We start from the raw sequence: 245,915 nt of genomic DNA on the forward strand, positions 1-245,915 counted from the left end.
GACTTTAAAAAGTCATAATTATGACTTTAAAAGTCAAAAGTCATAATTATGAGATTAAAAGTCATAATTTTGACTTTTTAAAGTCATAATTATGAGATTAAAAGTCATAATTTCGACTTTTTAAAGTCATAATTATGAGATTAAAAGTAATAATTTTCGACTTTTAAAAGTCATAATTCACCGGAATTTTTTTTTTTGGTGGCCCTACTGCTCTTCCATACTGTTGCCCCCAACTGGCAGCCTGATTTTTTTTACTTGATTTTTTTATGAACAGGCTGCTCTAAAAACTCCAGTTAGGAACACAATAACTTTAAATGGTTCTGTTATTAATTTGCAATCCTTGTTTTATTTAAATGTGTGTTTGAAAAGCAATCCTGCACACAGCTGATAAAAGGCTCTCTGATAAAAGTAATGCAGACATTGTAGCCAGTTGAAAAATAGGATTTAAACAGTGATTAGGCCTCAATTTGTGTTAATTACCCATTAGACTGTTCATTTAGCCTTACACTATTAACACACATTAAAAACGTACACATGCATTGGTTATTTTTATATACATTTTTGCCCAGATTTTCTTGAGAATGCCACCATGGGGGAGCGCAGGAAGAGCCCTTAAAATATTATGTACCTAGGCAAAAAATAAAAATGCAACCATCAATTTAAATACTTATTTTGCTTAGTTTCATGCATGACAATGCATATTTTTGCTTTAATTAAACTGTTTGCTACAGGTGAGTTTATGCCAGATAAAGTTCATCCCTTGCTTGCTTTTGTTGGTTCTGTGGCTCTTAACTCTAAACAGCTGTGCTATCTCCTATGAAAGGACTTTCCAAAAGTCATTTTAAGCTCCCCATGACCCTGGGCACACTGGGAATTTGGTTTACTCTCACTATATCACTATAAGGTAAGCTGTCTAATCTAGCATAGCCACATATGCTATACACTCAAAAAGCTTGAGGCTGTTCAAGCAGGGATATGCGAAAGTTTTGCCAAAGAAAATAACAAAACTCACTTGGATGGAGGCTACTGTTTTGCGTTCTTTAACATGATGCCCTACTGAATGAATTGTTCACTATATATAGTAGTCTTAGCAACATCTGAGGGTAAATATCTGAAATAATGCACTGTCCCGAATTTTATATACAATGCCTTATATTATATAGCCTGGAAGAGGCTAAGGTAAAGGAGTTTTTTAATTCATATGGGGAAGGGGTATGACATATATTGTTTTGTATAAAATGTGCTGGGTTCTCTGTTAAAAATGTATTTATATAATGCATATACCGTATGTACTCGAGTATAAGATGATCCGAATATAAGCCGAGGTACCTAATTTTAAGATGAAAATGAGAAAAACTTATTGACTCAAGTATAAGCCTAGGGTGGGAAATGCAGCAGCTACTGCTAAGTTTCAATAAGCAAAATAAATACCAATAAAATGTCATTAATTGAGGCTTCAGTGGAGTACCATTATTAAATATTTATTTCAAAGAAAAACAATTAATTTCAAATTAAAGAATAAAAGCAGTTGCTTTAATTAATGTGGAATGTAGTGAAAATTATTTATTTTGTCCCCAGAGCTCAGTAAATGTTACTATAACTTTAATTATAATTATAACTTTAGTAATAATAATTCAGCTAAATCTAATTGTATTTTCCCAGTACCTTGAAACTGCAGGGGCACACTTCCGCCAAGGGGCGCAAAAGACACTATTAGTGGGGCTGCTGGCACTGGTGGGGCTACTGATGCTGGCGGGAATGGGAAGCACTGGCAGGGGGGTCCCAGGAGAAAAGCATGTATAAAGGGGGGGCACGTGACGTCACTTCCGCCCAGACTCGCAAAAAAGCGCACTCTTAGGTAGCCTGGCGAGGCTGGTGGGAGTGGGATTGTTAATAGCAATTGCTGGCAGAGGCTTTTACAGGTGAGATCTTTCTGAAAACCTGCTTGATTTCACCCGACTCGAGTATAAGCCAAGGGTGAATTTTTCAGCACATTTTTGGTGCTGAAAAACTCGGCTTATACTCGAGCGTATACGGTAATACATATTAAGTATTAACATAACCATGAAATATGCAGTAAAATACATGTGTATTCAATTTTACATTTATATATGCAATACATGTGTGTACATTATACATATGCATATACATTATACATATGCTATACACTCAAATTTTACATTTATATATGCTATGCATGTGTGTACATTATACACATACATATACATTTATATATGCTATACATGTGTGTACATTATACATATAAATTTTACATTTACATTTATATGCAAATAAAGTTTAGAAATTGCAATTGATTTTGACAGTGAAAAAATTGTTATACATGACATATGCAGTAGTCAAATGAGCAGCAAGATGGTACAATCTTTGGATGGTAAAGTATTAGAAGAACATCAGCAGAAGTTTTGGCCAGTGCCAGGATTAAGGGTAAGCAGAAAAGGCATGTGCCTAGGGTGTAATGGTGGGGGAGTGCCGGACATGTACCTCTTTTCACTGCTCTTCCCTAGTTTAGGCGATCTCAAAATCAGGTTTCACACCTACATCGGGAGAACTGTGTGTGCATGTGTACTGGGGGTGTGCAGGCTGAGGAGTCAATAGAAGCACTTGCCTTTGGCACTGGTTTTGGCAAAGTTGGCAGAGTTGGCACCTTATCAGGCAGTGGATGAGAAACTCAAACAAGCCTAACCCGATCAATATTTGGTCACAAATCGGACAGATGTCAATCAGACAGGTTTAAAACTCCCATCTGGATGAGGAGTGCATTGGCACATTGATGCAGCCCTCATCCAGACTGCCTTTATCCCATCAATGTGATCTGATCATTTTGCAAGAAGGCTTACTGATCGGATCAATCCCATATTGCCTACCTCAAAACAGAAGGGAAGATCTTAATAATTAAAACAAAACAAAGATTAACCCCTTTTGGTCTAAATGACATTATATAATATGTCCCCTTCTTGAAAGAGTAATCCTTATTCTATTACATTAAGTATAAAGGAGAAATAAAGCTTAACTAAAGAAAGAAGGCTAGAAATGTTGTACATTATGTTTTAGGGTTCTGTACCAGCCCAAGGTGACTACAACCATTTTGAAGTGAAGATCTGTACCTCCAACGATGCCCCCAGTAGCCCCCCATGTCCTTTTCTGCTGATTAACTGTACATGCTTGTAAAAACATTGGGGGTGCAACACTTCCTTAAAGGGACAGTGCCTACTTACCTTTAATCGATAGGCCAACTTTAGTTAGGAAGGAAACAGCCAGACTTGTCCTCATGCAAAACAACTTTTATTACAGCCAATGGTCACCATTACCATCACGCAGGCAGGCACTGGAGCATTTCAAAATGATACATACAATTCTTCTCTGTTACACATTTTCAGCACATTCACTTTTCCCATTCCAGTATCATGGACCTAGTCCCACCTATCCGCCTAGTGGTCTGGTATCCACTATAGTACCCCTCCACTCCCTTTCCAGTCCAGTACTCTGCAGTGATACCACTCCACTCTTCCAGGATAGGCTTTTTCCCTTTGGATTCTGGCCATAAACCTTCTGCACTGTTTCTAGCTGTTTCTATACTGGCACTGGATTCCCTGACTAACGGGGTACCCATTGGAACCTGGTTCCTCTCTTTCCTGGTTGGGGCGGAGACTGCCTGTTCTATCTACCCTGACTGCCTCGATTACACCGATCTACCTTCTGCTAACTATTCCTCTCCACTGCCCAGGTCCTGACTCACCTCCTGTCGATGGATGTTGATTCGACCCCGCCCATCTGTCAAAGACCGTCGACCTGGGTGTGTCTGCTCCGTTTATATCCTCCTGTAACAACGCTTTACCCCATTTCCACATACATATAAACACACATTTTTTTACCTTCTTACATGCTCTGTGCTGCTGTCACTTACCTGAGCTTAGGGACTGATGCACAATATACTGTATATATAGAATATCAATGTCACAATATAAGGCTGATTGTTATTCATTTATTTTTATATTTATTACATGTCAGCACTGAAACCAGTGCAATAACCATCAGATTTTAAAAATCAGCCTGTAGCATCAGCTTATATGACAGGCCAGCCTCATTTTCTACTTGATAATTTGCCCCCTAAGCTCAGCTTCTCAACAGCTGCTTAGAGTGCACTGAGCATGTGAGTGTTACTGACACTTCTAACAGAATCCAAGGTGGTGACCCCCTGTGAAAACTGCAGACCTGGATCATTACTACTATAGAGGTTGAACCTTTAGGCCGGTGCAATAAATTCAGTATATACAATATGGCATTTCTAGTCATTTTCATTTTTAGAGTTTATTTTTCCTTTAAGTGTATTTGTTTTCTGTTCTGACCATATATCTTAAGAATATAAGGAAAAATACTTTTGTCTATATGAATTTCTCATATGGTTGTTAATTTATACACATATGGATGTTGTCTAGTGATGGGTCAAATAATGCACCAGGCATGGATTCACGGCGCAACAAAAAAATGTAAAAAAATATTGCCGCTCATCACTAATGTTGTCTTTAATTAAATGACTTCCCACTAAGCAGGCATCAAATAAAAAGTAAGAAGCTCCCTTAAAAACACAGGGCAACTTTGCCATTTAGAGGAATTTTTGCCGTTTTTTCAAAGATTTGCTAATTTTTCAGCAAAGTGAAACAGGGCAGATTCTCTCATCACTAATGTTGCCTGCTTAGTGGGAAGTCATTTCACTTCTTAAAGACATCAAAATAAAAAATAAGATCCCTTAAAAAATGAGGTTAAGTAGCATTTGCTATACTATATCCAGTAGTTATACAAATTCACTATAATTGTGAGTTTTTGATGGCAAGTGGAAACTTACAGTAGCTTACAGCAAGGCATGCAGAAGTGTAGTGGCAGTGTTTGGATTATGAGTGGTGGCTGCAGGCAGAAAGGGGAGTTTAGCTACAGCACAGGAAAACTTATGCAGCAGAGTGAGTGTAAAAGGTGCGCGTAATTCATTACTTAGCAGGTATTGTGACTCCTATTGGGCAGTGGCAATCAAAGGGAGATTCTTCATTTACACTATGAGCATCTCAAAAAGCAGAGCAAGTTTTATAATAGAACTCAACATCCTATAGTTAAGTTTCTTATATCCCTAGCAGTATGGAAGAACATTTATTGTTATACATTGTAGCTAATGTAGGTATCATGTAACTAAAAACACTAGGGGGGGAAATTCACAAAAGTGGGTGATATTGAGACAAAATAAAAGTGGAGATAGATTTGTTGGAGTTTCCACCTAATTCACAAACCTCTATCTCCACAAATTTGTCTAAACAGACAGTTTTCAGATTTGGTCATTTTCCCAACATTGTTTTAATGAATTTGCCTTTAGTTCTTAGTAAATCTGTCGGTGCCATCAAACCCAGTCCCACAGCTACAGGAGCCTCTGGGGAAGGAATTTACCTGCAGGATTTTGCATTTCATATGCCATTTGTCTTTTCACTTTGGGGCATTTCCTGAGGGGTAATTTTAGTTTGCCCTATATATCATTTTTTTCAGGACAAGCTGGGCTTTCTAATGTTTTCTATATTTCTGTGTAATTCCCCTTCTGTAACAAGATTTAAGGGTCTAAATACCTTCTTCTCTAGCCCCTACTCATTACTGGTCAGCAGCAATCCGGCCCCCACACCAACATGCCCGGTGAATAGAGGTCCAACAGGACTAGGGCCCACCGTGTTTTTATCCAGTGCCCTGTTGGGCCAGTCCAACCCTGTACCCCAATATCCCAGTGTGGGTGCCAGTGTGTGTATGCTTTTTGCTGATCACCAAGATGGCGGCTGGGAACAGCTGGGGGGCAATGCTGTCGGGCAGCTCTGTAGTTCTGAACATGCTATGGGGGCACAGATAAGTTTGGGCTAATGTCAGTGAAGTGATTAAAGAGGGGGTACTGCTGCTTAAACTAAAAATTTTCCTGGAAGGCTTTACTTTTCCTTTCAATAAAAATGTTTACAATATATTCACACAAAATGTTATTATTGCCTCATTGATTAAGCTAAAACTAGCATAATCATGCAAATGTGAGGTAAAAATTTTTTAAATATAAGATATAAATTAAACTTTTTTTTAATCAGTGTTTTACTTGTTTATAATGTTAATGAGGCTTATGCACCTATTGTTCTAGGGTTAGACAGAAACTTGTCCCCTAACAATAGGCTGCTAATCCCCATTAATATGTTAATGATCCCCCAATGGGGCCCATACCTTAGGTGTGAATTGGAGACTGGGTGAAACCAAACAAAACAGAAGAGCTTAGAATTGGTCTGACAGAGTTACACTGAGCTTTACTCCATTTTGAAAATATCAGCGGAAAATGTGGGGAAAAAATATTGTTAAAACGTCGTATAAATGTTGTTTAAACAACAAATTCACAAAAGTGTCTGTAAACTGTCTTTCTTTCAGCAAAAACGGAAAAGTGGCGGTTGAGTCGGAATTTAGGCGGATTTCTGTTTGTGAATCTGGAGAAAGTGTTTTCCACCACTTTTACTCCAAAAAAGGGCTACCTCCACTTTTGTAAATTCCCCCCAAGGAGATCGAAATCCCAATCTTAAAAAAATTAAACAAATCTCAAAATGATGCGTGGCCCAGTGCCAATGCCATAAACACCAATGGGGTGAAGTCAGGTTGACAATAAAAGGAGTTTTAGTAATTAGAAATGCATTGTAATGCTGTATGTATATCACTGGTTTAAATAGAAATATGTATTATTTAGAAATATGTATATCGGATTATAAATATTCATATTCTATATACACAGCATTTTTAAGTTTCTTTTTATAAAACTCTTTTACATCACTGAAAAGCAATACATTTAAAAAGCAAAAAATGAATCTCAGACACAATAAATTATTTTACATTCATTCAGAATTATTTCATCTTTTGTAAACTTGCACGCTCCTTTATATATATTCAAAAAGAATTTTCTGTTAAAAAAAAAAAGCAACACACAGAATATGTATTCAGCATATTACTCCTATAATTGATATTCACTTTGCAAATTACATATTTAAATCTGAATTCATTTTATTCTATTTGTATGCTCAGTGGTGCACCTCATGATTTCCCCCATGCATTTATAATACTGCTGATATAATGCGTATGATTGTGCTATGCCTTAAAAACAGGTTATGTTCTCAATTCTTGGACTAACCTGAATATATATTGGAAAAGATGAGAAGCAAATTGCTTGCTTCTCCATGCCATTAATTTAAAACTAGAACTTACGTTTCTGCCCAGATATTTGGTGTGGCATTATGTATTCGGTAAAAATATATGTATTAAAATGGCATTTGGAGGCTAATGCATGTTTTACAAATGTTGATTCTAGACCCTTATATTTAATCCTAACTGATTAAGTGTGAGTTGTATTTTGCCTAATAATCACATTTAACATTAATGAATATATTAACAATGATTTAAAATGACATATAATCTATCTTATGCTATTCAGACTGGTTCATACTGAATTCATTAATGATATTATTGCATACAGATTTCAGTTAGTAAAATGCATTAGTGCATCAGCTTTTCAGTAAACGTTATCATGAAGATTAATATTCTTTAGTATATTTTACACAGAAGGAACATTTTTTCCAGTCTCAAGTGAAAATAAATCTGGGAATAAATACAGTTTCTTAAAGGAATACTGTCATAGGAAACCGTTTTTTATTAAAAACATACAAACCCCACAAGATGCAGCCTCTGATAAACTTCAGTCACACTTTACTGCTGAGCTGCAAGTTGGAGTGATACCACCACCCCCACAGCAGCCAATCAGCAGAACAATGGGTAGGGAGCAAGATAGCAGCCCAATATTTTAAATATACACAAATTCTTAACAAATGCTCTTATGATATTATGACTTTGACAATTGAGTTTATTAGAAAGGAATTGGATTTGGTTAAATCTGAGCTAGAGAAAGTGGAGAGCCAATTATCCACAAGTTTTTCTGTACAGGAGCTTGCTGAACTTAAACTTGATATGCAAGGGAAATAAGAAAAGTACAGATTGGAAAATGAGAAACAAAGACAGAAATTTGATCGGGATACTGTTGATTATGAAAAGGGGCGTGTTTATCAATGGAACTGCTCCAGTGGCAATTATAAATTGAATGTACGTTCCACTAGTAGATCCCGTAGTATGGAACAAAAGGATGATGCACATCAATCACCTGTGCAGGGACAGGGAATGGCTGGCACTTTTTTAGAACACGCACAAGACGCAGAGGGGGCAGGAAACACAAAGGGGGCAGAGAAACGTACCTTACCTCAGAGGAACAAGTAGTGTTTAATATTTCTTCTGTTCAATTAACTGATGCACAAATGACACTTTTGGAGAAAGGACTTAATTTTTGTTTAACTGCACCCGAGGATCCGTTTTATATGGATGTGGACATGTATAAGTTTTTTCGCACTTTATGTTTGAAAGTTCATTTTTCACAGATGGCGAGCACTGACAAGGATATTCAGAGTACCCAAATGATGACTCCTCAGATGTTTGGTCTACGCAGCAAGAGTAGGTTTGTGCCACCTACAACCTACCCAGCTGTGGAGACATATATCAAATACATACAACGGGATATTGCTGAATTGGATCAGCGGGACCCAGATGGTCCACGTGTTATGCCAAATGTGAGTAAAAATGAAAGAGTTGCTTTACAACAGCTGGCGGATGACTCCAGAATCACAATCAAACCCTCAGACAAGGGTGGTGCGATTGTGGTTATGGATACCTCATATTATGTGCAAGAACTGATGATACAACTATCAGATGGGGAGATATACCAGGTTCTTGATAGAGACCCATTGCCCATGATACAACAAAGAATAGGTGAAATATTGGTACAGATGGTTGAAAATTAATATATTTCTCCTTAATTGAAATCTTTTTTGACAGTTCCTTTTCCACGTACCCCTACTATATACACGCTGCCAAAAATCCATAAGGACCCTGTCCATCCACCTGGTCACCCTATTGTGTCGGGCATTGACTCAGTCTTCTGCCCACTGGTGACCATGTTGGACAGGGCCCTTGGACCGTTGGTTAAGGAGATTCCCTCTTATGTAAGGGACAGTGGTTACTATTTGGAAAGGCTGGATGGCCTTATGGTAACAGAGGAGGAGGAGTTCCTCCTAGCCACATTTGATGTATCAAGTTTATATACTTCGATATCACATGATGATGGCATCAAAGCCTGTGAGTGGATGCTGCGGAATACTGGACTGTATAGTGAGATTCAAATTTGTTTTTTTCTGGAATTGCTTGGCATCATCCTGAGGATGAATTACTTTATATTTCAGGATGTCTTTTATCTGCAATTGCGTGGAACCGCGATGGGATCAAATGTCGCGCCGTCATATGCAAATATTTTCATGGCATGGTTTGAACATCACCATGTATATCGCGATGACCTCTACCGGGCCCACTGTGGGGCCTGGTGGAGGTATATCGATGATATCTTTGTATTATGGCGGGGTGACCTTGATTCCCTATCTCGGTTCCACGCCCAGCTAAATAATTTTCATCCTGCTATTAAATTTTCTTGTGTGAAGGATTATAACAATATACACTTTTTAGATATGGAGGTTTACAGACAGGGGAGATTGCAAACTAAATTGTACTCTAAACCTACTGACCGAAACCAGATTTTACACTTTTCTAGTTATCATCCAATCCATACAAGGGATTCTATACCAATCAGTCAGCTAAAGAGGGTACAGAGATTAGTAAGTGATCCAAAAGTCAGGAAAGCACAGACTGAACAGATGAAACATAAATTTGTCAAAAGAGGATATCCAGCTAGAGTTCTTGAGAGAGCTGAGACTTGTATTTCTCAACCACGGGGGGCAAGGGATAGATCCCCCAGGGTAACCTTTGTGACCCAGTACGGTGCCCATAGTAAACAGATAGCAATGAGTCTGCGTAAACATTTGCATATCCTACGAGGTGCCTATCCACAAATAGGAGAGTTTAGGTTACCCCCTCTTGTTTCTTATAGAAAGGGTAGGACTATTGGTTCTAAATTGGTTACCTCCTCTGTTACTAGGGGAGGCTGCATGGAAACCAAGGGAGTATTTGGATACTCCCGGAGTGGAATGTACCCTTGTCTAGATTGTAAACAATGAAAATATGTGATGCGGGGGAGGGTATTTCAACATCCCACGACAGGTGAAAAATTTGCATTGAGGGGACACTTTACATGTCTATCACAATATGTGGTTTATGCCATTATCTGTCCATGTAAAAAGATATGTGGGAGAAACAGTTCAAAAGGTGAAGTCTCGGATTTCACAACACAAATCCACAATTAATGTAGGGAACAATATTTTACCACTTTCAAAACATTTTAAAGAACATGGCCATACCCCCAAACAGTTGAGGTATACCGTTTTGGAGGGAGTTCCCCCACAGAAGAAGGGGGGAGACTGGGAATTGAGACTTAAACAGAGGGAGGTATGGTGGATTAAGAGATTAAATTCCCTGCATCCAAATGGATTGAATAAGGACTATAATCTGTATTTGTTTGTTTAACTTTAAGGATTTGTTATAATTCAGATCGCATAGTGCTGCTGTATAATATAATGAGATGCTATAACTTTGCTAATGAGTTATGTATGCGAACAGGGATGAAACTCTGTACTCTGTATATTTCATAAATGGTGTTATCACTAAAATGGGAATGGAACCCTGTACTATGTTTGTATAATATGTTATGTGGTCATTTCCTCTCTGTAGACTATAAGTAGCTTCCTTTGGGAATCTGTATATGCAATTACTGCCCACATGCCTTGAGGAAAAGCCCGGCCGGGCTCGAAACGTCACATTTTGTGTACAGTATGAATTTGATCTTTTAATATACCTTTTGCACTTTAAAGTGTGTGCTGTCCATTCTTGAACTTATTGTATATATATATATATATATATATATATACAACAAGAACAAACAGAGCACACCCTATTGAAATTCAAATGCCCAGGGTGCTAGCAAAAAAATATAAAGCAAGAGAATGAGCTGCACACACCAGGACTTGGCAAAAATATAATAAGTTTATTTAAGAAAAGAGATCCAACGTTTCGAGCACTAACTGTGCTCTTCCTCAGGGAAAAAAAAAAAAAAAATATATATATATATATATATATATATATATATATATATATACACAACATAAACGGCACTCACGACATAAAGTCCATAGAAATATGCTTTATTGAAGTTCCAGATCTACGTGTTTCAATCCACAGGGGATCGTCGTCAGGATAATGACAGGAAGTGAGGTGTAATCTTAAATACCCATATTACCCAATCAAAATTCAGGTATGTACCATGTATACAATAATACCCACACATCACAGTATAAAAATATTAAATATATAAAAAATATCAAGCAAATAAAGTATATGAAAGTACAAAGATAGGGAATCCCCATTAATCCCACCACTGTGAACAAAAAGATAGAAGGAACCATCTCTGTTCCCAAAATATCATTGCCCAAAAGTAGAATCTATGTCCCTAAATAACCCCACAGAGGCATGAGCATAATAAGCCACCAATAGTGAAGGGATATACTGTATATGTAATTTTATTGGTATTTATTTTGATTATTAAAACTTAGCAGTAGCTGCTGCATTTCCCACCCTAGGCTTATACTCGAGTCAATACGTTTTTAAAGTTTTCTTAGGTAAAATTAGGTACCTCGGCTTATATTCGGATCGGCTTATACTCGAGTATATACGGTACATAAGATCCCGTATCCCAGTATAAAAATGTTCTATATCATTAGATATGTGCCAATCATTAAAAGTGATAAGTTAAAATCATACAAATACATCTTAAAAACAATATCAAAACGAGGTATCGCACAAGAGTGTCAGTTCATTAGAGCTAATCGAAGGCGAATCACAGATAACCATCAAATCAAAGCTCCGCATAATCACTTAGATCGCAACCATAGTTTGTATTCAATATGCTCATAAAAAGGTTTCACTTCACCACCAGGTAATTTAAATCAATCCGCATGATGTCTCCATGTATATTCACAAAAAACATGATAGTGAAAACATTTAATTAAGACCCCGTGGGGCTATCATATCAAGTCTCCCTCTGGAGGAGCACCTTAGATCGATCACCCCCTCTCAGTAGTGGAGGAATGTGATTAATCAAAGTAGCTCTCATCGTCAGTAAGGGCTCTGGCACACGGGGGAGATTAGTCGCCCGCGATTAACTCCCTGTTCGCGGGCGACTAATCTCCCCGAGTTGCCTACCCCTGCCATCCCACTGGTGAACATGTAAGTCGCCGGCGGGATGGCAGACGCGGCGGGGCGATTTCCGGAAATCGCCGAAAAAGACTCGCGAGTCTTTTTCGGCGATTTGCGCGAAATCGCGCCGCCGTGTCTGCCATCCCGCCGGCGACTTACATGTTCGCCAGTGGGATGGCAGGGGTAGGCAACTCGGGGAGATTAGTCGCCCGCGAACAAGGAGATTTATCGCGGGCGACTAATCTCCCCCGTGTGCCAGAGCCCTAAAGAGCCCTATGTTTGCCAAAATGTCTCGCCAGTGGAACATCAGACTTCCCAGTGGCCAGTGCAGTGCGTATCACCGATCTGTGGTTATTCATGCAAGTACGAAAAGTTGTAATGCATTTTCCAATATAATACAGCCCACAAGGGCACTTAATGCAGCAGATCACAAAATCAGACGTGCATGATAACCTATGTCTTATCTGGAACTTTTTCCCAGTATGTGGGTGAGCAAAAGAATGAGACACCCACATGTTTTGCAGCTACCGCATTTAAAGCATCCAGGTTTACTTCTGTTCAGCCATGTACCCGGATTCACATATTTCAAATCAGTCACCATCAGTATGTCCCTCAATGAACGTCCGCCCCTATAAGCGCATCTAGGAGGTAACATATGTGAAAAAGGCAATCCAGAGTCCACTGTGTGATCGGCCAGTGTTTTTTAATTACTCTATTGACAGTCTGACTCACCGGTGTGTAATCCATAGTCAATGTCATCTGTTCAGGTTGAGTCTGTCTGTCTGTGTGCCATTTACTGTAGCTGATTGTAAGTTATACTGTATATACACTCACCAAAAGGATTATTAGGAACACCATACTAATACGGTGTTTGACCCCCTTTCGCCTTCAGAACTGCCTTAATTCTACGTGGCATTGATTCAACAAGGTGCTGAAAGCATTCTTTAGAAATGTTGGCCCATATTGATAGGATAGCATCTTGCAGTTGATGGAGATTTGTGGGATGCACATCCACGGCACGAAGCTCCCGTTCCACCACATCCCAAAGATGCTCCATTGGGTTGAGATCTGGTGACTGTGGGGGCCATTTTAGTACAGTGAACTCATTGTCATGTTCAAGAAACCAATTTGAAATGATTCAAGCTTTGTGACATGGTGCATTATCCTGCTGGAAGTAGCCATCAGCGGATGGGTACATGGTGGTCATAAAGGGATGGACATGGTCAGAAACAATGCTCAGGTAGGCCGTGGCATTTAAACGATGCCCAATTGGCACTAAGGGGCCTAAAGTGTGCCAAGAAAACATTCCCCACACCATTACACCACCACCACCACCAGCCTGCACAGTGGTAACAAGGCATGATGGATCCATGTTCTCATTCTGTTTACGCCAAATTCTGACTCTACCATTTGAATGTCTTAACAGAAATCAAGACTCATCAGACCAGGCAACATTGGTCCAATTAGAAAATGTTCCATTTACCACCACTCTTTGTAATCTATGCCAATGCCTTTATGACTATATCACGATGTGGACTTCACTGAACACTGTTTGGCTTGGTGGAGATAAATCGATGTCTTTGTACTATGGTGGGGTGACATTGACTCCCTGAAGTAGTTCCACAGTAGACTGAATGGTATACATCCTTCTATTACTTTGTCGCTTACTCATGATCTCCAACAAATTCACTTTTTAGATGTACAGATTTATAGAAATGTTGAAGGTCATTTTGTACTTCTTTATTCACTACACCAATGGATCGAAATCAAATCCTACATTTTAAAAGCCAACATCCACCACATACAAAAAATTCAATCCCTGTTAGTCAACTTTCTAGGGTCAACATGTTGGTAAGTGAAACACAGCAGAGAGAGATACAGGAAGATACGATGTGTCAAAAATTTCGAGAAGGTGATCAGTAAAGCACAGTTTAGAGTACATCATTCGTCTAGGAGGAGGAGACAGGGAGGTGGGCGGATACCTTTTGTTACACAATATTCTGATCATAGTGAATCCATAGCCCAAATATTATGTAAACACTGGTACATCCTTAAAAGGGCGTATCCATCGGTACAAGAATTTGGGGCACCAATTTCATATTGGAGGGGTAGAGAACTATTGGCACTTTTTTTCCTCTACTGTCCTCAAAACTAAAAATAAATAAGGTCATACATTTTTAGGTGTTAAGACTAAGGGTATGTATTGATGTTTGAATTGCACACAATGCCCATATGTTTTAAAAGGTATTGATTTTACACATCCACATACAGGACAGAAGGTGCAATTGCGGGGACATTATACTTGTGTAATGAAATATGTGGTTTATGTGTTGACCTATCTATGTAGGTGAGACCACACAGATGGTGAAATCACGTATCTCACAACATCGGTCAGCAATTAATTTAGGCAATACTAGGGCCACACATCCAAGCAGCTTAGGTTCATGGTGTTGGAGTCCATACCCACTTTAAAAAGGGTGGTGACAGAGAGCTTAGGTTGAAGCAAAAGGGAAGTGTGGTGGATTAACAAACTCAAATCACTTGCCGCCTAGGGTTAAATAGGGATTATGACCTGTTTCTCGTTTTGTAATTTGTATATATTGTGCTGCTATATTTTGACAATCCCTTATACCAATAATGTATAATTCATGATATAAGGATGGTTTCTATGGTAATGTCTCATGAATGATGTCACTTCATGTGTATCTCTTTAAATACGATTCACTAAAGGGCATGTGCTTTGCCCGAAACGTTGCATATGTGATTCTATTTTTTTAATATACACTTTTTGCAAATAACCCGTGTGCCGCATCTTTTTCAAATATTATACAGGTATAGGACCCATTATCCAGAATGCTCGGGACCAAGGGTATTCCGGATAAGGGGTCTTTCCGTAATTTGGATCTCAACCCCTTAAGTCTACTAAAAAATCAATAAAACATTAATTAAACCCAATAGGATTGTTTTGCATCCAATAAGGATTATTTATATCTTAGTTGGGATCAATTCCAAGGTACCGTTTTTTTCTACATAGAAAAAGGAAATCAGTTTTACAATTCTGAATTATTTGATTATAATGGAGTCTATGGGAGACGGGCTTTCCGTAATTTGGAGCTTTCTGGATAACGGGTTTCCGGATAAGGGGTCCGATACCTGTGTATATATATATATATATATATAAAATAAAACACAGCCAGCACCAAGGGTCTTATAGTTCAAAACAATCTCAAGTGTATTGCATGTATAACCGATGTTTCTGTCCCTTCTGGGATCTTTTTCAAGGTACAAATACATACAACAGTTCAGTTTAAATAGCTTCCTCCCATGAACCCAGGGAGTATCAGTGACATCATATGGAAATTAGAGATTATGTCAAAACAATTTTTGGAGAGGGGGTATCCCAGAAAAGACATTATGGAGGTCAGAACCAAATTATTACAAAATGAACAGGGAAACATGGATAAGAAGGATAAGAAGCTGTTTTACACTAGCACGTATGATCCCTGTAGTGCCTTGACAAAAAAATCTCTTACAGTACTGGCCGCTCATACATACTGATAATAAATTGCCCAAACTGATTAACAAGAAACTACATTTTGGATTCCACTGGAGTGGAAAGTTTTTTTTAACATAGTTGCACTTTAAATGTTGCACTTTATATTGTATGGGTAAATTAAATGAATGTACTGCTTTTAAGAGCAGGGAGAATAATTGATGCATTTATATATCAGTGTGATATTTGATTTTTTTAACTGGTCACCATAGGCGGAGGGTGACTTTTTTGTTTGGGGAGGCTAAATATGGGCCGTACACAGTCTGACCTATAGCTAATGTGAGACTTAGTGGATTCGCTGCTGGTGCAAAAAATTAACCTCCCAACTACCTCTTGCCGTTCCCACTGACTCCCAGGGATACTGCGCAAAAGTGCGGGTGGGGGTGCTTTTAACCCTAAAATGCTTGGGATATAAAAGTATTCATATGTGCTCTTCTGTTGGGGGTTCTCTATACATTTGTGTTTGTGATCAGTTAGCTTCAAAGGGTAGTTCACCTTTAAATTAACTTTAACATGATCTTGGCATTGATATTCTGAGACAATTTGCAATTGGTCATCTTTTATTTTTAATAGTTTTTTGGTTATTTAGCTTATTGTTCAGTAGCTCTCCATTTGGTATTTCAGCAGCTATCTGGTTGCTAGGGTCTTATTTATCAGGTAGTGGTTTAAACAAGAGATGGGAATATGAATAGTTAAGGGGCCTGCATGGAAAAATAAAACTGTAGCTTCACAGAGCAATACTTTTTGGTCAATGACCTTCATTTGAAAGCTGGAAAGAGGCAGAAGCGAAAGGCAAATTATTCAAAACTATAAAAAATTAACTAGGAAGACCAATTGCAAAGTTGCTAGGAATAGGCCATTCTATAACATACTACAAATTAACTTAAAAGTGAACCTCCCCTTTAGATGTGTTTAAGTTAGCTTTATAGAGAGAGAGGCAGCAGGTACTGACATCCCAGACACGTTATATACAGTGAGACGCAGTCTATATATACAAAACCAGCACATTATATGCAGTGAGACGCAGTCTGTATATACAACACCAGCACATTATATGCCATGAGGAGCAGTGGGTACAGATGGCAGATATTCAGGCCCTGGCACTATAACACTGGCACAGATACACAGCATTGGCCCCACTGTAACTAACTAGGAATGAAAAAAACAATGACAAAAGTAAAAGAAAAATAGAAAGTGCAAAAAACCATAACAAATATATAAAAGAGCACAATGAGCTTTGTAAGGGGGGAAAGTTAACTTACCCTCCATCTGTTAGGGTAGGGGATAGGGATATTATAGATGTCAGGTGACAAAAAACAATTTAATTTCAGCTAGTGGGTCAGTCTTTAGAACATATACAGTATAGTTACTTGTGTATAGTACCTGTGGGATGAAAACTGCAGCAAAAGTTCAAAGTTGTGCACTGGCTCCAGTTTGCAAAATCTCCCGATCCCTGTCTGCATCTGCGGCTTGATTGGTCAATTTTACTGCCTGTCAAGAAAGCTGTGCTCTGATTGGATCTTTCTTCTTGTGGATTCTCTAATCAGAGCACCGCTTTCTTGACAGGCAGTAAAATTGACCAATCAAGGCGCAGGTGCACAGCTGATTTCTGCAGAACCCCGAGAAGATTTGCAGGGCAGTGCAGAAACGGAGCCAGGTTTTAAGGTGCCAAATCAGGTTTGGGGAGGCTTAGCCTCCCCAAGCCTTATTGAAAATCCGCCTATGCTGGTCACTGTCGGGGGGTTGTTGGTCACAGGGGGTTAATTTCCATATGCTGTCACTGATACTCCCTGGGTTCATGGCAGGAAGCTATTTAAACTGAACTGTTGTATGTATTTATACCTTGAAAAAGGTCCCAAAAGGGACAAACATCGGTTATACATGCAATACACTTGAGATTGTTTTGAACTATAAGACCCTTGGTGCTGGCTGTGTATTTTGTATTCCGTGCACATGGGCGGCTATTTATTAGCATTTTGGAGTGAGGTGCTGTTGTGAGAACTTTTTTTGTGTATATATATATATATATATATATATATATATATATAGCTCAACAATGTATTTGGATAAACTGACTTTAAGGTAAGCCCTTAAAGATTCTAGGTGGATGCAAACTGGTGGCATTTAATAAATTATTTATATCCGTAGGTTTATTATAGATAAAAGTAGTGAACCCAGACTCAGGGGCAGATTCATCAAAGTACTAGTTTGAATCCCGAAATGGGTAAAATTCAGATTTGATACGATAATTTCTGGTGATCGGAAATGTCATGAAAATGCTTACAATTCACTTATGAATGCTTAATAGTCACGATAATATCGTAATGGCGTTCCGAAAGTCACAAAATTTTCTTCTGTATCCGAGTGATCGTAATCGGTGGGAAAACCTTTCTGCCTTTGAACCTTCTGTGCGTGTTTTTAAAAAGCCTCCCATAGGACTCAATGGCACTCTGCAGCTCCAACCTGGCCAAAGGCAAGTCATGATAAGGAAGCTTTAATGAATCCGAAACTTTCATACTCGTTGCGACAAATAAGATTTTGTCGCACAAATTGTCATGCAATTAGTCACAAAGTACGAAAAAGTTGCACAAATTAACGAAAAAGTCGCAAAAAATACGCACAGTATGAAAACTTTGAATTTTTTGTATTTGGAAACACTTGTACATTGATAAATGTGCCCCTCAGTGTAGGTGATATTAATATCCAAAAAATGTAGGAAAGTATTATATGCTTTCACTGTAAATTTAATTGTGAAATGTACATCATTAAGTTAATGAATCCACTATGTGACAATCAATTGATTGATCCTAGCCTTCCTTCTGTATAGGAGGGAGTCGGGCTAGGACGAGATGTCAATCATCGCATAGTGGATTCTGCATCTTCTGGATAACCATATTTGAAATGACCGGATGCAACGTTTTTACAAGGTATTTTCCAATAATGCATTTAAAATAATAAACACTGGGAAAGATAAGACAATTATTGGAGCAGGATAGAATATATTTTTTACTTAAATTTTAGTGTTACTTTTCCTTTAATAATTCTAGTGGACCCAAGAACCCTGCACGTTTCATTGTAGAACTTTCTAAGCTGTTGCAATCTATCAAATAAGAAGTCTGTAAGATCTGGAGGGTATTTAGAAATCAGCAACTTGGTGAATGTTTCAAGCTCTTCATCTGTTATCTTCCTTAACTTCAGTATTGTGGCAAATAAAAGACATACTTCCTCCATTGATTAAACCACTGATCTAGGTCAGAAATGATTGTATCCAGTGTCACATGAAAAACACTGACTTTGAAAACATTTCAAAGTGTTCGTTAGCTCTGCTGGAACCTCCATGCCATCAGCAACCAATTTAGCCTCTGAGAGTAGAGTAGGTCACTTTTCTCAAAGAAATTTCATTTCTTCTGTCAACGCTCTAATATTTGCAGCTCCAATTTCCATGGAAACGGACCATAACTGCAGATTTTTGTTCCTCTCATCAAAACACTTTAGAACTTTAAGCCAAAATGCTGCCCGTAGAATTGCACGGAAAGATGAAAAGTAGTTATACAGTCCCACAGCCTCTGAATGTTCATAATTTGTAAATCTTTTAGAGGAAATTATCTTTTCAAGTGCTTGGAGAATGCTTGGAAGTAGCAACAAGACGAACTGCTTCAGTACTTGAACTCCACCTAGTGTCATGCAGTGAACCTGCAATTCCCTCAGTTAGGGTATGCCATCTCTCCACACTTTCAAAAAAAAGTCTTCACTTCTGGACAACTGGATGCTGCATGTACAGGTGTACAGGTGAGTGTGCAGCACAGGGGCAAAACACAGCCTCTGGATACTCTTGGGTTCTGGATTTTGCTTCTTTAATTTTTCCAGACATGTTGGCACCATTACCATACCCTTGTCCTCTGCAGTCTTTGAGGTCAATCTTGTGCTAATACATTCTTGATGCAATAATTTCTGCAATCTAATCACCAGTCTTCTGAAAAAAAATTAAAAAATTCAATAAAACTTTCTTGAATGCACCAAGAAAGATTTTTAAGCAGATACTTAAATAAGAAAAAAATGCAAAATGAACTTAAAAAAACAATAAGGCTAATGCCACATGCAGTGTTTTTTAGGCAAGCCGAAAACTACTTGCCAAGAATATGCTGCATACGCTATAAAATACTCCTACCTGTGTCTGCACCCAAATGCATTGAATATGCTTGGGTGCAGGCATATGTAGCCAATATCTGCCAAAAACGCAAGGTCTCTCATTATTTGGTGGATATCGGCTACATGCGCCTGCATCCAAGTGTATTCAGTGTTACACAGGTAAGATGATTTTCAAGCGTAGGCGCGTATTCTTGGCAAACGTTTTTCAGCTTGCCGAGAATAAACTCAGTGTGGCATTAGCCTTACAAGTGCAATAAATGAAAAACAACTTACCTGCTGTTGTGTTCACTTGTCTTTCACAGCGGGCTTCCAGGCTGAGAAATGCATGTAATTAAGACAGCTGAGCCACTCCCACTGTGTACTCACTTTGCATAGTGTCTGTTCTTTAGCTCTTTTAAAAGAAAAAATGTACATTTCTTATCAGTTTCACTTAAAATCAAGAGCACTCACAGACATGCAAAACAATAGGTGGCCAGGAGATCTCTAAGGCTCTGACACACGGGGAGATTAGTCGCCCGCGACAAAACTCCCTGTTCGCGGGTGACTAATCTCCCCGAGTTGCCTTCCCCTGCCATCCCACCGGCAGAAAAGTTGTTGAGGATTTTAAGTATACTTCTAAAGGTAATATAGTAGATTCTCTTACCAAGCAAGTCATTTAAACAATATTTTTAATAAGAACTAAGAACAGAGGTTCTAGACATAACAAGTGACATCGTATTCAAAATTCAGACCACTGGGTTGTCTTGTTTGAAGATAAAAAATCCATTTAGTCTCTTTTCTGGTCAAAGATTGAGTAATGTCACCTCCATGAATATTTGGAGTGATTTTGTCTATGCCTATAACCGATAAAAAAAGATAATGATCTATTGTTACAATCTGAAAAATGCTTTGCTACAGAAGTTCTGCAGTTCTCATTCGTCAAGACATACCCACTAATACCTGGTTATCCACCAAAGGTATGTTTAAATGACAATGCATTACCTGTAATTGTGTCAAAAACTCAGTCCTTCACTTCTTCGGTCACAACAAAAACCTATAGTATCAATCATTACATCAATTGCAATACGAAAAACGTAATCTATTTACTCACCTGTAAGAAATGTAATAAACAATACATTGGGCAAACTAGCAGAAAGCTAAAAAAGACAGAATACGTGAGCATATACTAAACATTACGAATGAGAACTGCAGAACTTCTGTAGCAAAGCATTTTTCAGATTGTAACAATAGATCATTATCTTTTTTATCGGTTATAGGCATAGACAAAATCACTCCAAATATTCGTGGAGGTGACATTACTCAATCTTTGACCAGAAAAGAGACTAAATGGATTTTTTATCTTCAAACAAGACAACCCAGTGGTCTGAATTTTGAATACGATGTCACTTGTTATGTCTAGAACCTCTGTTCTTAGTTCTTATTAAACATATTGTTTAAATGACTTGCTTGGTAAGAGGATCTACTATATTACCTTTAGAAGTATACTTAAAATCCTCAACAACTTTTCTTTTCTACACAATAGATTGTTTAAAGTAAAAAAAAAAGAATTCAAAGTATCTAGTCCTTTTTCTCTCTACTAAGGTGATTGGCTACTTTGTGACTCTTTACAATTGGTTATGCAAATGTAATGAAATGTAATATGTGATTGGCCTATCCTCTTTTGGGATCTCCTGATTGGCCACCAGGACTTTAAATAGTGTTTGTCTTTGTGATGAAAAAGCAGCCTATGACTAAGTACCCTCTAGGTACGAAACACGTAAGGCTATTGCTGTTGTTGTTCTATATGGATTGAAATAAAAACATAAACTTTTATTAAGACTACAAGCTGCTGCTTTAGACTTTATTCACATTTTTTGGATACCAGATGTGCCTGCCTGCTGTTTTTGTTCCTGTATGTTCCCACATGGCTCCCTAAGCTGAAGGTCTGGGGCATGAGCACCTGGACCTATTACCATCAGGGGTAAGATTTTACATAACCACAATCAAGCTATTGTCCTGTGAAGAACCTATGTATTTTCTCAATTGTTACTCAGCACAACTGTGCTGGAAATACTAATGTGTCTTGATGGTTATCATAGTAATGGCACGCTTTTTTTATAGCAAGCCTCGCTTGGTTTGTCTCACCCACATTCCCACATCACTAGTCTGGAGGACCTCTCCACAACTGAGCACCTTAGCAATTTCTGTCCACAGTTCTCAATAAGTTGTGTCCTCTTACCAGGGATCTAACTTGTTTGATTATGATTTACATATAATTAATAGTATACAAGCCTAACTTTGTACTCCAGCTTGATACATAGTTTAGTCTTACTTTCACAGCACACTGAATATTAGTATATTATGAGTGGGAGATATCATGCTCAATAAGGCAAGGATGACACACACTTTTTTGCTTGCAATCATTAGCCTCTAGCATCTTCTGTAACATTCATTTACATATGGGTGTTTACTATAGTTGCTATAGCAACTAATACACACTTTTTGGTGCCTTTTTAGGTGGGGGGGTTTATTTAAGTCTGCTCTTTGTATAGTACTGTAACCTTGATATGGTCTCCGTTGTGCAAAACATAAATTCAATACATTTATTTTTTGCCTTTCACTAAAGACCTGCGTGCGATGTTACATGTTGTTCCATATAAAAAATATAGTCTACACATATATTCCTATACATATATATATATATATAACTATACCTCATGAGTAAGATCAGACATATAGACAGTTCTTTTGCATGAATAAAGTCAGTTTTTTACATTAGTAAAAACAGTATTAGACTCTGTTGTCAGACAGGAGCATAAACAGAGTCACTATACCTTCAGAGTCCTTTTTGTTTGTGGAAAAACCAGCAGCACTTCAAGCTGTTCCACACAGACCCTCCCTCTTGGGTTTCAGTTCTCAGTCAGTCTGGGCCCTTCACTCTCCCTGGCTGCTAGCAGATCTAGAGATGAACCTAGGGGAAATATATCTCCCTTCAAACTCATTTCCCTTTACCAGTTCACAATCTGAATATCTATACCTAGACATACCTGTACTTATATATACCTGTACATACCTGTACACATATAAAGTACCAGGGTGCCTACTGTGACATGCTGACTGCCTGTACACGTAATTTTGGGGGAATTAGCAATGGTAGGCAGGCATGCAGAGGATCTGGAGCATAGAGACAGGGACACCACATCTTCAGGCAAAACTCAGGTTTATTTAGGGCCAAATCTTCCCAACAGAAACACAAGACATAAGTTTATAAACAGTTCAGGGTTGTGATATGTCCCTCCTTCAGGGCTCTCACCTTCCAGGGTTACTTCCACACTCTGGAACACTCAGGCTTCACCTTAAGCCTTGCTGACTCATCTGTCTGGTCACGACTCCCTCTGCTTCTTACAGTGGCAGGTGGCAACCCCAGCTCCTCTGGGAGTTCCTGATACAGGCAGCCCTCCTGCCCTGTGTCAGCTCTGAGAGTGACCTTCACTCAGTCAAGGTCACAATTTCAACTCTCTCTCTCTGTGTAATCACACAGCCTGCTCACCTGCAGCCCAATCAGGCAGCTCCCTACAGCTGGCCAAATCAAAACCTTAAAGGGAGTTTAGAATGGAGGACCTAACCAATTAACCCTCCATTTACTCCAGGGTCATATTCATTTGGCTTTTCTAAGCCAGTAACACAAAACACAGCCTACCTGCTGCAAAACCAGGCATTTTACCTGGTGCCATTTGTATCCCACCTTAAACACTGGTGGAAATACAGCAAATAATGACCCTTTTCATTGCATCTCTCACACTACATTTAATCCAAATAAAAACAGGATGGATCAGCACTCTTTTTGATGAAGAAAAGCATTTTCTTTATTTTACGTAGTGAAACAGCACCAATTCCAACATTTCAGCCCTACCTGTGGATCTTTTTCAAGGATAGTGCATATTATTAGTGTTACAACTTAAATACCCACCCCCTTTAGTGAATTTCAGTGCCAAGTCACATCAAAGGTTTCTGGATAAAGCTTATCATTGTCCATCCTTATTTTCCCACCTACGTCTTGTGTTACCTGACAATCACCACTAGGTGTCACCCATGTGAAACTTTAGTACAGTGGTTTTCAACCTTTCTAATGCTGCAACCCTTTAATACTTTCTCATGTTGTGGTGACCCACAACCATGAAATTATTCTTAAGACCATCGGAAATATTTGTTTTCCAATGGTCTTAGGCGACCCCCGTGAAAGGGTTGTTCAACCCCCAAAGGGGTCCCGACCCGCTGCTTTAGTATGTAGACTCAAAAAAAGTGATGCTTTACTTATAACTAAAAGTTCACAATATCACTTTTACTCACAGCAAGATCACGGTAATCCTAGGACTACAACTATATTAGCAGTAATACTTATCTTATGGCAATGCATGAGTGTACCTATTTCTCTTTTCCTTTATGTTTAAAAAAAAAAAGTTCACGATTTGTTACTGAAAGCCGTTTCTGACTAATACTGAACAATGGGCCCTGCAAGGTGAAAGAATATTTATATCAACAATGTATCCTGGGCTAACCAGCTTATCTTATATGAGTCTGATTGCAGGAACTTCCTATAGACAGTAGATATGAAGATGCTAGACTACATATTTCTTAAACCAAAAACAACTTAATTACCCATTAAGCCCTTTAAGCCATTTGGGTGCAACACAATCTAATTCATGTATCCAGAAGGCTTCACATTTAAGTAGAAACTTTTCCAGGTAACCTCCACTATATCTTTTAGGGAGGTGATCAAAGGTTATACATTTAAATGTGGTAGGATTATGCCATAACTCTTGCTTTTCATTAAACACATGTGAGTGCGATGTTACATGAAGTTACATGTTGTTCCAGCGCTTAGCTACCGATTGTTGTGCTATGTCTTGTTTATCAGGGCCCACTTTTCTATTTGTATCAGGTACAGCCCTGATATTGGCCCTGTGCATCGCTATCCTTTCTTTTGGCTAACACACAGTTTTTCCCACAATAAATGAAGCCACATAGGCATTTGTTTGGATATGTTTGGCATACGTTGAAATGTATCCTGTTCTAATATATCAAATTTTTCTTTAATCAGGTCCCAGGTAGCTAATTTACATAGTAACATAGTAAGTTGGGTTGAAAAAAGACATACGTCCATCACGTTCAACCATAATGCCTATATATAACCTGCCTAACTTCTAGTTGATCCAGAGGAAGGCAAAAAACCCCATCTGAAGCCTCTCTAATTTGCCGCAGAGGGGAAAAAATTCCTTCCTGACTCCAAGATGGCAATCGGACCAGTCCCTGGATAAACTTGTACTAAGAGCTATCTCCCATAACCCTGTATTCCCTCACTTGCTAAGAATCCATCCAGCCCCTTCTTAAAGTTATATAATGTATCAGCCAGCACAACTGATTCGGGGTGGGAATTCCACAACTTCACAGCTCTCACAGTAAAAAGGCCTTTCCGAATATTTAAACGGAACCTCCCTTTTTCTAAACGGAGTGGGTGCCCTCGTGTCCGTTGGAAGGACCTACTGGTAAATAAAACATTAAACAGGTTATTATATGATCCCTTTATATATTTATACATAGTTATCATGTCACCTCTTAAGCGCCTCTTCTCCAGTGTAAACAGACTCAACTTGGCCAGTCTTTACCCTTTACCAACTTAGTTGCCCTTCTCTGGACCTTCTCTAACTCAATAATGTCCCGTTTGAGCACTGGAGACCAGAACTGAACAGCATATTCTAGATGGGGCCTTACCAGCGCTCTGTGAAGGGGAAGAATAACCCCCTCCTCCCATGAATCTATACCCCTTTTAATAGGGCTCAAAACCTTGTTTGCCCTTGCAGCTGCTGCCTGGCATTGCTTTCTACAGCCAAGTTTATTATCTACAAGGACTCCAAGGTCCTTCTCCATTATGGATTTGCCTAGTGTAGTTCCATTAAGGGTATAAGTGGCTTGCATATTTTTACATCCCAGGTGCATGACCTTACATTTGTCCACATTAAATCTCATCTGCCACTTAGCCAGCCAGATTGCCAGTTGGTCAAGATCCTGCTGCATGGATGTCACATCCTGGATAGAATTGACTGGTTTGCAGAGTTTTGTGTCATCTGCAAACACTGATACATTACTTATAATACCCTCCCCTAAGTCATTTATGAACAAGTTAAACAAAAGTGGACCCAGTACAGAACCCAGAGGAACCCCACTGAGAACCGTATTCCAAGTAGAGAATGTACCATTAACAACCACCCTCTGTACCCGATCATGTAGCCAGTTTTCTATCCATGTGCAAACGACTTCACTAAGACCAATAGACCTTAGTTTAGAAAGCAGTCGTTTGTGGGGAACGGTATCAAATGCTTTGGCAAAATCCAAATAGATTATATCTACTGCATCCCATCTGTCCAGCTTCTTACTTACCTCATCATAAAAAGGAAATAAATTGGTCTGACATGACCTGTCCTTCATAAAGCCATGCTGATTACTACTCATAATGGCATTCTCCAGTACATAATTTTGTATGTGATCCCTTAACAAGCCTTCAAATAACTTGCCCACCACGGATGTCAAACTTACAGGCCTATAATTGCCAGGCTGAGATCTTACTCCCTTTTTAAATATAGGAATGACATTCACCTTCTTCCAATCCCTAGGTACCATAGGTCTGTGTTTTTTATGTAGCCATTGGAGGTTACTTCTATGGGTTGAGTTAAGGTAGTTTTAATGTCCACCTATCTATGTGTCATTTCCTTTGCATTCCATTGCAGCACTTGTGCCAATCTGGCTGCTAGGTAGTAGCTATTGATAATGGGTAGGCCCAGTCCTCTTCTGAGTTTAGATCTTGTAAGTATATTCCTTGAAATTCTGGGTCTTTTGTTTTGCCTTATGAAGGAGGTGATTTGGGCTTTTCAGGGTCCTGAATTGGAAGAGTTCTGAATAAATATAGTATCTTTGGATTACCATTTTCACTGCATTAATCCTACCTAGCTAATATACCATACCATACGATACCATAAAAAAAGAGGATGGCTTGTGTTACAACTATGGTGGTATATATCTAGTATAAATAAATTGTCACGCACGGTATCCCAAACCCAGAACAAAAGCCAAGAGCTCACTCTTCTGCCTATAACAGCGACCTTTCACTTCAGGAAAAGCCCTCTGCTACTCAGGTGCCACCAGGACTTATTGTGAGAGGACCAGGGCAAATGTTCTGGGCAGGTTAGGGAACCTAGCGTTAATGCAAAGTTAGGGAGATGAGACAATGTGGAACAGGCTGAGGTCAAAACCATGCAGGCAGCGAGGTACAGAGTCAAAATCCAGAAAGCGTAGTCAGTAAACAGGCAAAGGGTCAGTACAGGCAGCAAAACAGCAAAGTCAAGGTCAGGCAAGGGTCAAACACAAATCAGCAATCAAACTAAGAAAAACAGGAACCAGGAAGCGAAAAACCGAACTTGGGCGATGAAATTATGAACAGACGCCTTTAAATATTTGAGGGGCACTGGACCCCTAGGTTTTTCAGGAAACCTAGCATAAAATTGTCTGATAAGGCGGTCAGCCTTGACATCAGCAGCAGAAACCCAATATCTGTCTTCAGGGCCATATCCTCTCCAGTGTACAAGATACTGTAACCCTCTCCTAGAAATACGTGAATCAACAATTCTTTGTATCTCATACTCAGGTTGACCATCTACCACAACTGGAGGAGGAGGAGGAGAACACTGGCAAACCACCCTGGCAGGCTTTAAAAGAGAGACATGAAAAGTATTTAAAATTTTGAGTTCAGGTGGAAGCTTTAAATGGACCGAGGAAGGGTTAATAATCTCCGAAATTACAAAAGGACCAATAAATTTGGGACCCAATTTAGGGAAAGGGAACCTTAAGCGAAATATTTTTAGAAGATAACCACACCCTATCACCAGCCCGATATTCTGGTGACTCCTTCCGATGTCTATCGGCAGCTCTCTTTTGTGTACTCACGGCTAAAGCACCTGTGTATAGCACCTGCAAGAGTGGGATGATACAGTATAGTACCTGTGTATAATACCCATGTATAGTACCTGTGTATAGTACCTGTGTACAGTACCTGGGTATAGTACCTGGGTATAGTACCTGGGTATAGTACCTGGGTGAGTGGGATAAAATCTGCAGCAAAAGTTGAGAGTTGGTTCTCAGGTAAAGTTACAGTCTGCAGATTCTTCTTTTCAGTCTTTATTTCTGCACTGCCTTCAGTTTGTAATATCTCCCGATCCCTGTGCGCATCTGTGCTTGGATTGGTCAATTTTACTGTCTGTCAAGAAAGCTGTGCTCTGATTGGAGAATCCACAAGAAGAAAGATCCAGTCAGAGCAAAGCATAATCGGCTTGCAGGTACAGAAGGTTTCCAGGGCAGTGCAGAAACGGAGTGAGGCTTTTTTTAGGTGCCAAGCAGGTTTGGGGAGGCTTAGCCTCCCTTAGCCTTATTGCAAATCCGCCTATGCCGCTCCAGCTCCCACCTCAGAAGCATCAACTTCGACAAGGAACGGTAAGGTAGAATCTGGGTGACGCAGAACTGGAGCAGAAATAAAAGCTTCTTTGAGGAGCTGAAAAGCTTTTATCGCTTCCTTGGACCAAATACTAGGATCAACCCCTTTTTCGTAAGGGCCATGATTGGGGCCACCAGGGAAGAAAACCCCTTAAATGATGTACCCCAGAAAATGAACAGAAGGAACCTCAAAAATACATTTTTCAAGCTTAGCATATAATTGATGCTGTTAGTCTAAGTCTAAGTCTAAGACCACCATCCTTCTTGCTTACAAAGAAGAAACCTGCCCCTGCGTGGAAGAAGGATGGTCTAATGAATCCCCTTCCCAAATTTTGCTTTTCCTTCCTCTTCCATTGCTTGAGTTTCAGGAAGAGAAAGTGCATAGGTTCTACCTTTAGGAGGAAGAGCCCCAGGAGCTAATTCAATTGCCCAATCATAGGGTCTATGTGCAGGTAGCAACACAAATTAGCAATCAAACTAAGCAAAAACAGGAACCAGGAAGCGTAGCCGAAATTATGCGCAGGCACCTTTAAATATTTGAAGTTCGCGCCTTGCACAATGATGTCGCGCACTGGTTTAAAAGGATGTGCGCACACTTCCACGTGCCAGAAGAGCAGGACGTGCGCATCGGCACAAAGAGGCGGGCGCCCCCGCCTAGACAGCGGCGGCCGTCCTCGCCACCACGCTAGACCACCAGGTACCCTTACATAAATCTAAAAGCAACTGGACTTGTTAAGTAATCATTGAAGACGTTTCACTACTCATCCGAGCAGCTTCTTCAGTTCAACTGACTGGTATGGGAAGTCCTCAGCATATGTACTAATCCATGTACATATCCACTAATCCAATCACAATGGCACTTTGTAACTCTTCAGAAAGGTGACATCTGAAACTCACAAAGGTGTGAATGCTGTGGAGTTACTTTGAAAGGATTACCAAAGTATCATGCAACTCATCGAAACAGGTGTTACTTGTTAGAGTTGCATGAATGGATGTGTGAAGAGTTCTGAAACTGCCAGGGTACAGATGTTAGAACAGCATTGTATGTAGCAGACAGATGGTGTTGAAAGCCCCCGCCTCTGTTTAGGGATGGTTTCTCCACATGAATAGCCTCTTTTACACCTCTTTCAAAGCAGCAGTCTTCTTTGTCCAAAATCTGGACGTTGCTATTGACCTGTAGAGTTCGCCCTCCTAAGTTGAGCCATTCGCTTGTAGAGCAGTTGCTTTGTCTCCTCAACGTAAAGGTCTGTGCGCTCCTTGCTACACTGGACTGCGTATACAACATTGCTTTATTTTTCCTTTGGTGTTGGATCCTTTGGGTGTACAAGTTTTTGTCTCAGTGTGCTGCTAGGTTTGAAAAACACAGGGATGTGGTGTTTGCTGAAAATTTTCCTGAGTTTTTCTGACACTCCTGCTACATATGGGATGACTATATTGTGCCTACTCTGTGTCTAAGGACGGTTATTCCTTTTGGTGTTCCTGTTGGGCTTAGTTGCTGTTGTTTTGACAAAGGCCCAGTCTGGTTAGCCACAAGCTTTCAGTGCTCCTCTGAGATGTTTGTGCTCCTTGTCCTTGGACTCTGTATCGGTTGTCACACTTTCCACCCTGTGGTGTAGAGTTCTAATAACACCCAGTTTGTGTTTCAGATAACAGATATTGATCCATATGAGTGGGTTTCCTGTATACTTCTGTTATCAAGTTACCCCCCTCTTTGATGGATATCAAACAGGCCAAAAAAGCAAGTTTGTTCTTATGGACATCTTCCCTTGTGAACTTGATGTTATTGTCCACTGAGTTAATGTGTTCTGAAAAGGCCGCCACTTCATTGGATCTGATTTTAACCCATGTGTTAGCTACATACCTGAACCAGTGACATGGTATAGTTCCATTGAATGTAAGTAGGGCCTTCCTTTCCACTTCCTCCATATACAAGTTTGATACAATGGGAGAAACTGGTGAACCCATTGCACAGCCATGTTTTTGCCTGTAAAATTAGTCCTTGTATTTGTTAAGGCACAAATTTAGCAATAAACATACTTGGATAAGACTGAGCTTTGTTCTGCTGCTGAGGGTGTTATCTTGCTGCAGTCAATTTCTTACAGTCTCAATAGCCTCTGTGGTACGTATACATGTAAACAGTGAAGTGACATCATATGATACCACAGTTTCTTCTGCCTCTAGTTTAACTCCTTGAATCTTGGTGACAAACTCTTTGGCATTTTGGATATGATGCACTGTTTTACCTACCAATGGGGCTAAGATGTTGGCCAAGTATTTTGCAATGCTGTAAGTCACTAAATTGATGCTGCTGACAATAGGCCTGAGCTCTCCTCTTTTGTGTAGTAAGGTTAGAGGGGGGTGTTCTGGCACTTGACAAGGCAGCTGACACTTTTAATCTGAGTGCTTCCTCCACCTATATATTGTTGTTATTGATGGCTGATTCTGTGGCTGTGATGAGCTCAACCACTGGGATGTGCTGTGCCCCTTGGCTAGCATATCCTTTTCCAGATGAGTAAGTACCCTGTCTGATAGGTTCTTAACCCATGTATTCTTGGTGTTCTTGGATGTCTCATCTTTCTGCCTCCAGGTTAGTTCTTCTGTCCCCCGAAGGTGGGTTAGTTCTTCTGTCCCCGAAGGCAGGGGCCTTCAACACCATCTGCCTGCTACATACAATGCTGTTCTAACATCTGTACCCCGGCAGTTTCATAACGCTTCACATATCCATTCATGAAACTCTAACAAGTAACACCTGTTTCAATGAGTTGCATGATACTTTGGTAATCCTTTCAAAGTAACTCCACAGCATTCACACCTCTGTGAATTTCAGATGTCACCTTTCTGAAGAGTTACAAAGTGCCATTGGATTAGTGGAAGAGTATATATGCTGAGGACTTCCCATACCAATCAGTTGAACTGAAGAAGCTACTCGGATGAGTAGTGAAACGTCTTATTAACCAGTTGCTTTAGATTTATTTATACTAGATATACCATGACCTGGATGAATTAAAATCTTCATAGTCATATGGTGGTATATAGCATCAAATGTTCATGTGGGTTGATATATTGTGGCAAAACAGTAAGGCAGCTCAAGGAACACATCGGTATGCATAGGTCTACCATCAGGGCAGCACTAGGCCCTGAAAGGTAAGAAAGAAATAAAGAAGAGAAAAAGAAGAAGGACATAGCCCAACAACTAGTAGCCAAACACTGGTTAGAAGCTAAGCACAGTCTGGCTGCCTTCAGATGCATGCCAAGTGAGCATGTCCCTATAAGAGCCAGGGGTGGAGACTCTGACAAAGTCTTGCTTCAAACATAAGCATTTTGGATCTACAGTATAAACTTGACTCTCTAGAGGGTTAAATGGCCAGTTGGTCTTAATTTGCTTTTTAACTTAAAGTAGTTCTTACTTAAGATCTTCTAGATGAGACAGAAAGGCTAATGAATACAATTGTATTGGTTTAAAAAGTCTGTATTGTTACAATTTTTTATTGGCATAAGTGTTGCATAATTTTCAATATTTGTAATGTATATATTGATCTACATTGTGCATGTGTCATTCCTAGACTGCACTGATGTGTATATACAAGTGTGCAGTTCATAGTTAAACTCTTTTCAGTACAAGTCAATACGAAAGATAAAGTAACCTGTAGTTTGTTAAATAATCTCATATTATCTCATTTCAGTATACCTAAAATAAATTTAAGGATGATAACCAATAAAATTACTTTTAGGAAACAGCTCAATACTATATATATATTATATATAGTGACATGCTGACTGCCTGTACATGTAATTTTGGGGGAATTAGCAATGGTAGGCAGGCAGGCATGCAGAGGATCTGGAGCATAGAGACAGGGACACCACTTCTTCAGACAAAACAGGTTTATTTAGGTCCAATTCTTCCCAACAGAAACATAAGGCAGTTCATAAACAGTTCAGGGTTGTGATTTGTCCCTTTTTCAGGGTTCTCACTTTCCAGGGTTAGTTCCACACTCTGGAACACTCAGGCTTCACATTAAGCCTTGCTGACTCCTCTCAGCACTCATCCGTCTGGTCATAACTCCCTCTGCTCCCTGCAGTGGCAGGAGGCACCCCCAGCTCCTCTGGGAGTTCCTGACACAGGCAGCCCTTCTGCCCTGTGCCCTGCTCTGAGAGTGACCTTTTGAGTCAAGAATCAACCTCCAACTCTCACAACTCTGTGTAAATCACACAGCCCTTTTATTGGCTGCTCACCTGCAGCCTAATCAGGCTGCTCCCTACAGCTGGCCAAATCAAAATACCAAGTGGAGTATGGAATGGAGGACCTACCCAATTAACCCTCCATTTACTCCAGGGACCTATTTATTTGGATTTTCCTAAGCCAGTAACATAAAACACAACCTTACCTGCTGTAAAACCAGACCTTTTTTCCTGGTGCTACTTGTATCCCACCTTTAACACTGGTGGAAAACACACCAAACAATGATCTTTTCCATTGCATCTCTCACAATATATATTGTGAACCGGTAACAGGTAAACAGGTGGAAGGGAGATATATTTCCCCTAGGTTCATCTCCTACTCCCTCATGTATAGCGGTGCTGAGTGGGTTAATTCCCCAAGGGAGTCACACCTGGGGAATAATTAGCAGGCTAGATATGCCTGCAGTCAGAGAGAGTAAGGGTCTGGAGCTGAGACTGTGAACTGAACTTGCTGTGTGAGGGTCTGTGCCTGCCTGAAGCAGCTTGGAGCATTGTCTCCCAAAGAGAAGGACTATCAAAAGGTACTGTAACTCTGGGGAGTTGTGTTTTGTTTTAGCCGGCAATCCCAGTAGGGGACCGGTAATAGAGAGGGAAGCACCCTGTGTATTAGTTAGAGCCCAAGTGGGGCAAGGGTTTTGTTTACTTTTGTTTTGCTTATGTTCCTGCTGGATACCAGAGTCAGTCACTGTACATAATAAAATGGACTGTATTCACCTAAAGGACTGTCTGTATGTCTGATCTCGCTTACATATGGTGGAGGATGCGGGCAAAGACTATTTTCTCTTGGAAATAGTGAAGACAAAAATTTAAAGAGACAGACACTCTTAAAGGTGAAGTTTTTTTTTCCCTCTCCAAAACTAAAATGGAGGAAGTATTAAAGGTGATGCTGCAAACCCAGCAGCAGAACAATGCTAATCAGCAGCAAGCTAATACAAATCACCAGGAAGCGTTAAGGGTCCAGCAGCAGAGTAATGCTACTCAGCAACAAACTAATCAGTTGTTGGTTGCACAAATAAATGCACGAGCAGAAGCCAGTAAAGTTACTTTAGAACAACAGCAGCAAGTGAACTTGCATTTACAGCAGTGCATCCAAGCACTGGCGGAGAGGTTACAGGGTAGTACCGCCCTGGTGCAAGCACCAATAAATATCCGCAAAGCTGTGCAAAGGTCTCTGCAAAAGATGACGCCAGCGGATGATGTGGAGGCCTACCTGGCTGTGTTTGAGAGAGTTGCAGCACGGGAAAAGTTACCGCCAGAGGAATGGGCAGAGGTGGTAGCCCCTTACTTGACAGGCGAACCCCAAAAGGTGTACTATGACCTGAAGGAACAGGACTCGCATAACTATAATAAGTTGAAAGAGGAAATCCTGGTCCACCTTGGAGTCACTTTGGCTGTTCATGCCAAATGGTTCAATGACTGGGTTTACACCAGAGGCAAGTCTGCACAGGCGCAAATGCATGACCTGTTGTATCTCACAAGAAAATGGCTGCAGCCTGACCTCAACACGGCCGATCAATTAGTGGAGAGGATCGTCGTAGAGCGGTACCGGAAAGCTCTACCCCGGGATCTCCAGCGGTGGGTTGGCCAGGCAGACCCCCAAGATATGACCCAGATGGTGGAGCTCGTGGAGCGGTTTGTGGCTACGGAGGGTTACCTCGGAGAAGGAGTTTCCCCACAGCGCCCTGGCAAGGCTCAGAGACTGCAGGAGAATCCTGGTAAGACTGTTCCATTTCTTAAAGGGGTGGTTTCCCAAAGTAACAAGGACAGAAACTCTGGTATGGCCACTGGACTTAATTCAGGTGCCAAGCCTAGAGTGGTGCCCAGACAGCGGCAAGAGGCCTCTGATAGAGAGAGAACGGGGGTACAATGCTTCCGATGTTGGGAGTTTGGTCATTTTGCAGCTAATTGCCCCCTAACAACAGAGCCTATGGATTGTAGCTGGGGAAGACGGAAGTCCCTGTATGCACACCCTGCATGCCTTGCTTCCCAACAGGAAGAGACTGGTAAACAATTTTGCCTGGTAGGCATAAAAGGACAGCAGGTATCGGCTCTACTGGACTCGGGGAGTTTGGTAACCTTAGTTCGTGCCAGTTTGTTGGACATAACTGACTATCTGAACTCTCGAGTTGGGGTTATGTGCATACATGGGGATACAAAGGAATACCCAACTGCTGTGGTTATGATTGAAACCCAAAGTGGAAATGTTAAGTATCAAGTTGGGGTGGTTAAAAACCTAATGCATGCTGTGATACTGGGAAGAGATTTTCCATTGTTTTGGCAGCTGTGGGGTAGAGGGAGTAACACTGAAAAAGGGTCCCCAAGGGAGGCTGACTTGTCCCCAGAACCCTTTACATCCGGTGATAGTGCTGGAGAGGTTGGGGTAACCCCTGATATTTCCTCACCCCTAGAAGTGTTTGCTGGCCTGGAAGATGAAGTACAGGAGAGTGACATGGTACCTGACTTAGAGGTGTCCCGAGACAATTTTGGTACTGCCCAAATGAGGGACCCAACTCTGTGCAAAGCCCGAGAGGGGGTAAAAGAAATAAATGGGGAACCCCAGTTTCCTGGGGCAGAAACAGTGTTCCCACGCATGGTCCTGAACCAGGATCTGTTATATCAAGTGAGCAAGATAAGGGGTGTAAGTATAGAGCAACTGGTGGTGCCTCAGCAATATAGGAGGGTGGTGTTAGATATGGCACACCGACATGTGCTTGGGGGACACCTGGGAGTTGATAAAACTGCAGACAGAGTCCTCCAGAGGTTCTTTTGGCCTGGAGTAGCGGGGGATGTTAAGCGATACTGTAACTCCTGCCCGGACTGTCAGATAAATGCACCCAAGCCTCATTACAGAGGTCCGTTGGTTCCCCTTCCCATCATTGAGGTTCCCTTTGAGAGGGTTGCCATGGATTTGGTAGGGCCCCTGCCAAAATCCGCTAGAGGGCACCAACACATACTGGTTATTCTGGATTACGCCACCCGATATCCTGAAGCAGTCCCCCTAAGAAATACTTAGTCAAAATGTATTGCCAAGGAGTTGGTACATTTGTTTTCCCGGGTGGGGATACCGAAAGAGATCCTGACAGATCAGGGTACCCCATTTATGTCCAAGGTAACCAAAGAGTTGTGTCGCCTCTTAGGTATTAAACATTTACGCATGTCAGTTTACCACCCTCAAACTGATGGGCTGGTTGAACGGTTTAATAAAACTCTAAAGGCCATGCTGAAAAAGGCTGTAGACAAAGATGGTAAAAACTGGGACTGTCTGTTACCATTTCTGTTGTTCTCCATCAGGGAGGTACCTCAAGCCTCAACGGGGTTCTCGCCATTTGAGCTACTATATGGTAGACACCCAAGGGGGCTGTTAGATATAGCCAAGGAAACTTGGGAACAGGAGGCTACCCCCTATAAGACTGTGGTAGAACACATTGCTCAAATGCAGGAGCGTATTGCAGCTGTGTTACCCATAGTAAGGGAACACATGGCACAGGCACAGGAGGCCCAAAGCAGGGTTTACAATAGGTCTGCAACCATAAGGAACTTTATTCCTGGGGACAGAGTGTTGGTACTTGTTCCCACAGTTGAGAGTAAGTTCCTGGCCAAATGGCAGGGGCCATATGAAATAGTCGAAAAGGTGGGTGAGGTGAACTATAAAGTAACCTGATAAGAGGAAACAAATTCAACTTTATCACGTGAATTTGTTAAAGCCATGGAGGCAGCAAGAGGTCCTTGCATCAGAGCCAGTACCTTTGCCTCATGGAGATAATCTGGTTCCTGAAGTAAAAATCGCAGAAACCCTGTCGGTTTCACAAAAACAGGAAGTAAAAGAGTTTTTGATGAGAAACAGGGATGTCTTTTCTGACCTTCCTGGGTGAACCAATCTCATTAAACATGATGTTGTTACTGAACCCCAGGTAAAGGTAAACGTGAAGCCCTACCGAATCCCTGAGGCATGGAGACAGGCAGTCTCCGAAGAGGTGAGGAAAATGTTAGAACTGGGGGTAATTGAGGAGTCCCACAGTGATTGGTCTAGCCCCATTGTTTTGATTCCCAAGCCTGATGGAAGTCTACGGTTCTGCAACGACTTCCGTAAATTGAATGAGGTCTCAAAGTTTGATGCCTACCCCATGCCCAGGGTAGATGAACTTATAGAGAGGCTGGGCCCTGCTAGGTACCTCACCACTTTAGATCTCACTAAAGGTTATTGGCAGGTACCTTTAACTAAACAGGCTAAGGAAAAGACAGCCTTCTCTACCCCAGAGGGTCTTTTTCAGTATAATGTGTTACCCTTTGGTTTACATGGGGCCCCTGCAACGTTCCAAAGGTTAATGGATCGGGTCCTTAAGCCACATAGACCCTACACCTCAGCCTATTTAGATGATGTAGTCATCTTCAGCACAGATTGGGAGTCTCACTTAGCAAAAGTGCAGGAGGTGCTAGACTCAATACGAGAAGCTGGACTTACTGCCAACCCTAAAAAGTGTGCAATAGGGATGGAAGAGGCCAAGTACCTAGGCTATGTGATTGGAAGAGGGGTAGTACAGCCTCAAATAAATAAAGTAGAGGCAATACAAAAGTGGCCCCAACCAGTGACAAAGAAGCAAGTTCGTGCCTTCCTGGGGATAGTGGGCTACTATCGCAGATTTGTGCCTAACTTTGCTTCCATTGCAGCTCCTCTAACAGACCTTACAAAAGGGAACAACTCAGTGATGATCAAGTGGTCTGCAGAGGCGGAGAAAGCTTTTATAGAGCTTAAAAATTCCCTGTGTAGACAGCCGGTACTGATAACGCCCGATTTCAAGAAAGAATTTGTGGTACAGACAGACGCCTCAGATGTAGGACTGGGAGCTGTCCTCTCCCAAGTGGTAAATGGTGAGGAACACCCAGTAGTCTATTTAAGCAGAAAGCTTACACCGGCTGAGAGGAGGTACTCCATTGTAGAAAGGGAATGCCTGGCCATTAAGTGGGCATTGGAGGCCCTGAAGTACTATTTACTGGGTCGTAAGTTTAGGTTGATCACTGACCATGCTCCCCTTAGATGGATGTCAGAGAATAAGGAAAGGAATGCTCGAGTCACCAGATGGTTTCTGGCTCTACAGAACTTTAAGTTTACAGTGGAGCATAGGTCTGGGGCATTGCAAGGGAATGCAGATGTCCTCTCAAGAGTTCATTGTCAGGTGGCTCATTGTGCTCAGCCCTACGGGCTGAAGCAGAGGGGGGGGATATGTGAACCAGTAACAGGTAAACAGGTGGAAGGGAGATATATTTCCCCTAGGTTCATCTATTACTCCCTCATGTATAGCGGTGCTGAGTGGGTTAATTCCCCAAGGGAGTCACACCTGGGGAATAATTAGCAGGCTAGATATGCCTGCAGTCAGAGAGAGTGAGGGGCTGGAGCTGAGACTGTGAACTGAACTTGCTGTGTGAGGGTCTGTGCCTGCCTGAAACAGCTTGGAGCATTGTCTCCCAAAGAGAAGGACTATCAAAAGGTACTGTAACTCTGGGGAGTTGTGTTTTGTTTTAGCCGGCAATCCCAGTAGGGGACCGGTAATAGAGAGGGAAACACCCTGTGTATTAGTTAGAGCCCAAGTGGGGCAAGGGTTTTGTTTACTTTTGTTTTGCTTATGTTCCTGCTGGATACCAGAGTCAGTCACTGTACATAATAAAATGGACTGTATTCACCTAAAGGACTGTCTGTATGTCTGATCTCGCTTACAATATATATATATATATATATATATATATATATATATATATACACCTAAACACACCCACACATACATATTTATATAAATATATCCATGCACAATATTAGCACACTTATACATGCTATATATGCACCTAAAAATATATGAACCTATACATATAAATGCATCCATATTTGTATACACCTATACATATTCAAATACATGCACCCATACATATATACTGTATATATACAGATATGCACCTGTATATACACACACACAAACATATATAGTGTGTGTGTGTATATGTATGATAAATTCAGATTGGATACAAAAATTTCTGAAGATCGCAAATATCACGAAAATGGTTACGAAAAAATCATATTAGTCACGATAATATCTTATTGGCGATCCAAAGTCATGAAATTTTCGTACCAAATGATTGTAAGCAGCGGGAAAACCTTTCCAATTTTTTTGCGCAAACGTAAAAAAAAGTTGCACAAGTGTACGAAAAAGTTACGCGGGCGTTAAAAAAGACACACAAGCGACGAAAAATTCAGCAAAAATACGTTCGAATGAACGCTCTGAGCGTTCGTGTCTTAGTAAATCTGCCCCTTGGTGTATATATAAATGTAAATATAAATATACAAAGTGTTACAGGTGCTTACTGAATATGGAGACTGGTTTCCATATTCAATGTATAAGACCTGTGAGTGCATACCTGTTCTTCTTGGTATATATATATGTATATATATATATGGAGTTTCAATAAAGGTTTCATGGATGGACCTTATGCCATGAGTGCCGTTTATAAATGTGTATAGATATATATATACATATACGTGAAATGGCGAAAAATTTGTGAAACAGTGAAAATGTTGCACGTGCATGAAAAAAACGGCACTTTTTTTTATGTGCAATGTTTTTTTTGCTGCGGGCGACAATTTTGTCACCGTTTCACTTTAAAATCCGCCAATGGCGAATCGCAGAAATTCGCTGCGAATCCATGCCTGCCAAATTATTTCGTCCTATTATTCACTATTTATCAAGGATATATACTGTATATATACAAACATATACACCTATACATGTAAACACTTATATATATACGTACCTATACATATAGGGACAGATTTACTAAGACACGAACGCTCCGAGTGTATTTTCACCTAATTTTCAATTTACAATTGTTCGGTACGAAAATTTTGTGACTTTTGGATCGCCAATAAGATATTTTCGTGACTAATATGATTTTTCTCGTAAGCATTTTCATGATATTTGCGATCTTCAGAAATTTTTGTATCCAATCCGAATTTATCCCATTCGGGATTCGAACTCGTGATTTCAGGAATTTGCTCCATACTGTATGCACCTATACTTAGACAAGCTGCAATACATATTGTGACAGATCTGTCAAAAACAAAATTGATCTGATTTCTTTCTAAAACCTTAGTTCAAAGGAGCAAGGATATTTTCAAGTTGTGTCTGTACAGACAATAGAAATGAGATTAAGTACTAATATTCCCAGAGGAATACATATCTGAACTCCTTTAACAGTGTAGCAAAACAGGACAGATTCGCTCATCACTATTTACTGTTTCTTTGACACTGTGTTGTCAGGCACCCCTCATTTTCTAAACGCTACTCCTCCTACAGTTTTAGGGATACAACACCCAATATCTCCACACTTCCTCGCCCTATAGCGGAAAAGGTTGCTTGTGCTTTTCTAAGTGATCCCGCCCCCCGTCTTTTTGTGGTGCCGCTCTGAACACCCCAAATTTCCCATTGACTTTAACAGAGTAGATTTTCAAACTGCTGCCACACTTACAGCTTTGAAGCTACACCCCCCAAACTTTAATAACATAATCATGGCATCACCCTGAATGAAACAGCTACATTTGTTGGATGACCCAAAGTGGGAGGGGCCAACAACAGCCAATCAAATTTCACCCATCAACTTTAATGTGGAAAATGAAACTCCTGCCAGCTTTGAGGCTCCAATCCCCAAACTTGAATCACATAGTCATGGGGTCAGCCTGAATGAAAATATGATGATTGTTGGATGCCCAAAAGTGGGCGGAGCTGTGAGCAGCCAATCAGATTTTACCTATTAACATGGCGGAAATTCAACCTGCTGCCATTCTCACAGTATACTTTTCACAGTTGGTCACTAGGGGACTGCAGTTTTAGTGCTTGACACGTGTGCAGAGCCACCAACAGCCAATCAGATTTCATCTATTGAATTTTATTGGTTTGATGCCAGGGTTCTCAAACTTTGCACAGTCAGTCACTGGGTGACTACATACGCAAGGTTAGAAAAAGTGGGTGGGGCCCCCCAAAGCCAATCACATTTCTTACATTGTTTTCAGTGGGGAAATTTTAACTGCTGCCATTCTCACATGTTTAATGTCAGGGTCCCCAAACTTTGCACAGTTTGTCTGGGTGACTACATTCCAAGTTTAGATAAGTGAGCGGGGCCAACAAGAGCCAATCATTTCACCTATAGACTTCATACCTTTAAATTTAAACTGTTGCTTTGCTGTGGTCCAAGGTCCAAAGAAAAAGTTGGCCAAGCTAACAACAGATCAGATTTCATTCAGTGACTTTCAGTTGTTCTCAAACTTCCTTTTCTAGTTTTTCTCTATTGTTTTTATTGTATTTCTTATTCTCCTGCATTGTTTTTTTCACCGCTGGCAATAGTTTTAAATAATATATCCCATTTGTGCTCTCTAGAACATAAACTGATTTACACAACTTTTTAATGCACTATTTATCCATTTTCTAGTTCCTTTAATTAATCATTTTTACCTTGAAGTTCTTTGGCTTGTTTGAGACATGATGCTTCCCGGCATGTACCTGCTGCAATAAACACATACTATGTAATATTAGTAACCAGCATCAGTGACATTTGAATATTCTATTACTTGACTGCCAGTGAATGATGAAGTGAGTTTCCAACTAAGCTTGTGCTTTACAAAATAATTAGTACCCTGTAGCAGCTGCCCGAGAAACAGAAGAAAAAATTTTTTTATTCCCCTGTGTCTGACAAATACTATTAAAAATATAAATACCCTAGTGTAAAAAAGGCATGCATTATTCAAGAGGGTGTAGACTGGAGTATGCTCCTTAAAAAAGACGCAGAATGGTCAAAATTTTACAAAAAAAATTAAAAAAAATTTTCCCTGTAAGTATGTAAACCAGATTCACTCCAGCTCTGAAATGTTAATATCTAATAGGCCTAGCTATTTTGTACAGCACAAAATCATGGCACTGTCAAAAGAATTAAGTTACATTACAAAATAGTGGTATTTTTTCAAATATTAATCTGGCAATATAATTAATTGTGCTAGATGACATTTGAGTCCAGAATCCATGTGCTTTGAAAAAGCCTCACCCACTAATCCTTTTGAGGGATCCTTACCTCATTTTACACACAAGGGCTTATTCACTAAAGTGCAGTATGCAAGTCTCAAATAAAGTTCCTTATTTTCCCATAATGCAGCATTATTATTTTCCGAAATTCAGGCATAACGTCATATGCCTGCAAAATAGTCTGTTCTGAAACTTGTGTTGGCATCTTGCTGTAATCAGTGGGAGCGTGAGCTTGAGTCTTTGAGGGCAAAGACATTGTTAGGGTGTGATTACACCGGCAATACAGTTGTGTGTATAGGAAAATACCTGCTGTTGTCTGTGTAGTTTTGACATTTGGATAATACTGTGTACAGCAAACCGGTACTTACCCTTTCCCGTGCCTGTACTTCACATACATCCTGCAATACCAAATGCAAGAAGACCAGCCTAAAGAATTACTCTAACCATACACTTTAAAACTCAAACCTCTGACTAATATGAAGAAATAATAGCTCTAGTAACCTGCTCGTTAAACTGTGCTTTTGTAGAACATTTGTTTTGGCGAAACAAAGCCAAGACTATCAGAGGATGCTGGAAGTTTTAAATGAACAACAAAAAGGGTACTGTGAATTTACTGGGTGCTTATTATGAAGTGATATTATGCTGCCCTTTGAACACTGAAACTTGGATTCAAATATACTGTAACTAGGGCAATGTGTGTTTATTTACTCCAGTTTAGATTTATCAAAGGTAGGGATGCCGAACCCCCAAATCCATCCCAAGGGATTCGCCCGAATACCAAACCAAATCCTAATTAGCATATGCTAATATCTGTAAGGGTCACTTCCGTGTTCATGTGGACATTTAGCCCTTCCAAATTCGGATTCAGTTTGAATCCAAACCCTGCTGAAAAAGGCAGAATTCAGGCCGAATACCAAACCGAATCCTGGATTAGGTGCATCCCTAATTAAAGGACAACACATCCAAAATTTGCATGGGTGAAATGTTAGGCACCTCTCAGTGACTCTCCTCTCTACAAAAAAAATGCACCAAGGTACTGTTAGAGTGCCACACAACCATCTTACATTAATGCATATGTCCAAGCAGGACTTTACTAATATGTGAGCTACACAAATCGGTCCTATTGGTCTCAATAGCTCTTAATCTATCGGTCATCTATAATACATATATAGAACATTAGGCTGTGTAAAGCATCAAACAAGAACTGGACTGTAAATAGCATTATTTTTTAGATCAGTTGTTGCCTGGCAACAGTGATTCTTGCATATCCTTAAGTATTGAAATGAATAATAAGCAGAAACTCAGTGCTAGTATCATGTCACTAGGCACCACATTTTAGGCCCAAAGCCAATGGAAAATACAAACTATGCTTTCCACCCTGTAAAAAAATCCCACAAGGAGCCTAAAGGTCCTTTTATAGGAACAGCAAGCAGCTCCAATGAAAGGGGAAAGGCTAGTGTGGGGACATATCCATGATAAACACAATTCAAATGAATAGAAGTCAAACGTTCTTCATTTTGGCAAACACCAGTATAGACCCATCTATTCCCATGTATCAGCCATCTGTAAAAAGCCCATTAGAGGAAGGTCCATCCACTTGATCTTACATGCCTAAAGGGATACATTAATGGCAGACTTGATCATATTTCTAATATAGGAAAGATCCAAATTTGTTCCCAGGGTAGGGTTCCAAGGGTATAGGCTATGCAAGAGATAAATCCCTGGACTATTTCATTAGGAAATTTAACACCATGCTGCCTCCTCAGCCTCTCTATGCCTGCACTGGTAACTAAGGAACAGTCTGTTTCATAACCAGGGAACTGGTGTTTCCTGGCCACTGTTCCTCATAGTTGCACCACAGGAGGCATTGTGAGCTTTGTCTTATATATTGTGATATTGTATTGCTCCCCCGTTTGCATGCTCTCAGCTACAGATGAATAAGTTGCAGCTGCAGGAAATTGGCCAATTTAGGGGCTATTTAATTCTGCCTCTCCCTCTACCCAGTCCAATTAAATCTTAGTAAGAAAAAGATAATGTATATTGCTGTTTTTTCAATATTAAATCTTGCTTTAAACAACACTATAATCACTAACAGGTTCTCATTTACTTGTGACTTGTGCTCTGATAATCTTTAGTCACACTTTACTGCTGCATTGCAAGTTTGATTGATATCATCCCCCTCTCTTTCCACCAACAGCCGATCAGGGGGAAGGTAGCAAGATAATACCACTCTGAGAGCTGCATTGCTAAAATTGCTTCCTTTGAGAATAACACTCATAGTAAACATCCAAGTCTTATGGAATATTGCTGGGGGCCTGACACCAGAGCTTTGGGAGGAAATTGTCCAAAAGGCCAACACACTGTATAAACTGACATACATGAGAAGGGACTGTCCACAAAAATTTTATAAGATCTGGGGCTCATAGTTGGACATTGAAGCAACAGACCTCCCCGAATCAGGCTAAGACATTTCCATTCCCTTCCGTCAACAGTGATATATACTGTATATACTGTACTTCCCTGTATTCCCCACTTCATTCCCTTAGGGCTCTGGCACACGGGGAGATTAGTCGACTAGGGTGACTAATCTCCCCGTGTGCCAGAGCCCTTAACCCTTTTACTGCCAGCCGTTTTGGTCAAAGCGGAACTTGTATTGCCAGACAGTTTTTGAACATTTTGCACTGTATTACTTAAGGGGCCTTTCCTCGGGGGGACTTTTAGTTTACTCAGGAAAACAATATATTGTTTTTTTCAGAACAACCTAAGCTTTCAAAATATGGTTTTTATGAATTTTTGTGTAATTCCAATTCTGTAACAAGATATAGGCTCCTAATGTCTAAAAATGCAAAAAAAATCAAATTTTCCATAATATAAACACACATACTAGAAACAAAAATTATTTTATGCACGAATATAAAACTGATTTGGAAAGTCCCATGTCTCTTGAACGTGCCAATACCAAATATATATAGTTTTATGGAGATTTCTCACTTGTATAGGTCAAAAACTCCCAGCAGTACACTACCAAATTTCCAAAGCACTGCTCCAGAAAGCTGCATACTTTAGATTTCAAGGACAAAAATTCCACTAACAGAAGGTTTATCCCAGAAAATTGTACATTTTTGGAAAGAACAGATTCTGGGGAATACAGAATAGGCACAACTGTCTGTCTACTCCAAACTATCAAGTCGCAATGCTTTCCTAAAGTTATTGGTTTTTATCAAAATTTGTGATTTTTTTTAAAAATCACTTCAAAGCTTCCAGTCTATAGTATCTTATCTCCTACAGGTCATAAAGTAACCAAATAAAACACCCTAAATATGAACGCCAGGAGTCCACTGAATAGTTTGATGCCCAATATGTATAGGTTTACTTAAGTATGTGGCATGTAGGGGCCCCAATGGGAACATACCCCCATATGTACTGTCATTTCTGTCATTTCAGCTCCTGCAAAATCAACACATTTACATCATTATATGTGGGATAAAGCTAGTAAAAAGTACGCTCACCCCAGAAAGTCATATATTTTTGGAAAGTACACATTCCCCCCCTAATCTAAAATGGGTACCCATGTCTTTCTACTCCAAAGTACCAAGCCACACAGCTTTTCTAAAGTTAGCAATTTTGATGACATTTCCAAAAATCCCCTCAAAGCTTCTAGTTTGCAGTATCTTATCTCCCACATAGTGTTAGGTACCAAGATAAAACACCCTAAATTTGAATGCCAGGGGCCCACTGAACAGTTTGATGCGCAATATGTATAGGTTTACCTAAGTATGTGGCATGTAGGGGCCCCAATGGGAATATACCCCCATATGATCTATCATTTCAGCTTCTGCGAAATCAACACATTTACATCCTTTATGTGGGATAATGCTACAAAAAAAGTACACTCACCCAGAAAGCCATATATTTTTGGAAAGTACACTTCCCCCCGAATCTATAATGGGTAAACATTTCTTTTTGCTCCAAAGTACCAAGGTGTAAAGCTTTCCTAAGTTTGCAGATTTATATGACATTTAGAAAATCGCATAAAAATGTTGCAATTTGCCGCATTCATCTCTCACAATTTCTTGATAAAGATCAGATAAAGGCAAAGCACCCCAAATAGGAACACCTAAGGTCTACTGAACAGTTTGATGCCCAATATGCATAGATATACCCAAGTCTGCGGTATGTACTGAACCCAAAATGAAAATAGCGCATATGGATTTCTCACCTGCCAGCTCCGCTTTTGCACACAGAGCCCCCTGTCAGTGTATTATGTGCCGAAACTTCCCCTAACTATATAGAGACCCCCACAAAACCACATATTTTTGGAAAGTACACATTCTGACAAATCCAACAAGGGTAAAGAGTCCTTTCTACACCAAAGTACCAATCTGCAGAGCTTTCCTAAAGTTATTGGTTTTTATGACATTTCAGAAAATCGCCTAAAAATGTTGCAATTTGCCGCATTTATCTAACACAATTTCTTGCATACAAAGGCAAGTCACCCCAAATAGGAACACCTAAGGTCTACTGAACAGTTTGATGCCCAATATGCATAGATATACCAAAGTCTGCGGTAAGTACTGACCCCAAAATGAAAACGGCGCATATGGATTTCTCGCCTGCCAACTCAGCTTTTGCATACAGAGAACCCTGACAGCGTATTATGCGCAGTACACCCCCCTAACTATACAGAGACCCCCAGAAAACCATATATTTTTGGAAAGTACACATTCTGATGAATTCAAAATAGGCAAAGTTATCTTTGTACACCAAAGTTACACCTGGAAAAGCTACACTAAAAACAGATTAGGAACACTTATACAGGGATAAAATGCGATAAAACCACAAAAATTGTGCAAATCAGTGAAACAACAAAATGTCACATGACAGTGTAATTAGTGGTCAGAATATCTGATCCAATAGTCACACTGTCACAATAAACAGTTTTTAGGTAAAAGAAACTAAAAACAAAGTGGTAAAATGAAAAAACAAAACAAAAAAAAAGTGTTTGTGTATACATGTGTGTACATGTGTAAAAGTTGTGTGATAGTGTGTAAGTGTGTATATGAGTGTAAATAAGTGTATAAAAGTGTGAAAAATTTAAAAAAAAACTGCTAAATTGTGTGCTGTAAGTGTGTGTAAATGTATGCAAGTGTGTATAAATGTATGTAAGTGTGTGTGTAAGTGTGTAAATGCAAAAAAAAAAAAAAAACCTTACCTGTCCTGAAAACCCGATCCTCCATGCTGCAGTGGGCCGGCGCTGGGGGAGAGAGAGGAAGCAGCAGACGCGATGCGATCGCCTCTGCTGCTTCCAGGAGGGTCCTGCGCCGATCGAGTCGCAGGACCCTCATGGCAGCCCCCCTGGCTCGTTGCCTAGGGGGGCTGTCATCGATAGAAACTCTCTGCAGCGGCGGCACATGCCGCCGCTGCAGAGAGCAGCCTTTAAATGCCAACGACGTATGGGACACGTCATTGGCATTTAAGCCGTTTTAATGCCACGACGTATCCCATGCGTCGTTTGCAGTGAAAGAGTTAAAGAGTGCAAAGCATAGTGCCCTTGGCAATATACTCCTTATATAAAGACACAGCAACTTAGGACTCATGTTGTTTTATTTATATGCTTGTTTACTTATTTTACAATTTTGTAGAAAAGATATACAAACTTGATGTTTACATGTACTGAAATGCCAAGGTTAATGAAAGAAATGTTGAAAAAAAATCCAAGTCTGGCTCATGACGCCTTTAGTTACATTGAGTAGGAAAAACAACAGGTTATCTGATGGGTGCTTAAACTGGGTTTACTTGGATGGGTTGAACTTGATGGACTCTGGTCTTTTTTCAACCCTTTGTAACTATGTAACTATGACAGTTATATTGTGTAGTGTTGGTTCCTTCTGAAAGCTCAGAATCAGACACAACACACTTAGATGGCTGCCTACACACCAAAATTACAGCTAAAAAATACATTTTTTTAGTTCAAGAATACATTTTTAAATGTTAGAATCAATTACTTGCAATGTGAACAGTGTAATGCAGACCATAAAAATAATGACAGAATGACCGTAATACTGACGCTCAAAAACTATTCTTCAAAATATTAATGTATGTTAAAAGTTACCTATAGGTCATGTTGCAAGACAGAAGGAGCTCCATGTTGATTGTTTTTCCCTGCTTCTGTAAGTAACTGTTACTTGAAGTTCCTAAACCTGTCTGTTTTACTACCTCATTTGTAATCATATGGCCTATGATTATCTGATTAAAACACTGCATTGATATTTCTGATGAGCATGTTTATTATGTTGAAATTTGTAAGTACAATATATTACTTTTAAATAAATTGTTTTAAACTTCATTACACCAGAAACTGCACCCTTTCCTCTGCTTTCTCTATAGATTGGAATGTGTTTGACTCACTTTTGAAGTGACAGCGCCTATGGTTTATAACATCATGTGGGACTTACTTTGCAGGAAGAGTTCTATTGCAAACCTTTGGTACTTTTAAACCTGTAGGATTGATACTATGCATTCTGTCTAAATACCTGACCTTTAGAGAATGTTTATTACTCTAGAGCACCCCCATTCACTTTCAAAAGTTTTCACATGGTGGTTAGAAACCAATCATTTTTAACAGGATTACTCAAAAGTAACAACTAAAATCAATAACTAATGTAACCCCTATTTGGCTGTGAAACAGGCAATACCAGCTAAATAGGCTTTCGAGCATGGGGTACATTGAACTCTGCCTGTACCTGACTACACATTGAACTGCCCCAAACCTCTTGCCTGCCTAAGGACTTGCTTCAGTTTGCCTATGTGCTTGCATTGGTTATTACTTTGTTGACAACTTATTCATCTAATTTTATTCATCTTATCTTATTCATCTAAAATGCATTATTTTTTCATTAAATTACTGTGCTTACTTCACATGGCTTCTGCTATTGATCCATTCTGCACTGTGCCTAATCTGGGTTACTCGGATCACAAGCTCCCTTCTGACCTCACACCTGAGGTAGTTCCTGACACACTTTCTCTGGTGTGCTCTTGTGTCTATGTTGATGCTACTTGTATTTATGCACTTGTGTTGGTCGTTTTACAAAGATCACCAGCAAATCCCTACCTCCTGTAAGATTGCCTGGATGCTTGGTATGGACGGTCAGTATTCAATGCAGAAAGATTACAGAGCTAGTGCATGTGGGAAGTCATCCAGCCCCTTCTTAAAGCTATATAATGTATCAGCCAGTACGACTGTTTCGGGGAGGGAATTCCACAACTTCACAGCTCTCACAGTAAAAAATCCTTTCCGACTATTTAAATGGAACTTCCCTTCTTTTAAACGGAGTGGGTGCCCTTGTGTCCGTTGGGAGGACCTACTGGTAAATAAAGCATTAGAGAGGTTATTATATGATCCCCTTATATATTTATACATAGTTATCATGTCACCTCTTAAGCGCCTCTTCTCCAGTGTAAACAGACCCAACTTGGCCAGTCTTTCTTCATAACTGAGACTTTCCATACCTTTTACCAGCTTAGTTGCCCTTCTCTGGACCCTCTCTAATTCAGTAATGTCCCGTTTGAGCACTGGAGACCAGAACTGAACAGCATATTCTAGATGGCGCCTTACCAGCGCTCTGTAAAGGGGAAGAATAACCCCCTCCTCCCGTGAATCTATACCCCTTTTAATACAGCTCAAAACCTTGTTTGCCCTTGCAGATGCTGCCTGGCATTGCTTGCTACAGCCAAGTTTATTATCTACAAGGACTTCAAGGTCCTTCTTCATTACGGATTTGCCTAGTGCAGTCACATTAAGGATATTTTTACATCCCAGGTGCATGACCTTACATTTATCCACATTAAATCTCATCTGCCACTTAGCCGCCCAGATTGCCAGTTGCTCAAGATCCTGCTGCAATGATGCCTCATCCTGGATAGAATTGACTGGTCTGCAGAGTTTTGTGTCATCTGCAAACACTGATACATTGCCGAATCACCAGCCTATTTTAGGACTCTGACCACTTTGCTCTATTCCTGTTTATTTTGGTTTGTTAGCCTTGTTAGCATTCTGTTGCCTCTGACCAAAGCCAGTTTGACTCTGATTCAGCTTTATTCTTGGATACCACACCCCTAAGGACCTTGTTGTAAAAGGGGCTTGTAGGTTTCTCACTATGCTGGATCCTTTCAGCAAGCCTTATACTACCCATCATTTCTCTGGTGTTTTTGTTTAGAAACTTATCATCAAGGTGCTGATAAAAGGGATGGGGGCATCTATTAAAGCTTTGGGAGGGTCTTTCTGAAGACAACATGGAATGTGACTGTAGTTAGTGTTTACTGTACAGACTGTACTGCATATGTATGGATAGGCACTGGAGAAGGGGGACTGAGGTCCAGGGTCCAGGGAAGCACCAGACCTAAAGGAGAGAGATATAATTTGTTGCTTGGGCAGCTTATGGTCATAGTGAGAAAACAGAGGATTCTTAAAGAGGATGTAAACACCAAACATTAGTTTAACATATTCATAGTGTTTCTCTGAGCCCTTTTGAAATTTACATTAATTTTCTATTTTAATCAGTTTCTGAGATATCTGTTGTTTAGACTATTAATGGACTGCTGGAACATAGGGTAGGGCAAAACATTGGGAGGAGTACCTCTTCTGCCTGTCTTCTCTAGCTTTGGCCCGTCTCCTGGTCATGGTGTGCATTGGCCGTGGGAGAACATGTTGGGAGAGCATGCCTTGGGTGCCTTTTACCAATAGACCAGCACAAAATTCCAAGCTTTTGACTCACCTGAGAATAAGCAATCTTAGGGTTAACTGAAATCCAGAAAGTGTATAGAAAATGCATAGACAGTATGTGTTCCTGACACTCTTGGTTTCAAAGAGAGCTGTTGAGCTGAAGCCTGCCTAGCAGTATAAAACTGGGCATAAGGTGGGGGATGGAGGGTTAGTGTTTGATCCATACTGCTTATCTGCAGTTTTCCACAGCATTTCTGATCTGACTGGCTTGTGTTCAAAGTGCAAACTTTTGATTTCATCTCCAGCAACAAGAGTGGTTAACCCCTTCCATTTAGCCAGCCCTTTAAGCAATGATCACCACACAGTATATACCAGGATATTATTTAAGGTATAATTTAGAGGTTGTTTTTTTTTTTTTTTGGATAATCAGACATGCAGCTTTTTGCATCCATCATTCTAGCTACCGTGTGTGTATATATACAACGGGATGTGGCCTTGTGCCTCGCCCATGCAGTTACACATACTGCAGAATGATGCAGAGGAGGCTGGGAGATCACTCTGCTAAAACAATCTGGGAACAGCTGCCAGGACATGACCTTATAGACAAACTAGCAATCTTACAGTAAGGAGACGGGTGGAAGGAGCTGCCCTTGGTGCTGATCCCTGTTTTAATATTTAACCCTTACACTGCCTAAACTTGCATACTATGATTTTGCAGGTAAGTTTTTGACTATATATATATATATATATATATATATATATATATATATATATATATATATATATATTGTAGTGTACCTTCTTTATCTGATGCACATTGTATTGCGTAGTAATGCAATTTAGCTCTGTTAACCAGCAAAGTAACTTTAATATTTTATTTTGTTGCAGTAAAATACAGAAGATTGGGACAAGTGTGCTGAAGATCCTTTTCTAGGGTAGTCTGAAATGCAAGTATTTCCTTTGTTATATATAGAGAGATATTTGATAAAGGGTAATTTAGTTCAGTGCAAGATCGCATTTCTGCAGAGCCACAGAACAATTAATACTGATTTCAGTGGAATTGTTCAGAAGCATTAAAGGAGATCTAAATCCTAACAAGGAAGTAAGCTAGAAATGTAAAACATATTTTGAGCTTCTTCACAAGTCAGTCTGCCTCTGAGATACCCCAAGTAGATTCCATCTTCTTCTGCAATATTTTTTTCTTTCTTATCTCTGAGCTGCTGTTTGTGTGTGTGTTTGTATAATATGTATAATATTATACAAACACATAATATATGTATAAGTCATGATACAAGGTAATACACGTAATTCAGATTCATCTTACATGACAGCTCAAAAACCAGTGCATTCTTTATCAGAACTGAATAATCCGACCTGTACCATCTATAACAGGCAAACCTCATTTTCTGCTTTATGATTTTTACCAACCCCTAAGATTAGTTTCTCAAGAGCTGCCTACACTGTTACTGAAAAGATGACCTAAATAAGATCCAAGGGGTGAGTGGCTGTAGACAACAATGAAGGCCTGCATCATTACTGTTTTAAGGGCTGACTCTTTCTACTAGTACAGTAAGATCAATATAAAAATATAGTATAGTATACAGTATTTCTTGGTTCTCCTTAAAAATCATTCTCGTTTCTTATCATAAATTATAATTCATTTTTAAAACTAGAAAGGGAAGTTTGAGAACAAACTTCATGTTGGGTTGAAAAATGTGAAGTCACTGAATGAAATCTGTTGTTGGCTCCGCCCACTTTTTCTAATTTTTGGACCACAGTTATATAGTAAAAACCACTGTGCAAAGTTTGTGGACCCTGGTTTTAATAGTGTCTGAATGGCAGCAATTTAAATATCCCCACTGAAAGTCAATGAAAGTGACTTTGATTGGCGGTTGGTGGCTCTGGTCCCTTTTTCTAACCTGGAACTGCAGTTACCCAGTGACTAACTCTGCAAAGTTCAGGGACCCTAGGATTAATAGTTAAAGAATGGCAACAGTTTAAATTTAAACCAATAAAAGTCAATAGGTAAATTGTGAATAGTGGAAATGGATTGGCTGTTGTTGGCTCCACCCACTTGTTCTAACTCTGAATATGTAGTCAGCCAGCAAAGTTTGGGAACCCTGACATAAATAGTGTGAGAAAGGCAGCATTTTAAATTGAAACCAAAAAAATTCAATAGGTGAAGTCTGATTGGCTGTTGTTGGCTCCACCCACTTTTTAAAACATAAAAATGCAGTCCCCTAGTGACCCTGGTGTTAATACTGTGAGAATGGCAGCAGGTTGAATTGTTCTAACTCTGAATATGTAGTCAGCCAGCAAAGTTTGGGAACCCTGACATAAATAGTGTGAGAAAGGCAGCATTTTAAATTGAAACCAAAAAAATTCAATAGGTGAAGTCTGATTGGCTGTTGTTGGCTCCATAAGGATGTACATCCTTATACAGGCCAAATAATACAGTTACGGGGACACTTCACTTGTGTAACCAAATATGCTGTTTATGTATTGATCTGCCCATGTGGTCTCATCTATTTCACGCAGTGAAATCCCGTATATCACAGCATCGATCAACTATTAATTTGGGAAACACTACACTACCGGTATCTAAACATTTTTGTGAAAAGGGCCACACCTCAGAACAGCTTTTCCTACTGGATTGAACAGGGATTATGATTTGTTTCTTTTTTTGTAATCTTTTTGTGATTTTTCTGGTAATGTTTGTAAATATTGGCCTGCAATTGCTATACTTTCTATATACACATGTTTTTGCTAAATTGAGGGAAATATCATGTGCATGTGAAGCATGACTTGTGACTTTAAACTGATTACTAAGGTAACGCTTTTTCTATGATGTCATTTCCTCTGTATCCCTTTAAATGTGATTCACTGAGGGGATCACATTATTACAGGCTTGATAAAGGGCATGTACTGTGTCCGAAACGTTGGATATGTGATGTGATTGTTTTTAATACACTTTTTTTGCAAATAACCTGTGTGCTGCATCTTTTTCGAATTTTCGGTGACAGTTTTCGGTGACAGTTCTGTTTAAGGTATATATATATATAGTGGATGTGTAGAAAGCACTCACAGCATATAAAAGTAAAACAAAAGTTTGTTTGTTTATTAGCTCATCGCATCAACGCGTTGATGCGATGAGCTAATAAACAAACAAACTTGTTTTACTTTTATATGCTGTGAGTGCTTTCTACACATCCACTGTTTACTTTTTTGGTTAGCACCCGGCGAGTGCTCGTGAAACGGTGAGTGCCGATTTTTCTTTGATTATATATATATATATTCAGAAAAGCGATCCGCACTCACGATTACTGTAGAATAGTGCCCGGGTGCCGCTTGGGAAATATCAAATATACTTAACTGCTAATGAGCGCACTCCAGGGTCTTTAGCTTAAAAAATTCAATCTTTATTTCAAAGTTGCCATCATATCATATTGATATGATGGCAACTTTGAAATAAAGATCGAATTTTTTAAGCTTAAGACCCTGGAGTGCGCTCCTTAGCAGTTAAGTATATATATATATATGCAAATGAATCAACCTGTTCCCTAATGTGTTAAGGGATTCTTTGCCTCAGTCACTGAAGTAGATCATCTGTTTTTCAGCAAAAGGTGCTGCATTATTTGATTGATGTGCAGGCAGCAGCACAGAGAAACAGACAATTTATCTAAACTACATGCTGCGGCTCAGGCCAGTTAATTTGCCTATAATAGACTCACATACAGTGTATTTTTTTTTAAAAATAAAAGGGCAAAGTGCAGCTCTTTTTAGATGAGTAGCACGAAGCTTCAATCAATGAAGGAGTGCAAAATGTTAGGCACCCCCCAGTGAATGTAATAACTTACCTAATACCCAGGTCGGTGCTCCTGTAAGCAAAAAACTGCACCAGTCTAGGGTACTTTAGCGCGAGCAATCCTCTTCTTGCTTCTTCACATGCGCAGTAGAGTGAAAAGCTGAATTTTAACAAATAAGCCAGCTTTTTGTTAGCAGCTTATGTGTTGGGGCCCAGGATTTTGTAGAAAGTGGAAGATTGCTCTGTAGTGCTCATGCAGAAGTACCCTGAGCTGGTACAGTTTTCTACTAGAAGCACCCACCCATGATATCAGGTAAGCGATTAGAGCAAGGGTACACGTGGCGAATTGTCAGCTTGTGGATAAGTGCAGACTGACAATACCTCGGTAAGCATCAATCTGCTTGTTGTGTCTGACCTGAAAGCACTGAATCCTCTTCGGTGCAGGCACATACAGCTGATATTGATACCAGCATATTGTCAGCCTGCACTTATCCACATACTCCACTTTTGAAAAAAGGAATACAACTTAGAAATGCAGTATGTAATACATCTGAAGTTGAGACTGCATATCAGCTTACACCATGAAAAATAAAATAGAAATGGTGTTTGTCGCAAAATAATCTAACATGTTTCTGCTGCAAAACTAAATTCTATATCTGATTATGTTTGTTTATTATGTGCTCCAGTGGCATTCTACTCTTTAGGGCTCTGGTACACGGGGAGATTAGTCGCCCGCGGCAAAACTCCCTGCTCGCGGGTGACTAATCTCCCCGAGTTGCCTTCCCTCTGCCATCCCACCGGCGAACATGTAAGTCGCCGGCGGGATGGCAGACGCGGCGGCGCGATTTCGCGCAAATCGCCGAAAAAGACTCGCGAGGCTTTTTCGGCGATTTCCCGAAATCGCCTCGCCGCGTCTGCCATCCCGCCGGCGACTTACATGTTCGCCGGTGGGATGGCAGAGGGAAGGCAACTCGGGGAGATTAGTCGCCCGCGAGCAGGGAGTTTTGCCGCGGGCGACTAATCTCCCCGTGTACCAGAGCCCTTACTCTCTGTGTCTCACCAGCTGAAATCTGCATGCCCCTCCATCATCTGATACCATTTTAGGTTAGACTCCAATCTGTCCCATCTTCCAGATTTTTCACTAAAGCTTTATTTTAAATCAACCTATTGCTGGTTTGTGAGACCATGGTAAGAAAATTACATGATAATCTTCTCCAACATGGTACTATATAAATAAACTATAATAAACAACAAACTTGTTAATTGGAAATATTATGTAAAATCTACTACATTAGAAGGATGCCTGTTTTATATAATGTGTAGTTAACACATTGTACCTTTTTTACTGTTTTATAACATATATTCAGTTCAATGGAGAACTTCCCAGATGACATTCTGATCCGTATACTTTCTGAAATACCTGCCGAAGAGTTGGTCCTGGTGTGTCGTTTGGTGTGTAGTCAATGGAAGAACATAATTGATGGACTAGATTTCTGGCAAACAAAATGTATGCAAGATTGTTTTATGGAAACAGAACTAGAAAAAGAACCAATAAACTGGAAGACTGTATACTTTCTCAATAAAAGAAAAAGAAATTTGCTCAAAAATAACAGCGGAGAAGGTAAAAAATCATTTGCAATATCATTATTAGGTAAATGATTCAAACTACTTCATTTGCAGAACAAGGGAAAGTGAGTACTTTAGTAATTAATGTCAGTTAAAAACATGCCTATAATTTCCTATCAACCGTTTACCATTAAAACCTGTATAAAGTTAGTTATGGGTGCAGCCCATTCTTTCCTATATTAATATTAAAAAAAGCATATATTAGCCAACTTCACCAGGTACCTTATTCCCTTATAGTGAAATTATCAGTTTATGGCTCTTCATCTTGCATAGACCTTTATGTGAGAAAGGGTAAGATAGCTAAACATACTGCACTCAGTATCAGGTGTTGGCATCAAAATAAAAGTATTTTTATTGTAAATCCAACATTTCAGTTGCATAAAGTGATCCTCCTTGTCCTCCTTGTCTCTTGTTAAGAAGACAGTAAATTGTTTTACTAAAAAAACATTGTTTTAAATTTGAATTGGCTTTAATTACTAGAAGGCGCTCTTCCTTTTGCTTTCAATATTTTTTTTTAAATGCAGAAACAGAAATATCAGTTTATAAGGGGTTATTTATTTTACTTTTGATTAAATTTAATTTGCACTTATTTAAAGTGTCATTAAATATACTGGGTGATAATTGGCAAGGTTTTCTGGATTTCTGATTAGAAGTAGGTCTATTCTATGGCCCAGTGGTGATTGGAAACCCGTGGAATACAGTGAATACCAGATTTCATAAACAAAACTTCTGCTGGTTGTACAGCAAAGGGATTGCCAGCAGGGGCTGGCAACTCAGCACTGGCAGGATACAGGGTTGCAGTAGGGGCTACTGCCACCTGAGGCAGCAGCCAGATGCTACCCCCATTCTTACCTTTTTTGTGTTAGAGAGAGTCAAGGAGAACACATTGCAATTGTGCTGTCCACACAAGAAAAGCCAAATGTCTATTTAAAATAAACATAAATTTGGCTCATAAACCACTGGAAAGCAAGCATGTTGTGTTCCAGAAAACAGACCCAAGTTGGACTCATACCATACATGTTTTTCTATATTTTTATTGCCTCACCCACCAGAAAGCTTATTGTAATAAAGACTTACATTTTTAGCCTACAATAACAGATGAGGTCAATCAAGTTTTTATTAAACTATAATACTATTGGATTCTCAATGTTACATGTTTTCTAGAGGAATTCGATTACTGGGAAGATTTGAATTATGGAGGAGATGGTTGGAAAATAGAGGACCTTCCAGGAGATAATGGAAATGATTTTCCATTTGAAGGAATAAAGAAATATTTTGCAACATCATTTGAGTAAGTTTAACCCTTTAAGTGCCAGCCGAATTCGTCATTTCGGTTCCCCCCAGTGCCAGACGTTTTTTAAGCATTTTGTACTCATTCACTTTAACAATGTTTTTTGGTAGGAAAACCTCCATGAAACTAGGGAAATTATATATCGTTTTTTTCGTCACTAATTGGGCTTCGACATACATACCAAATTTTATAACTTTTCTGGAGATATGATGTGTATTTTGGGTGAAATATGTAAAAAAAAAAAAAATTATGAAAAATTTCTGTATATTTTAAGGTTTTTTTCCATAGAAAAGTTAATTTTACTCACTTTTTTTATTGTTTGTAAAAGCCCTGATACTCCCAATTCCAACGATACCAAATATGTGGTGGTACCCCACAGTTCCTGTCCAGAAGTAACCCCCAAACTAAAGCAATACTTAGTACAATATCACACCAGAACAAAGCAGAAAAGCGCTTGTAACAGTTGATGCAGCATAACTTATATGTAAATCTAAAATTTCCCCTCATGTTTGGTATCTTTAGAAACTACAGACCTTCAGGTTTCTAGGTGCAATGTAGTTTTCACTCAAAAGCCAAATACCTTTTGTCAGTGCATTGTGAAATTTGGAACTTTTTATGACATTTTTTTTTTTTCTAAAACGTAAACTTGGACGCATGATCAAATGTGGATTTGACAAAAAAAAATCTCATAAAAATTTTCTAACAAAGGCATATTTGAAAGACAAACTTCTCCTGAATAAAATGATGCCCCATGTATGGGTGCACATAAAGACGTGGGCACCAAACACTCCAAAGCAGGGGCAATGCACAAGGGCAATTACAGCTAAAAATGTGGGGGCTGCGCTCTATGTGCACTTCCTGCAGTTTTTCAGTGTTAACCCCCCTACCTGTGAAATAACCCCCACAAACTATATATTTCTGAAAAGTGCACACCTTCAGCTATTCAGAGACACCACTCTTCTCTTTCTACATGGAAAATTGTGGCCGCAGTCCCTTGCAGAAGTAAGCGCTTTGGTCAGAAATCAAGGAAAAACCAGATAAAAAACCTAGATTTCTCCCCAAAATCTCCATGGCAACTACCAAAAACTTACTAAACATCAATCTGCAAGTTCCCTTGAATAAAACGATACCCCATATGTATGGGTGCACATAAAGACGTGGCCACCAAATGCCCCAAAACAGGGGCAATGCATAAGGGCAATTTCAGTTGAAATTTTGGGGGCTGCGCTCTATGTGCACTACCTGCAGTTTTTCAGTGTTAACCCCCCCTAATTGTGAAATAACCCTCACAAACTATATATTTCTGAAAAGTGCACACCATTAGCTATTCAGAGACGCCACTCTCCTCTTTCTACATGGAAAATTGTGGCCGTAGTTCCTTGCAGAAGTCAGCGCTTTGGTCAGAAATCAAGGAAAAAACAGATACAAACCTAGATTTCTCCCCAAAATCTCTATGGCAACTACCAAAAACTTACTAAACATCAATCTGCAAGTTCCCCTGAATAAAACGATACCCCCTATGTATGGGTGCACATAAAGACGTGGCCACCAAATGCCCCAAAACAGGGGCAATGCAAAAGGGCAATTTCAGTTGAAATCTTGGGGGCTGCGCTCTATGTGCACTTCCTGCAGTTTTTCAGTGTTAACCCCCCATACCTGTAAAAAAACCCCCACAAACTATATATTTCTGAAAAGTGCACACCATTAGCTATTCAGAGACGCCACTCTCCTCTTTCTACATGGAAAATTGCGGCCGCAGTCCCTTGCAGAAGTCAGCGCTTTGGTCAGAAATCAAGGAAAAAACAGATACAAACCTAGATTTCTCCCCAAAATCTCTATGGCAACTACCAAAAACTTACTAAACATCAATCTGCAAGTTCCCCTGAATAAAACGATACCCCCTATGTATGGGTGCACATAAAGACGTGGCCACCAAATGCCCCAAAACAGGGGCAATGCAAAAGGGCAATTTCAGTTGAAATTTTGGGGGCGGTGCTCTATGTGCACTTCCTGCAGTTTTTCAGTGTTAACCCCCCATACCTGTAAAAAAAACACCCACAAACTATATATTTCTGAAAAGTGCACACCATTAGCTATTCAGAGACGCCACTCTCCTCTTTCTACATGGAAAATTGCGGCCGCAGTCCCTTGCAGAAGTCAGCGCTTTGGTCAGAAATCAAGGAAAAAACAGATACAAACCTAGATTTCTCCCCAAAATCTGTATGGCAACTACCAAAAACTTACTAAACATCAATCTGCAAGTTCCCCTGAATAAAACGATACCCCATATGTATGGGTGCACATAAAGACGTGGCCACCAAATGCCCCAAAACAGGGGCAATGCAAAAGGGCAATTTCACTGAGCTCTATGTGCACTTCCTGCAGTTTTTCAGTGTTAACCCCCCATACCTGTAAAATAACCCCCACAAACTATATATTTCTGAAAAGTGCACACCATCAGCTATTCAGAGACGCCACTCTCCTCTTTCTACATGGAAAATTGCGGCCGCAGTCCCTTGCAGAAGTCGGTGCTTTGGTCAGAAATCAAGGAAAAAACAGATACAAACCTAGATTTCTCCCCAAAATCTCTATGGCAACTACCAAAAACTTACTAAACATCAATCTGCAAGTTCCCCTGAATAAAACGATACCCCATATGTATGGGTGCACATAAAGACGTGGCCACCAAATGCCCCAAAACAGGGGCAATGCATAATAATGGGGCTGCAATTTATGTGCACATCTCAAAGTTTTTCAGACAAAATTGCCCCTTAACTGTAAAAAAACCCATATAAACTATACATTGATTAAAAATAGACAACTTCAGCTATTTAGAGACACCGTTCTTGGTCTGAAAAAAAATATAAAGTTAGATTTCTCCCCAAAATCTCAACGGCAACTATCAAAAAACTTGCTCAGTATCAATTAGCAAGTTACCCTGAATAAAATTACACCCCATATGTCTGGTTGCACATAAGTACATGGCCGCCAAACCTGAAAATGCACTCTATGCACCCCTTGCAGTTTTTTACTTTACCCCCCCCCAAATAAACCCCTAAATTGTACTTTACTCACCTATTTCTGTTTTGTGGAGCATCTTTGATTTGAGTTCCATCTTTCCTGTGGTGTTATGATACCAGTTTTTTGCTTCTTCCTACACTACTTTAGAAATGACAAAATCTGCACCACATTTAGAAGGATATTTGCCAAAAAATCCATAGTAATTTGGCCCATAAATGATGCAAATGTCCTTAGAAGTTGCACTAAAGGTTAGGAATTTAGGTGCCAACAATAAAGCTTGGGGCATTAGCATCAGAGATAAAATTATGTGCACCATTACGTGCCGTGCAGCAGTCACCAGTGGCACACCAGTATTACGCAAAGTTTTTATATTTAGAGAGCCACTGCAACTTGTGTAACCTAACCAGAACATACAGTAGATATTCAATTTGTACTACAAGCACAAAAAACCATAATGTATCTGTCATCCTGTGCTCAAGAACCTTTGCAAAAAACTCAAGGCCTACACTTACAGTAGTTAAATGCTGCCCAGAAATACAAAGTAATATACAAAACTATGCACAGATAACTGCGCTGACAGGCAAGCTTTTGAGGTGCCAGTAAAAGGACTTGTGGCATCAGCTTTAGAGATAAAAACATCTCATTGATTCATCACACACCACAAGTTTTATCATGCGCCCTGTCAGTCACCCAGCACCTCAGTTCGCTATACCAACAGCACAATATAAGTCCTACCCCATAACCAAAGAAACACTGCAACTAGCCTGAATAACCATAGCTCAAACACAAAAATCTGAATGCCCAAGAACAAGTCTAAACAACCACAAGCTACAAGCACACTTTGTTTTTCTGACAACCTGTGCAAAAAACAAAATCACACACCATAAATCCCTACTTTACTAAAAAAAAGAAAACACTTTTGCCAATATGACACACCTTACCAAACTTTTCATCACATATATCTATAACCTAGTTATAAGTAAAGTACGGACCTGCCAGAATAGATAAACTCAATAAATAAAAAACAGCGTCACTTTGCCAGCACAGCTAAGTTTGGAGTCCTGAAACCTTGTGCATAAAAACCTAGAACATGCCAAGTTCACTATTCTGATATGCTAAATCCTTATTCCACCAACAAACACAGAGAACCATAACCTACCTATAAAAACACAAAATTCAAGTCCTCTCATAGTGTACCACAGTATGGTACACTTCAAAACATGGGTGGAAACACAAAGCAGGCTTGCTAGGACACTTGGGACAATAATACCGGACATCTCGCCTAACACCCTTGGAACGGCAAACCTTACATTTTCTCTGGGCATATGTTTTTTTAGGTGTTGGTGGAATTTGTGCTATAAAATGCTTACCCACCATTCGGGCAACATTGTCGTTACCTGGCATGTCAGGAACCTCCTCTACATCACCAAACAACAAGGCAGGGAGCAACTGCAGCAAATAATTGTAATAAGACAATCTGGGGCCTGGTACTGCCGCCTTGTAAACGACATAAGAATTATAAAGGGCCATTTGGATCATATAAATTGCTGCTTTTTTGTACCAGGCCCTGGTTTTTCGGGTGGCATTATAATAATGTTGTATTTGGTCGGATTTATCAACACCACCCATATGCTTACTATATTCTTTACTACACAGTGGCTTTGTTTTTGAGGGCCTACCGCCACTTCTGTGTTGGACAATCATGGTCTCATCGTGGATAGTAGTAAGCATAAAAACAACTTTGGTGTCTGAATATTTTATGGCCAAGAGCTCATTGCTTCTTAGAGCATGTACTTCTCCACGCTTCAGTTTCTTATCCAGCAATTCCCTGGGCAGTCCTTTGCGGTTACGGTTGACTGTGCCGCAGGCTGGGGTGTCCAAAGAATTTAGGGCTCTAAATAAAGGGATGCTTGTGTAAAAGTTATCCACGTATAAGTGGTAACCTCGGCCCAGCAGTGGAGTTATGAGCTCCCAAACAATTTTACCACTGGTAGTCAAGTCAGTGGGACAACCGGGGGGGTCCAAATTAGTGTCCTTTCCCTCATACAGCATGAAATAACTAGTGTAGCCCGTGCTGCTTTCACAGAGTTTGTAAAATTTCATCCCATAGCGAGAACGCTTACTTGGGATATATTGACGAAATTTTAGGCGCCCTTTGAAGAGCAAAGGGGACTCATCAACACAGACATTTTGGGAGGGGGTGTAAACCTCTGCGAAGCGCTGAGACAGGCTATCTATAAGGGGCCTCAATTTATAAAGCCTGTCATAACCGGGCTCATTAGGGGCAACAGCCGTTGTGTTGTCGTTAAAGTGAAGAAACCGCAATAAAATTTGATAACGGTTTCTTGGCATAACGGCTGAAAAAAGAGGGATGGAAAGGACTGTATTGGTATCCCAGTAGGAAGCTAAAGAATTACGTTCTACGAGTCCCATTGCCAATGTAAGAGCCAGGAATCTTTTTATTTCGTTTATATTTGTGGGATACCATGCCTGGGCTCTTGAAAAACCCGGTAAAGGGTTGCTGGCAAGATACTGCTCAGCATACAAATTTGTGTAACGGACCATGTCCTGTAGGATGGCCTCTGTAATATAGAGATTAAAAAAATCTATAATTTCAAAATTAGTGGTGTCCACACTGATGCCAGGGACTGCAGTGAAAGGGGGAATTTCAGGGACATAATTACAGGGAGGCCCCCACGCAGGCTCTCCAACTGCTGCATCAGTGCTACCCTCACCCTCTTCTACTTCCATGGGTACATCTTGGGCACTACCACCAGCCTCTGCCTCTTCAGCAGTAAGCGTGCCACCACTACTATCCTCTGCGCTAACCGTGTCACTATCGTCTATCTCTGATTCCTCAGTAGAGTGGTCAGATGGCACATACTCAGACCCAGAATCGCTAAATTCTTCTGAGCTGGAGTCCATGCAATACCTAGCAGCCTCCTCGGTGCTGTAAAACCGTTTGGCCATTGTGCCAGAAATATACCAACAACTGCAAATCTAGCAATCAGCAGGCAAAGTGAAAACAAGCAAGCAAAAAAAAAAAAAAAAAAAAGCAGCAAGCAAGACAACACTTGTAATAGGAGAAGCTAGAAAAAAAAAACCTCACTGTAACCTTTTGATAAACTCAAGCCAGCAAGGGATGACCAGGAGTTAACCTTTGGCAATAGAGACTACTAGAACAATCTGAACTTAGCACCTCTGGATCTTTCTAGAACAACTGAAACCAAATGGAATAAAACCACTAAAAGCAATCAAAGAACAATAATTACAATGAAATCGGTGGTCAGAGCCCTGGATCCACCAATGTCACTGCAAAAGCAACCTTTTAGGGGCACTAAATACACAATAAAGAACAATGCAAAGATAAAACACCATAAAATCAGTAAATTCCAATAAAACCACCCAAACCAACAAAAGAACAATAATTGCAATGAAATCGGTGGTCAGAGCCCTGGATCCACCAATGTCACTGCAAAAGCAACCTTTTAGGGGCACTAAATACACAATAAAGAACAATGCAAAGATAAAACACCATAAAATCAGTAAATTCAAATAAAACCACCCAAACCTACAAAAGAACAATAATTGCAATGAAATCGGTGGTCAGAGCCCTGGATCCACCAATGTCACTACAAAAGCAACCTTTTAGGGGCACTAAATACACAATAAAGAACAATGCAAAGATAAAACACCATAAAATCAGTAAATTCCAATAAAACCACCCAAACCTACAAAAGAACAATAATTGCAATGAAATCGGTGGTCAGAGCCCTGGATCCACCAATGTCACTGCAAAAGCAACCTTTTAGGGGCACTAAATACACAATAAAGAACAATGCAAAGATAAAACACCATAAAATCAGTAAATTCAAATAAAACCACTCAAACCAACAGAAGAACAATTATTGCAATGAAATCAGTGGCCAGAGCCCTGGATCCACAAACGTCACTGCAAATTCAGCACCCAATAGCAATAAAAAAGTTACAGTGCAATAGAATAATTCAAAAACAGAAATCAATTATGAAAATGCAAAAAAAACACTAAAATGCAACCAAATAAATCAGATAATTATAGAGCAAGATCAGAAATAAAGTTTTAGTAAAAAAAAAAGACTGCCAAAGAAAGCAAAGAAAGAAAGAAAAGAAAAGAAAGAAAGATTTTTTTTTTTTTTTCTAAGTGTGTGTGTGTAAGTGTCTGTGTGTGCTTGGGAAAGTTGTAAATAAGTGTGTATGTGTGTAAAAGTGTAATAATGACAAATATAGAAGAAGAAATGGGAAAAAAAAAAAAATTTTTTAGACAGTTGAGATAGAAATAAGCAAAATAAACAGTGGTTAGAGAGTTGTAGTTCAGCTCACACAATGCAGGCAGGCAATCAGGGCGACCAATCCAGCAGGAAGGCAGCAGGAAGGCAGCAGGGGGGCTCCAGCAGTCACATGTGCGCAGCAGGAGTGAAGAGGCGACGCGGGGGCGGCGATATTTAAAGGGACAGCAGTGGACACGTCATCAATGCGTGTCCACTGCTGTCATTGGCTGAGGGACCGGATCGGTGCGGCTGGGCGACCGGATCGGTGAGTATGTCTTCATTCGCTCGTTGCCTAGGGGGTTGTGAAGGCTTTACAAGCGCTGCGCTGCTTTAAAAGCGAGCGCAGCGCTTGTAAACCCGACAGTGCCATTGGACGTAGATTCTACGTCCCATGGCACTTTGGTCCCTTAGTGCCTTGGACGTAGAATCTACGTCCCATGGCACTTAAAGGGTTAAGACATGTGTATTGCAGCAGGAATCTAGTTACATGGATTTAAATGTAAAATGAATGCTTTAAATGTAAAACAAAACAAAAAATGCCGGACTTTGTTTGATTTGACCAACTTTTGAAGTGGCACAGCCTCTGGTTTACAGCAGCTGGGATTGTGACTGGGAAAATTATATTCCATTTGATATTGACTGATGGAACTTAAACTTTGACATTTGATCAATAAGTATTGTGCTATTACACATTTACTTACTTCCTGCTTACTAACTACCTGGAAGTGCCCCCATTTGTATTGGTATAAAAATGCAGGTTGTTCTAATACTAAATGTGTATTTATTACCCCCTTATAATTTTTTCCTATTGTAGATGGTGCAGTAAGTCACAGCTTATAGATCTTCTTAGTGAAGGATACTGGGAGGATCTGCTCGACACAGATCAACCGAATATACTTATTGAAGACTGGTAAGGAATCATCGTCTCCAGTATGATACGTTAGAGCAGAATCAGAAACAGAATTAGGTAGAAAATGCAATGCAGACATGTTGGGTTGGGCATAATGTAGGAAAGGTGCAATTTAGAAAAAAAACAAAAATCCTTAGAATGTACTTCCCCTAATGGATGCTCAGCTTAAACCAATACTAGTTATGCACCATGTTCATTTAAGTGAACGGACCAGTGGGGTGGGAGTTTAAAAGTTAGAAGCTCATCCCTTTCTTTTCCTAAAGAGGGGTCAGTGTGGGGACAACCTGAAGAAAAGAAAAAGGGGCAGACAGATAGATTAATTAAAAGAAAGTTAAAGGAGATGTCAACCTTAATTTTAATTTCACTTCTAATGGATATGGTGCCTTACCCCCACTTAAACCGCATAAGTGCCGCTCCCTCAATCTCCTCCTACAGCCTGCACCACAGCATTCTTTTCTGCTCTGTTTTGCGTGTCACCCAGTGGCCATTTTGCCGGGTGATGTCATCAAGAGCGTGCACCTGACCTCTTCAACAACAATAAAATTAAACAGGAATGAAGTGTACATTGCTTAAATATTTCAGCAAACACTGTTTAAGCTTGCAAGACTCACTTAAATGCCTGCAGATCAGATTCAGCAGTGAAAAGGTTAAACTTTCCTGCCTGCAGTCAGAAGAAAGAAAGGGAGCAGAGAGCTCTCGTTTACAAAGGCAGAGTTAGTATAGCAACTGCCTATGCGATCGGCTCATTGGAGCATTGACTGTGGGCGTGGTTAAAGAGTTCAATCGTCTGCTGTGTAGAGAAGAGATTCATCTCAAGTGAGCATGCTCATTAAAATGGCATGAAACTGGGCATGTGCACCACGCCAGGAAGACAAGGAGATCCTGAAGGGAGGGGGGAGAGGGAGTTATCCAGCTCTGCAGTGAGAGAAACTCCAAGGCTTTTCTCTGCTAAAATTTTTGGTTGGGGGGTTGACATGTCCTTTAAAAGGGGTAGAGTGTGAGACATGGGGAGAGGGGTTAAAGGTGGAATGGTGGCAGGGAAGGAGGGAAAATGGCCAGACATGGAAAGGAGTAAAATGCAGACAGACTGAAACAGAGGGTAACCAGCGAGATGGATAAAAAGAGAGAATGAAGGGTCCATGGGAATAGGATTAAAGAGAGTAATAATGGCATATGTTGACAGGGTGCAGTGACTTGGGAAAAGTACGTAAACAAAAGAGTATAAAAAGGAAAAGGTGTAAAAAAGAAACTGGTTAGGAAGGTAATATGGCACAAGGATGTATTTTGGAAGAGTAAGACATGGGGAGAGAACTAAAGAAAGAGTGACAGGTATAGGGTGTGTGAGTAAAACAGCACATGGGCTGATTATTTAATGGTGAATAGAAAAGTAGGTAGAATAAAAGATTAAAGGGGGAGACTGGCATCAGGGGAGATGGGTAAAAGAATGGCTCCCAGAAAGAGAGGAAGAAGACAATGACACATAAAGAGGGGGAAGGGGGGTATGAGGAGAAATTCAAGATGTGGATTAAAAGAGTAACTGTCTCCGAGGTCCGTAACTGTCTCCGAGGTCTCCCACATTCTTTTGTCTGTTCCCCTCACCACTTGCTCTCTTGACCCTATGCCTTCCTCTCTGCTCAAACACTGCATTCCTGAACTTACTCCGGCTCTTACTCACATCTTTAACTCTTCTCTGACCTCTGGAAGCTTCCCCTCTTCCTTCAAACAGGCCTGTGTCAAGCCCATCCTAAAAAAGGCCACGCTGGACCAGTCCTGTCTCTCTAACTACCGCCCTGTCTCGCTTCTACCGCTTGCCTCCAAAATCTTAGAGCGTATTGTCTTCTCCCGTATTACTAACTTTCTCAATGACCATAATTTATTAGACCCCCTGCAATCTGGTTTTCGGCCTGCACACTCTACTGAGACAGCGTTGTGCAGAGTTACAAACAATCTTCAGGTTGCCAAAGCCAAAGGTCACTTTTCCATACTAATCCTCCTAGATCTATCGGCTGCGTTTGATACGGTTGACCACTCCCTCCTGATGCAAATTCTGCATTCGATTGGTCTCCGCAGTCAGGCTGCATCCTGGATCTCTTCTTATCTCTCTAACCGTTCATTCACTGCCTCCTATGCTAATAAAACCTCATCTCCAGTTCCTCTTAATGTGGGGGTACCTCAAGGCTCTGTACTTGGGCCGTTGTTGTTCTCCCTCTACACGCTGTCTTTGGGAGATCTTATCCGTTCATTTGGCTTCAAATACCATCTGTATGCTGATGATATCCAAATTTATCTGTCGACCCCTTCATTAACAGCTGAAACTGAGACTCAAATCTCTAACTGCCTCCTGGCCATCTCTAACTGCCTCCTGGCCATCTCTAACTGGATGAACCAACGCCACCTCAAACTCAACCTAACAAAAACTGAACTAATGATCTTTCCGCCTAAGCCTGGTCCTACCCCCCCCTTTTCTATCTCTATTGATGGCACCCTCATCAACCCCGTCGATTCGGCGCGTTGTTTGGGGGTGATCTTTGACTCCAGTCTCTCCTTTTCTAACCGCATTAACACCACTGTCAAAACCTGTCACTTTTTCTTATGCAATATTGCCAAAATTCGTCCCTTTCTTTCTACTGCAACAGCTAAGCTGCTCGTGCATGCTCTCATCCTGTCACGACTGGACTACTGCAACCTGCTATTAACCGGCCTCCCTAACTCCCATCTTTCCCCCCTACAGTCTATATTAAACACTGCTGCCAGAATTCTCCTCCTCTCATCCAGGAGAGTTCAGGCCCTTCCCCTGCTAAAGGCCTTATCGTGGCTTCCTATCAAACAAAGAATATCCTACAAACTTCTTCTCCTAACCTTCAAGGCCCTCCATTCCTCTGCTCCTCACTACATCTCGTCCCTTGTGTCTCCGTATGTTCCCGGCCGACTCCTTCGTTCCTCGTAGAGCAATCGTTTGGTTGCGCCCCCCACTACTGCGGTTTCCCACCTTAAACCTTTCTGCCTGGCTGCCCCCTACATTTGGAATGCCCTCCCTGATTTCCTCCGGAGAGAATCCTCCCCCAGTCTTTTTAAAACTAAGGTTAAAGACTACCTTTTGGAGCACTCGCCCATCACCTGATCTGGGAACTGGTACTTATATTGTAATGTCACCCACTGTGACCTACAGCACTTATATTTGCCTATTTGTGTCTGTTAGTTACCCCTCCCATATAGATTGTAAGCTCTACGGGGCAGGGACCTCCTTCCTCTTGTGTCCTCGACTCTTAACTTATTGCTGCTGTATTTATCTGTATTTATTATTATTATACTTTGTACTTATCTATTATCTTATTAACACCCTGTTTGTATTAATGTATTCTACTGTACAGCGCTGTGCACATAAGTAGCGCTTTATAAATAAAGATATACATACAAAAGAATAGTGAAAGAGAAAAAATAAATCAAAAGCAATATGAAATTTAAATTATGGATAGACTAGGAACCAAAATGTAATATAATTCCCTTATAAATGAAAGGCATAATTGTTGTTTATGTATTCCTTCTCTCATCACTGAGGGGAACAGTACATATAAAGATTGCCTGGAGTGACAGAACTACTAAGTGCTGACAAAGCCTAAAGATTTTAAAATTCTACAGTAGTAACTTTTAAAATTTTCTACAGCAGTATTTTTTTTATCCCTCCAACGGTGTGTGGATTGCTCAAACAATAAGGTATTTGTTTTCACAAGGATGATCCACCACAAGTCCATGAAGGAGAAAGCGTAAAATGTCAAAAAAAGACAGCACAGTTTTTTGGCTTGTAGGAAACGGCTTTATCCCTCTTTTTATCTTGTTTTAGTAGTATATATATTAGGGCCCCTTCATTAAAGCTCCAAACATAAGTGCTAAATTGTGCTCCTTGTGCTCAGTGACACAGCACTTGCACCAGCCATTTCTAACTTGTGTCTGAATTATGAGCAAGTTAGGGGGGCAGAATAGGGGATATCAATGCCCGCCCCCCCAAAACAAAATAGCACTGCCAAACATAAGCAGAGTTGTATTCACAGGAAAAGAGCAGGTCTTTGCTTTCCATTCTAGCAGTTTGCCGTACAATCTTTTTTAGGTAGGCACCATGATGTTAACTGGTTGACTATACCACTGTGTTATACATTAAAAAAAAAACAAAATATTCTAAAAATATTATTATCCATAACTCCACAACCTTACATTTTCAAGAAATATGAAATACTTTAATAATATTTTTACTACATTACATGTAGTACTATACAAGAAATAAGAAATACTTTAATAATATTTTTACTACATTACATGTAGTACTATAGCAAGAAGACCATAAGCCAGGTGCAGAATTTGTACCCATGCCCAAAGGATCTGTCTATATGTTACTGAATACAAAAAAATAGGATCACACAAAGTATAAACTTAACAGAACTCAAGATATCTGCACCATTCCCACAAACATCAAATAGGTGGATAAATACCAGGATATGGTTAAAATGTAACTTTTATTAATAAAATTACAATTGCCATGTTGAATTCAATTTAAAAGGGTAAAGACTATTGATCCATTAAGGGAACTTGAAAGAGGTCAAAAAGTGAGAAAATAATTGTATCCCTGCCTGTCCTGCACCCAATGTGCTACTTATACCCTTGAGCAAAAAGAGGAAGGCACAGAAGCCAGAAACAATTGAGGAAAGAGAGAACAGGTGCAACAATATATCATGATTTTGCCACCCTTATAAGACACTCATCCTCACATTTTCTCCTATCCCACTGGCAACAATTGTAACCGTACAGGAGCAAAACGCTCGTCAGGCACCTGTGAGGGGGGAGGTTATTGAAGGGTGTTGAAGGGGTTTTAATAGTGTGGGTAAACAAATCGCTCAGTGGTTATGGGGGTTTCCTGGTGATTAGGCCACAAGTTGGAATGACAGCGTGGGGAGAATGTTCTGTGATTTGGTCAGCGCCGGGCCAAGACAGACGGGTGCCCTAGGCAACCCGTCTGGATTGGCCTGCCCCCATCCTTTGTGGACAGGCACTTATGAACGCACATAGGGTTACTGGATCACTGGAGGGGGGTGATGCGGTGGGGGGGAAGGGCGCAGAACTAGGGGTAAGTGAAAGGAGTGGCATCTGCCTGGTGCCCCCGTCCGTTGCGCCCTAGGCAGATGCCTTTTCTGCCTACCCCTAGTTCTGGCCCTGGATTTGGTTGTATAAGCAGCGGGATATAGATATCTGCTACTCAATTTGATGTGGACCAAGGTAAGACCAAAGTAAGGTGACCTATCTATATGACTACAATTGTTTTGGGTGGATGATAACACTTACAATTTGAAAAACACTGGTTTGGTGATAGTCGATATAATTGTTGCCAGTGGGATAGGAGAAAATGTGAGGATAAGTGTCTTATAAGGGTGGCGAGATAGCGATACATTGTTGCACCTGTTCTCTCTCCTCAATCGTTTCTGGCTTCTCTGCCTTCCTCCTTTTGCTATTTTCTCACTTTTTGACCTCTTTTGAGTTCCCTTAATGGATCAAAAGTCTTTACCCTATGCAAGTTTTAAATTGAATTCAAAATCATATTGTCAGGATCAGCGGGATTCGAACACCACTTGGGGTGTTCCTGGCGGCATGCATTTGCCTCCGTAGCCACTGGAGGCATTTCGGTCTGTCTGTTTCTTCTCTTGTCTCCTACTTTCTGTCTGCTCCCTTTCCTCCGCCCACCTCATTAACCTCATGTGTTTCCCATCTTCTAATCTTCTCCCTTTATACGCTTTTCCCTGACCATTGCCCCTTGCTTGGTCATTAATTGTCTTTCGTGACCCTGCCTTGGTTATACTCCGGGTTACTCAGTCTTCAGGCTCCCACCTTCCTGGTACTCCACAGCGTCTCCACAGGGAGATCGTGACAGAATGACCAAGCCATACAAAATGGAGCCTGTCGGTAACTCCTCCATGTCCTGTGATGTTGAACTACAACTCTCTACTGCTCCTTGGCTCTCTACCCTCAAGAAATACAAAGGTGAGGAAGATTCTTTTTCTGCCTTTCTGCTTTCATGTAAAGCCTTAAGTTCTGCTCCATTTTTTGTACAAGCCACTAATCCTTTAAGGAGTAGACTTATAGCTCGTTATCTCCTAGAGGGAGATGCTCGTGTATGGGCGGAATGGTGCATTGCTGAAAAGGCCAGGAGGATCCCTGTGCTTTTTTGTCCTATCTGAAAGCTACTTTTACTGGGGATTTATTCCCAGTTACCTCTGACTCATTCTCTTCAAGTGCCACTGGGACTGCCGGTTCTGTAAAACCTTTCCCGTTTACCCCTTCAGTCCCAAGATATTCACAGCTTGTTGATTTAAATATATTGAATATCCACCAGCCTACTGTTCCTTCCTATTATGATTTTTATGATGAGGAACCAGACTGTGAAGATGACTATACTGATTTTTCTGATTATGAAGATTGGGAAGATGTGGATTCTGATGAGGATGAGATTCAAACTGCCATTAAACCCATGTCTGTTCATTTACCTTCTGTTCAGTCTGTAACTGCTCCCCTGTCAGCTTTGGCTGTTCCGCAGTCTGACATCAAACCTGTGACCATTTTCAAGTCTCTCAGACCTGAACCCCAGTTCGTGAGTCTGTCTATTAAAAACCAGTCTCTTGCTCAAGTTCCTGCAGCCAAGCTTCCAGTGTCTGCTCCGGTGCCAGCTATCTCCCTGTCTGCTCCGGTGCCAGCTATCTCCCTGTCTGTTCCGGTGCCGGCTATCTCCCTGCCTGCTCCAGTGCCAGCTATCCCCCTGTCTGCTCCGGTGCTGGCTGCCCAGCTTCCAGTGTCTGCTCCAATGCTGGCTGCTCCAGGACCGGCTGCCCAGCCTTCAGCACCTGCGTATTTGTCTATTTTTCTGGTACCTGCTCTCAGGCGGCTTGGTCCCTTGCCAGCTTTCCCACAGATTGGGCCTCTACCATCCCTCTGGCGGTCCAGCTCTAAACTTTACTCCGCTGCCGTGCCAGACTCCACTGCTGTGCCAGTCTCCACTCCTGTGCCGGCTCCCCGAAAGCTGTCTGCTTCTGTGCCGGCTCCCAGAAAGCTGACTGCTCCAGTGCCAGCTGACTCCCTGCCCGCTGTCTGCTTCTGTGCCGGCTCCCCGAAAGCTGTCTGCTCCTGTGCCGGCTCCCCGAAAGCTGCTGCTGTCTGCTCTAGCACCTGCTGTTAACCTGCCGCTTCCTGCACCCGCAGTCCAGTCTCCGGTTCCTGCACCCGCAGTTCAGTCTCCGGTTCCTGCCATCCAGCCAGTGCCTGCTCCGGTGTCTTCCATCCAGCCAGTGCCTGCTCCGGTGTCTGCTACTCAGCCTGTGCCTGCACCCTGACGGCTGCCTGCTCCTGTGCCAGCAGTAAGGTCTGTACCAGCTCCTTCCCTTGTGTCAGTTCTCCAGCCATCAGCTCCAGCCTCCGTGCCGGTTCTCCAGCCATCAGTTCCAGCTCCTGTGCCAGTGGTCCTGCCTGTGACAGCTCCTGTGCCAGTGGTCCTGCCAGCTCCCATGCCAGCAGTTGTGGCTGCTCCAGCCTCTGTGCCAGCGGTCGTGCCTGTTCTCGCTTCAGTGCCGATGCTTCTGCCAGCAGCCTCTGAGGACAAAATTGCTTCCGGGCCTACCTTCCCTGCTACTAGATCTGGTGATTCTGTTGTCACAGACACTGCCAGTTCCGTTGCAGTGAGTGGTGGTCTTGTTGCTTCCCTGGGCATCTCTCTTCCACCTGTAGTGGGTGTGTATGATGGTGCTTCACCTGTAATGGGTGTCTATGATGGTCCTCCACCTGTAATGGGTGTGTTTGATGGTGCTTCACCTGTAATGGGTGTTTTGTGTGGCGTCTCATCCGCTGTGGCTCCTGACCCTGGCGTCTCATCCGCTGTGGTTCCTGACCCTGGCGTCTCATCCGCTGTGGCTCCTGACCCTGGCGTCTCATCCGCTGTGGCTCCTGACCCTGGCGTCTCATCCGCTGTGGCTCCTGACCCTGGCGTCTCATCCGCTGTGGCTCTCGATTCTGGCAACTTCTCTGTTCTAAATCCTGACCTTGGTGGCCTACCTTTTGTTGACGACCCTTTGGCTTCGGCTTCTGTTCCTGGCGACCCTTTGGCTTCGGCTTCTGTTCCTGGCGACCCTTTGGCTTCGGCTTCTGATGACCCTCTGATTCCGGCTTCTGTTCCTGACGACCTTCTGGCTTCGACTTCTGTTCCTGACGACCCCCTGGCTTTGGCTTCTGTTCCTGACGACCCTCTGGCTTCGGCTTCTGTTCCTGGCGACCCTCTGGCTTCGGCTTCTGTTCCTGACGACCCTCTGGCTTTGGCTTCTGATCCTGGTTGAAACTTTTGGACATTTTTTGGACTGCAAGCCTTAAGGACATTTTTGGTAGGAAAATGTTTAAAATATGTCCACCCGATCCTGGGATCGCCCAGTGGTCGATCCTCAAGGGGGGGGTAATGTCAGGATCAGCGGGTTTCGAACACCACTTGGGGTGTTCCTGGCGGCATGCATTTGCCTCTGTAGCCACTGGAGTCATTTCGGTCTGTCTGTTTCTTCTCTTGTCTCCTACTTTCTGTCTGCTCCCTTTCCTCCGCCCACCTCATTAACCTCATGTGTTTCCCATCTTCTAATCTTCTCCCTTTATAAGCTTTTCCCTGACCATTGCCCCTTGCTTGGTCATTAATTGTCTCTCGTGACCCTGCCTTCGTGTTCCCTGTTCCTGTGTCTGTTCTTGTTCCCGCTGGTTCCAAGCTCCAGTTCCGTGTCCTGATCCTGCCTTCTGCCTTGTTCCTGAGTCCTTTCTAGTCCTGCCTTGATTTCCCGGTTTTGACCTTGGCCTGTCCTTGACTTTGCTTGACTGCCGCTTGCCCTGACCTTTTGCCTGTTTTTTGGATTCTGCCTCTGCCTGCCGTTCTACATTCAGTTTGTATATTCGTTGTGTGTTCGGTTACATCACCAAGTTTATTAAAGTTCTTCACTTTCAACATGGCCTCCGACACCAGTTTTGTGACTTATGGTTACACTCCGGGTTACCCAGTCTTCAGGCTCCCACCTTCCTGGTACTCCACAGCGTCTCCTCAGGGAGATCGTGACACATATCCTGGTTTTTATCCACCTGTTTGATGTTTATGGGAATAGTGCAGATATCTGGAGTTCTGTTAACATCATACTTTGTGTGATCTTATTTTTTTGTATATACAGTATGTGTTTAATACTCCATGTGCACATTACCCATCTGTCCTCATTGGATCTAACACTTTTGTGTGGGAGGTGCAACCATTTTCTTATTTAATTTTCTTTATGTAATAAATATATGTTACTTAATGAATGCACTTTTTAAACTTTTTTTTTACTTATCTGGGTAAGGACTGATTATTTTGTGTTTATTTTTGGCCTTGTGACTAAAGTTTGTGTTTGCTCTTAGGTATGCAGCTAGGTCTGATTCAGGATGTTTGTATGAACTCTGTGTGCAGCTTCTATCTGACAACAAAGATATAATCACTGAATATAAGAGCGAGATAATAACAATTCCACAGTTTAGTGATGCCAGCTGGAACCAGGTAAATCCCAAATACATCTATATATGTCATCCAATAAGTATGTTTTGTAAACTAGTGGGATCCATGACAGACACTTTCTTGACTTTAAGGCAGTTTATTTACACAGGGGTGCCCATTTCAACATACAAAACAAATCATAAAAGTAAATCCTCCCCTCTGGGCGCTACCATCACACATTAGATTAGTTCCCTCACTAACCTGGGCCCTTGTGGACTACCAGTGAGAAAACACAAATGTTGGGGTCACCCCTGTACAACACTTCTGGGGAATTAGCTTACCCTCCTGGCTTTCCTTTCAGCTCCTTAGATCCTCAGTCTCTTGGTAGCTTTCTCAAGTCTGGGCTCCCTCTGCTCTGTGCAGCGGCAGGAAGCACCCCCAGCCCCTCTGGGAGTCCTAAATCAGAGAGGTATCCTTCCTGCTCTGTGCCCTGCTCTGAGACTGTCTCACACATTTCCATACAATTAAATACTTTTCCACAGGACAGCCTTCCTGTGGAAAGTAAGCCCCAATAGGTGAGCTGGACTACTAGAATGGATCGCCTGATCCGCTTGTTCTATCCAGAATCCTATAGCTTCCAGGGTCAGACAGCAAAACCATTTAAACAGAGAACCCATTCTCTGTTTAATAAACCTCTCCTCTAAAGGTTATATCTCCCACTATGGAGAACTTGAAGGGAAAACTCACCTTTTCTCTCATTTGTTGGGCCATTCTACCACAGTTTATAGACATATGTGATTGTTACCAAAATTATAGCTAACTTTGTAAGTCTGAGAATCAAAAAACTGATGCTGTCAAATCACTCTCCCCATCCACAGCTGATCATTTCTGGAACATAGAAATACAGTTTTTATAGTATATAACCAACTATGTGATTTTCTTTGCATGATTTACATATTCAGGCAAGGCCATAAATTGCAAAACAATAAAGATATTCTTTGTATGAAGATCTGTGATAGAAACAATGCTAAGATTATGGTTTACAGGATGGCATCAGTAGTGTAAAATATGTCATCAGCAAATTTTGATCTGACATGATGCCTTTTCCATATCTGACTGGGGTAAGAACTACTACTTTATTTCATCAGTATTGTATTGTCTGACTCCATGAGTTTATGGAGATCAGACCCAGTGGAGATGTATTTATAAAACAGATCATGGGGTTTATACAACAATTGTACAGGCATAAAGAGTTGGAACCCTAAGACCTGTACAGGGAGCATATCATTAACAGGTTTGACACACAGATACTAAGGAGACCGACCAACATTGCGCTACAACTGCCTTAGACAGCTGCAGCCCCTGGAGCAACCCTTCATTGTCATGAGGGAGCTAAGGAGTAACATTCGATATTTTAAAATCTACTGTGCTGAAAATTCTCAGACAGAAAGGACAGATTTATAAAAGTATATGCAGAGAACAATTAATATGTGTAAAAAGTGTACATCTGAAATAGATAAGGAGCTGGGCAACAAGTACACAATACTTTTCTCCTACCAGAGACCTTCAAAAACAGGTTTGCTAATGTAAAGGTCATAGTGTTACAGGCCCATGTTGCGGCAGTAGCAACAGTCATTCTGTTAAAGGACATGTCAACCCCAAAAATAATTTTTTGCCTAATTAAAAAAAACATTAATCTAAGCAACTTTGCAATATACATTCATTACAAATTTGTAAAGTTTTTTTTAATTATTTGTATATATAACTGCTATTAAAAGTAGTGTTTGTCTGTCCTTTTCTATTCTCTGCCCTGGTGGCTCTGGCACTTGAAATAATGTAACCAAGCCAATAGATTGACAGACCTGACTTGCTGAAGGAGTCTGGCTTTTGCAACATTGTTTAAAAAGAAACAACCAGGAGTTCAGCAAATGCTGCTTTTAATAGCAATTACATTTACAAATAACTTTAAAGCACTTATCATTTTTAATAAATTCATATTGAAAAGTTGCTTATAATTATGTTTTCTTTTATTAGGCAAGAAATTATTTTTTCAAGAAAATGAATTGAAACACAGCTAAAGTCAGGGGTGTAACTATAGAGGAAGCGGGGTTAACTGTAGTTAATTGACATACAACATACTGTTTGTTCAGTTATTTTAATTGTGCCTAAATTCTCCCATTACTTTACATTCAGGGCAAATATATGACACATGACAGTCTCACACCTTCACAGTGGTACAGTATTTAGACACATGTATGTATGTATATCTTTATCTATAAAGCGCTACTTGTGTACGCAGCGCTGTACAGTAGAATACATTAATACAAACAGGGGGTTATTAAGATAATAATAGATAAATACAAAGTATAACAATAAATACATATAAATACACAGGCCCGGATTTGTGGAGAGGCCACAAAGGCCCAGGCCTAGGGCGGCACAAGTTTAGGGGCGGCATGCCGCCCCGCCGCAAGAAAATTTTTAAATTTGGCTCCCATACGGAGCAGTCGGGACCTCTCCCCACTGCTCCATATGGGAGTTTAAAGTAGCGCATGCGCACTCGCGGGGGGTTATCCCGCGTTTGCGCATGTGCACTGGGGGGCACGTTTGTGCATGCGCACGGGTGGAGGGGGGGCAACGTACAGGGGCGGCCTCGGGGCGCCCAGAACAGAAATCCGGCCCTGTAAATACAAGATACAGTTGCAATAAGTTAAGAGTCAAAGACAAGAGGATGGAGGTCCCTGCCCCGTAGAGCTTACAATCTATATGGGAGGGTAACTTACAGACATGAATAGGCAAATATAAGTGCTGTAGGTCACAGTGGGTGACACTAAAATATGAGTGCTAGTTCACAGATCAGGTGCTGGGCGAGTGCTCCAAAAGGTAGTTTTTAAGTTTAGTTTTAGTTTTTAAGTTTAGTTTTAAAAAGACTTAGGGAGGATTCTCTCTGGAGGAAATCAGGGAGGGCATTCCAAATGTAAAGGGCAGCACTGCAGAAAGGTTTAAGGCAGGAAACAGCAGTAGTAGTGGGGGGAGCGCAACCAAGCGGTTGCTCTGCGATGAACGAAAGAGTTAGCCAGGAACGTATGGAGACACAAGAGTAGAGATGTAGTGAGGAACAGAGGAATGGAGGGCTTTGAAGGTTAAAGGAGAAAGAAAGGCAAAAACTAAGTAAGTTTTATTAGAAATGTCTATGTAAATACAGCCATAAGCACTCACAGAAACATTGCACTGAGTTCTGTGTCAAAAGATTTGTTGTTCTGTAATTCCTGTGCCAGAGACACGCAGCTCTCTCCTCTCCTGCTCCCCCCTCCCTCAAGAATGCTAAGAACTCACTCCCTCCCCCTTAGGAATGTGGATCTGAGCCAATCAGCAGGAGGCTGACTCATAGTCTTACTAACTGAGCATGTACACTTGGTCTGGGTCTCGGTGCAGGAGCGTGGCATTATGGGAACTTTCTTTACACAGCTCAGCGTTTTTTCTTCCTGTTTGGCTTCTGATCATCTGAACAGGTGAAATATGAGGAGATTTAAGGGCACTATTGAGAGGACTGAAGGTATGCCTGCAGCTTGAGATTAACTCTTTATTAGCCTTTCCTTCTCCTTTAAGAGAAGGAGTTTGTAAGATATTCTTTGTTTAATAGGAAGCCACAATAAGGACTTTAGCATGGGAAGGGCATGAGCTCTCCTGGATGAGAGGAGGAGAATTCTGGCAGCAGTATTTAATATAGACTGTAGGGGGGAAAGATGGGAGTTAGGGAGGCCGGTTAGTAGCAGGATACAGTAGTCAAGTCAGGATAGGATGAGAGCATGCATGAGCAGCCTAGCTGTTGTAGTAGAAAGAAAGGGACAGATTTTGGCAATAAGAAAAAGTGACAGGTTTTGACAGTGGTGTTAATATGGTCAGAGAAGGAGAGACAGGAATCAAAGATCACCCCAAACAATGCGCCGAATCAACAGGGTTGATGAGGGTGCCATCAATAGTGATAGTAAAGGGGGGTAGAACCAGGCTTAGGTGGAAAGATCATTAGTTCTGTTTTTGTTAGGTTCGGTTTGAGGTGGCATGGTTCATCCAATTGCAAATAGCTATAAGGCAGTTAGAGATTTGAGTCTCAGTTTCAACTGTTAATGAAGGGGGTGAAAAATAAATTTGGATATTATCAGCATACAGAGGATATTTAAAGCTGAATGAGATCTCCCAAAGCCAGTGTGTAGAGGGAGAACAACAACATACAGAGCCTTGGGGTACCGCTACATTAAGAGGAACTGGAGATGAGGTTTTGTTAGCATAGCAGACAGTGAATGAACAGTTAGAGAGGTAAGAGGAAATCCAGGATGCAGCCTGACTACGGATATCAATCGAATGCAAAGTTTGCATCAGGAGGGAGTGGTCGACCGTATCAAATGCAGCCGATAGATCGAGGAGGATTAGTATAGAAAAGTGACCTTTGGCTTTGGAAACCTGAAGATCATTTGTAACTCTGCACAACGCCGTCTCAGCAGAGTGCGTAAGCCGAAAACCAGATCGCAGTGGGTCCAATAAATTATGGGCGTTAAGAAAGTAAGTAATACAGGCAAAGACAATACACTTTTTTTGAAGGCACATGAAGAACGGAGACAGGTCGGTAGTTAGAGAGACTGGACGGGTCCAGCGTGGCCATTTCAAGGACAGGCTTGACACAAGTCGAAGAGGGGAAACTTTAATAAGTCAGAGAAGAGTTGAAAATGTGAGTAAGAACTAGAGTAAGTTCAGCAGCACAGTGTTTAAGCAGAGAAGAAGGCATAGGGTCAAGAGAGCAAGTGGTGAGCGGAGCAGTCACAGGACCAAAAGAGCTAAGACATGCAGAAGGGGGCTGAGGAAGGAGGAGCTGGTTTGTATTAGTAGAGGAGGGAATCTGATTGTGGATGGACTCCACTTTGTTCATGAAGAAATCCGTAAAGTCCTTGGGGAGAGTGCATAAAGTTAGGTAATGGAGTCTGTGAGGGAAGCAGAAGGGTATTGAATATAGAAAACAGGCGTCACGGGTTGGATTTATTATTGTTTATTATTGTAATATTCCTTCATCTAGGCAGAGTTGAAGCAGGCCAATAGGAATTTATAATGGATAAAGTCCGATTGCCTACGGGATTTCCTCCACATACGTGGATACATAAGTGTATTTCACTCAAAGTAATGTAATTATAATAATTAAAAATATTTACATGCTAATAGGAGTAATACCATAAATTCAAAATAGACTATAGGATATCTATTAATATCTAACTGATTCACAAAATAGTTTGCAGCAGTAGACCAGCTGTATATATAACCTTCTACAGAGTCAAAATAAAACTGGTAGGCAGGCTGACAAAATGGCTCCAGCATGCCAGCCTATTTAACTAGTAACACTCTAACAGTTTACAAAATAACAGAAACTATGTTTTGTTTCACACAAATCCCAAATCTGAGAATACACATAAGCATGTATACACCTAAACCACTGTGAAAAATTTAGCATGAGCCATTTTGTCATTTTTCCTAGTTACTATGTTAAGATAATATATAAGAACATTTCAATACACTAACTGCCTTAATCAATGAATCTTTTCTTTAGATAAGAATATTGTACCAACATATTATGGGGCTAAACAGGTTGTAAACTACATACCTTTTAAAGAAAATGAATTGAGACACAAAGCCAGAGTTACTGGTTGGATGCTTCTTGAAAGAAATGCCGCTCTCTGTGTCTAAACTATATCCTGGTATGGGTTTATGAGCAACCTCTACTGGTGGGGTGGAAATAGATATACAGAAATGACCTATGGTCTAATGCACATTAAACTAAATATACTGTATATACACATGTATATTTATTTATGTAAATAAGACCTTATATTTACTGGGGTCGCAAACAATTTTTAGTGTCATATCAAATGAGTTAACAGTTGTCATTGTGATATATAATCTAATTCTCTTTACCATGATAGATAAACCACACATTTTCAGGATATGGACCTGGTGTAAGATTTATAAGATTCCAGCATGGTGGTCAGGACTCGGTTTTCTGGAAAGGATGGTATGGTGTACGTGTTACCAACAGCAGTGTTACAATACAACCTTAAGACATCTGGAATGAAGACACTCTATCTACTTAGCATGTTCTTCTTTATGTTCTTCTGATGCTGCATATAATATTGATAAAGAAGAAATAATCCTGCTGAAGAAGAGAAGATTCTATCACAATCCTTATCTTATAATTTTTAGCTTGATTGACCTAGTTTAAGTTTATATTTATTTTAATATGGTCTTTAAAGCTCACTGTAATATTTTAGAGATTGCTGAAACTATTTTTGCTGTCAAATTAAAATACATTAAAGAAGAAGGAAAGGTAAATAAGTAAACTTTATCAGAAAGGTCTATGTAAATACAGCCATAAGCACTTACAGAAAGAGAGTTCTCTTTCAAAAACTACAGGATTTCTTATCTGTTTGTTTTCCTCTGCCAGAGACATGCAACTCTCTCCTGCTCCCCCCTCCCTCAAGAATGCTAAGCTCCCCCCCCCCTTAGGAATGTTTGATATGAGCCAATCAGCAGGAGGCTTCCTCATAGTCTTACAAACTGAGCATGTACACCGGTCTTGGTCTTGATGCAGAAGCGAGGCATTATGGGAACTTTCTTTACAGAGCTCAGTGTTTTTTTTTTCCTGTGAGGCTTCTGATCATCTGAACAGGAGAAATATGGGAAGACTTAATAGCACTATTGAGAGAACTGCCTGCAGCTTGAGATTAACTCTTTATTAGCCTTTCTTTCTCATTTAACTGCACATTAGCAAATATATTGCCACAATGCCACTTTGCCAAAGTAAAATGAGATTAAATTTAAAAAATCCAGTGAAACAGTGCCTCAGTAATTGCCAAAAAGATAAAATGTTTGTTTAGTGTAACCAAATATTAATAAATTAATTAATAAAGCATCTCTTTTCTTCTACTTCCCCCCCAAAAAGCCACAATATATATTGCTTTGAATGGTCAGTAGGTTTCCATCACTAAAATATAATTGTGTTGGGTTGAAAACCCCAACAGACTGTTCTTAGACTTTAGTTTATTCTTCCGCTTTTTTTTCTTCTTCTTCTTAGCGCCCCCCATTTTCTAAACGCTACTCCTCCTACAGTTTTAGGGGTACAACACCCAAACTTTCCACACTTCTTTGCCCTATAGCGGAGCAGGTTGCTTGTGCTTTTCTAAGTGATCCCACCCCCTGTCTTTTTGTGGCGCCGCTCTGAACACCCCAATTTTCCCATTGACTTTGGCAGTGAAGATTTTCAAACTGCTGCCACTCTTACAGCTTTGAAGGTACACCCCCCAAACTTGAATAACATAATAATGGAGTCACCCCAAATGACATTTGTTGGATGGCCCCAAAGTAGGAGGGGCCAAAAACAGCCAATCAAATTTCATCCAATGACTTTAATGGGGAAATTGAAACTGCTGCCAATCTTACAGCTTTGAGGCTCCACTCCCCAAACTTGAATCACATAGTCATGGGGTCAGCCTGAATTGGATGCCCAAAAGTAGGCGGAGCTGTGAACAGCCAATCAGATTTTACCTATTGACTTGGTCGAAATCCAACCTGCTGTCATTCTCACAGTAATAATGCAGGGATCCCCAAACTTTGCAGGGTTAGGCACCAGGTAACTGCAGTTCAAGGTAAGAAAAAGTAGGCGGAGCAACCAACAGCCAATCAGATTTTACCTATTGACTTTTAATGGGGAAATTCGACCTGCTGCCATTCTTACAGTAGTAACACCAGGGTCCCCAAGCTTTTCACAGTTGGTCACTAGGGGACTGCAGTTTTAGTTTTGAAAAGTGGGTGGAGCCACCAGCAGCCAATCGAATTTAACCTATTGATTTTTATTGGTTTGATGCCAGAGTTCCCAGTCATTCACTGGGTGATTACGTACTCAAGGTTAGAAAAAGTGGGTGGGGCCGCCAAAAGCCAATCATATTTCTTTCATTGTTTTCAGTGGGGAAATTTTAACTGCTGCCATTCTCACATGTTTAATGTCGGGGTCCCCAAACTTTGCACAGTTTGTCACTGGGTGACTATGTTTCAAGTTTAGAAAAGTGGGCAGGGCCAACAACAGCCAATCAGATTTCACCTATAGACTTCATATGTTTAAATTTAAACGGCTGTCATTCTTTTAATATTAATACTAAGGTCCCCAAACTTCAGACTAGTCACTAGGTAACTGGTTCAGCGGTAGAAAAAGTGGGTGGTAATGGTTTAAATTTAAAATGCTGCAGTTCTCTAACTATTAATCCTAGCGTCCCTAAACTTTGCAGAGTTAGTCACTGGGTAACTGCAGTTCCAGGTTAGAAAAAGTGGGCGGAGCCACCGACCACCAATCAGATGTCACTCATTGACTTTCAGTGGGGAAATTTAAATTCCTGCTATTCAGACACTATTAAAACCAGGGTTCCCAAACTTTGCACAGTGGTTTTTTACTATATAACTGTGATCAAAGGTTAGAAAAAGTGGGTGGAGCCAACAACAGATCAGATTTCCCATTTTTCAACCCAACATGAAGTTTGTTCTCAAACTTCCCTTTCTAGTTTGAAGATATTAGCAATGAAAAGGCCAGCCAAAGTTTTGGCAGAGGGGAGGGAGGGAAGGGGAATGAATTGACACATCTTATTAAAGCGATCTACTACCACCCAAATAACAGTATTACCATTAGAGGAAGGCAGATCAACAATAAAGTCCATGGAAAAAAAAATTTGGTAAAGACCAAAATGGTTTGGAGTGTTGGCAAACTGCACAAGAATTAATATAGTTGCCAACATCTAGTTGCATAGTAGGCCACCAAAAGGAACTAGATAACAAGTCTTGCTTAGGCCAGGATGCCCTGCTACCCTAGAATCATGAGTTTCAGATAAAACAGCCTCATGTAAATTTTCTGGAACAAAAAGCCTCCCAGATGGTATGTTACCAGGCAAGTTAATTTGAGCCTCAGAGAGAGAGACCAAAAGTCAGGACTCAGGGCAGCCACAACCTCAAAAATACATTTTTCAAGCTTAGCATATAATTGATGCTGTCTCAGTCTCTGTAGTACTTCCTGAACGTGACAACGATGATTCTCTAGATTAGAGGAATAGATCAGAATATCATCTAGGTATACTACCACATCCTAGAAGGTCATGGAAAATATCACTTACAAATTCTTGGAAGACAGCAGGAGTGTTACATAACCCAAAGGCATTACCAAATACTCATAATGCCCATCACGAGTATTAAAGGCTGTTTTCCACTCATCCCCCTCCTTAATCCAGATTAAGTTGTATGCACCCCTCAGATCAAGTTTAGTGAAAATCGAAGCACCCTTAACCCTGTCAAAGAGCTCTGAGATCAAAGGAAGGGGGTAGCGGTTTTTAACAGTTATCTTGTTCAGACCTCTATAATCAATACAGGGCCTAAGACCACCATCCTTCTTGCTTACAAAGAAGAAATCTGCCCCTGCGGGGGAAGAGGATGGTCTAATGAACCCCCTTTTCAAATTTTCCTTAATGTACTCTTCCATTGCTTAAGTTTCAGGAAGAGAAAGTGGATAGGCTCTACCTTTAGGAGGAACAGCCCCAGGAGCTAATTCAATTGCACAATCATAGGGTCTATGTGCAGGTAGCGACTCAGCTGCCCTTTTAGAGAAGACGTCAGCGAAGGTTGAATATTGGGGAGGAAGACCCTTCAGAGAGGTTGTAGCAATAAAAACAGACCTTTTAGAACATGACAATTCACAGTTTTCTCCCCAACTACATATCCTACTGGAGACCCAGTCAATATGTGTGTTATGTTTTTGTAACCATGGGAGACCTAGGATCACAGGGGTATCAGGACAATTGATTAAATAGAAAAATAGCTGTTCCCTATGAGAACCCTCAATGGACATTACTAGATCCTGAGATCTGGAAGACACAAACCCACACCCTAGCGGACTCCCATCAACCTGACTGGAGGTACACGGAATACCCAGCTTACAAAATTAACATCCAAAAAGTTGCCAGCCATTCCAGAATCCAAAAAGGCCTGAATCTTAACATTACCGCATCCCCAATCGAGGAGCATGGGAATGAAAACTTTAGAGGAGACAAATTGAGGAGTAGAAACTGCATTACCCAAGACTCCCCCGACATGTTTAGGCTTTGCAGTTTCCTGGTGTTTTTGGACAATCTTTGTGGAAATGACCACCCTCACCACAATACATGCATAACCCATTAGTGCGTCTACGGAGTCTTTCATCCAAAGACAAACGAGTAGAACCCAATTGCATAGGCTCCTCCACAGGCATAGGAGTAGCAATGTTTTGTATGGGCTCAGGCACCAGAGAAAGAGAGTGGGTTATAGAGGAGGCAGTTCTCTCCTGGCGCCTCTCCCTATGTCTCCTATCTATTTGAATAGAGAGGGACATTAACGCATCAAGGGATGAGGGAGCAGGGTAATTAACGAGACTGTCTTTAATAGCATCAGACAGACCAACTCTGAACTGACTACGAAGGGCTGAATCATTCCAACCTGTCTCTACCGCCCAGCGGCGAAACTCAGTACAATTCTCCTCAACAAGCCTCCTGCCTTGTTTGAGGGTTTGGATGGCCGAGTCAGCAGAGGCAGCCCGATCAGATCATCATAGATAATAGCCATGGCTTTAAAAAAGGCCTCAAGAGAATGCCGAGCTGGGTCAGAAGAGACTAGAGTGAATGCCCAAGCCTGAGGATCACCTTACAGTAAAGTAATCACAAAATTTACTTTCGCCTCTTCAGTGGGAAAAGAGCAAGGCAAAAAACTAAGCTAAAGCTTGCATGCCTCCTTGAAAGCAAAAAATTTACTCCGATCCCCGGAGAACTTTTTGGGGAAAGGTATCTTAGGCTCTACAAGGAGAACACCCATAGGAATTGACAACGGGTTACCCAAAGAGAGCAGAGCAGGAGCTGGTCAGCGGCAGCAGGTTGCTGTTGAAGAGCATCCAATCTAGCAGCCAACCCCTGGAGACATTGGAAAATTTGATCTTGTTTAGTCTCTTGTTCCCTGAGACGCTGGAGGAGGTTCTTAAGCATAACTTCAGAGAAGCGGATGAAGTAGAGGCCCCTTCCATCCATTTTTCCTTCCATCCATTTTCTTTCTTGGCCTAACTTACTGTGACGCACGGTATCCCAAACCCAGAACAAAAGCCAAGATTCCGGTCAGAGCTTACTCTTCTGCCTATAATAGCCACCTTTCACTTCGGGAGGAGCCCTCCACTACTCAGGTGCCGCCAGGACTTATTGTGAGAGAAGCAGAGCAAATGTTCTGGGCAGACTAGGGAACCTAGCGTTTAACGCAAAGTTAGGGAGAGGAGACAATGTGGAACAGGCTGAGGTCAAAACTGTGCAGGCAGCGAGGTACAGAGTCGAAATCCAAAAGTGTAGTCAGTAAACAGGCAAAGGGTCAGTACAGGCAGCAAACAGTGAAGCAATCAGCAATCAAAACGAACAAGAACAGGAACCAGGAAGCGAAACCGAAGTTGGGCAACAAAATTATGCGCAGACGCCTTTAAACATTTGAAATTAGCACCTTGTGCGATGACGTCATACGTCGCGCTGGTTTAAAAGGATGCGCGTGCACAACGAGGTGGGCGTCCCAGTCTAGAGAGCAGCGGGATCCCCACCACTTGTTTATTAATGACCTGGAGGTGGCCATAGAAAGTTTCTATTTTTGCTGACGATACTAAACTGTGCAAAATATAAGTTCAATGCAGGATGCTGCCATTTAGCAGAGCGATGTGATAAAATTGGAAAACTGGGCAGCAAAATGGAAAATGAGGTTCAATGTTGACAAGTGCAAAGTTATGCACTTTGGTAGAAATAATATAAACGCAAGTTACACACTAAATGGTAGTGTGTTGGAGGGTATCTTTACTCGAAAAGGAGTAGAAAACAAGCTGTCTAATTCCAGGCAATGTCATTTTCTGGCAAATAGCAAATAAAGTGATGTCTTTAAGAAAAGACATGTGATGTATAAAAAAGGGCATTGACTCAAGGGATGAAAACATAATTTTACCTCTTCATAGGTCTCTGGTAAGGCCTCACCTTATGCGGTGCAGTTTTGGGCTCCAGTCCTTAAGAAAGATATTACTGAGCTGGAGAGAGTGCAGAGATGTGCAACTAAACTGGTAAAGGGGATGGAAGATTTAAACTATGAGGTTAGACTGTCAAGGTTGGGGTTGTTTTCTCTGGAAAATAGGTGGTTGTGAGGGTATTATAAACAGATAGGGGATGTTCTTCTTTCCCATAAAAACGATCAGTGCACCAGAGGCCACCCTTTTAGATTAGAGGAACGGAACTTTCATTTGAAGCAGCGTAGGTGCTTTTTTTTACGGTGAGTGCAGTGAGGTTGTGGAATGCCCTTTGGACTGATGTTGTGATGGCAGATTCTGTTAATGCCTTTAAGAGGGGATTGAATGAGTTCTTGAACAAACATAATGTCCAAGGCTATTGGGATACCAATATTTACAGTTAGTATTGATGTTGGTATATGGTTTATGTATGTGAGTGTATAAATAGGTCAGTATAGGTTTGTGTGTGCTGGGTTTACTTGGAAGGGTTGAATTTGATGGACTCCTATGTAACTATATGTATTTAACATAGCCTTTTAGAGCTAAAAAAAAATATAATTGACAAAATTGCAGCACACCCTTTAAAAAGGAAACTTAAACCAATTACTTTTTATTGCCTCTATGAATGAGCTTCATTCATCTCTATCATCAGTTGACAGTTTGCAAATTGCTGCAACTGAAGTTTTCAGTTTTCTTCACAGGTGTTTTAAAGACTGCTATATTGGCTTTAGCCATTTCTGGGTGCCATTTCTGGACACTGGGTTCTACACTGAGTTTCAAAATGTCTTGGCAATCTGATTTTGTAATGCACAGACTGAAGGAACCTAGTCTGAGGGGTATCACAGCAACCTCAAAAACTGTAGCCACTGTTTCTGTAAACACTTCAGAAAAGTAAACACAAGGAAAGCTCCTGGACCAGATAACATCCCAGGTCGTATTTTCAAAGCATGCGCCCACAAGCTTCAGACATTTTTAACCTTTCCCTGCTTCAGTCTGCTGTCCCAACATGTTTTAAGAGGACCACCATCATCCCTGTCCCTAAGAAAATGAATGTGAGCTGCCTAAATGACTATCGCCCAGTAGCACTCACCTCCATTGCCATGAAGTGCTTTGAGCGTATAGTCAAGGCTCACATCACATCTTTACTCCCTGCTTTACTTGATCCACTCCAGTTTGCCTACAGGTCAAATAGATCTACAGACGATGCAATAGCAATTGCACTTCACACTGCCCTCTCCCACCTGGACCAGAGAAACACATAGGTGCGGGTGCTGTTCATTGACTACAGCTCCGCTTTCAACACCATCGTACCATCCAGACTTGTCATGAAACTCCGTGACCTGAACATCAGTTCCTCCCTGTGCAGCTGGATCCTGGACTTCCTGACAAACAGACCTCAGGTGGTTTGGATCGGCAACATCACCTCATCCACACTGACACTTAGCACCGGTGCCCCCCAGGGATGTGTGCTCAGCCCCCTGCTGTACACCCACGACTGTACAGCAACACACAGCTCCAATACTATCATCAAATTTGCAGACGACACCACCATCATCGGCTGCATTTCTAATGGAGATGAGTCGGCATACAGGGCAGATGTAAGAGCCCTGACATCATGGTGCAATGACAACAACCTGCTGCTCAACGTCAGCAAAACTAAGGAGACTGCAGGGAGGAGGCCATACCCCCATTCACATTGAGGGAGCAGAGGTGGAGAGAGTCAGCTGCTTAAGATTCCTGGGCATCAATATCAGTGAGGATCTGAGTTGGTCTCACCACGTTGGTGTGATCACAAAAGCTGCAAGACAGCGGCTATTATTTCTGCGGCACCTGAGGAGGTTTGGCATGGACTCCAGAATACTCACAAACTTCTATTGATGCACCATTGAGAGTATTCTGTCCGGCTGTATCACCACCTAGTATGACAGCTGTAATGCTTTGGACACAAAGCTCTGCAGAGGGTGATGAGATCAGCACAGCGCATCACCAGGACTGAACTGCCAGCCATGCAGGACCTGTACAGACAGCGCTGTAGGAGGAAGATGCAGCGGATCCTCTGTGACCCCAGCCACAGTCTTTTCACGCTCCTACCATCAGGCAGGCTGTACAGGAGCATCCAGTCCCGCACCAGCAGACACAGCGACAGTTTCTACCCACAAGCCATCAGCAAGCAAATTTTTGGGGGATGTGAGCATTATTTTAAAAAACAAATTTGGCGATTTACTTTGGGCAAGGAAGCTCTACAATATATTAAGGGCTACAGTAGTAGCCTTTCCTTGCTCTTTAAATCCTCACTGCACAATTCCAAATATTCCATTGCATTTTTTTTTATTGTAAATACTTTATTGCACACTTTTATTATATTTAATATTTGTATTTTTTTTTTTTTGTCTATGTAAAGTTGGGAGCAACATGGGTCAAAAAAATTTCATTACGGTAATGATGCTTCATTGTTATTTGTATATGACAATAAAACTTGAAACTTGATTTGTTTCCATGTAAACAAAAAATGTTTCTCTGCTCAGCAATGGTGTCTGTCCATTTCCTACTATACAGCCCCCTTTCATTGAGTTGCAATAGATATGGGTCATTTATAAAATTGAAAAATTTGTACCTGGGTAGTAACCCTTGGCAACCAGGATTTGCACAATGTTTATAAATGAGCCCCACTGTGGCTTAAAACAGTTGCACTTTGTTTCTGAAAGTCAGCTTGACACTGTCTCGCAGTTGATATAGGTCACAACAATTTGACAATCCTTCTCCCCAATCTTTGATCAATTTTTCACTTGAGTGGACTTGGAGCCTTACTTTTTTACAACTTTGTCTCACTTCTTCAGACAGTTCTCCATTTTTCTTTCTTTAGTCCATATTCAGTGTGATTTACATAGGCAATACACATTGGCCTATGTATTCTTCTTACATTGACACCTGCAGTGTGTGATATTTATAGCATGCGTTAAAAATATTATCACTTCTTATATTATGAGAATTAATGATCGATTCACTAAAAGGACACTTGTATTAAGAAGTGATTTTATTTATCTGGCGATGACAGATTTTTTAAGCGATATTTGAAAGCATGCAATATATTTATGCGTTATTTCGTAGTACACGATATTATGAATTCCGCCATTTTGCCCATTTCCGCTGTGAGTCGCAAGATGGAGGATGCGGAAATTGCAGCTACGCAAGCACCACCTGGTGCTAGCAAGGCAAACACTGGAGAGGAGGGGTATTTCACACAGTAGTGGTGGTAATAAACAACTGAATAAAATGAAGGAGGCATGAGTGCCAAAAAAGAAAAGAACAGTACAAAACACCAGCAGAGGCCACAATCAACAAAATTCACAATTGAAAACAGAAAGGAACAAAGCAACTTCTATATCAGAGATTTAGCCCAAACCACCAAACATGATGTTCAGATGTTAGTAAATATGACAGAACACAAACTCAATGCAAAAAAAAAAACATGTGCAAACAGTCAAACTTGTGCAACTTCACTTTTGTCCAACAGTGACAATGAGGAAGAGAGGCCTGGCTATATTAGCAGCCCAGATTTGTCTCAACTTGAACTTACACAGATTATTGTCCTCAGGAAGCAAGTGTGCTACTTACGTACCCAAGGCTGTTGAGTACAACAACAAATTTATACAGTAAATAGGGGGGTCATAACCATAATATTCCCAAAAATTGTTAATACAGAATATAAGGGAGAGGGATGGGAGTTAGTGAGGCCAGTTAGTAGCAAGTTGCAGTAGTTTAGCAGGGTTAGTGTCAGAGCATGTCTTAGTATTCTACTGCCTACACTGGAAAGGGATTCATTTGGTCAACAATGAGTAGCAAAAAGTGACTACGTTGTCATGGAATTGCTTATTGTAGCCAACACAATAAAAGCATTCATATATTTTGTTTAGGTCTGGAACTGGAGGTGGTGCTTCCAAAAATGTTTTCTTCAGATGAACTGTGTAATGTCCAAAAATAACAGAATTACATTATTCTCCATTAAGTTGTATGTTTCATGTCATGATGAACATCATTGAGAAGATTGAAAAAAATATATCCTTTTTTTAGATCAACGTCCAAGAGGTTAGTGGGTTGCAACAGGTCAGCAAGACAGCTCTGCAGAGTACCACAACAATCTCCTGAAATGGAAAAAAAGATTTATTGTTTATGATAATGCAAGACCGATGCATACCTATGTGATTCTAGTGCTATGTAATTAAACATTCTCTTTTTACTATTTGTTGTGGGGGGGGGGGGGGGGGGGGAATCACCCGCTCCAAGGGACATGATCCTTAAGTGCTTAATGCACTGTGAATGCAGAAATGTTGCATATTGCCCCTCACTACTGCTCAGCTCAATAAAATAAATGAGCATTTTTTTAAAAGTGTGCAACTATTTTCACTGTAAATAAAAAGAGTATTGTTTAAGATGTTGTTTTGTGGTTCTTTTTTATTCTAGCAAAGATTGTAGGTACTTACATGCAAAGTCATTGTTTACGATTTCTCCCTGTTCTCGATTACCTCTGTCATCTGCACTTATATGGGATTAATTAGGTCATCTAGGTCATCAGCCACAATAGGCAATATTGTGCAGTACAGCGCAGGCTACTACAATTTGTGCCACTTTACTGGGGTGTACATCAGGCTTCCTCCCAACTTGTCCAGGCATCTGAAGCGGTTTTTCACAACCCCAGCACAGAAGTTTGACAGTGCCAGGAACAGCATGGCTTCTGCATGTTAGTGGCTGCAGATTAGGCTCCAGTACCTCATACAGACCATAGATTGCTGCTCTATTTAACCTATAGCACCTCACTATTTCCTCCTCTGATAATTCCTCTAGAGTTGATCTTTCCCTGAAAACTGTAGGATGCATCACTCTAGGACGATCACATACTTGATCCTCTTCTTCACAAGCCAACAAAAATCCGACTGCAAACTCCATCTTGACAAACCGCAATGTTTTTTGAGTACCGCCTACTCCAAGTAGGTGTTAATATTAGCACAGATTATCGCAATATTTCACGCATTTAACACTTCATATATGTTAGTGAATTATGTGTTGGTATTATTTCTATTAGATAATTACCGCAATGCGATGGAAATAATGCTTTACGATAATTGGAAGTAGTATGAGTAGTAAAGCATGCGAAATTACTTTGATGAATCAGTACTTAATTTTTTAATGCATAAAACTATGCGTTAAGCGTTCTGTCTCATCTAACATTCAATATACTTTAGTTGATGGCACTATATTGTGCACTGAAGATTTTCCAGAACAAATAGCTTTCTCTCCCTGTCAGGATTTGGTCAGACAATGTGCTATCAGATACATCAGGAGACAAGGGGGGGCAAGGAGTCGTGCTATGATTGAGGAGCTGATTCCTATTATAATTGCACAGGCCCATCTTATGGATATTACAGCCCTTCATTCCCAGGTCTTCAACTGGGTCACTACCAAGGTGGGCCACCCAAAGACAGATCTTATGGCAACAATACAGAATCGGAAGGTGTAGATGTTCTTCTCCAGGTTTCCCTGTCCCCAGGCAGTGGCTACAGATGCCTTAGTCCAGAACTGGACCGGCTTGTGGGCGTATGTGTTTCCCCCCTTCCTGATGATCTTCAGAGTGTTGCAGAAGATCTTTTACACTGAGATGGAGGCTTTGCCGGCCATGGTATCCTCTGTTGAGGAGGATGGTCCAGGGCGAGCCAATTCCCCTGCCGATCAGGGAGAATTTGTTGTCCCAAGGGAGTCTGCATCCGAGTCTGAGTCAGAATCCGAGTAAGAGTCTGATGGCTTGGAAGCTGAAAGGAGAAGGTTAGCACCACAGGGATGTTCTCAGGTCATTAAAACCTAGAAAACCAAATATATCTCAAAGCAATTATGCAACATGGGATGTGTTTCAAGACTGGGCAACTAAAGAGGGAATAGACCCCTGGAATCCAAAAACTCCAGAGATTCTTGAATTCCTAAAACATGGCCTGGACAGGGGTCTTAGCCTGAGCACTGTGAGAGTACAACATTGTCTGTTATTCTGGAGAAAAGACTTATTAAAGAACCTTCGATTTCTAGATTTTTTAAAGCAGCAGTGAGGATTGTGCCACCTGTTAGATCTGTATCTCCTCTATGGGACTTACCATTAGTCCTGAACGCTCTCATTGGGAAATTATTCGAGCTGTTGGACCAGGCTTCACTGTGGGATGTGACACTCAAGACCGTCCTTTTAGTGGCCTTAACATCAGCTAGTAGAGCATGTGAGTTGCAGACATTACCTGCAAGTGCTCCATATACAGTCTTTAAAGGGGGCTCAGTGGACCAATATTGTCCAGTAGTTTCCTTGTTACATATCAATGAGCCAATTATTCTGCCAGCCTTTGTCCTGGATATTAATGCCCAGGAAGGGGCAGCATGGAAGTCATTATTGTTTACAGATATATCTACAGAAGACTGAGAATGTAAGGAAGACGGATAGGTTATTCGTGATTCCAGCGGTAGCAACAAAGGGACAACCAGCAAAAACAGCGACTTTGAGAAGATGGATTATCATGGCAATTCAAAAAGCTTACAAAGGAGCAGGAGGAGCCAGTGCCTCAGGGAATAAGAGGCCATTCGACGAGGGGTATTGCATTATCTTGGGCAGCAGAAGTGGGAGCTCTACCTGAAGCAATCTGCAAGGCAGCTACTTGGGCAACCTCTAATAACTTTATTCGACATTATCAACATTATGAGTTAGACATTAGGGGGCAGATTTACTAAGACACGAACGCTTGGAGCGTTCATTCGAATGCTCCGAGCGTATTTTCGCCGAATTCTTCGTTGCTTGCATGACTTTTATGACGCCCACACAACTTTTTTGTATGCTTGCGTGACTTTTTCGTACGCTTGTGTGAAAAAATTGGAAAGGTTTTCCCACTGTTTACAATCATTCGGTACGAAAATTTTACTTTTGGATCGCCAATACGATATTATAGTGACTAATACGATTTTTTCATAAGCATTTCCGTGATATTTGCGATCTTAAGAAATTATCGGATCCAATCCGAATTTATCCAATTCCGGATTTGAACTAGCGTTTTCATGAATCTGCCCCTAGGTCTATTACTTCGTCACAGTTTGGGCGTTCAGTTCTCCAGGCAGTGGCTGGAGTATGCTGTTATCAGCATAATATTGTCTTTATTCCTGCCCAAATGTTAGGCTGCCAGGGGATGGCCAGGAGAGAGAAAAGTAATTCATACTTACTTAGATTTTCTTTTCCTGGCCATCCTCCCTGGCAGCATGCCCACCCTTTTGTTGTCTGTCCAAAACATCAGGCAAAGACAGGACAGGAAGGGGTGGGTATTTAATGCATTGCTTTAATAAACCTTCTGTGTCCTGACAGTATGGAAGAGAATAAACCCAAATGTTATGCTGCCAGGGCGGACGGCCAGGAAAAGAAAATCTTGGTAAGTATGAATAAATTTTCTCTTTTCCTGCAACCAATGGCCTCAGATCATTATTGTAAAGTGTATGGCCACCTTAAAGTTTTTTGGCACCAAAACAAACCTGGTAAATTCTCCCCCATTGCAAAGAGAAAGACTTAATAACAAATAACTTTCCACATATTAGGGAATTATTTTACGTTTTTGCTTTTCAAGCCCTAGTTCTTCCATACTCTCTCAAATCTCCTTTTCATCTTGGATTCTTTAGTGTCTTGTCCTTTTCTTGAATCTTTTTTTTTTTCCTTTACCATACCTCTTTTTACCTTCACCTATGCCATTCCCTCCCATATGCTATTGTTTCTCTATTTTTCCCTGTGTTCCACTTTCTCTCTTTTAATCTAGTGCCATTTGCACATCTCCCAATTATACAGTAAGTCTCCCCTATTAGCCCTTTGCAATTCTTTCCACTATTAAACCATATTTACTATGGTTTAAGTGTGAATTTAAGTGTAAATGTTCTTCTCATCTAACTGTTCTCCAGTGGTCAGGGTATTTTTACAACAAATCTAACATTTACTTAAATATTTAGGTACACTGTTAGGGTAGTGCCAGTCATGGCTGTTTTCCGCTCCGTAAGCTGCACACAGACCAACAAAGTGCCTTTCTGTAAAGCAATGATTCCCAACCAGTGGTTCACGAGCAACATGTTGCTCACCATCCCCTTTGATGTTGCTCCCAGCGGCCTCAAAGTAGGTTCCAATTTATTAATTTCTGGCTTGGATGAAAGTTTTGAAAGCACAGAGACCAAGTTTTACTCCACAAGAAACCTCCTGCAGGGCAGCAGTCTACATAGGGATACCCAATAGCCAATCACTTCCCTTATTTGGAATCCCCAAAGATTTTTTTCATGCTTGTTTGGCATACTAACACTTTTTACATCTGGGTGTGACTCACAAGTGAAAAAGATTGGGAATCTGTGCTGTAGAGCTACATGAAGCTACGGATGAGAGTGGGTCTGCTTTTCTCAGCCTGTATAGGAAATGCCCTTTTGCTACAACTGATCTGGCTTGTTTAAAATTGCTTTAGGAAATAATGAAGTGAGTTAACAAACCATATTTTAAGACTTTTTAACCTGAAGGTGCTTTTTTATGCTATATACTCTGTTGCAAAACTGTACAGGTGCTTTCATAGAACTGGTGCTTATTCTGAGGGTGTGCCCCCCACCCCACACAACAAAAGAACACATGGTACTGACTAAACAGCTGCCATTTTAGAGTGTAGCATTGCCTACTGAGGGTGTGTGGCACTGGTTGTTTTAATCTTGGGAGCAACGTGCGATTTGCGTAATGAGAGAAAATTCACTTGAACATTTACCTTAATGGGACTCCGCTGGGCCACTAGACTAGCCACTAACATCAACTTTTCAAGAGTAATTACCTGCCATCTCTGTGTTTTGCGTTTAACTTCAAAGCTGCAGTACTTCCTGACTTTATATATAGGAGACGCCTCAGTAGATATGTGCTTACGTCCCACCAATATCCGCAGATCATGTGACAGTGACAGCCCTCATTTTGCTGCAGAGCTTGGCACAGACATTCCACTGCTCTGATTTCCCTGGGAACAAGTTAAAAAACTGGTGAGTACCATATAGTGCTGTTTACAGTTAAAGTTATGATACATGTTCAGAGTATTATAACATATCCTTTGCTGCGCAATAAAATTACTTTCAGTATTGATACTGTAATTGCTAAAATGACAAGGATAACAGAAGGCGTGTAAATAGTTTTTATATGATGGGTTAGCATGGATAATAAATCCCAGCGTTTTTAAACCCAGTCCAATCAGCGAGAGATCGTGTTAACTTTCCATTTTATAACTGGATGTTGGTTTTGTGGTGCAGCTGATTTCCAAGAAAAGATGAATCTGCTTCTAAACGCACTAACATGATTTATTGCTATCTTTTATTTACATAAACATCTCATAAACTCAGTACTTTTAAAGTAATTTTGAGTAGTAGGGCATTGTTTAAATTTGATTATTGCACTAAACAAGAAAACATAACTACAAAATGTAGCACTTCCTGTTTATGAACAGTTTCTGTTTGCAGAGTAAAGCAAAATAACCAGTTCACAAGTAATTCCACAATGAAAGTTGCTACTTATCACAAAGTCTCAATTCAATGGCCCTCCAGACACAATTTTCATTTGTGTTCATTCAAGCCTCAAGGGGGTGCGGGCACAGGTGCAATCGCCCTGGTAGATCCTCAACTGTTTGGGCAGACTCTTAAAAACAGTGCATATAAAGGATGGGTCAGAATAAGTACAAAATGTGTTTTTTACAAATAATTTTTGTGTGTAGGTCTCAAAATTTGTGTGCGCAGTAATGGCTTAGAGGCAACATTGCTGCCACTCTTTCTCTTTGAAAGAGCTGCCCATGCATATCCCTGATTTATTAGATGGAACTTTGCATATAGCAGGCAAGAGCAGTAAGCAAAAGAACCTATGAAAGTTCCTGACATTAGACTGAGCAGCAGGCATGGCTTCTAGGGCAGTGCACTGGATAACTGGCAAAGTCACTACCATGGGTGCCAGCAAAATACCTTTGCTATTGTGTCACTAACATGCCAAACTAATATATGGGGGGGAGGGGGGATTTCCTGGAAGATTCAGACATAAGCTCATCATAGTGCATCAGTGGATGATGACCTGAACAAAGCACAGATGTGTTAAAGGTGTAGTTTACCATCCCAAAATTTATTTAAAATACTACACCATAATAATTTACACCTTTTTCCACTGATTTAATAAACATTTAAAAATCAATTAGTTGGGTCTCGTCCCCCTCCCCTTGCTTCGTAATAGCACTGCTGACCACTAACTCTAAACTGTAAATATTTAGCTTCATACACTACTGGGCATGCTTCCAGAGCTTTATTAAGGTATGCCATGGATCACTGTACAATTTTTTATATTATTTGGTGGCATTTCTCTGATGCTGCTGATCCCTTATGTGGCCATTGCACAAATTTTGTGGTTCATGTTGTATGAGCACACCCAATCTGGATATATCAAAATTTGAAATCTTCCACAAATTGTTTGGCCAAACGGCAGTGTTTATGTTTTCTGCATGACTATGCAAGCAGCATCCCACAGATCCGACATAGTATGCTGTGTTTACAAATGACAGCACATATTAATTTTCCTTAAAATACTTCCCTAAGGTTTAGGAGGCATGGAGGAGATGGATTGTACATGATTGTGGAGGTACAGATCTTGTGTGCTTCACTGATACTGCACGAAAGTGCCACTCAGCCCTTCCTGCCTTCCATTCCAAGGGGGTCAAATGTATACTAAGTTTTACGATTTGGTTAAGTTGTTAGTATTAATGTATTGTTGATGTCATATTAAAACCGTGTGCCTAGTTCAGAATACATACAAAATGTTGTGTTTTCACACCAAACTCTTTGAGCGAACCACAATTTTTAATGGATGCAAAACTTGTGTGTGCAAATACAAGCGCACATTTAAGAGGAAATATTGTGCGTATCACAGATGCCCCCAACTTTGTTGAATAAATTATGCTCTAGTTTGTTCTGTAATAGGACTAAAGGTAAATCAAATAAAAAACAGTGGTTCTGTTTGTGATCAGATTTATTTGTTGACAAATATTTATTTTTTCCCAGAATTTTTAGATACAAAATGCTGAAGATCAATCAACTTCCAGAAGATGCTTTACTGCATATTCTGGTCTTAGTCCCTGCCACTGATTTAATCCGATACAGACGTGTATGCACAATGTGGAGGAACTTAATTGACTCCCCAACCCTTTGGAAAACAAAATGTATGCGTATGGGATACATCTCAAAAGACTGCAAAAAGTCTCCTCAGGACTGGAAAATATTTTATCATATCTCGAGTTTAAAAAGAAACTTATTGCAAAACCCACAAGCTGAAGGTAGACATTTTAATTAACTTCTTGCTTTTGTATGAAAATACCTCATTGTCATAGGTCTGTCAGTGCCTCTTTAATCTAACTTGTGCTTTTGCCACAGAGAAAAGGCCAGTCTGCTTCTGACCATTCTATCTTGCTCATGCACTGACTGGCACAGGATCTCCCTGTCAGTCTGGACACAGGGCAGATTTTTTTTTATAAAATGCATACTTTTTCCCTGTGTATGCTGACAGGCTGTTCACATGTTTGTCAGTGCATGCATACAATGAGCAATGAGCAATGAGTAGAAAGCCAGTGGAGAAAACACTAAAGGGGTCATTTACAACCCTGGGGAGAGTGGGGGGGGGGGGGTGTACAAGAGTTCTAAGGGTTACCCATTAGTCCTCATTTAACAGCACTTGTGCCCCAAGGGTTACTGTTCTCTGCATGGAGCACCTGGATGAAATTGACGTGCAAGTTAGTGGTGGAAGGAAGGACACCTACGTTCCTCCCCCTGCCTGCCCCTTTAGAATCGATTTACACATTACTATTAATCAGAAACAAAGCAGGAGATGATTTTATAAAAATAAACTCATTCTTTAGTAAATGATGCAAATATTTCTCCTGTTTAACCTACAGTTCTACCCAAAGAACTTACTTATGTAAACTATACTATATTTATATTACGCTTCACTGTTTTCGAGCTTGTGGTGGTGTATTTTCTACAATTTTCATGACAGGTGACTGTTTCTACATGCAGTACCAGATAAGGAGTTTTCTGTAATTTGGATCTTCATACCTAACTAAGGGTCTGTTAGTTGCAATCTTCATAATAGATAATATATGCCATATTTGTATACATATTTATTTACCACATGAACTGCTTAATTTTACTTTGTATCTTCTAAAGATTCTTTCAAGTCATGGAAAATTGAACAGAATGGTGGAGATCGGTGGAATATTGAGGATCTGCCTGGAGACTGCGGCCAACCATTTCCTGATGAACACATTAAAAAATACTTTGTTACTTCTTACACGTAAGTACTACCATGGCACAAGAAAGCAAGGTAGAATGTCCCTCCATAAATAGCTTGCAGTCTGTTGGTTTTTCTTAAAGGACATGTACACCCTCCACAAAAAATGTAATCAGCGAACAGCCTCTTTGATATATTTAAATAGCCACTCTGGGCGTTAAAAGGTTAATTGTAAGACTGCAGCATCCCCTTAAAGTGATACTGACAACAAAAAATTTCTTATAAAAATATGAACCAACTTCCAAACCTACCTCATGTCATGTTGACTGTTTTTTTAATAAAAGTCCTGTTTCTCTACATAAATCCTACTGAAGATCCTGAACCCAACTGTCTGGCAACCCAACTGTAGCTTCTCAATCTGTCAAAAGGACTACGTCATAAACTGGGAGGATTCAGCTTGCCATTTGCTTCAAGGAGCTCCCCCTCCCTCTCTCTCTCTAGAGATAGATAGCAGGCGGGCTTGATCTTTCCATTGCCTGCCTACTTCAATGGGCGGTGCCCCCTCTCTGCTCTTCCCATGAAGAATTAAATAGCAGGCCAGCTTAAGCTTTCTCGTGCCTGCCTGCTTCTAAGGCCTCTCCCCTCCCCATTACACATAGACAATGGAGCTGAGCTTATGTCACACACCAGCTGAAAGCAGAAGGGGCATTGCAGGTTTGTGATTAGGCATATTTATTCACTTGGGGCATTAAAATTAAAACCCAGAAGAGGGGAACAAACATGGCTGCTCCGTGGGTCTATAATTCGTGCTACCATAATTATGAAGTGAAAAAAACTTTGCTGATTTACTTTATAAGGAATTTAAAGCTGATACAAATTAAAACACAACAGCAGGTGTAAAAAAAAAAATTAAGTGGCTGTCAGTATCACTTTAATCACTTAGGATTCCTTCTCCTTCTCTAACCGCCTTTCCTCCATAGGAATCTACTTGCCTACTGCTTAGTATATCTCATCTCAGGTTACTACACACACCCTTCAGTCTAGCAGCCAATGAAGAGATGGCATAGCTTGTTTTTCATAGAAACTCTGGTTTAGCTGTGCACTCTGCTGAAGAAACTTGGCTGCCAGGTGATACCTGCTATTTGTTTTAAAAAAATGTGATTAGTGAACAGTGTTGATAAATGCAGTTAACATGATGCAGGTTGGGTGGGGAAGATGTGCCCAACCTTTATACATGGTAGGAAGATGTAGGGTTTACATGTCCTTTAAGATGTAATGAAGGCAAACACTAAACCAAGTTTTATAACTAACTGGTCCATATGTACTGCCCACTTTATTTACAGTATATAAAGCTGAAAAGTTATGCAGCTCAGTATGCACCACCCAGGCCTTCTTCTGTTTCCTGCTTTAATCTTTCCTCTTTCATGCTGCTCCTTTTATTTGGAAGAGAATATGTTTCTTTAAAAATAAACTTAAAGACTACCGCTTGGAGCATAACATCTCAGTAGGGCTTTGAAAGGGAACCCTAGGAAATAATTCCAAACCTTTTTCTATGATATTAGCAAAATAAACTTTACTTATACAATATAAATTATTTACATATTGTTTTGTTCAGTCTTAGAATTCACAATTGCAGCAAGCAGTCTGGTGCAATTTTGTGGACACTGTTATTAGAGGAACAGTAACACCAAAAAAAAGTGTTTTAAAGTAAACAGCTTATTTATATAAACTACAGTAGTGTCAATCAATACCAAACACCCTGGAAAACTGGTCTAAATACAAAATATCAGATAGGCGAATACATGCCATTAGAATGACTCTGCTCCCTAAAATCCTATTTTATTTCAGTACGCTACCAGTCTCTATAGTACCAAGAATGGACCTTAACTATTTACAACTCTAAGGGGCACATTTACTAACCCACGAACGGGCCGAATGCGTCCGATTGCGTTTTTTTCGTAATGATCGGTAATTTTGCGATTTTTTTCGTATTTTTGCGATTTTTTCGGCGTCTTTACGTTTTTTGCGAAAAAACGCGAGTTTTTCGTAGCCATTACGAAAGTTGCGCAAAGTCGCGATTTTTTCGTAGCGTTAAAACTTGCGCGAAACGTCGCGCCTTTTAAGTTTTAACGCTACGAAAAAGGCGCGACTTTGCGCGCAAGTGTTAACGCTACGAAAAAATCGCGACTTTGCGCAACTTTCGTAATGGCTACGAAAAACTCGCGTTTTTTTGCAAAAATCGCAAAAAGTACGAAAAAGTCGCAAAATGTTCGTTTCCAATCGGAATTTTTCCAATTCGGATTCGAAATCGTGTCTTAGTAAATCAGCCCCTAAGTCTTAAATTTTATCTGGCACTCCAAACCACCAAGAGAGTCTAAACTAACTTTGACTACGTCAAAATCAAAAGGTGGACTGGGTGTTCCAGACTTTTTTATTTTTTTTTATTAAATATTATCAAGCCACACAATTAGCAGCAATTCCCCTATTACATACCTCTTTACCACCGAAATGGGTTGGCATGGAAGTAGATTTAACCCATCCAATTGTACTTAATGCTATGCCCTGGGTACCCTATGTTTTTAAGCCTGACATCCTAACCCTGATGTTGGTAAATATTCAAACTTGGGATAAGATAAAATACCACAACCCGGATTTTCCCCAGGAGAGCATTTTAATGGTGGGAGTTAAAGGGCCTTAAAATTCCAATGCATATATTTTGATGCTCTGGCCCTCTCAAATGGAAAAGATTCCAACAAACCTACTTGGCTCACCCCCGGGAACAGTATAGATTTATTTAGGTCTCTGATTTTCTTTAATCAAAGAACAAGAAAAAAAAGAACAAGACACTACTCTGCCTTCCTACTAAGAATTTGTATGACCCCAGGAATCTGTTAGAAAGCTCATCTACTTCAACCCTCTTATATAAGCAGGCATGGAAAAAAGATTTAGGATACTCACTGGATGAGCAAAAATGGCAAAAAATCTTGGATTCAGTAGCTCATTTCTCCACCAACATTTCTACAAGTCCCTACTTATATGGTGTTTATTCCCATCCAGAAAACATAAGACTAACAGGGCATTATGCATTAGGGGATTTGGAGAGGAGGGTACAGCATACCATACATGGTGACAATGTCCTAGGGTTAGAAGATTTGAACCAGAGTCTATGAGATTATATATCCAGTCACTGGCGTTAACATCCACAAGTTGCCGTAACATGCATTAATAGGACTTCCCGTCTCAAACATAAACAAATCTACCAGGGTTCTAATTACTCAGATACTCTTTGCTGCCAAATTCACTATTGTGAAATCTTGAATCTTATCAATACCACAGCTTTAAAACAAAATAAACTGGATCTTGGTAAATGAAAACTCACAGGCATACTTAACAATAGACAAAAGAAATTTCAGAAAATATGGACCCCCTGGGTTCAATATGCCACCCCATCTGGGGAGTGCCAACCCCCCCCCCCCCCAGTTTAAATATCAGAGGGCTGGAAACAAAACAGAATTAAGAGAATACAAAATTGTTAAACCACTTGCAGACAAACAAATAGTTACCAGGGATATCCACTATGGAACTGGTAACAATTACAACCGCCCTACACCCAGACTGATAGACATTCACTTTATAAGGTATATACGGGCCTGCAAAGGATGCACCATAAGTTAAGAATAGTCTTTTTTTTCTCTTTCTCTTTTCATTCTGTTTTATACTTCATTGTTTATTCTTTATTACTTTTTGTATTAAAGCAAGCATACTTTAATACACATGTAAATAATAAATCAAATCCACAGCGCTTATTTTCCATATTTAACTCACTATTTCATCTTTTACCTAATTAATCAATTGTATCTGAACATACCTCTCAGGACTTTGCTGATTTCTTTAAATCAAAGTCGATTCTATACGCAAACAATTTTCCCAACCTTCAGATACCAGTAATCTCAACCTTTTTAAATCTCCTGAAGTTTCTCAGCTTCTCCATTCCTCTCCGCCTACTACCTGCTCACTGGATCCTATGCCCTCATCACTACTGAAACAGTGTGCCCCTGCCCTAATTCCAGCTCTTACTCACATATTCAATTCCTCTCTGGCTTCTGGTACTTTCCCCTCTCTATTCAATCAAGCCTGTGTCAAAACCATTCTTAAAAAAAATCTAAATATCGTCTGGTCTCTCTCATACCCCTAGCCTGGAACGTCTTGTCTTTTCCCGTGTCACTAACTTCCTCTGCACCCATAATCTGCTGGACCCCATGCAGTTTGGTTTTCGGCCTGCGCACACTACTGACACAGCCTTTTGTAGGGTGGCAAACAATCTCCAGACTGCCAAGGCCAAAGGACACTACTCAGTTCTCATTCTCCTGGACCTTTCCTCTGCTTTTTATACTGTTGACTATTCTGTCCTTATGCAAATTCTCTGGGATCAAACTGCATCCTGGTTCTTTTTCTTACTGCTCCTTCTCTGTTGCTTTTTCTAACAAATCCTCTATCCCAGTTCATCTTAGTGTGGGGGTGCCTCAAGGTTCTGTACTGGGCTTTTTTGCTGTACTCCCTGTACAATTTCTCTTTAGGAGACCCTATTTCTTCTTTTGGTCTTAAATATCACTTATATGCAGATGACATCCAGATATATTTAGACACCCCTTCACTAACCACTGATGTTCAAACCCAGATTGGTAACTGCCTCCAGGCTATCACCTCATGGATAACCCATCGCCTCCTCAAACTTAACCTTGGTAAAACAGAGCTCATGGTCTTACCGCCCAAACCTAGCCTTTTTCCTCTGCAATATTGCCAAGATACGCCCCTTTCTTTCACAAGTTACTGATAAAACACTAATTTATGGCCTTATCCTTTCCTGCTTAGATTACTGCAATCTGCTACTAACCGGCCTCCCAGACTCCCACCTCTCTCCCCTGCAATCCATTTTAAACTCTGCTGCCAGGATCCTCCTGTTCTCACCTAAGAGGGAATCTGTTCAGCCTCACTTAATCTGTACAGCATGGCTGCCTGTTAAGCAAAGGATAGCATACAAAATCCTTCTGCTAACATTCAAAGACCTTCACTCTTCTGCTCCTCACTACATTTCTTCACTGGTCCCCCTGCATATCCTGGTCATCTCCTCCGCTCCTCTTAGAGCCTCCGCCTTTTTACACCATCCACACCCCTTGCGCTCTCTCGTCTTAAACCTTTCTATCTTGCTGCTCCTTACCTCTGGAACTCTATCCCTGAATTCCTCCATAGGGAACACTCATTCACTCAGATGCTACCTTCTGGAGCACTAAAACATTATTTTGTCTAGTCCTGCACTAAAGGGTAAATGCCCATACCTTGTGCACTCTTACCTTCCAATTTGTGCCTATATGTTACCCATTCACTTAGATTGTAAGATCTACCGGTCAGGGACTTCCTTCCTACTGTCTCATACCACATGGCACTTAATCTCTCTGTATTTATACTTATTTATTGTATTTATTTTGACACTTGTCCTCCCTATGTGTAACAATTACAACCGCCCTACACCCAGACTGATAGACATTCACTTTATAAGGTATATACGGGCCTGCAAAGGATGCACCATAAGTTAAGAATAGTCTTTTTTTTCTCTTTCTCTTTTCATTCTGTTTTATACTTCATTGTTTATTCTTTATTACTTTTTGTATTAAAGCAAGCATACTTTAATACACATGTAAATAATAAATCAAATCCACAGTGCTTATTTTCCATATTTAACTCACTATTTCATCTTTTACCTAATTAATCAATTGTATCTGAACATACCTCTCAGGACTTTGCTGATTTCTTTAAATCAAAGTCGATTCTATACGCAAACAATTTTCCCAACCTTCAGATACCATGGCACTTAATCTCTCTGTATTTATACTTATTTATTGTATTTATTTTGACACTTGTCCTCCCTATGTGTAACAATTACAACCGCCCTACACCCAGACTGATAGACATTCACTTTATAAGGTATATACGGGCCTGCAAAGGATGCACCATAAGTTAAGAATAGTCTTTTTTTTCTCTTTCTCTTTTCATTCTGTTTTATACTTCATTGTTTATTCTTTATTACTTTTTGTATTAAAGCAAGCATACTTTAATACACATGTAAATAATAAATCAAATCCACAGCGCTTATTTTCCATATTTAACTCACTATTTCAATTGTGTATATTGTGTATATTGTAAGATTGTACAGTGCTTTGTGTCCATGTAGTGCTTTATAAATAAAGTTATACATACATACAAGTAAATAAAGGCATACTTTCTAAAATTAGAATCTAGAATATAACCAGTAGAGGCCTGGGAACATAAACAAATCTGAAATATGATCCTTTACTGTGTTAGTATTGCTTTGTATACTTTTGAATATAGAACATTTTCAATAAATAAAAAACTATAGTAGTGATTCTGAATGTCATTATATTTTAATTACTTTGATACACTTACATTTTTGGTGTTACTGTTCCTTAGAGGCAAGTTCTATACCACCCTAAATCTTGTGTATGTGCCAGAATGGGGGACCTAATGTCCATGCCCATGCACAGGATACACAGTTTTAGACTGTGAGGAGTGCAGTGACATCTAGGAAGTGCTAATGGAAAGTAAAGGTGTAGAATTCATTATCCAGAAATGATTCTAATTTTTCAAAGTGATTTCCTTTTTTCCTTTTTCTTCTGTTAAAATAAAACAGTACCTGCTAACTAGTTCCAAACTAAACTGCATGAATTCATATCGGTGGAAAAAACCCTAATGGGTTTATTTAAAGGTGAAGGAAAGGTAAAAATCACTGTGGGGTGCCAAATGTTAGGCACCCCCCCCCAGTGTTTGTAATTGCTTACCTTTTACCCCGGGCTGTTGCTCTTGTTAGGAGAAAACTGCACCAGCCAGGCTACGGGAGAGCGACCCTCTCCTGTCTGTCTTCATTCTTCCAAATCCCAGGGCTGGCACATGCGCAGTAGGATAAAAATGACTTTCTTGAAGTTCAGCTTTTTACTCTATTGTGCATGCAAAAGCAGTGCAAAGACAGGAAAAGTAAGAGGATCGCTCCCTTGCAGCTACCCCGGGTGGGTTCAGATTTCTCCTAACGGGAGCACCATCCCGGGTAAAAGGTAAGCAATTACAATCACTGGGAGGGGCCTAACATTTGGCACCCCCCGGTGATTTTTACCTTTCCTTCTCCTTTAAAGGGGATATATACCATACATTTTTACAATGCACTAAACCATGTAAAATAATGCAAAATAGAAGTAAGTGCTTTTATTTTAATACCTTTGGGTTCAAATATATTGACTGCTTGAAAACTGTGCTCTACCCATACCCTTTGCCAGCTTCCGGTTTAGACTCTTCAGTATGTGGCTCAGGGATGCAGGCCCCAGCCTGATAGACTTTAGCAGAGCTTAAAGTGCAGTGAATATGCATAGGGTGGGCAGGGCTTAGCGATGTCACAGGCAGTCCTCTCCTGGCAGCAGCACAAGCAGAGAGACACAGGAGGAGGAAACTGGGAGGGGATTTCCCAGCTGCTGCTGCTGAGTAAAGCCTGTCAGTCCCACCACTTCCTGTGGAAGACTGAAGCCACACTCCCATGTTTCATTTTGCTCTGGCTTCTGATTAGAGAGGTTGTGTATGCAGCTCTCATATAATGACAGTTTTAGGAGGTAAAATGCTTTCAAAACATCTTTCTTTCTGCATCGATACATTTTGAGGGAGGATAAATATTATAACTGAATATGAACTTTTTATAAAATGTCTCCTTTAATGTTTAAACAATATTTTTAGCAAATTTTAAGTATGGAGATCCAAATTATAAAGGATCTCTTACCTGGAAAACCCCAGATCCCGAGCATTCTGGATAATAGATCCTATACCTGTATCAGTAATTGCCTGCCTTAGCTCAATGCAACACAAATTACATGTCTAATTTGCAAATGACTTTCATTATACACCCTGTCTGGGTGACAAGTCGCCTTTTTTAACAAAAAATTATAGTTTATCAAAGTAAAAAAAATGTAATGTACTGTTGCCCTGAACTGGTAAAAGTTGTGTATTTGCTTAAGAACAAATGCAACATAGTAACATACAGTAGAAAGTTAGGTTGAAAAAAGACATACGTCCATCACGTTCAACCATAATGCATATATATAACCTGCCTAACTGCTAGTTGATCCAGAAGAAAGCAAAAAAACCCCCATCTAAAGCCTCTCTAATTTGCTACAGAGGGGAAAAAAATCCTTAGTATGAGCCAGGGAGGGAATTCTACAACTTCACAGCTCTCACAGTAAAAAATCCTTTCCTAATATTTAAACAGAACCTTTCTTCTTCTAACGGAGTGGGTGCCATGTCAGTTGGAAGGACCTACTGGTAAATAAAGCATTAGAGAGGTTATTATATGATCCTCTTATATATTTATACATAGTTATCATCTTCTCCAGTGTAAACAGACCCAACTTGGCTAGTCTTTCTTCATAACTGAGACTTTCCATTCCCTTTACCAGCCCTGCTCTGGACCCTCTCTAATTCAATAATGTCCCGTTTGAGCACTGGAGACAGCAGTTAATATAAATAAGCTTCTGTGTAGCCATGGAGGCTCATAAGCTCTGTAGAATAAAATAGAGTTTTACAGAGCGTATCTGCTATGCCATTTAGCCCTGTGGTAATTTGAATAGTTATCCCCCCCATGACTACTCAGCAGCTTTGTTCATATAAACTATAATAGTGTTTTTAAACCAAACACACAGCTTTTACCAGTGCAGGACAACAATACATTATATTTTAATTAATTTGATACACTTTCATTTTTTGGTGTTATTAAGAGCCAGTGACAACCACTATAAACTGCAGCTCTGCAGTTATTTAAAAAAAGACTATTGTTTCCCATATCTGGAGTGCGGGCTCTATTAGCCTACACCTCTGGTGGATGAAACAATATAGGGGTGATAGATGCCCTTTATTAATCAATTCTTTTGGTTTTCAGTACCACCTCTATGCTAATGATGCATATTTCCAAAATACAATCATTTATCACCCAAGATGCTGCCAAAATTCTTATTCACTCTCTTATAATATCTTGCCTGGACTACTGTAACTCCCTATTAATTGGCCTTCCCCTCGAAAGACTGTCCCCTCTCCAGTCCATAATGAATACTGCTGCCAGGCTCATACACCTCTCCAACCGCTCCTCCTCTGCCATGCCACTCTGCCAATCCCTGCACTGGCTTTCCCTACCATCCAGGATGAAATTCAAACTTCTGACTCTCACATTCAAAGCAGTTCATAACTGCCCCACCCTACATCTCTGAACTTATCTCTAGGTACCATCCAACCCGCTTGTTACGCTCCTCTACTGACCTGCTCCTCACCTCCGCTCTCATTCCCTCCTCACACGCTCGCATTCAAGACTTTGCAAGGGCTGCCCCGCTTCTCTGGAATTCGCTCCCACAATCTGTCAGACTTTCTCCCAATCTCTCTGCCTTCAAGAGATCTCTAAAAACTCATTTATTTAGAGAAGCTTACCATAATCTAGTTTAACATAACCTCAGTGTGCTGCTAAAAGCAATACCCTGTGCCACACTAAAGCAAGGGATTGATACCTTATTTGAATAGTGAAAAGTAATAAAGTAGGCCTCCAAGATATGCCCGCATACAACCCATATACAATATATATCCAGATCGTGTTTCTGAGCTTTCCCCATGTACCTTAGCCCTTAAACGAGAAGGAAAGGTTAATAAAGAGTTATTTTCAAGCTGCAGGCATACCTTCAGTTGTTTCAATATTGCCCTTAAGTCTCCCCATATTTCTCCCGTTCAGATGATCAGAAGCCAAACAGGAAGAAAAAACGCTAAGCTGTGTAAAGAAAGTTCTCATAATACCTCACTCCTGCACAGACACCCAGACCAAGTGAACATGCTCAGCTAGTAAGACTAGAGGGCCGATTCATTAAAACACGAGTTCGAATCCCGATTTGGAAAAATTCGGATTGTATACGATAATTTCTGAAGATCGCAAATATCACGAAAATGCTTACAAAAAAATTGTATGTCACGATAATATCGTATTGGCGATCCAAAAGTCACAAAATTTTCATACCAAATGATTGTAAAGAGCAGCAGAACCTTCCAGAATTTTTTGCGCAAGCTTCCTGCTGATTGGCTCAGATCCACATTCCTTAGGGGGGGGAGTGAGTTCTTCGCATTCTTGAGGGAGGGGGCAGCAGGAGAGAGCAGAAAGCAAAGAGCTGGGTGTCTCTGGCACAGGAAAACAGACACAACTAATCTTTTGACAGTGCAGTGTTTCTGTGAGTGCTTATGGCTGTATTTACATAGACCTTTCTGATAAACCTTACTTAGTTTTTACCTTTTCTTCTCCTTTAAATAATATAAATGTAAATATATTTATATTTTATATTATATTATATAAATGTATAAATATCTAGATAAAATTACATTTTAGTGTAATTCACATGCAAAATAAAATATTACCATGAACACATATTTATAGACACAGTACCATCTACTAAACAAGTATGGTAAATACACCAAGTTACTCACACAAGGACAAAAAGAAAGGTGTTTGAATACAGTACTGCATTTACTTAGCACTTTCTTTTTCAGTATTTTATTGGGTAAAATATTTTTCATGCATTTATAAATATGGCCCAGTTTTCTTAAAGAGGACCGGTCACCCTAAAAAATAATACCAAATACTTTTGTCATATTAGTTGAGCAAAATAAACTTTACTTGCACTATATAAACTCTTTATTTTTTTTTCCATTTAAGTCCTGGAATTTACTGTCACAGCCAGCAGGCAGGTGCCATTTTGTGGGCACTGTTATTAAGGCAAGCTTTGTATCTACCCAAAATCTTATGCATTTGCCATCTAGGTGATATCTAGGAAGTGCTAAATAAAAAGTTAAAGCAATTAATAATTAAACATCTGGGCTGACAGTCAAATGATTATATATGATTGACAGCTCAGATTTTTAAATCAATTTAAGTAAAGGTAAAAACTAAGTAAGCTTTATCAGAAAGGTCTATGTAAATACAGCCATAAGCACTCACAGAAACGCTGCATTGAGTTCTCTGTCAAAAGAAAGGATTTTGTTGTCTTTGTTTTGCTGTGCCAGAGACACGCAGCACTCTCCTCTCTACCCTCTCCTGCTCCCTCCTCCCATAAGAATTCCATCCCCCCCTTAGGAATGTGGAGCTGAGCCAATCATCAGGAAGCTTCCTCATAGTCTTACTAACTGCATGTACACCGGTCTTGGTGCAGGAGCGAGGCGTTATGGGAATTTTTCTTCTACAGAGATCAGCGGGGTTTTTTTTTCTATGAGGCTTCTGATCATATGAATAGGAGAAATATAGGGAGACTTAAGGGCACTATTGAGAGAACTGAAGGTATGCCTGCAGCTTGAGGGAGACAGGTCCCCTTTAAAAGGATTCTGTCATAATTGTTATGGTGTACTTTTTATTTCTAAACACTGTGCACATTGCAAATAATTCACTCTACCATATAAAATATTTTTCCTGAACTAACAAATGTGTTTTTTTAGCTGTAATATATTTGTGGTCCTAATGTACTTGATTGTAGATTGCTTCATTGCTATCATGCTGCTTTCACCCAGGTTTCCCCTGTCCCTAATAAAGCTGGGTGCATGTGCAATAAAGTAATCAGATCAGATGGGCTGTACTGTTCATGTGCCTACCAAAGGTGCAGGAGATACTTGAAAGAGAGCAGTAAGATGGTGTCCTCTATGCTAAGGTACCCAGGGATGGTGAGTTTTATAAAGAAAAGGAGCTCTGGCTTGGGGCAGAAGGTTAGCCATTAGAGTCACTGATAGGTCTTAACAAATTGGCACCTGCATATATTTCTAATAATAACACGACCAGACCCATATAGCCACACGTGCATGTTATTGAAGCTAAATGTCTAACTAAATCTATACTATATACTAAAACTATAAATAAAGTTCAATCTTAAAATCCATAAACAGGCAGGGCTTTTAGGACATTAAGTGTGACCCACTGGTAGATCTTGAGTATTGTATTTGTGAATCACTGTCCAGGTTGTTTGATATTTATTTTTTTATATTGCCAACAAATTGGTAAGCATGCCAGTAGAATAAGCCAAATAGTTGGTTGATCTTTTATTGATGCATTCCATAATTATAATTTCACAAGAATGTCATATCCATGCACAGGTAATTATTGTTTCGTCTATAATTGTATATTTACTGTATATTTGTACAGGGAGTGTAAGAAATCGCAGCTAATCCAACTCAAGAAAATGGGATACCAAGATAAGCTGATGGATACTGTACAGCCAGATATTGTAATTGAGGACTGGTAAGTAATTGATAATACTGCTGGAATGGTAAAGCATTTGGCAATTAAAATATTCCCCTTGTAGTATTTGTTTACTAGAAAGATTAACAAATCAATATATAATTATTTCACTCTTTCTGTACTCTCTGTAGTTTCAGTCATGGTAAAAAGATGCCAGTGTTGTCTGACTTACGGCAACAACTTTCCATATGAATAACCTTTCAAGTCAGTGGAGGTATGGCATAGATATCAGGAGGCATAACCTAAATTTTCTGGGACTATGGCTAGCTGAAAACATTCATTAATGGACACATAAAACATAGCTTATAGCCTGCAAAGAAGCAGCCACAATAGTTTACACTCTTCGATGGGGTTCTAGCTACCATTTTAGGAGGAGTTTGGATGTTCTTCCCATGTGCAGTATTAATGTCTTACTATATCTTGTCATTCCTTTAGGTATGCTCGAAGATGGGATTGTGGCTCAACATACGAAATAGTGGTTCAGCTGCTTTCAAAACATAAAAAGGTTTTAAAAGAATTTCGTCCAAACTTAGTTAGGATGGAAAGTCACAGTGAAACCTACTGGCAGCAGGTATTCATTCTTGATAAAAGAATTATATGAATCATAAACAGTGGATCCCTAACTCCTTAAATGCTTAAAAAAGGAGGACAGAAAGCAAAACCTATGTTTCTGTAATAAAACTTCAACTTTTGGTTTCCCGTCCTACATGCCATGCAAGCAGGGCAGAAAGAAATATCAAAAAATATCAGAAATATGTGAAATATCAAAAACTCATATCACATACAAATCTTTTTAGTATTCAAAGTGCACTAGTGCCTCATACGGTGCTCAATGAGCAATTACAAATTTCACAACTGTATTTCTGCACATGTAATTTGACACATTCCTCTTCATATATTGTATAACCCCTATTATACTATACATTACTAAAAATTGATCATCCTAAACATTGGTGAGGGAGCTGTGTATGTAGGGGATATGGATAAAAGAGTTTAGAAACATTCAGCAAAGCCCCAGCATGAGCGAAATAATTTTTATGCCGCTGACAATGAATTCCAAACTCCAATACACAAACCTCCAATATGCAAGCTTTCATAGATTGTACTCTTTAGCGTACTATTAGCATTATAAATTACAAATTATGCAGATATACCTTATTGTTTGTTATGTCCTCTTACCTTATGTTTTTGCAGTAGACTGTTATACTAGTTGTAGTTGTAGTAGTTGTAGTTGTACCTCTTGTACTACTTCTACTTGTATAAGAAAATCATATTATCCAAAGTGGAGTTCTTGAGCAATGTGAGGGCCATTAAAGTCTAAAGCCCACATTCAGCCCTGCAGCCCTAACGTATACATTCTCCAGAATGTGTACTGAGATAGAGTTGACATTTAGTGTTTGACAGAACATGTAACTTAACAGTCTACATATATTTTGCTTCTAACCTCCTTTCCTGGCTATTCAGAACACTGCCATTAGTGATGTATCTTATAGTCTTTGATAATGCTATGTAGCAAATTTACGCTAGATAAAAGTGGTGTTTCAAGAAATATCAGCACTAATTATTAAAAGGTCCTAACATGGAGTAGCTTGAATTTCCCTGTGTGCCCTGTTAAAGAAGAAGGAAAGGTAAAAACTAAGTAAGCTTTATCAGAAAGGTCTATGTAAATACAGCCATAAGCACTCACAGAAAAGGAGTCCTCTATTAAAAGAAACACAGAATCTCTTGTCTCCTTTTTTGTAAACTTGTTCAGTTGTCTGACTTCCTCTCTTTTAGAAAAATCCTTAATTCCCTGGGCCAGAGTCTGCACAGTTTTCTCCCCTCTCCTGCTCCCCCTCCCACAAGAATGCTAAGAACTCCCTCCCCCCCTCCATTAGGAATATGTGATCTGAGCTATAAGGCTAGAGCTGCAGCAGGAAGCTACTTAAATGGCAGCTGTTGTCTTAGGCAAACCGAGAAAGCTTCTAGGCTGTTTACTCAGGTATGGGAATGCTTTCTGCTCAAGCACTAATGTGGTGAATCTATTGGCAGTAAAAAAAAATTACTTTCCTTCTTTAAGCTCAAAAAAAACAAAAACCATAGATTATTTTGTGATTAAATCAACTGGCAAAACATATGTTCAGAACAAGCCCTCTTCACTGAGCTCATGCTGAACAAGTGTGTACACAAAAAATATATATGCAATGTAGAATATATGTGAAATATCAAAAACTCATATCACATACAAATCTTTTTAGTATTCAAAGTGCACTAGTGCCTCATACAGTGCTCAATGACAAATTTCACAACAACTGTATTTCTGCACATGTAATTTGACACATTCTATTTGAACAAGGATTATGGGATATAATTCTTCCTCTTCATATATTACATAACCCCTGTTATACTATACATTACTTTGCTCTAACTAATTATCTAACTTGGATTCTAGCGTTAAGCGCTCCCGTGTATTATTTGTATTCTAATCACTAAAAGTGCATTTAAAGGTGAACAACTCCTTTAGAATAACAGGATTGTTCAGCCACCATTATGGGTTTGTGCAGCCTAGTTAGGATCAAACAAGGTACTGTTTTATTATTACAGAGAAAATTAAAACTTTTTTAAAATTTAAATTATTTATAAGGGAGTCTATGGGAGATGGACTTCCCATAATTTGGAACTTTCTGGATAACGGGTTACCAGATAAGCCATCCCAAACTTGTTCTACATTGTGCCATCTAGGCACAGTGTTCACTTTTAGCAGTATAGACTGATGTAAAAAACATGACTTTATTACGGCGACTCTGTTTTTTCCTTAGATGAAACACATATTTTACAATTATGGACCAGGTATACGCTACATATATTTCCAACACGGTGGACAAGACACAAAGTACTGGGGTGGTTGGTATGGAGTCAGAGTAACAAACAGCAGTGTCACTATAGAACCTGGGAATCTGGACTAAGAAAGATGAGCTATTACCACAGACTGGTGGTTTTGATTCATTAGCCTTCCTGAACAATATCATGTTAACTCAGTACATGAGTCGCTAGGTTTCCCTCTGAAGATTGGTTACTGAGTTGTCAAGTGAAATCTGTCCAGGTACTGTGCATAAAGCACCAGGATCTTGTTTCAATTTTATATCTTTCTTATTTCCAAGTGAGAGCTCGCCTGAATGCAGTCCATGCTTGTATACAATCGAACCCTGCAAAAACCCGCTGTGACGGATTTATGATAAACAATGGCGGAATTGATTTCATTTCTCTCTTATGAGATTAGGGACTGATACCCAAAGGCTCCAACACGTCTGCCCCAGCCTGATTGGAAACAATAGGCAGATAATCCAGTTATCTTGGCACAAAGGATTCCTGCACTTCGGATCAACCGCTTCAGTTACTCTTCGGCCATTATTTTTCTTCAGACTGTGCATATACTTCTGTGGGACTTTTTGTGCCTTTTTACTATTTTACTTCCTTAGAAGAATTTGTTGCTGTGTGATGTCATTGGACTTAACAAAAATAAAGTGCTAGAATGCTACAAGGTTTCTCTACAGTGTTTGAGCATACGGTTGTTAGGTCATTTTCATGACACCCATGCTTACCATGCACCCATGCTTACTCCAGCCTTTATCAAAGTGCTAGTGTGCAATAAGCTGATCCTTTAAATGCAGTCTAATTAGCAAGTGAGTGACATTAGCAGAGGGAGAAACCCACCACAACACATGCAGGTGTGACACGGTGAGACATCCATTATAAATTAAAAACGATAGCTTTAGAGTGCACAATAAAACTATGCAGTTACACCTAATTTGGATTCATAAGTTCTGTGAGTATTTATGCATTGCTTTAATGCATCAGATGCGGCTGTCACATTTGCACCTTGAAGTGTGACTGCAATCACACTGGTATAATGGGAGGAAAATCCTGCATTATGGGTAAACAAAAAGTATAATGGACAATTTACCAGCATACCCTAGCCTCTGGTACTTCTGGTGCACATTCTTTGTTTTTGCTACTATAAGCAGAAAACTGCACTGGTAATTTTCATCCAAACACCAAGAAGTAATCTTCTGCCTGCTTTTTTCTTCTTTGGGCTGGGTGTGCATGTGCAGTAGAGTAAAAAGCCAAACTTTAGGCAAATAGCAGGCATTTTCACTCTACTGAAAGACATTATATATATGAATCTTAAACAGGTGGAAGTTATTCGTGTATCTAGAAAGGCTTTCATTCTAGGTAGCATATTGTCACCAAGTGCATGTGGTATGGTTTGAAGATGCAACAAGAGTAAAAATAAAGGGAATACATGGTTGTCAATTACTGGCACAAACCTTGTAAATGTTTCCTGGTCATAGTTTTTTTACAGAATTTGTCTGTTATTAGTACAGGGTAAAATTTAAGGCTTTGGGTAATTTCACCTTTTATACCAAATATATGTTGCATTTATTGGAGTTTAACCAATGCCACATACAGTATGTGGGAAACACTTTGTCCCAACATTAATGGCCGCAAAAGTCAGTTCTAATAAGCATACCCCTGCAGGAAAGCATTTTACAGATGTGATTTATTGGGTTGAAGAGTTTTTTTAAGAAGGCTATACCTGCAGAATCAATACTTAACAGATAGTTTAAATAATTTTAAGTGGAATATTCAATAATCTTACCAAAATTGATAAATATAATTATGTAATATATAAATATTGTCCTTTTACATCTTTTTCTTAGAGCCACCAATTTGTGGTAGGCTGTGTGCTCCCTCAGATATAACCTGACCATAAATAATGCAACTCTTGACTGTACCAGAAAGAGGTTTTGGAGCTAAAGATAGAACTTTGTCCATTTATTGGCTGATGTGACCATCAGTGGTTCGTTTGTGTGCACAGTAAATTGTATGATCCCAGGGGGCAGCGCTTAGTTCTTAGAATGTCAATTTTAGATTAAGGAATACCCAGTGGCACATAATACTTAAAATGTTTTTATGAAAATGGTTTATTTTAGATGAAGCAGGGTTTTACATATGAGCTGTTTTAAGCAGTATATTTTATAAAGATCTACATTGTTTGGGGGTATAGTTTTCCTTTAATGTAAATTCATAAGGGGATCTTCTAGCCATTTTAGATTGCAGTGAGGTGGATCTTTAGAAACCCCGCAAGGTTTTAACAAGAGAATGTCCCTTGCTTTCTAGATGCACCTTCTTTTCTCTTTGTCACTGACCAATGTTGCTGTTATTATTTATCTAAGTGATAGTTAAGGTGGCCATACACGAGGCGATTTCGCTCGTTGTGCGATGAACGATTATATCGACAAACGATCGTATGGCGATCGAGTTCCCATACGATATGCCATCCACGAGCAACGATAATTCGGGAAAGATTTCGTCGCATCATTATCGTAAAATATGTACGATCGTACATCTACGTACGATCGAATGTCGTGGTCGTGACGGAAGCGGTATTTACAGGAAACAGGAAGTGACGTGACATTCTTCGTCGCTGGGCATTTGTTTCCGAAAGTTTGTTCGTGTGAGATGAACAACAAACGATGTGTGCAATGGCTTCGTTTATGGATCACAAGCAGAGAGCTGCGCTAGCAATCATCTTATTAAACGCAGCAGCAGAAAAGAAAAAAAAGAAGCGATCATTGTGGAGTAAACGGTGGCTTTTAAACCGTGAGAAGCTTTCCCACATGGGTCTTTTGAAAGAGCTGCGAGAAAGAAACCCTGATGATTTCCACAATTACCTATGGATGTCAGAGAGCAGTTTTACGTCTCTATTACAAGCAGTGGCACCAATGATTTCCAAACAAGACACATGTATGAGGCAATCAATACCTGCAGAGCAGAGACTAATTGCAACACTTCGATATCTAGCAACAGGGAGGTCATTTGAAGATTTAAAGTTCACAACAGGAATTTCTGCACAGGCTTTGGGGCGCATAATTCCAGAAACGTGTCATGCCATCATTGAATCACTGAAAGCGGAATATTTAAAGGTAAATGTTTTTTTTTTCATTAACAATAATATTACCATACCATTGAATGAGTGAGTAGTAAAAAAACATTTATTGGGAATTCAAAAACAACTATAACGCAACAGTTTTACAATATAAGAGCTATTATACGAAAAAACCAAAATGAGAAAGTGCACAAAGCCCAGGTCCACAATAATAAGTCCAGGTCCACAATAGCTGGTTCACAGATGTGAATAATGCAAATGTTGCTTCTCCGTCTCGCAGCTAGACATGTTGTTGTGTCCATTGTTTGGGGGTATAGGTGACAGCATGGATGTCCATGTAGTTTGCTGCTCGTATGGAGAAGCGGAAGGCGGTGTACATATCTGGTGCATGTTTGCATTTGGGGGATACTGTTGTAATGGTGCTTGCGGAAAACTGTTGTAATTCCTGTAATCAGTAGTGGTGTAGTCTGTGAGTCTTGTGCTTTCACAAAGTGTTTTCCTAAACCCTCTATGCAGCGCTTCATTAATGATATATTCGGCAAATTGCCGCTGCTCTTCGTCCATCCTCCTGAGTTTGGACGCAACTGTAAAACCAATGGCGTCAAACTCATCAGACTTTGTGTTCAGTAAGGTTTCTGCATCGTGTAACAGCTGTTGTGTGGAGGGATTGTTTTTTCTTTTTCTGTTTCTACCCTGTGAACCCTTTGCACCTGCCATTTCATGTTGACTACCTTCTTCTATCAAAGTACTGCTCTGTGGAATCTGTAAAACAAGGAAAACATAAATTACTGTTACTTACAATGGTTCTCATATTTTCTTTCTTTTATTGCAGTTCCCCTCAACTGAAGTGGAGTGGAAATCTGTAGCGAAACAGTTTGAAGATTACTGGAATTTCCCAAACTGTCTTGGAGCAATCGATGGAAAGCATGTGAGGATACAGCCACCCACACGTTCCGGTTCCTATTATTTTAACTACAAGGGCTATTTCAGCATTGTGCTTTTGGCAATAGTTAATGCCAAATATGAATTTTTGATGGTAGATGTGGGGAAAAATGGAAGAGTATCGGATGGTGGAGCCATGGAACAAACTTTTTTTTACCAGCAGCTACAAAATGACCAGTTACACGTACCTTCAAATTCTGACTCAAGGGAAGGATTGAATTACGCTTTTGTGGCAGATGAAGCATTTGCATTACATAAACATATTTTAAAACCCTTCCCACAAAAACATCTGACAATGGAAAGAAGGATTTTCAATTATAGACTCTCCCGTGCTAGAAGGGTTGTAGAAAACGCCTTCGGCATACTCGCTAACCGATTTAGGATTTTCCATACTGCCATACAATTATCACCAAATAAAATCGATTGTGTTGTTTTGGCCTGCTGTGTGCTACATAACTTTTTACGCCGCACAAGCAGTGCTTCTTATATGCCAGTTAATATGGTGGATAGAGAGGACATTGAACAACACACTATGGTCACAGCTGAGTGGCGAGGTGAGCCAACTGCACTGCTGGGACTGCAAGGTGCTGTATCACGCAACGCTACTGCAGAGGCCAAGGTCAACAGAGATAATTATGTAGCGTACTTCAATGGCTCTGGTGCAGTAGACTGGCAATCAGCCATGGTGTAAAACATGTAGTAATGTATGGCCTGTCAATGCTTTCGCAGTCAATGTGCAACTGATTGTATGAGCATTTTAAAATAAAAATAAATAAACGGTTTGAACTTTTAATATGTATTCAGTGTGTATTTTATGGTTGCTTACCTGGGCCAGATGTTCTGTTTGGTCCTCAACTTCTATATCTGCAGCTCTGCTACTCTGTGCTGTCACATCTGTCACATCCTCTGCTGGGCTAGCCTCAGTCGATTGTTGTTTTTCAAGGCCCTGATTTGAAAAGTTGGACCTGGAGTCCCTTGCCACCTCTTGATCCACTGTGAACACTAGCAGATCATAGTACCACAATCTTGGCACATAGATGTCATCCGCAGAGGCACCTGATTTTTTTGAGGCCTGTACTTTGTTCATTTCTTTTTTAAAAACAGTCCTTAAATTTGCTATCTTCGTCTTTACATATTGAAGATCGGCCGACGAGCAAACAGATTTGCAGAGGCTTATCAATTCTGCATATGCCTTGTCACGTTTGATCCTGTTCAAAAAACAAATAAGCAATAAATACCAACATAAATATTGCATTTGGTTGTAGTAAAGTAGTACTGCTTACCAAGTGATGAGTACTTTGTGGCCGAAAAATCGTGATGAAACGAATAGATTCTTCCAGGTTTCCACGACTGTTACCCGTCCGTTCGTTGCTAGGGAACACTGGAACGAACGGTCGTATTTATCGTAGTTTTTTCTAACAGGCTCCGCCTACTTCCGTTTGCGACGTCAGACAGACGGGCGCAGTATTGTGGAGACATGAAGGTGCGAGGTGAGAAAAGCAAGTCAACAGCTAAGAGAATGCAAAATACTGATGAAAGGAGAGATGCAGGTGTGAAAGATGGGGGGGACAGAAGGCCTACTGCTGAGGATGACGGTGGCAGGAGAAAGGCTACAGCTATGTCCAAACAGGAGATGGTGCACATGGTATCCATTATGGAAAAAAAAGATTACGATTGTAAAAGTGGAGAGTATTCCAGGCCCAATACAAGGAAAAATCATATCCTGGATATAGTAATCCACGGGCTTGAGAGGAAGTTTGGCGTTAGCAGATCGAAAGATCAGCTCCGCAAAAGGTGGTCAGATTTAAAACTGAGAGAAAGAGACCAACTGGAAACCATTAGGCGGATCATTAAAAAAAGTGAGTAATACATTAGTATTATACATTATTATTTTCTCTGCAACATGTACCACAACAGTATGTTGAATTATGGTGATGTTCAAATCAATTTGTTTTTGCAGAAGACAAGCGTAAAAAATTGCTGCAAACCCATCGCAATCATAGACGGTGTGCCTCTTCTTCTGCATCTTCTTCTATGCGGAAGCCTGAGATTCCGGTGCCTGGTGCCAGTGAGAAGGATGATGATGTAGAGACGGACCATAATGAGTCTGATGAGCATGGTCATAAGAGCCAGGAAATAGAAAGCACGGGAATAGAAAGGCAGGAAATAGAAAGCAATGAGCCAGATATCGAGCCACAATCCAGCGATACCTCAGACGTTAAAGAAATCCATGAGGAAACATTCTGTGACACTGCACCTAGCAGCCCGTGCATCCTAGTTAGCAGTACAGGTAGGTTGACCATACTTTGCATTTGATTACTACCAAGCAGGCTAGCCAAAAATAACCAATACTATTTTTCACATTATAATACTATTTGTCACATTATTTCACAGAAGAAAGTATGGCAGCGCAAAATGTGTTGTACCTTTGTATTGCGGAACAGCCAGACCTTGAGACTCCAAAGGAGATTTCCAATACAGAAATCAACCAAGGGCCAGATCCGAACAATCCCAATGTTGTGGAAGATATACAAAAATGCAAAATACTGTTGGCAACCATAAAACAATCTGTCAAAGTAATAGAAACAACACTTGAAAGCATATGCCAAAAGGTTTGCAATACTGGTGAATAGTATTGTTCTTCTTGTGCCTCTTCTTCAAAGACAAGCGTTGCTAGTATTTTCAGATGTTTTCCAATTTTAAATGTTTTTCTTAAATACAACACTCAAATTGCAGTTACTATCTGATAGATATGCCAACAGGTTTGCAATACTGGTGAATAGTATTGTTCTTCTTATGCCTCTTCCTTAAAGACAAGCGTTGCTAGTATTTTCAGATGTTTTCCAATTTTAAATGTTTTTCTTAAATACAACACTCAAATTGCAGTTACTATCTGATAGATATGCCAATAGGTTTGCAATACTGGTGAATAGTATTGTTCTTCTTGTGCCTCTTCTTCAAAGACAAGCGTTGCTAGTATTTTCAGATGTTTTCCAATTTTAAATGTTTTTCTTAAATACAACACTCAAATTGCAGTTACTATCTGATAGATATGCCAATAGGTTTGCAATACTGGTGAATAGTATTGTTCTTCTTGTGCCTCTTCTTCAAAGACAAGTGTTGCTAGTATTTTCAGATGTTTTCAAAACGCGATTGCGTTCTATTCCAATTTTATGTTTTTCTTAAATACAATACTATCTCAAATAAATATTTGAAATATATATATTTCAAAACAAATTGGTCTTCTTGTCATTTATTTTCATTTCTAATCACCACATAATAACATCATGAACATATGTCTACATGTCTACACTGCTCCACAACTGGCGGCCCTCACAGGTGTTTTACCCCTCACCTGTATTGTCTATACAGCCTGTCTACTTTAATTACCATATTACAAATACCATCAGTAAAGTATTGTAGTAAAGAGATTATAAGTGTTTCATATTCACTATTATATTCAGTTTCAGTGAAGAGATTATGAGATTAATGGTGCCTGTATTGTCCACACAACAGGTTTTGGCTGGAGCCCCTGCAATATTCACACCTAAAGTCCCTGTGATCCCCCTACATTGCAGCATCCACATAAAGCAGCCTGTAGCCACACCATTGTCTGCTGTAGGCTCTATCTGTGTCACACCATACTCTACCAGTGTTGGCAGCATGTTTTGGAATACAATGCTGTTTTATTTTTATTTATGTTTTATTTCAATATAAAAAAAAAATCATAAAGTTTTCGTATACGAGCGATTAGGTTCTGCAAAGAACGAACGTTCTTGGACGTTCGTGTTGTGACGTTTATCTTCGTTTCGTTGACTTCCGCTGCTGGCAATCGTGACATGCGCAGAGAACAATCGTTGAAAGACAAATGTCTGACACTCACACCAACTGGCAGATTTTATCGTTAAACGACCAAAATTTTTAAACCTGGCCGATCGATTTTGGGGACGATAATGTCGGCTCGTTTAGTGGGACGACGATCGTTCGTACACCACCAACTATACGATAACTTAACGATAGCATCGGATCGTTCGGGAATCGGTCGTTTGTAAGTAAAAAATCGGTCCGTGTATGGCCACCTTTACACCTTTAGCTTTGTAAACCCACTAGCCCACCAAGTTAGTAAAATATATTCCTGTAAAAAAACACTCCAATTCCTTTTATGGAGGAAGATACTACTGTAGGGGGCAAGTACGACTGTTTTATTCTTGCTGACAATTTTCAAGCCCCCTCCTTACTAAGGCGCTAAAGGTCGATAACGTTAATTGCATGCTTTTTTGCATTAAAAAGCATGCAATAAATAAGTACCGATTCGTCAATGTTATTTCGCATCCGTTCACACTCATCGCATGCGCTAAAAAGCGAATTACTGCAATGTGTTATCTTTTACGTATTGCGGTAATTTTCGAATGGAAAGAATACTAACGCATGACTCACACAAGCATATGAAGTGTTAAACGCGCTAAATATCGCGATAATCTGTGCAAATATTAACACCTAATTGGGAGAGGCGGTACTTAAAGCACATTGCAATTTTTGAGTGTTTGTGAAGACAAAATGGAGTTTGCACTGGGATTTTTGATGGATTTGGAAGAGGATCAGCAAGTATGTGAACATCCTAGAGTGATGCGTCCTAGAGTTTTCAGGGAAAGGTCCACTCTAGAGGGCTTAACAGAGGAGGAAATAGTGAGGCGCTACAGGTTAAATAGAGCAGCAATATAAAGCCTGTATGAGGTACTGAAGCCTTACCTGCAGCCACTAATATACAGAAGCCATGCTGTTCCTGGCATGGTCAAACTTCTGTGCTCCCTTCATTTTTAGGCCACAGGAAGTTCTCAGAAGGTTGGAGGGGTCTACGGGGAGTGTCACAGCCCACTTTCTCACAGTGCCTTGGCCAGGTCCTGGATGTTATACACTTGGGGGCTGATTTACTAACCCACGAATCCGACCCGAATTGGAAAAGTTCCGACTTGAAAACGAACATTTTGCGACTTTTTCGTATGTTTTGCGATTTTTTCGGATTCTGTACGAATTTTTCGTTACCAATACGATTTTTGCGTAAAAACGCGAGTTTTTCGTATCCATTACGAAAGTTGCGTAAAAAGTTGCGCATTTTTCGTAGCGTTAAAACACCCTTGGTGTCTGCCAATTACATTTCATTTCCCACCAATAGAAATGCGTGGAACAACATCAAAAGGCAGTTCTATGGTGTGCGTGGCATCCCCAATGTGTTAGGTGCCATAGATTGCACCCATGTGGCTTTAAATCCCCCCCAAGACAGGGAGCCTGAATTCAGGAACAGGGAAAGTTATCATTCCCTGAATATACAAGTGGTGTGTGACGCGAACATAAACCTCAGGAGCATCGTGTCCGGCTTCCCAGGCTCCTCACACGATGCTTACCTCCTAAGGCCCGGCTTTATAATGTTTTTCAATCCGGACAAATGCCTCACGGGTGGCTTTTAGGTAAGTATTTGTGTCATGTACAGTATAGCACAACTTGCCCACATTTGCTTTCTGTCTCTAACTGTCAAACCAGGGCCTGCCTGCCATAAGCATGGTTTGCAATTGCAAAAGGGCCCTCTTTTGACAGTGGGAGAGTCAAAGCAGCTACTTGTAGTGTCAGCTATCAGTCTCACACTGTCACATCTGTTGCAAAAGGGCCCTCTTTTGACAGAGGGAGACTGGAAGCAGCTTATTTGTTTTGCTCTAGGTGGCTGATCACCCCCAGTCACAGGCCACGTACATGGGCTGAATGTGCTTTTAAAGCCGCTTCCGCTGCCTGGACTAGTCGGGAGGCAGCCTCATATACAGTCCCACTAAAGTTGCACAGATAATTGTAGTGTGCGCTGTACTGCACAATCTGACTAACCAGCATGGCTTACCTGTCTTTGTGGCTGAGGACCTGGATGATCCAATTCATCCCATAGATCCTGTCCAAGCTGTGGGCAGAAATCGTTAACAATTACTTTTTCTGTAAGTACCTACAATCTTTAATCCCATAAAAAAAGAAACACAAAACAACTTCTCAAAAAAAAATGATTTTATTTACAGTGAAAATAGTTGCACACATACAAAAGAAATGCTCCTTTCTTTTATTTCTCACAGCAGTAGTGAGTGGCAACTAAGGCTCATGTCGCTTTGAGCAGGTGATTCACCCCCCCCCCCCCGCCCAACACAAATAGCAAAAAGAGAAATGTTTATTTACAAAGCACTATAAGCACATAGGACTAATGTGTATTAATATTCTTGCTTAATACCAAATTTGTCCCATAAAATTCCAAAACTCAAAGATTACTTACAAATTGTAAAATAACATTTTGCTTTCGAAAACAGGCATGCTTTTATTGTGTTGCCTACAATAAGCAATCCCATAACAACGCAGTCACTTTTTGTTACTCATTGTTGCCCTACTCAATCCACTTTCTTTCAAGTGTAACAATACTAAGCCATGCTCTGACACAAACCCTAATAAAATGTTGCACGTTGCTACTAAGTGGCCTCGCTAACTCCCACGGCTCTCCCTTATATTGTGGATTAAACAATGCTTCCACAATAATCCTCCTTCATAAAGGAGAGGACAGGACATTAAATATTATTTTAATTACTCCCCTATTTACTGTCTTAATTTTTGTTGTACTCCACAGCTTTTAGTACATAAGTAGGGCACATAATGATAGGCGTACGTACGTATGTACATACATACATACATACATACATTACATACAAGTAAAGAAAGCAGGAAAGAAGCCAAAAAAAGGAAGGAAAGACAGTAAACCAAAAGGAAAAGCAGATTGAGGAGAAAAGCAGATGAGCAAGTGTTAAATAGAAATATGAATGTAAGATATTTACCTATATCCGGAGTCTTCTGCAAGTTCTTTCTTCAGGACCCTTTTGATATCATGATATCTTTTTTTACAGTGTTGGACACTCCTCAGACAGACCCCGACACTGTTCGCATGGTCAGCTATGTCGTTCCATGCTCTGTTTTTAACAGCTGTAGCTGTTTTGGATGCATATTTGCCGATCATTCGGTCAAACACAGACACAAGCTTCTCAATTAGTGTAGAGCCTCATTCTCAAATTCAGAAAATTTAAGATTTCTAAGCCTGCTCTCCTGCTTTTTTCATGTTTGGTTTGGGTGGGGGGGGGGAAGTTCATTACTTTCCACTTCACTGGCTTCCTCTGGCTGATAATCCTTATCTGTGCCCTCAATATCAGACAAATATGGGCTGCTGATGTAGCCAGGCCTCTCTTTCCCACTGTCACTGCTGGATAAATTTGCTGGGACAGAAGTAGGAATACTTGCAGGTGTTGGTTTTGTAACTGTCCCTTCCTGATCTCTCATGTAGAACCTGCTTGGTTCATGTAGGCTTTCAATTTTCCTTTTTGGCCTCTCGCTGTTTTTCGCTGCCACTGCTTGTTTCAACACCGCTATCCATCGATTGGCTCGCCTTGCCTTGCTTTGCCGATTGCGCACCTGCACCTTTCACGCTCTCCATCTCCACACTCACAGCGCAACTGCACAAAATGGCCTTAGTCATGTGGTACACGATGCGTAGCGCTTACATGCAGAATATCGCACATTAATTTCACTTGGGTAATATACCGCACGAAAACGCTCAGAGCAAGTTACATAACACAAAGAACAGTGCTTCTTAATTATGACACATGTTACCTTTAGTGAAGTCGCAAAAAATAAGAAGTGATAACATTTTTAATGCATGCTATAAATAGCGCTTGTTTTATCGACCTTTAGTGAATCAGCCCCTAAATTACTTATGCATGTCCCTTGCCACAACAGGACTGCAGGAGAGAGGTTATGTAGTGTGGTGGAGGATCGTTATTGCATAGTCATACCTGAACACAAAAGAAAGCAGCATCACTGTGATAAGCAAGCTATAAATTCTGACCCTGATTGGTCATCTGATATAAGCATGACAACAACACTGCCAGATTCTTCTTGTCAGTCTTCTACCTTGCAAGCTCTGATTGACAGGCCCCAAGGGACTATAAGAGCATGTCAAAATCCAGCACACTCTTAAAGTAGAAGCAACTTTGGTCCAAATTAAATAGAAAGAGGTCAAATTGAAGAAAATGGCATTTAGGCATATTTTGATGAAGAATACAATTCTGACTCTTTAAAGGAGAAGGAAAGGCATAATTACTGGTCCAGTATCCTCTGCATATATTCACTTGGTCTGGGGCCCTGAGAGAATCCAAAATCAGAATGAGATTGCTAGTTCTCCTACAGTTGTACCCTGGGCAGGTACAGTTTTCAGCAAACAGGAGTACTGCACAGGAAAGTGATTATGACTGTGATTGTAAAAATGGCATTTTGACTACTGCTGATGTCAAAGTTACTGTTCTTCGACTTCAGCTTGTTCTTCCGATTCTTCTTTTTCTTATTCTTAGCGCCCCCCATTTTCTAAGCACTACTCCTCCTACAGTTTTAGGGGTTCAAGCTTTCAAGGTTAGAAAAGTGGGCAGAGCCACTAACAGCCAGATTTTACCGTTTAACTTTCATTGGGGAAATTCAACCTGCTGCCATTCTCACAGTATTAACAGCAGGGTCTTCAAACTCACAGTTGGTCACTAGGGGACTGCAGTTCTAGATTTGAAAAAGTGGGCAGGGCCACCAACAGCCAATCAGATTTCACGTATTGAATTAAATGCCAGGGTTCTCAAACTTTGCACAGTTTGTCACTGGGTGACTACGTTCCAAGTTTAGAAAAGTGGGCAGAGCCAACAACAGATTTTACCTATAGACTTTCACTGGTTTAAATTTAAATTACTGCCAATCTTTAAATATTAATACTAAGGTCCCCAAACTTTGCAGAGATAGTCACCAGGTAACTGTGGTTCAAGGTTAGAAAAGTGGGTGGAGCCACCAACACCCAATCAGATTTTACCTGTTGACTTTCAGTGGGGAAATTCAACCTGCTGCCATTCTCACAGTATTAACATCAGGGTCCCCAAACCCAAATCAGTTGGTCACTAGGGGACTGCATTTTTAGGTTTGAAAAACTGGGTGGAGCCACAAACAGCCAATCAGATATCATCTTGAATTTTTTTTATTTAAATGGGTCAGAGAGTTAGAAAAAGTGGGCAACCACCAACAGCCAATCACATTTCACCTATTTCCTGTCAATGGTGAAATGTAAAATGCTGTCAGTGCCACAATTTTTACGCCCAAGTCCCCAAAGCTTTACAGAGTTGGTCACTGGGGGACTGCAGTTCAGAAATAGAAAAAGTGAGTTGGGCCACTAACAGCCAATCAGATTTCATCCATTGAATTTAATTGGTTTAAATTTAAAATATTGTCATTCTCACATTATTTATGCCAGGATGCCCACTGTTTGTCAGTGGGTGTCACTGGGTTAGAAAGAGTGTGCACACCCACCAACCAGCAATTGACTTTTATTGGTTTAAATTTAAACTGCTGCCATTCTTTAACTATTAATCCTAGGGTCCCTTAACTTTGCAGAGTTAGTTACTGGGTAACTGCAGTCCCAGATAAGAAAAAGTAGGCAAAGCCACCAACCGCCAGTCCTATGTCACTCATTGACTTTTAGGGGAAATTGAATTGAATATTAAATTGTTTCCAGACACTATTAAAACCAGGGACCCCAAACTTTGCACAGTGATTTTTACTATTTAACTGTGGTCCAAGGTTAGAAAAACTGGGTGGAGCCAACAACAGCTAATCATATTTCATTTGGTGACTTCACATTTTTCAAATCAACATGAAGTTTGTTCTCAAACTTCCCTTTCTAGTTTGTAAATGTAATTCCCTCCTCTGATTTCCTTGGCTAGTTGGTAGTCAGCCATCCTCCAACCAAAACACAAATTCCCACAATGCCTTGCATGTTCTAAACAGACCTGAGAAGAATAAGAACTGAAACTGGAGAAGAATCAATTTATTTTACATTGTAATAAAGGGAATAGAAAAGGATAGGCAGAAACTGCTTTCAGTTGCAATTTCATATACAGATAACTTTAAGATTATTGAAAATCTAATAGTATATTGGAAAGTTGCTTGATTTTATGTTTTTAATAATTCTTAGAATGAACATAAAATGTTACATTTGCAATATGCCTTAGAGGGTGAGGTAAATGCTAACTAATGCACAAAAAGCCCTAGCAATTTTGATCCTGACATGATATCACATGCACGCATCTGGCTGCTGATCAAGACAAGGCAAGCAGGAAACTGAAGCATCCAAAGATGGCAGCTGCCAACAGCACTCTTAGCTCTGAATTTCTGGCCACTATACAGGGGAACAATAATCATCCTAAATGTAAGTTCTAAGATGAATTTCCCATTTAAATAATAGTATAGACTGATTTAAAATTACTTATGTGAAAGACTAAAGTGATATCAAAGACATTAAGGGTTATTAATAAACGTGTAGTAAAGTAAAATTGGAAAAAGAAAAAGTAAACTCCATTTTGCTTGCATAAAATAAAAATAGGATTATAGTTTAGATTATATAGATTATAGTTAAATAATCAAAAATAATTCAGGCTAATACCATATCTGTGAATCCCCCACTAATATGAGCCACAGTAGAGTGCCTGACCACAGAACTTAGGAATTATGGTTTTGCAATGTTTGACATTGCTAGAGTGCAGTCCTGGGGTCCTTATGGTTCCAGTAAGGCTACTTTATGCAACAAATTTATGTAGGTTTCCTCCAGATACACGTTTTTTCTCCTACACTCCAAAAACATACAGGCAGGTTAACAGAGCAGGGACTGAAGCCCTGCAGAATATGTTAGTGCTATATGTAATGATCTAAATGAATGAGGATCAATTTATCAAGTATACACTTTTTTCAGTGAAGGAATATTTTATTAAAGGTTTATTAAAAAAATATTATATGTGTATTAAATAACAAGTAACATGTTTTTTAAATATTTAAAAGTCAACTTTACACTCTCAGTCTTCTATGCTGTTAGGTCTATGCCATCTTTTTAGGTGAAGCATAGTAAAGGATTACTGTGATCTCTGTAATTTAAAAATCGATGTTCAAATTTGATATGGCACAGAAGCTTTCATTAGCTTGGGACTGCATATGTTACACAGCTATGCCCACTCAGACACCTTTGCACATAGGCTTCTATATAACTAAATTGCCTTGTGTGCCTTGGCTTGAGCCAGCCCCATATGCTACACAGCCAGTGAATAGTAGTGCAGATAGCCAATGAAAGCTGCACTTTCACAAATCATTCTGTTCCCCGATTCTTCTACTGCAGCTTCCACTTGAAATGTGTATAGCAGAAGTTTGGGGAACCCAACTCTTAGCGCTTCAAAATCACTCTAAAGAAGAGCAGTTTATTTTTGTGTATGCATGACAATGCTTTTATTACTATCTTCATGTTGAACGGTATAGGAATTGATGTCTGGATCAAAAACATGCTGCAAAAAAATGGAAATTTAGGAAAATTGGTTGTTTTTAAATTGTGTTAAGGCAGTCCCATGCCTGAAAGATTGTTTACTATTGTCTAGATCCTTTGCCTTTGGGTTTTGCTTATGCACACTTATTTGGGGCCACCACACATACCCTGACTCTCAATCAAGACAGATGTTATCTACTCACAAGGTGAGGTATATGCCATATGCATCAGTGGAGACACATCATTTTACCCTGAAGGTTTGTGGAGAAATCCCTTTTACCACTAAATCACTTTTTAATGTAGTAATATACACTTCTAATGTAGAAGATGTCCTAGCCTTATTAATTTGTTCCACAGAGATTTCAACAGACATACATTGTATCTAGTGTCTTTTGCAATATCACAGACATAGGACTGTGCTTTAATAAATATTAAGCACAGTGGTACATCATTTAGGCCAGTACATCAGAGGTAAAACTGTGCCTTTAACGTAATTGTCTGTCACCATGAAAAACTAAGGCAAAAGTCAGTGCCCTAGGAAGGATCTCCTTAAAATGTACATAAAATATTATTCACTGTAGCACTTACACACAACAGACAAGCAGCATAGTATTTAAACAAAATACTTATTAACAAGATCTAGCCTCATCTCCTGCCATTCTGAAAAAATACACGGCCCTGAACCATTCTGTAAATATATTCACAGTTTGGTCTAATGGCTTGATGAGTGTTGTTGATGATAAACTTCGGCACTGGTTGACTGCAGTAGCATGAATATCAATAAAGATGTTGACATCAGGTACTCTTCTGGGCTCTCTCTTCTACATAAAGCTGCATCTGCAATGCCAAAGGAGAAAACTTACAAAGCAGAACAATATTTTAAGGTATATATAAGAATTAAAAGTTTAGTACCCTTTGTTTATAACCAGGTCACTTTTCTAAAAGTATATGAAATGAAGCACTCTAACATACGTGAACTTCAGGCTGCCCTACTTTTCTGCACTAAGCCCACCCCAACAGTTTGGAACCACAGCTCTTTGACCATAGGTCAAATTTTACTAATCCTTTTCTCTGCAGAAAGCTGTTCACCTTTAATATATCAGAGGTCATTGTCTTCAGTGGTATAAGTCGAGGTTCCTGCATGTGTACATCTTGTTCATCTGCCAGAATCCATGGGAAGTCCTAAGAGAACAGATTAAACTCAATGAACATCAGCAATAAAATTTTTAAGAGATAGAAGATTGCATATACATACCTTTATAACTTGAATTTTCTCCATATTCCGTGTAGCAGCTTCTCTAGTGTGAACAAGTAAAGTAAATGTACAGCCTACAAACAAAACATATATATATATATATTTTTGCATCACATTTTAGAGGTTATGGAACGAAGTGTATTTTTTATTGATGTAACATAATAAGATGGGACAAAATCAAATATAAATAGGTTAAAATTAGCTGAAAGTCTTAGGAGCATATACGGGTATGGGACCTGTTATCCAGAATGCTCGGGGGTTTTCCAGATAAGGGGTCTTTTCGTAATTCAGATCTCCTACCTTAAGTTTATCAAATGTGAAACTCGAGCCACAATCCACCAAGTGAAATTCCTCTACTTTTAACTTATTTCTATGGTATTTGTAGATGTGTATGGTAAATCGTTACTTCTACTCACTGATAAGCCTCTAAAAATAATTAAAAAAAAAAAGGTGCATGGTGGTGAAATCTTACTCTTGAAAAACTGTGGCTAGCTCTAATTTCCTTCACACTTTGATGAATATACCCTATAATGTTAGTGCAAATGAATGGAAGCACTTATATAGGGAATAGCGATTTTGCACACTGCAGGGATTCAATAAGAATTCTATAAATTCTAAACTACCAAAATGCAATGTATTTACAAAAAAATGTGTGCATTCTTGGTTTACAGGCAGACTCAATACAAATATTTTTTTTTATCCAGTACGAGGTGTTTTATAATTAAATAGGTTTTGTCTTCACTAATTTAGCTATATGACTATATAATAGTCATATACTATGGGTAATTCATGTGTTATTCACAATATAAATTTAAAACAAATAAAAATTTCCATTGTAAATTAATATACATACATATTGCTTATAAAAAATAAGAGCTTTACACTACAATACTGCCAGGCCTATGGCACACAGACATTTTCTATACCAGCGTTAGGTTGATCCATCCTGCATCCATCCTGCATGCAAGATTACAAGTATAAATGGGATCCACTTCTCACTGCATAAAAAAAGGTGGATTTTGGCCAGAAAATGCAAATGCAATAGCTTTCTTCAGATCTCATTCATGCCTGTCATTTTCATATGTTATGGGTGCAGGATGGATCATCCGAAGATTGATTGGACAAAAGATTCTACCTGGGGGATTGTTGTCTAAGACAGCATCACAGACACTAATCTTCAGGATAAAGGCACGAAGTAACTGCTCAACGTGAGACAACAGAGAGTCAGAACTGTAAATGGAAGAAAGAGAACAATAACTTTGTGACTTTAAAGCTACTCTTTCACATGGTAATGTATAAAAATAAACTCAGTCAGGTATCAACTAAAGATTTCTGTTTACTTTAAAAAAGATAAAACATGCTTAGGTGCATGGCCCAGGAAATGTTATTGCCTTGAGAGGAAACTTCTGCGATTTCGCTGAAATCGCGGCGGTGGGATGGCAATTCGGGCAGATTAGTTGCTCGCGAAAAGGGAGATTTGTCGCGGGCGACTAATCTCCCCGTGTGCCAGAGCCCTAAGCAAGACCCAGTTATCACCTGTGCATTATCAACTTTAATTTCTCATGCAAAATCCACTTCACCTTTTTAAAGTCTACTTAAAGACTTAAAGGAGAAGGAAAGGCTAAGTCACTTGGGGGTGCCAAAATGTTAGGCACCCCCAAGTGACTTAGATCGCTTACCTTGTACCCTGGGCTGGTGCCCCTGTTAGGAGAAAAAAGCACCAGCCCAGGGTACCTGTAGGAAGCCCTTCCTCCTTCCTTTTTCTTTTGCCGGCGAAATCTGTGGGCCAGCGCATGCGAATAGGAAGTAGGAAGCGCTTGCTGCTACCCCGGGCTGGTGCTGTTCTCTCCGTACAGGGGCACCAGCCCGGGGTAAAAGGTAAGCGATCTAAGTCACTTGGGGGTGCCTAAGATTTTGGCACCCCCAAGTGACTTAGCCTTTCCTTCTCCTTTAAAGTTATTACTTTTATCCCTTTTACCAAATGTGTATGCATTTACTATTGCATGTGAACAATGTACATTTGTAAATATTTATGCTGTACAAGGTCAGGCACTGGGAAAACAGCACACTCATTTTATATGCACCTATTTGTTACAAAACTTGAACACACATTAAAATGGCACCTGTGCAGGACCCAAGCTGTACTCACGGGGGTACTTTTATTACAGTGTGAGCTGCCACCACCACTGGTGATGTTGCCCATAGCAACCAATCAGCAATTAGAATTTAACGGTCACCTACAAGGTAGAAAACAAAAGCAAATATCTGATTGGCTGCTATGGGCAATATGTTGGCTTACACACCATAATAAATATGCCCTTTAGTATGTCAGTACACCCGCGCAGTTATTTAATATCAACCTTTAAAACAGTACTCAATCTTAATGTAACAGACAAACATTACCTGATAGAAAGCAAGGGTGGTTGTGCAATTTCAAAGACAAATCGCTCCACAGGATGGTGTTCCTTATCTAGAATAACTACCACCACTTTCTCCACATCATTCTGCAATTTAGCAGAAAAAAACCCCAGATTAGATCATTTACTGTAATAAAACCACACTGAAGATCTAATTAACAGGTGGGTACTTAGTATAAAAGAAGCAGACAGAAAAAGACTGATGACAGCAGAGGGGGCAGATAATGCACTGCTCATTTAAAAAGCACTTGCATTTAGGGTATGCTTGTGCTTTGCACCTAGAACCTGACTGGAAATCTAGCACTAAGTGCTTTAAGTATTTTAAGCAATATTACAAACAAGTACATTTGATAAATCGAGAGCAAAGTGGAACTGCTTCTAAATTTAAGCTATGATATCCGAGATATAACTTTGGATTTAATTTAACTGTCTTTCATCATTGAAAAATTAGGCAAAAATTAATGCCCTATGTAGTATCTCCTTAAACTGTACATAAAATATTATACAATGTAGCACTTACACACAAGAAGGCAAGCAGCATGGACTAGACATCAAGCACTAGGTGTATAGAGCAGCTCTGTCATGCAGTAAGTACATTCCAATAACCAGACTGTAACTTAAAGTAAGGTAAGTTCCCTACTGCTGGGCCATTTAAATGTAAAAAGTGGTAGTGATACATTGCACCAGAATATACCTACTGCTTACAGAGCAAGGAAAGGCATCTACCAAAGCCCTTAATATATTGTAGAGCCCCCTTGCCTGTAGCAGATCGGCAATTTTTTTTTTTTTTTTTTAAATAACAATTCCTTGTCCCAAAATGTGCCTTCAAACTTTCCTCCCTTTTCACCCAGCATCGTCCCTGCACAACCAAAATACACCCCGCTCGCACACCCCCTCCCGCGACCGAGCACCCCCAGCGACACACTCTCAAACCCCCCCGCTCCCCACAGCGCTCGCCTGCTCGCCTGTTCTTCGCTCTGATCACTCCTCATTCTGTGTAGGGGAGGGGGGAGCGCACCTGCTTGTAAAACTGAAAACTGCAAAGCGCATGCGCCGCCTACAGTGTCCCGGTCCTACAGTCAAGGGAGGAGTGATGCATTATGGGAATCCTCTTTACACAGCTCAGCGTTTTTTCTCAGTGTTTGGCTTCAGATCTTCTGAACGGGTGAAATATGGGGAGACTTAAGGGCACTATTGAGACAACTGAAGGTATGCCTGCAGCTTGAGATTAACTCTTTACTAGCCTCTCCTTCTCCTTTAAGTAAAAGGGTCATTTTTAATAGTTTTAATCCAATCCTGGAGGTAGGTGCTCTACATTTGTATGTTCCTTGTTCTCGTCTATCATGGCAGTAAAAACATATAAAAAGCATAACCTCTGGAAAAGGCAATTCATGTTTTATCGTTGGCAAATCACACTAATACCAATGCGAAGGTATTTACTTAGAAGGGTTGTCTTTCAAAACCTTGACACACAAATTTAAAAAATAATGCAAAAATTGTAAAATTAAACCATATTAGAACTATTATTATAACAATTATTGCTGAAAAAAACACCTAGCACAGTGCTGTCCAACAGGCAGCCTGAGCTATTGTGATAAAATGGGTGTGGTTTGAAGTGAGGGCGCTTTAAGAAAAAAAATGGGAGTGGTCAAAACTGGCTTTCATTATCGGTCCTCCACCATGTAGGCCAGAAAAATACCAGCCCTCGGTACCACTGAAGTTGGACAGCACTGATCTAACAAATACATCACAACCTTAACACACATATATATATATATATATATATATATATAATAAATATTAATAAAATATATATATTCAGGTCTCACCTTTTCAATGAGTGGTTTAACACAGTGAAGAGTGTCCTGAATGTAACGATTCAATTCAGGATGACATGACATCTAAATAATATAAAACAAAGGAGGCAACACACACAAAATTTTAAACAGTTGAATTGATCAGAGAATTAATAATGCAAAAAATATTTAAAACCCAGTGTCTAATCCATGGTTTGTCAACTCACAGCAAATGGAAATGTTGATAATAGTGTTATAATAGTAACACGGGAACAGCTGAATAACAAAAATTGCTATAAGCTACTTGGGATATTTTTACTGGTAAAAGGCCGTGGCAGCCTTGGCCTGGTGCAGAAGCCAAATATATATGTTGTAACATTCCTAGCCTAATTCTTTATTGAGCTTTAGTTCTCCTTTAATCAAAATCTGTACTCATTCTGACATCTATTCTTTAAGCTTATGCAAAATCTGAGAATTCTTATTACTACTGCGCTCCTTTAGAGCTTTTCAGAAAGTCTTGAAAATCTTACACTGGGTTTTGCATTTTTTTCCTTTTCAGACATTTCAATAAACGTTCTGTGCATGCATAGCTGCATTCCATGCTGGATCCTTTGCAAATCAGGTAAAAAAAACAAAACAAACAAAACAGGTAAAATAAAATCCTCAAACTTGAATACTTACACATGGACCTAAATTCCACATTAACTTTAAATTTTGAGCACTGTTGCTTTACCATCCCATAAAAGAAAGCTTTAATATCTACAATCTACCATGTAAGTCATTACAATCACTGGGGGTTGCCTAACATTTTGGCACCCCCCAGTGATTATACCTTTCCTTCACTTTTAAACTTGTTTTGTTATTGGAAAAGTGGTTTGATTTTACCTTTCTCTCATAAGGGTCAATCAGTAGTCTGATACAGAACTTTTTAACTTTGCATGCAAATACTGTTCTGCCTCATATCAATGCTGGTTTAATGTGCCATTCCTCAGATGGTGTTATCACTACCAGGTCTAGCTATGGAAAAGATTTCTCAAATGTGCAGTTATGGAAAATGTTATGCAAAAAAGCTTGTGATCTGGGATTTCTGTTTTTTGTGTAACACGGTACACCATATTTTGAATGTTTTGATAACACTTAAAAGATAAGTAGGTTTTTAAAATTAGTTTTTAAAAGGCCAACACAATTCACAGTTTACTAGGAGCACAAACACAAAAAAAGTTACAATTTGAATTTTTACAAATGGTAATGGAAAATAAAAATTTGTATTTCTTTTAAATAAATGATAAAATAAGTAATTTGTTAGCATTGGACTTTTGGAGCCTACTAAAACACCTGGAGAGACAAGACTGGATTGTTGATCTTTTCCTGCATAGTACTATATTACTAATGGTACAAATAAATTACTTGATGATTTTTGAAAATGCAAGGTCAGGTGATACCTTTTATTGGCTAACTGAGTAAGTAAAAGTTGAAAGCTTTTCAGATGACAGTATTACATCTCTTCTTCAGGATTAAAGGTCTTACATCTTTAAAGGAAAACTATACTCCCCAAACAATGTAGGTCTTTATAAAAATATATTGCATAAACAACTTTATATATATATATATATATATATATATATATATATATATATATATATATATAAAACCCTACTTCATCTAAATAAATAATTTTCATAAAAAAAATACTGTTTTACTGTGCTATTGGGTACTCCTAAATAGAAAATTTCCATTTTAAGAAATAATATGGAATGCAAGGGGAGAATTTCCGCTTTCTGGGATGATAGGATTCACAGTGCACACAAAAAACCCAAGGCACACATACATGCTAGGCCACACCAGCCAATTAATTAAAAGATGTAATTTAACCCTGAATAAGAGATGTAATACTATCATATTGAGAGCTTGCAACTTTTCCTTACTCAGACAATAAAAGGTATCACCTTACATATTCTGCAATTTTTCAAAGGCTAACACAGTACAACACCTTACTATCATGGAAAGAATTGATGATTTCTGTAGATTACATAATACACAGAACCACAAAAGCTATTTGACATTTACCTGTACTGGCACATTATATTTCTTTCTCTTTTGGAAGATTCCAATAGGATAAACCTCTCGGACATAAAGAATTAGATGAACAGCCACCTCCAGAAATTCACATAATATATCTGCAACAACTAAGGGAAGAAAAGTAACAATTTCTAACAAAGTCAAAATAAGTTAAGTTGTGAAGTCAACCTTAGCATGAAATAGAATTATACAATATACAAAACCAGGAGCAAGCTGTCTAACACATTCCTATATGATCAAAGATCCAACAGATGATGTTTGTTTAAAGAAGAAGGAAAGGTAAAAACTAAGTAAGCTTTATCAGAAAGGTCTATGTAAATAGAGCCACAAGCACTTACAGAAACGGTTAAAGAAACAGGATGTCTTGTCTCTTTGATTCCTGTGCCAGAACCATGCAGCTCTCTCCTCTCCTGCTCCCCCCTCCCTCAAGAATGCTAAGAACTCACTCCCACTCCTTAGGAATGGGTTATCTGAGCCAATCAGCAGGAAACGTCCTTAGTCTTACAAAGCATGTACACCGGTCTTGGTCTTGGTGCAGGAAGCAAGGCATTATGGAAAATTTCTTTAAAGAGCTCAGTGTTTTTTTTTCCTGTGAGGCTTCTGATCATCTGAACAGGAGAAATATGGGGAGATTTAAGGGCACTAGAACTAAAGGTATGCCTGCAGCTTGAGCCTTTCCTTCTCCTTTATGAGCTATGTAAAAATACTATAGCCAAGGCAAGAAATATGACAACTCTAATTCACAGGTATGAAAGCTAAATTGGAGAAAACAAACATTTAATAAAGAATATGCCAAGTAACATGCAATAATATATTAACTGTAATAGATTAATTGTAACCATTAATATTAAAAGAGTCTTAACTACAGCTGTGCAAAATCCCATCTGTTTACACTTAAAAACTTGCAACTCTGTACCCCACCAGTGTCAACTACCTCGACTAGTGCTATGTTTGGCAACTTTGACCAATACTTTGGATACCAAGAAAAAAGAAAGAGACCTTGACAACATTAGTGAATTGTATAGAATTAAGAATAGTATATATTTTGCTGATGTTTTACAAGAAACATATCATGCAATAAACTGCAATATCCCACACTCTGTATAAAGAAAATGTAAAAAAATGCTTTATTTACCCTGTCCAAAGTTCAGATCTTGACGTGTCAGAGTGGTCATCTTTCCATCTGAAAAATAATTTAAGAAATTATTGTCCATGGGACCATAAAGAGTGAGATCATCGGCTAATTTGACCCAATGTGAATAACAATATGCACACACACTAAGGGGCACATTTACTAATCCAGGAATCCGAATGGGAAAAAATTGGATTGGAAACGAACATTCTGCGACTTTTTCGTATTTTTTGTGATTTTTTTGTTGCCGTCGTGACTTTTCCGCGAATTGTCACGACTTTTTTGTCGCCGTTACGACTTTTTCGTGAATTGGCGCGATTTTTTCGTATTGAGCGCTCGTAAACGGCGGGCAAACCTTTGCGACTTTTGGAAGCCTCCCATAGGACTCAATGGCACTCTGCAGCTCCAACCTGGCCCAAGAAAAGTCACAATACTGATGCTTGAATGAATCCGAAACTTTTATACTCGGCGCGACAGTACGATTATTTCGTGACGGCGCCGAAAGTTGCGAAAAAATCGCAAAAAAACGAATACAGACGCTGTTCGGACGTTTGTGGATTAGTAAATGTGCCCCTAAGTATTTTTTTCAAACACATGTATCAAGTATTCGTATGCTTAGAAAGAAAATGATTCTCACCAAAGCAAATTTGCCACAGATATTACATATATATTATATGTGTGTTTGTGTGTTGGATAATACATAAAGATTTTACAGACCCCCCCCCCCCACTTAACAGCAGCACCAAGGCCCGATATGTTTGACTATATTCTCACCCTCCTTGCCTAATAACAGAAGTACTGTGAACATGTCTAGTGGCCCTTTTCTGTGGCATGCATTATAATTTACATGTGCAGTATACCACATTGTTTAGCATCAGTTATATTAATAAAGCTTCTGCTGAACATAGATTGTTAAGTATGTTCAGCCCAAGCCATATTCACTGAACCCCACCGTTAATGTAGGCCATGAAACACCAATATTAATGATAACTTACAAGGCTTGTTTAATTTGTCTCTATGCAGTAACATAAAGAAACCATCTAAATGGTTACTACCCTGGGTAAAGTTGCCCACGTTTTGTAAATAAGCCCCACTGATAACTTTGAATTCACTCTGCCAGTGGGAGAGTGCATTCATCTCTTATAAAAATTCAGCAGAGATTGCCAATTTTTATTACCTGATCTGAGTCTTACTTGGATTTCTTCTTCTCATTTACTGCTCATAGGCTAGCGACAAATCACCTATATCGGAAAGAGAATTATAGTCTAAAACATTATTTTAATAAATCTAATAATTTGGGAAAGATTAGATAAGAACCTGCATTCCCCTATACTATTTTATACTGCACTCTCGACTCATGCAGTAGGGGCTAGCTGCTAACTGCAACAACAACAATACTGCTGCACTGGAGTGCAGGGCTTCAGTCACAAACACGACTCACCCATTACACATTTAGACTTTCTCGGTTACTAATTAAAAAAAAATCGATCCTCCCGCTAGATCTATACGGTCCGCATTCTTATTCTCTCCCCATATTTACCTGCTAAAGCCTGCCTTCACCACAGCAGCGTCTACTTCCTCTTACCAAACTGTCCAATGTAATCGCTAACGTCACGTGATCAGAAAGGGAAGTGCTGCGAACATATGCAGGAAGTGAAAGCGCTGAAGGAACTAATCAGAAAGGGCAATGGCATACGGGGAGGTGGAAAGACGGCACAAAGCTATTTATGTTTCTTGTGGCATTAAGCCAGAATCCAGAGTAACAGCACGCTAGTAAAAGCTGGTCCAATTTACGATAATGGGATTACATATTAATATGGGGATTACATATTAATAGGGGCTGTGATATAATGGAAGCAAGTACAGGGGTTTGCGGTACAGGGGCCAGGCGCTCAACAAGGTTCAGTGGTCCAATAGAATAGCGCCATAGGGGCTGTGATATAATGGAAGCGAGGTCAATTAAATATGAGAAACTTTGGGGCTCTGTGCTGCGCAAGTTATGTCTATGCCCCTAACCCCTATAAACACAAGCATGCAGTACCAAAAGTTGACCATTGCAATATAAGCAGCTGATGTTGCTCTTGTATAAAGAGGTCTGTTGATTAAAGGAACAGTAATTCCAAAAAATGAAAGAGCTTTAAAGTAATAAAAATATAATGCACTGTTGCCCTGCACTGGTAAAACCTGTGTGTTTGCTACAGTAACACTACTATAATTTATATAATAAGCTGCTGTGTAGCCACAGGGGCAGCCATTCAAGCTGGAAAAAAGAAGAAAAGGCACAGGTTACATAGCTGATAACAGATAAGTTCTGTAGAATACAATAGTGTTTTATTTGTTAACTGCTATGTGCCTGTGCCTTTTCTCCTTTGAATGGCTGCCTCCATGGCTACATAGAAGCTTATTTAAATAAATGATAGTAGACTTTCTGAAGTAAACACAACTTTTACCAGTGCAGGGCAGCAGAACATTACATTTTAGTTACTTTTATACACTTTCATTTTTTGATGTTACTGTTCCTTTAATGTGCTAGTAAGTCATTCAGTTTCGATTTCTCACCTACCTGCCCCAGCTCTGGTGTATCATTGCTTAATATGGAAGTTACATAAGATTTTTTGCATAGACTACATAAGAGATGGGCCCAATGATATTGCTGTGGGTCCAATAACTATTCAGTAGTAGTTCTCAAAAATAATTGTTAGAATAATTAATGTGCTAATAAGTCAGTATATTAATTCGGGGGCCAGTGGAGTTAAGTAATTACCTTTAAAATGATTTAAGTGTTTCTTTTGCCTTTTGCTTGATATGCAAGTTACTTCTAGGCAAGTCACGTAGTTTTCATAATTGCATTTTACATAACTTTATATGTAACTTAAGCAATTTGCGTAACTTTCATATCGTGACCACACCCCCTTTATGGAAGAAGATTTTAAAGGGCCAGCACAACTGTACACCTTCTGCTCCCTGATGGCTGCCCTGAAACTGAACCTTGTTGACACATAAAACTCAGGGTGGAGACCTAGGGATACACTGTAGGGAGCTGCTCCAACGTAGAATATTATAGGGCAACTTTCAAAGCAAGTGCATCTTCCTAAAAGCAGTTGGGGAACTAGTCAGGCTTAGGGGTTGTGGGATTCTCTAGGGTCCAGTGGAAAGGGAAAGTTAATTTCCATTGTAGATTACGATGGAAAAACCAATCTAGTTTAGGGTAGAACAGTATTTAGCTGTTCAAAGTATAATGTACTGGTGTTAGGATGTAAGATTACTTTAGTGGTTTATCTAATGGAATACATAATGGGGCAACTAAGTCAAAGTGGGTGCTTTAATGGTGGGGAATCTGATGAAATCCGATAACCGGGATGAAAGCTTTAATTAAGGGAAACAATGGGAAAGCTGTTTAAGAACTTCGGCTTCCGAACCAAAATTTCTTAGAGCCACACACAACACAGAAACTCCTATTATACCTTTCACTGTAATCTGTTCCTTCAAAAAGTATGAAGAAATACCATTTTTATTTGCTGAAATCCAGCTACAGAAATGTTCTTCTCTTTCAACATCATTTGAAATCCTGACAGGGGTGGAGGGACTAAAACAAATTGTACCGACAACTCCACAGATTACATACAGCATGCAGGAACTACTTAGCACAAAATGATTGCACTGTGTTGTTCCTTTTCTTATTGGCATTATGTGTGCAGGCTAAGGACAGCTAACTACTTATACTATTTTTGAGCCTCAAAGTAGTCAGCCAGATCAGCACGAGAACAGGGGCTAGGCTTAGGTAACTGTTCCAAACCACAGAGCTTTCAAGGACAAGGAAAGTTACTTGTTGAATAACGATATTAATACAACTATAATTCTGTCTTTCAGTTTCACCCTTTTATGACTTCACACTTTTTCATTTCTCTTTGTGCTTGTATCAAAGGCCAGTCTTTGCACATGCTCCATTTGTACTGAGCTTCAGCATAGGTGCACAGCTGTCAAGTGAGATGGAGTCATGAACAATATGCTAAAAACTTCAAAAAAGGAATTAAATGGAGAAACAATACTCGAAAAAATATCAACAATGTTGATGTGGCATATAGAGAATGCCCTCTAGTGATCACTGAGGGATATAGTTACTGAACAATATGTTGTCAAGATAAAAAAAATCCTAGTAAATCCTTTTGGCATCTCTGAAGACTGGGGGGTGTGATCCTATATCTTTATGAGTTTCCATGTATGAACTACATTTTATTTCATTAGGTAAACATTTATTTTGCAATAATAAAACTCTTACTTCTTGAATTATGGGGAGCCATTAAATGGGCTGAGGGTGTATGTTGTGGCTGAAGAGAATCCATCAGTAAGGTGGATGAGTGGCAATAGTGATTATTGTCTCTAGTAGAGTGGTACTTTTAGATAATAATCAACCCCCCCCCCCCATGGTATATGGAAGTAGCACATGGGTGGGATGTGACAATCTTCTGCTGCACATCATTAAGAACTGTTCCAAGGCATTGGGCTTGGGAACTAATTTAGTGCAAGGGTGCAGCCTGGAAATGTAAATCAGTGTATGGGGCAAAAGTTGTGTGAGCTGAGCCATTTTACAGAGGAAAACGTAAAATTACTCTTTTGATTTATGTAGTATTTACAACATATTCCATGGTATGTTCCAGAGGATGCTAGGCTATTTACATAGGTCCTTGCCTGGATGAATAGTATCAGTCATACATATGCTAGAATCACAAGGGACAGTCTAAATGCCACTGTGCTTTTGGTGAGAAAACAAGAGACCATAGAACATACAATTTCCATTTAAGATGCCATGGTTGAAATCCAAAACAGTTATTATCAGCTATAGATACACAGAAGGAAAGCTGATGGGCACACTTGTATTTTTCAAAAAGGTTACGTTGACAGAAGTGTGCTGTTAGTGTGTGTAGCTCTCCCTACTTAAGGCTGATGCCACACCAGGCGTAGGGCTGATTTTTTCGGCAAGCGGAAAAACGCTTGCCGAAAAATCAGCCCTACGCCTGCTACTTGTGCCTGCACCCGAATGAATGGGATACGCTCGGGTGCAGGCACATGTAGCCGATATACGCATGAAAACGCGAGAGAATGCAAAGTCTCACGTTTTAATGCGTATATTGGCTACATGTGCCTGCACCCGAGCGTATCCCATTCATTCGGGTGCAGGCACAAGTAGCAGGCGTAGGGCTGATTTTTCGGCAAGCGTTTTTCCGCTTGCCGAAAAAATCAGCCCTACGCCTGGTGTGGCATCAGCCTAAGTCTACTTTTCAACCACTGTTATGTTTATACTAGTTTCATTATGTATGCCAGGGGTCCCCAAACTTTCTTACCCACATGCAACATTTAAATGTAAAAAGTGTTATGAAGCAGCACAATTCTAAAAAATATATATATTTATAAATATTAGCTATGGGTAATGCTGATTGTTTTTTTGATAATATATCTGCTTTTGTAAGTAATTGCTACATGACTTTCATACACCTGACTGTTTTGTCCACATGACTTCTCAGCCTAGTTAAGAGTTAAGATTTCTAACACTAAAAGACTACTGTAGCACAAATATGATGGGCCTATATACTTGTAGATCAATATGGGGGGTTGGAGAGATAATGTAAAAGGGATCGGAAAAATACTTCTACAGCAAAATCATAAAGCACATGCAACTACAATGTTATGATAGTTATTTTAAAAAAGACATTTCTGGTTTCAGTGTCCCTATGTCTGCATAATTGGACCCACTGTGACAGAATTGAATTTTACTTCCTGATCTCTTCGAGCGCAACAAATCAGCAGTCCACTAAGAAGCCTTCTGTATAAACTCCTCCCCTTTTCCCAGCTGCAGCCTGTTAGGCTTTCAGATAAAGAGCAGCTCAGTATACAGAGGATTCTCAGTGGACAGTCAATTTATTATTATTGTGCTTATAGGTATCAGAAAGTAAAATGTGACTTTAGTTGCTTTCAAATTAAAATCAGGCAATAATGTGGAAACATGGCATTCTGTCCCTTTAATTGTCTAAGCAACAAAATACCCCAAATTGTGTACCATTGTTTCTAGCATTAAAGGAACAGTTACACCAAAAAATGTATATATTTAAAAGAAATTAAACTATAATGTACTGCTGCCCTGCACTGGTAAAAGGTTTGTGTTTGCTTCAGAAACATTACTAGAGTTTATATAAACCCTGGCGTGTAGCCATGGGGGCAGCCATTCAAAAGAAGAAAAGGCACAGGTTATATAGCAGCTAACAGATAAACCCTGTAGAATACAATGGTGTCTTATCTGTTATCTGCTATGTAACCTGTGCCTTTTTTCCAGCTGGAATAGCTGCCCCCATGGCTATACAGAAGCTTATTTATATAAACTATAGTAGTATTCCTGAAGCAAATAGCCCAGTTTTACCAGTGCAGGGCCACTGTACATTATATTTCAATTACTTTAAAACACTTTCATTTTTTGGTGTTACTGTTCCTTTAAAAGCATTACAGTATGTGATTGCTTTAAAAAAAAAAAAGCAGGGCAGGCCTTTCATGTAATATCTCCCTGTGTGATACAGAGCAGTGGGGGGAGGGCAAAACAATTGGAATAGCAGTTACATTTTAACTAAACTTCCTTTATCTACTGTATGCTTTAATCACAACAAATAGCTGGTTACACTATCTACATTTTTGGTTCATACTTAGAGCCTAATATAAAAAACTATACATTTTACTGTAGTTTGTGATTGTAGAGTAATATTGCCAGTCTTACACATTCCTTCCGAATGGAAGGGGCAGGCCCTGGAAAACAATTATTGCTTAAGATTCTTTAAACCTCCATAAGAATTAAGAAAAACTGATTTATATCGCTTTTAAAAAAACAAAAAAGACGATCTATTTACTATTTATAAAATGAAAGAGTCCCCTTAGTTGGGTATTTTTACTAAAATTTCTGTTTTCTAAATCACACTCCAAAATAAACTAACCATTAGCAGCATAAGACATGCGTTCAGAATGCTTAGACAGTGTTTTCAATATATTTGCTGTATCACAGTGCTGCATGAAGAGGACATTTCTAAATAAATGACAAATGTGGACCCTTGGCAGTTATTTTCTTATCTTACCATTGTGTGGCTAACTTAAAGGGGTTAATTAGAAGTGCCCTGTGCCTGAGGCTACCAAACCTTTGTGTATTGAAGATTGCTTATCTTTGCAGAAACAAACCAGGGGCTCAGAGCCCAGATGTCCTATGGCCTGCAAGCTTGTAAGTATATGCAAGACTGGATCCAGAAGTCAGTTCTATGCTAGGCATGTATGATGATACTGGGGTACAAGTTAAAAAAGGAGAAAACAATACAGTCAGTTAGGCTTTCTCTTATTCACTTAACCTACGTGTAGTCTATTGCATATTCACAAGTCCTTTTCGTTTTATTACATCTCTTCTCTTTGTGTCTAGATCCTTATTCTCTCTTGTCACCATGGAACACAAACAGGAGGGTGCAGGAGCTGGGGGCACGCTTTGTTAGTGACAGTTTTCTCATTGTTTTGGTTTTGTAAAGATTTGTTAAACCTAGACAATATCTGATTTCCACACCTTAATCCTGTAAGCACAATCACATCCAAGTCGGTTTTCCTGCTTGAAGTGATCTACTAAGACAAAGATATAGATACACACATACAATAGATACACAAAACCATTAGTATTATGTTCTTTAGATTGCATATATAAATATCATATTCAGCAATCACTAATCTATTAATAGCACCACAAATTAAAACACTCTGTATGCTTTCTCTTGCCTGGTCCCCTCACCATTCTGCTTAGTGTACCTGCACAGATTTTGGTCTCTGTGGCTTCTCCCCCACCCTTCCTCTTTAACACCCCCTGCTACCCCTCCCCTCCTTCTGTACTTCCACTCCAGCCTGTCTGCTGCTACACAAGCAGATTTCAGCAAGCAGCCTCTGAAACAGGTAGAGGACCAGATTGTTCTCAGCAGCCTATGCTCCCATCTAACCTCTAGGAGGGGTGAGTAACAAGACCATATTATAACCACCAGAGGGTTTTCACTTATGACATTATATCTTATCAGATTAATATGCCATTTGTTTAAACCTTTATTTTTGTCTTTTGTTTTTAGTTATTTAATTTGGTTACTATTTGGATCATTTTAGTGGTTTTGTGAGTGCAAATTGGTTTTCTTTTTGTTTCTTTCAAATATCTCACTTTGGTTCATACCCTGTTTGCCTGCATTCTTTTTCTTTAACAGTTATTCAATATGCATCTCATTCTAAGAATGTTATTACCTATTGGATAAGCTTTCACTTACTTAGTGAGTAGCAAGATACAGCGTGCCTTCTTTCTCTGCCTCTCTGCTGTATCCCATTCTTTTCTTCTCTTGTATTGATGGGGGTGGGGGTTGCATCCAGAAATCATATTCCTGCATGTTGTTGTTGAAGGTGGTGCGTGCACAATTTTGTCCATGGTGCACATTTGAATAATGGTTCCAGATTAATCACTGTGTTCCCCTAGTTGTGTCTTTTTCATCTCCAAGCTACCTCCTTTATAATGACCCTAAGCTTCCCTTCTTTATCTTGTTAAATCTTTCTTTGATTCTTTAGGGTTAAATAAAACACAAGTACAACCTCTAGGTGAGCTTTAATTAATTTAAATTTCTAGTGCCTGACTGCCTATAAGGACACTATGTAACTTACTTTAAATCATAACATAAAATCATAAATTAGAAACAATGCTGATGGGTTTTCATACATTTTATATTTGGCATTCATCTCTCATTCTTTGCCTTAAGTAGCAAAACATCTCATAATGTATGTTTTTATTTCAGTCACTTTTATCATAGAAATGTAAAAAAATAAACCAAACTACCATGCTTTATTTCCATATTCATTAGCCTGTATATTGATGTATTTATGTATGTATACATATTAATGAGTTTCATATCCTCCAGATACCACGTTCTTCATTTTACACCATACCCAACATCCTTTGGAGAAATCACAATTTGCTTAGTTCAGCTTGTGCTGCTGACCTTGTACCCTCTAGAACTGCTTGCAAGCCATACTAAAATAATTAACTGATATAGTCCGCACTTTCCTATTCTTGCTTTCACACTGGAATCCTTTTTAATGTCACATATGGGTCACCTAAATTATTTTTTTTGTTTCATTCAAGTGAGCACGTGTGCATGTTATTACTTGCTGAATAATTACAGCTCATTTTTTTTTTTGCTTTTTTCACCCTGCTCTTCCTACTGATTGATCCCATTAACTAATTGATCATTGCAGCTGGCCTCTTTGACCTGTAAAGTATTAACATACATTGTATATATTAGTCACACACAAAAGATGTCTGAAAGCTTCAAATCTGGTACTGGAAACCTTAAATATGCATTTTTTTTTTAAAAAGGACATTTATATATATATATATATATATATATAAAACTTATACACATATATGGGAATCTAAATCCTTGAAAATTACGTGCCGATAAATTTAAAGTTCAAGTTAAAGATGGCGGCCCCATGTCCACAACGTCATCACACTTGGTGCAAACATTTTAAATAAATATGTGCAAGAGACCTGGGATCAATGCCCGAGTATATGACTTTCTTAGTAAGCTCCTGGGTGCGCTGTTGATTGTTTCTTCTGATTCATCTACCGGTATTTGTTTGTTTCTAACCATCCTGTTTGCTGCCTGAACTGACCTGTGCGTGGAATACCCTTTTGGTACTGTGTTTCTGGACTGTTGTGCTTCCTATATTCTAGCTTCCTCATTGGTCCTGACTCCAAACCAATTAAGAGCCAAGCAGGACCTTACAGATAAGTCACGAAAGTTTTTAACTGCACTGGTGCACACAATTCTCTTTTTTCCTCCTATAGCCTAATTTGGTTTAGTATTCAGTTGAATCTTTAACAAACGATTCGGGGTTCGGCCGAATCCCAAAATAGTGGATTTGGTGCACCCTAATTTAAACACATATTAGCCATATCAGCAGGACACAGTTAAGCAGTATGCTGAATGTTCTATTGGAAAAAAGTGATTTAAAACGTGGCGCAGCTCAACACCAATTTTGACACCATTTTTTTCAAGCTAAATCCTCTTTTTACACAACATGAATCCTAATCATTTTATGTGGCATAACAGCTGTAAACTGGTTATATTTGCTATATTTCAATTACATTTTTTACACAGATGTTTATATCATACAATATAGAGACAAGTATACTAGCCCCTAAACTGTGCCAGCACAGTTATCTCTATAATATGTATGATTTTATTTTCTATGTTTCAGTATAGTGATCAAAACTGGTAGCAACTGCTGTGGTATCTGCACTAGTAAAATTAAGTTAGTTAATGGTCCACTGTAGTCTTTCACATTGTATCTATAACAGGTTTCTAGCTGTGCTATGTACCATGTGCCAGACTGAAAATCTGGAGCAAGGTTAGGAGCACAACTACTACGTACATAAACAGGAAACTCTTTGCAATTTTGAATTTAAAAAAGGGAAAGATAAATCACAGTGTCAACCTTCGACTTCAACATGATGATGCCTCATTTAGCAATTTCTAGAACAAGTCACCATGCTGTCCATAAACAGGCTCATAAAAGCTGCCAACTCTGGAGCCTGTTTGGGCCATCTATGGGGCACTTCCAGTCCTTTCAGATTGTTTTTCTGGCAGAAAATCAGCCATAAAGGCATGGGACCTGTTTTCCAGAATGCTTGGGACCTGGGGTTTTCTGGATAAGGGATCTTTCTGTAATTTGGATATCCATACCTTAATACTTCTAAAAATTATTTAAACATGAAATAAACCAAAAATGATTGTTTTGCCACCAATATGGATTAATGCAGCTTAGTTAGGCTCAAGTATAAGGTACTGTATTCTTATTACAGAAAAAGGAAATATTTTTTAAAAAAATGTAAATTGATTAAATGTCTATGGCAGATGGTGTTCCCCTAATTCTAATTACAGTATATCTATCTGAGGGGTTGGGAAAAGGACCACATCAGCTCTACATGGGCAGGTCAACAGTATGATGCAATAATTGGCATGTGGGCCAAACAATCAGACCTGACAAATTTGGACAGATTTGCAAAGAATGCATAGGAATATGAAATGGAGTGCCTATATAATAAAATCCTGTGTCTGATATATCCTGGTGTCTAGCTGTAACTCTGCTTTACTAAAAATGTGAAAGAAAATAAGTGCTTTTTTGCACAGTTTCCAGTGTAAACTGCAAGTCTGTCTTAGATTATGCTTGTAGGACTAAGTAGGACAAACTCAGCACACTCAAGTAATAAACAACATGGCCACAAATGGATTTAACGTTATGTTAAAGAAGGACTAAACCCTAAAAATAAATATGGCTTAAAATGCCATACTTTATATTCTGAACTTACTGCACCTGTCTAAAGTTTCAGCATTACAATAGCAGCCATGATCCAGGACTTTAAACTTGTCACAGGGGCTCGCCATCTTGGAAAGTACCTGCGACACTCACATGCTTATTGTGCTCTGAGCAGCCATTGAGAATCTAAGCTTAGTGCTTACCGCAAATTTTTAATGCAAATTATCAAGCAAAAAATAATGGTTAAAGGTCATATAAGCTGACGCTACAGGGCTGATTATTACATTCTGATGCTAATTTCACTGAACCTGAATAAATAACTATTCAGCCTTAAATTGTGACATTCATGTTCTATGTATACAGTATATTTATAATTGGTCCATAAGCTCAGTATCTGACAGCAGCCCAGAGCATGTGCAGTGAATCAGCAGAACAGAAGATGGGGGGCTACTGGGGCATATTTGTAGATCTTTTTATCTGCCTCAGGCTGGTACAGAAGCCGAAAACTATAATGTACAACATTTCTAGCCAACTTCTTTAGTTAGGCTTTAGTTCTTTAATTGCATGCCAACATATATGTATAAAATGTGGCATTGATGTTAATATAATGCAAAACTTCATAAGAGCCAGGGATAATCATACCATTTTACCATAAATGTGGCACCCCTAAATAAATAAAATACAGTAAGTATGACTTTATGTCCTCATGTCCACTGTATGTTGTATTAAAAAAATCTCCTTTGACATTAACTTGTAAGCATTACCATTAATTACAAGTACATTTTATGTTCTGTGCGATTTTTATATACAGACACAGATGTATTTCATGTCATGAAAATGCTATTCCAACATAATTGTTTCACTGTAGGTGGATTCAGTTCTAGGCTAATGCCAAGTCAGCACAGTTATGCCAAAACTATGGGGCACATTTACTAACCCACGAACGGGTCGAAATGAGTCCGATTGCGTTTTTTTCGTAATGATCGGTATTTTGCGATTTTTTCGGCGTCTTTACGAATTTTTCGTTACCAATACGATTTTTGCGTAAAAACCCGAGTTTTTCGTAGCCATTACGAAAGTTGCGTAAAATCTGGCGATTTTTCGTAGCGTTAAAACTTGCGCAAAAAGTTGCGCTTTTTTCGTAGCGTTAAAACTTACGCGAAACTTTGCACCTTTTAAGTTTTAACGCTACGAAAAAGGCGCAACTTTTCGCGTAAGTTTTAACGCTACGGAAAAATCGGGCGATTTTACGCAACTTTCGTAATGGCTACGAAAAACTCGCGTTTTTACGCAAAAATCGTATTGGTAACGAAAAATTCGTAAAGACACCGAAAAAATCGCAAAAAATACGAAAAAGTCGCAAAATGTTCGTTTTCAAGTCGGAACTTTTCCAATTCGGGTCGGATTCGTGGGTTAGTAAATCAGCCCCTATGTGTAGTGTATATTCAGATAATGCAAATACTCTGCTTGGCTGCCCAACTGCCTGCTGAGAGGGGCAGCTGTGGGAGTTTTAGCATTAATTCTGCTTAATAAGCTGCTGTGTAGCCACGGGGGCAGCCATTCATGCTGGAAAAAAGGAGAAAAGGCACAGGTTACATAGTAGATAACAGATAAGTTCTGTAGAATACAATAGTGTTTTATCTGTTATCTGCTATGTGCCTGTGCATTTTCTCCTTTGAATGGCTGCCTCCATGGCTACATAGCAGCTTATTTATATAAATTATAGTAGACTTTCTGAAGTAAACACACAACTTTTACCAGTGCAGGGCAGCAGCACATGATATTATAGTTACTTTTATACACTTTCATTTTTTGGTGTTACTGTTCCTTTATCAAAACAAGATCCTTCACTGCCTTTTTTTGATAGATTTGTATACTAATGTAGTATGATTGCAGGGCATTAACCAGCAACTAGCTTTTATTGGGCTATTGAACTTAGAAGCAAATGCCATGGGTACAGTACTGTGCACACAGTTATTATATAACCCTATTTTATCCTTAAGGCTGATGCCACACCAGGCGTATGGCATATATTTTCGGCAAGCCAGAAAGTTTGCATTTTTAATCTACTTATTAAGCCAATACAAGGTATTAAACTTTAAAGGAAAACTATAGCCCCAAACAATGTAGGTCTCTATAAATAAATATATATATATATATATATATATATATATATATATATATATATATATATATATATATATATATATATATATATATATATATATATATATATATACAAAAAAAGTTCTCACAACAGCACCTTACTCCAAAATGCTAATAAATAGCCGCCCATGTGCAGGGAATACAAAATAAAACACAGCCAGCACCAAGGGTCTTATAGTTCAAAACAATCTCAAGTGTATTACATATATATATGTAAAACCCTGTTTCATCTTAATAAACAATTTCATAAAAATATACTTTTTTAGTAGTATGTGCCTTTGGGTAATCCTAAATAGAAAATTGCCATTTTAAGAATTAAGGGCTGCCTCCTATGATCATAGGCTTCACAGTGCACACAAACAAGCCAAGGCACACATACATGCTAGGACACATTAGCCAATTAATGGACATAATTCTGTCATTTGCTTCCACACTTTTTCCTGGTACAGTTAGAGCTGTTATTTCTGGTCATGTGATCTCATTACTAAATGGTGGATCAAGGGAAAGGATGTAAAAGGTCAATAATTACTGATATATATATGGATATATATATAGTGGATCGAAACGCGTAGATATGGAGGTCTAATAAAGAATCTATGGTTGGACTTTATGCCGTGAGTGCCGTTTATGAAGGTGTGTATATATATATATATATATATATAGAGAGAGAGAGAGAGAGAGAGAACAAAACATGAATCGCATCGCTCAGGACTAATAACAAAATTTGTAGTTTATTTAAAGTGATACTGACACGAAAAAACTACTTTTCAAAATATGAATTTAGATAAAAAGTTACCTATAGGTCGTGTTGACGGTTTTTCGGTGACAGGTTTGGTTTTGTAAGTAATTGTTACTTGAAGTCCCTAAACCTAAACCTGTTTTGCCAACCTGACTGTCCCTTCCCAGCAGTCAGTCAGTTATAGCTTCTAATGCTAACAGACAAATATGGCTGCCCCCTCAAAGAGGAACACGGGGAATCAGACAGGTTATGTAAGGGCCTCAGGCAAAAAATTTTCTGGCAAAATTATAAAGTTCTTGCAAAGACAATGTTATGATAGATGTAAAAAAAGATTTACTTTCTGGTGTCAGTATCACTTTAAGTGTAGAACAAGAGAACTGACGTTTCGGCCACAATTGCAGCCTTTCTCAAAGTTGCCAAGAAACGGTACATCTAAACTTAAATACCCTGTGTGGCGGGAAACTCGATAGTGACGTGCCAGAATGACGTATGGGATGGGAAGGCTTATGCACTTTGCACTGCTAAATTGCTTGAAGTTCACTTGCAATGGAAATTTCGGACGATTTAGCTATTCGTATGCATTCCCATACAATTTACATTATTGCCCCTGGGAAGGCATTTCGGGGAGATTAGTTGCCCACGGTAGCAGAGAATAATCATGGGTGTCTAATCTCCCCATGAGTCATTATATAAGTGTAAAGGCCCATGGGGAGATTAGTTGCCCGCAGTTAATCTTAGTTACCATAGGCAACTAAGATCCCCGAAATGCCTTTCCACCTGCAATAAAGTGAATCGCCTTATAGTCTAAAAGCTTAATTGTACAAACTTTCTTATCTTTACTCTAGATGGGCCAGTGGTTGTTTATCAGCAATATATAAAACAAATATCTATGTTTTCCGCTTTTTAGCCCCTTTCCTGCAGGTGGCTATGGCTGCTTAGGACCAGTATGTAAAGTACAGTCGAAGGTGGAAATGTAGAATCTGCTTTGTTGGCACTCTGTAGCTTCTTCGCCAGAAACATAGATTCTACATTGTTGGTGAGAGAAGGAGTAGTATTTATATATTTTATTTCTTTTTAGTATTCATATTGCTCATCTTTGCAATTGCAGTATATGTTTTTCCCACTGGGATATATCAGTTTCACACTTTGCTTTTGCTGCCATCAATTGATGAATTGAATTTCCTGTTTGTTCCATAATGCAATTTTTCTTTTTACCATGTCTCATCTTCTTTTCTACTGGCCATCCCTTGCATTGACTATTGATCATGTCTTCCTCTTTAGCATATCTGTTTTGTAGGTCTGCTGATTTGCATATCATGTTTAATAATCTTATCTTCGCTGATTAGCCTGATCCAGTTGTGCATTTATGTGGTGCATTCTAAAATCAACATTTTGCTTTACCTACAAAAAGATGATAGGTCCCTTCCTATGAGTTTTAAGATATGCATACTGATTTTCTCTTATCTCTGTATGGTTTAGGGAAGAGTTCAAGGGCAGTGACACACGGGGAGATCTTTGTTGCCGCAAGCGACTAATCCCCGTAATGCCATCCCACTGGCTAGAATGTAAATCGCTGGTGTAATGTCATACGCGGCGCTGCAATTTGCCGAAGTTTTCTTGAGGGGAAACCGCGGCAACGAAGATTTGACACACGGTAACTAAGCTCCCCGTGTGTCACTGCCCTAATGATTAGGACCCTTTATCTAACCACAAATGCCAAAATCCAACATGCAGATTTATTACTATACATTACTCAGGTTTGGGCATATTGTTGTAAAAAACATGATCCTTAACTTGCTCACATTTTCTTGCATCAATTGCTGTTTTCCCACATGTTTCCCATGCTGTTTTCTAAAAATTTTTACTTACTGTATTTAAGTAACTGCATTGGCTGTATGGTAAGGACAGCTAAGATAAAAAAACAGTATTACAGGTCACTATTAGATGTGCACTACCTGTATATGCAACTGTTTGTGCTAATTTTAGTTCATTAGTTGATTCATAAGCTCAACGTGTACATATGCAATTGGCTTATCGTATGATCTGTGATCTCTATTTTTACCTTTGTTCAAGCTGTGTTCATCTGCCTTTTAATACAGCAGATGCCAACACACCACAGGTACACCAAACACCTGTGTGTATTCAAATGTACTCCATACCGAAGCAATTGCTTTCAGTTCTCAAACCACAATTTATGAAACATTTTACCTTTGTTTTTATCTGTGTATATCCAATCCTTATTCCAGTGCATTTAAAAGATAACATTAACGTTTGCAACTCTAAAAACTAGAATATTCAATTTGCAATTACTTATTAAATTCTTCTTTTAGAAAAATTTACTTCAGTTTAGAATGGAGAAATCGGCACAAGCTTTATCATCTTCTAAGTAATACCATTTTTTCAGGGGCATTAGATGAGCATGTGATAAGCAAGCCTAAGCTGGCAATACATTTAGAGGAGAAAGTAAGGCAAAAACAAAGTAAACTTTATTAGAAAGGTCTATGTAAATACAACCATAAGTGAAGTGTAATACAGCCATAAGCACTCACAGAAACGCTCTTAGGAATGTGGATCTGAGCCAATCAGCAGGAAGCTGACTCATTGGGGCAGATTTATCAAAACACAAGTTTTAATCCGGAATGGGAAAAATTCGGATTGGAAGATCGCAAATATCATGAAAATGCTTCCGGAAAAATCGTATTAGTCACGATAATATCGTATTGGCGATCCGAAAGTCACGAAATTTTCGTACCGAACGATTGTAAACAGCAGCAAAACCAATCCGATTTTTTCGAGCTAAAAATACGAAAAATTTGCGCTAGCATTGAAAAAGTCGTGCAAGGTACAAAAAAGTTGCGGAAAATACGATTGGACCGATCGAGCGAACGGTCGGAGCGTTTGTGGATAAGTAAATGTGCCCCATAGTCTTATTAACTGAGCATGTTCAGTTGGTCTGCATGTTTGTGTGTGAGTGAGGCATTATGGGAACTTTCTTTACACAGCTCACTGTTTTTTCTTCCTGTTTGGCTTCAGATCTTCTGAACAGGTGAAATATGGGGAGACTTAAGGGCAGTATTGAGACAACTAAGGCTGATGCCACACGTGGCGTTTTTACGCTGCATTTTTTCTAATTCTGTCAGCGGCTGAAAAACGCCCGATATCATCATCCATAGAAATAACTTGAAAAGACTCGAGGCAAACCACACAAAGCGTAAATACGCTAGAAAATGCCTTAGCACGGATTTTTCAAGCGTTGGCTGAAATACGCCAGTATTTGCACAGCAAGCTATTCCTATGTATACACAAAGGTAGCTGCCAGACCTAGCTGAAATACGCGGCGTTTTTTACTATTTTGCACTATTAGCACCATGGAAACGGGATTTGCTACGTCACCAGTTCTAGGCTGAAAAACGCCATAGTCAGGGGCTGTGTGGCTTGTGCAGCGTTTTTAGGCTGAGAAAAAACGCAGCGTAAAAACGCCACGTGTGGCATCAGCCTAAAGGTATGCCTGCAGCTTGAGATTAACTCTTTACTAGCCTTTCCTTCTCCTTTAAAGATTCACTTGTTTGGTAACCTCACCTAAGGTGGGTGATATAAGGCTGATCAGGTCATCTGGCCCTCAGCAGAAATTTTTAAACCAATCCCAATCAACATGTGCCTGATTTCAATCTATTGGTTGGGGAGGCCAATCAGAGGAACCCATACAGGGGCAGATAAGCTGCCCACTCAGTTTAAATGGGTTGAATCAGCAGTGTGTATGGCTTTCTTTAGACAATAGCTTTAGTCCTTATACAAGAAACCTGTTTTAGTTTTGTCTTAATCATACAGGTAGGTTGTGTAGAGGAGTGAAAAAAAATGCATCCCAGTTTAAGAAAGGGATTAATACAGTCAAAAGAAATATGCACATTATACTAGTTATACTAAGGGGGCAGCACCAGTTACTGAAAAAAAGAGTCATAACAGGATTCTGGGAAGAAATTCCTTAAGGCTCCTAGAAAAGTCCCATTTACATGGGCTTTGTCCCATTTACGCCCTTTTTGGGGCTCATCAGTGTAGTGCAGGGTTTGTAAATGGGACTTTTCTAGGAGCCTTAAGGAATTTCTTCCCAGAATCCTGTTATGACTTATTTGCATACGTATGAGGCGGTCTCCTCAACCCTTTTAGCTTGTTCGTGAATCCCCACTCCTGGCTCTACCTAAGCTGATCAGAAAACCCTGCACTACACTGATGAGCCCCAAAAAGGATGAAACCGGTCTGTAGTTGGGAATCTGATCAGCTATTATCCTGGCTTCTGCTTTAAACCCACTGGGTGAGCTTTAGCCTATAGGATAAACCCATGTAAATGGGACAAAGCCCATGTAAATGGGACAAAGCCCATGTAAATGGGACTTTTCTAGGAGCCTTAAGGAATTTCTTCCCAGAATCCTGTTATGACTTATTTGCATACGTATGAGGCGGTCTCCTCAACCTTTTTAGCTTGTTCGTGAAGAAAAGAGATGCACTCAACTCTCTATCCCAGGACATGTGCATTTCCTGTGATATTTCCTTTGATATTTAAAGAATAAATAGGTGCATGTTTCTTTGTTTGTTAGGTTATATAATCTTCATGCTGATTTAAATGTGTTGTTTCTTAGCTTCCCCTTGTCACATTAAGGGGCACATTTATTATTAGTATGTAAGCCAACATCACTGGTGATGTTGCCCATAGCAACCAATGAGCAATTAGATTTGAACATTCACTTACAAGTTAGAATACAAAAGCAAAGATTTGAATGCTATGCACAACATCACCACTGATGTTGGCTTACACAATATAATAAATATTATACCCCTAATTGTTTTCTTTGTTCTATAGACTGGCCCCTATTACTTTTTCCTTCCCTATTCTGCCCTTAATGTTTTAACTATTTTTTACACATAATTTGAATTTAGTTTTTTTAATATAACATCTGCTGAGGTTGTCAGAACACTTTCCTGGGCTTGGGGGCACTGTTTCTTGCTTCTAGAAACAAGTGTAGTGTCATAACAAGCAGGGAGAGCATCCTATGCAGGAGGGGTTTTGACTGGAGAAGCCTCCTTCATAGAGGATCAACCCCCGTCATCAATCAACCACCATCTCTGCAACTGGAAAAATCTTTAGTAAATTGTAGAAGTCATAAAAAAAAAAAAAGAATTTTGTCCCAAAGTTGACTTGATTGAGTTGAAGTATAATAACTTGCAAAAAAAATGTCTTTTTACCTAGCACTTTTTCAGCTGGTCCTTACTTGGTATGGTTTTTAATTTCTAAGGCTTCCTATTATACCTCTTTAGAATGAAGTTTGAAATCCTGTCACTGTAACTGACCCTGGCAACCAAAAAAACACATTTGCTGTGAGGCTACATTTTTTTCTTATAGTTCATGTTTATTGTTTATCTATATAAAGGCTTTCTTGCATTTATCTTCTTTTCTGACTTCCAAACCTCTGCTCCTGTCCCAGTCTGGTAAAACAATTTTCTGCTATTGTCCCAGTCTGGTAAAACAATTTTCTGCCCATGTCTGACATCATTAAAGGAAGCAAGGTAGCGTGAGTTTATAAATCATGTTGGTCTGGGTTCAGTCCAGGTTGGGTATGGGCAGATCAGGGGCAGGCCTGACAGAAATCTGTAGAACAAAAAGTTAATTTAAAATCCACATAAAATAAAAATGAGTTGACTACCTTTGTCTGCAAAACATGCACGGCAAGGAGGCAACCCCTTTAACAGAGATATAGCTATATTTTTAACCTAATTGTAGGATATTAATATTTTCAGATCTGACACAGGGAACATTTGTTATCTGCAAATGCATTTAAGCCACAGAAGCTGTAGTCTTAATTACTGTTTTTGTCATCTGAACATGATACATCACCTCAATAATAAAATGCTGGTTTCTCATCTCAAATAAATACTTCTTTGCTTACTTACATGCTAAATGGGGTATTTTTGTTATACATTTTCAAAGATAATATGCCATTTTTCTGCAGTTCTGTTTGTTGTTGTTTAGGACTTTTAGGGGCAGATTTATCAAAAGGTAAGGGTAGAAAAGGGCAGAAAAATTCACACGCTTTCTATTCATTCATATGGGATTTTTACATGCATATTTATCAAATAGTGAGCTCTAACTTTCACCCATTGATAAAAAAACTTTTAAAAATCCCATAGGAATGAAAAGAATGTGGGTAAATGTTTCTGTGGTGAGCTCTAATCTCACATTTTGATAAATCTCCCCCTTAAGTTGGCCACACATGTGGCGATTTGCGATCTTTGGTTGCACGAAAGATCGTTAAATCCACCATTAAGCTTCAGGGCTGAAACGGCAGATAAGGAGGTAGAAACAATAGGATGTCTACCTCTTTCTGCCGATTCAGCCCTGACGGCAGATTTTGCTCAGGTGCCTTCTATGGCGCCCAATCAAAATCTTTTAACCTGGCCGATTGGCGAGTCGACCGATATCAGCAGCCTCCTGCGATATCTGTCAACTCGCCAACTTGCCATACATGCACCTAATATCGTACGAAATTAGGTTTCGTGCGATATTATCGGTGCGTGTATGGCCAGCTTTAGTAATTCTAGATTGTCTGAGTTTCACAGATCACAGCTCTTCTCCCGATATAATAGTAACATAGTAAGTTGGGTTGAAAAAAGACATACGTCCATCAAGTTCAACCATAATGCCTATATATAACCTGCCTAACTACTAGTTGATCCAGAGGAAGGCAAAAAAACCCATCTGAAGCCTCTCTAATTTGCCGCAAAGGGGAAAAAATTCCTTCCTGACTCCAAGATGGCAATCGGACCAGTCCCTGGATCAACTAGTACTACCTAAAATGGTGGACATAGGCGCCATCAAACCGAAGACCACATCAACGTGGCAATGCAGTCCCCAATCCGATGGGAAAATCAAACCTGCCTGATCGAGAGCTGACCAATTTTTGGTCAGATATCAGTCGGTCCCGAATTGGCAGCTGAAATCAACCCATGTATGGACACCTTTATTAAAGCACATTCAGTTCTGATAAGATAATGAAACCTGTACTCATATATTTAGCAAAGGACATTGTTGGCTAATTTCCAAAGGCAGACTAGAGAGGTCATTTACAATGTACAAGGCAGGGTGTAAAGTGCAAACTGCATTAAAAAGCTCTTTATTCATAATAGATGCCCCTCTCTTCCTCCACCTAACTTGCACATCACTGAGATATGCAAGACAGGAAGAGCCTGGGAGCACAAGGTGCAGTAGAACCACATATTTACGTACTTACCACATTAAGGGCATGGCTGCCTTGTGCCAGACAGGGATTGATCTGCACCTTTGACCTTGCTCCAGCAGATTTTTAATCTAGTGTGTTTTGCACATGCAACTAAATCCAGGTGCAAGTGCTGATTGTATAAGCAATAAGGGCCAAGATTTTGCTCCCCTTAGTGCTGGTGTCATTTGTAACATTTGTAAATGACCCATTATTTTTACCTACAGTATTTGTAGCTTTATTATTTTATATCTGCGGATAAAGGAATAATTTTGGAAATGTACCATTTTATTAAAGGAGAAGGAAAGGTAAAAACTAAGTAAGCTTTATCAAAAAAGGTGTATGTAAATACAGCCATAAGCACTCACAGAAAAGCTGAACTGAGTCAAAATCATCAAAAGAAAAAGAAACACAGGATTTCTTGTCTCCTTTTTTGGGGACATCTTCGTCAGTATCAGACTTCCTCTCTTTTAGGGCTCCTTCAGGTTTGGGGCACGAGTCTGCTCAGTTCTCTCCCTCTCCCCCTCCCTTCTCCTGCTCCTCCCTCACATAAGAACTCAACTCCCCCACCCTTAAGAATGTGTGATCTGAGCTTTCAACATAACTGCAGTAGGAAGCTACCGAGACCAAGGTAAAATGGCAGCTGCTATCAGTGGGAGCTTCTAAGGATCTATACTCAGGTATAGTAAAGCTTTCTGCTGAATTAACATACCCCCCAACTGTCCCGCTTTTCGCGGGACTGTCCCGGTTTTTATAGCGCATCCCGCTGTCCCGGATGGTTCCATGAATGTCCCGCATTTCCATAATAGATTAAGGAAACGTGTGACATTCATTGAACTATCCCGCTGTGCTGGAGCCGGACGTTCCGTCTTCTTTTGCTGCTTTGCTTGTTATGCCTCTCCTTGTGCAGCGCGACAGGCCCTTTTGTAAGGTTGCGCCCTGTGCGTACGTGTGACATCATTACGCACGGGGCGCAACCTTATAAAAGGGCCTGTCACCGCTGCACAAGGAGCCGCATAAGAAGTAAAGCAGCAGACGAAGGCAGAGCTCCTATGGGGGGTACTGTGTATGGGGGGTACTGTGCATGGGGGCTACTGTGTATAGGGGGCTACTGTGTATAGGGGGCACTGTGTATGGGGGGGTACTGTCTATGGGGGCTACTGCCTATGGGGCACTTTCTATGGGGGGTTATTGTCTATTGGGGCACTTTCTATAGGGGGTACTGCCTTTGGGGCACTTTCTATGGGGGGTACTGTGTATGGGGGGCACTGTGTATGGGGGGTACTGTGTATTTGGGGGCAAAACTGGTACATAGTTATAACTCACTTATAACTGACTGCCTTCTCTCTATATTTGTATTTTATATGTAGGAGTTGCTATATTGTTTTCCTTAGGTAGTACAGTATGAGGGTATAGAATATTTGCGTCTGATCCCGCCATTTCAACTGTATAAAAGGAGTATTTTTTTTAAATGGGGTGTGGCAATTGAGGGGTGGCCAAAAATTTTGCCGAGCTGCACGCACCAAATCTTTTTGTCCCTCTTTTCATTTTTCAAATGTTGGGAGGTATGAATTAATAGTGTTCTAGGTGACACTAATGTGGTGAATCTATTGGCAATAAAATGCCAAAATGACTTTCCTTCTCCTTTAAGTACATGTGCATGATCAAGCAGGTTTTCCTATAAAACTTTGCACAAGAAAAGAGTGTGCATCCATTACCTGATTTAAAACAAGCTGCTTTATATCAAGTAAGGATTTCAGTGCAACAAAGCACAGAAATCTCATACACAAGGAGCTACTTCGATTGAAAAGATAAATATCCTTGGTTCTGACTAACAATGAAGGGAAGGATATACCTCTGATGGTATTAATTTGGCTTTTCATGTCTATGTATAGTTTAGTGTTAGATTAAAAAAAGAATAATCTTCTTTGAAATTTTGCTGCCTGTGATGCTGTGAACTAGTCATCCTTCCATGTATATTCATCTCTCACATAAATCCTTTGTGAAATATTGTAGGTGGAGAACAAAAACATCTTTCATAAAATCTGTGAGCTTCTTTATGCCCACCTTAGCTGCATCATTATAGAAGCCAAAGCTTTCTCTTTCTATTCACTCTCCTGGAAAACTGTTAATATCTGCTCCAGAAAGTAACAATAAGAGTACTATGGTGGGAAACTAGCATGTGGAGTTGCTGGGATATATATCTTTGATGTTTAATGAGACTTTAATTCAGACTCAACATGAAGTCTTTGGTCCTGCCAAGCTTGTAGGCTCAGAATTTATGTAGAACTAAAACAGTACCATCTTGATAAAAACACAATAAGCATTTGGAGTCTTGTAAGAGGAGAGGCAGTAAATTCTAATGGGGCGGAAGGTATTAATGTGAAGCACATCACTCTTTGCAATTTTGTAAAAATGTACTCCCAGTGTATGGTTTGGTAGGGGAAGATAATGACATGCAATTGTATCTTACCTTTAAGTAAAGCAAACATCATAGGTATAAGTTTAATGGGAGTTTATATTTTTCACAAGGATTTCCATCCTATTTACACACTGACAGAGGCATGTGCAAGTCTACCAATAGTGTTCTGTGCATTTTTGTTTGCTGAGCAATACAGTGCACAAAACAATTTAAAATTGAATTGCTGTTAGAGTTTTGCAATATGATGCTGGAAAGTTAGCTAAGTGCTATATTTAGTAAAGCTACATTTTGTCAGTGCTGCAGCATAAAGGCCCTTACCAGGGTGCCTGTGATGTTAAAATCATCAGTCTATAATTCATCATTAACATACAACACTCCACAAAAAATCACTTGTCTTTAAAATATACTCTCAAGTCTATTTGTCTCAAAAAGGTTTTTTTTAAGGGGTAGTAGTTTTTAAGTTGGTATTTACAGTATTAGAATCATTTATATTCTTAAAGGGGAAGGAAAGGCTAAGTCACTTGGGGGTGCTAAAATGTTAAGCACCCCCAAGTGACTTGAATTGCTTACCTCGTACCCCGGGCTGGTGCCCCTGTTAGGAGAGAACCGAACCAGCCCGGGGCACCTGGGGCGATGCGCTTCCTCCTTCCGCCTTCGTTTCGCTGCGACTCCGAGTCCGGCGTATGCGCAGTAGAGTGAAAAAGCCGACTTCTCTGTTAAAGTTTGGCTTTTCACTCCTAAAAGTAGGGATGCACTATATTTGAGATTTTTTTATTGAAAATGTTCTATATTCAAAAGTATACAAGGCAATATTGATAACTAAAGGTTCATCTTCCAGATCTTAAGAATTTAAAATCTTTCCATGATCTGTTAACATAAAAATCTAATTTTTCCAGAGATTTAAACTGACATGAAATTAACAGTTTAGATTTCGTTTGATGCTAGGAATTAGGCAGAGAGTCAGATGGAATATGGTATGAAATTCCAGTGAACAGGTGCAGCCATATCAAAGTCTTTACTTACTTGTGTATGTGAAGAGGAAATCAGGGAGCTGGTGAGTAGAAGAATGTAACAAGCAGTTTTATGAGTACTTGGAAATAGGTTCAGAGATGTAGGGTAAAGGTTTAGGTTAAAGTTGTATGATTTTTATTTATTAGATACGAGTAGTGAAGGACAGAATTAAGGATATACTTAAGGCCTTGAGAGAATTACGCCAGTGGCGTAACTACTGGTGGTGGTGGGGGGGCACAATTGCACCAGGCCCACACCCCATCTGGGTCTGCCAGAGCAGCAGATCAGAAGGGGATTTCTTTGCATGCACCCCACCAGTAAATAGGTAAGCTTTTGGAGGAGGTGGGGGTTGTACATTCTGTGCCCAGGTTCGGCCAAGGTTAGTTAAGTTTCTGTCTTATTGTGGTTTTGATTAGGTGAAGATGCTTCATCATAGCAGAATACACTGAAAGAGCAAAATGAACAGTGTTAAAAATTGCTGAGAAACCAAGGAGTATTAGTGAAAAGTGCTTTTTCTTCTTGCTGATATGAAGAGATGATGGTGCTAAAATATCACACAAAAAATGCAGAGTGGTCTAGTTTATAGCAACACGAGTAGCCCCAAGAGATGAAGGAACTTCTTTGCTGGTAAATTTGTGCTTTTGGAAAGGGTGAAACGTTTTGTAAATCTGTGCAAGAATTTGACCAGGCATTTTGTATTGCCAGGAAAAAAATGCAGGATTTTGTGATGGAAAAATATGCAGAAGAAGCACAGATTTTTTTTCACCCAGTTACATAGTTACATAGTTACATAGGGTTGAAAAAAGACCAGTGTCCATCAAGTTCAACCCATCCAAGTAAACCCAGCACACCTAACCCACACCTACCAATCTATACACTCACATACATAAACTATAAATACAACCACTAGTACTAACAGTTCTATTAAGAATAGTGGTAGCATAGTGGAAAAGAGTTTCTCGAACAAGCTAGAGCAATATATATATACTATAAAAAAAAATAATAATTTTGCCTTTCCATTGACTCTATTACATTTGGTAAATGTAAGTGTTTTAAAAAAATTTCCACCCATTTACAGTGAAACAGGTCTAGTTTCACTCATCACTAGTAACCTCTACATCATCTGATCATTACAAGCTACATCACTGACACCCATTGAGAAAGAAGGAGATCAAGATATTCATTATTTTGGTAGCCCCTCTCCAGAGTAGATTTTTTTTAATGATAAGTATAAAAATGATAACTAAAAAAGGAAATACATTAAAATATTCTCCATTCAATAAATTATTACTATGTAACATTTAAATGGGCTAAAGAATACAAACCGAGTTAGCCATTATCTATGGCTAATCTTATATGGTTTTACTCCAGGAAGGAAGGTTGTTTGCCAAGACCAGCTGGGCAGCACTGTTGGTGATCACAGCAGCTGTTCTGTCCTGGCAGAGTACTTCATCTAAAGGAGGAGGCTTCCTTTTGTAGATATGTGTAGCAGCAGGGAAGGAATAAATTGGATGGAGTTAAATTAAAAGGAAACATCAGAATGATTAATTAAACCAATTTGCATGTGAATGTGGAGCACATTTTCCCTGTGCAGACAGTGTTCACTCATGTTTTTGCCAGTGAACAACTCAGTTTGTATGAGACAATCTCTAGTAATTTAATGATAAACCCTTGGGTGAACGTTTACACTGGGAGTCCACTGTTGACACTGAACTTTCATTATTTCTCATTTGTTTGTATTTATAGCTTTCAGCATACCATATCATTTTCAGACTTAAACACTCAGTGAATCAAGCTCCATTGTTTGGTAGGTACTAACACACAAAGAATTTGATTGTAGATTCAGCCTTAGTACCAGTGAATTAAGGAGAAGTATACAGCTTTTTTCAGAAAATGTAATTACACTTGAAAATGTAAATGTTTCAGAAACTGTATTACGGGTTAAGTGCTAGATTTACTAAAAATGAATGGGTGTTATAACTGCGTGTTTTTTTAAAAAAAGTTTTTAAACATAAAATAGAATGAAGGGACAGATTTACAAATTATTTGACACATTACAACCAAGTAATAATGCATAAAATTATTTATACTGGTTCGGCAAGCCCCTTGCAGACTTGTAGTGTTTGTCTTTTTGGGGGAACTTAGCAAGTAAACTGAGTATTATACTTTAAAAAATTGAATAGTTTCTTTAAAATGTATAACCGTGGTATCTTTTCTATGCCTTCTAAACTGGAAGCTTACCATGCCAATTTTGAATGAATCCTTTTTCTATTGGTCTTTACTTTTCCAGAATCTTAGACCAAATCTTTATTTCTGCATCTCTGGTTAAGGAAGCCTTGTCAAATATTTTTTTTGTGCTGGTATTAAAAATACTGTTGACAGACCTCAGAGACAACCTCTTGATGCCATCAGAGATTTTTTTTTTGTTCATCCTATGTCTACCAGAAGGTTACTCTCAATCTGCCAGCAGGTAAATCCAGTCCCTGATCAACCCAGGACTAATTGTTTTTTTTTTTTTTTGGCTTTATTGTTGAGCTACCAAAAATCGTATTATGACCATTCTGGTGGTGCCCAACATATTTTCCACAGTGGCTTATGTTTTCCTTAGAAATTGCTTCCACTTCCTATAATTTTGGCTCCAGTTCTTGTCAAAGAGATATCTTATTTATGCAGCATCCCGACAAGCATTGAGCAGCTCATGTTTTGTCTCTCAGAATAAGGCCAAATGAATGTCAAGAACCAGTGTACATCTTGCACCTGGGATGTAAAAATATGCAAGCCACTTATACCCTTAATGGGACTGTACTAGGCAAATCCCTAATGGAGAAGGACCTTGGAGTCCTTGTAGATAATAAACTTGGCTGTAGCAAGCAATGCCAGGCAGCAGCTGCAAGGGCAAACAAGCTGTATTAAAAGGGGTATAGATTCACAGGAGGAGGGTGTTATTCTTCCCCTTTACAGAGCGCTGGTAAGGCCTCATCTAGAATATGCTGTTCAGTTTTGGTCTCCAGTGCTCAAACGGGACATTATTGAACTAGAGAGGGTCCAGAGAAGGGCAACTAAGCTGGTAAAGGGTATGGAAAGTCTCAGTTATGAAGAAAGACTGGCCAAGTTGGGTCTGTTTACACTGGAGAAGAGGCGACTTGATAACTATGTATAAATAAATAAGGGGATCATATAATAACCTCTCTAATGCTTTATTTACCAGTAGGTTCCTCCAACGGAGATGAGGGCACCCACTCCGTTTAGAAGAAGGGAGGTTCCATTTAAATATTCGGAAAGATTTTTTTACTGTGCGAGCTGTGAAGTTGCGGAATTCTCTCCCCAAATCAGTTGTAATGGCTGATAGATTATATAGCTTTAAGAAGGTGCTGGATGGACAAGTTGATCCAGGGACTGGTCTGATTGCCATCTTGGAGTCAGGAAGGAATTTTTTCTCCTCTGCAGCAAATTGGAGAGGCTTCAGATGGGGTTTTTTGCCTTCCTCTGGATCAACTAGAAGTTAGGAAGGTTATATATAGGCATTATGTTTAAACATGATGGACGTACGTCTTTTTTCAACCTAACTTACTATGTTACTATTTTCAAAAATTAGAATTATTTGCTTATAGTGGAGTCTATGGGAGACGGCCTTTGCGTAATTGGGAACTTCTGAATAAAGGGTTTCCAGATAATGGATCCCATACCTGTAATAACCTTTTGTCTAGCTTTGCCCTGTCAAACTCTTTTTATATGTCTGCTCATGTTAAGAATTCCTTTTGCAACAAAGCTCTTTATGCTCCCGTGCATCATGATTATTACTAGAAAGTTCAGGATATCCTGAATTAATGGAGAGGTCATTGGAAGGGCTTTAGTCCTGAGAAAGGTTCAGGGTTGCTGCCACAAAAGGACAGGAGCAGCACTGGATTAATACCTTCCTTAGCTTCCGTTGAAAGGTCCCCACACCCACTCATACCTAATAGCCACATGTCTAATACAGTCTGTAAGTATGGGCTGACCCACTCAGATCTTCCGCCAGATTTTTCAGTGTCTTATGGCTAACCTGTAGTCCATCGCCTGAAACTGTTGCCTTAAGCACTGGCCCTTATGTTCCTATATAATAATATGGTCCCAAGCATGGGAGAAAAATATCAGTTGTAGGGAATTTGATCTTTAGTGAAGCAATCTTTTAGTTTACAGTCTTTTTTGGAATTTTGTTGAACACATTGTTACATTCTTTAAGTTCTTTAAAATTTGTGTAATACTGACCTGTAATATAGTCATAAAGCTACTGTCTTGCAAGCACATTTTCAGATGCATCATCAGTTCATGATATCTATTTTTTAAAGAATGCCCAAAGCCACTCTGCATGCAGCTACATGCAAGTTTTTTTTATAATCTACAGTACTGTTTAAAACTCTGCTACCTACAATAACCCTTAATTCCTTTTTAAATAATGAGTTCAGAAGAAAGTTCTGTTTATTTATAATAAGCTTGGTGGGATTTATTTGCCAAATGCATAATCCTGCATGTTTTGGTCCTGAAACTCCTTAGTTATTCTTCACCCCAAGTTTTTCCAATTTTCCCAGTAGAGTAGTAAAATACTGCATAACAGCCCATTCAGTGCTGCTGATATTTGATGTATGCAATGGCATATATCACCATTCTGCACTGTCTTTTTGCCAGTGTTCTATACAAATAGTTTGCCCAAGCTAATCTTTATAGTCATTATAAAAGTTTGCCAGTATCAGTAAATTTACTCTTGCAAAAGATATATTCTGTTTGAATCAGTCAGGATCAAGTTGTTTATTATGTTTTTTTGACATTTTTCATAATGTGAAGTGTAAATACAAAAGAGAGACGTAGTTTTGTGTATACTAACAAGCACAAATTGTCCTTGTCTTTTTTAATTACTTCCGTTTTTTGCTTTGCAGGTGCAGGAGATAAAAGAATGTCTCTGTTCAGCTGCATACAATTATTTGGTTTTATTGTGATTGTCAATCACGTTGTCTGTATGAGCATGTATGAGACCAAAGTTAAACCTAAGAAAAGTTCTGAGAATAGCCAGTATGACCAAGCCCTTTGGCCTCATCAGACTCAGGGGAGGAATCACAGAAGGTCACAGATGTCAAAGAAAGATAGGACTCTTGGAGCTTTGCCAACCCCAGCCTTGCTACCAAGCGAAGAGGCGATCGGTTCCTCACTCTGGAGAGTGGCAGGGGAAACAGGGCAGCCAAGTGCTTTGAAACAAAACAGAGATGAACTCCAAACCTTTCATTTATCCTATAATCAACGAGTAAATCAGCAAGTAGATATTAAAGCCAAGAGAAAGAAGCACAACAGGGATCAAAAAAAGTCCAGTATGAAAGATCACGTTAGACATCACAGAGGTATAATGACAAATTAATATTTACTTTTTTTAGTATAATTTTAGAGATGTTGTGTCTAACAAATGCTTTATGTTCTTGTCTCCTGTAATCCAGATACTACCTATACTTTAAGAAACTGTTATAGACAAATATATTATATTCTGATATCATCTTGTCATCATCACTATTGCTACCATCAATTCCCTTTAAAATAAAAGGCCATTTAAAATTGCTTTCAGGACATTGTCATACGCTGATTAGCATACTCTGTGCAAATTTGTACATGTTCTTATAATTTACTGATGCCAAATGAGATAAAATGTTTGCTTTTACAGCAGGCCAGTATATGCTATATTTGTTAGAGCTTACTAGACTTATTGTTATATAACGGCCCAAAGATTCTATTAAGGATATTGAGCTCTGGAGGGCAGCTTTAAAAAAGTATAGCCTTAACTTGCAGATACGTTATTTCTTATGTAATACTATCAGATACAACCGCTCATCATTCAAAATAACATAAAGTAACTGCAAAGCAGGTACTTGAAATGAAATAGAAATATATTTAGCACTTATTGTGGTCTTCACTTTTATGTATATTTGATAGGTGATGACTGCAGCTCCCTTCTATTTGTCCCTCTGTCTGGGACCTAAACAATGAAGTATACTAGTAGGCAAGCTACAAGGAAGAGCAAAAAAAAGATAATCTGGTGTAGTATTTTAATAAAACCCATATGGCCTTTTAAACACAAATTGGTGTAGCTTAAAAGATTGATATGTGGTGAGTCAATCTACTCACCAAATTGAATAAGGTACCAAGGCTCAATAAATCACTTCCACAAGGCAGAACGTGGTTCCTTAATGGCTTGCCAAATTCATTATACAAAAGATGATTGAAAGCACACTCAGTGTAATATGTTAATTCATAGGGTAAAACGCTGCTGATCCCTCTGCCAAGGGTCAAATATAACTTACAGGTGAAAACACTGCAGCACAAGGATTGGAGTGCTGCAGCATGTTCATTTGGGAATCATAGCATACAGGCTATTCACAAGTTTCCAGTTGGTATTATGCATTTAAAAATTAGAAGTTCTACGCATTTGGCATGCTAGACACCTCATTTCCTCAGGAACAAGTGCATGGACTTGTTAAAGGAATACTGTCGCGGGAAAACATGTTTTTTTCAAATCACATCAGGTAATAGAGCTATTCCAGCAGAATCCTGCATTGATATTCATTTTTTTAAAAACACAGATTATTTTATATTTAATTTTGAAATTTTACATGGGACTAGCCATATTCTTCATTTCCCATGGTGCCACAGCCATGTGACCTGTGCTCTGATAAACTTCAGTCACACTTTACTGCTGCACAGGGAGGGGAGTGATATCACTCCCCTCCCTCCCCCCCCCCCCCAGCAGCCAATTAGAAGAACAATGAGAAGATAGCAAGATAGCAGCTCCGAGTAGATATCAGAATAGCACTCAATAGTAAGTAATCCAAGTCCGGCTTGGGACTTCTCCAGTAACATGGGATTAGGAGAAACAGTAGGTTATCTGAAAGCTATTTGTAGCCCATGTTTTGTTGTGGCTACAAAACACCAGTAAATACTCTGCCATAGACAGTACTGGGAATTGTCTCTGCTAAAACACTCAAATCACATAATTGCTCATAAATACATACAATGGCATTTTGAACAATAAGGTAATTAGAATATTTATCAGAGGTTTAGCAGGGTATTTTCTGGTGTTTTGTAGCCACGACAAAACATGGACAACAAATGGCACCTTCTGTCATTGCCCTTATAGCCACAACATACTTGCTCAATGTAATGATATTGTCAGTCAGGCCATAGTAGAATGATAGACGAAAAAACTAGAACAGTCTTATCTGTGCTTTTATAGATGGACTATCTTGTATCTACTTTGCCTTTGTGTGCTGAGAGAGGATTTGAGTATTATCTAACCAGGAATTAACTTATATACATACAGTAGCTTTGGGAGAGCCAATGTTGTACCCCATATTACTGCACTTTTGTATTTCAGTTAAATGCCAGTGAATTTGCTAAGAACATATCATCTTTAACTGCTAAAATGAATATCTAGGTCAGTGCTGTCCAACTGGCGGCCCGCGACCCCCCTCTGTGTGGCCCCCCACCTGTCTGGCTGCTTTGATGGCTTACCTTTGAGTAAGCTTTAAATGGTATCAGTACTGTGATTAACTGCCCCCCCCTGCATGGTTCTCACCTCAGATTCAGGCTGTAATCAGGCTGTATTGTTTAAATATGTAATCCCATGTGTTGTTCACACCTTTTAATCTCTGCATTGTTCACCCCCTGCAGTGTTCACACCTCAGGCTCAGGCTGTAATCACCCCCCATTGTTCCCATGTTCACACCTCAGGAGCAGTAGAAACCCACAAATAATCCCTGCACACTACAAAAGGAACATATACTGAGGTGATACTGCAATTAAAAAGTTTTTTAATATATAGTTATTGTGCAGACTGTAGGAGCAGTGCCAGCATTGTGTCACTGTAGGCTGCCTGTGTGTGCCATACACACAGGCATCATAGGGCAAGCAGAGTATGGCACACACAGGCAGGGTAGGGAAGGCAGAGTATGGCACACACAGGCCAAGTATGGCACAAACCAGATAAGAATGGCAAACACAGTGAAAGTATGGCACATGCAGGCAGGGTATGGAAGGCAGAGTATGGCACACACAGGCAGGGTAGGGCAGGCAGAGTATGGCACACACAGGCCAAGTATGGCACAAACCAGCCAAGTATGGCACACAGGCAGGGTAGGGAAGGCAGAGTATGGCACACACAGGCAGGGTAGGGAAGGCAGAGTATGGCACACACAGGCAGGGTAGGGCAGGCAGAGTATGGCAGGTTTTTGCTGTACTACAACCATTAATACGGGTATGGTCATGTAATAACATGGGTGTGGTTTCAAGTGGGTGCGGTTTCAAAAAGGGGAGTAGTCAAAATTGGCTTCCATTATCGGCCCTCCACCACGGAGGTCGGAAAAATTCCGGCCCTCAGTACAACAGAAGTTGGACAGCACTGATCTAGGTTAACAGAAGGAAAGGTAAAAGTGCCGGTTAGGCAGAGAGTTTTTAGCGATGACAGCCCCCTGGGCAACGAGCCAGGGGGGCTGTCATGTCGGCCCTGCGAAGCGATCGTCGCAGGGCCGACCCCCAAGCAGCAGACGCATTCCCCCTAGCGCCGGCCCCCGGGATTTCCTGCTCCAGGACTGCAGCACCAGGACCAGGCAAGCTTCAGGACAGGTAAGGCTGTTTTATTTTGCATTTATACACACTTATACACACTTATACCCACTTACATACATTTACACACACACACAGCACACAATTTTGCAGTTTTTTTTGTTTTTGTTTATATATATATATATATATATATATATAATATATACCAAAACACCATACAGTAGGCGCACTCCAGGGTCTTTTATATAAAATTCAAATCTTTATTTTCATACAGCCATCAGATCAACGTTTCGGCTCTGGCCCAGAGCCTTTATCAAGATACAAGTGGCCAGCATAAAACTTCTTTATAAATACACCCACAACATAGGGCGTGTCCCAACCCACCATCCCACACCTCCCCTTTAATTAAAGGGGAAGTATTGCTAAAAAGCCACAACAATAGTCAATGTACAATACCCTCAACGTTTATTGAGGAAACAACTAAACTGACACTGCTCATTAAGCCCCCTTGGAGCCAATGTGCCCAGCTTTTTGATCCAATACGTTTCTCGCTGCAATAAAATTCGGGCTCTATCCCCTCCTCGTCTAGGGACCGGGACATGATCAATCCCTATAAATCTAAATGTTGGCAGTCTATGTCCCACTTCCAAAAAATGTTTTGCCACTGGTTTGATTGTTTTTTGATCCCGGAAGGCCGTACTTATAGCCGACCTATGACCATCCATTCGAATACGAAGCGTTAAATCTGTTTTCCCAACATATGATAGCCCACATGGGCAAGTAATTAAATAAATTACATGAGTGGTCGTACAGGTAATATGGTGTTTAATATTAATTTTTTGTCCCGTATGTGGATGGTAAAAAAATGGGGCCGGTGCCATAAATCTACAAGAGGTACAGGTCGGACATCTAAAACAGCCTAACTTCAATGGTTTAAGCCACATTGACCCTTGTTTCTGATAGCTCCTAATCGGGTCTGTAGCTACTAGCAAATCACGCAAATTTTGACCCCTTGTAAAGGCCATAACTGGGGGTTTAGGGCACAATCTCGCAAGGTCACTATCAGCCTTAATAATGGGCCAATTTTCTTTTACCAATCTACTTATTTGGTCAGACGCCACATTATACCTAGTGGCAAAGATCAATCGATCTCTACTGGTACTTTCCTTGGGGATCTGTGAATTAACTCTCTCAATCGCCTTATCAAGGGCTTTACGCAATACCTTAGTTTCATACCCCCGTTCTCTAAACCTCTCCCACATTAGGTCAATCTGCTCCCTACATTTTTCTCCACTTGAGTTGTTACGTAATACCCTACAAAATTGAGAAATCGGCAGGGCCCTTTTCAACATATAAGGATGACAGCTCGACCTATGTAAAAGTGTATTCCTATCTGTAGGCTTTCGAAAAAGTGAAAACTGTAGAGTCCCTTGTTCACGCCATACCTCAACATCCAAAAACTGTATTCTATCCTGATTACAGCAAGCAGTGAGCCTAATCGGTGTAGACAAAGCATTCAAGTTATCAATCATTGCGAAAAACGAGGTTTGATCTCCCCTCCAGACAATAAAGATGTCATCGATAAATCTTTTATAACATAATAGTCTACTGCCATAATGTTGCAAAATGTTCTCCGTCTCATATTGATACATAAATAAATTTGCATATGCTGGAGCCATCGGAGCCCCCATGGCGGTTCCAGTCCTTTGGCGGTAGAATTTTTGTTCAAACCGAAAATAATTAAGATCAAGACACATTTCTAAAAGGGACACCGTAAATTGTATTGGAGGTCCATTATAGGCATCATTCCCCACTATACTATCCCCAACAGCTCTGAGGCCTTCTGAATGTGGGATACACGTATATAGACTAGAGACATCAGCCGTTGCCAGGCATATATCCTCCCCACTAGGCAGACTAATTGCCCTGATGCATTCTAAAAAATGAGGAGTGTCTTTGAGGTAGGTGGTAGTTTTTTGAACCACTGGTTGTAATAGTCGATCTATATATAATCCCAATGGGTGCAACAAGCTATCCCTAGCTGATACAATGGGCCTCCCGGGAGGGGGATTTAAGCCCTTATGCACCTTTGGCAAAGTATATAGTATGGGGCATTTAGGAAAGTCCTGGATAAGGAAAGCCCTATCCCCTTCTGAGATCCATTTATTACAAAAGCTTCCTCCACCACCACATCAATCTTTCTCTTATACCAAATCATAGGGTCAGATTTTAGACATTCATAAACATTAGTGTCATGTAATTGTGATAGTATTTCGCTTCTATAATCAACATAATCTAGAATAACAATACCTCCACCCTTATCGGCTGGTCTTATAATAACGTTACTATCATTTTGCAACGACTGTAATGCCTGTTTCTCACCATTAGACAGATTAGATTTGCGAGCATGCTGTGTCAAATTTGCAATACCCGCTTCTACAGCAGATTTAAATAATTTAATACAAGGATTAGAGGTTTTAGGGCAAAACAAGCTCTTAAGTCTAGGCCCCTGTGGTTCAGTTCTCACGTCCGTCTCATTCTTAAAGTAATCCTTGAGATCCAAAAGTCTTGTAAATTTAAACAACTCAATATCAAATTGAAAGGAATCAAAAGCTACTGTAGGGACATAAGACAATCCCTTACTAAGTAGTGTCCTTTCCCCCTCAGTCAATATATGTGAGGATAGATTAAAGATGGGTATAGTTACTTTCTGGGTGGCCTTCCCCTTCGCGGCCCTCCGCGTCGGATATCTTTTCCTCCTTGGATGCCCATATATATATATATATATACACTTATATACACTCATATACACACTTTTACACATGTACAAACATGTATACACAAACTTTTTTTTTTTACCACTTTGTTTTTAGTTTCTTTTCCCTAAAAACTGTTTATTTTGACAGCGTGACTATTGGCTTAGATATTCTGACCACTAATTACACTGTGGTGTGTCTTTTTATTGCATTTTTATCCCTGTATTAGTGTTCCTGATCTGTTTTTAGCATAGCTTTGCCATGTGTAACTTTGGTATAGAAAAATGACTTTACCTATTTTGAATTCATTAGAATGTGTACTTTCCAAAAATATATGTTTTTTTGTGGGGGTCTCTGTATAGTTAGGGGGTGTTACTGCACATAATACGCTGACAGGGGGCTCTGTGTGCAAAAGCTGAGTTGGCAGGCGAGAAATCCATATGCGCTATTTTCATTTTGGGGTCAGTACATACCGCAGACTTTGGTATATCTATGCATATTGGGCATCAAACTGTTCAGTAGGCCTTTGGTGTTCCTATTTGGGGTGATTTGCCTTTGTACGCAAGAAATTGTGTGAGATAAATGCGGCAAACTGCAACATTTTTTTTGCGATTTTCTGAAATGTCAGAATGTGTACTTTTCAAAAATATATGGTTTTTAGGGGTCATGCTACATTTCTGCAGCTTCTACCCCTCATAAAACTGCCATGTGTTTATGAATTAGGTTAAGGTAAGCCATAAAATTAGTGAGCACAAGGTATATTTGGGGGGTCTCTAAGTGCCATGTGCTTTGATAAAACTGTGTACAGTGGGCATCAAACTGTTCAGTAGACCTCTGGGGTTCATATTTAGGGTGTTTTAGCTTGGTACCTAATGCTATGTGGGAGATAAGATGGAAGAAGTGGAAGGTTTGAGGGGATTTTTGGAAATTTCATCAAAATTGCCAATTTTAGGAAAGCTTTGCGGCTTGGTACTTTGGAGTAGAAAGACATGGGTACCCGTTTTAGATTCGGGGGAATGTGTACTTTCCAAAAATATATGACTTTCTGAGGTGAATATACTTTTTACTAGCGTTATCCCACATATAATGATGTAAATGTGTTGATTTTGCAAAAGCTGAAATGATAGATCATATGGGGTATGTTCACATTGGGGCCCCTACATGCCACATTCTTAGATAAACCTATACATATTGGGCATCAAACTGTTCAGTGGACCCCTGGCATTCAAATTCAGGGTGTTTTATCTTGGTACCTAATGATACGTGGGAGATAAGATGCTGCAAACTGGAAGCTTTGAGAGGATTTTTGGAAATGTTATCAAAATTGCCAACTTTAGGAAAGCTTTGCAGCTTGTTACTTTGGAGTAGAAAGACATGGGTACCCATTTTAGATTCGGGGAATGTGTACTTTCCAAAAATATATGACTTTCTTGGGGGAATGTACTTTTTACTAGCGTTATCCCACATATAATGATGTAAATGTGTTGATTTTGCAGAAGCTGAAATGACAAAAATGATTGATCATATGGGGGTATGTTCCCATTGGGGCCCCTACATGCCACATACTTAGGTAAACCTATGCATATTGGGCATTAAACTGTTCAGTGGACCCCTGGCATTCATATTTAGGGTGTTTTATCTGGTTACTTTATGACCTGTAGGAGATCAGATACTATAGACTGGAAGCTTTGAAGCGATTTTTAAAAAATTTCACAAATTTTGATAAAAACCAATAACTTTAGGAAAACATTGCAACTTAGTAGTTTGGAGTAGACAGAAAGTTCTATCTATTCTGGATTTCCCAGAATCTGTTCTTTCTAAAAATGTATATTTTCTGGGATAAACCTTCTGTTAGTGGAATTTTTGGCCTTGAAATCTAAAGTATGCAGCTTTCTGGAGCAATGCTTTGGAAATTTGGTATTGTACTGCCGGGAGTTTTTTTTACCTATACAAGTGAGAAATCTCCATAAAACTTTCCAAATCAGTTGTATTTTCATGCATAAAATAATTTTTGTTTCTGGTATGTGTGTTTATATTATGGAAAATAATATTTTTTTTTTACTTTTTTAGATATTTAGAAGCCTATATCTTGTTACAGAATTGGAATTACACAAAAATTCTGCCATATTTTAAAAGCTTAGGTTGTCCTGAAAAAAACAATATATTGTTTTCCTGGGTAAACTAAAAGTCCCCCCGAGGAAAGGCCCCTAAATTGAAACAGTGCAAAATGTTCAAAAACTGTCTGGCAGTAGAAGTTCCACTTTGGTCCAAAACGGATGGCAGTGAAAGGGTTAAGCCTGATTTGCAACTAAACAACATGCACAGTGTTCATTTTCGTGTTTTGGATACAGTTGCACCAGGCGCTGCAATTGTGTCTAGTGCATTGCCTTCTTGCAACCCCAATAACGCTGGAATTCTGGGGCAAAACGCTGCATTGTGGGGGAAAAAACATGCCGATTATGCTCAAAATTTTGTTTTGCTTACTGTACTTGCAAACATACTGTACATGGGCCCTAATATTTCCTGAAAGGCTAGTTTTACTTAATCCTGCATACTGCTTTGTTTTCATTACTAGTAACAGTGTTCACTGATTCAGTCTTGTTTTGTAGGATCATGCATTTCTTGCTTCTGTTTTGCTCTTTAATCACAGTCTATATGTTTTCAGGAAGAGGCTTTGAAGTGGAACCCAGTGGCCTTCTAAAAGAAGATTTAACCTTCAAAGGGCCTACTCAGTACACTTATTTGGACATGTTCTCAGGTGGTCCTACTGCCATGCTTCCCCAGAGTACAGCTAACCCAATGTTTATTAATGAGCAGCCTACAGCAGTGCTACAAACAGCTCGTCGCATGCGGGTAAATGCTGTGTTATTATAGTATTTCACATATGTATGTATGGTTTTATGTACAATTTCCAGTGCCTTGTATGCAACAGTCACATTATTGTATGTGTTTCTTTATGTGAAAATTTGCATTTATTATTGCAGTGTGTCTGTGTACATACATGACACAGTATCTTCAGCTTTGCATGTGTCAGTCTTCATTGAAGTTGGGTTTTTTTTGCATATAGAAAACACTATTTTTCAAGGAAGAAAAAGTTGGATCTTAGCCTTGGAGGACACTGCTTTGTTAAGACTCTTTTGACATTGATAATTAGAAAGTAAAATGGAGGATTTATACTAAGACCTCTCCAGGCTATTATACTCCAATTGCTTTGAAAATAGGCTCCATAATTCCATCTGAGGCCCATCTCTCAGCATGTGCTAATGCCATCTGTTGTTTTTTTACCCTTGAAATCCAGTAAGAAAATCCTTATCAACATTAATGTTTTGTATATTGTTATTATAAATATACTTTATTTATACAGTGCTGACATGTTCTACACAGTATAGTGTTTTTTAGAAATTCTACATGATTCACATAAGTCTCTACACCAAAGGAGCTTACAGTGAAAGGTCTCAATCACATTCCCACACTTTGGTCAGTTTCATCAGATACCAGTTATCTCTCATTTGTATTTTTGGAGTGAGAAAACCAGTCTACCTGGGTGAAAAACACACAGACACAAAGAAAACATACAAACTCCTTGCTGATAGTGTTCTGTCTTGAATCGTTACTAAGACCCCAGAGCAGCAAGGCTAACCACCATGCCACTTTGTTTTAGAAATAATTAAGAAAAAACACTATTTAAAAAAAAAAAAAAAAAAAAAGAAAGTAGAACCAAGATCATTACCTATAGGATAACCCTCATTGCCCCTCAACAGAATGGCCTAACACATGCAAAAAAATTAATTGATCAATACCGAATCCCTGGACCTCTTGTTGTAGTAAATATTTTCTGCATATGCATATATTTTTAGTTACCTGTTCATGTGGATAAAGTAGGATAGGTGGTATTTGCATCAGGTTATCTGTAGTTGATTAATCAAAACTTTGATTGGCTAAAATCACAAATTTGATTTTCAATTTCCAAAACTAAATAATTTTAATATAGAATATAAAAATATTGAATATAAAAAAATTGGCATATAAAAGCTGCCATGTTCAAATAGAAGCCATTGGAATTTGTATGAATTCACCTGAAATTAGCTACCTGTGAGTCTTTTTTTTATGTATTCAGTCTTATTTGGGAAGTGGTCAGTGTACTTACTGGGCTTAGGATTGACAATTTTTTCTTTTGCTCTTATATACTTACTTGTAAAGTTTCTTGAGTAATTCAACTCTGAATTACTTAATATAGCTCTGTGATTTCAGAGAATAAGCACTGCAAGGTATTATGCTGCACAATGCAGGGGTAGTAATAAATAATGTCTTTATGCAATATGAAGATAAAAAGAACAACAGACAAGCAAGCCTGTTAAAAAAAGAAAGAAAGCTTAATCATCATTAATTTTAACGATAATGGGGGTGGGACATTTATCACTACAGGAAAAGTGCAAAAAAATCCAGGCACAGGGTACAAAAGAGCCTTATGGCACCCCTTGGGAATTACAAAATGTCACCTAAATCACAACAATGCTCCCCACTCATCATTGGCATAGCCTGCGATGTCACTCACAAGAATAATGAAATCTTAACCTACATGATTAAAATTATGTACCTCAACACTGTTATACCTAAGCTACTTTGGTCATCATACTTACTGTATATACTTGAGTATAAGCCGATCCGAATATAAGCTGAGGTACCTAATTTTACCAAAGAAAACTGCAAAAACTTATTGACTCGAGTATAAGCCTAGGGTGGGAAATGCGCCAGCTACTAAGTTTCAATAATCAAATAATTATTTGAACTCTACATAAATATATAATGTGTATTGTAGTCAATTAAATGAAATACATAAACAGCATGGAGTTGGAGCCTAAAATAATTTTATTCACCCCCGTCTGGAAAGGTGTGCCCAATACTTAGAACTTCTGATAAAGCAGCTACTGTGAGCAAAGCACTGAATCTCCCACCAGAGCAGTGTTCTCAACTGCTGCTTGTCAGAAGTTCTAAGTAAAGATGGTTCAGTGTATGGGGGTTAGAAAAGTTTGCCTTAAAGTTTTCATTGTTGTACCTGTATATTTACCTGCCTGCCAAGCCTGCCAAGGAAGTGCTACGTTGCATTCAGGTGATTGCCAGTCAGCAACATGGAGCCAAATGAATGAATGGCCTAAACTGGAACATATACCATTCCCTATTGATTGTATATAATACATAACATGTCTACTCATGCCTAATCACTAGGGTACAGACCACTAAGGAGCGAGTTTGTGCGCAAGCGCAACGAATGTGGCCAGTCGGATAAGTAATCCGATGCTGTCCTCAGTACTCGACTCGAGTATAAGCCAAGGGTTCCTTTTTAAGCACATTTTGGGTGCTGAAAAACTCTGCTTATACTCGAGTATATACGGTACCTGATTGCCTTATCCATTTCTCACATTGTTTTTAATTTTCCTTTGTTTTCTGCTAACAAACTGGCTGGTATGCTAACTATTAGAGAATGTCTTAACTTGTAATGAAAATTTGATTAATAAAAATTAATTTAAAAAGTTGCAAAAAAAAAGCCTTATGGCAGGCAGTAAGAGAAGGGTTTCCTTGTGTCCATCAGCATTCTGCTCTGCATCTCACACCAGGTCCACTTTCCAGGTACGTTTTCCTGAAGGAAATATTTGAATTATAATAATCAGGATCAATTATGTGTGCCTCAGATGCTAAGCACTAGGGCCATGGGCACAAGGAGCTTCTCTCAGCCTGTGTGTGCCATGGCCTAAGAGGCACACTTTTGCACCCCTCAGTTTATTATAATAATTATAATCCAAATATTTTAACAGCCTTCAGGAAAACCTGCCTGAAAATTGGATTTATCATCCTAGCACTGGCTGCATATGTCAGTCAGGTACCTTCCTGTCAGTCAGGAAGCTTGCAATATTTCCATGTTTCCCACAAGTGCCTGTCCTTGTGCATGTCTGCGTACTACAGCTAAAAGTGTTAGCTCCTTCTTTATGACTGTGCCTCACTTAAATACAACACCCAATTTAAACATCCTAAAGTAGAGGCCAATATATGTTTACTTTTATAGATGAGCTACTTAAAGTACACAGTTCTTTATAAAGTAATGGATGATTTACAATGCTGATTTTGTTCATGCTTGCAGACTCATGTAAAGAAGGGAGGAGATGTGATGCCAACTCTGGACATGACCCTTTTTGATTGGACAGATTATGAAGATATGAAACCAGAAATATGGCCATCATCAAAAAAGAAAGGTAAATATGTACAATGTAAAGTCTCTAATTGTTATTTTAGTTGTTTGTCAATTATTTGAATGACACATCATTTTAGTTTTTTTAAAGAACATTCATTGACATTAAGAAAATTAAGAGGCAGGTTCATCATTGTTTAAATCTGAGTTTCTACCACAATCATTGTTTGCCCTAAAATGCAAAAACTTGAATAAGACATTGTAAGGAGCACCCAATGGTAGGTCTCTCCTCTTCATTGATGTCACATGAGGCAGCACCAGCATGGTGACATCATTGCGTTGGCATATAATGTCATTGCACCACACATCGGTGCCAAATTCAAAATAAACAGATGCTGAAGACATGGGTACAATGCCTAAATAAAAGACTTTTCTTACAAGTTCCTGGGAGCATTCTAAATTACTTTTTCTAATTGATCTTCTGGTTCCTGACACTCCTGCCTGATTTTAACTGCCTGATTGCTGCCTGCCCCAACCTGTGCCTAAAATTCGACTTTGAGTCTTAACCCTTTGGCCCTGACCTCTACCCACAGCTTTTCCTTAACAGTATATTCGGGCCATTGACCTTACTAAGGAAGCATCCTCTGATCTGGAAAACCTCAGGCAACATGGTGACTAGTATGAAGGCATATGAAGTTTAGCAGATTGGAAGGGTACATCTCTCTGAACAAGAGAAACTTTGGGAGTGTTCTGCTGGCCTGTGCTTGTACTGTGGTGGCATGGCTTATTTTGCCAAGATCATAGAAGCAGGGAAACAATTACACCTAGGTAGGATAGGTGAGTCTTATCTGGGTGGCATCGAACCTTCTCCCCAAAAGAATACTCAGGTTTGCTCCCAGTATAGTTGTATCTGGCATCTTAAACTATTAATTCCCAAAACTTTCTAGATTCTGAAGCCACAGGGAATTTTGTGGACTCTGTCATCACCAAATGCCTTGGAATTCCTCTACTTCACATGTCTGCCCCTTTATGGGTATTAGCAATTGATGACAGACTGTTGACCTCAAGAATAATCTCTGAAACTACAACAACATCGCTTAAATGCGTGCAATCGAAATTCCACTAAAGCAAATTAGTGGAACTTTGCATCCCTAATGTCCTTAATTAAACCTAATGGGGCCAATTCACTAAAGGTCGATAAAACGAGCGCTATTTATAGCATGCGTTAAAAAAATTTTCGCTTCTTATTTGTTACGACTTAGTGCTCGATTCACTAAAAGGACACGCGTCATAATTAGGAAGCGATTGTATTGTCGTTATTTATCTGGCAATAACACATTTTCAATCAGTACTTTTCCAGCGCGTGTGATATATTTCACATGCGTTATTACCGCACGATATTCCACAAGTAAGTGCTACGCATTGCGTACCACATGACTTCCACCATTTTGTGCAGTTCCGCTGTGATGCTTGAGATGGTGAGTGCAGAAGGTGCAGATGCACAATTAGCGCCTGTGGAGCGACCAAATAAACAACAATATTGTACACAGTAGTGGTGGTAATAAACAAGTGAATAACATGAAGGACGCATGAGTGCTCACAGATGCCGAAAACCAAACAATACAGTAAAAAAAACAGAGGTCACAATACACAAAACACACAATTGAAAACAGAAAGGAACAAAGCAACTTCTAGATCAGAGATTTAGCCCAAACCACCAAACATGCAAGTGTTAGTAAATGTTCATTGAAAATTTAAGTACCTATTCATGTTAATGAGAGCAGTGACAGTTCAGATGTTAGTAAATATGACACAACACAAACTCAAAACAAAAACAAAAAAAACATATGTGCACCTTCACATTTGGCCAACAGTGAGGATGAGAGGCCTTGCTACATTAGCAGCCCACAATTGTCTGACATTGAAGATACATATAAAGATTATCATCCAGAGGAAGCACGTGAAGCTGAAAAGTGAGGAACTTCACAGTACAGTTATACAGAATATAAGGGAGAGGGATGGGAGTGAGGCCAGTTAGTAGCAAGTTGCAGTAGTTTAGTAGGGTAAGTGTCAGAGAATGCCTTAGTATTCTATTGATTACACTGGGAAGAAAAGGATTCATTTGGGCAACAATGATTAGCAAAAAGTCACTACGTTGTGATGGGATTGCTTATTGTAGCCAACACAATAAAAGCATTCTTATATTTTGTTTAAGTCTGGAACTGGAGGTGGTCCTTGTAAAAATGTTTTCTTCACACGAACTTTGTAATGTCCCGAAATAACAGAATTACATTATTGTCAATGAAGTTGTATGTTTCATGTCATGATGATCATCATTGAGAAGATTGGCAAAAATATATCATTTTTTTCCAACAACATCAAAAAGGTCAGTGGGTTGTAAAGTCAGCAAGACAACTCCACAGAGAACCACAACAATCTCCTGAAATGGAAAAGAGGTTTATTGTTAATGATAATGCAAGACCGATGCAAACATTAGTCCTATGTGATTCTAGTGCTATGTAATTAAACATTTCTGTTTTTACTATTTGTTGTGGGAGGGGGGGACTCACCCGCTCCAAGGGACATGAGCCTTAAGTGCTTAACGAATCATAGTTACTGTGAATGCAGAAATGTGGCATATTGCCACTCACTACTGCTGAGCTTAATAAAATCAATGAGCATTTTTTTTAAAAGTGTGCAACTATTTTCACAGGAAATAAAAAGAGTATTGTTTGAGATGTTGTTTTGTGTTTGTTTTTTATTGTAGTAAAGATTGTAGGTACTTACACGCAAAGCAATTGTTTAGGATTTCTCCCCGTCATCGATTGCCTCTGTCATCTGCACTTTTTACACGATATATGGGTCATCTAGGTCATCAGCCACAAACCTAGGTAATCCATGACGGAGGATTGGCAATATTGTGCAGTACAGCAAAGGCTATTACAATTTGTGCCACGTTACTGGGGCTGTACATCAGGCTGCCACCTGACTTGTCCAGGCATCAGAAGTGGATTTTCACAACCCCAGCACAGAAGTTTGACAGTGCCAGGAACAGCATGGCTTCTGTGTGTTAGTGGCTGCAGATAAGGCTCCAGTACTTCATACAGGCCATAGATTGCTGCTCTATTTATCCTATAGCACCTCAATATAACTGACTTCACTGATAAATCCCTCTAGAGTTGATCTTTCCCTGAAAACTGTAGGATGCATCACTCTAGGACGATCACATATTTGATAATCAGCTTGAAAAAAGAACTAAAATGTTCAGCTTGCTATGATTATCTTAGTTAGCCAATAAAGGTATCACCTTTATACCACTTTTGTTATTTTTTATTTCAAAAGGGTTACCCTGTAAACATTTTTGACTGGCTAACACGGTACATCACCTTTTCCTGCATCCTCTTCTTCACAAGGCAAGAAAAATCCGACTGCAAAGTCCATGTTGTGTTGCCAAACGCTGACGAGGCGCAATGTTCTTTAAGAACTGCCTCCCCCAAGTAGGTGTTAGTATTTGCACAGCTTCTCGTGATATTTAGCGTGTTTAATGCTTCATGTGCTTTGTGAATCATGCGTTAGTATTCTTTCCATTCGATAATTACTGCAATGCATTTAAAATAACACATTGCGGTAATGCATGCAATATGTGGATTTTCGCATGTCAAAGGACTTTGATGAATCAGTACTTATTTATCGCATGCTTTTTAACTCAAAAAACCATGCAATAAACTTTATCGACCTTTAGTGAATCGGCCTCAATGTCTCTTATGCAATCACACTGTGCCTTCAAACATCATCGTTGGATTTAGTGTGCCCCTGCTGACTTGCAAGTCCTATTTCCTTATCACGCCAGCACCAAGAGTCAACACAGACAACACTCAAAATATCATCAAAATAAATTGAATGTGATTGGGATACGGGCAAGGACTGATTGATCTTCATTCTTTGTAAGTGCTGAGGAATATGTAGTCATATATGTATATAGCAGGTAATAAAGAAACAAATAAAATATGTGTCACTGATGTGTCTTAATGTACTTCATTTTCTTGAATGTGGTCACAATCTCAATAAAATCTGAAGCTTAACAGCAGAAGGCAAAGAGGGAATGCAAGGAGTCTCTTTTTTCATGGATGCTCTGCCAGGACAATGAAAAAACTAAATAGCATACATAGTCCACATATAGCCCACCATTATATACCCAAAATAGTGTCTTGTTTCCATTCTAACAATATAATCAACCCATAAAATCATAAGACACAACATAATAGCAAAACAAAAAGTCCATTGACTCGATATAAGTCTAATTCTTAAAACAATCTGACTCCCACAGAACCCTTTCAGATATTTATAGCTGGCTTAATAGTCTAACCTAGCATGAAAAATATGCTTTCCTAAGGGCCTTTGAATTCAATATACGAATATTAAAAACTGAGCCAATGTCTATACACATTAAATATTAATTAACCAAAAGAATCTTAGGATAACATTAAGAGCTGTGCTTCATAAACAGTTCCCACATATATACCTAATTATCCTTAAAGGAGAAGGAAAGGCTAGTAAAGAGTTAATCTCAAGCTGCAGGCATACCTTCAGTTGTCTCAATAGTGCCCTTAAGTCTCCCCATATTTTACCTGTTCAGAAGATCTGAAGCCAAACAGGAAGAAAAAACGCTGAGCTGTGTAAAGAATGTTCCCATAATGACTCACTCCTCCACAGACATGCAGACCAAACTGAACATGCTCAGTTAGTAAGACTATGGGGCACATTTACTAATCCACAAATCCAAATCCGAATGGGAAAAATTAGGATTGGAAACGAACATTTTGCGACTTTTTCGTATTTTTTTTCGATTTTTTTCGTCGCCGTTACGACTTTTTTCGTAAATTGTCGCGACTTTTTTGTAGCCGTTACGACTTCCGTGAATTGTCGTGACTTTTTCGTAGCCGTTACGATTTGCTCGTATATTGTTGTGACTTTTTCGTATTGAGCGCTCGTAAACGGCGGGCAAACCTTTCAGACTTTGCATGATTTTGGAAGCCTCCCATAGGACTCAATGGCACTCTGCAGCTCCAACCTGGCCCTAGGAAAGTCACGATACTGAAGCTTGAATGAATCCGAAACTTTCGTACTCGGCGCGACGGCTATGAAAAAGTTGCGACAATTCGCGCAAGTTGTAACGGCTACGAAAAAGTCACGACAATTTACGAAAAAGTCGTAACGGCTACAAAAAAGTCGCGACAATTTACAAAAAAATCACAAAATACCGATCATTACGGAAAAAACGCATTTGGACGCTTTTCAGACGTTCGTGGATTAGTAAATGTGCCCCTATGAGTCAGCTTCCTGCTAATTGGCTCAGATCCACATTCCTAAGGGGGGGAGTGAGTTCTTAGCATTCTTGAGGGAGGGGGGAGCAGGAAAGAGCAGAGAGAAGAAAGCTGCATGTCTCTGGCACAGGAATTACAGACACAACTAATCTTTTTTCAGAGAAGTCAGTGCAGCGTTTTTGTGAGTGCTTATGGCTGTATTTACATAGACCTTTCTGATAAAGCTTACTTAGTTTTTGCCTTTCTTTCTCCTTTAAAAACAATTTACAAAAAAAGGGATTTGGTCTTTACATACATTTTCATTCCATATCACTGCTAGAGTGGCAGCAATTTTGCATATGTTGGCAGTGGATTTCAGTCCTTAGGCATTGGGTAAGCAGCTGGCCACATTACATAAGGCCACAATAGCATCAGATTTTGCTTTCCTTGTAACATCCCTGATGGAAATATTAAGGTCTGAATATGTAATTATTTAACTTGTGCATTTTATTTTATTGTTCCTATTTAAATGTTACTAGCTCAACCTAAGCTGCTCTTATCTTACAATAAAATAACTTGGGCATCAAAGTAGAGTAACCAGCCAAAGGGGACTTAAACTATGCTAGATAGGTTTTGTTATTTACTCAGCACAATGCATTGTTAAATGAACAAGACACTAGAGGGGCAATAACGACCACAAATGCAGTAAGCAAAGTGCAATTATTAGTTACCAGAGGGAGTTGCACCCGAAGCAATTGCATCCAGTGTGGTAAAATTACTACAATTTTGCTTGCACTTTGACACAAATTGGATGCAATTGTGTTGCAAATTTTTAAAGTCTGGTTGGCATCATTTGCTGCATTTGCTTCCTTCCACACAACTGTGCTGCTGTGATTGATGCAAGGCACAGTGGGAACCCTGGAGCTATCATCTGGTTTGGAGGTGGAAGTGGCGGTAGCTCCCGGGTTCCCATGAATCAATAGGCGCAACTGCACTCGATTCAGAACAGGAGGTTAGAAGGACAGAGTGTTGCCGAGTACAACTTTATGGAACTGTATGTACCTTGGATTTTTTACACAGTCAAAATTTGCCCTACCTCAATTGTGCTAGCAGTCCTAAATGAACCCTTACATGTGTCATTGCCCTTTCAAGGGATGGTAGACACTTATGTACACCGCTAAAACATTGTAGATAAATAGGGCTTGCACTGGAAATGTATTTTACTTATTCTTTTTATTTAAAAAACATTGTCATTGTACTCACACCCTCTCTGCCCTATAAACAGGGAGATGGTGGTTCTGCGCTTAGTATACTGAGATTGCATTTTAAGTGATAGTATTTTCTACAGTAACACATTTAGTTGTGTTTTTTTATAACAGGTAAAAACAAGGAGAATCCAAATAATGCAACTTTGTCAGTTGAAGAACCATGTGATCACCATCTTGACTGTCTTCCAGGTAACAATATGTGTGTCAAAAACAAGTCAAATATAAGCATTCATCTACTGGGGGTGGTATCAATATCTGCATCTACAGATGGTGTGATGGAGTGGGGCCTAGAAGTAATTTTTTTGTGATAATTCATTGAAAGTCACTCAAGAAAAAAACTGTAGAATTACTTTATGTGATCATGCTAATGCAATATTGTCTGCAGGTGAAACTGTTCATCTGATATTGACATGCTCTGTTCTGACTTTGCGATAGAACCCCATAATACACCCCAAAAAGGAGTATTACTCTAAAAAAAATCCATGGGCAAGCATTTTACAATGTGTAAAACAAAAACCCCAAGGCAATGTTTCATAAAAAAATGTTGTCTTTTTTTAATGTAAGTATGGAAGCCCCCAAACATTTGAAATATGAAAAATATGCATATAAATAATGCTCACAAAATAGAGTGAAAATAAGCTTGCTTCTAAACATATTTCCCTTTAAGGTCAAATTAGTTTTACAGTGGAGAATTAATGTCAGTGCATTATTGTATACATTTTAACAGGATCTTGCTGTGACTTACGAGAACACCTCTGCAAACCAAACAACCGAGGACTTAACAATAAGTGTTACGATGACTGTATGTGTACTGAAGGTATGCAGCCTGCCTATGTCAAATGGGCAGTATTTTTTTTTTTTTTTTTAAATGAAGCTTTTCCATCTTTAAAAATACAGTGTGACATAAATATTCAGCTACAGTATATATATATATATATATATATATATATATATATATATATCACAGTGATAGGTCAAATGACTGGAATGCTTAATTGAATAATATTATATTCACAAAGATTATTTGAAAGAGGAATTTGGAAGCAGATCAGACACCAGATCACACTAAACTGCTTTCTGGTTGCTAAGGTAGTCAACCCTTTACAATCGGACACAGTATACCAGTTTCAGTGTCTATAAAGAATTTTAAAAATTCACTTTTTCTCCCTACATACCAGAAACTAGGGATTCGGATGGGTCAAAGTGCCTATTCAGGTTTTATTAATAGATCAATTCATTAGCATTTTACTGACTCTCAGGGAAAGTGTTTCTGCTGGGAAAGCTTTGATAAAATGTTTCCAAATTGAACAATTTTAACTTTAATAAATCTTTATTTCTGGTTATTTCTTTAATTACTTGCACTGTTCCCAACACTTAATTACTATAATATTGTAATAAATGGTTTCTTTAGTGCTGCATAGCCGTATAATTAAAATATACTAGATATACTTGTCCCAGCCTATGGTGATCTGCTTTTTAAAGACAAAGGATGTGCCATTATGTTAGGTACCCCCCAGTGTAAAAAATTGCTAACTTTTTTCTCAGGACTAGTGCTCCTGTTCACTACAAATCTCACTTGTCCAGGGATCCTACTCACCAACAGGCATATTTACTAATATTGGGAGTATTTTCACAAAAAATTAAATATGCCACAACATAAGCAATTTACATCTTTTTGCCATGTGTAATTTCTCCAGTGTGAAACTTTGCCAGTACAGTATAACAAGAGTACAAGGAAGGAGGTATCTCACCAGTTTCAGACTGGTGAACTACTATTACAAAGACAGAGCACCCACTTTAGCATCTCATAATCTATGTGATATCCTCCATGCTAATATATCACATATGTCATTTCTTTATTGCATAAAACTCTCACCACTACAATTGTATGGGAAAAATACATTGGTGAGGTTTTGCAGAGAATTTACACCAGCAAACTTTCAGCACATTCTCCTTGCAACAGAATATTTATGATTTTTAGTACATATCTAATGTCACTGTGAAAATACACCTGACATATTAAGGCAAACTTTGGTCGAACTGGACAAGGAGAAAGGAGTCACATCGAGTAAATATGCCTTTACGGGGCAAATGTAACAAAAATTGAGTTGGCGTTCCTCGATTTGATAAACGCTAAAATATGCACAGGTATTTTCTGAATCCTTGAACAGTCAGAACTTAGTGAAGAAAAATTGAAGAGTTGTCAGAAAACGGCTGGTAAAGCTTAAAAAGTGTCTCTAACAACCTTATGTAATTGTTTTATAAAAATTTTCCTTATTCAAAAATTAATTAAACTGTGTGAAAAAAACGTGACTGTGAATATTCTGTCACTGTTGTCATGGAAAAGAAATGCAGTTCTGTAAAAAAAAAAAAAAAAGTAGTGTTTTTTTCAACCACCAAAATTAATAAATAGGCCTCCCAGTGTTGCACCATCATCTTTCCAAGATTTCCCAAAGCAATTTCTTACTTTTTGGGCTTGTGCACAACAACTTGTCAGCACAGGGCTTACAAAAGGGTGTGCCCAAGGGAACCGATTGCTGAAGTGGAAACAAATCTTATAGGACCCTGAACTAGGTATATGCAGACATAAGAGGTATGTACCTAGTGCCCCCCAGCCTTGTGCCCTTTCTGCCTACCCCTAGTTCCAGCCCTGGCTTTAATGAAAATGTCTCATTTTCTGATGTGCAAGTTTAGATGGCCGCAGATAAGTGTGACATATAAAAACTGGACCCCTGTGTCAGATTTTGAGCTGACATCCTATTGGTTTTGGGCTATCTCACGAATCCAGATGCTTGAGGACAAGTAGATCCAACCTATAATGCAGCTCTAACTGTAACAAGAAGAAGTGTGGAAGCAAAAGTCAGAACTCTGTACATTAATTGGACCTTTGGTTTGTTTGTGCGCACTGTGAATCCTATGATCCAGGAGGCGGCCCTTAATTCTTAAAATGGCAATTTTTTATTTAGGATTACCCAATGGCACATACTACTAAAAAAAATATATTTATAATAAATAAATAAATAATTATTTATTTATTTAGAAAAAGCAGGGTTCTTCATATGAGCTGCTTTATGTGATATATTTTTATAGAGATCTACATTATATGGGGTATAGTTTCCCTTTAAGTCTGTACTGTTTTAATAAAGGTCCAGTTTTGTTAGTTTAATAGCTAAAAATAACTGTCTGTCTGTCACATCTAAAATGTATTTGGAATGTTTGTTCCTTTATCCCGTTCAGGTCTTCGCTGTTATGCCAAATTCCACCGGAATCAAAGAGTGACTAGACGGAAAGGACGATGTGTGGATCCAGAAACTATAAATAAAGATCAAGGATCATTTATTTCTATATAAAGTATATAAAGTGTGTCTGTCAACTCTACAGTATTTATAAACTTGGTCTTATTTTACGGAGGAGTGTCAAACAGTCTAAGATTATCTTCTATTACAGCAGCTGAAACTGTAGTTAGGCTTAATTGGATTTGGATTTGGATTGGATTTTATTGGTATTATACATATAAAGCAGTTAACCAATAAAGAAATTTAGGTTAATTAACCTGCCAAAAATAATTAGAGATGTAAACATTATCAATTTCAGACATAGCCAGTTTAAATACACCAATACCTGTAACAAATGTAGCTGTGTATTAAAAAATATATTTTACAATAGGACTCATTTAATATTTGTGCAAGTACTGAGGTGCTAAGGAGCACACAACTGTGCACACACACAAAGCACTCTGGTCCCTGTTGGTGCTAACAGGTACACGTAATCACTGTACAGAAAACCCACCCTAAGATGTTAGGGAACTATCACAAAAAAATTCAATTTTAAAATTAAAATTTAATGTGAGCTTCCTCTCATGACAATAAGAAATGATATATATATAATAATAAAGAGTGCCGCACTCACAGGGACTTGATACAAAAGAAAAAGTGTTTTTATTGAAAAAATTTTGAAAATAGCTGACAAAAAGCTGCATGATTAGAGACTGATTGCTGAGAGGGGAATAGTAAAGAGTAATTTTATTATTTCATTACTTACTTAATTATTTTTAGAAAGTTCTTTATTGCCATAAGAAGAAGCACACATTAAATTTATATTTTCACAATAGTTCCTTTAAAAATTCTATAACCGTATTGCTTTGAGGGGAATAGTAAAGAGTGCCTTGGTTATTTCAAAAAATAGTACAACATTTTTAATTTATTATATTTAGAACATTTTTTATTCCACTTGTTGTAGCATATACAATTTCCACCTTAGCCCTGATGCTCTTTATCAGCATCAGTCTGAGGCCTTACTTACTGCAGCAAAATTGAGTCTCCACGGCCCTCCTTTATTGTGGATTTTGAATGGTGCATAATGAAGGGGAATGATAGGGAATAGCCATGTGCTGCTGTTCTTTTATATAGCACCAGCAACTCAATTTTGTTTGTATGTGTACTTTGCACCTTGTACACATTGTAAGTGATTCCTAATATCTATTTTAATTTCACTGTGTGAGTCATAATACTTACAGTGAATAATGTTATAATACTCTAAACACAGTCCAGTTGTAAGGATTTTAATTTCCTTTCATTTTTTAATCTATTCTGCTTCCTTAGCACCGACATACATTCATATGTATGATTAGTACAAAGATATCAGCCTATTTAGAGAACCTATCTAATCTAAGAACAAGGAGCTGCTGTGTATAATATGTCTATAGCCAAAAGCTAAATTGGTTTAAGACCTATAATTGTACTTTTGCAGCTCAAACATGATGTAAAGAAGATGCCATTTCAACAATAGTAATAAACTATGTTCTGTGTATTTGGGTGGTGCTAGTCTGAATAAATGTTCAAATCACTATCCAGTTGAGATACGGCAAAAAATTGGCAGTGTAAGTTGTTGGCCAATATGTAATCAATGAACAGTCAGATTTACAAAATCCAAATGGTCATATCTATGCATTTATCTCTTAATTTGGCTCTCCATGTATGTATCACCTCATTGTAAAATGTTATTGTTTTAATTATCCTGTTCTAAAGTAGTATATTGCAGACTTTAGCAATCAGGCTTTGCAAACAGGGTCTCAGATACTGTAATAAACAGAAAGAGGCCATGGAAATCCAGCATTAATGTATGAATAATTAGATATTTTAGAGGGTTCTTAGTTAGAAATATGCCTTACTATTATCTTGTAGTGCTGGACCTGCATTTACTGTAGAGCTTTGCCAGCAGGGCAGTTTTGCCTGTGAAGTACATTTAATATGTGTAATATTTTTTTCACTGTAAATAAATAATGAAATTGGAATAACTGCTTTTTCCTTGTGTCAAATACACAAAGGCCTATAATAATAATGTATTGGCCTAAGTATATCTTGCATGTAATGTTGTGGTGTATGTTTGTGTGTGTCTATATATATATATATATATATATATATATATATACAATCAAGGTAGGCTAGAACTCATGTATAATCAGTGTAACGCAGCCTCCGTGCAGTGCCACAATCAATTTAGCTTACAGATATAGAGGTCCACACTCGGAGGTCTTTTATAAACAATAAATGTGTTTTATAGTCTCCCTTAATAAAGCACATATTTGTAGATATAATACCTGAGTGAGGATCACTTTATCTGTGTGTATATATATATATATATATACACACAGATAAAGTAATCCTCACTCAGGTATTATATATATATATATATACAGAGACACACATTAACAGTGAATACTAAATTATTAACATCTTGTGTATAATCACAGCAAGCAAACAGGCATCATTTTGTGGACAATGTTATTAAGGCAAGCTATGCATCATCATCCCAAAATGTTGTTTATGCACCAGAACAGTAACACAGTAAGTTAGGTTGAAAAAAGGCACACATCCATCAAGATCAACCTTTTATGTCTATATAAAACCTGCCTAACTGCTATTTGATCCAGAGAAAAGCAAAACAAAATTCCTTCTTAAACTTGTCTAATTTACCTCAGAGGGGGAAAAATTTCTTCCCCCTCTCTCTGGATCAACATGTCTTGTACTAAGAGTAATTCCTTCTAATTGGAATGGATGCCCTCAAGGGGACATGATGCTAGGCAGTGAGGAGTGAGGGGGGATGTGATGAAGGCAGTGACAGAACAAAAGTGCAGAACAAAAAGTGAAAGTAATTGCCTGTGCCACCTGTATGCCTTAGGAATAGAGGTGGACATACAATAAAAGATTGAAAGCTGAGATTTTGAAATTAGTTTATAACAGTTAGTTATAAACTGCCTGCCCTATGCTGCCTGTGTGTGCCATACTCTGCCTGCCCTATGTTGTAAGGGTGTGCCATAATCTGCCTGCCCTCTGCCCCTTGTGTGTGCCATACTATTCCTGCTTCATGCCCCCTTGTGTACCATACTCTGCTTGTTCTACCCTGTCTGTGTGTGCCATACTCTGCCTGCCCTATGCTGTGTTATTTAAGAGTGAAAAACACTCAAACCCAAGCGCTTCTTGATGTGGAATCCGTGTGTAAATTGAATGTTCAGTGTGCTGAAGACTGTAGTCACGTGCTGCCTCCTCTTGGTGTCAGCTCCCCTTTAGATGAGCCTCAGAAAGTGCATGCATTTATTTCATTGGAAGCGCATAAGAATAAAAAACAAAAAACAAAAATATAGTGCAGATCAATGGGATAATGAATGATCTTAACACCACACGTGCTTAATGATGTACTGATTAAAACGTGTTGACCCAACTCCGTGGTAAATGAGATATAATAAATGCTCACCAGAACACCATAAACTAGAGCATATAGGTCCAAACCAACGGGGCAATTGACCCCCCTCCAATCAATTGCCCCGTTGGGTTGGACCTATATGCTCTAGTTTATGGTGTTCTGGTGAGCATTTATTATATCTCATTTACCACGGAGTTGGGTCAACACGTTTTAATCAGTACATCATTAAGCACGTGTGGTGTTAAGATCATTCATTATCCCATTGATCTGCACTATATTTTTTATTTTTATGCGCTTCCAATGAAATAAATGCATGCCCTATGCTGCCTGTGTGTACCATACTCTGCCTGCCCTATACTGCCGGTGGAAGGTGAACCTGGTGGGGATTATGTTAGCATTTGGAAATGGTTGTCACGGGGTCCCTAAGATAATTATGTGCTGGGGGTTGCTGTGCTATCCACAGGGGAGGAGAGGCCATATAGAATTTAGGGGATGGATTAATATAAGTTTTAAGTTTTATTGTCATATACAAATAACAATTTTTTAACCTGTGTTCCCTACAAATATTAAATAAAATAAAAGTGTGCAATAAAGGTACAAGTATGTACAGCCAAGGAGCCGATGCGGCTCCCAATCCGACTACATCTTTTAACCTGCCCGATATCGGTCAGATATCCAGGCCAGATATTGATCGGGCATGCCCCTCAAACCTGTCCAAGGGACCGATATCGGCAGCTACAATCGGCCCGTGTATGGCCACCTTTACACACGTCTGCCTGAGATATCTGAGGAGGGCAACTGTCCTCTTCCAGCAAAAGCTCCTAAAATAGGTGTTTATCAAAGCGTGCATAGAAGGAGTTAGGGCTCTGGCACACGGGGAGATTAGTTGCCCGCGGACATACCAGTTGTACTAGTGCAGGGCAGCAGCACATTATATTGGAATTAGTTTTATACACTTTCATTTTTTGGTGTTACTATTCATTTACCGTATATACTCGAGTATAAGCTGATCCGAGTATAAGCCGAGGTACCTAATTTTACCTAAGAAAACTGGAAAAACTTATTGACTCGAGTATAAGCCTAGGGTGCAGCCACTACTGAAAGTTGAAGTGATATCACCCCCCTCCCAGCAGCCAATTAGCAGAACAATGTGAAAGCATCAAGATAGCAGCTCCCAGTATATATCAGAATAGCACACAATAGTAAGAAATCCAAGTCCGACTTGGGACTCCCCCAGTTACATGGGAGCAGAAGAAACAATAGGTTACCTGAAAGCAGTTCTAATGTGTAGTAATGCAATGAGATGGCGCCTACACACCTATATTACAACCAAAAAAATACATTTGTTGGTTCAAGAACACAATTTTAAATTATTTGCTATGTATACAGTGTAATTTAGAACTAAAAGTATACCATAAAAATAATGACAGTATTCCTTTAAAATTCACTTGATATGTTGTGTATAAAAAAACCTCACTAATCCCCACCATCAAACTCTCTGGGACCTAGCATAGAAAGGGCATTCAAGGCTCACAGTGACATATCAAGTGGCAATAGCAGTGCTTCATAGCAGTGAAATAAAGAAAAATGTATTTCAAACAGACTTTACACTACAAGGGGATTAATGCGCAAGTCAAATTGTGGGCACACACATGTAACTGAAAGGAGAAACCACAATTCATTTAAAAGCAATGACCAGGACAGCTTGCAGCCTTGCAGGAATATTGAGATGCTGAACCATAAGCCAAGGATTGCCTGAAATGTAACTCGTATCTTATGTGTTCCTTGCTGATCCCTTACTGATGCAGCGGTTATACCTTAACGAAGCAGCGGCGCGTCTCGGAATGGAAGTGACGGTATGGCGCGTTTGATGTTACTCGTGTGCACATCTCTTCCCTGCTGATCCTCAGCTCGTAATGGTAGCGGCGCTACGTCGTGTATGACGCTGCGCGCACGCGTCTGCACGTCTGGCCGCACAACCGTACACGGGGGGCGCTTTGCGCGCAAGGAGCGCATTGCATCAGCGAATCCATAGGCAACTACCGTATGTACTCGAGTATAAGTCGAGGGTTACTTTTTAAGCACATTTTTAGTGCTCAAAAACTCGGCTTATACTCGAATATATATGGTAATTAACTTTTTTCACATGAGTGATAGGTGATATCTCTGCAGTGACCACCAACCATTTGTCTTTTTGGTGTGCTACCACGATTAATGTGCATATGGCCTTAAAAATATTTGTGTTTTGGCTTCCATTTTTGGCCTCCATGTAGGCAAGAAAAATTCCAGGCCTTGGTAACCACAGAAGTTGGACTGCACTGTTTTACATTTTGGTGATTCTGTGTCCGTTACTGCCATTTAGTAACTAAAATTAGTAAATACAGTAAACTACAATTTGCTCCACTTAATCACCATGACTTTAATGTAATAATGTTTTTACTAATAACTGTATAACCTTACATGCTCTAAAACCCTCTTGCACACTGTTGCTGGTACTCTGAGTTTATTGAATACTAGGGTTGCCACCTCTGCCGGCTTTTTGGCCCGGACAGCCCTTCCGAAAACCAGGCTGTACAGGTCAAAACCAGACAGGTGGTAACCCTGCCCCACGTGTGTAAGTTCCCATTCTCCAGTTGTTGTCAGGGAATTTGGCAGACTGGTATAAAGAAAGAGACTGTGATGGACCATAGATTGTGATAAACCTGCTAAGTTGGAAGAAAAATCTGTACTGTGATAAAAAGAAATATCACAGCATGGCAAAAATGTCTGTATAGCTCTCTATCTTTTTCAGTTAAACCAAGCAAATACCAATAAAACCATTGTAGGAAACTGAATCTGTGTATTACATTAACCACTTTACACAACACAGCCTTTTGCTAGCTCTTTACGCGTGCACACAATTTCCTTTCATAATCTTCTCCCCCCCGTACACAGCCTCCTTCTTTTTTTTGTTTAACAATTCTTTTATTGAGTTTAAATGTACACAGTTTACAGTATATTATTTACAGTGCCATTTGTGCTTATTGTACAGAAAGTAAAATAAAATAAATTAACATTATAACAAAAAGAACATCACAGTGTCTTCTTTATTGATATATACATTATAACATTTACTTCATGTCCATTTTGCATACAATCCAAGACATAGTTGGGATATGGTTATTAAACTTTTTTACTTTGTATTTATGTGTAGAGGCAGTTCAGGGGGGATTCTGCGTCTATCCATGCTGCCCATACTTTATCAAATTTTGAGGGCACCCCCTCCTTATGTATGTAAGCTTATATAGGGGTATATCTTTGTTAATCATGGATTCCCATGCTGCAATTTTGGGACCCTCGGGTGATTTCCAGTATACAGCAATCGTTTTTTTTGCATACTTGCATAGTATAAGGAGTAATGTTCTTTCGGCCCTTTTGGGCGACAGGTCTTCTACCTGATTGAGCAGTATTGTTAATGGATCTAGCGGAAATACTAGGTTTATTCTGTCCCTTATAATGTTTGCTATTTTCCCCCAGAAGTGTTCTGCCCGTGGACAACCCCACACCATATGCAGGAAGTCAGCTGAGGAAAGATATCTGGGGCATTTTTGTCCTGTGTCTGGGTTCATTTTGTGTAATCTTTGAGGTGTAGGATAGACACGGTGGAGGTAATTTAGTTGTGTTATTCTGTCCCTATTGCTGATAATCCCTTCAAAGGTTGACTCTAGAATGTCATCCCATTGGTCCAGGGTAAGCTGGGGAAGGTCCCGTTGCCACTTGGCTCGCACTTGCCACAACTCTCATTTGGTAAGGTTTCTTGCCCTCATCAACTGAGCATAAAATACTGTAACACTATTTTGGCTATGAAATGGTTAAACCAGGCTAGTAGTGATAGGAGAGCACGTGTTACATGCGACTCTCTTTCTTAGAATGGGCCTTCGCTTAGGTGGAAGAGACATTAACGGAGCTGAGGGTGTAGTTGAACTACAACTCACTGTAGCTGTGTAGTGCAGTTCGTAAAAATGGACGCCAGAAAGGTTCTTGCTGATGAACTAGTAACAAGTTTATTGTCAGAGGCAAAGATGGATGCAGGATGGAAAGCTACTTCCAGAACACTAATTCTCCTTGATGGGGCTATTAGGCTTCCCTTGCTTGCTAGGTACTAACTATTTCACTTCTCCTAGAGAGTGCTATTACAAAACTGCTATGCTTACTTAAACCTCGTTCACGGGGCCCTGTCCCCTACTTCTCCAGATGTTAAGATGGTCTCTGGGATAATATTGCTTTACTGGGGCCTGTTGCTGCACCCAGGCTCAGAGGGAGCTGTGCTTAGGTAGCAGGCAGGCAGCCAAAGAGGAAGTCACACCTCCTTGCTAGACACTATATCAGTCTGCAGGGAGCGCGTACAACCATAACAACCATTAAGGTATAATGCATAGTGCAAACTAGATACATGGGACTCTGCCCAGTAACAGTAATAGAAAGAACTAGTAGGGGATTAAAGCCATAGGAGTGTTAAACCCTATGGGTCCCTACTATACTGAGAGAGTTTTTTTGAGTTCCTCTATATGGGTTAGAGTCTCAGTGTTTCTTGGAGTTATGTCTACTGCTTGGCCTCCATATTGGGTTCCCATAGCATGGCGCAGCTGCAGGTATCGGAAGAACATTGTATTAGGGAGAGAGAAAGTTTTTTCAGTTCTTGGAAGGCAAGCAATACACCTTGTGGCATTACGTCTGAAAAGTATTTGATATTGTGCCCATATCTTGGGATCGGGTACTGTTTTAAATTGTTCCAGATTAGGATTATACCATAGGGGGGTATACTGCAAGCAATATGGTTGTGCCTTTGGGAAGATTTTTAGTGCTTTCTTCCATGAGCTAACTGTGGTTCTCATTGGTTGGGTAGCTTGTTTGGTATAGCTTGTGCCCCTATATAACAGGTTTTTTAGTTCCTCTTGGGACCCTATGATTTGCGTTTCTAGCAGGGTGGCTGCGTTAGTGAAGGATGGTGAGGTCCATCTTCTCCCTACAACTACTGTAGTTGTGAGGCTAGTTAATACATATATGGATTTGGAGCTGCGAGTCCCCCTCTAGTAGTCGGGAGTTGTAGTGTTTGTAGGGATATTCGTGGTTATTCCCCATTCCAGAAGAGTGATAACATTAGGCTTTTTAGTTTGCGGAAGGTTGATTGGGGAATTATTATGGAGGGTTGATGGTAGATATATGTTAGCTTGGGGAGTACTATCATTTTAAATAGGTTTATTCTTCCAGTTAGTGTGAGGGGTAGACGCCTCCATATTTCTAGTTTGTTCTCTAGGTATCTCGTGATCAGGTTGATATTGAGTTCTGTGAATTTCATTAGGTCACCATGAATCTAGACCCCTTGGTATTTAAACAAGCTTACCCATTTTAACTGGTTTATTTGGTTAGGTGAGTTAGGGGAGATTTCTATTTGGAGAATAACTGATTTTGTCCAATTTATCTTAAGAGCAGAGAAAGTAGTGTGACTGTTTATGATGTCTAGGGCCCAGGATAGAGTTTGGTGTGGGTTAGCCAGGTACAAAAGAGTGTCATCTGCGTACATGGATGCTAGTTCTGTTGTGTTACCTAGTTTGAGCCCCTCTACCTCTTGTGATAGTTTGAGATGGCATGCCAGTGGTTCCATTGCGAGGGCAAAGAGCAGGGGTGACAGGGGACATCCTTGCCTAGTGCACCTGCTTACTGGGAAAAAATTGGTGCAGATTTTGGCTATTGGGGAGGTGTACAGGGCCTGGATCCATGCTATGAATGGGGGGGTAGTCCCATTGATTTAAGTGATTAGGTATTCCCATTCCACAGAATCAAAGACCTTTTCATTGTCTAGGGAGACAATTATCCTGTTTCTTCCGTTGTCATGTTTAATGGATAAGTTTGTAAAAAGTCTCCGGATATTAGTGTCGGTTGACCTTCCAGGCATAAAGCCTGTCTGGTCTGGGGATATTTGGCCTGTGATGTGTTTAGTCAGCCTAGTGTCTAGCACTTTTGCTAGAATTTTGGCATCTACATTTATTAAAGATATAGGTCTATAGGAAGAGCATAGCAGTGAATCTTTTCCTGGTTTGAGTATAAGGATTATTAATGTTTCTCTCATTGACCGTGGTAGTGGGTTCCCTTTTAGTATCCCGTTATAGAGTTAGGCTAGTGTAGGTGCTAGTTTTTTGGCGTGTTGTTTATACTATTTTCCTGGCATGCCGTCTAAACCAGGTGTTTTCCCTGAGGGGAGGGCCACTATTGCTAACTCTATTTCTGATGATGTAATATCTTGTGCTATTTGTTGGGATGTTTATTTGTGTGATTGTGGGGAGTTGGAGGGAATCTAGGTATAGTTGGATGTTCTCTGGGGTTACTTGGAGTTTGGTTGTATATAATTCTGAATAAAAGTTCTGACGGTCTGGTTTATTTCTTTGGGGGAAGAGGTGATTTCTCCGTTAGGTAGTTTTATTGCTGGTATGGAAATGCTGGTTGTAACTTCCCTGGAAATTATTGCTAGGAGTTTCCCTGATTTTTCACCTTGTTCAAATATATTTGCCTTTTGAAAAAGTGTGTATTTTTTGGTTAGCTCTATCTGGGCTATATTGAGGGCTTCTTGACATTGTTGCCATTCTCGTTTGTTATTATCAGTAGGATCAGAAACGTATTTAGCCTCCGTTTCCCTCACCTTTTGGGACTTGTGAGAGATGTCGGCTGCTATGTTTAAGTTGTGAGCCTTAATATTACTTATGAATTCCCCCCTAATATATGCTTTTAGTGCATCCCAGGTGATATCTGGGGAGGTATCCTCCAGATTGGTTGTTAGGTAGGTATTTATACAATTTTGGATATTTTCTATCATGTCTCTGTGGTTGGCCCAGTATGGGCTCAATCTCCAGATCCTGTCTGCAGGTGTTGGTGAGGTGGTCAGAGTTATTTATACCGGGGAGTGATCGGATATACCTCTGGTCAGTATATCTACCTCTTGTACCAATTAGTTAGTTTCTGTACATCCCAATGCCAGGTTGATTCTGGAGAGAGAATTGTGGCCTGCATTCATTATAGCATTAAAGTCACCCCATTAGTATGACGGGTGCTGGGGGGAAAGGATAAAATTTTTCTCATAATGGCGTATAACGTCTCATCTTGAAAGGGGGATGGAATATATATACATTTGCAATAGTGACTGTTTTCCCGTTTAGTACACCGTGTATTATGACAAAATTTCCCTCCCCATCAGAGATTACCTTATTGGCTGTAAACGACAGGATTTGCTGATTAGGATTGAGACCCCTCTAGAGTAAGTTGAGTGTAAAGAGTGGTACAGGTGTGGGATCCCCTATCCGGAAACCCATTATCCAGAAAGTTCCGAATTACGGAAACACCATGTCCCATAGACTCCATTATAAGCAAATAATTCTAATTTTAAAAAATGATTTCCTTTTTCCCTGTAATAATAAAACAGTACCTTGTACTTGATCCCAACTAAGATATAATTAATCCTTATTGGGGGCAGAACAAGCCTATTGGGTTTAATCAATATTTAAATGATTTTTAGCAGACTTAAGTTATGGAGATCCAAATTACGGAAAGATCCTTATCTGGAAAACCCCAGGTCCCAAGCATTCCAGATAATAGGTCCCATACCTGCACATGGGGCCTATCCATGATTTTTTAAGGGTTGGAGTTTTATTGCCGGTCAGATGAGTCTCTTGGAGCATAATTATTTGCGGTTTAACCTTTTTTAGAAAGTCAAATACCAGCCTTCTCTTTATAGCGTTTCCCATACCTCTTACATTCCATGATATTACCTTGGCTGTAGCCATGATCTATCATTCACTATGTATGGGCCGTAAAGGCGCTCAGGAGGTAGCTGATTTGAAGGCATATTAATTCAGACACTGTTTTAAAACAAGTAAAACAATAACAACATATTCCCTTCCCGACTCTCCCCACCCACTCCATTATGAAAACCGTAACCATGAGTGAGTTTACTTCCCGAAGAATAGAACTTTAGGGTGTTTGGGGGTAAATTCTAGCAAAAGTCCTGTAGCTGGACTTGATGTAGGTTTATGCTCTGAACTCCGAGCCTGGGAGTTGGTACCTGGGTCATATACATCCTTAAAGTGGTGTATTGGTGATCCCGCTAACACTATAGATACCAACCCTATGGTATGTAGTAGAATGTTTATCAAAGTTATAACTGTTAAGGCGTGTAGGGCGGCCTTCATGTAGTTGTGTCTTTGGGTTTGTTACCTGTCTGGTAGTTTAACCTTTGGCTTATCTGTACTTAGAGTGTTGCCTGGTTAGTGTATGTTTCGGTTGGGAGAGTTGCGCGGGTGTGTTTCCAGCCAGGCAATCGTTTCCTCCGTTTCCTTCCTGTGTTGAAGAAATGAGCTTTCCCCTTGTCTGTTATTCGTAGGTGGGTCGGAAAAATCATTGTGTGTGGGATCCTTCTTTGCTGAAGTTGCTGTTTGGCTTCTATAAATTTTGCTCTCATTTTTCTTACTTCGGTTGAGAAGTTGGGGTAGACCGAAACTTTTTGGTTTTCGAAGGTAATATCTCCCGCTTTCCTTGCTTCAGCCAGCGCTGCATCCCTGTCTCGGTAGTTAAGTAGTCGTGCAATCAGTGGGGCACCCTGGGGAGGTGGTCTGCCAGGAATTCTGTTTGCCTGTTCTACTGTGAATCCTGCAGAGAAGGCTGTCCAAAGGTATTGGTGAGCCATTGTTCCACAAACTTTTCCGGTGTTGTCCTTTCAGCTCTTTCTGGAATGCCTAATATACGCCTCAGCCGGTACTCAAGATTGTTGGCCTTTGCTTCTAGTGCTTGTATTTGTTCCTCAGAGTTTGTAATGCACCCAGGTAGAGGATTCACGTTGTCCTCCAGCTCTCCTATTCTCCGCTCAGCCTCTCCTCTTCGCTCCCTGACTTTTTGCACATCATGTTTTAGAATTGTAAATTCAGTTTTTAGTTCTTCAATTCTGTTTATTAGTACCGCGTGATTGCCTGTTATGGTATTGAGCACCTCTGTTAGTGTGGGCTCAGAAGGGTGCGTTGGTTGGTTTGGTATTGTATGCACATTTGGCGTGAGTGAGGCCTCTGTGGTCTCTGTGCTCGGTGGTGGCATGGGTATTGTGGGGAACCTGCCATTTGGGGAGCCTTGGGGTAGTGGGGCTCGTGCAAACTGTTCTAACCTGCGAGCAGCTGTTTCTCATTTGCTTGTCCCAGGCACTGTTACATGTCTCATTGTAATCTGTGCCATCTTGTGACATCGTGACTGAGCGAGTTTGCGTTCTTTTTGTAGCAGCTTTATTTCAGCCCATCCGAATAGATTACGGAAGTGCGGGAAATTCATTGAACTATCCAGCACAGCGGGATGCGCTGGCTGGAACCGGGCGCTCCAGCTACTTCTGCTGCTCCGGCTTCTTATGCCGCTCCTTGTACGGCGGCGACAGGCCCTTTTATAAGGTTGCGTCCCTTATAAGGTTGCGCAACCTTATAAAAGGGCCTGTCGCTGCCATATAAGGAGCAGAGCAGCAGAATAAGCTGGAGTGCCTATGGGGGCTACTGTGTATGGGAGCACTTACTATGGGGGCATTGTGTATGGGGGGTACAGTCTATGGGGGAATTGTGTATGGGGGGGTACTTTCTATGGGGGCAATTGGGGTACTGTCTATTGGGCCATTGGGGGCATTGTGTATGGGGGGTAAAACTGGTACATAGTTATAACTCACTTATAACTGACTGCCTCCTCTCTTTATTTGTATTTTATATGTAGGAGTTGCTATATTGTTTTCCTTAGGTAGTACAGTATGAGGGTATAGCACATTTGCGTCTGATCCCGCCATTTCAACTATATTAAAGGAGTATTTTTTAATGGGGCGTGGCCACAAAAGTGGGCGTGGTCAAAAATTGCCACGCTGCGCGCACCAAATCTTTTTGTCCCTCTTTTTATTTTTCAGATGTTGGGAGGTATGAATTCAGCCAGCAGGAAGTGGAACAAGCAGGCAGGACTAGTGGGGTTTTGGCGGAATTTCTCAATAAGTCAGTCCGAAACACTAACTTTTTTTAAGCACAATCCTTATATATTTAAAAGGAGTATAATTCACTGGTACATTCATAATTTTGATATATGTCTCTTGAAATAAACCCATCCTAGCAGCCCAGTTTTCTAGTGTGGTGGTGGAGTAAAAAGTTTCCAGGTTGCAATCCTAATGACTGAAACGATTGTCACACACCCAAACAATGTGAAGCACAGCCAGTTTGTACAACATGGCACCAATGCTATGAAGGGATTGCATTAAACCCTCTGAGCAGATCACTTGTATATTCAGGGACATATAATAAATACACGTTGCAGGACATTACTGTTCGCATTTAAACTAAACTGCAATCAGGTTAGCCTGTTACCTGGATTTTTTAGACACGTCCCTCAAGTGATCTGGTTACCCTACTGAGGAGTTTTACATTACACCCTATACCACCACTCTGCTTGAAGTCAGGTACATGTAGGAAACAGGAACTGTGATTCTTAGACCCTTAATAAAGCCAAGAACTTGGTACCATTTTTTCATATTAACTTCACGCATGGGGATGGAGTTTCAATTTCACGCGTGCTTATGTGTGGCCAAAAAATATATATCTCCGGCAATTTATTCAACTAGAACACAATTATGAAACCGGTGTAACCAACAATTGCTGCAATATCACATGACAGCTCACAATCCCATGTGACCCCGCTGACTTAGTTGAGCAAAGCCGCTAGGAAGAGGCATCACGTGATGCGCGTACAGTCGGGCAGGCAATTTCTGAAGTTTAGGGAAGGCAAAAGGAGTCACGGATATGGAGTTACCGGCTGTTAACTTAAAGGTATTGAAGCTTTAGAGAGTAATTGTCTACTTATTAGTGGGGGCGTGGGAACGTTATAAAAACTATTCTAAAGTGTTTCTGGAAGGGGAGATGTGAGGTAACGTGAGGTTCCGCTATGGGATGAGGTTCAGTTGAACTACAGCACCCTACTTTGTATAATATGACTGCTCCGTAACTGCCAACTAACATATCCGATCCTCATTTACAATATTGTATTGCTCTATTTTCCTTACGCTTCGCTAGGTGGGGGCTAAAGGCAGATACTGTAGTGCCAAGGGGCTGCTCTCAGCATATTGCTTTATATACATATTGCCATTATCTGTTGTGTATACCCAGTGAATAGGGAAGCTGCGTACTTTCCCGGAATTCGGCACTTTATTGCTATTGTGCAATTAGCAGAGCTAAAGCCATTGTATGTATTGAAATAAAACTTTGCAGCCCAGTCTTTTACTTTAGGTTTAGAAAAGCGACGGCCATTGACTTTAACCTTTTTTTGTTGATGTGTTAAATTTCCTTCATGACATAATGTACTACACTAATGATCCACATTGTACAGTTGCTGGTATAAAGAAAAACTTTTTATCATTCTAATACTGTTCTTGTTGCAGATGTCAGGTATGCTGTTTAAACATTCAGTTGGTAATATTCTGATAACATGAACATTTTCACAAAGGTCAGGACCCCAAAAATAAGTCCCATTAGGGACAGGCAGAAGAGGCACTTGCCTGGGGGGCAATAGGCAGGTACCTCTATCGCCTACTCTTAGTCCAGGATCTCTTACCCCAACAGTGGATTTCTCGGTGCTCCCCACCTGCATTGGGTTTTTGTGCTTTGCACGTGTGGTGGGGAGGGGGGGTCCCGGAGGAAGCTAAACATGCCATATTTTATATACTCGACTTACTGCACCAGTCTAAAGTTTCAGCATCTCAACAGCGCTTATGATCCAGTGATCAGTTCCCTCTGCCTCCCTCTCTATGCTCAGATCAGTCCCACCCACCCTGATAGTTTCCATCTGTCTCTCAGATCGTTCTTCACCTTCCTCCAATCAGCTTTGATTGTTCCTCTCACTCTGTGCCTTGCTGTTAACTGAAAAAGGTAAAACAACAACAAATATGATTGAAAAAAAAAACAATCTACTAAAAACATTTAATATTTTGTGGGGGTAATTTACAATTTGTAGAAGGTCCATGCAATAAAAAAGCATTTCCAGAATAACAGCTGTGACCTTTTTTCTCTGCAACTTCCTGCATCTGTTCATATACTGTTCCAGAACAGCTGCAGCTTTGTATTCCCTGCACCTGATCATATACTGTTGCAGAACAACAGCTGCAGCTATGTATTCCCTGCAACTCCCTGCACCTGGTCATATACTGTTCCAGAACAACAACTGCAGCTTTGTTTTACCTGCACCTGGTCATATACTGTTCCAGAACAACAACTGCAGCTTTGTTTTACCTGCAACTCCCTGCACCTGGTCATATACTGTTCCAGAACAACTGCAGATTTGTTTTACCTGCAACTCCCTGTACTCATGTATCAATGTGCAGAAAAACAAAGACTGCTTTTTTTTTCTATAACAGTACACACTAATGTGCACTGTTTGTATATCTTTTATAATTTAATAATAGATGCAGGGAGTTGCATAGTGTGTAACAATGTTTTATGGACTATAGATTGTTAGGTCCACTTGGGCACGTTCATTTGTGAATCGTGCACATTTGCTTTGAAAAATACCATTCCACTAACAAAGGAACATTTTACTATTATACTTTTTTACATTTTACAACTATGCTTATTGATCAATAACTAGCTTACTGATCTGGCAGCAGCACAAGCAAAACTATGCAGCCAGGGAGCAGAGAGACACAGAAGGAGAAAACTGGGATGGGTTTTCCCTGCTACTGTTGAGTAAAGCCTGTCTGTCAGTGCTGTGAACACTTCCTGTGGGAGACTGAAGCGACACTCCCACCTTCATTTCACTCTGGCTTCTGACTTGAGAGGTTGTCTCTGCAGCTCTCATATAATGACAGTTTTAGGAGGTAAAATGCTTTCAAAACACCTTTTTTTCTGCATCAGCTGGGCAAGTATCGTTTAAAAGAAGTCCTTATTCACATTAAAAACATGAAGTTGATGCAGGACTTGAATTTGATCCATCTTAAAAAGTGTCTGTGACACTCACATGCTCAGTGTGCTCTAAACAGCTGTTGAGAAGCTAAGCCTAGAGGTTGTTGCAAATTATCAAGCAAATAATAAAGTTGGCCTGGGGCTACAGGGCTGATTATTAAGTTTTGATACAAACTACACTGGTTCCTGAGCTGCTATGTAGTAATTATCTGTATTAATTACTAATCAGCTTTATATTGTGACATTTATACTCTATACATACAGTATATTGTGTGTCGGTCCCTAAGCTTAGTAATTTAAAACCGCACAAAGCATGTTTCTTACTACAGTAAAAAATGAAAATAAATTTAGTCCAGTATTCAAGTCTATCCCATTTCTTGAAGGAGAACTAAAACTTAACAAAGAAGTAGGGTAGAAATGCTGCACATTAAGTTTTGTATTATTATGTACCATGCTACGGCAACCACAGCCCTTTAGCAGTGAAGATCTGTTCCTCTGAAGATGCCCTCAGTAGCTCTCCATCTTCTTTTCTGCTAAATTACAACACATGCTGTGTGCTGCTGTCACTTCCCTGAGTGTAGGGTTTTACTCACAATACTGTATATATAGCATTCACAATACAAGGCTGATTAGTAATTAATTCACATTACATGGCAGCTCTGAGACCAGCACAATTAGCATCATAAATTATTGATCAGCCCTGTAGCATTATCTTATATGACAGGCAAAACTATTTTTCTGCATTATAATTTGCAATGCATGTGCAATGCTTCACAACAGCTGCTCAAAGCACACTGAGCATGTGCAGTGTCACTGAACATGTCCAACACAATTCAAGGTGGCTAGCTCTTGTGACAACTTTCGAGGCCTGGATCATTACTCCTATAGAGAAGCTGAACCTTTAGAATGGTGCATTAAGCTCAGGATTTAAAATATGATATTTCTAGCCATATTCATTTTTAGGGTTTAGTTAAGTAAGAAAAAGGTTAAGAAATCTTTTCTGTTGCATTGATTGGCTAGAATTCTTGGCTAGTTCTGTTAAATCAATGGCATATAGGGCTATAAAGGACATTTTGTCACCTGAGCAATTTCCAGCTTTGTGGGTGACAAAATGCTTGGAATTGCCTTCTATTCGTTATAATGGCAATCTCTGTGAGCCCTTGTGGCTCAGGTGATTGTTAACACTGAGAATCACAGAGAATCCTTTATGTGTTTTTTAGGGTATTTTCCTCATACAGCCAGCACATGCAATTTCTGTACTCTAACGGCTAAATTACACGGGACATTATGATCAGATTTTGTGGGTCAAATTTTATCTGATCCACTAAATCTTGTCACGTAACAGCACAAGATTTTGTAGGATCCTACAAAATCTGATCCCCAACATCTGTAATATAAGTCAGATCAGATAAAGTCAGGTAGTATGTGTTGTTGTTACTGCGTCTAGGAAAAAAAAGTCTTTTAGACACAGATTTTATCTTGTTGGATGCAGACGCAGCATGCCGTATTCCCTTCCAACAGACGTTTAGTGTTGAATGGTATATCTTTCATGTAGTTTGCACATCCGATCAACCCATGCAACTACATCCTACTTTTATGTCAATCCAACATGATCACCAAACCATATGCTTTACAATTTATTATTGATAAGACCCATAGCATATGGATTTTATAGCTGTTTAGACACATGTAGGATCTCCACATCATCACATTAAAAGTGGGCACTTACAAAATGTGCAAAGCTTTATTGCCCATAGAGTCTGCAACATGCTTCTGAAAGATTACAAATGAACTGTATAGTGTTAGTATTTTTAGTAATGAGATCTGATTGTGCCATTATCTGTGGACATGCATATCTAGTACAGTAGCACATATTTACATATGGCATCAAACATGAACTACCAAATTCAATATTCTCCTCTGGGAGTTTTAACACTACTGCTTTGTTTCCCCTATAAAATCATAAGACCTATTTCTAGCCACTTGCTCAGTGGAAGTTGCCCACAAAATCTTATCTTTAAGTCAACATCACATTCCATGCTACAACTTTTGAAATTCATTCTTTGTAGATGTTTCCTAGTATCTCTAAATAAAGTTGTCTTTGTATGTGGTCTATCCAGAATAGCTGAAGGCCATACTAGACAGTGTCATATGATATACATTACATCTCATGTTAATAGATAAATATTATTTAAAAAAAATAACCCCAGAGCTATAAAATAAGTGCTGTAGTTATTTTCCCAGGATACACAGTGAAAATGTATGTTTGAGATGAATGATATGCTGAGAAAACCAGCTAACAAAGTATAATCTATATACAGGAAAGATGGAGACTTTTTTTGTGATTTGTGTATGTATTAGATATATATATATATATACCAAAATGCACAATCTGGCTCATTTTATGAGTCTTAATGGATTATTATACATATTGTGCACCATGCTTGTTTGGATACAGTCCTAAATGTTACATTGTGCTGTCAATTACTTAATGCTTTTATACAGATTCTTTTTGTATCATGTTGTTTGTTGTGCATGCTGGTGTGCCTTGAGTTAGATTTCTGCTATATCCTGGGCCCCTGAAAAATGTGGGGTGGGTGGGGATCAGGAGGTCAGGTCACACAAACTATTATCATTTGCAGCTTTTTCTGCACTCAGATAATTTCACGCTGCTGGTCATGATGATGTCATTTTCTGTTTATGCTGACTTCACTTCCAGTTTTATAGTGTTCACTGGGCAGCAGTACATGTTGTAGATAAAGCTATAGATCAGATTGGGTAGTGGGTATTGTCTTATTAAACTCGTGCACTCATGTTACAGACCTGTATATCTATTGGGTAAACTGCAGCTCCAGGTGTTATCCTTATTATCCTATTCTTTTTAAAATGACATGTATGCATGTGCAGTTACTATTATTTTATGAATAGAACCATAATTTTGCATATTGTATGTGTTTTTGCATATGTAAAGTGCAAATATGTTGTAATAGTCTCTGACTAAACTGCATGAGTGACTCCTTTTTAAATTGTGCTCTTTACATAAGTCTAGAATACACTCATTTTACTTTTAAAGATATCTTCAGTGGTTAAAATTGTGAGAAATTCTGTTCTTTCGAAAGTACTTCCTTAAATTTGAGGTCAGTTGAAATTATACTTTCTTACTAAACACTGTTTAGTGTTTCAAGTTTTGCCTGTTCTCTGGCTCTAGGCTAATGGTGTTAAGTTGTATGCCTCTTACCCATAGCACTTTTTGCTGTATATATGTATTTATTTATTACAGTGTCCTCCCTTTCTCTACTTTTCTGTTTTGTAAAGATTGATCAACACTGTGTATACAGCTAGCACTGTTAAAAAAAAGTTATGCTTTGTATGTAACTATGTATAGTATATTTCTCTTACCTGTTACTACCTGCATACCTTTCAACAAATGAATAATCAAAAGAGGGGCAATTTATATTTTATTCATGTTCTACATGGCCATACCCAGTTACACCCTGAAACTCCCCCAGTCACCAGAAATCGGCCTACTTCCACACAAAGCCGCATTTCCTTTTTGGTTTCCAATGTGGGAGTGTCCCACAAAAATCAGAACTACTGGGAGTTATGCTAAAATTCAATATTTGTGCTCACCAGGTTCTTTCAGAAGCAGAGAAAAGAGTGTCCAACAAAGGTTTTAGATGTGCTCCAGTTAATAAAATAGGTATGATATCTATCTTGGATGCCAATCGATGGGAGCTACATGTGAAGAAATCAGGGCGCTTCTCTGGTTCAGAACCGTTTAGTCTAACTTTGCTCTTTTTGTCTTGACTCTGATGTAGCGAATTTGTTTATGCAATTTTATTTGCTTAACATTAATTAAAAATATTTTTCCACTATGGGTTCTTTTCCCTCCTGTCTGTAGAAAGAAAGCAAATGCAATGGATACAACTTATGCAACTTGCTGTCTATGAATAGTAAATCTAGATGTTCGCACATGGGTACCGTATTTTCCGGCGTATAAGACGACTTTTCAACCCAGAAAAATCTGGGTTAAAGTTGGGGGTCGTCTTATGCGCCGGGTACTTCCTTGCAGGGCCCCCCCAGCGTCCTCCACCACCCCTCCCGCTCGCCTGATTCATCCGGCTTTACCCACCACCCCTCCCGCTTGCCTGCTGCTTCCTCCGGCTGCTTAGGTTGCAGTATGTGGGGGAGGATGTGGGGGAGCTGAAGTATGTGGGGGAGGATGTTGGGGGGAGCTGAAGTATGTGGGGGAGCTGAAGTATGTGGGGGAGCTGAAGTATGTGGGGGAGGATGTTGGGGGGAGATGAAGTATGTGGGGGAGCTAAAGTATGTGGGGAAGGATGTTGGGGGAGCTGGAGCATGTTGGGGAGGACGCTAGGGGGAGCTGGATGATGTTGGGGAGGACGAGCTTTAGGACGCTGCGGGGGGGAGATTGAGGATATTTTAACTGCAAAAGTTGGGGGTCGTCTTGTACGCCGGAAAATACGGTAATTGTTTTTTAAATTGGATTTTTAATAATCATTCACTTCACGCAAGAATCATCAAGTTCTAGTAAATACAGATTAAATACATTGTTGTCTTTTACTATATACAGTAGAACCCCCATTTTACATGTTTCAATGTACCAGAAAAAATTTATATTTATACTAGTGCCTACCCTTCCCTTCCACAATATGGTGGGCAGGACAGGTGCGGTTATATAAATAATAATAGTGCTTCCAGATTTGGTTAGTTTTGGGCTAGGAGAGAGTTAGTATGAGTCAAGCATGGATTTGCACACTATATAGTTGCTATTGAGATTGAGATTTTTTCCTGGTACAGTTTTGCAGCAAAATTTGTTAGTGTGCGATGTATCCACCCCTCGCCATTTGTGTTTACTTCTTACTTGCACATTTGGGGGCAGCTCCATAATTAATGGAAAGTTAAAAGGGTGTTTTGGTCAACCTGATTTGGAATTTCTGTCCTAAGCAACTGGGACAGGAAGAGGGGGTGGGGCTTCACACTATACCAGGAAGAAGAGGAAAAGAGCTGGAGATTTCAATTTATAAGTCAGAAACCAGATAAGACTGAATGTAGGGACTAAGCTATATTATTCTGGGGGTTGTTTAGAGTAATTTTAAAGAAAGAAAAAAAGGTTTATTTATTTAAATTTCCTTTGTTTTATTATTGCTGCAGTTGTCTGCTAATTTATCTTTTCTACTCCAGTCATGCCCCTACAACTATCCAGTGACCATTGTCCATCATCATTCATCATCATGCTGCACCTGTATATGTATTATAATAATGACTAGTGGTTAGCAATTAGATGCTATTGGTATTGCTAACAGTCTAGCAGTCCTTTTGTTTTCACAAAATGGTTTAGCAGATGGTTTATACATACATAGGAATTTTTTGTACCACCCTATGTATTGTTATTTAGGACAAAAATAAAAACACAAAAACTATTTCCATGCAATAATTATTCATGAAATACCATCTTTAAATAATTATGCATGGAGGAGTATATTTATGTTTTATTTCCTCTTTCTACAGGCAATTGTCTTCACACACTGGCTGCTGACAGTATTGTAAGTATTATACACTGTTGCCGAGTAACCTTGCATATTGCATGCTTTGCTATAGAACAGTACATAGGGGAAGTAACCATGAAGGTTACTTATCTGTGTCGGCAACTTATAGGTGTATATTTTAGCCTCTGCGCAGTTTGTATGCCCCCCTCAGCTTGCAAACAATAATTTTAAATTGACTTGGTGCATAATTCATTAATACAATGAGGCAGTAAGTACAATGGGGCAGTAAGTACAATGAGGCAGATTCAAAATAAAACCTAGGAATGCAAAGAAATTGAGACATAAAATTAGCTATAGACTGGTGTCTGGTGTCTGGTGTGACTTTAATATTATCAAAACTCGCAGAACACAGGGGCTGCTATTCCCTGTATTAACTATGCACAGCAGTTTAATGTGTTTATGCTATAATACTCTGTTGTAAACTAATAATAGATACTAAATAATATTAATAAATATTAGATGTAAGACCTTACCTGTAAAGTCAGCCATTCACATGCTGATCCCATACACTAACCAATGGACTAATCCTGAGATCCCCATACTTTTTGTATTTGTCTCACAGTTTGCAAACCATTGGGTTAATACATACAGAAACCGAATCTGTTTTTAAAATGTATTCGACTTAATGGAAAGATTTTTTTTAGCAGTAAATAATGTTCTATAAATGATTTCTAAACTGAAATCTAAATAATGCAATAATATGCATGTTTCCTTTGTCTTGCAGTGCATGCATGATTGATTGGCTTCCTAAAGCCTATGGTTTGGCAAACATAACAATCCTGGCAATGGGAGTTTGGGCAATTGCACAGAGGGATTCTATTGATGCAATTTTTATGGTAGGAAAGCATATTCCTCTGAATTTTGCTGATTATGTGTTTCAGACAGACAACTGGATGTTTTCTCTTTCAGTTTCTCATTGGGCTGTTGCTGACTATTTTGACTGATATCCTTCTTTTTGCACTGTACTTTACTGAAGCAGAGAAAGCATCAGAATCAGGACCTCTTCGAGATTTGTTTCGCTTTAGTTCAGGCATGGGCATTTTCAGCCTGCTTCTGAAACCTTTGTCTTGCTTCTTCATGTATCACATGTATCGTGAGCGAGGGGGAGAGTACTTTGTCAATCTAGGTAAGTGAGAGCTAATGTTGCTTTCTTATAGTTACAGTCAATGAGTCATTTATAATAGGTGTCCTTCAGTGACCGTACAAATGCATTGTGTCCTCTGAAAGAGGAGTGTCTATTTCTCCTTACTTTAGACATGTTGGGGATGCCTGAATAAACTCTAGTTACATTTTAGTGAAATATTAATGCATTAAGTGTATTGAATGATTGATAGTGAGACAGGTCAGGTAAAGTTATGTTTGAAGTACATTCTTGACCTTTGCTGTATGCAAAACTTCATTATAGTAAGGTTTTAAGAATAATTGACCAATTAGATTGTCCATAACAATGTTTACATTACATTACATTTTAAGGGGTAACTATTGCAACGATGAAAATTTAATATAAGCTTCATCTTACTGAAATAAAAAAAATTCTATATTTAATCAATTATAAATTCTGTGCCGTTATTAAAATAATAAAGCTTATCTTGACTATCCACTTTTCACCATCTGTCTCTTTTTATACAGGAGTTAGGTGTCAGATTTTCTTTGGCAGTTATATATATCTTTAAGGGGGCTGCCTTTCCTAGCAGATGTGTTAGAGCTAGCTCAAATAACTTATTTCAGCGAAACAAAATCTAATAAAATAATTGACTTAGCCCATGACTAAGTGCATTTGGGCAAAAAGGCATAGCGCCATTGGAGGTGCTTACTTTTTAATTCAACTTTAATAAAGAGGATTTTTATTTTTGTGTCCCCGTGGGTTTCTGTTGCCCCAGGTTGTAAAATCACTGTTTCAGTCCACCTTTTGAAGATATGGGGTCACTTTCTGCTTCTGAGTATGACATTGTCTTCCACACCTTGGCTGCTGAGGTTTCCTGGAACAATGGTGCATATTACTTTGAGGAATTGGTGTCCTATTTGATCTGTATTGACTCCAGAATGAAAGAGAGACAATTGCAAAAGCCTTGCAGTTGCAAGTATCTTCCTATCTCTATTTCAGCTCCTGATTTGTCACCCTCCCAAACTGATGATCCCATGCAGTTTGGTGCCACTCTTCTAACTCCTGAGAAGAAAACTTGCAGAAGAACAACTGATCTGTAGTTATAACTGAAATCTTTCTTAAGGTTTCGCCTGAAAAAATGCCTATAGACTCTAATGGCCACAAAAAATAGTTGCGCAGGATGGAAAAAGTCGCCACAAAAAAGTTGAATTGTACGGAATTTTGCAAATTTTTTGGCAAAACAGGACACATTTGCTCATCACTACTGGTCTATGTATGTACTGTGGGTAAAGTGGTCACCTTCTCAAGACTTGTCAGATCAAGCCTAAGCGACAAGGCCTCTCCTAGGTTTAATAGGGGAGTCTCACCTATGCAAAGCTTCTTCATTCCCAGACAATTTGCAGTAAAAATGTTCATACTGCTTCCCTGTTCTTTGATTCAAAGCCATTACCTTTTCAAGCCCATCTGGCTTTCGGTGCTGCTAGTAATTTTATTGACTTCTCCTTTGCAAAGCCTTGTTGCTTTTCCTTTATAACCCTCAAGGTACATCTTTCTGATCAAGCAGTGGATAGCAGACCAATGCTACCATTTCTTTTTGTTAAAATGTGGCTTTGCCTTCCTAATCCTGTTGCCCTGCCACTCCAGTCATCCTAGGACTCCCATTGTTAAAGGGAATTATCAGAAAAATAAAAACTTTATCGTACTTTATGAAGCTTTATCATACTTAAATAAGACATTTTCTAAATATATTTATTTAAAATATATCATTTTATTACAAATCCTATACCGTTTCTAAAATAAATAAGTTTATCTTTACTTTTTCTGTCTTAGCATCCTGTTTCACTTCCTTCACTCTTCATGCAGAAGTTGTGTCAGATTTTTATTGACAGATCCAATAGGAGGGCTCCATTTCCTTACATATGTATTGTTACTCACTCAACTGATTCCAGCACAAACAAATTATAACAAAATAACTAACTTTGGCACAAATCTTGCATGTAGAAAGAGACAGGATTTCTGGTGTTTATAAAAGAGTGAACAAATAATCTTTTTTAGCAAAATTAGCCCCCTAAAAAATATATTGGATCTAACTGTCATTCAAAATCACACTCCCAACTCCTGCATGAAGAGAGAATGAAGAGAGAGAGATGCTAAGGAGGGGACAGTGAAGAGTAAATTATTTCAGAAATGGGTCCCAATTTTTAGTTGATTATATTTAAAAAATTTCTTATTTAAGTATGATGCTTATATAAATTTTTTGCGAATATTACTTTTTAAGGCAGCACAATATGGGCAGATCACTCCCATTTCAGTTGCCTCCCTGCTTCAGTTGTTTCTGTTCCGATCTCATCTGATTGTTACAAGGACTTCTTGGATGTCTTTGAGAAGAAGAATATTGAAATGCTTCCTCTTCATAGGTCCTATGACTGCCCTAATGACCTTGTTCCTGGGACCATAACCCCAGAGGTAGAACATACCCATTGTTTGTTCCAGAGACCCAGGCTATGAAAGAATACATTGAAGTCTGATTCTCCTGCTGCAGCCAGTTTCTTTGTCCAAAAAAAGATGGGAGTCTTAGGGCTCTGGCACACGGGGAGATTAGTCGCCCGCGGCGAAACTCCCTGTTCGCGGGCGACTAATCTCCCCGAGTTGCCTACCCCTGCCATCCCACCGGCGAACATGTAAGTCGCCGGCGGGATGGCAGACGCGGCGGGGCGATTTGCGCTAAATCGCACCGCCACGTCTGCCATCCCGCCGGCAACTTACATGTTCGCTGGTGGGATGGCAGGGGTAGGCAACTACCGCGGGCGACTAATCTCCCCGTGTGCCAGAGCCCTTAGACTTTTCAGTTTAAAAATAAAAGTGGGTAAATAGGCTGTGCAAAATAAAAAGTTTTCAATATAGTTAGTCAAAAATGTAATCTATAAAGGCTGGAGTGGACAGATGTCTAACATAAAAGCCAGAACTTGTTCCTTTGCAGCTCTCTAACCTGTTACCAGTCAGTGACCAACCAGTGAGGAGGGGCCATTGGTGCCATAACTGTCCGGTTAGTTTTCTTTTGAATCTGACCTGCATGCTCAAAAGGAAACCAACTGAACAGTTATGTCCCATGTGGTCCCCCTCAATCTATTTATTCAGTTTTATTTTTACAATGAACTTTTCCTTTAATCCCTGACCTCTTTGGCAGACTGAAAAATGCCAAACGCAACTTCAAGTTAGATCTGTGTGGGGCATATACCCTCATTCGTATCTGCCAGAGAGATGAGTGGAAGACAGCACAGCTGCAGCAGGTTTTCAGGATTTTATCAATGATGTATTTTGTGATGTGCTTCAATTTTATGTAGTGGTCTATTTAGATGACATTTGGTATTTGCTTCCTCTTTGTCTGTACATGTTTCTCAAGTTATGCTAGTTCTGCAGCTTATAACCTTAAGACCAAGCTAGAAAGTGTGAGTTCCACAATAATAAGATTCCTCTTTATCCGCAAAGTGAATGCATCTGACTCTGGGGTTGGTGACATTATATCACAGCATTCCAGTTTCCAAGGCTCCCTACACCCCTGTGCCTTTTGTCGAGGAAACAGTGTCCTGCCAAGAAAAAGCTGCAATATTGGCTACTGTAAGCTGTTGGGAATTAAGTTGGCTTTAAAGGAGTGGCTCCATCTTTCTGGTGATTCTGTGGAACCTATCACAGACCACAAGAATCTTCCAAAATACTAAATCCATGCCAGGTCCATTGAGCACTTTTCTCCAGATTCAATTTTCTAATTTCCTGCAGACCGGGTTCTAAAAATGTCAAAGCAGATGTCTTGTCTTGGTGACTAATTTCTAAAGAAATTCCTGCATTTACTCCCTGCCCCATTATTCCTCTTTGAGCTGGTTATTGGCCCTGTGTTTCTGACTTTGCTCTCCTCCATGCTTCCCCCTGAGTGGCTTTCGGATAAGACATTAATTTCTCAACTTTTCACAAGTTCTTGCATGGGGCCATTTTTGCCAGATGGCTGGCCATCCTGATGTTAAGAAGACAGGTAAACTTATTTCTAGGTACTTTTGGTGGCCTTCTCTTGCCCAGGATATCACAGTTTTCTGCTGCATGTACAGTTTGTGTGCAACAGAAGACTTCTCTCTCCCTTACTTGTGGGTTACTTTAGCTGCTGACAGTTCCAACTCATCCTTTGTTTGACACCTCAATTAACTTAATTGTTGACTTCCAACATGGGCACGGGCATCAGGTACACAATTGTGGCACATAAACAAGACTTTAAGATAACGCAAAGCTTGTCTTAATGACAGTGTTCACATAATGGTGCCTGCCTGCTTTCTGTGATTGTTCTTGACTAGCACAATGAATAATGCCTTAAGGCTTCTAAAAACATTTAAAGGAGAAATAAAGGTTAAATCAGTGGTGTGGTGCCTAACATTTGGCACCCCCAGTGATTATAATCACTTACCTGATACCCCAGGCTGGCGCATGCGTCTGAGTTCAGCCTTTATTCTACTGTGCATGTGGCCAGACCAGAATGCAAAGAAGTTTAGATATAATCAAATTAAAGAACTGTTTTGTACAGAGAAAATTTAAAAGAGAAAAATTAAATAACTTAAAATTATTATTTACTTAAAATAGATTCAATGAAATATGGCCTATCTGTCATTTAGAGTTTTCTGGATACCAGGTTTGCAGATACAGTGCCATAAAGTTTGGGACAAAGACATATTTTTCTTTGATTTACCCCTCTGCTCCTTAATTTTAAATTTAGAAATGATTAAAGTGCATATTCCAGACATTATATTAAAGTTATTTGCATACATTTCATTTTTACCATGTAGAAATTACAACACTTTTTATATGTATATAGTCCTCATTTTCACAAAAGCAGGATGGCCAGATTTCAGTTAGCAAAAAGGTGCTTAAAAGAGCCTGCAGAATTCTGAAAAAAGGTGTTATGGACAGACGAAACCAAGATAAGAGTAATGGCAAAAGGTAAATGTGGAAACGAAAAGAAACTGTCCAAGATCCAAAGCATATCAACTTATCTGTTAAACATGGTGTTGGGGGTGTTTTGGCTTTGGCATGTATGGCTGCCACAGGTACTGGCACACTTAGCTTCATTGATGATGTAACTGCTGATGACGGTTGCACAATGAATTCAGAGGTGTATAGAAACATCTTATCTGCTCAGGTTACAGTAAATGCTTCCAAACTCATTTGACGGTGCTTTATCCTGCAACAAAATTATGATCCCAGACATAATACTTAGGCAGTTTCTCAGAACTAAGAAATGGAAAATGTTTGAATGGCCAAGCCATTCACCTGATTTAAATCCAGTTGAGCATGCCTTCCATATGCTGAAGAGGAAACTTAAAGGGACAAGCCTCTGGAACAAGCAAGAGTTGATGGTGGCTGCAGTAAAGGCTTGGCAGAGCATCACCAGAGAAGATACTCCACACCTGGTGGTGTCTATGAATCACAGACTTCAGTCATTGAATGCAAGGGATATGCAACAAAGTAGTAAATAAGACTACTTTAATATACCTACCTTTACTTTGCTCCAAACGTTATGGTGCCCTGAAATGAGGGGGACTATGTATAAAAAGTGTTGTAATTTCTGCCATGGTGAAACTGAAATGTATGCAAATAACTTTAATGTCTGGAATGTGCACTTTAATCATGTCTGAATTGTTTGGTTTAAAATTAAGGAGCAGAGGGGTAAATCAAAGAAAAATGTGTCTTTGTTCCAAACATTATGGAGGGCACTGTATGTGATTCCATACCTGTATACTATAATTTTCTACATCAAACTACTCATTTGCAAATCTTTTAAAAGTAAGTGGTGACCTATATATGAAACTTCTTCACTCCTGTGGAATAAAATGGACCAGATCATTTCCAAAAGAAACTGATGCCCATTGCCCAAAAAACAGTGCCTATTGTTTGCCCTTTAGAGCTGCTGATAAGCTTTTAAAAGGCCAGAGCCACAGATTGTAATCTCTGTCGGGGTGTCACTTAGTAAGTTTTTAGTATTAAACCCAATGATCTGGTAAACCTCTTTAAGACTTTAAATTAAAATCTTTTTTTAAAGTAACAGTATTTGGTATAAAATACATTTGTAAATCTTTCTCCATAGGATTCATTACTCTTTCCAGAGATCGCAGCTCCTACCAGTCCATCGAGCATATGGATCCTCCAGCTGACCAAGATAACAAATTGCCATCACGCACATATTGAAAATATAATATGACGTGATCAGATTAAATAACTGGGACTAAAAGGAAGAATGCCTAAAGCAGAAAAGCAAGATCTGATACCTGGGCTGTACATGCCCTTGTGTTCTCGCCCAGAACTAGTAAAAATATGTGCTGAGGACCATTCAGATTTGAGACTTATAAGAGGATACAACAAGTTATTCATTATCAACAAATGTTCAATAGCGCTTGTGTTAAAAATGAGGTCTATATATTTTCTTTGCTAAAAGGAAGGAGATAGTTAAACCAGTTCCAGCATTGGGATTAATTTGTCCCCATCTTTCACTTTAACTTCCAGAATATACTGTGACAATCAATACAAATTTAGGTTTTGTTTTATAAGATTATTTTTGGTTCAGTAAGGAACATAAACTTTAAAAAAATAGTTTGCATACTTGCAAATCTTTAAATTGTATAAACTGTGAACAGGATAAATACATGTACTAACACTGCTAAAATATTAGTATAGAAATATTTCTGTAATATATTTGCCTTTTAGGGTATTTAAAGAAATGTTAAGAATAAAATATTTTAAAAAAGGCCATATGCTATGCCATCTTACTATACTAGCATCATCTGATGTGTTTGCATTTTGCACATTGTGGGAGTAGCGAATGATTATAGGTCAGCTTCTACTGTACAGTAGAACTAAATGCAACGATACACTGTTCACATATCTGGATTCCTAGAACATTCTGATGAAAGCCATCAAGGTAGATATTAGGTTATTTAATTAAAGGTAAAAAGTGTTCCTGAAGAACCTACGCTATGAATGAATGCTATTGCTCCTCCCTTGATGAGCTGCTCCAAAATTTTGGCTGTCCTTCTTTCCTTACTGTGTCTCTGCAAATACGCCCAGCAGTGTCCCTGAAAAAAAAAAAAAATTATATATATTAAAAGTCCTGGAAGTATGGTGCACACAGAGTACTCCAGGTACTGCCTGGGTGCATGGTTAACATAACATAAATAGTAAGCACAAACAAACCGCACTCACAGGACTTGTGTGAAGCAAAAAAATGGTGTTTAATTCAATGTTTCCTATGAATACATTTGCAGTCACACAAAACATGTTAGGTTTTTATCTTTAATAAAGCTTTTTTGAAATTTTATCCGACGAATTTTTATCCGACGAGTGCTGGCTATTGAAGTTTAATTCAATGTTTCGGCTTCAGGACACATGATTTAGGACATATATGTCAAACACAAGGCCCGGGGGCCAAATCCAGCCCACCTGGCTGTTTTATGTGGCCCTTGGTGAGTGTGTCTGACCATCCAGCCTGATCAAGTTCCATTTTCCTCACATAGTAACTAAGACTAAGGGGTATCAGTAATCAGATTTCAACAGTAGCAAAGCATCTATTGGCTGCTATGAGCAACATCACCGGTAATGTCTTACTCCGCTTTTTACACATTGTGATAAATATACCCCTTAGTATCTTACTAAGTATATTAATAAAAAATTTGGCCCTCGACTTAGCCTGTGTTTTAAATGTCGGCCCCCTTATGTAATTGAGTTTGACACCCCTGATTTAGGAAAATGAGTTTTCTAAAAGAAAAAGGGTGAGAACAAGAAGCATAGAGTAGGGTTATGCTATAGAATCCTGAGCTTTTTAAATATTTATTAAGGTTAGTTTATCTTACATGTTTGTAGAATTCTGCAAATGTTAAGCAATTTCTTTACATTGGTTATCCTCTGTTTAGTGATCTTCAGCACTTAAACACCTTCAGTGTAATACAGGTATAGTATTTATAAGCTGAAATGGGGCCTGAACTTTTACAGATAAGGTCTTTGAGTAATTTGTATCACACAGGTATGGGATCCCATTATCCAGAAAGCCAAAAATTACAGGAAACCTATCTTACATAAAGTCCATTATAAGCAAATAGTTTTAAAAATTCTTTTTCTCTGTAATAATGAAACAGTACCTTGTACTTAATCTTAAGGAAAATGCATGAATCCTTATTGGTGGAAAACAATCAGTATGGGTTTATTTAATGTTTTAATGATTTTTAGCAGACTAAAAGTATAGAGATCTAAATTACAGAAAAATCCCAGGTCCCAAGTAGGGATGCAGCAAATCCAGGATTCGGTTTGGGATTTTGCCAAGATTCAGTCTTTTTCAGCAGATTCGGTAGAAACCATGCCTCTAGCCAAACCAAATCCAAATCCGTAAAATCACATGACTTTTTGTCACCGTATGCGGCTTTCTTTCACCCTTCCCTATCCTAATTTGCATATGCAGATTCAGATTTGGTTCAATATTTGACTGAATCTTTTTTTGGGGTTAGGCCGGATCCTAAAATAGTGGATTTGATGCATCCCCAGTCCCCAACATTTAGGATAATATATCACATACCTGTACTACTCTACTCTATTATTAAGTAAAAGAGGATCCAGTAGAGGGCTACATGCTCATTCAATAAATACCAGAGTACAGTTCAAAGAACACCAAAGCTATATTTACTGTACATAAATCATTCCAGCTAAGACCTACACACATCTGATGGATTAGCTTCCAACAAAAGGTCTCCTTAAGGGCCCCCACTACTGGCTGCTTCTGGTGGGAGTAAATTGTACCTGTGTGTTGCACAGTCTATCCTACTCGTAGTTAACTGACTTATAATTCCACAAAGCAGGGGAGAGCAATGAGTGCATCAGGATTTATTGGAGTGAGTTACAAAAGTCTCATTGTAGAACTAGAAAGGGAAGTTTGAGAACAAACTTCATGTTGGGTTGAAAAACGTTAAGTCACTGAATGAATTCTGATCTGTTGTTGGCTCACCCCACTTTTTCTAACCTTGGACCACAGTTGTATGGTAAAAACCACTGTGCAAAGTTTGGGGACCCTGGTTTTAATAGTGTCTGAATGGAAGCAATTTAAATTTCCCCAATGAAAGTTAATGAGTGTCATCTAATTGGCTGTTGGTGGCTCCGCCCACTTTCCCTAACCCTGACTGTGCAAAGTTTGGGAACCCTGACATAAATAGTGTGTGAAAGGCAGCATTTTAAATTAAACAGACTTATTTTAATGAAGTCTGATTGGCTGTTCGTGGCTCCACCCACTTTTTAGGACCTAAAATGACCCTGGTGTTAATACTGTGAGAATGGCAGCAGTTGAATTTCCCCATTGAAAATCAATAGGTAAAATTTGATTAGCTGTTGTCTAACTCTGAACCGCAGTTACCTGGTGACTAGCTCTGCAAAGTTTGGGGACCTTAGTATTAATATTTAAAGAATGGCAGCCATTTAACTTTAAACGTATGAAGTCTATAGGTAAAATCTGATTGGCTGTTGTTGCCCCCGCCCACTTTTCTAAACTTGAAATGTAGTCATCCAGTGACAAACTGTGCAAAGTTTGAGAACCCTGACATTAAACGTGAGAATGGCAGGAGTTAAAATTTCCCTACTGAAAACAATGAAAGAAATGTGATTGGCTTTTTGCAGCCCGCCCACTTTTTCTAACCTTGCATACATAGTCACCAAGTGACGGACTTTGCAAAGTTTGGGAACGTTGGCATCAAACTAATAAAATTCAGTAGTTGAAATCTGATTGGCTGTTGGTGGCTCCACCCACTTTTCAAAACAAAAACTGCAGTTCCCTAGTGACCAACCGTGAAAAGTTTGGGGACCCTGGTGTTAATATTGTGAGAATGGCAGCAGTTTGAATTTCCCCATTGAAAGTCAATAGGTAAAATCTGATTGGCCATTGGTGGCTCTGCCCACTTTTTAAAAAAACCTTGAATGTGTAGTCACCCAGTGACTGACTGTGCAAAGTTTGGGGACCCTGATGTTATTACTGTGAGAATAGCAGCAGGTTGGCATAAATAGTGTGAAAATGAAAGCATTTTAAATTTAAACCAATAAAATTCAATGGATGAAATCTGATTGGCTGTTAGTGGCCCAACCCACTTTTCCTATTTTTGAACTGCAGTCCCCCAGTTACCCAACTTTGCAAAGTTTGGGGACTCAGGCATAAAAATTGTGAGACTGACAGCATTTTACACTTCACCATTGAAAGTAAATTGGTGAAATGTGATTGGCTGTTGGTAGCTCCGCCCACTTTTTTTTCTAACTTTGGATGGCAAATACCCAGTGACTAACTCTGGAAAGTTTAACAGCCCTGGAATTAATACTTAAATAATGGCATCAGTTTAAATATAAACCAGTTAAATTTAATAGGTGGAAATGGATTGGCTGTTGGTGGCCCCGCCCACTTGTTCTAATTCTGAATACAGCCAGTGACTGTGCAAAGTTTGGAACCCCTGATATAAATAGTGTGAGAAAGGCAGCATTTTAAATTTAAACAAAAAAAAAAAAAAATAATAGGTGAAGTTTGATTGGCTGTTAGTGGCTCCACCCACTTTTATTAACTGAACTGCAGTTACCTGGTGCCTAACTTTGCAAAGTTTGGGGACCTTAGTATTAATATTTAAAGAATGGCAGTAGTTTAAATTTAAACATATGAAGTCTATAGGTGAAATCTGATTGGCTGTTGGCCCAGCCCACTTTTCTAAACTTGGAACATAGTCACCCAATGACAAACTGTGCAAGGTTTGGGGCCTTTACATTAAACATGTTAGAATGGCAGCAGTTAAAATTTCCCCACTGAAAACAATGAAAGAAATGTAAATGGCTTTTGGCGGCCCCGCTACGAAGTCACCCAGTGACTGACTGACTGCAAAGTTTGGGAACCCTGGCATCAAACCAATAAAATTCAGTAGGTGAAATCTTATTGGCTGTTGGTGACTCTGCCCACTTTCCCCAAAACTATACCTGCAGTCCCCTAGTGACCAACTGTTAAAAGTTTGGGGACCCTGGTGTTAATACTGTGAAAATGGCAGCAGGTTGAATTCCCCCATTAAAAGTCATCAGGTAAAATCTGATTGGCTGTTGATGGCCCGCTCACTTTTTCTAACCTTGAACCGCAGTTACCTGCTTCCTAACCTTGCAAAGTTTGGGGACCCCGGTGTTATTACTGTGAGAATAGCAGCAAGTCAATATGTAAAATCTGATTGGCTGTTTACAGCTCCGCCCACTTTTGGGCATCCAACAATAATCATATTTTCATTCAGGCTGACCCCATGAGTATGTGATTCAAGTTTGGGGAGTGTAGCCTCAAAGCTGTAAGATTGGCAGCAGTTTCAATTTCCCCATTAAAGTCAATGGATGAAATGGCTGTTGTTGGCCCCTCCCACTTTGCTTTAAAAAAAAACAAACAAACTTGAATACGTAGTTACTCAGTGACTGACTGTGAAAAGTTTGGGAACCCTGGCATCAAACCAATAAAAGTCAATAGGTGAAATTTGATTGGCTGTTGGAGGCTCCACCCACTTTAAACTACAGTCCCCTAGTGATCAACTGTGAAAAGTTTGGGGACCCAGGGTTAATACTGTGAGAATGGCAGCAGGTTGAATTTCCCTATTAAAAGTCAATAGGTAAAATCTGATTGGCTATTCACAGCTCTGCCCACTTTTGGGCATCAAACAGTCATTATATTTTCATTCAGGCCCATGAGAATGTGATCTAAGTTTGAGGAGTGTAGCCTCCCCCCTATAAAAGTCAATGGGTGAAATTTGATTGGCTGTTAGTGGCACCTCCCACTTTGGGGTCATCCAACAAATGTCGCTGTTTCATTCAGGGTGACCCCATTATTATTTTATTCAAGTTTGGGGGGTGTAGTTTCAAAGCTGTAAGTGTGTAAAGTTGGGGTGTATGGAGCGGCGCCATAAAAAGACGGGGGGTGGGTTCGCTTAGAAAAGCACAAGCAACCTGCTACACTATAGGGCGAAGAAGTGTGGAGAGTTTGGGTGTTGTAACCCTAAAACTGTAGGAGGAGTAGCGTTTAGAAAATGTGGGGCGCTAAGAAGAACAAAAAGCAGAAGAATAATCTGAAGTCGAAGAACAGTATGTTGGGTTGCATGTCTAAATTCCCAGATCCCTGCTTGTTTCTCTGAGATATGGTGCTGGCAGCCTACAGCAGTGTGAAGACTACAGTGACATCACTGAAATCTCTCTCCCCTTCCTGTAGGCTGCCAGCGGCAGCCTTCCTATTCTCTGAGCATGTGTGTAAATTGATCCTGTCTCCTGTTCTGAGCTACACATGCCCACCAGCCAATCAGAAGCGGATCTGGCAGAGGGGAGGGGGGGGGAGGGAATGAAACACGTGCAATATGAAGTAAGGAGGGAAAGAAAGGGAGAATACCTTTTTAGAGATGGCTGCCTGTTCTAGAAAATGTGAAGTAAGTGTGACTGAGTAAATATTTGATTAGGTGAGCCAAAAGTGTGGTGTTTTTACTAAACAATAGGAGGACTATTGGGCAGTATGCTTTTTAAATTTTGACTTGCATTCTCCTTTAAATGCAACCTAAGAACCTGGATGCCTGTTTTAGGAGAATAAGAGGGCTGTACAGAGAACAGAAAGTCAGGTGCTTGGCATTGGAAATACGAGAGAAGGCACTTCAGTTATTAAAAGAAAGCTAGTAAACTGTGATGTCTGTGAGCGGGAATCTGGAGCATCAGAGCTGATGTTACTGAAGCAGAATGTGAAGCAGAAGTAGCTGTATAGAGTGTAGCTTATCTGCTTGTTTCTGTGAGGGGCCTTGGATAGTGCAGAGAGAGCAAGGAGTAACTTTGCAAAGTGATTCCCAGTTCTTTGTGAGGGCTGAAGATATGGGAGCTTTAATTAATCTAGAAAGGGAGAGGACTTACCCTACTTATCCTTCTTCTAGTGCTCCAACATGAGGTATAGTAGGGTTAGTGTCCTGCGTTGACAAGGCCACCGGTATAGGGACTTAAGTGGTTGAGCTCAGACACAGTGAGTAAGGGACTGCTTGGAGACTAAACTACACAGGGGATTGTCACTAAAGCAGGCAATACTACCTCTGAAGAGGATAGTTACATAGGGTTAAAAAAAGACCATAGAAAGACCTTTCTATGTCCACCTCCAGGTCATTAATAAACAAGTTAAAAAGCAAAGGACCAAAGACTGACCCCTGCGGTACTCCACTAAACATGGTCCAATTACTACTACTCTTTGTAATCTATCCTTCAGCCAGTTCTCTATCTAATTACAAATATTATGTTCTAGGCCAATATTCCTCAATTTTATCATTAACCTTCTGTGAGGTACTGTATCAAATGCTTTAGCAAGGTCTAAATAGATGACATCAACTGCCATTCCAGCATCGAGGTTCCTGCTCACCTCCTCATAAAAGGCGACTAAATTAGTCTGGCAAGATCTGTTACGCATAAAACCATGCTGGCACAAACTTATAGTATTGTGATTAGGAATGTATTCAAGTACCCTATCCCTTATTACCCCTTCCAAAAGTTTTCCTGCTACTGATGTTAGACTAATAGGCCTATAGTTTTCAGGCTGAGAACGGGATCCCTTTTTAAATAACGGCACCACATTAGCAATCCGCCAGTCTCTCGGCACAATGCCAGACCTCAACGAATACTGAAAAATTAAGTGAAGAGGCTTGGCAATCACAGCACTAATCTCATTTAATACCCTGGGATGAATCCCATCCGGTCCTGGACCTTTGTTTACCTTTACATGTTCAAGTCTCTTTTGAATTTCCTCCTGAGTGACCCATGCGTCAGTAGCTAAATTACTAGAATTGGGCATATTAAAAGGAAAGCCTTCATTACCTGGCTCCTCAGATGTATAGACAGATGAAAAATAAGAGTTTCTAATTTCAGCTTTTTTCCTGTTCTCATCAACCAACTTACCCCCCCATGATAATAAGGTTCCCACCCCTTCTTGCTTCATTTTTTAACTATTCACATAATTAAAAAATAATTTAGGATTACTTTTACTCCTAGCTGCAATATCCCTTTACATCTCTATTTTAGCTTGCCTGATAGCTTTTTTGCATGTTTTATTTGCTTCCTTGTACCTGATGAAAGTTTCTGCTGTCCCAGTTAACTTGAATGCTTTAACCTTTTTAGTGCCACAGGACGTAGAATCTACGTCCTGTGTATCAAAGGACCAAAGTGCCACAGAACGTAGATTCTACGTCCTGCTGCACTTCCGGTTTTGGGAGCGGAGGAACGGCTTTTCAAGCCGTTCCTTCGCTCCCCACTCGTTCCCCAGCCTCCAGACAACAGTCAGAGGTGGGGAACGAGTGGCCCCTGGGTAGCGATCGCCCAGGGGCCCCATGGGACTCACCTGCCATCCAGGTGGCTTTCTGTGCAGCTCCTCTCCCTTCCGCAGCTTCCCCCTCTGGCCCCCCTGCTTCCTGACACGCCCCCTCACATGAGCTGATGCTGCTGGTGTGCCAGATCGTTTTTCTCCTCCAGATCCTCACCTAGACCTCAAGTAAGTGGCAAATACACACACAAACACACAATCACACATTTATTACACTAATACACACTTATACTCACACTTACACACACACACATGCATTTTTGGGAGGTTTTCAAACATTTATCACTTACAGCACTTAGAGAAAACTCACACTTGGTTGCACACTCGCACACATGCACACAAAACACATTTTACACACATGTACACACACACTTACACACTTATGTAATTTTGTAATTATTTTTTTTTTTCTAATCGCATCGTTTTTATTCTTGCCTGAAAAAAATGTTTTATTGCCATTGCGGATAGTGTATTCGCTAACCGCACTGCGCAATACCTTTTGTGTATTATTTTGGTGTTTCTACTACATTTTCTGTGATTTTGGTGGATTTTTGGGTATTTTACTGCATGTTTAGCCATTTTATAGCATTTTCAGTTATGCATAGTTGTTGTTTGCTTGACTTTGTCTGTAAAACTTATTTGCCCTAGCCAAAATACTCAAACTGTTATTCTGCCCGCAGATATTATTAGGCAAAAAAAAAAAATGATTTTAGTGATTTTTTTTTTATCTTTATCAATTGTATTGCTTTTTACATTGTTCTTTGTTACTTGTCTTTGCACATGGACATTTTGTCTGCTGTATTTCAATTTGGCATCCTCTGTACCCCACATAGTTTGGTAAATCTATTCATATTGGGCATCAAACTGTTCAGTAGACTAGTGGCGTTCATACTTAGAGTGTTTTATGTTGGTACGTTACTAAATGTGGGGTACATAATGGGGCAACATGCAAGCTTTGTGACGATTTTCAGAAATGTCACAAAAACAGTTCTGTTTAGCATAGCTTTGTAATTTGGTAGTTTGTAGTAGAAAGATGTATTTACCCATTTTTGTTTTGTCAGAATGTGTACTTTCGGAAAATATATGGTTTTCTAGGGTCTCCTTACTGTTAGGTGGTCGTATGGCACATAATACACATACCGGGTGCAAAAACTGCATGAGCCGAAGCATCTTATGTGAAAATTCATATGCACTATTTTTACTTGGGTGCCCCTGTACCCCACATAGTTTGGTAAATCTATGCATATAGGGCATCAAACTGTTCAGTAGACCCCTGGCGTTCATATTTAGAATGTTTTATGTTGATACGGTACAAAATGTGGGGGTACATAATGGGGTAAAATGCAAGCTTTGTGACAATTTTCAGAAATGTCATAAAAACCGTTCTGTTTAGCATAGCTTTGTAGTTTGGTAGTTTGTAGTAGAAAGATGTATTTACCCATTTTTGTTTTGTCAGAATGTGTACTTTCGGAAAATATATGGTTTTCTAGGGTCTCCTTACTGTTAGGTGGTCGTATGGCACATAATACACATACCGGGTGCAAAAACTGCATGAGCCGAAGCATCTTACGTGAAAATTCATATGCACTATTTTTACTTGGGTGCCCCTGTACCCCACATAGTTTGGTAAATCTATGCATATAGGGCATCAAACTATTCAGTAGACCCCTGGCGTTCATATTTAGAATGTTTTATGTTGATACGGTACAAAATGTGGGGGTACATAATGGGGTAAAATGCAAGCTTTGTGACAATTTTCAGAAATGTCATAAAAATCGTTCTGTTTAGCATAGCTTTGTAGTTTGGTAGTTTGTAGTAGAAAGATGTATTTACCCATTTTTGTTTTGTCAGAATGTGTACTTTCGGAAAATATATGGTTTTCTAGGGTCTCCTTACTGTTAGGTGGTCGTATGGCACATAATACACATACCGGGTGCAAAAACTGCATGAGCCGAAGCATCTTATGTGAAAATTCATATGCACTATTTTTACTTGGGTGCCCCTGTACCCCACATAGTTTGGTAAATCTATGCATATAGGGCATCAAACTGTTCAGTAGACCCCTGGTGTTCATATTTAGAATGTTTTATGTTGATACGGTACAAAATGTGGGGGTAAATAATGGGGTAAAATGCAAGCTTTGTGACAATTTTCAGAAATGTCAAAAAAATCGTTCTGTTTAGCATAGCTTTGTAGTTTGGTAGTTTGCAGTAGAAAGATGTATTTACCCATTTTTGTTTTGTCAGATTGTGTACTTTCGGAAAATGTATAGTTTTCTAGGGTCTCCTTACTGTTAGGGGGTCTTATGCCGCATAATGCACATGCCGGTAGCTTATATTGCAGTGTATACACTTTGTATGCACTAACTTCCTTTTGGGGTCTCTAAATGCCAGATACATCGGTGATCCTATGCACAATGGGCATCAAACTGTTCAGCGGACCCTTGGTTTTCATATTTAGGGTGTGTTTTCTTGGTACCTAATGTTATGTGGGAGATATGGTGCTTGAAAGTGGAAGATTTGATGTGATTTTCAGGTATTTCACCAAAATTAGCAATTTAGGGAAAGCACTGCGACTCTGTAGTTTGGAGTAGAAAGACATGGGTACCAATTTTGAATTCGCCCGAATGTGTACTTTCCAAAAATATATGGTTTTGGGGGGTCAATGTATTTTTTTGTGTTTTTACCCCACAGAAAATGCAGTTAACGTGTTGAATTTTCAGTAGCTAAAGAGACCTCTGGGGCAATCTCTATGCACTGACGTCCTTATAGGGTCTCTAAATGCCAGATACAGTGCTGATCCTATGCACAATGGGCATCAAACTGTTCAGCGGACCCTTGGCTTTCATATTTAGGGTGTGTTTTCTTGGTACCTAATGTTATGTGGGAGATAAGGTGCTTGAAAGTGGAAGATTTGATGTGTTTTTCAGGTATTTCACCAAAACTAGCAATTTTGGGAAAGCACTGCGACTCTGTAGTTTGGAGTAGAAAGACATGGGTACCAATTTTGAATTCGCCCGAATGTGTACTTTCCAAAAATATATGGTTTTGGGGGGTCAATGTATTTTTTTGTGTTTTTACCCCACAGAAAATGCAGTTAACGTGTTGAATTTTCAGTAGCTAAAGAGACCTCTGGGGCAATCTCTATGCACTGACATCCTTATGGGGTCTCTAAATGCCAGATACAGTGCTGATCCTATGCACAATGGGCATCAAACTGTTCAGCGGACCCTTGGCTTTCATATTTAGGGTGTGTTTTCTTGGTACCTAATGTTATGTGGGAGATATGGTGCTTGAAAGTGGAAGATTTGATGTGATTTTCAGGTATTTCACCACAACTAGCAATTTTGGGAAAGCACTGCGACTCTGTAGTTTGGAGTAGAAAGACATGGGTACCAATTTTGAATTCGCCCGAATGTGTACTTTCCAAAAATATATGCTTTTGGGGGGTCAATGTATTTTTTTGTGTTTTTACCCCATAGAAAATGCAGTAAACGTGTTGAATTTTCAGTAGCTAAAGAGACCTCTGGGGCAATCTCTATGCACTGACATCCTTATGGGGTCTCTAAATGCCAGATACAGTGCTGATCCTATGCACAATGGGCATCAAACTGTTCAGCGGACCCTTGGCTTTCATATTTAGGGTGTGTTTTCTTGGTACCTAATGTTATGTGGGAGATATGGTGCTTGAAAGTGGAAGATTTGATGTGATTTTCAGGTATTTCACCACAACTAGCAATTTTGGGAAAGCACTGCGACTCTGTAGTTTGGAGTAGAAAGACATGGGTACCAATTTTGAATTCGCCCGAATGTGTACTTTCCAAAAATATATGGTTTTGGGGGGGTCAATGTATTTTTTTGTGTTTTTACCCCACAGAAAATGCAGTAAACGTGTTGAATTTTCAGTAGCTAAAGAGACCTCTGGGGCAATCTCTATGCACTGACGTCCTTATGGGGTCTCTAAATGCCAGATACAGTGCTGATCCTATGCACAATGGGCATCAAACTGTTCAGCGGACCCTAGGCTTTCATATTTCGGGTGTGTTTTCTTGGTAGCTAATGTTATGTGGGAGATAAGGTGCTTGAAAGTGGAAGATTTGATGTGTTTTTCAGGTATTTAACCAAAACTAGCAATTTTGGGAAAGCACTGCGACTCTGTAGTTTGGAGTAGAAAGACATGGGTACCAATTTTGAATTCGCCCGAATGTGTACTTTCCAAAAATATATGGTTTTGGGGGGTCAATGTATTTTTTTTGTGTTTTTACCCCACAGAAAATGCAGTAAAGTGTTGAATTTTCAGTAGCTAAAGAGACCTCTGGGGCAATCTCTATGCACTGACGTCCTTATAGGGTCTCTAAATGCCAGATACAGTGCTGATCCTATGCACAATGGGCATCAAACTGTTCAGCGGATCCTTGGCTTTCATATTTAGGGTGTGTTCTTTTGGTACCTAATGTTATGTGGGAGATAAGGTGCTTGAAAGTGGAAGATTTGATGTGATTTTTAGGTATTTCATCAAAACTGGCAATTTTGGGAAAGAATTGCGACTCAGTAGTTTGGAGTAGAAAGACATGGGTACCAATTTTGAATTCGTCCGAATGTGTTCTTTCCAAAAATATATGATTTTGGGGGGTCAATGTATTTTTTTGTGTTTTTACCCCACAGAAAATGCAGTAAATGTGTTGAATTTTCAGTAGCTAATATATTATTCAAATTGCAGGCGGGTAGTTGCTCGCCAAAGTCAATCACACATCCTTAAAAAAGGAGATGATTAATTGAATGTATTAAAACTGTCACTCAAAGTGCACTTAAATATGGAGTGTGAGGGTTGTGGGAACAGAAACCAAGTCTGGGGATACCGAGCAGAGTACTTCATTTATTGCCCACTGGTCGACAAACTCGGTTAGCCGACCAGCAGACACCGCCTGGGTGTACTCCACTCTGATGCGGGAACGCACCAGCACCCGAAACATTACCTCTGCCGACAGAGGGTTGCCACCTTCCAAATGCTGCTTTCTGGATTTATAGATGGCTAGTTTGGCCAAAGCCAGGAGCAAATTGGAGAGAAGGTCTTTACCTCGATTGTCCCGGGACACTGGGTGTCCAAAAATAAAAACATGAGGGGAAAAGTGTAACCAGAACTGCAGGTGGAGTTTCCTCAAAAGAGCTAAAAGAGGTTGCAGTCTGGCACATGAAAAGTAAATATGAAACAGGGACTCCCCTTTGCCGCAGAATGTACAAGCAGCCGGGGAGTCTGTAAAATGAGCCAAGTACTCTCCTGTGCTCAGTGCACCATGGAGCACTCTCCAGCTCAGGTCTCCAGTGGGTCTGGGCACCAAGCTGGAATAAAGGGCTCGCCACTGGGGTCTCTCACCCTCTTTGAGCACCCGCCTCCAGATGGTATCATAGCGGGAGACGAGGGCAAGGAAGTGTATAGTGTGAAGCATGAGAGAGTACAGTAGTTTTCGTGGCATGTCACAAAAGCGTGTCAAGGTAAAATTCTCCAACTGGCTCAGGTTGGGAGAAGGAGCAGCCTGAGGGGATTGACGGATCTTAGGTGCTATTTTTATGGCTGGAGATGGGGCATTCCAAGGGGAATCTGGCTCTCCAGCATGTAAAACCTCATTAATAAAGGTGTGAGAGCCAGAGGAGATGGTGTCCTTGATCTCCTTGATTAAACGGTTTGGAACTCTGGTGGTGCGCAATTCCATGCGCTGCATAACTGCATAACCTGAGTTTGCACCCAATCTATTCTCTCAAAATCCAGGAGATCCCCAACTCTAGTCAACTGAGCCCGGCAAAGGCGGCGGCGGATGCTGGTGGATTCTAACATCCTAGTCTTTAAAGACGGATTGTAAAGTAAGGGCTCAGTTAGAATGTCCTCCCCTTGAATAACTCCTTCCCTTAACACGGAGACCATGCTCCAGGTTTTAAGAGTCTCTTGGTAGTATGCCGGTAATGGTGAGAGGTTTTTTAAGAACCCTTCAGGTTCGATGACAAATAATTTTCGGTCATACCCCATGTTGCGTACCTTGTGATAAAAGCTGGATGCCAGAGTACACCACTGTGGAGCAGGGTCTGCATAAATAACATTGGGGTCAGTGGAAGGTAAGGGAGGAGAGACCTCCACATGGACAGCAGACTTCACAGGGTTGTTTTCTGAGTCTGCCATGCTATCCTCCTTCATATCCACCACCCCAGCCCCACCATCCCCCCATACAGTTTTATCTGCAGATTCCAGTATGGGGGTTATGCCAATATTTTCCCCCTCTAGGAGTGGAATATCCTGAGGCACTGAAAACTGAGTATGTTTGCAGTTCCCAAAACTTAGCACCTCAGGGACATTGACTACCCACTCTGCAGGTGTTCCACTTACCAAGACAGATGATGACACGCTCCTCTAGTTCACTGAAATTCAGAGAGACAGGGCACTCCTCAGCTGACAGGTAGACTCCTAGATATTTGATGACCTTGGTCTCCCATGGGATGTCTTGAAAAATAGGAGGCAGATTGTCTACTTCTAAAGGACCTTCCAGAAGGCCTGAACTTTTGGACCAGTTGATCCGAGCAGATGAGGCAGCAGCGTAGATCTCTTGGCACTCTTGTGCCCGCTTAAGATCAGATAGGTCTTGGGCCACAAGGATTACATCATCTGCATAGGCTGAGAGAACCACTTTCATATCTGGTTCTTTGAGCACCAACCCCGTTAGTCTTTTCCTTAGGAGACACAGGAAGGGTTCAATGGCCAGTGCATACAGTTGTCCTGACAAGGGGCATCCTTGCCGAACTCCTCGCCCAAAGGTCAGAGGTGCAGTTAGAGACCAATTGATTTTTATCAGACACTCTGCAGAGGTGTACAGCGTTTTCAGGTAGCCTACAAAATGTGGACCAAAGCCATAGGCTTGCAGAGTACCTAAGAGGTATTGATGATCCACCCTGTCAAATGCCTTCTCTTGATCTAGGGAGAGAAAGGCAAGGGATAGACCAGCCCTCCGAGCAAAATGCAGCAAATCTCGGACCAGAAAAACATTATCAAAAATTGTCCGGCCGGGGACTGTGTAGGACTGGTCTGGATGAATCACCTCTGCCAGAACAGACTTGAGTCTAAGTGAGATCGCTTTGGCTACAATCTTATAGTCTGTGCTGAGCAAGGAGACTGGACGCCAGTTCTTAATAAAACGGAGATCCCCCTTCTTAGGTAGCAGTGACAACACTGCCCGACAGCATGAAAGGGGCATCTCACCTGTCTCAAGGGCTTCAGTTAGGACCCTGTGGAAATCAGGTCCCAGAGTATCCCAGAAAAACTGAAAGAACTCTACGGTTAGTCCATCTAGCCCCGGAGATTTATTGTGGGGCATTAAACTGAGTGCTTGAGAGAGCTCATCTAGAGTGATAGGTTTCTCCAATCTCTCTCTTCTCCTCTTGCTGACTACTGGAAGCCCTTCCCATAGTTCCTTGCAGGCATCTGGAGAGATAGGATCCGGAGAAAAAAGGTTTTGATAGAAGGACCGAGCTCTGTCCCGGATAGCCTCTGGGTCCTCAAGGGGGGTGCCATCTTCATCAAGGAGGCATGTGATTTGTTTTCGGTTCCCCTTGTTCTTCTCCAGAGCATAGAAGAAGCGCGAGCCACGATCTAAGTCACAGAGTAACTGCATGCGGCTTCGTACATAGGCACCACGAGCCTGACGCTGTTCTATGTTACGCAGAGTCTCCTTCTTTTCTAGGTATTCCCGCTGTAGGTTTTGGTCATCACATCCCAACAGCTTTTGCTCAAGCTCAAGCACCTCCTCATTCAGTGCCTCAATCTCTGCATTGCGCTGCCTGCTCACACTCCTGGTATACTCTTGACACAAGAGTTTTAGGTGAACCTTGCCTACATCCCACCACTGACTCAAAGTGGCAAATTCATCCTGAAAACCCCTCCAGTCCATCCACATTTCTCGGACCGACTTTGCAAACCCCTCATCCTCCAATAAACTGTTATTAAAGTGCCAATAAGCAGCTTTGGCCAGTGATGGTGCATCTGCCACTATCGCAGAGGCACAGTTGTGGTCTGTAAATGGAGCCAACCTAATGGTACTGCACCTGGCTCGTGACATGAGATGGCCCGATATATATATCCTATCAATCCGGGACTGAGAAACATGACCATTTCTCACCCTGACATAGGTGAAGGTATTTGTGTCTGGGTGCTGCTCTCTCCAGATGTCAACCAAGGAGAAGCGGGCAATGAGTTCCCGTAGTGCTGACTCCGATGAGTCTCTTTTCTGGGGCACATTGCGGTCTTGAGCATCCAGGGTGTAATTGAAATCACCCCCCATAATCAAAGCTTCATCTGAGTCAATTGTCTCTACGTATGTTGACAAACTTTCAAAGAACCGTGTTCTCTCTGGTCCAGTAGTTGGGGCATATATGTTTATAAGGTTGTATGTGCTATTCGAGTCCTGGACCCGGAGATGTAACACACGGCCTGGGATGACAGATTTAGCACTTAGCACCTGAGGCTGGAATGATTCAGAGAATAGGGTCACCACCCCACATGAAGTCCATGTGAGGTGGTTAAAAAAGACCCTACCCTTCCACTCCAGATGCCAGGTTGCATGGTATGGGTCTCTTGGAGAAAACTTACAGAGTATCTTCCTTGGTTAAGAAAGGAAAGCACCTGAAACATGCGGAAAGGCTCTCGACAGCCATTTGTATTTAGTGTGCTTATACTCAAGGCCATTATTGTGTATTAGGAAGTGCTTTAGCTCTCACAGAGGCCAGGTGAGACAAACACTTTTTGTGAAACTTAATGATACGGAGATATTCTGCTGTGCCATAGTTCTTGGCCTCTCTTATGACCCCAATATAATGTCTCACAGAACGTATTATTAAAGGCAAATCATGCCAATTCTCCAGGGCCATACGCAGTTTATTATCCAATTTTACACCAAGGTTGCTCTCAAGAAACCTTTTGAGTTCCTCAGCAGGGATGAGAGGGGCAGAAGGATTTGCCACACCTGTTTCACCCTCTTCTACAATATTATCCTCATCCCTTGGCTCTTCCTGGCTGAGGGATTGATAATGTCTCTCCTCCACTTGAGCTTTGAGTATATCTGCACGTGATGTTGCAGGAATGGGATCAGAAGCACCCATCATTTGGAGAACCTGCAATGGTTCGATTTCTCCTGCAACACCTTCAGAGCTGTCTGGGGCAGCAGATGGAATCAGCTCCTCCACAACAGGGGGAGCTTTAGAGGTTCGATAGTCAACCTCTGCCCTTTCTACTGCCTCCTGATCACTCCGGATGGCAATAACATTGGGGTCAGTGGAAGGTAAGGGAGGAGAGACCTCCACATGGACAGCAGACTTCACAGGGTTGTTTTCTGAGTCTGCCATGCTATCCTCCTTCATATCCACCACCCCAGCCCCATCCCCCCATACAGTTTTATCTGCAGATTCCAGTATGGGGGTTATGCCAATATTTTCCCCCTCTAGGAGTGGAATATCCTGAGGCACTGAAAACTGAGTATGTTTGCAGTTCCCAAAACTTAGCACCTCAGGGACATTGACTACCCACTCTGCAGGTGTTTCATTGGGTGTCTCTTTGCACTTCATGTGCAGAACCTCTAAATGTGTTGGGGGCAGGTGCTGCACCCCTGACTCTGTGGAGAAGTCCATGTTCCCCTGTTCTAGGTTCTCCAGACCATTAACCTCATTATTTCTTACTGAATCTGGAGTTGAGAGTGTATGGTCTGACACTGGTTGACTGAGTCTAAAAGATGGGTTATACAATGTGAGGGCATGAGGGCCAGATGTTTCACTGCTCTTCTTGCCCTTAGATGGGGGTGCTCCATCATTGACTACTAATGCCCATTCCTCAGGTACCAGGTGGTTGGACTTAAATTTCCTCTTCTTTTCCTTGCCACCTAAAGAGGAAGGGTCACTCACTGCTCCTACCCCAGCAGATGTTACAATCTTGTGTGCCCCCACACCCACAGGGGAAGGTTGATTTGTGGTAGGAATAGCTGTGCCACTGGGGGATGTGGTGAATTTATTTCCCCTCTTCTCCTTTGCTGCAGTTGCAAGACAGGCTGGAGACTTAGGTAACTTCAGTGAAGAAGGGGGAGGTTTTGAATTTGTGGAGGTGGGTTGTGTAACAACCTCCTTTGAGTTCTCCAGTGAAGGGGATGTCCCCTTTAAAGAGCCTGCTGAAATAGTCCCAGCAGGGCAAGCTGTTACACATGAAGTGCCAGGGTTGCAAGTGTTGGCCGTGGTCTTAATTTGCCTTTTGGGGCAACTCTGGCGAGGGTGCCCCATCTCCTTGCAAAGGAAACACCTCACTTCCTCTGTGTTGTAAAAAATTTTATACAACACCCCCTCAAACAGAACCCCGAAAGACCCCTCAATACTATCTTGACCCCGAGGAAGAAGCAGTTGAACCTGCCGTTTAAAAGAGAGGACATGTTTCAGTCTGCTCTCTTTGCATCCTAAGGGGATTTTAGAAATATTTGATTTTAATTCCCCAAGGGCTTGCAGGTGGGGACGCAATATGGGGTCTTGTAGAAAAGGGGGCACATTGGATAGGACCACCCTAGTGCCCAACCCTTCTAGGGGTTCAACAGGGACATAACTCCCCCCCACTGTGATACCTCTCTGCACCAAAGTGTGTACTGCAGCCAGTGTACGGGCAAAGATTATGGCTTTCCCATACATTTTGCTGGCTGCCACTATTGCAGAGGGGCCCACTAGTTCAGCTGCAGCTTTTATATAAGCCTCTATGCCATGAGCTCCTGACATTAGACATCGGACCCCATGTTTCCGTGTAAGTTGCTCTGCCCCAGTGGTGACTTGGCTTGGGCTGCTGCCAGCAGCTACTGCCTGCGCAAATGTTTTAGCCGGGGTCACGTTGGCTGAAGCAGCAGATGTAGAAGCGCTGGGGATTTTTGACACAGGCTCTGACTGCTGCTTAGCTGCAGAGCTGTAACCGGGTCTGTCAGGTCTTTTGCCTTTAGTACCCTGAGGCATTTTTTTATCATTTTTGTTTTTATTCCCTCCCATTATTTACAAAATACCCCACAAAAAAGGAAGCTTAATTCTATTAATCAACAAAAAGTAGATATAAAGGAGAGAGGCTCTGGCAGGGAGAGGGTTAATGTGAGCAGGTACCTGGGAGTGCACTGCTGCTGAGAAAAGATTTTAAATCCCAAAATCCTTCTCCCTTTAGCTTTCTCACATTACAAAACTAAAAATGCAACATGAAAATAAAAATACCCACACAATGTGAGAAAAAAAGTCATTGATTTAAGCTGAAACAGAATCAAAATGCAAATGAAACTGACACCCAGGTGTGGGGGAGGGGTAGGGGATCTATCAGTGAGTTTGTAGCCCAAAGCAGTGAAGGGAAATGGGCTAACAATCACTCACCTTCTGGGTGAAACTAAAATTCGATTTTAAATAAAGTAAATCAACTCAAAACTTCTCAAAATTCAACCAACAAATGGCCAACACCTTCACACATCAAATGAAAACAAAAAATCTTCCTTTAGACAGGGATTTCCCTGCTTAATTTTAGCTTAAACAGAGAGCTTGCTTTTTTGTGGCTTTACTCCTTCAGTAGCTAAAGAGATCTCCTGGGCAATTTGTATGTACTAACTTCCTTTTGGGGTCTCTAAATTCCAGATACATCGGTGATCCTATGCACAATGGGCATCACACTGTTCAGTGGACCCCTGGCTTTCATATTTAGGGTGTGTTTTCTTCGTACCTAATGTTATGTGGGAGAGAAGGTGCTTGAAAATGGAAGATTTGAGGTGATTTTTTAGAATTTTCATAATTTTTTTATAGAAAATGCTAAATTCAGTAAAGCATTGCCGTTTGGTACTTAGGAGTTGGAAGACATAGTTACCCATTTCGGATTCGTCAGAATGTGTAGTTTTCAAAAATGTATGGTTTCCTGGGGTAAACCTAATGTTCCAGGATTTTTGGCTTTGGAATGTAAAGTGTGCCGTATTCTGCTGTAATGCTTTGAAAATTTAGTAATTTACTACTGGGAGTTTTTGATCTATAGAAGTCAGAAATCTCAATAAAACTATACATATCAGGTATTGGCACGTTCGGGAGACATCAGTTGAATTTTTGTCCATAAAATAAAATGTGTTTCTGGTAGAAATCCTTATATCATGAAAAATAGCATTTTTTCTTTTTTTTTTTGTATTTCAAGCTCTAAATCTTGTTCCAGAAGTGGAAATACACAAAAACTCAGGTAGATTTGGAAAGCTCAGGTTCTCCTGAAAAAAACAATATATAGTTTGCCTACCTAAACTTAACCCTGCCCCCAGTAAAAGCCCCTACATTGAGAGAGCACAGAATGTTCACAAAACGTCTGGCACTGGGGGGAACTGAAATGACGAATTCGGCTGGCACTTAAAGGGTTAAAAACAGGGTTTTTCTAACCAACCTCGACACTATCACTTTTATTCAGCCATAAAGGTTTTGCTTTGCGATGCCTCTCCTTGCTTACAAGGGGAATATACTTACCTGTTTACTTGCTAAGCAATGTTTTAAAGATATTTCATTTTCCTTCTGTGTCTAACCCTGTGAAAAGCCTTTCCCACAAGGCAGCGATGCCCTTATACTGGCAAACCCACACAATTGTTAGAGATGAGTTCAGTATTATTAGATATTACCAGGTCCAAAATAGAGTCATTCCTAGTAGGTTCTTGAACCGCCTGAAATAAAAAGTTGTCATTTAGCATATTTACAAACCTACTAGCTTTTTCTGACTTAGCCACCCCATTACTCCAGTCAATGTCCGGATAATTAAAGTCCCCCATAATAACAACTTGACCCAGTTGTGAAGCCTCCTCCATTTGCAGTAGTAGCTGGGCCTCATCCTCCTCACTTATACGGGGTGGTTTAGAGCATACACCAATGATCATTTTCTTTGTAACCTTTAGCCCAACCTCTACCCAAAAGCTTTTCACATTGTCCTTGGTAATTTCTTTATTACATGGCTTTAAATCTGACTTTACATAAAGACAAACCCCTCCACCCTTTTTAATTCCTCTGTCCCTCCCAAAAAGGGTGTAACCATTTAAATTCACAATCCAGTCACATGTTTCATCCCACCAGGTCTCAGTGATACCAATTAAATCATAATTTTCAGTACATACAATAGCCTACAGCTCTCCTTATTTGCCAGGCAGGCTTCATGCATTAGCCAGCATGCAGCGGAAATGACTACTTCTCCCTCTGATATTTAAATTAGGTAACGGAGAGTTAGAGCTAAGGTGAATGTTTCCTTTGTAACAATGGACACTCCTTATCTGCTAAACTGTATGACCCCTCAATCCTCCCCCATGACCCTTTGCTAATCCCACTGCCCCCTCTACACTAGCTTTCCCATAAAACTCTAATTCACCCAACCACCCCTCCCCTTGTCTAGGTTAAACACTCCTCCAGCCTCTTAGCCAGCCATTCTCTCTACTAGCACAGCGGACCCCCTTCCATTGAGGTGCAGTTCATCACGGCTGTATAGATTGTACCCCAAAGAAAAGTCAGCCCAGTGCTCTAGGAACCCAAACCCCTCCTTCCTACATCAAGACTTTAACCACGAATTTACCTCCCGCTGTCTCCCTAAACTTGCATGTGGCACTGGCCAGTTGGGTCATGCCCAGCCCCACCCAATAATTTGTCAACCCAATCAACCACATGCCGAACCCTGGCACCAGGAAGACAGCAACTGTTAGGTTGTATGGATCCGGATAGATTACCCTGTCCACTTTCCTAACGATTGAATCCCCTATAACTACAAATTGTTTAGGCCTAACTCTGCTCTCCTCCACCACTACTAGAGTGACTGGTCAACCGGCTGTTAGAGAGATCAGTCCCATCTAGAACCGCCAGTCCAGAGTTCATGCTCTCATCTTCTTCACACAATTTGGCAAATCTGTTGGGAGGCACAAACCCTGGCTCAGCCTCCCTTTTTCTTTTCACCACACTAGATTTTCTGTCACCCAGCTTACTGCCCTATCATCCTTTCCCTGCTAACCTCCTCTTAAACTATCTGACCACGCTATTATATATATATATATATATATAATATATATATTGAAGTAGTATGCCTAGTGCCTAACGCAAGGGCTTAGGCAGGTTCTTTGTCTGAGCAAAGGTAGAGTAATTTGGCAGCTCTGCATGCCTGGGTCTCAGGTAAATAGGCAGCTTTGCATGCCTGACCTCTTCACTACATACTCCTGTGGATCCTTAGAAGTTGCTTAGCTAATTTCACATGCTGCAAACTGCCAGCAAGGAGGGAATAGAATCATTGTTGGAAGACAGCTCTGCATGCCTCCATCCACAATGTAACAAATAAAGGCCTGTAAATAATAAAAAGAAATTAAATGAGTAGTACAGATTCTGTCCTTCACCTCAAAGGCAGAACAAAAGAACTGGAAAGGAGAGGTGGAACCAGCCTATATATCCTGAGGGAAGGGACAAGAGTCTAATCCTTCTGTCCAATGGTATAGCCAGATATAACACACACGTTTGCATTATAGACATTCTTTACAAATATATCTGGTAAAAGGGAGCGTTTTTAATCCAGAATGTGAACCGAAGACCAATTTCCCTGCTTAAGTACCCTCCCCAACCACATTTGCTGCCGTAAAGGAACTTTGGGAAATGACAGTTAAGCTGGCCATACACGCACCGACAATATCGTACGAAACCTCGTTCAGCCCTGAAGGTTAGTGGTGGATTTAACGATCTTTTGTGAGACCGATGGTCACATTAAAAAGATCGCAAATCGCCACGTGTGTGGCAACCTTTACAGTAAGCATGATAGGATTCTTTTTTTTTTCCAGGTTCCCTCATAGTAGCAACTAATGATATATAAAAAGTTTAAAATTACTAATAAAAAACACACACATACAACCATATGCAATAGGAACAAGTCTACTAATTAGATGCCATATTAAGAACCACGGAAGCTAAAAGAACATTGTTGGTAGAATTTACTTCCAGCTTATAATGCCTCAGAAAAGTTCTGGTTCACTGCCAGCTGGCTGTCTTGCAAACACCGCCACTTGGAACCATCTTTTCCACTGCACAGGATGTTGACATCAAGGAGCAGACACCCACCTGGGCTGGGGGTGTTTGTTTTAGGACCCCCTTAAAGAATTTAATTATTAATTGGGCAAGGCATGAACTAATGTCTGTAAGGGCAGATACTTGCACCTTTAGTGCACTTAAGCCTTTACCAATTCCAGCCTGAAAGAAGGGTAAAACACTGCTGACTGGAGGAGAAAATGGATCTTATGTAGAAAATTTTATACATTTCTCCCAGACACTGTAATACATAGTATCAGCAGATGACTCTGGCTCTTAAAAGCATGAAAACTACAGGCTGAGAAATCTTTTAATAATTTTGACTACTTAACTTCCAAGCCATTAAATTCAGGCTTTAATGGTCTGGATACAGAATGGTACCTATCTAGCATGGAAGTCTCAAAGCAGGAACCACAGCTTGACTAACGAGGACAGAAAATCAGAATGGAATTATTGCAATCACCATGACTTTCTCTTGACAAATCTTCTTTCGGACTGAATGGATTAATGGGATCAGTAGAAAGACATACTGTTACTAAATCCACGTTTAAAGAATGGGAAAATTCATGTTGTCCACCCAAGAGCTCCCAGACGTCGAAGATATCAAAGAATCTTCTTCAGCTTCCCCTTGGGAAGAGGTACTAGATTCCTCTGTGTATCAAGGTAAGCGCCCAAACATACAGCTGTAAAGATGAGACAGGGTTGCTCTTCTTATAGCTCACTAGCCAAATTAAGCTGTATAAAATTTGTCATCTACATAATGATAAGCCCTGATACTTCGCTTTAAGAAGACCAATAAAGCCACTAGAATCTTCAAAAACACTCTGCGAGAAGCAGACATACCGAAAAGAAGGCAAATGAGTTAGAAATGGCCCTACTGTGAAAAGAATCTGAGGAATGTGTTTTATCGTTGGGTAATTGGAACTTGTAAAAAAGCATTCTTTGGGCCCCATTCAGTCTTCCCAGTGTATGGCCTGGATAATCGTTGAAAGTGACTCCATCTGAACATTGTAGGTTGATAAAACAGTTTTACACCCTTAGATCTAGGATTAGTCTGTAATCTCTCAAAGCCTTTAAACAAGAATGAGGTGAGAATAAATGGCACTGGTAGGATAGCTTTCTGAGGAAGCTTTTTGACATACTGGTGAATAGCCTGATACTCGGCTGGAGTTGATGGAATATCCAAAGGAACGTAGAGTAGAGTCTGAGGTGGTTGATAAAATATATTGAGTGCCCTAGGTAAAGCAAAGTCCCTCAGGAAAAAGTCCTAAAAATTAAGGTTCATTTACTGCACATAATTGAATCCTTTATTCTGCAACAATTATTCTCAACTCCACCAAATTTCTTAATTTCCTTAATGTTATGAGGAGTTATTCTGGTACTGTATTTTCCTAATTCATACCAGAGCTGGTTGTTGTTACCAAGTACAAAATCTGTTATGAAAGTGTATTTGGGCCACAGACTTGATATAATGTTATAGCCCTATAACCCCTCATGAATACATACTAAACATTTTCCAAGCTTCCTGTTCTAATAATTCATCACTGCTGCATTGGCAGCTATTTTATGTCCATGCTGTTAAGAACTTGAATGCAATAAGTAATGGTTTGAAAAATAGTGTGCCATATGAACTTTCTAAAGTTCACACATATCTAAAATGTCCAGTTGATATTTCTTACATACCATTGTAAATCTCAAATTATAGTTATTCATGAGCATTGTGAAAAATTATTTTAAAGGAGAATGCAAGTCAAAATTTAAAAAGCATACTGCCCAATAGTCCTCCTATTGTTTAGTAAAAACGCCATACTTTTGGCTCACCTAATTAAATATTTACTCAGTCACACTTACTTCACATTTTCTAGAACAGGCAGCCATTCTCCCTTCCTTTCCCTCCTTGCTTTATACTGCACGTGTCCCATTCCCTCCCTCCCTCCCTCCCCTCTGCCAGATCCGCTTCTGATTGGCTGGTGGGCATGTGTAGCTCAGAACAGGAGACAGGATCAAGTTACACACATGCTCAGAGAATAGGAAGGCTGCCGCTGGCAGCCTACAGGAAGGGGAGAGAGATTTCAGTGATGTCACTGTAGTCTTCACACGGCTGTAGGCTGCCAGCACCATATCAGCTCCAACTACACAGTGGTTGATACAGGATATGGTGCTTAAAGGGTTACACACGATAAATGTAAACAAGGCACCTGGGCCAGATGAAATACACCCTCGGGTACTGAAAGAGCTAGGGGCAGAATTGCAGTGGCCC

The 245,915-nt window shown here is 39.8% G+C and overlaps 7 protein-coding genes across 13 annotated transcripts; 5 read left to right on the forward strand and 2 right to left on the reverse strand.

The window, feature by feature from the left end:
- The first annotated feature begins 55,715 nt into the window (after positions 1–55,715).
- Positions 55,716–81,415, forward strand: fbxo2 (F-box protein 2). Its single transcript, XM_031906685.1, has 5 exons — positions 55,716–55,965; positions 57,135–57,261; positions 65,404–65,499; positions 74,944–75,079; positions 80,983–81,415. Exons 1-5 carry the CDS (start codon positions 55,716–55,718, stop codon positions 81,115–81,117), a joined length of 744 nt encoding a protein of 247 aa, XP_031762545.1. The 3' UTR covers positions 81,118–81,415.
- A 14,582-nt stretch (positions 81,416–95,997) lies between these two features.
- On the forward strand, positions 95,998–115,354 carry LOC101731802 (F-box only protein 6). The gene is made up of 6 exons (XM_018095879.2): positions 95,998–96,191; positions 98,238–98,509; positions 99,396–99,522; positions 111,719–111,814; positions 112,250–112,385; positions 114,613–115,354. The coding sequence occupies exons 2-6, from the start codon at positions 98,254–98,256 to the stop codon at positions 114,757–114,759; spliced, it is 762 nt and encodes a 253-aa protein (XP_017951368.1). The 5' UTR covers positions 95,998–96,191; positions 98,238–98,253; the 3' UTR covers positions 114,760–115,354.
- Positions 115,355–117,935: 2,581 nt separating this feature from the next.
- LOC116412412 lies at positions 117,936–119,898 on the reverse strand. Its single transcript, XM_031906611.1, has 2 exons — positions 119,512–119,898; positions 117,936–118,505 (listed from the first exon to the last, which is right to left on the reverse strand). Exons 1-2 carry the CDS (start codon positions 119,770–119,772, stop codon positions 117,981–117,983), a joined length of 786 nt encoding a protein of 261 aa, XP_031762471.1. The 5' UTR covers positions 119,773–119,898; the 3' UTR covers positions 117,936–117,980.
- Positions 119,899–120,007: 109 nt separating this feature from the next.
- LOC105946000 lies at positions 120,008–121,415 on the forward strand. The gene is made up of 3 exons (XM_012955132.3): positions 120,008–120,544; positions 120,646–120,975; positions 121,080–121,415. The coding sequence occupies exons 1-3, from the start codon at positions 120,163–120,165 to the stop codon at positions 121,316–121,318; spliced, it is 951 nt and encodes a 316-aa protein (XP_012810586.1). The 5' UTR covers positions 120,008–120,162; the 3' UTR covers positions 121,319–121,415.
- A 7,174-nt stretch (positions 121,416–128,589) lies between these two features.
- mad2l2 (mitotic arrest deficient 2 like 2) lies at positions 128,590–140,608 on the reverse strand. 7 transcript variants are annotated; one of them, XM_018095335.2, is made up of 10 exons: positions 140,303–140,608; positions 139,956–140,003; positions 138,766–138,813; positions 137,619–137,737; positions 135,585–135,656; positions 133,742–133,842; positions 132,474–132,568; positions 131,339–131,412; positions 131,173–131,265; positions 128,590–130,920 (listed from the first exon to the last, which is right to left on the reverse strand). In XM_018095335.2, exons 2-10 carry the CDS (start codon positions 139,972–139,974, stop codon positions 130,879–130,881), a joined length of 663 nt encoding a protein of 220 aa, XP_017950824.1. In that variant the 5' UTR covers positions 139,975–140,003; positions 140,303–140,608; the 3' UTR covers positions 128,590–130,878.
- Positions 140,609–146,545: 5,937 nt separating this feature from the next.
- Positions 146,546–193,107, forward strand: draxin (dorsal inhibitory axon guidance protein). Its single transcript, XM_002937523.5, has 7 exons — positions 146,546–146,776; positions 168,637–169,092; positions 177,722–177,909; positions 181,193–181,304; positions 187,923–188,000; positions 188,539–188,628; positions 191,049–193,107. Exons 2-7 carry the CDS (start codon positions 168,654–168,656, stop codon positions 191,159–191,161), a joined length of 1,020 nt encoding a protein of 339 aa, XP_002937569.2. The 5' UTR covers positions 146,546–146,776; positions 168,637–168,653; the 3' UTR covers positions 191,162–193,107.
- A 12,197-nt stretch (positions 193,108–205,304) lies between these two features.
- agtrap (angiotensin 2 receptor associated protein) lies at positions 205,305–221,524 on the forward strand. The gene is given in 5 exon segments (NM_001015751.1): positions 205,305–205,369; positions 213,026–213,060; positions 213,788–213,899; positions 213,973–214,189; positions 220,293–221,524. Coding segments are annotated over 5 exon segments (492 nt in total). The 5' UTR covers positions 205,305–205,342; the 3' UTR covers positions 220,394–221,524.
- Positions 221,525–245,915: the final 24,391 nt, after the last annotated feature.

Source organism: Xenopus tropicalis, chromosome 7, assembly GCF_000004195.4.
Source record: "Xenopus tropicalis strain Nigerian chromosome 7, UCB_Xtro_10.0, whole genome shotgun sequence".
Taxonomy (NCBI): Eukaryota; Metazoa; Chordata; class Amphibia; order Anura; family Pipidae; genus Xenopus; species Xenopus tropicalis.

Excerpts from the sequence above, each read along its gene's own strand:
- fbxo2 (XM_031906685.1), top strand. The coding sequence starts at position 55,716 with ATGGAGAACTTCCCAGATGACATTCTGATCCGTATACTTTCTGAAATA. Across the intron at positions 55,966-57,134 it reads CAAAAATAACAGCGGAGAAG|AGGAATTCGATTACTGGGAA; the intron begins GTAAAAAATCAT and ends CATGTTTTCTAG. Across the intron at positions 57,262-65,403 it reads TATTTTGCAACATCATTTGA|ATGGTGCAGTAAGTCACAGC; the intron begins GTAAGTTTAACC and ends TTCCTATTGTAG.
- LOC101731802 (XM_018095879.2), top strand. The coding sequence starts at position 98,254 with ATGCTGAAGATCAATCAACTTCCAGAAGATGCTTTACTGCATATTCTG. Across the intron at positions 98,510-99,395 it reads GCAAAACCCACAAGCTGAAG|ATTCTTTCAAGTCATGGAAA; the intron begins GTAGACATTTTA and ends TATCTTCTAAAG. Across the intron at positions 112,386-114,612 it reads GTGAAACCTACTGGCAGCAG|ATGAAACACATATTTTACAA; the intron begins GTATTCATTCTT and ends TTTTTTCCTTAG.
- LOC116412412 (XM_031906611.1), bottom strand. The coding sequence starts at position 119,772 with ATGAACAAAGTACAGGCCTCAAAAAAATCAGGTGCCTCTGCGGATGAC. Across the intron at positions 118,506-119,511 it reads AAACAGAACATCTGGCCCAG|ATTCCACAGAGCAGTACTTT; the intron begins GTAAGCAACCAT and ends CTTGTTTTACAG.
- LOC105946000 (XM_012955132.3), top strand. The coding sequence starts at position 120,163 with ATGAAGGTGCGAGGTGAGAAAAGCAAGTCAACAGCTAAGAGAATGCAA. Across the intron at positions 120,545-120,645 it reads TAGGCGGATCATTAAAAAAA|AAGACAAGCGTAAAAAATTG; the intron begins GTGAGTAATACA and ends TTGTTTTTGCAG. Across the intron at positions 120,976-121,079 it reads CATCCTAGTTAGCAGTACAG|AAGAAAGTATGGCAGCGCAA; the intron begins GTAGGTTGACCA and ends ATTATTTCACAG.
- mad2l2 (XM_018095335.2), bottom strand. Across the intron at positions 137,738-138,765 it reads AGATCTGAACTTTGGACAGG|TTGTTGCAGATATATTATGT; the intron begins GTAAATAAAGCA and ends TTCTTCCCTTAG. Across the intron at positions 135,657-137,618 it reads AATATAATGTGCCAGTACAG|ATGTCATGTCATCCTGAATT; the intron begins GTAAATGTCAAA and ends TATATTATTTAG.
- draxin (XM_002937523.5), top strand. The coding sequence starts at position 168,654 with ATGTCTCTGTTCAGCTGCATACAATTATTTGGTTTTATTGTGATTGTC. Across the intron at positions 188,001-188,538 it reads CCATCTTGACTGTCTTCCAG|GATCTTGCTGTGACTTACGA; the intron begins GTAACAATATGT and ends ACATTTTAACAG. Across the intron at positions 188,629-191,048 it reads TGACTGTATGTGTACTGAAG|GTCTTCGCTGTTATGCCAAA; the intron begins GTATGCAGCCTG and ends TATCCCGTTCAG.